The 218931-nt window shown below is 39.5% G+C and overlaps 8 protein-coding genes across 13 annotated transcripts; 5 read left to right on the top strand and 3 right to left on the bottom strand.

The window, feature by feature from the left end:
* Positions 1 to 27841: 27841 nt before the first annotated feature.
* On the bottom strand, positions 27842 to 43404 carry CMC2 (C-X9-C motif containing 2). Its single transcript, XM_054841029.1, has 4 exons — positions 43274 to 43404; positions 36579 to 36715; positions 32282 to 32353; positions 27842 to 30175 (listed from the first exon to the last, which is right to left on the bottom strand). The coding sequence occupies exons 2-4, from the start codon at positions 36657 to 36659 to the stop codon at positions 30101 to 30103; spliced, it is 228 nt and encodes a 75-aa protein (XP_054697004.1). The 5' UTR covers positions 36660 to 36715; positions 43274 to 43404; the 3' UTR covers positions 27842 to 30100.
* Positions 43405 to 43586: 182 nt separating this feature from the next.
* CENPN (centromere protein N) lies at positions 43587 to 52499 on the top strand. 2 transcript variants are annotated; one of them, XM_054840585.1, is made up of 11 exons: positions 43587 to 43743; positions 44019 to 44200; positions 45342 to 45387; positions 46132 to 46188; positions 46558 to 46634; positions 48182 to 48358; positions 49086 to 49187; positions 49740 to 49797; positions 50249 to 50358; positions 50771 to 50894; positions 51187 to 52499. In XM_054840585.1, exons 2-11 carry the CDS (start codon positions 44030 to 44032, stop codon positions 51300 to 51302), a joined length of 1038 nt encoding a protein of 345 aa, XP_054696560.1. In that variant the 5' UTR covers positions 43587 to 43743; positions 44019 to 44029; the 3' UTR covers positions 51303 to 52499. The 2 variants fall into 2 exon arrangements, with proteins under 2 accessions (XP_054696560.1, XP_054696559.1); XM_054840584.1 differs by having other exon boundaries at positions 43587 to 43791.
* A 1040-nt stretch (positions 52500 to 53539) lies between these two features.
* On the top strand, positions 53540 to 68972 carry ATMIN (ATM interactor). Of its 3 annotated transcripts, none has more exons than XM_054840341.1 (5): positions 53555 to 53791; positions 59261 to 59386; positions 60170 to 60369; positions 61354 to 61696; positions 62036 to 68972. In XM_054840341.1, the coding sequence occupies exons 1-5, from the start codon at positions 53564 to 53566 to the stop codon at positions 63179 to 63181; spliced, it is 2043 nt and encodes a 680-aa protein (XP_054696316.1). In that variant the 5' UTR covers positions 53555 to 53563; the 3' UTR covers positions 63182 to 68972. The 3 variants fall into 3 exon arrangements, 2 of the variants coding, with proteins under 2 accessions (XP_054696315.1, XP_054696316.1); XR_008579080.1 differs by having other exon boundaries at positions 53559 to 53791; positions 61354 to 63623; positions 66446 to 68972; XM_054840340.1 differs by having other exon boundaries at positions 53540 to 53791; positions 61354 to 68972.
* Positions 68973 to 80294: 11322 nt separating this feature from the next.
* LOC129212152 (protein phosphatase 1 regulatory subunit 3E-like) lies at positions 80295 to 89424 on the top strand. 3 transcript variants are annotated; one of them, XM_054840344.1, is made up of 2 exons: positions 80295 to 83554; positions 88365 to 89424. In XM_054840344.1, the coding sequence occupies exon 1, from the start codon at positions 81062 to 81064 to the stop codon at positions 82016 to 82018; it is 957 nt and encodes a 318-aa protein (XP_054696319.1). In that variant the 5' UTR covers positions 80295 to 81061; the 3' UTR covers positions 82019 to 83554; positions 88365 to 89424. The 3 variants fall into 3 exon arrangements, with proteins under 3 accessions (XP_054696319.1, XP_054696317.1, XP_054696318.1); XM_054840342.1 differs by having other exon boundaries at positions 80295 to 82269; positions 83429 to 89422; XM_054840343.1 differs by having other exon boundaries at positions 80295 to 82313; positions 83429 to 89422.
* A 4166-nt stretch (positions 89425 to 93590) lies between these two features.
* On the bottom strand, positions 93591 to 103692 carry GCSH (glycine cleavage system protein H). Its single transcript, XM_054840758.1, has 5 exons — positions 103534 to 103692; positions 99823 to 99902; positions 98545 to 98608; positions 96918 to 97049; positions 93591 to 96386 (listed from the first exon to the last, which is right to left on the bottom strand). The coding sequence occupies exons 1-5, from the start codon at positions 103652 to 103654 to the stop codon at positions 96289 to 96291; spliced, it is 495 nt and encodes a 164-aa protein (XP_054696733.1). The 5' UTR covers positions 103655 to 103692; the 3' UTR covers positions 93591 to 96288.
* Positions 103693 to 103732: 40 nt separating this feature from the next.
* On the bottom strand, positions 103733 to 146495 carry LOC129212424 (polycystic kidney disease protein 1-like 2). The gene is made up of 43 exons (XM_054840991.1): positions 145931 to 146495; positions 145224 to 145388; positions 141919 to 142104; positions 141008 to 141118; positions 140421 to 140568; positions 138502 to 138731; positions 137425 to 137829; positions 136218 to 136316; positions 135446 to 135495; positions 134195 to 134312; positions 133351 to 133558; positions 132540 to 132660; positions 132138 to 132279; positions 131438 to 131638; positions 131088 to 131233; positions 130415 to 130606; positions 129432 to 129557; positions 127862 to 128044; positions 126542 to 126666; positions 125609 to 125735; positions 124328 to 124462; positions 123431 to 123656; positions 122830 to 123023; positions 121747 to 121977; positions 121420 to 121521; positions 121026 to 121204; positions 120521 to 120667; positions 119808 to 120007; positions 119434 to 119660; positions 118671 to 118887; positions 117447 to 117675; positions 116564 to 116795; positions 116015 to 116111; positions 114510 to 114650; positions 113606 to 113791; positions 112414 to 112741; positions 111204 to 111337; positions 110274 to 110401; positions 109776 to 109936; positions 107908 to 108118; positions 106427 to 106528; positions 105195 to 105326; positions 103733 to 104337 (listed from the first exon to the last, which is right to left on the bottom strand). Exons 1-43 carry the CDS (start codon positions 146493 to 146495, stop codon positions 104212 to 104214), a joined length of 7713 nt encoding a protein of 2570 aa, XP_054696966.1. The 3' UTR covers positions 103733 to 104211.
* Positions 146496 to 155449: 8954 nt separating this feature from the next.
* BCO1 (beta-carotene oxygenase 1) lies at positions 155450 to 173836 on the top strand. Its single transcript, XM_054840972.1, has 11 exons — positions 155450 to 155592; positions 159388 to 159516; positions 160912 to 161041; positions 162512 to 162659; positions 163538 to 163685; positions 164774 to 164994; positions 165847 to 166104; positions 167275 to 167377; positions 168224 to 168318; positions 169922 to 170033; positions 170700 to 173836. The coding sequence occupies exons 1-11, from the start codon at positions 155529 to 155531 to the stop codon at positions 170870 to 170872; spliced, it is 1581 nt and encodes a 526-aa protein (XP_054696947.1). The 5' UTR covers positions 155450 to 155528; the 3' UTR covers positions 170873 to 173836.
* A 1705-nt stretch (positions 173837 to 175541) lies between these two features.
* GAN (gigaxonin) lies at positions 175542 to 217904 on the top strand. The gene is made up of 11 exons (XM_054840298.1): positions 175542 to 175786; positions 189625 to 189739; positions 190606 to 190956; positions 191456 to 191673; positions 192607 to 192728; positions 193222 to 193334; positions 194391 to 194540; positions 194853 to 194989; positions 195519 to 195647; positions 202680 to 202789; positions 203595 to 217904. Exons 1-11 carry the CDS (start codon positions 175620 to 175622, stop codon positions 203774 to 203776), a joined length of 1794 nt encoding a protein of 597 aa, XP_054696273.1. The 5' UTR covers positions 175542 to 175619; the 3' UTR covers positions 203777 to 217904.
* The last annotated feature ends 1027 nt before the right edge of the window (positions 217905 to 218931 follow it).

The following is a 218931-nucleotide window of genomic DNA, read 5'->3' as shown; positions in this document are numbered from 1 at the left end:
TAGTACTCACACATCTCTTAGACTGTTCTGAAAAACTCTGATGATTACGGAACAAACATATCATACAAGAAAGCCTCTGAAGGAATTACTCTTCTTGTCTACATGGTTAAGTGTGAATGTTGTGCATAAGTCACCTGAAAAATCAGAAAAGAACAAAATACCAAGTTGCTGGCCATTTTAATGTACAGGAAGTTAATTCACGAATTTCATTCTTGAAATTGCTACCTTTCTAGTAAATCTGACAATGTGCTTTCAGCAATTTGCATAAAACATTTATGGAAGGGATACTACGCACAACATTAAACTCAGCTGACATACAAGCCTACAATAAACTGGAAACCAGCAATCAAAGTTTCAGCTTTTTGATGGAGGTATGCACATATGGAAATTCACTTATCTTCTGAGCATGGCAAAATAGGCTGCAGAGTATTTTACATAGCAGATCTTCCTCAAGGACATCACTTTTGTTAACAGAGCTTATTTTACTGTTCTTCACTTCACTGCTTGTGGTGCAAGAACTACAGATGAATTCTTGCTGTTACAGAGAAGAAATTACCCATGAAGCAACACTGAAAACTCAAAAAAAACTTGCTCTTTTTGAGCTCTAAGTACTTTAGAAAACATACATGTTGTCAGATAAGCATGTATTTATTACCGAAAGCCCCAGTTCCTTACTACATTCTTCATACATGGGTATTACCAGCATTTCAAGAACAGTTTTCACTACTGCTGAAAAGGAGGAGGAGGAAGCACAACGCAGAACGGAACAAGTATGTGCACTGTTTATGTACATTAAAGAACAGCTGTGAATGCATGCATTCATGTGCAAAGATTACTGTAGCAAAGCCTATAACCACAGATAAAATTCAACCGATTTTTTTTTTAGCCTCCTTAGTCCTCATGTATATAAGATTTTTACTTTCCATTTCTGACATGCCCTAAAGCTTCCTGTGTTCTGATCTCATGGTCTTCTCAGCAGTACTTACAATGAACCCAAAGCCTCTTGTTACAGTTAGTTGCACTTCATCAAATCTACTAGGAGGCACCAACATGCAAACAGATATTCTGAGAAGAATCTGAGCTGGTTTTAGCATTTACAAGATCACAAATCAGCTCAATTTACATATTTCACTTATTTTGTTCTTTACTTTTTACTTCAGAATTTCAGAGGTGGGGTAGTTGAGAATGACATTACAGAAGATAGTTTATTTAAGAGTAACTACAGTACTTTGTCAAATATTTTTATATAACAAAAGCCAAAGCACATCATATAAAAAAAATTGCTAACCTAATTTCTTGATTCTTACTGATCTGTAAGAAACAATACTAAATTTTTACCAGTCTGTATCATCTGCCAAAAACAACACTAATCTATCCAAGCACACTGACACTCAATATTCTCTTACAGGTGCGAGTGAACACAGCAGGAAGCTGAGATCACATCAATTTCTCAAAGCAGGTTTCTCAGTTTTAAAACCAATACATGATCCCAGCTAAGACTTTTGTCATTTTCACAGCATGAACAAAGCATGAAGCTCAAATACAATACTTGGATTGGCTATTTCTCCTCTCACAAACTGCTCAAATAACATTTTTCTGGTTGGACTTCTTTTTCTAACGTAGACATTTGCATGTTGTTTAGTTTACCATGTCTGCAAGAAAGATAAACATAAATATTCATGGCATCAAATATTGTAATGAACATTATTCAGAACTAGGTCCCCAAGTTGTACATTATATACTGTGATCTACTAAAATCAATGGAGCTGTGGTAATTTACATCCATGTAGAATCTTGCTCCTTATATACTTGTACTGAATTATTTTTTCCCTTGGTCATGACACAAATATCAAATCTAGGATGTTTTCATTCCGAAGGTCTTCTAGTGTGCACTACACTGCAGAAGGTACTGAATCCTATGAAAAACAAAGCAGCCAGATGAAATAGTGTTGCTAATTTCAGAACATGCAGCTGATTTTTATCACATTTCAATAACACTTCTAATCTCCCATCATAAAATATAAACCAGGTCTCTGAAAGGCTAAATAACCAACTTCAGCTGCTGTGATCTGTACAAAAGACTCTGCTTTAGTAAAAGATACTTGCTTCCATAATTTTTAATACATCAGTTTCTGCTGTACTAGAGAATAATTTATCCAGGTTTTAATTTCCAAGCTCTGTGCTGTTGACATAGAATCATACAATAGTTTAGGTTGGAAAAGATCATCAATTCCAACCGTTAACCTAGCACTGCCAAGTCCACCACTAAACCATGTCCCCAAGCACCACATCTACACGTCTTTTAAATACCTCCAGGGATGGTGACTCAACCTCTTCCCTAGGCAGCCTGTTCCAATGCTTGACAACCCTTTCAGTGAAGAAATTTTTCCTAATATCCAATCTAAACCTCCCCTGGCACAACTTGACATAATTTCCTCTCATCCTATTCCTCCTTACTTGGGAGAAGAGACCAACACCCACCTGGCTACAACCTCCTTTCAGGTAGTTGTAGAGAGTGAGAAGGTCTCCCCTCAGCCTCCTGTTCTCCAGGCTAAACAACCCCAGTTCCCTCAGCTGCTCCTCATAGGACTGGCTCTCCAGACCCTTCACCAGCTTTGTTGCCCTTCTTTGAACACACTCCAGCACCTCGATGTCTGTCTTGTAGTGAGGGGCCCAAAACTGAACACAGTACTCAAGGTGCGGCCTCACCAGTGCCAAGTACAGGGGGACAATCACTGCCCTACTCCTGCTGGCCACACTACTTCTGATACAAGCCAGGATGCTGTTGGCCTTCTTGGCCACCTGTGCACACTGCTGGCTCATATTCAACCAGATGTTCACCAACACCCCTAGGTGCTTTTCTGCTGGGCAGCCTTCCAGCCACTTTTCCCCAAGCCTGTAGCGTTGCCTGGGGTTGTTGTGACCCAAGTGCAGGACCTGGCACTGAGCCTTGTTGAACCTCATACAGTTGGCCTTGGCCCATTGATCCAGCCTGTCCAGATCCCTCTGTGAGGCGTCCTACCTTCAAGAGACAGATTAAGACTCCCCCCCAACATGGTGTTGTCTGCAAACTTACTGAAAGGGGACTCGATCCCCTCATCCAGATCATTGACATTTTACAATATTTTCTGAAAAAAGGAATCAAGAACAAAACAATGACAACAAAGAGGATGATGAAGATCTAAGAAAATCTTTCTGTTCATTCTGTTACCTGCCTTAAGTTTGTTTTATGCTGTGTGTACTGAACTCTTGCAATGACAGTTCTCATGATAAGAATTTTCATAACAGATTGGCTATTGGTTTGCCTTCTAACAGGATCGAGAATTCAAAGTTTAAGAAGTACATGCTATATACCCACAGCCCATGCCACATAAAGGAACATGCTTCTTTTATTGCTGTTTAAAGACATTGCTCCCAATCTTTAAAAACAGGTTTGCTATGCATGAAATTGTCACGGGGCTGATGGGGATATCCAGACAGCTGTCCAACAACTGCCATTCCAGAGCAGAGGCAAACAGTAGATTCACTTAGCTTCTGGTTGAATGGTTCAGTGCTGTGGAGAGACTTAGCACTCACTCATATCCAGGTTTCCTCCAAAACCTTGGGTGGCAGGACTGGAGAAAAAAAGTAAGAGCTCATGCTTTGTTATAATTTGATTTCATCTTTCCTGTTAAAACAATGCCATGGGTTCTTAATCAATGCCTGATTAAGAATGAAGAACACCGGATTGGCAATACCACAAAACACAACTTCTGCCACCAGCTTTTCCCTACTTTATCTTACTGCAGACCCTCAGTGGCCTTGATCAAGAGATGGGAAGAGAAAGAAGATGGAGCTATTAATTCCTGAAGAAATCAGTCATTCAAGTAATGGGAATAAAGAAATTAAAGAGCAATATATTCTCAGAATTTTCTTGCAACTATAAAGTAAGATCTCTGCCAATCCCTTAACTGACAGTATGTTCAAGTATATTTTCCTGAGACATGTCATAGCAAAACTTCCTTGTGCTCTGTATTCCAATAAACTAAAATACCATACCTGCCAAATAGGAACAGATAAGAAATAATAAGAAATTAACATCTAGACCTTTCAGCACCAAGTGGATATCTAAGGGGTTTGCATGCAGACATCTGTTTTACTAGATTCCTATTTCAATGCTGCAAGGAGAAAAAATTAAGGGTGTGGGCAAACACCCACCTTGTGAATAGCTGTTTTGGTGGAAAAGGTTTACCCCCAGATGTTCACCACCAACTCAGCTGCAGAAGTCACTGCCCCTTCAGAGCAGCTCCCAGCTGTTCACTTTAACTGGTACCAAAACCACTTCAGCCAAAACAAACTAGATTAGCATAGACCTGCCTCTTAATACTGTTAGAAAAATTTAGACACATCCCCTGCCCCTCTCCCTCCAATTCATTCATCATCTCCCTCATGCAAGCAACAGCACTTAACTGACCCCTTTAGGCATCGCAGGATGCTAAATAGATAAATAATGACTTTTTATTGAACAGGGGAAAAACTGGGGGAAGGAGGAAAGCAGGAAGGCCCTCTTCAGCTGTGTTCTTGGTGTATCCTAGATTAAAGCAACCAGGAAGTCATGACTTTATCTTCAGTATATAAATGGGAGAGAGAAAGAAGGTTAATTTATTTCACCTGATGAGAAATATTATGTTTCCTCTTCAACAGATAAAATACAGAAGTAATGGCCCAGAAAAGAGTAAACTGAGTATATTGTAAGACAGTTTTAAACCATCCCAGGTTTTTCTCTCCTTTAGAATCAAGATCTCCTATCCTTCTCAGGACAAGAAAATCTTTTACTGTGCAGCCATTTAGAAACACTATTCAGATTGTTTTACTTTACATTTTCCAAACCTGAAACACCAGAATGAGTAATTACAAGAGTGTTCACCCTTGCTATTAGTTTTAGAGCCCTCTAGGGCAAGCTGTTTAATTCTTGTCTTCAAGGCTAAAAACTATTTTTCCTTCTTGAGAAGCAGTTCAGAGAATGGCATGGGTTTGATCAAGAAAGATTTGAAATACAGAATAAAAAGAATCCTTCATTATGGGCAGATGCTAGGAATTTCTTCCCCCCACCTCTTTTTTCTGTCTTTGAGGAAGACAAATCACTAAAAGTTTAGACATATTAAAAAATAACAGCAGCATCAATTTTGAGGCAATGTATATTTCAGCAGACAGCACATCAGTCAGTTTGGTTTATAGAACCTGAAAAATGATGTTTTAGCTTTTACTATTGCTTCTGTCAGTGTAGAAAAGATGTAGTTTCTCTGCTTTGGAGTACAACAGATAATACTGTCATATTCAAAATTATACTTATTGCTTATGCATATGATAACTACGACATCTGTCCTGCATTTAATTTTATGTATGTGTTCTAGTGTTTGCTTGGCTAAAAAAAAGAAAGAAAAAAACAGTGTGAGAGTGCACGTGTGTTCATGTATGTAAAGGCATTTTTTAATGTGCAGTGTCTAATTTGTGGAAACAAAATGACAAAAAGAAAAGGTAGAACTGCTGTCTATTTTAGGGAAGGTAATTCAAAAGCACTATAATATTGACCTAAAAGCTAATGACACCTTAGCTTTGGCAACTGCGTTTCTGCAACACAGTGGCAACAAGCTCAGACCAAAACTTTCAGAGCTCTTCAATTTCTTCCAGCCCACTGCATGGATAACAATCTCACCTAGCAGCATTGGTCTTTTTTCACAAAACTAACGTTTTAATGCATTCTGGGTAAATCTTGCAATGACAAATTTAAGACATTATCTAAAACTGCTCTGCGCAGAACACTCCAAGATTATCTTTTCTTACAGAAGATAAAGCGTGAGCCATCATCTTTGTCCACGATGGCAAAACCATCAGGTGTGATCTAGGTAGTACTGATGTCGACCAAGAAGGGATAGCAGATCACTTCCACACTGAGAAAGCACATGAAGGTGAATCCTCCATACAGACCATCCCTGTTAGCCCCTCATATAGCTGTGGCAATTTAGACTAGCAAATAAAGCATTGTATGAGGTCTGTCATGCAGTGTGGTTTATGTACAGTGCAAGACGGTCCTTTCCCTCCATTCATACCTGGAGTCCAAGTTCTTCTCATTCCAGCCTGAACATTCATCTTTTCCTTTGGGACCCATAGCCAGAAGAGCTTAACTCTATGTCCTGACTCCCAGTATACCATTCCAGAAACATTACTTCATTCCCACTCTTTGAAAGTTGGCTCGCTAATAAAATGTTGTATGTGCCAAAATATTATTATTCAGAAGTACATTATTCAGCCAGTCTAACAATACCTTGAAAGAACATGTACAAGTAGCAGTACAGCAGGATCAATAACATCCAGAGGACAGGAGGAGAACAGATCCCTGAGGGTTAGCCTGCTTGAGCTAACTGACAATCAACAAAGACTACATACAACGTGTATCCTTGGCAGTCTAGCACTTCACAAATACAGTGTCCTGGAACAACATAATCCTTTGACCTTGATGGAAATAACCCCTTTAAACAACATTCACTCCCACAAAAAATCCCTACTGTAGACAGTATCGCAAATTATTGATCCTATTTCATCTATTTTAAAAATTATAATAAATACTTATCATTTCATACGCTTCCTTATTCCTCTGTCTTGTTTACTTTATTGTAAGCTCTTCAGGGAGAAGCTAGGTTTTTTAATGCAGTAATGTAAAGTACTAAACCAAACATGGCTTTGAGCACTGCCTTATTTTCAAAACAATAAAGGTCTACTTCATCCAAATATTGCTTGCTTGGTCAAGAAAAAATGTGCTGTCTAGAATCTCCTCCTTTTCTGCCTCTGCTGTAAGATTACTAAACCTATCACTGGATTCATCACTAAAACATGTGGTTGATGAAAGGAGGAACCCTAATAAGACTTCCTCAAGATGCTACTCTTTCCTACACTTCTAGCACTTTCTGTTGCCAACTCTTCCTTGCTTTGCTGACTCCTAATTTCCTTCTGTGCATGTGCATGCTTACATGTGCATGTGCATGCTTACGTGTGCATGTGTGCATTTCCTCCTCGACGAGTTCTTCAAAGCCATTGGTGTTTACACCAGAGCAAGTACAGTGCTCATGATCAACACATAAAAGCAATAAAGGAAACAAGAAAGACAATCTGACTTAGACTGGCTGTGAAATGATACCAGTTCAGTGGTTCAAATCAGCATCAGCCATTCTTGGTCACTGGCCTCAGCCAGCAGAGTCATGCTGTAGTTCTACAGAACGAATCGGTCCCTTCCCCCACTGCAAGAAATCCCTCCCTGGCCTCCAGCTGCCAGATGGAAGTGACAGCCAAGGGTCAGATCTTCTTTTGTTATCAACATGCACTTATTGATCTGTGTCCCCCCAAAGCACAGAACTCCAGCTCAAGCTCAGCTCTCAGACCACAAGCTGTTTTAGGTCCTGGGGCAAACAAAACATTGAAGCCTCATAACTGAGACCACAGTGCACAATATTCCCTTTCTCTTTACTCCCCCCAGACAGTTTCTTACATTTACCAATGGATAACTCTGCGCAGGAGCCTTTATACCATGGCTGTGAGAGTCAGAGCAAGCTGAGAGGAGGGAAGATGTGAGATGGTAATGTGGCAAGGCATTTCTTCATTTCTTTAGGTCTCCCAGGCCCCTTATTATTGCTGGGACGTAACAACATTATGTCTCTTCATACCCTGACTGGACCTGACCTTATATTTTATCACCAAAACTCTCAAATTCTGCTCTCCTGTCCCAAAGAACAGACAACTATAAAGAGCAGCAGAGAAGAAAGAGCCTGGGCTAAATGGTACAAAGGAGAAAAAACACTGAGAGTGCCTGCATCGTCATTCTGATCTGTTTTTCCTGCTTCTCCATGTTTATGGGCTATATTTTTTTGTTGGTGTGAACCAATACAGGCTACACAGGGCTGGCATCACAAACCTTCTAAACACCCATGTCTGTAGAAGGAACTTGCATCCTCCAACATGCTGTCATTGCCACCATCTCATCAGACATACTGCGTGAGCACTGCCCCAAATGCTGGTGCCATGACTTGGTACCATTCTCTGCTGTTTATTGAAACTGCCTAGTCACAAAAGCAGTTCCTGTGTCCCAAAACCTGCCTGAAGTACCTGAATCAGCAGTTATTCTTCTGATTGGATGAGTTATAATGAGAAAAGGTATTTTCAGAACAGTTTTATGTACAGATATGTGCTAACCACTGGCAGTAAGAAAAATCATAAAAACCTTGAAGAATGGTGCAGACATTCCAGGCATGTAATATCCAGTTGTCTCTAAGAGGCAACAACAGCTAGCAGTGAATGCTGAGAAGCCTCTGCTGTTGTTTCAAATATTGTCTTATTTTAATACAATCTTGCTTTTATTTTCACATAGAATCCAGCCTCTTTCCTGCACCAGTAATTTTATGCCTTCTAGAATGCAGTCTTGTAAGAAACACTCAACATTGTGATGAGCACAAGCCCTATTCCAAAGAACTGGTGATGACATGATATTGTCAGCACTAGTTTTAATATCCATTCAGCTTGGATGCTGAACAGACCAGGGGACCTTCCCCAGAGACGTACAGAAATAAAAGGCCTCTGTTTACTTTTTCTTTGCATCTCCTTTAATACATATGTTGGTATTGTTACTGGAGCAAACTGTATTTCAGAAAAGTCTATGCAAATGGAAAATCAGGTACATTGTTATAAGTATCAGGCAGCCTTTTATATGATAGGACAGAAGATGCTGGTGTGTCCAAGTCCCTCTGACTCCCATCTTTTCTGTATGTTCCATACAGGCAAGACGTTGCCTTCCAGTCCTACTCTCTTCCACATGAATTCACAGGAATCTGATGACATACAGAAGTTTGCAGCTGGTTTTGGTGGTAAACGCCCTCCCTGAATATCCACATACAATGCTCCATGCACGTGCTCCTCAGTGCTGGGCACAGTGACCCTCCCCAGGGAGCATTCAATATAAAGCTGCACGGCAGAACAGCAGTGTAGTGTGAGGTGAGACAATAAATGTGATTCCTGACAGCGTTCAGTAATGCACCAAGTGGAATCATTTGTTTCAGCAGCTTATAGACTCACCCTAGTTAAATTCATAATATTCAAGTGCACAAGCCTCTCTCCTTTTTCTTTTTTAAGACTAGAAAATGAGGTTATTGTGGACAGCTCAGGTATCTTGTGTCTGCAGATGAAGTGGATGCTTCTGTGGGGTTTGCACTACCAATTAACTTTCCCAAGTAATGAGGTATAATCCCCTCTGAGAAAACCTGGTTCATCTGTGATATACTCCCTGCAGAGAAGTAGAAATCTAGCAGCCTAAGTTCAGATTCATGAGATTTTTTAAATTATTTTTTTATATATATATTCTTTGAGAAGCTACAGGAATAAAAATTTGACATGGGAGTCCTTCAACTGTTTTCCTCTCTGGGACAAATACTATATAATCAGTGAAGAGTGTTTAACACTAAGAAAGGTAACGATAGTTCATAATCAGTGCCCAAATAAAGCTATGTGTATTAAAAATGTTCAGCCATTCTCTGTAGAAAAAAAATGAAGATAAATGACTGTTATGAACTAATTTAGGGCTGCTACTATAAGATGTCTCAGTTTCTCACATATTATAGGTAGTGAAATTTATGATTTACTCTGGCTTTTATTCACTGCCACTGTAATAAAAAACCCCAACAATTTGGCAGCAATATAAATGGTTTCCCATCAACATGAATAGTGTCAGTCTGTGGACCTGTATCTGTTTTCACTTGAGCTCAAGTAAATCAGAAGTTAACCACTTAAACATGAATTATACTGATACAAGTTTAAGAATTAAGGAATCAGACCTAGACATTGATTCTGCATGCCCTTTGCTAATGAAACCAGCTCTGCTATTGTTTATACCCTAACTGAATGCTATCACAATCATTTGGATACAGTAAACAGCTCTTGCAGATGGCTGACTGCTAAAGAGGAGGGGGAAAAAAAGAGGTGTATAATGGCCACACTAAAAGGCTTTGATAACAACACATCAACTTCATAAACTTGTGTCCTGCTGTAATACAAGTGAACATTCAGCAGACCACAAGCAACAAAGGAAAACATGGATGACTTCATTGGCCATTAAGTCTGATGTGCCCTGATCTAACAGCACGATTCAAAATTAAAATCAAGGAAATTTGTCAACAAGCATTTCCTCAGCTCAGAAGAACCCTCCATTGTTGTAGCTTTTACTCTGTGCCCATGTGGGAGTGTCAAACAGACCATGAATGGGGAGGATACTGGGCAGACTGTCACTATATTTTACCAATTCCAAATCAGTAAGACCAGTCCTTTGAGGCAGAGGCTTAGCCTGTATCAGTTTTACTTTATGCTGGGGACTGGAACTGATAGATGCCATCAGGCTCTAGGGTGGAAAGGAAAATAAGCAATTTCATCTATCCTCCTGCACTCAGACCTTCCAGGCTTGTTCCAAACACAGCAGAGCAAGCCCCTGCAAATCTCAGTCACGGTCGTCCTGAGGAGTGAAATTAAGAGTGCCTTTCTGTGGCTGTGGGAAGATGTTCTTCAGCAATGGGAGTTACATGGAGAACCAAGAACAGATTAGATGAATATTCATTATTCAAAAATAGGATTAAGAAGTAAATGACGGTTTGAGGATGTAATTTGTGAGACAGAATGACACAATCCCATACCATTTAAAGAGCGCCTTCTCAAACTGCCCCCATACTTTCACACCCACACTTCTTCCCTTCCCTTAAATGTTAAAGAGCTGGGGAAGAGGCCTAGTGCACAGAAATTGCATATGGATACATACCCATTTTTTCATATATTTGTGAAAAAAATCTAAGTTCTGGAATATGCAGAAAAAAATCGCACACAGAAAAAATTATTTCTAAGGCATATTTTACTCCTCTAGCCAACAAGTATTTCTAAGTCATATACAGGGCAACATTTGATTTTTCTGATCTAGAATCTTCTCATATAAATACACAGTCAATTTTCAATAGCCATAAGAGTACTTCATACACATCTTTACTGGCTTCACATTTTGCTTTATCAATGAATACGATCATTTTTCAGTAATTAATGTGTTGAAATGTTATTTTTTAAAACTTCTGGTTTTAATCTTATGAACTGCAACATACCTTAAGATCTTTACGCTAGTTCCATCTTTAAAGAATCTACTTTTTGGCAGGTGTTGATGGCAGCAAGTGTTTCTATAAATTGCAAGTGCAAATATGTCTCATAAAATGCATTGCAAACAGAGAATTGAGGAGACATTTAAGAAAATACAACTGAACAAAGCAGTGACATGGATTACAGTATTTAAAAACAGTTTCTTTCTGGCCAAACCATTATTTTTTCAGAGCACTCTGCTGAGTAGTGTAACAGGGAAGTCTCTTTGTACTCCCAATTTTCTGGCTTTTAAGAGTCTCAGTTTAAGAGAAAATTTAAGGATTAAAAAAAAAATTGACAAATAGAGAAGTGAAGAAGAAACAAAATTAAAGCATGTGAAGTAACTCAAAGCGCTCTACCCATGGCTGGTAATCCCCAGTTTATAGATATGGGAAAGGATGCAAAGAAATGGAGTTAGCCTACCTAAACTCACATCCAAAGTCAATAGGACAGTCAGGACAGAACCTTATTTCTACCTCCTAGCCTAAGCACCAAGCTACAGTCCTTAGAAATGTAAAACAATATTCACAAAAAGCATAGTCCTATAAAAGAGAGGGTAGGAGAGAACAGTCATTGAGGTAAGTACTTGTTTGTGGAGATTACTGCCTGCCTCACCGATACCCTAGTGACCACCCTGTCTGCACCCATAATTAGGGCAAGCCCCTCTGTAACTGCATGAGGTCATGTTTTTCGTTCAAGCAGCAGTAAATTACCATGCTTGTTATCACTCCTCTACACAGATTCCCTCAAAAATTAGATTATCTCCAGGGCATCCTTTGCTATTTTGTCATTTTCAGTATCACTCTGGCTATAGCAGGAAAAAAGGATAAAAAAACCCCCAGCATTTAGGGTTTGAGAAACAAAGATATTAATGTATGGGGGGCGGGGGGGGGGGGTGGGTGGGAAGAGAGAAAGAAGCAGATCATCCTGGAACTGCCAATTTTCTGTATCCTTTGAGGATTAGATCCAAGCTTATAATTTCAGTGAGCAATTATCTAAATAGAAATGCTCTAATTGCACTAGGATTGTGTTTTCTCTGGAGTGTTATTTCTTTCAAGTATCCTGCTGTTTATTTATATTCAGCTAAATAAAAGGTATGCTGAGCTACCCAGCGATTTACACTGCAGTAGGGATGTTACCATTGGTACACAGGAGATTGCTGGTAGAGCACAGAAAACCCTCTAGGCTGTTCTAACTTACTAGAACTAAGCCCATTCCAGCCTCTGTATTATCAACTCACAGTTTAATAAAGAAAACAAAGCAATTCTTCCTGGATGATTGTCAATGAACTGCTTTGTTGCCTCTGGAATCACTGCCAGCTTGGGGAGAAGTAGAGAAAAAATTAGGCATGATGCACAACTACCAAAGCAAAACAGCTTACCCGGCTTGGTACCCCACGTGTCTGGAAGCAGCAAACATGTTAGGGAAGAGACTCTCATGGAGGCAAAACACCGCCACACACATTGTTCCTTCAGTAGTGATAGTAGTTTACACCGATCATTTCAACATGCCTTGACGGCTGCTATAATCAATATTACAAATACACTGGGAAAGAGAACAGCACTAAGACAAACAGCCAAGACACGAAAGACCTAACGCTTGCTTATTAAAGTTTTGTACCTAGTAAGAGCAGAAAGGTTATAAGGGTTGGCCTCTATTGTTATGCACCTTACGCACCATTGCATGAGAAAAGTTCTGTCTATCTTAAAGGTTAATAAGCCTGTAAGATGTGCACACATTTGAGGGGAAGGCAAAAACTCTCCTCCACAGGAAATTGTGGTGATTGTCCAAAAACGGCTCCTATTCCACCTTCTCCAGAATTATAGCAAAATGTCAGAAGGAAAAGCAGCAAGAGGAAACTCAAAGATCATTGCAGTCTTCTTGAAAAATGAAATGGATCACATTAGTCTAGGAAATCTTAGTGGCAACATTACTATGTGGTACATAATTCTTAAAGGATCAGGCAACAGAGGAAGTTTCCTATTGCCCGTATTCATATCAAAAGCTACTTAATATCTTAATTTGTGTTTATTTATGTTTATACACAGTAGAGATACAGAAAAAGGGGAAAGGACCAAAACTAAGATAGTTTAGAAAAGGATAAAATTCAGAAGAATGCGTGAAAATTATATCACTACAGGGGCACTAAGTATCAAGTCATGAACAATTCCCTAGAAACGTCACTGCTTTTTCCAAATTCCAATCAAGAGTAACTGCTTTATGTTAACAGCAAAGAAACAATGAACAGCATGTTCCTCCTCTTCTTAATGTGCCACCATTAATGGAGAACTTGACAGGAACAGTAAGCAAAGAGGATCTTTATCTGCTTTAATTTCATTTTTGTGCAGAATAAATTGCACGATTCCATTTAACCATTTTCAAACAGGACAGCAACTTTTAGAATCATGGCTCAGTTCTCGTTTCAAACCAAAAAAGCATGGCAAATAGGAGTTTGTATACAAGCCTAATTTTTGTACCAAATTTTACCATGCAAAACATGCACAGAGCACCTGTTGTTGAGCCACAGGCATCTGTGACACAGGTCCCAAGAATAAAACACAAAAATATGCTAACTAGTAACTAAAACCATAACAGCCAATAAATTCCAATCCCTGACAGGGACTGAAAAGCATACATTTCAGAAATACACCTACTTGAAGCTAATTCTCTATGCTGCCGTGAACATTACCAGCAGAGAACCAGTATCTACTCACCTGTCCTTTAACAATGAGGAAGATGACTGGGAGGAAAATAAACATGATAATTTCTTGTCCAAAGTTGTCACTCAAATTGATGGAGCATCTGGATTTTTCCACAGCTGAATTAAAGGAGACATTTACCTGCTAATTTTATTGCTTTTCTCTACTGTCGAGGTTTTGCCCCAGCCGGCAGCTAAGCACTACGCAGCCGCTCACTCACTCCTCCCTGTACAAGGGGATGGGAGGAGAATGAAAAAAACCCTCGTGGGTTCAAATAAAGACAGTTTAATAGGATAACAAAGGAAGAGAATAACAACAACAACAATAATAATATTAATAGTAATAATAAAACAAGTGATGCACAAATGCAATTGCTCACCACAACAGAAGGAAAAAAACAACCACCTGATGCCCACTCTGTTTCCGAGCAGCGATCCCACCTTCTGGCTAACTTGCCCAGTTATATCTGGAGCATGATGTCATATCGTATGGAATATCTCTTTGGCCAGTCTGGATCAGCTGTCCTGGCTGTGCTCTCCTAACTGGCAGGGCCTGAGAAGCTGAAAAGTGCTTGACTTAGTGTAGACACTACAACTACCCAGCAACAACTGAAAACATCAGTGTGTTATCAACATTATTCTCATACTAAATCCAAAACATAGCACTATATCAGCTAATAGAAAAAAAAATTAACTCTATCTCAGCCAAAACCAGGACATCTACTTATCCAACTGAAGTGAGAACATTTAGAGCCTGGGACATCCAACACCAGAACAACACCAGAACAGCCTTGTGCATATGCAAAACATGAATTAGCAGCAAAAAAGGGGTCTGCATAAACAGACCAGTTTCAGAACTACTCTTGAGGGAAAAATCCTGCTTAACCAAGTGGAAGTTTTTTCTGGAGCAGTGTATTTTTACCCTTTAAGTCCATGCTTCCTTTCAATCACTTAAGAAATATTGCCTTGCAGTATTACAAAATTTTCACACATAAAGTTTTCTAAGACTGGTGCATTTTAATGATTAAACATTTGGGACAAGAAGGCCAAATAAGTCTTTGCTGCCTCCTTGTTCAAGTTTACTCCCTTAGAGCCATGAGCTCAAGGATGGAAAATCTCAATGCGGAAGCAGAAATCCACAATATGATTTAGATATTTTTCCTCAAAAAAGGATCTAACGATAGGAAAAAGATAGGAATGCTGTGCAGATTATAAAGGGTTTTGGACAGCAGAGCACTCAAGAATCCCAGACCAGTCTTCAGCTCTTCCATGCCCCGTTTCAGCTGAAAGGGCAAGAATGTGCCAGCAAAGAACTTGGTGTTTCGAACATCACACACAGATTTGGGGATCTACTTTTGCAAGTCCTGCTTGTTCACCTTTGTTTTTCTTCTTGCTCCAGAGAAGTTCCAAAATAGTATTCAAAACCTAAGCTTTTATGGCATTTTAATGACCTTGGGATCCCCAGTTCTTTGGGAAAAAAAAACAAAACTGGTTCTCTATATGTGCTTAGAGGTTCATGCATGTCTGTCTTCATGTAGTACTGATGTTTTATTATTTTTATACAGGTATCATGATATTCAGTGGTGGAAAGAAAGCTTTTCTGAAACATAAATTCATACCTTGCTCTGTCTTCCACAAAATGATTTTTTTACCACCTAGTTTGCAAAATGCGATTACACAATTGCTCTTGCAAATTACAGCAATCATTCAGATTTCCAGAACCCAAGTCTATTCAGGAAAACCAGATTTAGAATTGAAAAGCTGGGGGATACAAAATAAAACAGTACCTTAAATTCTAAACATAGTTGGTAGCAAATCATAAAATTCTAGCAATATTTTTCATCATTTAATCTCAGCATATGGCAAAGACAAAGGATAACTTGTATTTGATCATAAAGGCCTCTGTATTTATTACTTATTCCCTATTACGTTGCTATCACTGCCAGTAAGTGTTTCTCTAGTAGATTCAATGTTAGCCACACTGTGTTTCAGCAAAGCAAGGATTTTAGGACTGCATTATCTGTCAACTGAATCTGCGAATGTAATGTGTTCTGGGATCATCTTCCAGTTGGCTACTAAGCTGTTTGTTAATACACTACTGAAATGATTGGAATGACAGTAACCTATCATAGACATAATACTGCCAACTTACCTAATTTCAAGATAAACTTATGCTTCTTGACCTACTAGTTTCATTAAATAAAAGTTAGAAATTTTCTGGCTAGGATGAGAAATAATTTTTAAGATTCCTAATTTTCAGACAAAATATGAAGAACAGTTTTCTCTGCAATTAATTTGGTATTTTAATTTTTACAAAACTATTCCAGGAAGAGGCAATATCTCGAAGGCTCTCAGTTTCCAAGATAATTAATGAACTTCTGGATTCTGAAGCAACAGTTTGTATCTCAAGCTTAAATTCTACTTTATCTCTGCTTCATTATCTCCATCTCAGTTGAAGACAGTTACATACTGTTTTCTGTGTTATTACTGGTTGCAGTAGCATTGTATTTCTATTTATTATTAGCATAGTATTCTCTCACCACACATTCTTTTCTAGCTGCTTCAATGCTGCTGACTTTCTTAAATATATTATTTGAACTGTGCTCCCAATTTCCTGTGAATAAGACTCTCTCTTATTTGCAGCTGGCTCCTAAGATAGCCTTCTCTTTCTTATACATATTCATATATCAAATGGAATTTGTATTTCTCCTGTATCTTATTAATTTTTTTATACTAATACAAAAATTAACACTTTTAAAGCAAAACCCAAAGCAGTGTTTCAGTCATATTCCTCACATACACCAGAAAGTGCCTTACTTGTGGAATTTCACCTACAGTTTAATTTGATAGTGCTGATTAATACAACCCAACAGATAGGCATTGGCCCCTTTTCACAAGGAACAAACCTGATCTATTCTGTTAGTGTCCATGAAACAGACAAGCTTGAACAGTTATACCACCATAAGAAACTACTCATCACCTGTGTTTGTAAATATTCTCTCTGCTTATGGACAAATATTTTCAATCCTGTTCAGTGCACTATCTACATTAATGAATCAAAGATACAGGGATGCAAACTGTTTTCACCCACTTTTTTCATTATCAGTCATGACCTTGCGTCCACAGCAAGTAGAATGCATGTGTGCAAAAGCAAGCAGTGTATTCCCATTTTATTGTCACGTTTTATGCTCTAGAACTATAGTAGCTTTTCATTTAATTCAAAGAAAATATTTGAAGCCATCATTGCCTGCATGAACCATTCTCCTCTAATGTAAATGAAGAGAATTATGCTGTGTCTAAATTCTGTGTCAGTATTCCTTTTCTCCTGTCTTAAACCAGCCTCTAAGTGAAGATGTTTAACTGCAAATGCAGACGTAGCTATACTAAGTTGGCACTTAAGGCTCTAGAAACAAGTAAAGCACCACGTTTGAAAATTTCACCAGTTCGGAACTATTTGCAAAGTTTATGAAAAGCAAACCAAAAAGAGATATTGAAATTAAATACACAGAAATAATTGAAATACTAAATGCATGTACCGTGTACCACAAAGCCAAGAAGACAATATCAAATGGGTAAAAAAAAATCTTCAGGAAAAACAGAAGAACAATGGCATAATTTAGCATATTTGTACTTGGGTCAGATCTAGCTGACTGCTTTGGAAAGGATTCTGCTCAAAGTGAAAGGTGAACAGACGAAGGGAGATCAGAAAGGAGGCGGGTGTTAGTCATTAATAAAAATAATCTGGGAGAATGCGATGAGTAGCGAATGTATTATGTTGCAGTAAACCCTCCAAATATTTGAAAAAATACTATAGCAGTATCTTCATTCCCTGGATTGTTATTAAGTAGAAGGCAAACAAATGCTTCTTTGCAGAAACAGGGTTTGGAGCTCTGCCAGGAATGGTCACATCTAACAGACATTATTTATGACTGTATAAAGTGCAAGAATATTAGTCATTTAATGAATAGCTGGAGGATGTCTGTTACAAGACATGAAATGATCATAACTTGTTAAAGGTAAAGAAGGTTAAAAATGGGAATTTCTTCACTCAGGAAGCTCTTGTGAGCCCAGAACAGTCTCCACCTCAGGTCTACAGAAATGCATTTTCTAGCTTCTGCTAAAACAGCCATCACAGGCATCACTGATGGCCTTTTTAAATTCAAGACCTAATATCGTCTTCTCCTTACCATCTCTTACAAACCCCCATCAAAATCTTTGACATCCCAAATTACCCATCTCTCACTAAAACCTCAGTTTGGTACATAGTTGTATACTCAGTGGGCTTCCTCCCTGCCTTTCTTCTCAGAGCTATGTTCAGTAGTCTCCTCTTCTTCCTCCTCCCTTCATGCTCTGTGGACATTTTCCAAGGGGCTCTTCTCACCCTACCTCTTTTTCACATTTTCTATTTTTACTCTTCTGTTGACCTCATTCTCTCATGTGGTCTCTCCTCAAGCTGGGACTGACAACCCTCAAATATTCCTCTTTTGCAGATCTCTACCCTGCCACCTTTCTCTCCTCTCTCAGATACTGCAATACTAAATATAACAATAGAATTACATGTTTATCACACCTAACCTCATTCCATTGCCCTTCTCTCCTAAAGGAATCTTTTACCCAACTACAGATGAAAGTTTTGAGACAGAGCAGCCATAAGATATGTAGTTTTTCCTTTATTTATACCTAATTTGTTTTTCATTTTTCATCATTTATTCTGATATTTAAAAATGCATATTAAAGAGGGGGAAAAAGAGCTCTCTGAGAAGGAGAAATTCTCTTTGGATCTGTATTCAAATAAGGAGATGAAACAGGATATGAGAAAACAATAGCTTTTTTGTTAGTGGTCAGAAGACACCTGAAATTCCATGAAATACGGAGCTATTTATATATGGAATCTAATTACATATAGTGTTCTGTACCTCTGCCACTGAGTTTTGTGAAGCAGCATGGGTTAAAGGTTTTGTTGCTTTTTTTTTTTAATTGTGGTTTTACATTATTTTTGCCTCCTTTAGAGCACCCCCCCCCCCATTTTCCTAAAGAATGGCTGTTTCTAGCCATCAGACTTTGCTACCTCTGTTATAACAAACCAGCCATACCTATTTGCTCAATCTATTTATTCAGTTTCCAACACAGCCCAGCCCAGCACAGTATATCTGGCATCATGTATCATACATATCGTGCAAAAATTTCTCTCAAGCATAATCATGGCTCTTAACACTCAAACTTTGCCACACAATGACAAGGTCTCCACATTACCAGAATTACATTCCCTCCTCCTCCACCCCCATCCAACTCCTCATCAGTCTCTAGCATGACTCAACCCTGTTGAAAAGCAGTAGGTTTACAAGTAATTTCATTTCTTTCAAGTGAGATACATCATATGGAAGAAATAAATAAAATGTTTTACAAAAGTTATTTTCAGTGCCTGGTCCCTGGTGGATAGTAGGGTCTATCTGATTTCATAAGCTTCTTCTAACTGGGATTTATTCCATATTAGTTTTGGCTTAACCAGAGTGATATTACCATTTTGCAGCCCACACTATGATGGAGGCAGAACCATGCCCAGTAGCACGTCAACATTTCCTTCTAACTCTTTAAGTGACAAACATATTTTGGAACTATTCCTGTTGTTACAATCATTGCCTTATCTCCAAGACTGTGGGCAGGGTAACAGCTGCTTTTGCACAAATGCATTTTTCCTAAGGTCCTGTGCCGAGGGCCATCTTTTACTTGCCAAAACCCCAGACTTCAGCTGGACTCTGAGGTTTTCAACACATTTTTAACAATTTCACTTCCAAAGAGTAAGCAGCTTACTGGCTAGCCATGAGATGTTACGTATATGCCCTTCTTTGTCTCCCTCTCACTGGTATATTGTCAGTGTGGTAAGCTGTGTTAAAATTTATACAAAACAAAAGGAGGAAAAAAGAGAAAATGACTGTCATGTATCATCTGGAGGAAAATGAAGTTAAAGTATCTTATTTTCAGGAGTCATGAGGGATTGAAACCAGAAGCAAATATTTATCTGGATGTTGCAGGAACTGATACATCATTATGATTGCAGCTTGGTTGTTGGTTTTTTTTTTTTCTTTTAAGAGTTCCATGGTGTTAAAATTTTGAGGATGAATTATGCCAAGTTTTGAGTATCCCCTGCTAGCTGCTACTTGCCCTTACTTCTAGTCAAATTACTTGCATTGATAGCTGTCAGCACTGTGCAGAATTAAGAGCCGTCTAGGAAAAGCATCCCCAAACCTACAAAAATAACTGTAAAAGAATCAAATAGGGTAGATGTGAAAAAAGAGCGATGAGGGTTAACAGAGGAGAGATGGTTCATAGAATTGAAAGGGGCCAGGTAGTAGCTGAAATTTCAGTATTATAAATAGGACATTATGTAGCTGAACTAAAAATAGGAGTTTTATTTTTACTTAATGTTACTCACTGCTGGCTGCTGACCTAGAGAAAGAGGACTCAGAAAGGAGAATCAAACAATTCCCCTCAACGATGCAAAACAAAACCACTAGCCTGGCTCCAGTGTCTATTTGTAAACTAAGAATACCATTTCCTAAACCAATTTCAAAAGATGTCTAATTGAAAGAACTCCCTAATGTTGCTGTGAAAAGAATGTAACAGAATACAATTTCTGCAGAAAACCAACTGCAATTACAAATTCCCTGCCTACATACTTGCACATAACAGAAAATCACTAGTATACCTAATCTGATTCCTTCACGCACTTTATATGTATGCAATTGTTGTCCTATGCTGTAAGCAGTCTCTTCTCAAGAGTCATAATATATTATCATTCCAGTACTCGGTTTCAAGTCAAGATTGAGGGGCCCAGCATAGGTTTGGAGGAAAATGCTACGTCAGCCTGCCACCTGCCAACTGTCTCCGGGCAGCATCTTGTGTTCTTCCCTTTCCTAAGGACCAATTTTACACTTAAACTGAGAATCCTAATTTAGCTATGGTAAAACACCAGCTTATACGACCAGCTGCTAAGGTGGCATTCATAATTTGTTTCATTTAAAGACAAAAAACAGATGAAACTAGCACAAGCCTAAACCACCAAATTTGGATTTAGTCTCAAGCCCACACATCTAATCCTCAGGACAAAAGAGACTTGAAACCATGGTTTTGGTTCTGCTTACAACGGTAAGAGGAAGCTGTGAAATAAAAACAGATCTGAATCTGAACTTAAGTTCACAGATGTTTAAGTCCATGGCTTTTTTGTTGGGCCCATCACTAGCTAAAATCTAAGTCTCTTGATAAACCTGAGGTCTCCCCAGGCTATTTTTGGCTATATCTGCCAAATACTGGATCTTTGTAATGTACTATAGAGCCCATATGTTGAAGCATTTATCACCACTTTCACAGGAAGCTGAAATGAAGATGAGAATGTAGTGATTTAACTTTGGAGAGTAAGCCATAATTACTTAAAAGGGTTTATGGCAACAACAAAAATAACTTGCATTATTTGTCATTGGTGGTCAAGTTGAAATAAAGGTATTTATTATAAGAAATTATTATAATTATTTAAGGAAAAATACTTAGCATTTGTGCAGTGTGTATGTAAATGTACTAGCCAGTCATGCTTTCTCTTGGGCTGAAAAATGGCAAATTCCTTATTTGCTATATTTGTACACCATTCGCATCCTTCATTAGTATTAGCAATATGATTTGTTTGGGAATGGCAAGACTCAGAGCATAATTCTGCGCTTAGCTTAAATAATTCTAAAATGCAGGTTAGCACAGAGGCAGATGATAATTGAAAACTTCTTGCTGCTGCTAAGCTATTTTAGCTTCTCTCACTGTCAAAGCCAAGTCAAACACACCTAAATTAAAATGCCTATTTGCAGTGTCTTAAAAGACAACAGAAAGATTAATGTATTTTGTTTTCTCTCTTGATTTTAGGAAATATTTTTTCACTTTTCATATGCTGAATCAAAATCCCAGAATAAAAGGAAACACCGTCCCTAAGGTTGCACTGTTGTATTACTGCTAGGTTTCAATACAGCAGGCAGCTTCAGAGGAAAACAAGAACCATACACCTTCCATATTTGAAATGTTGGCTAAATTTGCCATTTCCTTTCTTTCACTGTTGTACTAATTTTTACACATTTTTATATATATATACACATACACACACACCACTGCAAACATAGTTTTGGATGCTACTAGTAATTTCAACAAACCTACATTGTTGCCTTTACTTTTTCCTCTTGCCCTTCCCTAATAACTCACTCACATAAAACAGACAAGAATTGCTGTGCAACCTCTGGAACCCTCTTGGCTGCAAGTGGAAGACAACATGACAGCTAAGGAAAGGAAACAGCAGAGCCCCAGGTTCATGTGGCCTGCGCTTGCCAGGCATGACCTACATCTCTTAAGCACCATTTTTAGTGTAAGGACGCAAGGAAATTTCAACTTAGCAGCACCATGATACTCTAAAACTGGCCTGTTGATCTATAACCACAAACAATGCAAGTCCCAACAAGCCACAAATAAAAGTCCCTATGAATAATGTCCCAAGTTCTTCCTCAGATATTCAAACAATTAAAACAGAGATATTTTCATATGAACAAGTTTCCCTGACTGCCATTCTGCTCAAAGGAAGAATTCTCACTTCACTTGCAGGTATGGCCTTTCTGATTCCCCTGTATAATGTAGAGTACACAACTTCTGTATGCAGTATCTTCTAACACATGGTTAAGACCTAATAAACAATTAGAGATAACGTTACAGTATCTCAAGTGAGTATTGGACTCTGGAATTGGTTTCCACTTGATGCACCACTCCCTGCAATAATATGCAACTTAACTTACCAACTAGGAGATTTAGCTCAACTACGTCATTTTCCCCCTCACCTTGAACACAGCCCCAAGCATAGAAACAGAAGCCCTTGAACACAAGCCCAGCACAGAAAAATCCAAGGGAGAATGTTTTGCTCTTGTTATAACTAGAAGATGATTTAAGAGTTTCCATTTTAAATACCAAGAAGCTCCAGAGGAGAGTTTCAGGTTTCCTTGTTGCTACCCCTCTTTAGCCTTCATGCTATCTATTCTTGGCCATCCTGCAAAGCAGAACCAACAGCAGCACAGCTGCATCAGGGTAAGGGCAAATCAGCTTTCTGAAGAAACTTCTAGTACTTCAATCTATTCCTCACACCGAATACTGTAACCCCAGCCAGCCTCTTCTATTTTCCTAGTTAAAATAAACAAACTCTCTTATCACAAAAAAGTCTTGTATCTCAAAACCCGTTCTCCATGGTTGCCATCTGCTAGCTGTATGAACAGTGACCAGGCTTTGAACGGTTTGCTCTCGCATATCACACACTTGTACATCCACCTAAATGAAGCCACTGCGGACCAATTATGAAAGAACTGTTATTCCATTTGGAATCACTCATTTGGGGATTTGATTTTTGATTTGTTTTCCTCTGAGGTTTTTTGGAAGCACTAGTGGGATGAAGTTTAAATTAAATTGGGACCATCAGCATCCCAAAGACAACTATTCAGTAGCACACATTTAATATTGATTTAATATGATTATGTGGGCTGCTTGTAACCGCAGCTGTCTAACTAACACCACTTACACACAAAGTACTTTATATATTCATTACCAGTAATGTTAGAATATGAAGCAAACCAAAATACAGCAAAATAATCCACACAAATATGTAGCTCTGAAAGCTACAGAAAAATGTAAGAATTAAAAGCTGGAATTTTCAATTCACAAAGACAGCTCAGATGGATTGTTTCATGAGTCGCACACAAAGTCTAAAGTGCCACTGGATAAATAATTACAATACTACAGAATATACAAAGCAAGTGACAAACTGACCACTACGCTACCCAAAATGAATCACTAATAAAATAAACTGCAACAATACCAGTTGTCTTTGAGGATGACCTCATATTCCTGGCTGCTTCCAGAGCCAGGTGCATCAGCCAGTTCAAATATTCTGTTGAACTTTGGAAAGGAGGAATGCCTGTATCAGCACACATCATTGCTGTTTCTAAAATACCTATTATAGCCGTAACTACAAATCTGGGGTGAGAGGGGAAGAGTGAGATGTAGTCTTCTATTCCTACCAAAGAACACATAGAGAGTTATTTACAAAATCAGCATTGTTCCCTGCTGCGATTTGTGGTCACACGTGAGTTCCTGTGCTATGGCCCTGTTCAAAGCCCAGCACAGCAAAGTCCAACCAAATTTGCGTATTTCAACAGTGTTCTGGGCACATCAACTTAGCTTAAAAAAAAAAAAAGTGGGTGATAAATAAAGTGGGATTGTGCAAGAGAGCTTGGCATCAACAGGTGGTCGATAGCATCCCTAGAGTCCTTCAGGGCACGGGGGACATCTGTCAGAACTTGTGGCCCCAAGGACCCACTGAGGGAAGACCATGGGTGTCATTTTACCTGAGGCAGAGACCACGGTTGGACCACACGGCCTCCGGGGGCAATGGCAACCACACCAGCACCCAGCACGCAGCCCTTCCGAGGACTGAGGCCATTCCTCCCCCAGCACCCGGGCACAGCCAGGCTGCAACTGTGGCCACCGGCCAGGCAAGGCGGGAGGGAGGGGGCCCGCACCCACCCAGGCGCCCCTCCAAGATGGCGGCCCGTCCACACGGAGCCCCTCCCGCGCGCGGCGGGGAGGCCGCTGCCTCCCGAGGGGACAGTGCGGCCGCTAGGCGGCGCTGGCGGTGCCGCGGAGAGCGGGGCGGCCGCGGCAGGAGGCCGGGCCGGGCCGGGCCGGGCCGGGCCGGGCCGTGGAGCCCGGCGGCGTTGGTGGCTGCGAGGCAGCGAAGGGAGACGGCGCTGCCGGCCGAGACGGTGGCGGTGAGCGAGCAGCGCCGAGCACTGGCGGCTCGCCCTGAAGCTGCCGCAGGAGAGGGCGAAGGCCGCCCATTGGAGCTCAGGACCGGCCGCCGGGGCCGGTCTTGGGAACAGCTGCCGCTGGGAGACACGTCCGGTGGCTGTTAGCGTGGGCTCAGGGAAAATACCTAAAAATTCCCAATATTCTTCCTTGCAGGCTGTAAACGAAAGATTTCCCAGCGGATCGCATGGAAGGAACCACAATCATCACTTGGGTTCGCATGCAAAACATCACTTTGCAAATATCTGCCTAACTTAAAAAAAAACCCAAAAACCTCCACAAAAACCACCAACCAAAAGAGCGCAGTGATCCAAGCGTGGGGAATAACCATTTCAACCCAGTGCTGGAGGAGAAATTAGCTTAATGTTGTACATATTTACTTACAGTCACGATAGTCCAGCCTAGGTTGCTGGCAGCAAAGGTCAAGAACAGTTTTTAATCAAAGGTTTTGTAAAACTACAGCGTTGCCTTTAGACCACTGATTTCATGCTAACAAAACACAGTTACCTGTTCTTTCAGCACCTTAATATTGGGGATGAGATGGTCCTATCTGGGTTCCAGTAATATAACTTTGTTACACATGTCTGTATTCTTGAAGGCATTTGAGGTTTTTTCCCAAGCCAAAACAAATGCCCAGATTCTGGATGGTTGATGTCTGTACTGGGGATGAGCTTTGTCAAGCCAATAGTAACATCTTTTCCAGGCAATGAATGCCCCAAAAGATCTTTCAGCACAGTAACCTTTTTGCAATGTAGCTTGTTTTATCTAGGGGTCTACATAAAAAATAAACATCTCACTGGTTAAAGGGATAGCTCCATATCAAAGTTCCCAGCCTTCAAAATATCACCAAATAGTTTAAAAGAATAATTTCAAAGCATGACAGTTCACAAGAACCATTTTTAGGCTAAATATATATATTTTGTTCCCAGTGATACATTTTTTGGTACGCGGTGATTTAAATAGGTTTGGGGAACCTGATGTGAATTTAGTATTCACTTAAGAGTTTTTATTAGTAGACGTTCATTTACCATGAAGCAGGTTCTGTTGATTAGCAGCATGGTTACCACCGAGCCTCACTTATAGCAAACACCTATTTACCTTGAGTGATGCAAACACCTCTGTGAAAGAGGACAGATATTAACTTCATCAGGTTCCTCCTGTTACACCAAGCAGAAGTAGAAATAGCAAATTACAAGGGAAAGTCTCTGTAGGATAAACAGAATCTAATAGGACCACTAAGATTTTCTATGATACTCCATTTTAGTGAATATTAAAAAAAAAATTTGAATGTGTAGCTTGAGTCTACAGTCCTAAAATTCATTATGTTGCCTAGGTAGAAAATCCCTTTTGCTTAAGCACAAGTGTTAATAATTAATTTTTAACTAAACTCTCAGATTCTGATATCATAGTTTTCCTGTTGTTCATGTAATTTTAGGTATTCCCCAGAAATGTGTTTTCATTTATATCAGAAAAATTTTGTATTAGATGTCCTGAATTCTTTTAAAGCACAGGTAGTGCCAACATTAAGAAATGCCTGGCTGTTGAAGACACTATTTGTGTGGTGTAGAGCTTTAGCAAAGTGGGTAACACATCAGAAATGTTCATTACAATGATTCACAATTACAGTAGGCAGAACTAACTTTTCAGCTACATATTTTAGGAACAGTTATTCATATTAATCATTCCTATGTACCAAGACTATGTTTCTCACAGAGGTTTTTTTTAGTACAACCCGATTTTCAGGAAGTCATGCACATCTCTAAAATTCATAATCAGCTCATCCCTGTGTTTGTGAGCAATTATCCCAAATGTCTGAATAACCAGTGTATCACTTGGGAATCAGGTGGGAAAAAACAAGCAGCCAGAATACTCATAGGACTACAGTCCTCAATCAAATTGTACAAACGCTCAGCTCAGCTGAATCTTGGTTTTACTGCAAGGTCTAGAAACTACACATAGTCTTTATCTGCAACAAATGCCTCTGCCATTATTCCTTGAGGGTGTATACCAACTAGAGTGAAACAGGGAAAGACAAACAGTATATTCATAATATATTAACACTCAGCACTGCAACTTAACAGTAGTACCAGATTCAAATTCTGTCATATAAAGAATCATGCAGATATGGCACGTTTTAGTCCCTTAGCGCCAAAAAGTCCAAAAACTAGACAAAAAGAGATGCAGGCCATACATGAGATGAGACGTAATGGTATACAATGTAGTACATGAAAGCCAGTATTATAGCTCTTTATCAACTGAATTAACTGCAAGAAAGCACAGATGAAGGTTAAATTGGATAAAGACTAGATGGTGATGCTCTGAATTCTCTTCCTGCTGGTGTGGAGCCCACAAACACATATGCAATAGGTGCTGCTTATGCTGTAGTATTGCGCTTGTGAGGCAAAACTATGCTGCACCAGGGCACTCACTGCAGATTAAGGGTGTCCTAAATTAACATACAGCAAGCTAGCCACTGAGCACTTGCTGGAATATATCTCACATTCATTTCCCCTGACAGACAACTAATGTTTCAAACTATTCCTAGTAGAATTAAGCACCAGTACAGTGATCTTTGCAGACAGAGCTTAACACCAGAACAAGAACTAGCCCTGCTGTACTTACATTATGCTGCTGCTATGCAGCAGAATAGCTTGTTTTCTACGGGGGGGGGGGGGGGAGGGAGGGATGAAGAAGAGAAGAAAAAAAAAAAAATGAAAACAAGATGTCAGCATTTCACTTCCCAGCAACCCACAGCGTTACTAGGTGTTTCTGGTAGAACTGGAGGGATTTTGCTGGGTAGTTATCACTCTACTCCTGTTCATGTATTCTAGGCTTCTGTTACATTTAAATATGGAAAAACCTCACTGCTACAGCCAGGTCTGTATTACAGCTGCCATTTGTTCCTTCTGTTTTTATTTCTGCCTTCTTCACTTTCCCACGTGAAGTGCTTAAGATCTTCTCACACATGACACAACAGAAAATACCATCTTTTTTTTTCTTCTTCTCTCTCAAACTTGCTCTTTCAGAAAGAACAGGAAATGCTTCCATATACAAATGACATTACAATAAATTATCTTCAAAGTCCTTACAGATAAAGTTTATTTCACCCAACATGTCCCCTACTCACCACTCAGCTCACTTTAGGAAACAAAAACACCTCCATATTTAGCATTTCATCCTTACTCTCCTTCTCTGTCAGATAAACTGTAAGCAATATTACACTAGTGTTTCTCAGCTTGAAGATCAAATTAGCAACATAACCTCTCTCAAGAAAAGGAACAAAACCACAGCGATCAACGGGCGATCTTATATCACACTACTAGTGGACAATGAGCAAAAAGAAACAGAAGGATGAATGTGATCATACTTTCACAGGTAAACAAAGTTTATCTGTAAAATAGATTTATTGCTAAATGTAGTTCAAAGTATCAATAGAAATCGTGCACGCCATCTGGTCTTTCATTCATTAGCTAATTTGATATTTGAAAATACAATTCTGACTAATGAGCTGTGTTAAGTGGCTCTTGGATTCTTATTTTGTTGCTATTCTAGTGAAAGATCTGAACTAACACAATCTGATGAAAGACAGTAAAGCTTCAGTGCTTCTGCACTCAGATATCAGCTTCTCGACCTAATTGCTAGGACAATTCTCTATTTATTTATTTACTTAAAAATTACAAGCATCACCAAATCCTATTTAAAAGCTTCCCTGAAGTAGAGTTTGTCATCACAAATGGAAGAAGGATCAAGGATGCAGAGTGCCCAGTTAGGGAACTTCACTATAAAGTACTCTTCAAAAGTATCCTGAAGAGTACCAATAAAAAGACTGCACCACTTCCAAACACTCAAATATTTAATTCAAATAATGCATCATTTACTTGTTCTAAGAAAGAAGACAGCATTTCAAAAGATGCAGAAACAATTGCTTCAGTTTTTCTTGGAACTTTCCCTGAAAACAATTGTGGTTAAGTTTTACCAATTTAACAAGAGCCATCCAGGTAGTGAAAAAATAAGTACAAATATTCTTAGTCTTTCAAAATAGATCACAAAATACAGCTTTCTTCCAAAACCAGTGCATGTACTATTTCAAGATTGAGTGTCAACAACGGTTCTTACAACAAACCATAGAATTCAGTGTAGAATAGGCACCTTCTTTAAAAGGTATCATGACACTCGGTATATTTGGCGCAATAAAATTTATTTGTTTAAAATAGTCTTTTGTTGCTAGGCAGAACAGAAAAGTAATTTAAAAATAAGGTGAATCCAGCAGACAACCAGAGAAGCAGCTCCATCACTGCATAAACCAACACATTTTAATATCAAATCTTCTGAATCCAGAGACTTGCTGAGGACTTTCTGCAGTTTGATAGCAAATAAACAGCTCTTATAGGCTAACAAGGCAACTTGGTTAACACAATACTAGTTGACTTGCCTAACAGAAAGGCAAGTTACACTTTCGTTCACTTCAATGTGAGTTTTCCTTCAACAGAAATAGTCGTAACGTGACTTCACTTTTGTACCACAGTATGTGAAAGAACTATTTAGCTTGTATTTTTGGCAGCACTCCTCTTCCAAAAAAAAAAAAAAAAAAAAAATCACTCTGCACACTTTGATTGTACTCAACAAAAATCAAGGCAATGCTCTGTAAATCCCTGGAAATGTTCCATTCTGAATTTCTAAAGCCGCTTGCTTTGGGTATGATGAACAAATTGTCTTACAACAGTCTACACTGTATGTATGGCTGGCAGGAAGGACTTTTAATCTTCTCGGTGGAAGATGGTAGTTTCATCATTTTGGCTCCAATAAAAATGCTAGAACTGCAATTACTTGATAGGCAATTTCCAATTTCAAGCCACATCTGTTTAAAATTTCTTTTTGCTAATTTATTTAAGCAGTGTTATCACAACATTACAAAGAGTGATGGAAAAGTCATTCAGTGTTTTGCAAGAAGAAGAAAAAAAAACAAGATGAAAGAAAAACTGCTAAACACAAAGAAATAAATGCAGCTCAACACAAGGTAGGGAATATAGCAGCCCTAAATACATAATACTCCATACACACCAATTCCTCATTACTTAATCATAACGAAACTATGCCAGAACAAAGACTTGCCATAATAGTCGTCTTTCAGAAGTAAAAAATTAAGTCAAGTTGTGAGTGATGATTTATATTTTTTTTTTTTCCATGTTGTTTGCCTTGCTGGGAATGAGTATGCATTAGGTGCGTTTATTTTTTCACCATTTCACAAATCACAGGCTGAGCATTGGTGACGTGAAAGAAGTATTCTGTCAACTTTCAACCAAGTGTCCCTATGGAGATGCAGCTGTCCAGCTACAGTGCAGCTCACTTCTCTGAGTTTTTGTGAGCATTAATTAGCCTCCGTCGCATCGCCTGGTTCCTGGCCCTGTTTTCTTCATACTGGAAGACAGATACGGAAATTAATAGATCAGCTGTTATCATTAAACAGATAAGCCAAATTTAGAAGTGTAGAGAGCATTTATTACTCAGAAACAGAAACAATATCTTTCACAGATGCATTAGAAATGCAGTTCTTGTTAATATCTATATATTGGTTCATTTTTGCTTTGAAATTAACGTTTGATTAAAATACATTTCTAAGTTTGAGGTTATTAAGCCAAAGAGTATTAGAACATCCTAATAAAGAAGATTCAGTTAATCTTACCGAGAAAATTATACAGCCGTCTTATGTACAACAGCTACACTTCACACGTGAACTAGGAAAAAAGTTGCATCAGTGCTATTCTAGAGCACAGGTCAGGCTCCTCTCCTTTTAAAAGATACTGATTAATGTAAGTGTGTCTGCCGCCTGAAATATGAATTTGTCATCACTGACTTGGTCTATTTTTGATCTTGGTCATTAATTATATGCACAGATATAGCAGTGTATCAAGATGAAAGGAACAAAGGCAAATTTGGGTTGAATGAGGGTAAGGTTTTTAAACCATTAAAAAACCCCCAAAAAAGAAACACAACAGAGATGGGACTGCAGGGTAAAAGGGAATCATGCATGTATCTAAACTGTGAAGGCTTTCTTAAGAAGATCATGCTTTCAAGTATGCCCCTGCACTAGCAAAAGCCTGAAGAGCCTAACTTTCTTTCACTGCAGCCAAAAAGGAAACCCTTTCATGGCTAAAATAAATTAAAAATTAAAAATCAATGCATGATTTGGTATATATTTCATGAGAAGCAAATTATTCTTGGCCTTAAGTTAGAGCGTATTTGTTCAATTTTTTAATAATTGGTATCAAGAATAAAACTCAAGTAACCCACAAATAATCAGTTCTCTATAAGATGTAATAAACTACTAAGGAGATTGATTTTGGAAAGGATTTGCAGTTTTTTGCTCATTATACTGATTGGTTTATAAGTGAAATAATGGCCCAAAACATTACTTATCATTTACAGAGTGCTTAACTTTTTCCTGTGCCAATATTTTATTTTTCAGTAACCCATCCATGTTTTTTATATAGAATGAGAACAATGGATCTTTAAAAGTTACATCTGTACCTATTCTATACTTGTGAACAGCCTTTCAGGGTCTTCCTAGTAATGGAACATCAATGTAGCCATATTTTAAGGCAGCAGACAAATATAGCCATCAAGAATTCCTTTTAATGTAAAGGCTTCAATGGAACAAAGAAAAAGAAAATTACACAGAAATCAACTGTACTTCATTATTTTCCAGATCTGTGCTACAGTTTTTATAGGAGAAAAAATAATTGGTATTTGACACAAGCAGATGAAATTAATTCCCATGGACTGACAAAGGGAAAAAGAAGGGGCCCAAACTGTTCTGGCTATCATGCACCTGAAGTCGTCTTTTTTAGACACAATTGTGAAAATTATGTCAAAATTAGTAAGTAGAATTTTAAGTTAAAAGGTGTGTGAAAAGTTAATTTATGTACTCTGTCATGTAGGCATGACAACCACAAATATAAAGACCAGTTGATACTCTTCTGAAAGTGTGCTCATTAGCTAATTAATCTACTTAAACTCCTGGAGCCTTCCATTCCTTCCTAACTGCAGATATATTACAGCAACAAGTAGGTCCTAAGCAGCAATATTTTCATTTAGGGCCTAACTCAGCAACTCATCAAGTAGCTTCAGTTAGCATAACTGACTTCAGTAATAGGTGTTACTCATGTAGAAGTGACCATTACTGCTTTATATTCTATTCTGTGCAAATACCACTACTAAAAAAAAAATTAAGAGAAAGTCAGAAGCAACCTGTGAAGTGTCAGTTCCTATTTGCAATATTTGTGTGGTTAAAATGTGTTTGCCTATTTTTATATAACCAAAAATAGACTGTGCCATTTGTTCAAGTCAGATTTTACCTGACAAATTTATGAAAAAGTTTAAATTTGGTCTCAAATGCCCATTCTAGAATATGCTTACAATTCAAGGCCTATTTATTGATTTGCACTGTTCAGTAAAAAGCAACTCTTTCCATCCCATGGACTGTTTTTTATTAAGCATTTAACTCATAGTAAATTTGTGTCTTACCTCTTTCTTTAAGCACTTTCGCATCTCACGGTCAATATCATTGCAATGGCCAAAAAATTTCAAAATGTTGTGCTGATAAGTTAGGGAGAGAAAAAAAATTTACAATTCAAAGGTTTCTTCCTCTGAAGTGCTACATTTCTTAGAAGTCACTTGCATTTTGCAACATATCCTGTTCGTCTTTTACTTTCCTCTTTTTGTGAAAAATTATGCTTTGTAACTGTTTTACTGAGTAGCTAGAAATTAGAGCTACTCCTGAACCTCATCTGAGCCACCCCCACCTTGCTGAAAGTTGGAGGTACTCACCATGTTGACTAAAATAGGATACCTAAGCTCAAACTATGAAGTCTAAATGTAGAACACACATTTTATTGATCTAGGAATCAGTCTTACAACTTTCACTCACACTAGCTTGAATAATGTACAAAACCCAAATATTCTGAACTCCAGTTTGTGATACAGAAAGATGCAGGGATATCTACGGGCGTCCTGGAGGCAACATCCTCTGTGCTTCAGTTTTCATTATTTCTTCATGACCTAGAGAGGCAGAGGACTTGATGCTACATCATCCCAACCACATGAAGAATGTGTTGTTGGTCCAAAAGATGCAAGCACTAGGTTTAAATGACTGAAATGTCAGAACCAGTACTAAAAAAAAAAAAAGGGGGGGGATTAAGTTTCTCCAGATCTTGAGGTTAATAAATAAGATGCATTTACCATCTTTATGATGTGGCTCAACTGTGGGCCTTATGCATACTTAAATGTTAGTTTGTGAAAAACTGTAGGCATTGTCCTCACGAAGGCATTCCCCAGCTAACCTGATGATATTCACCATAAAAATGGTGAATTCTTGGCCAGGATTTCCTGAAGTGATTATCATCCATCAAATCACTCTCAGAATGCATTCTTCTAAAAGGACTACTTTTGCAGAGTGATGCTTGCTCACATGGCCAGAATCTTGTAGCAGAGCATCCAAGCAATTCAGAAGACCTGAAGGAATGGAGGTTTTAGTAGATATTTACAGCTATACAATCAGAGATGATCTGACCAATCTTTTAGACAACTAAGGAAATTTAAAAAAAAAAAGACCATGAAGAACAAAACAGATGAGAATGAATTCTTCTTCTTCTGTATTTCAGAGGGAAACATACGCGCATTTCTGTAGCTGATGATCAGCTAGATGGATTTATACAAGTAATACAGGAACACTATTAAGAGTTCAAACAGTGGACAAGATTTGAGCCAATAGAACATGACTGAAAGTAGGAGTGAGTTAATAAAGATTATGAGAAACACTTAACTATAGCAGTGCTATAATTAGCTTGTTTATACCTCTCTGCTTTATAAAGGGCATCAGATGAAACTCTGAAGCAGTTGCATGTGATAAATGGTCACTTTATTGCAAGCTGATCTTGGTTTTACAACATTTTCATTTTAGCTAATAGAGATTTAATTTTGTATTTTATTCCCCTTTCTGCATGCTAAATTTCAAGCTAACTCCACTCTTACTAGTGCATACAGCGAGTTGAATCTACAATTATTTAGCCAGATTCCTAAGATGTCAAATTTCGGTTCAGATTATGAGGAAGAAAAGAATCAGTTTCTCAAAAATAGTTATTATGCATATTGCAGTGATACAATTGCAAGACAATATGTATTTCTTTCAGCTGCCACCTGTAAAAATAAGTATTTTTAAGGCATGCACTTGGCACCAGAGTACAGTTGTTAAAAAAAAAAATAATGACATCAAATAGGAATCCCATTAACCTCTCCCCACTAGGTGCAAAATGTGATCTAATAGGCAGGTTCTAGATTAGGAATAAAGTAAATCAAACTGACTTTTGTGAAAATGCACACACAGGACACCCAATTAAAAAAATAATGCTTTTTACCCCTCAGGAATATTTATTTAAATTGTAGATGAAGGTTTTTAGGTCATTTTGGCATTATAACAAAACAGCAGGTAGTCACTGATAACTGATTAAGGTCACTGACTTTTCAGATTTCAGTGACTTCAATTTTAAAAGAAGATTTCAGTACATTCCCCTTGAATTTTAAACTAAAAGGTATTGCTTCCTTTCAACTGAGTGTGAAAGAAGCCATCTTCACCCTTTCTGTTCTGCGACTGCTAGCACAAATACCCTCTCATAATTGAGCACAAGACTGACAAAAGTAATTCCTCTTCATGTAAAGATCAACTTCAAACAAAACCCAGAGAATATAATCCTGTGCATGACTGTATTATTGCTGCTTCTATTCCCTTCATAAGTCAAATTGGCAATAGATTCCTTTGAATCACTTGCTGCCAAGGAATTCAAGTACACCTTTTAGTTCCAGTTCCCTCTTCAACACAAGGTAGTCTAATAAAGTACATTATACAAAATGCCTATGATGCTGGTATATTAACATTCATTTTTATTTAAAAGTCAACCATTACTTTCAAGTAGGAAATGAATATTTCTGGATTTTCTGGTCAAAGCATAGAAAGTCCAACTATGTATGTACCAAAAAGTAGTACAAATCTGAGGGTATTTTCTTTCCTGATTGGTTTTGTTATCACATTTATGAAAAATTAATGACATTTTAATTTTGTATTGCCTATAGAAGTTTTATTCTCCTCTTAACTGATGGTCATTTTATTTAGCAATCCTATTGATACCACAGTAGTTAATGTACAGGAAGAGTCTTCTCACTTAAGTCTAGCTACTCAACGCTGGTAGCTACATTACAATATTAAAGTTGTTTCAAAAAAAACCCCAAAATACCCCCAAAACTCGAAACAAAAAACCTTAAAAAAAGTCTCTACAATCTCTCAAATTACCTAAAGCACTTTTTGGCAAATTAAAATTTCAGAACTCAGAAGAAAAGCATAACTCTTAGATTCAATACAACTTTTAGTTTTAAAGCTTGGGGATGTTGTGAACAAAAACCTTCGTATCTTAGGTTTAAAAAATTTAGACAGTGCATAGGAACAGATAGGCAATGGTATGAGAAGTACCACATATCAGATGGCATCAAGAGATTCCAGCATGATTACATTTCAAGATATCATACTACAAGTTCCAACAAAAAAACAATTAAATGTTGCTGAACAAACCCAGTACAGTATACTCACTGCAAGTGAATTTTAGTATTAAAACTCTGCTCCCTTCATTGATGTAATTTAGAAATCATAAGAAAGTGTGTTACTGCAAAAGTTTTTTTATACGTTAGTTTAGCTACTTTAAAATCTACAAAAATTTTGTTGTCCCTCTTTCATGCAAAACATCTCTCACATTTTGTATACTATCAGCCTGGGGGTTTTTTCTGTAATACTTTTGCAAAGAAAAAATTAGAATTCTGCTCAAGACAGTAAAGCTAACATATGTATTGTCTTAGAATTTATGGATAACTGCATTACAAAAAAAGTATAAACATCACATCTGAACATGGAGGTGAGAATATTGTAGATTGCATGTAATGGTGTAAACCATTGTCTTCACATTCATATTCAATATTTAAATATATTTTTGCCTCAGTGGAAACTATGAAATTGAACTTTTTATGCACTAGTACAGAAATACATCTGTACATAACATCTATTTAGAGTATACGAGAGAACTGGGAAAATAATTAACAATATTGCAATAATGGTGCAGATAGCTTTCATTACAGGGGCTGACTCTTCTACATCGAGAGGCTTACTACAGAGCAAATTTTAAAAAAGGCTTTTAAATGAGATGAAGATTCTATCTTCTTGAAGCAATGAAGAGCCTTGAGGAGCCTGAAGACAATTTGGCATTTTACACCCTTGGGTAGGTGCCTATTAAGAAGATGGAAGTCAAAGAGTAATTCCCATTTAGCTCTCCAAGCACTGAACATAAGGCATGCTGCATGTCCGGATCCCCGTCAACACATCTGCTTATAAATAGACTGAAACATCTGCCCAGTGGACAGCCGGAATATGGAAATGCTGTGAGTGTACAAAAAGAGGGTATTTGAAGTTGCTTTTATTATTGTTTTTTGAGGGGCATACACTACTAAAAGGTGAAGAAATTATTTAAATTCTTAAAATAGGTCTATTCTTGTCAAGCTGTAGCACAGGAAATTTTAAGGCATGTTTTATTTCCTAATGAAATCACTGGCAAAATTTTACACACAGTTGTCAGATACCTCTTCAGTGAAAACGTACTAGCTACATTTCATGGCTGTTCTGCCTAGAGGAGGTTTTTCTCTCTATGATCATATAATATTCTCACTAATTTATCTGACACTTATTTCCCCAACCCACCCACTCTTTTCTCTGCTCAAAACTCCTTACCTCCTTGTGACACTTCTTGAGCAGACTGATAACTAGGTTACATTCTTCAGTGTGTAGATGAGGAGACAGGTCTGGATGCATCTTTAGTTAGGGATAATTTTAGTAGTACAAGGACAAGAATCTGAGAAAAAATCCACCTGCCAACATTAAAATATGAAAGTATAACTAAAAAGTCTGAGTTAACCACTTAAGATATTATCAGACAGTATTATCTTAACAAAGAATATTTTAGATCAAAATGCAACTTAATATATATAATTTATATTACACAGTTAAAGGAATTAAAATCAGCATGTCTGTTCCTCTACATAACCCAAACGTTACAAAAGTTAACTACAAGTTTATATTTTTTGCTACAATGGACATAAGCATGCATTTGGGATTTTAAGTTTCAGGGACTCCCTAGTAGCATTAATCTCTCTTGAACTGCAGATTACCTTTTCACTTTCCTACTTCAGTTTTCTTCTTTCTAGCTTTAAAAAAGCTAAGTATATGTAATTTTCTTTCTACCTTCTACAAAGATGGATCACAACAGGAAGCACAATGATATTTCATTACAGCACTCTGAGAACTGGCATTTTTTTTAGTTATCTACATGCTTTTTAAAAAATCCTGATCAAAAGCATTCATGACCCTTTAAAAACCAGCACTTAATCAATACAGTAATATTTTTTTCTTAATTACGCCCAATTGGAACGTCCCTTCTTGCAACTTCACATTATTGCCTCTTGCCCTTTCACTGTACTCCTCTGAAAAGCATCTGGATCTGTCTTCTACATGAATCTCCCACTCCTTCAGACAGCAGAAGGCAGCATGTAGGTTTCCTTCAACTCTTCTCTTTTGAACACTAAAGCAGCCTAGCTGCCTTAACCTTGCTGCATACGCCAGCTATTCCACCCTGCTAACCCCCCTTAGTTTCTGTTTTGCTGGACTCAGCTTTTTTATATGTCTGTTAGACTGTGGGACTCAAAGATGAACACAGTATTTCAGATGTGGCCTCAAGACTGCCAACAGAAGGGAGTAATAATAACTTCCCTTGACCTGCTAGATACACTTCTAGTGCAGCCCAGTATGCTGTTAGTCTTTATTGCCGCAAGAGTGCACTGCTAAATCACGTTTTAACTTCACGTCAACCAAGACCCCCAGGTCCTTTTCTGCAGGGTCCTGTGGAGCAGGAACGAACTTCAGTCTAGAAATAAATGCTTATATTAGTTCCCAATTTAAAAAAAAAAATATTCCCAGAAGTAATTTTCAAGATCTTTTGTTGAAAAGGATGAAAGCATCGTATGATAATGGCTGAAATAAGATGACATATTTGTTGTGGAAGATCACTTCACCAAGGAGGGAAGAAGAAAAGTCCAGTTCATAAATGGGCTCATCTTGACAAAATTCTGCTGTGCTGGCAGCTATAATCTACACCGCTATTCCTGGAATACTCACATAAAGTATTTGTTTTGAAGAGGTACATACACTAATTTACCCAGTATTTCCCATCATGTGTTCAGCCTAACAAGAGTTACGTTCTCACAAGCAAACAAAATTTTAAAAATCCAAACGGGTTTAAAAACCTCTTGAGACCCATGAGTATATCCACATAGTGTTGCAAACACATGTAGTAATCTCTCTCAAAAATCTCCCCTATACTGTTTGGAAGTCTAATATTATGCTACATATACTCTTAGCACAGAAAAAGTTGGAAACCATACAAGTCACTTAAGCATTCTGTTCAACAAATTAACAAATAAACTTCTAGAAATATGACAGCAGGAGCATGACACTAACAGCAAAGTGATTAAGAACCCTGCTGTGTTATTACCACCAGCTTTTGATTGCATGCCACACAAAGTCAATATGTTTTAAATTTATCAGTAGATTTTTTTTGATAGCACTAGAGTTAGCATTCCCTTGAGAGGGTGACCTGCTCAGTGACTGTGCATTACTTTAACATGTGTGAACCCAGCTGATTATTAAAACCCTTCATCATTCAGCCTCCAACCACTCTTCCTAAAACTGTCATCTGAGCTGGGTGTCTCAGAAGGAGAAAGCAAGACTAATGCCCTAGTCAAACAGGTAGCGTGCACATCAGCACAGGCCAGAAAGTCAAAGGGAGTGTTTCAAGGAAAGATGCATTTTCTCTAAACTAAGATCAGTAAACATTGCCATTGTTTACTAAATTATTCTCAGAAAAAGTGGATAAAAGCTATCAATGCCACAAATAGATAGGTGACAGCGTATATCATCAATTAAAAGCCTTCTAACGACTTGAATTTTCCAATGACACCTCTTGTCTTGCAGGACAGATGCTGCAAATCAGAGATCCTAACTGTCACACCAGTTCATAGATAAGTAGAAGATATTAAAATTTTTCAACTTTACCAGATATGGCACTCGGCTCATGTAGGCTACGATGGATTAAAGTAACAAAACATGTTACAGTCATCATGGAAGGCTTAACTGGAGCCTTTAAGTACTTTTGAAGTTCATGACTGAAGAGTGCTATCAGTGCTCAATATTATATTTATGTCTAGGGGTGTCAGATTAGACAGTGATCTATAAATGATCAGAGAAGGTTAAAATATTTTTGCTGGAGGGGAATGACTGACAGACGAAAGAGTCTCAAGGGTAACAAAAATACGTATGAAAAAAGGACTGGATGAGCTATTGGTTTCCTTAGTTTCTTTTCAATAGTGTTCTAATCTAAAATAAAGATAGCAAGTTGCCATGTTACCAGAATTTAAGTCCACATGGACAGAATTTTATATAGATGGTAACTCATAAGGAATCTAAGTATGAAAAAATACCCCAAAAAAGTTACAGAAAAAAATTTGGAATAAACAATATAAATTGCTCTGAGAAAACTACTAACAGAAATGCTGGATAAATAATGTCAAGATAAACACGCAATTGCTGTAGTAGAAATACTAGCAGTAAAGTAGAAGAACAATATTAAGAAAATACAGGAATTGCTTTAGGAGGAAAATGGACTGCGAAATGCTAAGCAAACATTAATATCTGAAGCGAATATTTGGAGAGAAGTATTTAGATGAACTCTACATAAAGGCACTGACATACTTCACTGAGTTGCACAAAAATGGTCTGCCCTTTGATGTGTTTTATATGAGATTTATAGGAGATTTTGAATTCTGTGCTGTTTTTCCTTCCTTGTTAAAAATTACACAACATATGTATCTAAATTATTTGATTGAAATGCCTTAAGAACTAACTGCAAATTTCTATAAACTATTGGCCTCTGAAGGTAGAAGACATGGATATAGATGACTGATCTTTCAACTTCCTTAACCAGTTTCTAAATCTACGCTATCCTTCAGGGGAAAAAAGAATTAAGAAATTGCCTCGTTCCAGTATCATGTTCTGTGTAGTTTATCTTAAAGTGGGGAAAATAGGGAATGTTCTAGCTTTATACTTTCCAACATAAACCAGATTTTTTTAAAAAAATAAATCAAAACCCTAAGCTTAGAAATTCTCTCACAATGATACTGAATTTCCAATGGTAATGTTTTTGTTTGAAAAAATAATACTTATAAGATAATTCCTTCATAAGCAATCTTGGACACTAAGCATATCAGATTGCTAAAGATTTCCTAACAGGAATCAACATACAAGTTATCAAGAAGTGATACTCATCCCTAATTTAAAAGCTAATCTATACACGTTCAATACTTTAAATATTTAATATTAATGTGCAAAAGGAACCTACACATATTATAGAATTCACAGTAAAAGTGCAGATACCTAGCAAGTAGGCAGAAACCAAAAGGCTATGCCAAAAGAGCAGGCGAGAACACTATATACATTTCATTCACACTCCTGTTAGACACCAAGATCTAGGATAAAGTGTTTGTTTCTCTCTATGTGCTAGTTTCTCCTCCTGCCCTCCTTACGGCAAAGAGCAGTAAAAGGACCTAGCTGTGTGGAGAAAGAAGGGGTTTGGTACATTCCCACTTTTGTCCCAAATGAAGCGTGAGAACAGCGTGTCAGGAATCCAGGGAAGTTCCTTTCTTCTGTTCTCAGAATCTCCCATAAATATGAACTAACCAGTTCCCTGATGCAGCAGAAAAACTAAATAAGGTTGCTTTAGTCTCGCTGATTCGCTTAATGCTTAATATTTCCATGTTTGGGGGACAACAATGAAAGAAAGGTTTAATTCTAGATAGTTGTTTTCCTAAGATGTTTTTTCCACATTTCATTAAAACATGTTAGAAGATGATTTCTTAAACCAAGTTTTGCTAATTTTTCCATTTGAGAAGTTGCACACAAAAGTAATTTTTTTCAAGTTTCTGAAGTCAATAGTAAAAAAACCCAAACAACCAACCAAAACAAGAAAACACGATTCACATACTGCTCAGAAAAATTACTTCTTAAAGCAAAACACAAATCCTTGTTTACCAACCCTGAAGATGAAAAATTGCACCTGAGCACCCACACTGCTAATCATTAAGCCCCCTAACCAGAAACCCAGAGCTGTCTGCAGTAGTACAGAACACACGCATTTGCTGCAAACATTTAATACCCACAAGGCGGCAGCATGACCATGCAAACGAGAACAGGTACCAACACAGGGAAGGGCGAACACATCTGCAAACTCCAATAAAGCACACTCACCATGTGTAACATTTACTTTTGCACTTCATTTCACTAATTTGAGTAAGACCAGACATTTTGTTTTTAAGTTCTCAGTTACATAGTATTGTGCTGTTCAGCTTTGGAGAAAAATACTTACAATGCCAACAGCTGTTTACTCAAATCATGGGTATTTTCTGTAAGATTATACCACGTTTTAACATAAAAGAAGATTCAGCTCCACACCTAACTGGTTGGTGTTTCCTGAAGATATCACTCATGTCACTTCAACAGAACTTCTACATTCCTAGCATTATCTTTCGTACACATTTTATAAATATTTTTGATGAAAACAGCGTAGAGTACTCAGAAGATCAGTCATCAGTGAAATGAGAAATGACAGTTGATGATACCATTTCCAAAAGCCTAGGAAACCCTGAACTAAGAACTCTGTTTTGAGCTTTTAATAACATGGTTAACATCTTCCAGATCAGGATATTAAAGTATCATTCTATGCTGCTATCCTTAGGGTTGCAATTAGGCACATTGAGAATGACCTCTAACTTTCCAGTGTTTCCAAGAAAGTTAGCCAGACACCATCACTTTAATCAACCAAGTTCAGCTAAATCTCATAAAAATTAGTCACAAACTCTTGAATTTCAGTCTTGAAAACTACACGCTAGTTTTCCAATATTACATATTAGAGTGGTGGGAAAATAATTTAGATACGCATCAATGAAGACCTGTAAAGAATAAAGAAACACAAAAGGGAGGGGGGAAGATTACGCCTACTTTTAAAATGTTTTTATATTATGTAAATGGCATTTACTTTCCCTGAATCTAAAGAATAATTAGGAAAACCACCCTTTGATAAATAAGATTCATACTGATTTTAACTGTCATTCTACATGACCACTTTCTGCCAACAATTCAACATCTCTCACATCAGCAGAATGAGCACTCACCTGCTGCTTTTAGTAGTAATAAAACTACATCATACCTGATTTCATACTTAGTAAAGCAAGTTAAGAAGGTATTAGTCCTAATGAATAAAGCAAGTTGAACATCAACTTGAATATCAGGTAATTTCTACAGTTTTATTTCTGGCTAAAATAAATGATAAAGTAAAGCACAATATGGCATTTTCACCTCCTGCTAATTATTTAAGGATGTATTCATAGAACAAACATCAGCACAGTTACAGGACAATTAGTGGAACATAATTAAAATATGCAACAAGTCACACTGCACAATATCACAAAAGGTTATTGAAGCAATCTCTTTCTGTTCCTGCTATGTCTATGAAGACAAGACTACTCAGTCAAGAATGACAAGACCCAGCCAGCATAAAAGTAAAGCATGCTGAAGATGAGGTGCTGTAGCCAAATTCCTGTTTTGCAAGCTGCTCTTGTACTTCAGCTTCAGACCAGGCTTCGTTTCATCACTACTTCATTCATTTTGCAATCAAAGCAAAGAACACCACTATAAACCTAGTACTGCTAGCAGAATTTCCTTGCTTAGTGCAGAACCGCTTTTCCCCTCCTGAGAGAAAGGGATCAAGAGGATGACACTCCCCTCTTGGAAAAGACAGGGTCTCATCCCTTGAGCAGCAAGAGCCCCTGAAGAAAGGCACATAGCACTTGGCAAACAGTAAATACTGTCAGCGTAGCACTGCTTTGCTATCGGGTGAAAGGGACTCCTGCACCTACACTGTTATCAACAGTTACGGCAGGAGAAGCCGCCCACTTAACCAGCCCACGCTGTTTTCAGTCTGTGGTTTCTCAATGCTCCCAGGAGTCCTTAAAATAGTGACAGGATACACAGAGACACGACGAAAAGCATGCTTACGACAGTCGCAATGGAGAGCTCCCTGCTCCCACTCAGAACAGCCCTTTTAAAAACCCTCCTTAAGCCCTGCAGGAGGATGCGAGGTGAGCAGGGAGTCCCAGAAATCGGCCCCGAGTTCCCCCAAAGCCAGGTGATAGGGAAGGGAGGAAGGGCGGTGGGGCGGACATCTCCCCACATGCCATTCTTTTCCTTTAGGGATAGAAAGGAGCAACGCTGCTCGCTCGCGTCTGGCCAAAGCTTCCCTTGTCAGCCATCCTCGCACTTACTCCAGTCCCCAGAAGACGAGCCCAGCCAGGTGAGGCCGGCACCGAGACCGACACACCAGCCGCACAGGGCCAGGAGGAGGCACGGGTGACCCGGACAAACCCGACCGGAAGCCGCCTCAGAGCACCCGGCAGCCGCGGGAGCAGCCCCCACAGCGCCGGCGCCAGCGTGAGGCGGGGCGAGAGGCGGGACGTCTTATGATTGGGCGGCTCGGGCACTGTGCGGAGTCTGATTGGGCGCTTCGAAAGGCGGGCGGTGGTTGGCGGTTAGCGCGGCGCGTGGCGGATGGGCGGGAAGGGCTGGTGTGTGGCTCGGTGGCCGGGCGGGTGGCTGGAGACAGCGTCGCTCCCGCCGTGTGCGGTGGGTAGGTAGGGTCGTGGCGCTCCGCTCGGCCTCGCGGTTCTCTTCGCGTCCGTGCTCGCTGTCTGAGGTTTCCTGGATACTCATCGAACTGGACAAGCAGTAGCCCTTGGTGAGGACCAGCGCCCCGTCCCTCTCCGGAAGCACGCACCAGGCCTCGGTCAGTGAGGGAAACTTCTGAGGGGTTGGGGGAAGATTATTGTAGACAGCGTTTTAACTTGCTGTCGTAGGTGTTCACCGAAATCCGTGGTAGTGCCACGCTTAGGACTGATGTCATCGTTGTGCTGATCGTGCTTCGGTGTAGTTTTGTGCGCCTTACAGAAGGAGGAAATCTTCTGAGCCTGCCTGTGCCTTGGTCGTAACTTCTTTAACGTTTCAACTTTACAGGTGACTTCATCATGGATGAAACTGTTGCTGAATATATCCGAAGAACTGTACTAAAAATCCCACGAGATGAAATCAAGACAATGCTACAGAAATGGGGCTTTCTCTCAGAGGCGCAGCTGCAAACCATAAACTTCCATCAGTTAAAGGATAACATTTCTCAAGATGTTGTTCAGCTCTGTGAGGTAATCCTTTCCTTCGGGAGCTGCCTGTCAGTGGCATACAGGATGCATGTTGAAGCACTATCACAAAAACATTCTTATGAAGAAATTAATTTTTTTTTTGCCGTAACACAGCATCAAATAGCAGTTTGTAGCCTGGAAAATGTAAAGCTGAGCTGGTAGTATCATCAATTTTGTCTGATTGATAGGAGTTCAGGATTTACCATTACTGAGCATAATGGTACATACTTTTAGCTGTAAGTTGTACAAGATAGGTAAAAGCTCAGCATGTTAAACCTTTAAGTGGGTGTATTTCTAAATTGTAAAATAAAGGCATCGATTGCGATGTGTACTCATTACATAGTGCTAATTTTAATTGATTTAGTATGAGTAATGATAGCACTAGTTTATATCTTTTAGACTTTTTAGATTTTTTTTTAAAATTTTCCTTGGCCAGAACTACTTCCATTCTGTGTACTGTAAGCAAAAAAAAGTTTTCTGATCTCCTACTTATGTACTCTGATTTTGGTGTACCAGGAGTCTGTATACATAGTATCATATATCCAGAGAGATACAGTTATTACTGCTATTGCTTAAATTCTATAGCTTTTTGTATCACTGCCTTTGAATTTCATCCTCAAAGTTTAATTACATGGAGTGTAGATCAAACTGCAGGAAAGAAACTGTTAAGTTATTCTTGTAAGATAGCAAATGTCATCTTTTAAAATAACATTTGTTTCTGAAACATTCTTATCTGTAACAAGTAGTGCCATAAGTTTCTTAAAAATCTTTTCATGCTGTAAAGGTTATATAAGGAAGAACCAAGTGTGTTAAAATTCCTGACAGTGAAATACTAGTCACTGTTGCATAATGTCATGAATACTCATTAATCTTACTTTCTAATTGCTTGTACATCATACTATAAGGACAGTGTTCTTGTTGCCTTTGCAGAAACACTTAAACCTTGCTGAAGTAGCTTTTGTTATTGATTTCTCAGAACTGTATTGTGTGCACATTTGGACCAGGTGAGGTGTCTTTGAGGAGAATGTATGTGCTGTGGACTTCACTGCAGTGTGATTTAAACTACCAGTATTGAGATTTTTCACTTACAGTGTGATAGAGCATTCTGGACTTGCAGTTCACCATGTACTGTTATTCTTTCCAGGAGAATTCTGCAGACATAAAGCAAGCAGCTGTCCTAGACATAATTTGTAAGTAGAAAATGAATTAAAATAACATCTTTATATTTTTTTCTGAGTAACTTGATAACACCCTTAATTACATAGCAATTGCCCTAGTGAGGTACGGATGCATTTGAAGTAAACAGATTACATTTTAGATGATGAATCTTACTGGATCGGACCTCTTTTTATAACAATTTCAAAAGCTCAAAATCAACAAAAGCGTGTTTGCTTCTTTTGAGCTCTAAATCTAAACTGTGGTAAGCTGCATCCAGCACACAGTTATAAATATAGAAAGATATGTTTGTCTCCAGTACGTGTTGAACCCTAAAACCAGTAATATTGTGCTCCAATAGGGAGTGACATAGGCAAACTATCAGCAAATACTCGAGGTGGAACTCTAAAGCCAATATTAATTCACAACTTGTGTGTAGTAGTTTAAATCTCAAGGTTTCTTTTAGCAGTCTACACTTCTTAGTTTGAGTTTAGACTAAGTTTCAGTCGCTTTAGGTAAAATCCTTCTTTAAACACTGAACTTCAGAGATACCCTTTATTAGTTGCTTTACTGAATTATAAAAGATCTTCCCATCTCTATTAATAAAAAAATATTTTGCTGTTAGGTTTACTATGAGTGGTAGTTTAAGAATGCCGAAGAAATTATATTGCATTATCAGAAGTAATCTATTTGAAATAACCTGGTCATAACAATATTGTAAAATTATTTGTACCATTTGATAATACACTGTGTTACTGAGCAATTCCTATTTTTCATAGACAACTACATCTACCCAAACAAAAGAGTATGGAGTGTTTACCAGATGAACAAAACAGGTAAAGTGCCTTTCCTTGCTTTAATCTCACAGCTCTTGGCAACCTACTGCAGTGCTTTCTCGGGTCATACATTTTAAATACAAATATAGTCGGGTATGGATTTTTTCAACAGAGATATCTTAGATAGATATTTTAGAATACTTTCTGTTAACTTCTGAAGCAGTTATTAGATATTAGAAACTACTAATTAAATATTAACCTTTTCTCTACATAGCAATAATGAAGCTCAAATTTAATACACAGCTTTTCATATAAGGCTATGCAACTTCAGCTTTTTCTGCTTAATTTTGTTTCAGCAAAACTAAAAACATCTGAACTACTTCTTGTAAACACAGTTCTCTTTTTTTTTTTTTCTTCCTTGTGTAACAGGGGAAGAAACAGATTTTTTTGACTTAACAGATTTCAAAAAAAAAATTAAAAGACGACTTCGCTCAGCCTTGAAAAATGTAAGAATAAATCCATTTTAAATTTGTTACACAGCTCTGGTGTCAATAGATTGTTTTCATAACTTTAGTGAAGTGTTCTGGTTTTTCTTATAGTCTACATCAAAAATTAAGTGGAATTGTTCATTTGGGAATGGTAGGAACTGCATGTGAAATAGGAAAAATGTATTGCATACTTGTTCTAGCAACTTTACAATTATGCTGGAGTGAAATAAAATGTAAGTTTGCCTTAAAATATGACAGGCTTCAAGAAAGGCAGTATGTTTATATTTTCTATCAAATCTTTGCCCTATTCGAGTGTACATGTTGCCCAGGTATGTTGATACTGCTTTGTCCTGTCACCCAATAACAATACACAAACAAAAAAAAATGGATCAAATGGAGTATAGGGGCAATTTGAAGTAGCCAGTAACGAGTAGAAGGAAGTTCAGTAATGAGTTAGATTAGTAGCAAAATTGTATCCATTTCCTTTTAGTTCTGGTTTTGAAATGCCAATTTTGTGATGGCTGTAAGAACTTGACCCTGGTATTTCATTACATTATAATGACTGAAAGACCACTATCAATAGCAAGAAGCAGTTTCTAGACTACAGAAATGAGCACACTATGAAAAAAATAATGGAAAGGAGGTACTACTGTCTCACTTTTTTACTAAGCAATTTGCAGAAGCCTTTTCTTGCTTTAGCTCTCCAGCTTCATTTTAAGCAAGGTAACAGAAAATGCCTCTGGCTAGTTAGGGGTGTCACTTCTTGACTCACAAAGGATTCCCACTGACAACAGTAGAGGGCAACAAATACAAATCAGACTAACAGAGACTCAGCTGCAGTTCATGTAACGCTATTAAAATTTTCCAATTCTTTTTAAAAAAAAAAAAATCCACAAAAACTTTGAGAAGTTCTGTTGGTCCAGCAACTTAAACAGTTTGTGGCCTGTGGTCTAGCTGGACAAAAAGCTTGGCCTCATGTGCGTCAGGTAAAGGGATGGGTTTTTTTAAAGACGTTTTCCCACTTTTAAGTCACCCAGATTGCTTCAAGGTAAGAAGAAGTAACCGAGGAGCAAGTCCACAAGAAAAGAAAAGGAAAGGGAATCTTTTTCAAATTTCTGATTGTGTATTCTTGAGCAATGATAAATACTATATTCAAGTCTAAAATCACAACTTGATCAAAAGTTTAGTTTCTCAAAAATTGGACATATTGGAAATACTGCCACTAGCCCTCTATCTAAATAGACACTTTTTTGTTATTTTCCCAAAAGAGAGAATCAAGGCTTTTGTAATAAGCTATCTTTATTTTCATGCTTCAGAAGAAAATGTACATCAACAGGAATAAAAGTCATATGAGAGTTCAAAAGGTGATTTCCCCCCCCCCCCCCCAGTTTGAGGTTATTTGTTTTTAAATACAATCCTGACCATGCCAGTGGGATTTGCTTCTTATTCAGGCAGTGGTGTACTAAATTATGTTTGGGTCTTGTGAACACAGGGTTAAGAGATAACAAAATCTTTCTGGACATTTAAATGTGCTGGTAAATCAAATCCTTTCTTTTCCTGCTTAGGTCACCATCACCTTTAGAGAATATGACGATAATGCAGTCTGGATTAGAATTGCCTGGGGAACACCATATACAAAACCAAACCAGTACAAAACCAGCTATGTTGTATACCATTCACAGACTCCCTATGTCTTCATTTCTGCCTCGGTGCTTAAGAGCAACTTGCCTCTGCTATGTCAGGTACAGAATAAAACTGTGTAGACTCTGACTTCACCATAGTCATGTAGAGCTATAATTGCGTTGGCTTTTAAGAGGATGGGTAAAGATTCGTCGCTTAATGTCGTTTACTAATTTACATAGTCATTTTTTTTCACCTTAACTCATGATAAAAATGGGGCAAAACCCAATCTTTTTGACCTTTGGAATGGTGCATCATGAATAAATTCAGTTTATTGGGATTTTTGCTGACCTTGAATTGTTCTAGTTTCTTAACCAAGTGTTAGGCAATATTGAGTTAAATTGTCTCAGCAGTTGAAGAATATTATATCAACACAGTTAACTTCAAGAACTAAATGTATGAGCTCATCAGGGAATGCTATTAATTAGTCTTAAAAGACATTTTCTTCCAGCTGGTGGTGATCAGCATTAGTAGTCTAATTTTTTTATCTATTTAGCAGACTTCTGTACTAGTAATTTAATTATTTTATTAATCTGTTTATTTATTTATTTTTCAGCTGATAAGGCTATAGGCTTATCTGGTTAATCCTGTGAATGCTTTTAAATATTATCCTAAGCTTAATAACAGTCTATTCAACATTTTTTCAGACATGAGAATCCTGCTAGTTAAAGGGCAGTTGCTTACCTTGAAAAAAACATCGCAACATCTAGAAATACTGTATTTTTTCCATATTGTAAACACAGTGATGATTAAGACTGATGTTAAAATAATTTCAATTTTTATTTAAAGGCTCTGGTTGTTGCTTCCAATTACCATGACATCCGTGAAATGGAGCTTCGAAGTCATTCTTTAAACTCCCTTAAAGATATTGTGTTTAAGAGATATAGCCAGGTGAGCCACTTCACAAGTACATCCTAAGAGAAGTCTTGCTTTTTGTTTCAGGCCTAGTTCTCACCCCCTAGCAGGGGGGAAAATTCACCTCTTCCAAGAGACGATCAAGTTAAAATAATATTGAACTACTGAGGTGGACAGCCTTTCATTAAGGTAACATTACAATGGGGATGTAATTACTTGGTATCCCACGTATACTTTATTATTGTTATTGCTGGTGGTTAAACTCAGTCTAAAAATTGTATGACTTTAGGATTTTTTTAGTGTCAATTCACTAGGCTTCCTACAGCAATGAGTTGAAGGCTATTAGAATGGGCACTTACTCTGCTCCTCCATGTAAAACTTGTCAATAGGGAAATTTAATAAATATCATAGGACAGGCATTCTTTTCTCAAAATAAAGCTGGGCTTTCTGACTTCTAGTAATTGTCAAAAGTTGGGAGAATACTCACTTTCAGAATGAGAAATAAATCTGGAAAGTTCTTTTCAGCTATAGCCTCTAAAAGTGGAAATGAACTAAAAGCTTTTTTATTTTTCCTCTCTCTCCATTTAGAACTTCCAAACTTATTATCCGAAACCTCTACGAGAAAGGGATGTAGCACCAGAAACTGGTATGTATATTTTAAATTAAACAGCAGTTTGAATGTCATTACTGAGACTCATAATAGGAAATGTACGTATGTTACATTCACGTTACATTATCCACCCCTGGTGGGGTGCCACATTTGCTATCACTAGGAGAGGTAAATATTTCCCCATGGCTGTCATTGGACACAGTTATGAAACAAAAAATATCCAGTGCTCGGTATCTCTTTTCCTATTAGCCTGGTTTTTTCTCTTGGTAAGAACTGAAAATATAAAAAATATAGAAAATATGAAAATATAAAGGATAGAGCCAACTAGTCTATGGGGAAAAAAAAGATTATGATGAATTCTGTAAAATTATTATTTTCAGATTTTCACTGGAGTAATCACCTGATCAGAAAAACAGTATTGTAGCAGCTGACAAAGATATCTGTCTGTTTTTTCTCTTCCTTTCCCTACTCTTTTCCCCTGCAACAGATTTAAGGATAATTCAAGAAAACAAAAACGAGAAAGAAAGAATAGAGAGAGTGAATCGGGAAATTTTTGGTGATGGTCCCCAACCAAAACTCGAATTTGCACAATATAAGGTAGTAAAAGCAACAAATTTTCTTTTTTTTATAATTTTAATATAGTGGTAATTAGAGTTATTTGAAGTACATACAAAGCTCACGCTACATAGCACACCATAATTTAACTTCTTGGATAACGCGCGGATTTTATCTGATGAACAGATACATTGGAAATTCTAAGAGATACGTGATGTTTTACAGTATTACTGAACAAGCTGCCTCTTTCAGGAGAAAACTCTTTACCACATGGTGGCACCCTCTGATTTTATTAAAATAGTCCTCCAGCTGGAATCATGTTAACATTAGAAATAATAGACAAATAAGATACAGTCTTATTAGATATTACATTTTTAATGTAATATTTAAATAATAACATATAAATAAAATGTATTAATTGCTTATAGTTCCTGGTTAAATTTTGTGTCAACAGCTTGAGACCATGTTTAAAAGTGATCCTAAAATGGATGTTTTGGATAAAAAAGAACCGTTCAGATGTCTGGTCAAGTTTTCTAGTCCACATCTTTTAGAATCGCTGAAATCCTTGGCACCAGCAGGTAAGTGTTCCAACTGTATCAAATGGAGCAAAAATACACAGTTAAATATTTTTGTCATCTTACATTCTGCTTGTATCTTGCATAAGGGAGAATCTTCACAGTTTTAGAAATACATAGAAATTTAGTAGAATAATTATTGTTACCACTATAAAAACTTATGTCTAAATACATACCTGTTTGTTCTAGAACTACTAGTTTGTACATAGATGCCCAAGCTGTGTTTTCAGTTTTATAACGGTTATGAAAGGTAAACATTGGTTGAGTTAAGCCATAATTATCTGTCTCTCTCCAGGTATGGCTGATGCACCACTTTCACCGCTACTCACGTGTATACCGCAAAAAGCTAGGAATTATTTTAAAATTAGAGAGAAAAAAGGTTTATTTCCAGGAAGCTTTGTAAGCCCTTAATTTAAAAGTGATTAATAGAGAAATATACAACTCACTTGTTACTGGTATTAATCTAAATCATCATAAACTTTAAGACAGATTTTTAAAAAATAACATTCCTTGATAATCCCTTAAAGTTTTTTCTAAGTTATGGCTTCTTTGAATTATTTTCCCACATTTGTCTTTAACAGAAATTAGCCCTTAAATAACTTTGCAACTAATTTTTATTATTATTTTTATACAGAGACATGGGGTTTTTTAAATTTAAATGTGATGACTGCTCTTAACTGTATTTTTAATAATATTTGTGAAGTTAAAGCTAGCTAAAGCTTAATAAAGATACAGTAAGAGCTGTAGCTGTTCCATTTACTGTCATAGCTGTAGATGGTGGAGATATTCCAGGTGGCCGCCTTACTTCAGCTCCAGTTTAGCTGCATAACGGAATACGTGCCCCATTTTCAACATGTGAATAGTCCCATTCAAGTAGTGGAACTACCCATCTGCAAGTCAGGCCTGCTTTTATCCTAGTAGATGAAGATTACATTCAAAAACCATTGCAGGGCATGGGGAAGAAGGGACTCTTGGAAGTTTCCATCCAGCTTTAATGGATATTAATTCAGATCCAGCGTTTTCACTCACCAAGGGCAACAGCCAGTAACAAATACTTAAATTAAAAACAAAATAAAAATCTATCTATTGGTATTAATGTCTTGTGAAGTTTCACCTTGGAGGAATACAATGAAACAGGCAATTTTCTTTTGAGGAAGTCTGTGGTTTAGAATATTTCGATTAAGACTTGATCTTCCTGCAATCCTTGCACTTTTTTTGTGCTTGGGGACATAAAGATTGCAGAATCAAGGTGGCAACATTCACTGATGCAAACAGCAGCTTTGTATTGGAGTTCTTTAGAGTTGGTGAATTGTAATTGGTAATTATATAGATATCTTCATGTAACTTGCTGCATCATTTTTAATTTGAGATGGATTCAATCTGAAGATTCAGTTATAGCATACAAGTGTTTCTTTTTTGATTTTGTTACCTGGAAACTTTGTGCGTGCACTTTGTGTATATGGAATTTCCGATTCCTTTTAGATATGTCATTGTGCAAAGGCAGTCTTCATACCTTCACAGCACAGTGTAAATATTTTGAGAGGTTATATGGGAATGTTTTTGTTTTCAAACTGTAAATAAATGTGTAAATTACGTCTTTTCATAGAAGTTTGTTTGGCCTGACTTAGAAACATGACTTAACCTGTACTGATTTTGGGGTTGTTTTGTTTTGCAGCATCTCTGTATAGTTCACACAGAAGTTAGTGTAGGACTGTCTGCTTGCTAGTGATATATTTTTAGGATTTCCACCTGTGTGATTTCAATGTTAGTCTGACAAAACCCGTAACGTTCGGATTCTGAAGCAATGCCGGGTTTTGTGTGATACAGAGCTGTTAAGAGCGAACTCTTATGTCTCACTCCTACCTCACAGAGCCTTCCACCATTCATGCCCATTGCGATTCCAGTATCCATTTAACTTTTTCTCCCTACTGCTCTCTCCCAAATAACCGAAATGCCTGAGCCAATAATGGTTTACCATAAAGTTCCAAAAGCCTCTAAACTTTGTGAGTATTTGGCCTGCTGCCTTGTTGCCCCTAATTCCTGGGAAAGACAATCTCCATCCCCTTTTTAACAACTGAAAAATTGGTCTCTTGATTTTCTGATACACATTTCATCTCTCGGTTCCCGTAACCAAGGCTGTTGCAGGAACTAGGCAGCAGTCCAGGCAAGCAGGTGTGTATTTACAGAGTGCCTGCAAGGGAGGATAGGGGACATATAATGAACACACACCACCTAACTCTTCCCCAGTTAAAGGTATCGTACCTTTTGTCCTTTAACTGGCCAAGCTATAGGGGAAAAACTCGTGTGTATTGTGTCATTGGTTCTTTAAAATACAAGTTTCCGTCAGTAACTGAGTGCGAAATACCCGCTGTTCAGAGGAGAGGCCCCAGCCCTGTCTACCCCCGGGAGGGTAACGCGGCGAAGGCTGGCACAAGCACTTTCTCACGTTCTCTAGCTCCCTGTCTCGTGAAAACACCGTTATTTTTTCGTTCGTTTTTTCCCGTGAAAGCGTTCCCCGTTCGCTCCCTCGAGCGCTCAGCCGGCTGCTGAGCCCCGGCCGGGGCGCTGACGTAGGGGGCGGGGCCGGGCCACGTGCCTGCTGAATATTCAACAGCGGTGCTGACTATTGGCGGCTGCCCCCGGAAGTGGGGGGCTGAGCAGCTGACAGCAACATGGCGGCGGCTGCAGCCGGGCGGCGTGGCGGGCGGTTGGGGCGGCCCCCGGCGCCGGCGCCTGTGCCCGTTGGGGATCTGCCGCCCGCCGGCGAGCTGGTGCGGCCCTCGGTGACAGAGCTGTCCCAAGTGAGGACCAACATCCTGTGCACGGTGCCCGGCTGCGGCAAGGTCCTGCCCAACAGCCCGGCCCTCAACATGCACCTGAGCAAGGCCCACCCGCTCCAGGTACCGCCGCTGCCCCGACTCGGGCCCGCCGCGCGGTGAGGTGAGGCGAGGCCGGCCGCCTCCCTCCTGCTCATCCCCCGCGGGGGCTGCGGTGGCGGGGGGGGGGCGCCCGCCCCTCACCTTGGTGCGGGGGGCTCCGTAATGGCGCGGCTCCTTCTTCCGCTCCGGGCCGAAGCCCCCGGGGCCACCGCGGGGACCGGCCTGAGGTCCGGCCTCGCCCCGCCAGGGCCTGGCTCCCCAGCCTCTTCCCTGCCCTGCCCCGCTGCGAGGAGTCGCCCTGAGCCGCAGGCGGGGGAGGGGCGCTCCTGCTGGGCTGGGGTCGGGGCCCCTCGGGGCCTGCGGCCGTGTGCGGGCCCGGAGCGTCCCGCGGGGGCGGCTGCAGCGTGGGCCGTGCTGGGGTGTACTTTGGGGGGCGTAGTAAGGCTGAGGGGGGTGAGAGGGTGTGTGTGTAATTCCAAGTGGGAATAATGAAGCGTTTCTCGTGTTCTCTTGTTTAAATCTCCCCCCGCATGCAGTTATCTGTGTAAATACACGAGGTCTGCGTACGGCCTGACCAGTCGTATTGAGAATTCCTCTAAAATTGCTTACAGAAAATAACCAGTTTTATACCAATGTTAAACAGAACTGAGGCAGTTAAAAGTTCTATGGGGCTCAGTTTCTGTTATTTCGCTTCCTTATTGCTTATCTCTGCAGTCAGATATCACAGCCCTGCTTGTGAGGTGCCATGCACACACACTGCATTTCCTACCCGTAGCAGTTGGCAAGCAATCACGACCCAAGCGCCGAGTGCTGTTATGCTGGGGGTTTTGTTTGTTCTTTAAAAACGTCTGTAAGCCAAAACACCCTTGATGGATGCCATTTTTGGAAAGAAGCCCTCATTACCACAGTACTCCTGGGAGAACGCAGAGCGTGCTGGGGGGAGGAGGAGAGCCCCAGTTCAGCAAGTGTGTACTTGAATGTGGGCCTTTCACAAAGATGTCCGTACTGGTCTCAAAATCATAACGCTAAGTCTATGAGGACAAATCCTATTCCTGGAAAGCTTCAAGCACAGCATTCATAGCTGCTTTCTGAAAATGCAGCCCCAGTGGGCAAACAATAAACATACATGTTTTGTGAAATGGCTAATTACAGAATCATCTGTGTGTGTTACAGATGATCATTGGTGGTCAACAAAAGGAAATAGTCTCAAGGATACTTGCAATCTCCTATCTCTGTTTTATTTTATTTCCTAATATGCGCTAACAGCTTTTGTGTGTGTTATGTATTATATCTCCTATATACGTATGACTGGAGGTACAACGGAAGCTGAAAATGTTCATTCAGCTTCAGCAGACAGTTGTTTCGGTTGTGGGCTCGTACTCGGCATGTGCAGCAGCCAGCGAATTATGTAACTCATGGTCAAGTACGATGGGTGAGGAAATGCTGCTTTCCCACGAAGTGCCTAGAGAGCTATTAACTGTTGGTGCCCTATAGAGTTGTAACATATTCCATATGCCCGATTGCTAAATCTTGTGATAGCTGGGATAAATACTGGAACATGGATGAATGCAGATTTTCAGGACCATCTGACTTATTCCAAGGGCATTGTAATTGAGAGTAAAATGTTACTAAGGTTTAAGGGAGGCTAATTTTTCTGTACTGTGTCTTAGATAGAATATCTTCAGTATTATGCATGGCTCAAGAATGCGTCTTGAATGAAAGGATAAAGACAAGAAGGTAAAAAGATATAAATCTAGGTGTGTGTTACTCTCTTTCTCCAGAAAGAGATGGACTTGGGCTAATACTTTAGTATTAGTATTTTTTTTAAGAGGCAACGAATTCCCCAGACAAAAAGAATTTAGTAGATTGCATTTGTTAGGGAAACATGAATTAGTGAAGAGGCAACTTAGTAAATGAGATTAAGCTATTGGGGAAGAAGGGAAGGTAGTAGTGCTAAAGAGGAGGAAGGTTGACTTGGTTAATTTTCGTTAATAAAAGTAGCACCAGTAGAATCTTCTGCTATCAAAAACTGAGGTACTGTCACTGCAGAGGAAAGGCATTCGCGTAGGAAAGCAAGATTACCCTGTAAAAACAGAGTCAAGTGCAGTAGTACAAGGTTAGAGTCTCGTGAACCAATAACAAAAAAATTTGATCAGTCTCAGTCCTGGTTTGTAGCAGAAATAACTGAGATGGGAACACTTGCAAAAGCTGTTTGGTCATACGCGTTTAGGGTAACGCTGCGGTGAGAAGGGCAGCTCTGAAATATGTCAGAAGGATATTCTCTGTCACTGCTGTAGGGTAGGAATCTGATTCAAATAAGCTAAAATGAACCCAGAAGAGGTGTAGAAAAGGACTGCTAAGGATGATGAATGGCAAGTGTGTCCGACAAAGGGAAATGAGAAGAGTTTGGCTTGTTTGCCCTAACAAAAGAAGATATGATGAAGTGTTTATATATAAATGTTTGTTTTCTGTCTCCTTAGCTTAACTAAGCCAGCAAAAATGAGAACAGTGAGTATAAACTGGCACTGAATATATTAGGCTTGAAACTTTTTTTAATTCTTTGGCCCTTTGTTTGTATTTTTTTATGGAGAGAAGGGGAAGACTTCTGTGTAGTTTAAAATGAAGCTAGAGGAGTTTATGTAAAGGAGAGGATTCTAAGATAGCAGGGAGGCTGTAGTCAGTGGTGAACTGGGAGGGGTAGCTTACCTCAAATGCAAATATTACACTACCACAACGTTTTTTATGATAAGAATAAATGCAGTTCTCTCTGTGCAATTTGGTAAAGAAATGCATGATCTACTGCTGCAAAAAATGTTTTAAATAGTTGGTTACAGTCTATTGTAGCTTATTGCTTTATATTAATCCTTTGGAGTAAGTCTTTCTGTTGCAGGAAAGCAAGATGTCACTAAGTTCACCTGGACTAAATCAGTAGCAAGGATTGTTACTTTTGATTTTCTGTGTTGTTGCCCCAAGCCCTGTCCAAATGTCAGTATTCGTTACCATAGAGATGTCTGCGTTGTGAGAAGTTAATTGAACAAATATCTGCCAGTAATTGTGGTGGGTGGCTATTGTAGAAACATGGGCAGTAAAATCAGACAGACAAGGAAAGGGCTTGTGAGAACATCTGAAGTAGGTCTGACCGGCCAGGTGGGTTTTTGAGAAGATGTAGGATTAACCATTTAGAGCCAGGAGGACTTTGAGGATGGTCAAACCACCATTGCTGTCTGGGTAGGGTTACTTACGTGTGGAGAGTATCTCTCAATTTGTCACAACACATTTGTTGTCATCTGTGCCTTGAAACTCTTTATTCCAGCTCTTAAAAAAGCGTCTTGCTCATGTTTATATAGCTTTTAATCACTTGGTGTTATTCTGTACCTTAGTACTTACGTAGTTTTAAATAACCTGACTGTGCTTTACCTGTTAAGTGCCTGAACATATTTCCCATATTGCCCCGTCATTTGCTGGGTTGTGACATTAACTATAACACACTATGAATAACTTCTTACTTAGAAATAAGTAACTCTGATTGCTGCTTACTAAACATATTGATTTTGTCTGCAGCGGGAGAGACTAAATATAGTTTTGACTTAAAGGTAAATCTTTTTTTTTCTCCTGAAGACTTTGAGACTGGCATCTGGTCAAAGTGTTTCTGGGTAAACTCAGGGTTAAAAGGTGTAATTGGAAGTAGTGGGACTGGAACTAGATTTCTTTGAGTCGTGTTCCTGTGCCTTTTGAGCAGTGGCTCTAGGAGGTGCAAAAATAATCACAGTAATTATTCAGCAGAGATAAACCAGGCCTGTTTATGAATGATTCGCCCATGGGAAAAACTGCTGTACACAAAGAAGCTTAGAAGGTTAAAATGTTACATGAAAACTCTCTTTTTTGAGAATTATTCCAGGTTTTCTTGATGAAATAGCAGCTAATCGTTTTGGTAGAGAGGCTCTAAACTTTGCTTCTTTGAGTAAGATGTGTCATTAGAAAAATGAACTTGCAGCCGTGTTGGCAAGTATCAGTGTTGTGTGTGTGGAAATACAACTGAAATATTGCTTGGAGGGATTACGTTTTACACAGAGTATCTTAAGATTGAGAGATGATTTGAGGAAAACCAAAATCATTGAAGTGTCCCACTCATCTGTTTCATGGTATTCCTGAAGTGCAAATGAAATAAATACTTCTAAAGCGAGGCACGAGTAGCTTGAACACAGAGTTGTTGGGTTGTGACTTAACTGCAGCTCGGTGAGAAGCAGTGGTGTGAGCAGCGAACCCTTTGTGTTCTGGCAGCTGTGGCAGGTACCTTCTGTTTGCTTTGCATGGAACAACTATTTGCTTTGTGGATTCTTTGAGTTTGATCTAACCTGTGTAAACACAAAGCAGCTGAAGATCTGCCCGAAGAAGGTAGTGAGGGAGTGACTGCTGTAAGATCAACATTTTGCTGCTTACTGTGTTTGCTGTCGTCATGCTGAGGAAGATCAGGTGCAGAGCTCAAACAGGGCGTGCTCCAGTAATTCTTCCCTGAATAATCATCTTGGGGATGCCATCGTGGTCTGCTGTAACTGGCTCTGGGGACTTGGTTGGCCTCCTACTCAGTCTCAGGATGTAAGGAGACTTGCAGCTACTCTGACCATCATCAGATTTTTAATAGTTCGCTTTCAATTTTTTGCTTAGATGCAGATGCCTTATATTTCCACTGCGACTTTCTTATAGGATATGTCTAGAGGGATACGTCTTGTCTGGTTTCCATGGCTGTGTCCTCAATAGGAATAGGTTCTGTGTGGTTGAACAATCCAGACAATCTCACTAGTGTGTCCTTTTTATTTGTATTTTTGAGGTCCTTTCTGAGCAAGTTATGTCGCTTTCTTCTGTTCACTGAGGCAGATCACATGGAAAGCACGGGTGTACCAGTCATTTGATGTTTGGAGGTTCAGAATTAGCATACCAGTTGTTATATTCATAGACTTAAGTGAGATTTGGTTTATGTTCTGAATTAAGTGGCAGAGTGTACTTGGCATTTTTCATTTTATTACAAGTGATCTCTAAATAGTCCCAACAGAATTCCAACATCAGGGAAGTGTTGTGTTACACAGTGTGTGACTAATTTTAATGGAGTTTCAAGTAGACTGTGCTACTAAGAAGTAAAACCACATTGAATTGACTGTGTAGTATCTGTAGGGCAAGCTTTTTGGCTCAAATAACACAAAAGCCAGTGATAATTGGCTTGGGACAGCGAGTATCTTAGTAAAAGTAAATAGTACAGTACCGCTACTCTGTAGAGCTTGTTGTAATTTCACCTGGTAATTTTGATGGTGTGTTTGCCAAGTAGCATCCACATAGGTGGAAAAACTCCATGTGAACTTTCAAATCACTTAGGAAAGTGCCTTCAACTCACTGGGGTGTGTAAATGGAGTGAGGTAAAGTTGATGTGTGTTCTGAATGTTGTCTTTAATATGCAAGTCTGTAAAATCATCAGCTTCTCAATTGGTTCTTTTTCAGGATGGAAAACTTAATGCACCGATAAGGAAGGGTTTGAAAACTTCACAGAAATTCTACTGCTGTCCTATTGAAGGCTGCCCTAGAGGACCAAACAGGCCGTTTTCCCAATTTTCTCTTGTAAAACAGGTATTCCTATTTCCTAGAGCATTCTTTTCATACTGATTTAGTCCTGACCGTCTCTGCTCCAGAGAGTGTATGCTTTTGTATTCAGATATGAGCAAAGCCTCTCAGCATATATCTCGAAGTTGGAGAATTGTATGCAAAAACTCCACATGGGCATGTGGTTAATGAATTTGCACGTTTGCACGTTGATATTAGAGGACTTGAACCAGTTGATCAGGCAGATGCCAATATGTTTTGCTAAACTAGAATGCAGCCCCTCTCCACAAATTTAAAAGATGGAGAAAGATCAAAGAGAGGGGAAATCACAGTAGCAACCAATAAAGGTTTAAAGTGTGGCTGATGCTTTTAAACTGCTTAGTGCCGTAAATGAAAAGGAAAAATTATGGTGTTTGCGCTGAAGTTGATCCGTTTGACTTGAGACTATTTGCTCAGTTGTAGATCTTCAGGAGCGTGCACATGTTGCAACATATACTTACTATGCTCTTCGGCAAGATTCACTTATAGATTTATTAACATCCATAGGAAACCTTCAGTAGCATTAGGGCACGTAAATGTGTATCTGTATTTTAAGATGCACATAGCACAAGCAGATTTGCAAACTTTAAATTCTTTCTGTTGATTTCTTTAAGCTTGTAACTTATTCCTAATGAGACTTTAAAAAAAAAATTCTAGTCTCAATGCTATTTAATAACTTTTAAAAATGCAAATAAGAATGTCTCCCTTAAATATGTTTTTTTTTTTAATCTTAGCTGAAGGCTAATGTTTACTTTTCATTGTGTATTCTAGCACTTTATGAAAATGCATGCTGAAAAGAAGCACAAATGTGATAAATGCAGTAACTCCTATGGTACAGAATGGTACTTGAAACGGCATATAGAGGTCTGTGGCAAGACTTTCCAGTGTACTTGTGGATGCCCTTATGCTAGCAGAACAGCATTACTGTCTCATATTTACAGAACTGGCCATGAAATTCCTGCAGAACACAGGTAAAAGTGAAGGAGTTAAGTAACTTGCATTCATCACTGAGTCCTCTGTCTCCCATGTACTGGCTTTTTGTCTCCTTTCTGTTAGTTAAATTGGAAATATGCTCACAGTGTTTTAGCTGTAAAGCAGTTTGCAGTTTCTTTGTTCTGTTGCTTTCAGTAGTTCCTGTTTTGTTGAAGGCATTGATGATTGTCTAATCGGTAAGATAAAGTTTCCTCCCTTCCCCCCCCATGTAAAACAAAAAGTACTGATGACGCTGCACTGCATGGCATAACTGCTAGTGGTTCTTCTTGCATCTGCTTTTACAGTTCTGTGAGAGTAGAGATGATTTGGAAATGGTTATAGCTGGTAACTGTGGTGTGGGATGCAGTTCAGTTTCTTTTATAGTCTAGTTGTCTTTGCAAGTATTAGTGAATTTTATTTTATTTTTTAAATGCCTATATATGCATGTTTAGATTTATAGTTGTCTTAACATGTACATGTATTTCATAAAGTGTAATCTGTTTCCTGAGGCAAGCCTGTCTATCTTGGAGATAGAACTGCTGCAGAATTAATTTTTATGTGAACGAGTGCTAATTGTACCTTTGGTTTCCATGAGAGACCTTTACCTGTACACTAATTTTAAGAGCGCTGTCCTGTCAATGCTCAGTCTGAGTTAGCATCAAAGTAATAGATTAAATGTCTTCAAATGAGAGTGCTTAATGTACAAGGGGGAAGAAACCATCTAAACTTCCACCTCTGTTTAGAAATAGGTCTCCGTAAAAGAGGTAACCTTTTTTCTTTTTTAAATGGGAGAGTGAGGAATGAAATTTTACAAAACTGAAATTCATGGAGTCTTTTTATGTTTTAATCGGGGATTAGTTGTCTTCTCATATCCACCCTCATCTGTGACTTCAGTTTATATTTTTGATGCAACGACTCAAAATAATGGAAGGCAGATGTTTTGTGCTTGAAAGGAGTATAAATTATTGATCTCATGTTCACAGGGATCCTCCTAGTAAGAAAAGGAAAATGGAAACCTCCGTACATAATCAGCAGTTGGCAGAGAAAGCAAATGAAGCATTCATCAGTACACACAATAATAATCCTGGCACTCAGGAATTGGAGTCCTCTGAAGTGAAACTAGTGGCCTCTCTCGAAGGCTCCTGCAGTTCTAACTTCACAAACCAAATGCAGCCAAAATGTACACCGAAGATGCTTTTACCGAAGCCCAAGGTGGCTTTGGTTAAACTCCCGGTGATGCAGCTTGCTCACTTGCCTATATACGTATCTGCAACAGACTCTTCCGTCAAACCTGCTGTAGTGGCTGTTGATAATCAAGGTTCAGTTGTAAGTACGGTTCATTTATTGCCTCAATCCATAGGAATTCTGATTCCAGCGCTGGAGGCAGAAACACTTGTATTTAAAGATAGTATGCCTGTTTCAAAAGTGACAAATTCTAGGGATCATGAGCCAGTAAGTACTGGTGTACAAGTTGAGTTGGATAAGGTTGCATCGAATAACACAGGGCAAGAGCTGGGGAATGTTTGTCACAAGAATAAAATTTCTTCAATAAATGTACAGACTGACTTATCTTACATTTCACAGAACTTTGTACCGGCTGCAGCCTGGACTCCCAATTCTTCTGTATCCTCTTGCTCTCAGACAGATCTGTCATTTGGTTCACAGGTTTCGTTACCCATCAGTGTGCAAACACAGACGCTGCTGCCTGCTTCCAAACTGACTTCATCCATAGCTGCTCAGACTGATGCCTTTAGTCCGGTTTGTTTTCCAACGTGTGGCATTTCTAGAGAGACTCAAACCAGTAGGACGCAGGACCCTCTTGATGGAAGAGTGCAGATAGACCAGGCCGTCATGTCCGGTGACATCTTTGACAATGTTCATTCATCATATGTTTCTACTCACATTGAACTTCCAGAAAACAATTTAATGCCTGCAACTATAGATCAAACCTTGCTGCAAAGGAGTAATTGCAAGAGCCTGAATCAAGATACGGTGAAGTCTGAATCCCTTATCAGCTTCAATACACAGACTAATATACTTCCACCTCAAAATATGATGGATAATCAAACCCAGACAATGGACCTACTAAGTGATCTGGAGAACATCTTTTCAGGAAACATGTCTGGCCAGACACTGGATAATCGTGGCCTTTTGTCTGAGACAAGTTCTAATGCTGACACGCATCTGCCATCTGGTCCATCACAGAGCACAGGAATAGACTTTGACATTGAAGAGTTCTTTTCAGCATCCAATATCCAAACTCAGACTGAGGAGAGTGAGCTTGGTACTCTGAACTCTGAGCCAGTTTTGGAGTCACTGGACATCGAAACTCAGACTGATTTCTTATTTTCAGATAGTGCTACTCAATCATATAGCTGCCGAGGAAATTCTAACTTCCTAGGTTTGGAGATGTTTGATACACAGACACAGACAGACTTGAATTTCTTTTTGGACAGTAATACCCATCTGCCTTTAGGAAGCATTCTGAAGCAGTCTAGTTTCTCCATGAGTACTGACTCATCTGATACAGAAACCCAGACAGAAGTATATCCTGCTACCAAAAATATGCCTACTCAGAATATTGAAGGCAAAGTCCAGCTCAGTAGCGCTGAAACACAGACTATGGATAGCTGCTTTGAGAATCTGGGGAGTTTATTCCTTACCAGCAACGAGACACAGACAGCGATGGATGACTTTCTCCTGGCTGACTTAGCCTGGAACACAATGGAGTCCCAGTTCAGTTCAGTAGAAACACAGACCTGTGAAGAGCTGTGCTCCTTGTTTCAGAGCTCTGACAAGCCCAGCCATTGAGTACTACGTAATGTAACTGTTCCTGTGGTTTGAAACTAAGTTATTGGGGTGGGAGAGACGGATTGACCAAGTTATCCGCTTTGCATTATTGAATGTAGTTCTTGTGAGCAGTTGGCCTAAGAGACTTTTTGTGCTGAAGGTACTCTATTGATATGTAACTCTCCATAAGCGGTGTGTATAAATGGGGGTAAGGGAGGCCATAACATGTTAATGTACATTTGAACCTTAAAAAAAATATGTGGTGCCTATGTTTTGTCCTCAAACTTCTTTACGAAGCTGATACTGCTTTCATTTGAACAGAAGAACTTTTAAAGGTGTTCTATATATATATGCACACCTCTCTATTCCTGGCTTACATACAGGGTTCCAACGTGCTGGACCAAAACCCTGGCCTGTCCAATTCCGATGCTTCCCTGAAATTACGGGGGAGGATTCTATTAGCGTAAGCTACTTCTCTTTACTTTTTTTAGTAGCTTGTATCTTAAATCCGGCATGAACATAATAAGCCATAGTGTCTTCTTTTACCTTATGCCTTCACAGCTCTTTCTCCTGCATAAGATGGTATTTTTCAAATACCTGTCCAACACACTAGGCACATAAAGAATCTTGAATTGTTGAATATATTTATTACTAAAAATATGTCGAAAGCAGTACTCTTAAAATTTTTTTCCCCGAGTGGCACTGATGCCTTTTGCAAGGTAGGAAAAGAACTTGGAATACATAATTATAGGGAAAATTAGTATGTAGTCCTTTTAGCTAGTGTAATAAATGAGACTAACATTTTTAGAGTCTTCAGAAGGGATTTGCTTAAATTATTTCTGACTGTAAGATGCAAATGTTACAATGTGTGTGCCTCAAAGACTGGAATAATTTGTTTTCACTGAAATTCTCCTAGCTTTATTAAGCTATAAGTTGAGAAATGTTACAGTGGTTTATACCTCTATTACCTTAAGAGAAATCTTTAGAAATGGGAAATTAGATTTTCTAAAATACTCACCTGGACTCCTGTTTTTGGACTTCTTGCTTCCAAAAACAACTGGAATCCGTACAACAGAGCTGGGAAGATTGGCTCTCGGAAGCCCTTTCAGAACAGCTGTATCTCACTTTTGCACAACGATCTGCAGCCCTCAGTTCCTGCAGCTTTTAGAGAGTTTTTCTGAGTATAGTCACACAGACTGATTTTTCAAAGAAACGTGACCTCTTGGAATGTTTTTATTGTTCATCTTGCCCCTCATGCCATTGTTTGCAGTACTTTTCATTTGCATGACAGAAAATAAGCCAGTTGTGAATGTATGTTGGAATTTGGCCTTAACTCATTTTTATCTCTTACTCTAATACCTGCAAAATGTAGGCCTCCGCTTTTGTTTTGGATGGATTTTAGTTTCTGTTACCTTAAATGAAAGGGAAACCTCTTCATGTCAAGCTCCTGGGCCTGTAACAGACTTCACTCCTCCATTGAGAGGTGTTGGCTGTATATTTACTAGGCAGCCCACCAGTAAATGTATGTCCAAGTCTTAGTTTTTGAAGACTCGCTATGCTTTGTGCTTCATATCCTCAGCTGAAAGGTGTGGGAGTTAAGTTACTCATCCATTGCAGCTAGCTTGTTTTGCTGAAAATGAGCAATACTTTTTTTTTTTTTGTCTCTTCCTACCACTCTTTAAATTGCCACGGTTAACGCACTAATATGGTAAGCATCTCTACTTTTACTGGAAAGAATCTCTTTAAATTAACCCTGAAACTCATATTTTCCTCCTGAAAAACTCCTGAAACCACAGCTGTGTTGCCTGTTCATTTTTCAGCATTTCTAGGTGTGAGTTCAGGCACTTCCAGTCTGTGGCTGAAGAAACTGCAGAGAGGAATCTTGCAGTTGCCCCCAGGAGTACAGTAATTTTCCTTTGAGGAAAGTCTCCCCAGGTTTCACAATATCTAGAGTTCTGGTGTGAAAGGTGGGATATGTTGAAAAAAGGGAACCTTAGAGTCACAGAACCTTAGAAAGGTTTGCGTTGGAAGGGACCTTCAAAGATCATCTAGTCCAACTCCCCTGTCGTAGGCAGGGACATCTTTCACTAGATAGATTGCTCAAAGCCCCGTCAGTCTGACCTTGAACACTTCCAATGATAAGGCACTCCTTGTAACTGTTTCTTCTGAATATATGACTGGTTCATATTTACCTGCCTGAAATTGGGAAATAAGATAAATGACAAAATCAGGTTAATTTATTCTGTTGCAGTGTTTTACTAGTAATGTTGCATCTTCATGTTTTAAAGTGGTTTTCCTTCTCCTTTCTTCCCCCCGGCTGCAATACCAGAGAACATGTTGTCACACATAAGCTTCTGTGTTTTCCATGTGCAAGTTGTCTGTACTGACACATGAAAGGGAAGCAGTTACTATAAATCTGGTTAAGGAACACTGCATTTCCACAGCTGTAGAAACCAGAAGTGAGACACTGTTCATGACCTCTGAATTTAGATAAAGTCAGTCTTTTTTCTGTAAGAGAAGGAATCTTAGGTGATGAGGAGCAGAATTACAGGTGGCTTTGAATTGTAGCTTTCTGAGAGACCAGCTAGAAATTTGCAACTAATTTACAAATCAGAATGAGAATTGCCATGTTCTTAGGGTGTAAGCCAAAGCTCTTGACATCAGTGACTATCAGAAAAACACTAAGGTTTGTGTGGATGCAATCTTACAATGTAATCGTTATTTATTTGTAGTACTTTGTAATTAAAAGTATTCATAAGCTTTGAGTGCTTTATTAGAACATGCAAATACCATTCTTTTCCCTCATCCTATGTGTTTAAAATAGTTTGAACCTTAATTAGGTGAATATGGTACTGCAACGTGAAGTTATTTATTGAAAGTGCAGTATTAAGAAATTATTAAATACGTCTGCATTGTCTTAGGGAAGTGGCTCATTCTGACCAAAATTAACTTCTTTCTTTGCAAATTTGGTTGTCTATAAATTACTCAAAGTCAGAAACAGGTTTGGATCCTATGCTGCTGGTGTATGTCACTCAGTTTGAATTTATTAAGTATTTTTGTGAAAATGTAAAGTCTGCAACTAAACTTCATAGTTTGCTGAATCCCACAGTAAATCTAATGAAACTGGATCTGAAATACTGTTGATGAATACTAGAAATTCATCAAAATTGAACAAGTTCTTTTAAATGGCTAATTTTCTATTTTGGCCATTGTTTTAAAAATAAACTTCAATCAGAACTATTTCTTGGTAGTACTAAAATGATACTTATCTCCCTTTTTCTGCAGTTTGCCTCTGATTTTCAAGGCACTGTCTCTATTGTAAGTATTGGTCAGCAGTGACTTACTACTTTGCTTATTCTCTTTTGTATCCTCTACTGCCATTTGAACTGCTATACAAAAAGTAACATCAGATTCTCCATTGTCTCTTAGCACAAATTTTTATCTGGAAGTGATACTAATATTATTTGTACTTGCTCTTTGCATTTCCTGCTTAATGCTGTTATGCTGTGATTGCTGGATCTTGATGCCTGCATAATGCTACTCTAAAATTGAATTAGTAGTTTTGTAGTCGAGCTTTTCTTTAGTATATAAAAATTCAAATGAAACATTAACAAATTTGGGGCACCTGTGCTGTGAGAACATACGCACAAAACAGCTGAAAAATGGGAGGGTCTTTCTTGTTGCCTTCCATGTTTGTTTGTCACAATGCTAAAAGTTTGTATGACAGTAGATGTACGTTTCTTCTACTGTTGGCTTTATTTGCATCTATTTCAGCTAATACACTTGTAAATAGTTCTTTCTTCTTTGGGTAGGGAGGGAATCGTCCCCCCCCAACTCTTCATGTCTGCATAGAGAAAATAGTAGTTAAAAGTCAGAGTTTATTAATGCTACGTATTCTTAGCTATGCAAAGCTGTTTGTCTAGAAAATTTTCACTTCCAAAGGATGTGAAATCTTACGGGAAAAAAAATATATATATATGCTTGCAGCTGTAAATTAAACAGTTGTAAAACAAGCCTCTCATTGTGAGACCTCATCTGGTTTTGAACAATTCTGTGTCTGTAAGTTAATGTATGTAACTAACACTCCTTACGAATTTGTATTCCAAGGTGCACACGCAGTCATTTTTTCTGTTGAAAACAAAAGGCTGAATTTCCCTGTTAGTCATACGTATCTTGATTGTGTAGAGGCAACAGAACAAAGAAAGATAACTGCCTTCCACTGTTTTCTACCCTTATCCTGCCAGCACATGCTCACGTGCTTAGTCAGATCTGAACTGATCTCTTTGTGAGGCTGGGTAGAGACGCGCGTGTCGGCAGGATTGGGATCTTAGGTGTTAGGGATTTTTAGTAGCCTTTCAAATATAAAGTTAGTAGGACTGATACAGCACATACTGGATCAACATAGGGTGCTCAACTTGCAAAAGAATATGTGACTGAAATGACAGCTCAGAGGTGAACCAAATGTACTTGCCTTTACCGTTAAGGTTGTACGGCTTCCTTTGCTTTAATCTATTTCTGACATGTTGGGTTTTCTTAAACATGATCTTAATGTACAATTTACTGCTCCAAATACGTTCACACCAAAATGTTAACGTTCTAGGCCTTGCAAGCTTTTTCATTCACATTTGGTTTAAGGTCTGCTATGCTTGTGTTCCTGCTAGGGTAGGTCTGCTGTAAACAGCCTTCCATTAATAACTTGACATGGACACTATGAGGCTAGGGTGGTTTAATGGTAGCAAGCTTCAATGCATGATGCAAACATGCATCTTCTGTTTCTTTTGTTGTTGTTTTTTAACAGTTGATGTGAATTTAAATGTGTGGTAGAAGGATTTGCTGCTTAGAGCATGACTGAATTTTCTTGTTTAAAATGCCATTGCTATGCAATGAACAGAATCAAGGAACTACATCGTTCAACTCTGCATTGCCTTGCAGTCAGGTTGAGGGTATGTTTGTATTGGTGCGCGCGACTCTTCCACTTCACTGAAAACGTAATCGGACAGCCTGAAACAGTGGAAATTCCTGAATGAATTGCTGGGTTAAATAACAGAAGCCCTTTACTTCTATTTGTTTTCACATACTGGCTTTACAGCAGTATCTTTGACATAACTAGCAACAGAATATAATAGATGACTTGTGATGATGTAAACTGTACAACCTCCATTTCACAACTAGTGCTTCACGTGCATGCTTGAAGTGCTCGCATGCAGAGCTAGATTGACAGTACTTCTGTCTACAGATATTTGCAAGTGCATCTCTGATAAAGCTAGATATGAAAGATAGCCGTATTTTTCCAGCTTACAGAATTCAACACCTGATTATGATCTAATTTAAACTTGTAATTATTTGGAATGGATGAGTAATAAACCTCATGGGTGAGTCTTTCTCAAAGCATGCATGAGTTAATAAGGCTGAGAAACGTCCTTAAAATGTTTTACTTCTCATCACTGGTGGGGTTTTGATCTAGCGGACAAATTTAGTTTTCAAAGGATGGCCATGTTTAATTCTTGCTATTTAAGCCAGTAAATTTGCAATGAGCAGACAAAAGCAAGCATTAATTTCTTAGACCTATTTTACAAGTGACAATCCCAAAGAAGGAATGTTGTCCTAGTAATTGTGAAACTTTTAAGTATATTAATGCATGCAGAGAAAACCTTGTGCCAAAATACTGTTTCATATTTCCCTCTGTTGGAAACAGAAGTGTTATACAAAGCTACTAGTAAGTTATTCACAAGTATTTAAATGTTTTGTTCACAAATGAAGCACTTAGTCCTGTAAATTATACATATTTTTGAATAAAGTTAACTTCAATCAATTCTTGCCTTCTGTTTTAATGGCTGCAATTTCCTGCCTACAGAGGCATGGGTGGGGTGCTCCGTGCCTTTCAGCAAGTACCACCCGCCGCTCCTTCATATCCTTTTGAAAGCCAGGTGTCTTTTGAATTGGTAGAGATTTTGTAAATTAAAACTATCTTACAACATCAGTCCTTGATCTCCAGAGGCAGCAAAAGTTTTCCTGTGTAGTTCTACTTCCCGATGAATTCTAGGAAGTTAAAACTTGCAAGAACCGTAATCAGAATGTCAAGATGCTACATTTCATCAACCTAGGTCAAATCCACTGGAGAGGTTCTCTGCTCTAAGTGAACCTAAGCACAGACCTTCGTGCGGAATCTGATGTGTACAGGCAGGGCTGGGTTCTTCTGAGCAGCAGCATGCAGGCTGGCTGTGCTCGTGGTGCTCCATCCCACACCTCTCAGCAGCGCATGCAAAATTTAATTCTTAATTACCTCGTATGCACAATGGAATACCTCTACAGTTTCAGCTCACTGACAGATGCCTTTCTTCTACAACAGACTCTCAGGACAGGAGGAGTACTTTGCATTCATCCTCTACCTTACCATCCACCTCTCCTGTAGTTTTCAAGATCTCTAGAGTCATAAGTAACATCAAATAGAAATTCAACTGCATTACGATGATTAGTTTTCAAAGTACCCTACTTAGAAAATTACAGTCCTCTCTAACAGCTTATATTATTTTGCAATGTATTTTATATAACTGAGAAAATTTTTGCCACTATGAATATTAATAATAAAACCTAGAGTAGGTTGATTTGGAGTATGGATCATACTTTGTCCCTTTTCTTCCTGTACAGTTCCCATGCTTAGTAATGATCCCACCATTTATCTGTACTATTACCTCAGCTCTAGTCACGAATGAAGCATTCTCTGATGTATAGCAGCTGCTGTTTTCAATCCCGTCATACTTGGAGGTACGTATTTGCACAAGGCAGCGTTCAGCCCTAGTGGTAGCAAAATCTGGAAGATATTTCCAGAGGGGAGTATGTCATAAGTATCTAGAAACTAAATTCCCGTTCAGAGCATTTAAAATTATGAGTCAAATGCATAGATGCTGACTTACTCTTTTAGGAGTAATAGCCCTATTCCTATCGTAGGGATGATTCTGCTTGGTTTAGGCTGTTATTTCAGGCTTTTCATTATTCAGAACAGATTTGGCCCATGGACAAAAATAAGATACTTAGTCTGATCCTCATGAAACTTTCACAAATGGTAGGCAGTCTAAAGGCAGGACAAACTTTAACTCTTGATTGAGAATGGATTGAGAAGGAGATAATGGCTGTTTAGAGCTCAGGGAACCTCATGTATTTTTGAACTACTCTCTTGTTTGCTGTTGCTGAGAATTCACTTATTTCTTCTGCTGGCAATGAAAGGTTTGTGTTTAGTTCCTGAATTTCCTTCACTTAAAGCAATTGCATGCTGGAAAGCTGATTGCTTTCTGTCAAAACAAGGGAATTAGAGGCAGATTTTCTTTCTGGCTCCAGGTTTAACAGTGAGTCCTCTGGAATCAGTTCTTTGGAAATTTGGACCTAAAACAAAAGGGGGAAAACATTGATTTAACTTTCAGGTGTTCTATCATTGTATTTTTGCATTGTTGTCAACAATTCTCTTTCTGCTTGTTTTGTTTTGGCACCTTGAATACAGGAAGCACTTCTAGCTGATCTAGCCCTTAAGTTTATTTCCTTTCCTTGAACGGGAATGGCTTTATTCTTGAGAGAATTTACACGTAAACAAGAAGTTTCTGTTTCCTGTGCTAGAAGAACCCAGTGTATTCAAGGGCACATAACTTGATTAAGCTTATGGTCGCTTAAGTGTTGTCTATTCATTTCTTTATATTCTAGGCCTTTAGTTAGCAGCTTTTCTGGTCTTCTGCTACAGGTCTTGTAGCCATAATCTGCAGGTGTGGTGTGGTTCTTTGAAATATTTTCTTGTATCAGGTTGTAGTAAAACCTCTGTCTAATCTGTCCAATTTGAGAGTTTCAAAAACTTCAGCGAAAATCTTATCTGGCATAAAACACTGGAAAACATGGAAATAAAGTTTATAGTTTTCCCTGCAACTTTAAACATATTTATTTTCTGTGGTCCTAAAGAATTTGCTACCTGTCTGCAATGGCTGCAACTTATAGTTACTATAATGAAAATGTTTAGCTATACTTACGGTTAATTGGTAATGCAGTTCATTTTTCTGTTTTCTCACTGAAGCAGCAGTATTTTCACTTTTCTGAGTGGGAAAGACTCTTCTAGACTACAGAAAATGTTACTAGTTTCACAGATACATACATGTTTGAGTTTTCTGTTTAGTGGAAAACGGGACTGAAACAAGTATATATGAATTTACTTATCTTGGGGCTATTTGTGAAGGATGCTTCTCCTTTAAAGCTTGCATTTTATATCCAAATATGAAAAACAGGATTAGAAAATTTATTACTATGGGGGAAGGGTACGAAGAAGGGAAGAAAAGAGTATGTTAGAGGGTGGCTCTGTTCTGTCAGAATGATGCTGCACTTGGGTAACTCTAGCACCGTATGAATAGCAGTTTGGACAAGGTGCTGCAACAAAAAAAAAAGGCGTTTCCTGGAAATTAACAACCAATAGAGAGCTTGACTCCAGATAGTCATTGGCTGAGATTTTCAGATATCCAGAGTATTGAAAGAGTTAAAAGATGCATATAGATCATTGTATCAGCTATAATGACCTATTTCTTTACTAGATCTCTATAACTTTTTAATAGGTTCTTTATAACTTTCCCTCTTGACTTGCAACAAAATACCAAGCAGGTACAAAAAATGACTGGCATTTCAGATTGAGAAGTTTAGCTTTTGTTCTTCAGGAAGAGTGAAGGAATGCAGAAGACAGTAATCCTGTCAGCAGCCTTGTGCTGTTTCTGGTGTAGGTGCGTATTTTGTTCACCGTTCAGTAGGTGGCACTCCTCTCTCCAATACAGAGGTGCTGTCACTTGAAAAATCAAATTTGCTGCCAGAAAAATGTTGGCCCTGTTCTAACCTCCAGTGTGACAACTCATACTCTGCACCTCAAGCTGGTATGTTGCTCTACTTAAAGATGTGCTGCTTAAAGAATTGTAACATACATTCTATACAAATTAGTGTTCTAAAAGATTTTCAGATTTCCCGAAGCAATTCCCAGGAAAATTTGTATTAGGAGACAAAGCAGACTGCTTGGAGCTGTTGTTTAACATTAGCACTCAGCTCCTGCGTTCTTCTCTAGAGGTCATTTCATTGAATACTGGGTGAAGAGATAAAACCATGTCATCCTTCCATTCTTTTTAAAAGAATAAACACATGATTATTTAGACACATAGAATACATATCACCTATTTTACTGAAACTATGCCTCCAGAAAGTGATAATTCTTTAGCTCTGATGTTGAGATACCTGAAGATGAACACGAATTGATGCCAGAAAACTACTGAAAACTACATTTATGCATATTCGTTAGTAAATATTTTTATTAGTAAAGAAATAAAGACATTGAATTCCTCCATCTGTTTTACAGTGGCAACCATATGCTATTGGAAACCTTGCACTGGTATTATCTTTCCCTATTCCAAATTTTTATCACAGCATCAAAAGAGGGGAAGGGTAAGTTGTAATGAATCTCTGTCCTGAATGCTGAATTGAACGGCAGTTACCTATGTATCTATGGAAAGACTGCTGTTTTACTTTGGGTTTTGCTTAACACAAAAGCAAAAGAGAACTTGATCTGAAAGTCCCTCATTTAGTATGAGATGAAACAAGAAAAAGTGAATACCAGAATGCACAGAATACTGTATTAAACAGAAACAAGCAAATAACACATTAACAGGATTTAAAAAATGAATCTACTTACAATGAGTAAAAAAATAATTGTAAATAACTGTCAGTCCCACCACTGTCTGCTTTCTGGGTCATTTCCATTTCTTTTAGGTGCCACATTAGCAAGGAATGTATGCAAATGTTTGTCTGTGAAGCTCAACAGGATTTAGTACAAGATTTTTAAGTTAAAAATAATATTAAATGCCTTGCGGAGTAGGCATGGATTTAAGAATGTTCCTAAAGTTAGGCATTGCTTCCGTTTGCAGCAGCATCAAATACCTAATTACTGTGCTAGACTACCATAGTCTTTCAGAGGGAATCTAAATGAAAAGGTTGCACTTCATCCCCAGAATAAGCTATTTAAGGCTCTAATGAATCTATCTTATGGTCAGGAAGAAACTAAACCTACGTGAAAGTAATTGGTACTCATCAGCTTATAATACTATTAATAGCATCTACAAAAACTACAAATATCCACATTGCTCACAAGGATTTTTTTTTCTCACAGTCTAACAAGCTGGGAAAAAAGCATGAAATTACAATATAGAAATGTTAGGTCAGTCTAGACGGCACTGCAGCTCCTGCAACGTGGTTGACTGTTAAGGAGAAAGTAGTCCAGAAAGCAGTGGAACATTTCTGATTCGTTTCCTTCCTTGACCTCAACATATCTGTTCCTGACATTATCAGTTAAAGAGCCCTGGACGTCATCATATTTTGTATATTGGTTTTGGTTTGTATGTGGAATTTGCATACAGGCATGACAGCTCTTCTTTTTAAAAGCAACAGGATTAGAAATAGTTGCAATATTTTTGTCTGATGTAAAAGCACAGTGCCAGTCTAACTGCTCAGGATCTTCTTGCAGGAGTGAGACCTTTGTACAGCTTGAGATAAACAATGATTCATGAATTTCTGTTTTTTCCCCTCACTTTATCTTTCATGATATCCACACCTTTTTCACCCTTCTGCTCTGTTGCTTTAGCATCATGACTACAGGAAACAATCTCAGCTGAAAAACTACTGAGGATCTCTGAGAGGTAATGGCTTTTGTATTCTTTCAAGAAGGGTCTGAAGTATCCTTAGAAGTGGCATCTTTAACAGGTGGAAGTACTTGTGAAGACCTAAAGTCAAAGATTCAGAGCCATTTGCATCAAGCACATTAATCTCTTTATGCCTTACAGCTTCTGGATTTTTCACATATTCCAGGTTCCACATAAAATATTCTTTTTATTGGTGGGTTCATTTCACCTTGGGATGTTTTAACAGTGTAAATTGTTATGTATTTCCATTTTATGCCATATGTTGTAGGACAACAGGCTTACTAGAATGGGCTGAAATCTCTTCCTTTTCTGAAGCTGTGTCAGCTGTGGCATCTACACTTAACTCACCTTCTGATTTTGATTGATTTCTTGTGGTCTTGGCTCCTTGACTTCTACTGTTGTAAACAGATTGCAGTATGTCTAAGCAAAACTGGCAATTGTTGGGAGTTTCATTTGCCTTGCATTTCTTGGTCTGTTTTTGCAGCTGGAAGTAGGCAAGTGGATCAGTTTTAGCCCAGCCTTGCACCCAGTTAAATCTAAGACAAGCCAGAGTGTTGTAAGAAGAAAAAACGTAGAAGGAATAGTGTTTGCTAACGTAACTGAATACTTGTGCTATTTGAGGTTTTTTTCTGAGTGCAAAATAACAAGGAACTGCAATTCCTCGCTGGTCCTTTTTTTGCAACGTTGCACAGTGAAAGACCTGATGAACTGAAACAGGGAACTGAGGCGTTTCACAGTCTCTCCCCGGGGCTTTTCAGTTTTATCCTGAGACAGAACAGATTCATCTAACCTCTGATGCCGTCATTTGTGACAGGTTAACACTGCTCTCTCCTTCAGTATCTCAGAGAACGCTTTTCTTCACCATGGGTGTAAAAGTGATTATGAAAAAGAAATCCCCAAATCTGTATGAAAATACTCCAAAGGGATCAGCCAAGACGCCTGACGTTCGCTGCTTCCAAACCAGCCGCCGACGTGGGCGCGGCCCCACACCCTCCCCCGCAGACACCCACCGGCCCTCCTCGGCTGAGGCGCAGCCGCTCCCCGCCTCCCGCTCCGCTTCCTCGGTGGGGCCGGGCCGCTCCTCCGCCCGCGGCCTGCTCCCTCCAGCGGCATGAGGCGGCGGGGGGCGCCCTCCTGCTCCGGCGCCCAGCGGTTACCCGGGCAACGCGGGGGGCGCGCGGCGGCGTCGCAGCGTCCTGTGAGGAAATGGCGGGGCTCCTACGTGAGGCATGTTCGTCAGGGGATATGCCGTCTTGGCCATGGGAGAGCTACCGAGGCAGGGGGACGCCACGGAGGAGGTCCTGAGGTCCCTCCCGACCTCAAATATTATCCCATGGGTCCTGTGACTCGCATGGATATGGCAGAGCCTCGTATCTGGAAGCTGGCTGGAGGTGGCTGGAAGATGGCCGGTGGGGAAGGACTCTGAAGTCTAATGACGGGCAGGCGTCTGGGAACGGTCAGCCAAATGGGAGAAATGACGGAACTAGGCAGCTTGGAAGGAAAAACTGAGGCACAAGGAAGGGGAGAGCCTGTACAGAGGTTTAAAAACATGAATGGGAAGAGAGCAGTTGCTTATGATAAAAATAGATGTGAAATGACCAAACAGAAGGAAAAGGAGAGAAAAACTGTGAGAAAGGTGAAGAAAATAACAAAAAAATGAGACAAATTGATCTTACAATATAAGGAATTAAATAATCTCTTACGATGAATCACTGCCTGACCCATGAATCTTTAAGTATGCAAAAATATAAAAATTAAGATCAAGCATACAATGAGCATATTTTTATGTATAAATCATTAACTAGCACTACTGAGACCATTTGCAGTTGCTGGAAACTGTCCTGTGGTTATTTTATAACATGGCATGAAGACTGAGTCACAAGCACTCTTACCAGAAGATGGGATTTGGGAACATCCTGAAGTGCATTTATTCAGATATTTGCATGAAAATCTATGTTAAAAGTTCTAGGACTGAAGGAGTCCCAGTCCTGCCAGCTGTTACTTAATCCTCGTTGAAAACATTCAATTCTTTTAAGAACAATAGAATATTTGTATAAGAAAAATACTTTAAATGCTCTTTATCATCTTCTCCGCAAAATGAGATATATCTGTTTGGGTTTTTGTTTTGTTTTTTCTTTTCCACTGTCATCTTAATTGGGGCTTTTTTTAGCTTATGCTCTCTCCAGAAGTCTTAAGCCAATCACTTAAAGTCAACAGAGGTGGTTAATGCTTAACTAATAAAATTGCATGTAAGCGTCATCATATAGTAAGGCAGATTCACAAGGTTATGAACTGAGGTAAACTCTTAAAATTCCATTTTCTTGTTAGTATCGTGTTTTTATTTGGATCTTGATACTAAAAACAAAAATACCACAAACCCAAAACCCAGCCACAAAGCGATGTTTCCAAATGTCACATCTCTCTTTAGCAAAACATGCAGCCCTCTGGAAATTATTCACTGATCTCTGACATTAAGTGTCCTTGATACAACTCTGTGAATCACACAGCTTGCATCTTAATAGATAAAGACGGCATATCCTGCTTAGGTAAAGACAGTATTTGGTACAGAAGATCGACACCATTGTTCTTTAACAGAATACTTAATTTTTTTATGTATACCTCAGGCATATTACCTAATTCTGATCTGGCACTTCTCTGAGATGTGACTAAGGTATTTTCTCAGGGAAAATTCATAAAGTCTGAGTTACTTGTTAATGTGAAGCAATGTGGGAAGGTATTTTTAAAGTATATGCATGCAGAGTAAATGTATCATGCAAGGCTTACAAACTGTCAGTGTAAATACCGTTGTCAGATTCATGTAGTCATAAACGATTATTAAAATCTCGGGTGATATTCTAGTGCATCACCTACATAGTTCATCAGCTTCAGAAGAGCTGCACACATATAAATGGGAGTAGAAGCTGACCTTTCCAATTCACACACTTGAGTCACAACTACATCTCGAAAGCTGATGTAATTGTAATGCACTTCGCCTTTACATCCATTTTATCTTCCCACAATTCTCATTACTAAAAATAAACCTGTTCTGGAAAGTTAAAGTGGACATGTGACAGTGGCCACTCTGGCTAAGCCCCAGTCCTCAGACACTCCTCCCTATTAATGGTTCCATTATAGTTCTGCCTAATGCTCCCCAGCACCGGCATCTGCTTTTCTCCTCGATTACCTGGAGTCAAGACAATTGATAAATGCGGCAGAAGAAAGCTTCCAGTTCATTGCCTGCATCTTTTTTGCCTTTTTCTTTGCAATTCATTTAAATCTCAACAAAAGAGGGGACCAAACGTCCCTGTTCAGTTAGTTGGAAATTCTCAGGCATCAAACGGATTTTAAATGCAGTTTGGCACAGCAGAAATGTCAGGGTGCTCAGTGCTACGTTGGCAGAAGAAGAGGCTGTCTTTACAATTTTTTATGTCAGCTGGAAGATGCAGAGACAGGTCGACAAAAAGTTATCAGGACAATGTTACTAGGACAAACTTTTATGCTGTGACCATGCTATTTAAATCTGCAAAGGGAGAGGAATCCGTAGGAATGAAAACGATGCCCGAGTGCTGTTTCCTAAGTCTGTCGACACTCATTGTAATGTAAGACCTGCTTTTCTTACTCTATAATAGAGCAATGCTGTATCACTCTAGACTTTACGTGATGAGTGCTCTATTCCTGCTGACACCTTCAAAATTACCTTGTCATAAAAATACTATTTTTCAGTGAAAAGATAATTTCAGAGAAAAGAGTATTTCTTTAAAGGGGCTAGCTGGATCAGTACTGATTTATCAGCTTTGTTATTGACAGTATTCTTTAAAAAAGAGCTTTGGATAATGTCCTAAGTATAGCACTATAAATGGACAGATTAGACTTTTAAACTTACATGTTCAGAATTTAGTGAACTAGATTAAGCTAGAGAGGGGGCGGTATATGGATGCCTACCACTGCACATATTAAACCATCATTTCTGTATGTGTGGTAGTGCTTGCTCACTTCTAAGGATTTAAGCATTTGCTGTGTACAGATATTTACCGTAGGTAAAACCAAAAGAACTTCCTTTTACAAATGGTGTCTGATGCTTCCCATTTTGAACTTGTACCACAGTTTCCACATCACAGAAGGATGCGCAAGGCTGCAGGCTATTTAAGGGAATGTCTGTGTGTATGCTTGTTAAATTTCAGTGCTCAAAATATTCATTTACTATGGCTGTCCTAAATTCATTGGGTGAGGAAGACCAGCCTAGTAATAAGGACACCCTCAGAAGTGAAAGATGTGGGTAAGAGTTCCCACAGCTTCACCCCTGGCAAGTGAGCAAGAGGGTAAAAGGAAAGCAGCAGCATACCTCCCACGGCAGACTCAGCAAGACATGCTGGGAATGTTCAAGAGAAAAAAAGTGAGAAACACCTTTGTTGTGGATCCTGGTGGAGTTTACATGGTGACTGTGCTCAACAGAGATGAGGCTGAGGTACCCCCGTGTGTGCCAGAACTTGAGGTGTCTGGGGTAAATTGCAGGTGAAAATGTGAGCACCTCCAGGATTAGCTGGTGAGTTGATGTTGTAATGATTTGAGTACCATTTAATTCTGATTTTTTAAAAGCCTCTAAGTGGCTTTCTTCCACTCCACTCCACAAGGATTGCCTCTCAAATTATTTACAGTGGACGTGCATTTATATCAAGTCTCTTTCTACCCTTTTCTCCACTATCCACATGCCCATACAGTATTCCCATTTTCTTGCAAGGCTAAAGTACATCAGGTTTTACCTGATGATGTCAAGAGCTGAACTCAACCTAAATTTCTGAACTGCGTACTCATCATGTCCATCAGTTTATATGGGTGTCCCATGACATCTCATGTTGCCTTGACCTTGCTAGTTTAAAGCTTACTGTGTTTTGGCTGGGTTTTTTTTCTTTCTTGTCACAGGATTTTCTCATTTTTTATTCCAGTCTTTGGTTTACTAACTTCGGGGAATCTGTATTTTCAACCCAGTTACACTGCCTACAATCACCAGTGAAGGAGTTGTTTGTTGGGTTTTTTTTTTGTTCCGTGAAATATTACCAAGGTTGTGGGAGAAGCGGCCTGAAAAAGCCAAAAAGCAACAGTATTACACAAGTTTATGATAAGAAGAAGTTAGGCAACTAAAATTACCAGAAGAGGGGAAGTTGAACTCTACTAAGGCACCCCTATAGTGTAAAGTACAGCAGATGCTACATTACTCCAAAGTCGTGTTCCCCATGCATACCACAAAGACACATCCAAACCTAACTGAATGTGTAATCAAGTTTAAACCCATTTATTAGTTTGAATAGTTTCACAATAGTTTAAAAATGCAAAGACTGCATAGTAATGTAAAAAATAAAGTTCTTACTGTTTACTGGTTTTAAAGTGAAATTAACATCAGCAAAAACAAGTGTTAATTCCTTAGAAAATCTGAATTATGACAGATAGAAATGAATAAAAAATAATTCAAAAGGATGTAGCCTTAAGGCCTGTTTGAACAATTCTTTGGGTCTGTTCTTTTTCTCCCCCAAATTACTATGAGTAGACAAAAATGAAACATGAGTTCATGCCATTTTCCTGAATGACTCATTTTTGGGAGGGAGGCATGGGAAAGAGGCCTAATGCATCTTTCCTGTAGTGTGCATTAATGGACAAGCCAGACAGTTTTAAGATCCTGGGCTAATGAATTCAGATGTTACTACTTTATGTTACTACTATTTGATTTTTCAAAACCTATGATCATGCTGTGAATGTAAGACAATGACACGACAAATCATTGGGAAGCATAATTTAACACTGCTGGGCATATTTTTTCATTCCCTACTTATGAATCATGTGTCATTAAAAAGATTTGGAACCCAGCAGCAATAACCTAGGAATTATTTTCATACTTATTAATAAAGGAATTAAAGCTGATAATTCTAATATGAGACAGAGGGGAGCTTTTCGCCATGTTCTGGTGGGGTTTTTTTAACTCTTGGTCCTTACTGGGTTTACTTGTCCCGTTCTTAATCTCATCAACTGCATTTCCACTGCCTAGACTTTCCAAGGAACACCAAGTGCTGCAGATAAAACGATGAAGGTGTAAAAGCTCCTGCTCAGAAGCTAAATCAGAATCACATGTCAACACAGTTCAGGTTCAGGCTCTGGCAGGATGGCAGGATCATTGTTTTTAATGCAATTTACTAATTAAAAAATGAGTACCAGATTACGGAAAGTCTGGAATGAAGCAGCTTGCTAAAATAGTGCTTTAGCTCCTTGAACTGCCTGCACCAGAGTCTGCTTTTCATTAAACTGTAATTCATTTGAATATTGCTTGGCAATTATTAAATACGCCTCTGAAAAGAACAAACGCGGTTTATGTTTCATAATCAGCCCTCCGTGTTTAGACTGGAGCTGCTTTTACTACAGATGGAAATGTGTAACAGGGCTGCGGCAGGTGTATTTTATTCAGCAGATGTACCGTAAACGCATTACAGCAGATTAGCTGGATTTCTTCCTTTAAATGTACACTGCGAGATCCAACTTGCAAGCCAGTTGTTTCTTATCGGCCCGTGTAATCTTCCAGAGCCCGGCTTTGCTTCTTCCTTTTAGCAGCTATTTCTGTAACGGATCGGACGAGGGAGAGCGCCGCTATGAATTTTAATGCTTCCAACGGGGAATCCCTCCCGCCTCCTCTTTTTGGATGAGATCCTCGAGGAAAGACCCAGAACACAGCGAGGAGGAGCAGAGGGACGGCATAGCCGCAGCATTGGGGAAAGCGGGAGGGGGAGCCGCCGGAGAGGGGGTGGCAGCCGGAGGGTGTAATTAGGGAAGGTGGCTAGGACGACACCGAGGCGGGCAGAGAGGCGGGTGGGGAGCGCGGAGCCATGGGGGAGGAAGGATGACTCGGGGCGTATTTCGCTGCCTGACCTCGGCACGTCAGCAGCAGCCGGAGCGCCGCGGTCCCCTCGCCGCCACCCGCGGACGCATGCACCGGCCGGCATCCCCCGGGGCCGGCCGCGACGGGGACAACGCCGAGGTGATCCCGCTGCCCCTGGGGCAGGGCGAGAGGCAGAGCTCGCCGAGCGGGTGCTAGACCGCCTCGCCATCCGCACGCCGCGGCCCGAGAGGAGGAGCCCCGGCCGGCCGGGAAGCAGCTGGGCGGCGGGCCCCGGGCCGTGCGCTAGGCACTGGCACAGCCGCCGCTCCCACCGGCCCACCCATGGATAAAGCGGGCTCGCTCCACACCTCGGTGCCTACGCCGCCGCCCCGGCTCTACCTGCCGCGCAACTTCAGCTGCAGCGCTTGCCTCTATGGCAGCCTGGCCGAGCAGTGCAAGGGGGGCTGCAGCCCCGACGGTGACGCCGCGCCCCCGCCCGTGGTGCGGGAAGCGGCGGGCGAGAAGCCGCCGCCGCCGCCCCGCGGGCGGGAGCCCTCGCTGCCCGCCGTGCCCCCCAGCCCCACGCAGCGCCGCCGCGCCAAGTCGTTGCCCACGCCCGGCGACCGCAGCCTGCGCCCGGCGCTGCAGCAGAGCCCGTCTCGCCGCAAGACGGTGCGGTTCGCCGACTCTCTCGGCCTGGAGCTCACCTCCGTGCACCACTTCTGCGAGGCCGACCTGCCGCAGGTGCCGCTGCCCGCCCCGCCGCCGCCGCGCACCGCCGACCTCTTTAAGACCAGGAAGCCGCCGGCTCTGGGCGACCTGGAGCCGGTGCTGTTCGGGCCGCCGCCGCCGCTGCTGGAGCCGCTCTTCCCGCCCCAGCCCGGCGCCAGCCCCGGCTTCGCGGAGCGGGTGCGGCAGCACAAGGTGAGGCTGGAGTGGGTGCGGGCCGAGCCGGCGGGGCTGCGCGGCGCCGTGCGCGTCCTCAACCTGGCCTACGAGAAGGCCGTGTCGGTGCGCTACACGCTCAACCGCTGGGCTAGCTGCGCCGAGGTGGCCGCCGCCTACCAGCCGGCCGGGCCGGCGGACGGCCTCACCGACCGCTTCGCCTTCCTCCTGCCCCTGGGCGCCGCCGCCGCGGAGGCCAATCTGGAGTTCGCCGTCCGCTACCGCGTCGCCGGCGCTGAGTACTGGGACAACAACGAGGGCGCGAACTACCGGCTGCGGGGCCGGCAGCGCTTCTCGTCCGCCGCCGGTCCCCCGCAGGACCCCGACAGCACCGCCTGGATCCACTTCATCTGAGGCGGGCGGCGCGGCGGGGGGCGGCCGCCTCCTGACGGAGCCGCTGCCTCAGCGCTGAGGGAGCCGCCGCCCGCGGAGGAAGCGCGGAGCCCTGCGGAGCCGGCGGGCCGGTCCTGCCCCCGCTGAGGGCCGAGGCGGAGCCCGGCGGCGGCCCCTCACGGGAGGGCTCGGCACCCCTCCGGCCTCGCTGGCCGCCCTGCCCTCCCGGGGATCTGCGGCCCCGCGCAGGCCTCGTTTCCAGCCGCTTCTCTGTAAGTCGCTGGAAGATATTTTCCTGAATTCTGTTTACAGATGGGTAATTTATATTTTCTATTTCGCTAGCGACGTCGGGGGGAAACCTTCCGGGCTGTCAGAGGGGTGTCGGCGGGGAGGCCGAGTGCACGGTGTGCGGCCAACGCCTCAGTCTCCCAGTGCACTGTGGCTACCACCAAAGCAGCTGCCCAGCCAGGCTCTGGAGAGAGGGCCCACAGGGGAATTTACTAGTCAGGACCGGGATCCACAGGTGCAAACAAATGGTGCCGGAGGTCAGGATGGACTGCTGTCACCTCCACGGGGTCAGGCTCTGGAAACACGGAGGGCGATGTCATAGGGCGTCTGGCCAGCCATCCTCTTTGCCTGATCCTGCTTAAGCAAAGCCCGTCGCCGTCGAGGTGCTGGGTCCGTGTTCAGAGCCTCGCTGACCCGCTCATGTTAATTGCCCTGCAGGGTTAAGTGACAGATTACAGTTTTGAACCCAAAAAGACAAGAGTATGGATGCCCCTAGGTGTAGCTGTGTTTCATGATGCTCTAAAAATGATTGATCGCTTTAAAGCAAATATATTTTTCTTAATTTTGAACCCTGTTTCATGTGTTTAAACCTATTTAGAAAAGAAAAACAATGTCACATACTAATTGAAATGCAGCCCACTGAGAGGTTTTAAAAAGCAAGCGTTTTATTTTAAAATTCACGTGGTACATTGTTGTAAAGGGTTGTCAGGATCTGATGTTTGTTTCAGTAGGACTGGCCCCATAAAGCCGCTTGTGTTCAGGTCAGCAGGGAAGTTGTGGAATTGCACCAAAGGAACTAGAGATGGTGAGAGTTGAATCCATAATTTTAGTCTGCGTCCCAAGCAACACTTTCAGTTTAGTTTCCATTAACAGTTTAATTGAATTTCTTATGCTAAAGATAGCAGTGCAGGAGCCTGCTTTCTGAAAACCAAAATGCTCCAAATTTTTCCTAGTAATGTCACTAAGTGGCTGATTTCACAAAACTGGCTAAATTTAGTCAGACAAATTGAAGAAAGTCATATCTTACCATATAAAATATATCAATAAAAATTACAGAGCATACTGATTTCTGCCTTCAGAGGTATGCTTTAAATTATATTAGCAGTAAACATAATATTTTCCTTTTTAAACTTGCTTTTTCAGGAGTTCAGCTGAATACAGGTTGTGCTGGTGCCAAATCTGGGTGCTAATTTTCCAGGATTTAGGCGTGTATGCATGTGCAGGAGAGGGACCTCTACAAATACAACTTCTGAGCATGGTAAAACTGATGTGAGTGTGATCTTCCGATGATGGAGGGCTGTAAGATCGGGGCTTTAATGTTTTGGATCTTCTCTAGATTGTTTAGGAACAAAATGGAATTTTTTTAAACTACATTTTTGTGTTCCTCGAAAGGGTTAAGTGTCCCAAACAGCTTGAGTAATGTTGAGTTCTCATAGAACCTTTTGACTTTGGTGGGAATTGGGAGCACTTTTGTCTCCTGAGGGTCTGGTTCAGTCAGACTTACAAATTCTGGGGGAAAAAAGATCTGGAAACTTGACGGGAAAAGAGTATTTCATGTAATTTCTCTAGACCATTGTTTCTGATTTAATAGAAATAATAGCAAGAGTAGCATTTCTGTAGTATTGGTAACTTCGTTTTAATTTCCCAGTCAGTTTTCTAATCCCTGTGTTTTTAATAGAAACAATATAAAAGAAATGTACTGTCAACGTCGACTGAGTATTTCACATTTTAGAATATTAAGGTCCCGATCTTGTAATAAAATAATCCTATATATTGCTAGTACACATTTATAAAGCTAGAATTGCAGAACTAGCGTCTTAAAATGTTCATGGTTAAAACATATTAAATGGTGTATTTGATAAAGAAAGCCCAAGTGTCTTTTAGTTAAACTTTTTTTTTTTTTTTTTAATAAGAGCCTTAATACTGGAGAGAAGGAAAAGGACTTGTCTCCATTTGAAAGCACTTTAAAACCTGGTGGAAATATAGCCAAACATCTTTTTTTTTGTGTGTGTGTGGTAGCTTTCCAGAATATTTTTTGCTTGGCCTTTTGAACCCATATAGTGAACCAACAACTATTACGTAGATCGATGAAAATGCTTTGAGAAAAAATACTTTCTATGCATTTTAGGTTAACTGATGCTGCAACTTTGCTGATAAAGATTTAACAAGATTTTCTGTTTACTGTTTTAATGGCTTTAGAAACATAAACGGTGCTAAAGCCATTTAACAGTGAATAACTGTAATTCTAGAATTTCAGAGTTATTTTCCAGTGAATGAATTTTCATTGTGGTTTGATTTATGCAGCATCTTCAGGTCTCTAATAATTTAAAAACCTCCTTATAGCAACTGTGTCTTACACTCTTTAAATCTGGTATACCTAAACAGATGTACATGCATCAACTACACTAGCAAGTTATTGTATTACCCTTTTTTTTATCATATCTTAGGTGAAGTTACTGTTGCTCTCAGTGCAAATTTTGTAGGCAGGATTGGGCTATGGCTTCATAATACTCTTCAGATATTATTGCTCTTTTATTTATGGCCCCCTTTGTCAAACACAAATCTGCATATTAACTCTTTGGAGGATGTAGCATGGCAGAAGAATGTTTTGCAATACAGAGACTCCTGAGCTTTCAAGCAGTTAAGCCTGTCCTCAACGCTAAATTATGTGAGTAACTTTATGGGCTTGAACGTGATAACAGATTATCAGTGATAAATGTGCAAGTCCAGTAAAAGGCATGGTCTTGTAGAAGGGTTTATGAACACCTACTTTTTAAAGCCTGGAAAGATAAGGTTGTACCCAGTCAGCTTTGACTAGATAATGCTGTGGAAGAAGTTTGAGATGTTTTAATAGAAAATTATCAATGGTATATGCCAAAGCTGCACTACTTTGATTACACATTTTCACTTCTATCACATTAATTTATTTCCAAGCAAGACTTATTCAGATTTCCAAAAACATGTTCAGTTGCAATGACCATGAGTATTATTTCCACTGGTAGTATTCATGTACAGTTTCCAATCCTTTAGATTTCAGTCTGATGCTATCTGTATGTGGCTTGCTAGAAGCATTGTGATAAATGGAGATGAAATAAAAATCTAAATAATAATTATATAATAATTCTGTAAATTATTACTTTGAGGAGAAAAACCTGTGTTGAACAGGATAATTTTCAAGTTGGTGGGACATCAATCATTTTAACGGGAGCGGGAGCAAAACAACTTTTTAAAATCACATTTCTAAAGAATATGATTCCACAAAATGAACTTTTACGGGCAAAGTAAAATATTTGAAAAATTTCAAGCCAACCTTTTTCTTGAAAAATGTCATCTCTTTATATTTTTATTTACATGAATGGAGCCCGTGCCACCTTCCTTTCCAAGTGACACTAGAATGGTTTAGGCAAGGCAATAATTCTTCAGTCACGTACTTCACTTTTCACTGAATTAGTCATTGCTTATGTCTCTGTAGATGTAAAAACGTGTCTGTCATTTATTGCGTGAAGTCGTAGCTTTATGAAATGTGCCATGTTATTTTGTGTGCAATATAATGATACTTTATACAGCGAGTCAAATTGTACTGTGTGTCTGATCTACATTGATGTTTGCTGCTTCACGCTTAAACTGGTAGATTTTTTGCTTGTGATTCTATTCCTTTCATGGCAATATTTTTGAAATCTACCCTAATTATTAGAAATCCTAAAAGGAATCAGAACTATTAAATGACTATAAATGGAATTTCAGCTAGCTAAACATACTACTATTTATTAGCATAAAATCAGTAACTGAAACTGTCATACTAATTTTCAATAAATGTACATAATTTCAGGTAAATTAATTTTTTATCCTTTTACCATTTGCAAGTACCTTTTTGATGTGAATGTGTGTGCCTCGGTGTCTCAGTAAACGAGAGTAACTGCACACCCTTTGTTGTTTCAGCATATGTGAGGGGAAAATGTATCACTTGAATGAACAAATGTCTGTTCATGCATAAGTATGATCTCTTTACAGATACACGAAAGGTTTTTCCATAGCGCCAACAGGCAAACATCTGCTAATTCTATATTTTAATGTAAAGTAACCTACAGAAATATACAGAATCTGCTTTTTAACATAGTATTAAATATATATTGAAATTTTTATGTGCCTTTCAACATTTCCTAGGAAGAAATCTCACGTGTTCCTTAGCTCTCTTACCAAAAGTCCAATAATGTCTTTGTTATGAAAACGAAATATATACTAAAAATATAATCATCAATTCTAATTCCTGATACATTTTCAGCTGTGCCAGAAATTCTGTATCTGTAGCAGCCGGAAGAATTTGATAATATTTTCCCATATTACAGTGAAAGAAATAGCAGTCAGAAATATGTCTTCCTGGTACACCTCTACAATTATGTAGTTAAGTAAAAAAACCAACTGTGACTATAGTTAATATAACAAAATATATTTATTGTATATATTCACTTCTTACACAGATATTCTAAATATATATTCCATCTGAAACCAGAAGTTCTAGTTTTTTATGAAATCTATTTGTGGAAACATGGTCTTTTCAGCTTTTACTGTTATTAATCTGATGCTGCATAATGCATATTGTTAAAACTTTTGAATGGATGTAATCTGTCTGCACAGTTTGTATCATGAGATTAAAGTGCGCTCTGTAAGGAATATCTGAAGAAGAGTACTTTTACCTTTCAATTATATTGCATGGCATTTTAGCAAATAATCAGTAATTCTGTTTCCTGTATGTGCTTCATGTGTACATGTTCTGAATATATGAAAGGATTACTTACTGAAACGAAAATATTTTTCAGCACTGAAATTAAGGTTTTTCAAACATAAATAGTTTAAGGTAGGAAGTAAATATAGTCATTTTTGCTGTAAAATTAAAAAAAAAAGGTAGCCTTATGTAGAGCTGATCAGTATTTTTTTTAAGTGGAAGATGGTGACATTTTTCAAACTGAAACATGTTCAGGGAAACGTACCTGTTTCAATAGGAAGGTTTCCTCAGGTTCAGCTTATACGAGAGAATTGCCCTAGAATAGTTAAGTGGTAAGAGTACTTAAATCAATGTATGGACTTGAATGTAGGTCTTCCGTGATCAAAGTGAATACTGAGCTATAAAACCATTGACCATTGGTTGGACTCTATCCAACTTTTAAATTACTTTACAGAGAGGATTTTTGACTGGATTTTACCATCTTGTATGAATATCCTCTTCATTCAGCTATCCTGGCTTTTGTTTGAGCTTTCTGTTGTTGAGAGAGGTCTGATTTTATTTTTATGCGGCATAGAAAGATTATTTTACATTATATTTTGGGGAAGAGACAGGAAAACTGTTTTCCTTCCAGTTTAAGTTGTTTAATATTAAACAATAGCATGCAGAATAAAAATGTGCTTGAAATAACACATCCACTAGTGATTCCAAAGAAAATAGCTAAGAAAAATGTCAATTCTGAGCTGTGCTTTTTAAAAACGTATGTGCTTTGATTTAGTAAGGCAGGGAAAAAGTCCTAGTGTCCAGTGCAAGTGTATTAATACCAGGGATTTCTTTCTATGCAATATTATGGTGCACCTGGTTTTTTTAGGGATTAACTTGATTGGTATGGTTGTTGTACTGGTGTGTTATGTATAGAATATTCTGTTAAAAATGTCATTAAGGAAACTGTATGTCTTAAATAGTGTTATATCTTTAGGCTCTTTTTTGTACGATCTACTTCACTTAATCATACTCATTTGAATAACAAGACAATATTTCATACAATTGTGTAATGAGGTCTCATGCGTTACACTATATTCTTTATCACTTTCCAGGACAAAAGGTTGTGTTACTGTTGTGAGGTTTAATTTTTTTTTATCTCTGTATTTTAAAAATAAGCAGCCAAATTGTAGTATACTTTTAAACTCAAAGAGCTAATATATATGTTTTTAAAGCTGATCAAAAGTAGTAAAACCAAAATTGGTTGGGATTACTCGTTAAGTCCAGTGTCTAAACTGTGGTATAACAAATGTTTGTGTACATCCTGTAGCAGGCTTCGTGAGGGTGTACCCTGACATGAAGTTTGTGCATTTTAAGGTTGATACAAAATGAGCTCTACCTGGGTGCGGAACCTGCCTGCATCTGGACTGAAATCCTTGTTGCAGTGCAGGAAAATTGACTGCTGTGACAGAAAATTCCTGTTCCTGGAATGGTTTAAACAAACCTAACCTGTCCCTTGGTGTTAAACAAATGTTTTCTCTTGGTAATGGAGATGCTGCCTCTTGAAGACAGTGTTCTTTAACATGCAAGTTTTTATTACTGTTTCTTTGATTTACCTTGACTTTGTTTAAAAAAAGAAAAAAAAGTTGCTTTTTAACTGTGTACTTAACTAGTAAATTAGTTTTGGTTTTAGTTTCTTCTGCAATGTTTATATTTCACCAAGTAATGTTTGTTTCTAATGTTTGTAAAAATAATGTAATATCACCAAAAGTTCAAAATCAATGTTTTCTAATAATGCCTTGTAATTTACCTAGCCTTACAGTATTTCAGACAATTTTCCACCAAAACCGCATTTAGTCACTGGTTGTCACAATTATGAAAAATATATATTTATAAACCTGTAGCTTCTAGTTGTCATTAAAGATTAATGATACAAATTGTGAGCATGTGGCAAATATAAACCTCTTTTTTAAAATGAAAAACCATGAGTGCATGTATGAAGACACGATGCGATGTACCTGCACATCTGAAGACAAATATTTGCTATTTGGGTCAGATTTTCCAGTCAACTTGTCTTCAGGCAGTCTCCATCCAGTGTTCTCTATGGAAGGTGCAGTATACTGAGTTCTGTTGGAAATCTGGTCTTCTGAAGCGTAACCATCTTTCAGGAGGATAGGATGAGATTATCGGTGGGCATAAATGTACATAGCTGTCTTTACAGTCTTGTGTCGTTAACGTCGTTTCAGATGTAGTGTAGCAGTCTGTGCTTCAGAAAGGGATGCCTGTACTTCAGCTGTTTGTGGCTTTACTCCTTCCCAGCTTTGCATCCTTACAGTCACTAGTAACAGTTGAAACATTCTCAAGTGCAATTTAACATTTAACTGCTAAAAGCCTGTGCTAGGTGCTAGAAAGTACACAAATAGCAGTCTTTCAGGAGAGGAGAGAGTGGCTTTCATAGAAGGAAGATATATGTGAAAAGAACTGTGATTTTTATTTTTAAAAAAAACAGTTTAAATTTTTCAGTGCTGAAGGACTAGGAGGAAGGTTTCTAAGCCCCAAGCATATTCAGCAGTAACGGCAGTAAAACTTTCTTTAACCAGCATGAGCTTTTTCCTCCAGCGGGGATGCAGAATTGAGGCTATATCTCACTGTTAACTACAGTAATCAGAAGGACTCTTCCAAATATTCTTCCTCTGTTAATTGCTGAGTTCAAAATACTTGTTTCTTGAGTTGTTATAATGCACTAGTTTTCACAGTCTTTCACTGTAGACAGCATCTTAACTTACAATGCCAAGAAAAGTTTTCAGCTTTTCTTTAACCAACACTTTTTAAGCTGCCTTTATAATACAGATAAAAGCCATAGAGCCACAAGGAAAAAAAAAGTTATATGTTTGTTCTCATGTAATTAGTTCAACTTATGTTTCTATACTATTTCAGAAACATCTGCTTAGCTGTCTCATTGTTATTAATAATTATATTTTCATGTGTTTCTTATGAAGGGCAAAGTAATTAAAATGTAGCCCCAGATTTCAGGTTTTTTCCAGAGGGAAAGTTTTCTGACTTAACGTCTTATCTAATATTTTTGTTCAAGTAGAAATGAACTCACAAGTTACAGAATCCAGAACTGTTTTATTAAGGTGCCATTATATAAATATTAGACTGTAATAGTTAGAATAATAGAGTGTAATTATACTTTGAATTTAAAACTGCCATTATGCTTGAGTGATTTTGAAGTAATGAGATTACAGTTCTGGGTGAAGATTATGATGAAGTCATGGTGCTCTAAAATGAAAAAAAAAGAATAGTTTTACATTGTTCTTTAGTCTTGTATTATTTTTTCTTTTTTTCACTCTTACATGGGACAAAATATGGTGACAGTAATTCGTCTGACTATTAATCAGAATTACATAGAGTAGATAGAGTCTTATTAATAACAAGTCTTCAAATGTATGAACTATTCAGATAGTAGTGCTAATAATGATAATAACAATCCCTATTTCTTAATGCCCCTCTCTGGGCACTTCTTGGAATCTACCAACAATTTTTAGTGCAGCTGATGAGTTGAACTGGCTCAGGGGATGTACTGAATGCCATGGCTGTCTCAAACGGGGAGCCTCTCACGGGCAGAGGTGGCAGGAGCAAGGAGGATCAGGTACAGAGAGAAGGGAGAGGCCAAGGAGGGGGAGAGAGCCAGAGCCTGCCCTTTCAGCGGTAGGGAGCTGTGAGATCAGCTCGGGTTCTCATGCAATCTCATCCCAAGAGCTCGTGCTGTTTGATCTAGAGCCATGGTTCCCAGCCTTTTTCTGACCTCAGGGTGACTGCCTCTTCTTCCTTGTAAGTCACTGTGTTTACAGGGGCAGGTAGAAAGGAGAAATAGGGGTTGTCTGTGCTTCCTCTAGTGAGTGGCCCTTTGTGATACTGTATTAGATTCCCTACTAGAAACACCACTTTAGATCACGCAGAAGCAGTGGCATGCGTTAAAGGGCCGTGTTGTCCTTCAGTTCCTCTTTAAACCTTGGGAAGATACGGGAAATACCCAAAAAAATTCCTATCAAGGTTTTGAACAGCTGAATTTTCTTCTTTGTTGTCTAATATGTTTACCAGGCTAACCTGATGTAAGAAGTGCCCCTTAGTCTAACAGAAAGCTGCAAAAAGGTTTCAGTTGTAGATGAGGATGGTACATTGCAGAAAAAAAGAGCCATACAATGATGATATTACACCAGTTTTGTCACTGGCTTTGCCTTGCCAGTTGTGGCACAAGTTAGCGGTTGTCAGAACAGGCAGGACTTGCCAAGAATACTTAATTCTTTCCCATTTTCTCTTGATCCATACCCATGCAACAAAGAAGGGAGAGGGTGATGGCTGAAAAACAGAAGTGCTCTTGAGTCCTTGGAATTGCATCCTCCTAGCTTGTGGATTGATTTTCATGTTTAGAGAAAGGTACAAGTGCTGTACCTCCATTAAAATACATCTCTAAGCAAAACACATTCAGTAGTGTAAATAATTAAACACTATGAACAAATTACAAATAAAACAGCCTAATAGAAGATGTAGAACACTTGTACTGCATTAAAATAGATCTGGTCTGAAGTGACTGCATTATGCTTTGTGAGGAAGAGAGGGATATCAATATTGTGAGACAAACCCTAATGAATCCTGATACCGCAGACTAAATTCTCCTGCCAAGGACTGTTCCTCTAAGGCTGTATCTCAAGTGTTGTGGGGAGAGGGGAGAAAATTACATTGAGGACACTCCTAAGCTGCTCTCAAAATTGGCTGTACATCTGCAGCAGATCTTGCTGGTAATTTATGCTGATGGTCATCGTTCAAGGGTCTTTTAATACTGTCTTACATCCCTGAAATGGCTTGCCAAAGGATGTGCCATTTTCCATCAGTCGAGCCACATTTTACCACGTTAGGACACATGTAGAAATGGCACTGTGTTACACAGATGACTTTTGCAATCTCTCTAAGACTGATGCAGCTCCATTAATGTAAAAGCAGTTTTGCCTGTGACTTTGGTGGAAGAACTTTTTCCCCAAGCTCCCAGTCAATCTCTGCTCTGTTGAATGATTCCTATTGACTTCACAGCTGGCATCATGTTTGGAACTTGATAAAGTTTTAGACTGTCCATGCGCACCCCTTCCCCACCAGGCCAACTTCTAGGCGTGCTGCAAGAAGGGGGAAGAGGCAACTGAGGGAGAAGAATGGTAAGACGATGGGTACAATAAAATGAGGTTTAAGTTAATTCTTATAACTTAGTAAGCTACGTATAGTGCTGTTTGGAGTTTTTAAACATTTTCAATGAAGCAAGATGTGCTTAATATTTTTTTTTTCCTGATCTTGACGTTGACGTAGGAAATGAAGTGACTGAAGCTGAGGTGTTCCCTCGTACCTTTTAGCGACTAAGAGCTGAACTAGCAAACCAGGCTGATCTCAGTGTCTTACCTGACATCTCTGGTCCCATATTTAACGTTTTGAGTGCCACCGTGTGGTGAAATGATGCAATAATTTCTTTTTTAACTTGCAATTATTTAAATGAGCACGTCACCATTTGACATCCTGGCACATTCTACCCACTGGTGAACTCGCACTATTACTTAATTATACACTCTTATTAGGTTTTATTTCTCTTCTCCAACATATGCGTTGCAGGTGGTGCAATTTCCTTTGTCTCTTCCTGTGTGATGTCTCCCAAGAGCACAACAGAAAAACCTCACATGCTAAGCTGAGGAGCTGAGCATTATTCTCAATAGATTTATTGGTACAGGTCTGTTTATTCGCATGACTAGGCTGATGTCAAGATAGATGTTATGTCCTTTTTGTGGCAGCATGGCATATTAAAACTCTGTGATGGGAGCTGTTTGTTACTACAGGAAGATTGCAAATTCCTGATCTATCAGTATGAAGAACCAGAGAAGAGGCTCTGTACCCTCGGGACACCAGGTAGGGTGAGCATTAGAAACCAAGATCCGTTGCGGTTATACCCTTGTCATCAGAGCTGTTCAGGTAATTGTCTTACTGCTAATTTAATGACAGTGAAGTTGACATTGCTTTTATTTTATGCTCATCAAAACACCACCAAGTGATATTATTTATGTATTTTTGTTCTTTTAGTTTTATACCAGGGTTGGGGGTTTTTTTCCCCCCTCTGGTAAGAAGTAACAATTACATGATTTATATTTATATATATGATGAGTCAAGATTCACAGGGAGAGGCAGCACTTCATTGGTTGAAAACCTGGCAAAATTTTAGGTATGCATTCTTTTCAGGATTGATGTTGATTAAAAAAATCTTCAAAACTAAACATGGATTGAAAAAAAATAGCTCCAAGTTTAGCTTATATTATTCAGTTAGATAATTTGAGAGATAAAGGGGCTGGTACTTGTGGAGCAGAAGGGAAGTGTTGGCAAGAAGAAAGGTGATGATATAATTAACCCCTAGGAGATACAAAGACATAATTACTGGTTGGGGGAGAAGTATGGAAATCATAATTTGCCATAAAACCAATCTCTCTACTGAGTCTATAGTGTCTAGTAATTATGAGTGTTAAGTTCTTAAACTCAGGATCAAGACTTAAGAGGTCACAGATAAAGTGATTATTTTGTAAAAAATCATCTCCTTTATTCATTTTCTGTAGGAGCACACACTGGTGAACAAGTTTGATGTTTTCCCCTACGATTTATACAAAAGCATTGAAAATTGTGGCACAGACCAAAGCTAATACACATTCACTCCATCTTTTTATTTTGATGAAAGGCATTCATCACAGATACACCTTGGCAAGTTGTGCATTTGTGCTCTCCCAGAGGCTGGCTCCAATAGGTGCATGGTGGTCTGCCTCAGGCTTCTTGCTGCTGCTGAACATAGGGAGGTTACAGGATTATTTGCAAGCTAGGAGCTCTGCTTGGGTAGCATTCATCAAACGAGAACACATTCTTTTGGCAGCAGAGTTCAGGTAGTTGAGTGGATTGTAGAAAGATATAAAAGTATTAGCTCTGATAGACATTCTTTAGCCTAAATGACTGCAGAACACCAGAGCCGTCAGCATAAACCACACCAGAAAAGCACCTAAGTGTTACTGTTCCCATTTTAAGAGAATTAGGAAATTTAATCATGTTGCTTTAAGGTCATATAAAACCCTAAAAGAACTAGGGCCAGAGAGGTTCCTGCTCCTCCTCTTCAAGGAAAAGAACATCCATTCTCCACTGGTACACCATGCAAGAAAGGTTGAATTCTGTTTCAGATGGTTTCTCCAGAAAGTTGTCATTTGTCCATGCTCACGTGTAACCTTATAAACACTGCTAATACACAGATGAGGGCAAAGCTTGAGGAAGAGATCAGATTTGCCAGTTTTTACTATTCCCCAGGTTCCTTTGGGGATTACAGAAATTACTATTTCATTGATCAAAAGGAAAAAAAATATAAACATTCAAAGGGAAAAATTATATAAAATGCATTACAATGCTCTGGACTAACCTTTAAAGGGAGATCCACAAGGGTCAGATATTAGATGGCAGTGAACGAAGGGTCCATTACTCACTGATAAAGTTGGAAAAAGGGGTAGAAGGAACAGTATCAAATTGAAACATTTTCATGCATTCCTATCTCCATTTGCCTGCTCTCACTCTAATTTAAAACAAGCTTTCTCCTTCCCTCTGGAAAGTGCACAGGGAGGCCAAAGATCCAAACGGACATAGGGAGTCTGTGAGAGGCTAGGATCAAGCTCCCAGCACTCTGGGCCCAGAATGTTGTCTCAATAAATACTGCATGATACTGTGAATAATAGATAAGTACTGACAGTTTTTAAAGCACTTGCACTAGGTTTAGTGGAGCCTTTTGTTTATCAGCCCCTGCTAAGCTCAGATTCCTGTGGAACAGTCAAACCCGCTCTTTCCTCTTAGTCACCTCACAGTTTAACTCCTCTGGAGAAGAAAGTTTTATCTTACACAGTAGTCTCTCTTGGCAGGGCTTTTATCTGTGAAAAATTAGCTCCTAGGACTTCAGAGAAAACACCAATTACTTTCACATCCCTTCAGATGGTAAAAGAAAGCCCTACATTTTTCTGCATTAGAATGGTTTCTGTATAACCTGCACTGTATTTCTGCCCGTTAGAAGGAACTTCCCAAGGAATATGAATTTTGCCTTTGTCATCTTATATAGATTAAACACTCCCCTGCTTCCTCTTAGATCAACTTACGGATACTTGGTTTTCTTCCCTGTTTTGTGCTTAGCTTCTAATCACTACTTTAAAATCATGGAAAAAAGTTTTAGACCAAAAGTCGGCTGTACTATTGTTTTCCTAAAGTGCAGGTCTGTACAACTCACCCTTAGATGTCACAGCAACTTTAAGTGCACATTTGTGGATTCATTAAATATTAAGTCTAATGGAATCAGCTGATTTAGTTTACTTGTTTGCAAAGTGAAAGTTTCATTCCTGTGATGTCATTACAGCAGTGTGCCCACTTGAGCTTAAAGACAGACACACATGGCTATGTTACATGTCAAACTATTACTGATAATAAAATTTGCACAAGTATCTACTCTTTGGAAATCACTACAATTGCTAGGCACAAGATGCAGAATTCCTTAATTACTTGTGATACAGGTAATGTTTACTAGACAAAAAAATACAGCCTAAACAATCCACTCTGGAACCTTGGTGAACGATCATTGCATGAGTTTGCATACTAAAAAAAGCATATAAATCAGGGGACAAGGACCATACCTTCTGCCTCAAAGGTATGTAATTGATTACAGAGTAAAATGCAGAAGGAAAACAAAGGATTAATAATTCTGTTAAGTAAAAATCACACAAAGAGGTAGTTGATACGGCTTCTCCTTTTTTTGGTCACACCTTTGCAACTATAATTAAATATTAGGAGGTTAGGAAGGCACTGCTTTTCAGTATCTTGGGAGCAACAGAAAAGTATTTCAGGGAAAGCTGTAGTCCAAGTTATGAGACCAATCGCATGCCTACTACAGAATTACCATATTAAGGCTGTTGTTACTAGATATGATTGTCAAATGAATCTTGGGAAGTATTTATTTAGCAAATAAATTTTGTTTCCCAAATTATTCAATATAACATCCTGAAGTTACATAAATCAGACAACAGAATAAAAAGCCCTTGCAGGTATGCAGATGTTAAACATTTTTATCACTGCAGTTATTTATGGCCTTGCATATGTGATCACAAGTGGTATTTTTCAGGTTGCCAAAACTGGATATTCTGTACTTCACTGATTGATGACAAACTACACTGAAATATTTTATATGGATTTATTTCATTATTCCAGTTCAGTCCTCAATGGATTTTATATACTTCTCATAGGCATCTTCACTCATCAGTTCATCAAGTTCAGCAGGGTTTTCCACAGTCATCTTGATAAGCCAACCTGTAGTTAGGAAATTAAAAAGAAAACCAGTTGCTAACATCCTACAAGAAAGATTCATTCATGTTACTTCCTTAGAAAAGTACTGCCAGTAGGCAATCCAAGCCCTGTAGCCCTGGTAGAATCAAAAGGAGTTCTTATACAGGCAAAACAACGTTTCAATACTTTTAAAAAAAATGAACAAACAACCTGTCATAAGAAATGGCCTTCTGAGTCACTGTTTAGAAAGAGGAAAAAGAGCCTGACCTCTCAGTATCAAAAAAGAGAAATGCAATCAAGGGAAATAGATCTAAATTCAACAACAGTCTATGTCTGAAAAGAACAAATTGTAAAGCAGCTGTCAGCAAAGACAAGACTACAATAATACTTTCATGTTAAGTTTTATTGGGCTTGAACTCTATTCAATATATTCCATTTAAGCCTCCACACTGTTAAATTGGGAGAAGTAGGAATTGCAGAGCCATTTGTGATCGCAAGCAGCACTGCCAGGATCCAGGCGGTATTCGTTACTGAAAGATAAAAATGACATCTTACCGTCTTGATAACAAGATTTATTGACAAGCCCTGGATTATCTGCAAGGGCAGCATTAGTCTCTGTCACTTCTCCTGAGAGAGGAGAGTAGAGTTCGCTAGCAGCTTTCACACTTTCCAAAGCTCCAAACTCATCTGAAACACAGAATATGATTGAATGCTTTTAAGAGGAAAATCCAAAGTGCTTTATTTTTGTAGTCAGATATTCTGGTGATGACCTGGCCATTGAAGAAATGTCTTGATCCTGAGCAAGGAAAAATGTCAAAGAGATTGAAGTCACCAACTTTATGAAATGATCAGCAGCATTAAATGTGATGTTTATGCTCCTGAATTATTCTGGGGAACTTGCATAATACTAGCTACCTGGCTACTACAGAAGGGATGGAAATTTCTTACATTTGGCTAATCCTTTGGTTAAAGCCCTACAGCGTAGATGATCTCATAGAGGGTTAGAAGGAACAACATCCAGTTCTTGCTGCAAGAGACCTAAACACGCCTTCTATCTACAATTTAAACCTTTTTATACATAATTTGGTTACAAACTAGACACAGCCACAATTTCAGGAATCCCAGTTTCACCCAGCCCCTCTTCCCTTCTCTCTATTCCATAGGCAGTTATGGAAATGGTGCCTGGAGCAATGTCAGTCCAGAGTAACTCTAAGCCACAAGCAAACAAGGTAAGCGCTGGAGGAACACAGAGCTGTCAGAAGAACAGATAGGCATCAACACAAGGAATCAGAGAACAACGTGTTCTGGGAAAGCCTGGAATTAGACTAAGGCCAGAACGGGTAGAAAAGAGGAACTAACTGGAAATGAAATTCCTCCAGATAAAACAAAACTACACGTCGGTTAATTAAAACCCTAAACAGAAAGGCCTTTTGTCTAACATTCACCATTCAATGTGATGAAATAGATTTGGCCATAACAGTTGATACAGACCTGTTTCACAAGAAACATGGCAAAAGAAAGGCCTGCTACTTTACCTCAGAAAATCTAACTGGTTCTGCAACGTTTGAAGCTACTGACAATCTTTTCTTCATATACTAGCGAGACAGCTCTTCATGTAAATACAGGAATAGGTTTTTCCTTTCTACCTGTTAACGCTCACTCTTCTTTAACATGGAAAATTAAAAATCATTATATTCTTAGTCGTTCAGTTATGTACATTGCTAATGAGCAAAACCCTGTAATTACAGTTGATACCCCAAAATTACTGAGTCTGTATATTCATAGAAAAATGAGAGCTTGATACCAATTAGATGTTTCACATAGTGCAACTCATGAAATGCATAGCTGCAGAATTACAAATAAGCCAGCTGAAACACTAGCGAGTTCAAATCAAAGCATAAATATTTTGAAAACAGAGTATAGGTAAAATTATTACAAAAATATATTTCAAATATTTGATTTTTAAATAAATATCTTCACAGTTTAATAAGCAGATATTTTCTGTTGACAGTGAGAATTTGAAATTAAAGCTGTCTCTTGCAGAAATACCTGCATTTATTTTGCATCCAGAAGATTTATAATGGTATTAATGAACATAAAGATTACTTCATAAAATTCATCTTTGCAAAGGGGGAGCGGGATTAGTAAAATAACTTCATTAGAAATTAGAGCTGGAACTTACCATGTTTATTCAATTTTGTCCCAATTTCTGGAAGACTACAGTAAACAACATCTCCTAATGCTTCCTTAAAAGAAAAACAAAAGCATTAAAGCATACATTAAAGAAACTATACATAAGAGAAATCTGATACGGTAACTCTAAAACCTGTATAGAGGTAATCTCTGTCTCTAAATTTAATTCTCATTCTTTAAAGACTTAATATTTTTTTCACTTTTCTTTTTAAACATTTAACTGTTTTGTTATCATGCCCCAACTGCCAAATTATTGTTTACCTCTTACAGTGTGAACAACCCTCAGGCTGAGTTACAAGGTTTATATACAGATTTCTTCAGGCAGAATGAGAAATAACATCTGCTGATCTTCTTAGCATCAGCTAAAGTAACAACTGTTTTAAAGGACAAAGTTCCCAACGATTTGGGGCAATTACCTTTTTGTTACAAAGCACAGAGGATTTACTTCCAGTGCAATTTGAAAGAAAGCACAATGCTTCCTCCCCAGAGACAGGGACAATTGGAAAGCTGTTAGCACAGAGTTTGTACTTACTGACTTAATAAGGAGCCTTATCACCATAAGAATCCCCTCAACCAGAATAGGCTTCTGCCTCTTCACTGACAAATGTACCCTGTCTCACAAAACACTAGGGACCCTACAGAGTATTAGATTTTTTCACAGAAAACTGAGATTATGGGAAATGGTGTTTGTCCTAATAAACATTAATTCCATTTCACTGATAGCTTCTCAAAGTAGATTTTCTTAAGTTTCACATATTGTGAATCTCTATCCTGTATTTGCCTGTTACTATTCCAAATCAAGTACTTGTACGAGAACAAAACAAAAAATCCAAAGGAATTCCTATCCTAGAGTAAGAAATATATGTGATTGTACTTCTATTCACAATTGTTCTTTAGCCAGAGGGAATACACCATATTCATGTTCAAGGGAAATTTGTCCTGAGAAGTGCATGATACCCTCTTCACATAGCCACAAACTCCTCAAGGCCTATAAGAACTGAAGTAATAAAGGAAGTTCTAAATTCTGCTCTCATCAAGTTCAGCTCTCCACAGGCCCAATCCAAAGTGATTAAGAATTTATCAGAATGCTGAAGCAGCGTTAACTTCACAAATAATGTGATAGATCCAAGTCCAAAAATTGGACTCAGTGTATATAGCATATGCAATTAGAACAATAAAAAAAACAGTTACTGTCCAAAGAGCAAGGACAAGAGTAGGTATGCATAAATAAATACTGCAGGCTTGGGTAAGAGGGGGGGATCAATACCTGTGCAAAATTGCTGATTCCTACTGTTCCAATGCCATTTTCAACGGATATCCACTCATGCTTGTCTGTGAATTTGCGGGCTAAAATGAAACAAGCTTGATATTTCAGAAATAAGTGACATATTGCTCACTTAAATACAATAACACATTTGCAGGCTTAAACTGTGTGTGTGTGGGGGGGGTTTACTAAGGTTAGTTTTGTTTGGTTTTCCTTGGAAAAATATTTTAAACAGCATATACAATTTACAGAAGCATTTTGTTCTGCTCATGACATGCTTAGTGAAGCGGTAGAAGCTCACTAGGTGTTCTGAGCGTATCACTAGCTCCTGTGGGAAACTAGAGACTGATAAAATACAGGAGCAAAAGGAGTAGTTCTACTTCAAACAAAAGTATAAATGTAAAGCACATATGTGTAATTTACAGTTATGCATTTCTACGATAGCTTAGTGCTTTTCCAAGTATATTTAGTGTTTGTTTCTAACAACCACTTTATTATTTCGGGAAGGCCAGTGTTAATGACCTGTTAGCAACAGAGTCAGCATTACAGCATCTCTAAGTACTTAAATAGAGCCATCAGTTGAAGTAAAGTTGCAACCTAGCTAGCGAAAGTGGCTTATTTCCTTCCCTCCCTCTGACATTTCCTACAGAGTCTGTTTCTCCCTGGTTAATCTTGTCACAGATCTATATAATGTTAAGGCAAATTAATACAGGGCAAATTAATAAGGTGACTCACACGGGTAACTGTTACTGAAGAGAATTTGCTCTCTGTTAATACTATTGCTGTGAGAACACCGCCGTAGTTATTCTGTATAGTTTTAAAATAAGCCTATTTAAGACCATGTTAAGTCTCTTCACAGCAATCTTACAATTCGACATATTTTAGATCTGTAAGATTCAGGGCAGCTTGTACTAGCTTTTATTAGAAGCAATTCTTTTTATAAAGTCACATGGAAAAACTTCAAAAGAAGACATTGAAACAGGCAACATTTTTCTTGCTAACATTCACCTGGAACTTTTGTCACTCTGAGCATTTTCAGCCTGCTTTTTCCATTTTCTTACTTCCCAAGTTTCCCACAGATACTTTTTTTCTTTTTAAATTTATTTTTAATTTTCACTTGTAGCATCTATTCAATCAGGCAAGGGCTGTTCCAGAAGCCTGAGAAGATAACTTCTTAAACAGAGCTCCCTGTGTGATTAGTGCCAAAGTAGTACAGCTGGACCTTCCTTCCAAGTCCAAAATTCTCTTCTTAAGCTCCTCCTCTAGGCTGGACTCCTTACACCCCCTACAGAAATTACACTTCTGCAAAGCCTTGTATATTTTCTCAACTTATACATGAAGGAAGACTGAACTTCTCACCACAGACCTGCTAAAATCTTTCCACTGTCAGTCAGTCATATTTTAAGCTGTTTCAATTGTAGTGATCCTCTTATTTCTGTCTGAACACATGTTAAGAGAAGCAAGTCTAAAATAAAATGGTTTGTCTTTGAAGGTGGCCTAAGTTTCATAGACCTCTGTAGAGCAATACATGTTTTTGCAAGTACGGTAGATGAAAAATTTTGAGTAAAATGCAAATATTAAGTTTTTTTCCCAGGAATTATCACTCGAAAACCCCAGAGAATTTCAGCTAGCATTATTTATACCTACAAAAATCTCTCAGGATGCTTTCTAATGAACAGAAGAAATCAAATGTCTTAAATCATTTTAGGTCATTAAACCCATAGGAATTTCATTGGAAGCGAGTAATGAACCATAAGAACAGAGAATGACACAGAATCTCAAACCCAAGCTAAACATTTGTGACATTACACATGTCATAAAGAAGCCAACCAATATATTTTTATATAGACGAATAACATTGTATAAGATTCATTTATAAAGCAAGGTTAAACAAACAAACAGACCCAAACCCACAAAAAACCCAGAAGACTTCTATGATCAGTTTGCAACACAGCAGTAAAGTGTTCTCAGTCAGAAGAGCACATAAGCTACTTGTAGGACAAAAAAAAAAGAAAAAGGTAAAAAATGAAAAATTCTAACCATGTAACAAAAACCACTGCAAATAAAGGTCAAATTAAAAAGTTAATAAGTAATCTCAAAATTTGAACTTTGAACCCATCAAATAAATCAAATTAAACAAATATGAAGTGTCAAGGCATACCAAATCTCTTCTGAGCATTCTTTTTCAGAAGAGCAGCTAAATTTACTCTAGCTTCATTCATTTCAACATGACTTTGGTTTCAGCTTAACTAGCACATTCTGAATTCAGACCTTCATTTAGCTTAGCCTGCCTCTATTAAATATTTCATAAATATATACCTGAAAAGTGAAGGAAAAGTCACACCTCCACAGAGAGGCATACAAAATTTTTCCTCTCTGCCTAAAACAAAAGCATAATTTATGTTATTCCTTCAAGTTACATCTAAACAATGGGTACATTAAACAATTAGAATAGTGAAAAAAGCTTAGATCTTGACTCCCTTAATTTGCAAAGATTGACTAATAAATGTTATTCCTTTCCCTTGCAGCAGGAGGCAGCTAAACAGATAGGTTAAAAGATTATCTGGAAGGAAATTTATGACCTCTTCTCAGCGGCAGTCACTACTTTTATAGCATATTCTCCTCCTCTCCTACCTTTTCAACATTTCTGCTTGCTAAAGTACCACGGATTCTGTTGTTCAGACTTCTGTGGCTAACTTTCATTCAAGGAGAGCTTCGACAGCAGCAGATACTTTCAGAACTAACTACATTAGTGCAAAATCACACTGAGCACTGAAATGCAAGTCCACCTCCTGCCTTACCACTTCTGTAGCTGGCACAGGAGCTGGCGAGACAGAGTCAAACTTCTTCGGCCCGAACAGGCCCAAGGCCCTGAAGTTCTGGCTCAGGTTCCTGGCTGCCCTCGCCAATCTGACTGCTGTGGCCACGGCAGGCCGGCCTGCTCCATCCACCCACTTCTGCCCCTTTTTTGTGCTGCTGCCGATCCTCCTCAGAGCTAGCAACAAGCTGTTTTGGCACAATGATCCCAGGAAAAGCTATTCACTTTGTCAAGTTCATTTTCTCCACAGCCCACTCAGTGAAGCCTCCGGCTGGGGCCAGGAGGGTACAGGGACGCTTTGCTGAAGATCTACAGCATGAGAGTACGTTAAAAGTTTTCTGCCAATTAAAGGAGATGAACCAGCTCCTGACGGGACGAATAACTGGGAGAGTGTCAGCACCAGGATAAGGAACAGGTGAAACCCTCTCTGCCAAAAAGCAGGGAGGCATTAACTTTCCCCTGCAGCCAGAAGCCCTTGCAAGGTTTCAGCCATCTTGCGAGGCTTTTCCCCGACTCCACATGACACCAACGGGCGGAGGGGACCCGCCCGAGCCCAGCGCGGCCATGGGGAAGCTGCAGCATCCCGCTCCACCCGGCCGTGCTCTTCCTAGCCGCAGGGGCAGCTAAAACACACCACACGCCTCACTACGAGGTGCTCCTGCACACCAGAAACAGATCTAAACTTCACGGCTACTCCGCGCACAAGGCCACTTCAGCCCTCACCGGCTGTTGCAGGCGGCAGGCTGGCGGACAAGCGGGGGCAGCCAGCAGCGCGGCCAGCATCGCTCCTCCGCGGGCTGCAGCCGCCCACCCTCCGCTCCCGGAAGCCCTGACAGGGAGCGACGACTCCTGGCGGAACCGCGCCTCCCTCCCGCCGCCCCCCGGCCGCCACTCACCGGACAGCACCAGCGAGCTGGTGGCCAACCTGCGGGCCACAGGCACCCGCGGCGGCGGCGAGAGGCGCGGACAGCGCGGCACCAAGACCGGCCCGACCCACCGCAGCGCTCGCCACGCCATCTTTGCTGGGGGCAGGCGGGGGGTGGTGCCGCATAGAGCTCCCGCCTCGCGGGGGCGTCGTCAGAGGCGGCCGTTACCGGCAGCCGTTGCAGGGAGAGAGGGGGTGGCTGACCCCGGGTTCTCTCAGCCGGCGGCGGGATTCGTGACAGGGAGTAACGGTTTCTGAAGAGCCTTCTGGCAGCCGGGCGGCGAAGTTGCCTCGTGCCCCGCCGTGCCTGGGGCGGGAGCAGGCCGGGGGAAAGAAGGCGCTCCGGGGTCGCCATCTTTCCCTGGCGCTTGCTTGGCAGAAAGCGAGTGGTGTTAGACGAACGGTGCGACAAACAGTGTTTTATTAAATACAGATGCTAATTCTACAAGAAGTACACGCGGGACACGTTATCTTAGATTTAGCACTGTTCTTTGCTAATACTTCATAATAGCATCAGTAAGCGACACTTTATTGGTTGAATGACAGAGCGTTTTAGTCAGAAGGCACGATAACCTAAGTCTAGCCACTGCACCTGATAGTTAAAATTTAAATCTTTCACCCACAAAGTGATTTTCATTGTGGTTAGCATTTAATTGTTGACAGGTTGTTCCAGTTGATCGTTAGTAACTGGCTTCTCTTCCTTCTTGCATTTAATTCCAAGGAAACTGAAAAGTTTCATAAGCATTAGATCAACAATTTCCTCTTCTTCTGAAGCCTAAAATAGCAACGAGAAATAAGTTACTTAGATGTGCAGACCAGAAGTGGATACAGTCTCTGCTGAAGCCAGAGTCACAAGAGAAAATCTCTATTTGAGGTGAAACAAGCCAATTTTCACTCTAAGCAGAGCACGAGTAACTGCCAAAGCAAAACATCATGTCGATGTTTTCATCAAGACACAAGTCCCAGGTGAGCATGGGTGAGCATGGACATTACAGATGTAGTTTTGGCTCTGTGAAAGCCCATGGAAATCTTGCTGCAGAAGCCCGGAGTTCGCTTGCCAGCTACCATACAACTAGTAGTATATACAATGAGCCACTCGCCGTTTCTAGATGAAGTCAAAGAGAAAAGCTAAAAATATCTTGTTTTCTATTGACCATATCCTTTGTTTTCATCTCCCTTGACTTTATGTAAAACATAGACGAACTTTCAACAGTACTGGTATACTAAGCTGGACTTCACACCATGTTATCATAGCTTGAATGAGCCAGGCACTGACCCATGACATTTTTAACGGGAGCTGTAAAGTCCTCATGGACTTTAGTAGCAGTTTTGGCACTGATTTCAATGGAGCTGGGGCACAAGTCTAAGACTTTCTTGCTGGATTTAGTATCTGAACAGAAGGCTACAAATCAGATCTTGTACTAAATCTGAACAAGGACTCGTCTGAACAGGAATGGACAGCATAAATCTGGAAAATCTGAAGTGTGCTTTATGAGTAAATGTTGACTTCTTAAGAGTTGGACTGAATTTACATGGGCTTCATCCAACGGTAGAATACCTAAATCATGAGTAAGCACTGCACAATAAATGTTAAAAATGGCAAGAGAGCTTAGATGAACACAATGAACACACCTGGTAGTGCTTCTGCTCCTCACTAAAAGCAACCAGAATCACCGAAATGAACAGATTCAGCACCACAAATGTCATGAAAATTATGCAGGATCCAATTAGGAAGGAGCCTAAAACTGGATTGTAGTCCAAGACCTGTAGTATTAATAAGGTAAGATGACATATTTTGATTGAAAAAAAAAAAAGAGCATACATACAAGCAGTTAATACACAGTGAGTTTGTCTCTGAAAATCTTCGTGGCTAATAAATTATGCTATATATATTATATATATAAATTTAGATAGAATATTTTTTATATATGATATATGAATATGGGCAATATTTGGGGTTTGTTAAGTGTTTGCATTTGAATGTAACAGCATGAAAGTTTCACTTGAAAGTTGACAAGCCTGGAGATCTGTTTATCCACAGAACTAACAGCTGAAGCTCCATCATGCCTCAGCTTTCAAAGTACAGATGAAATCTCTGTATGCTTTTATTTAGTAGTGTCTTTACAAAGAAGCCCAGTCAGACTGTCATGGACACATATCAACTAAGGGTTGTGCAGAAATCCCAAAACTTCATTTTCATGTAAGCTATTATGTAGGAATATATTTTCATGATTAACAATATGAGTTGTAGATGTGAAAAACTTTATGCCCAATTACTGATCTTGAAAGCTACCCATACCCTGTTGGAGTATTGGATCCATGGTCTAAAGACATCCACTGAGCGTGGCTTCATGGTCAGAGATGTCTGAGAACTAGCTTAATCCACAAAGAGTCATTCAAAGGATATTGTAATATGTGAAATAATTTAATGAAAAAGTCAAGAATAATAAAAATAAATGTAGCCAAGTTCCCTTGTGGAAGGTCTTGTCTTTCTTGAGAAGCTGATGGATGTGTGTTAAGAACAAATGCAAGGCATCGCTCACTGTTCTTTCTGCAGCTGAGAAAATTGCTCAAAACTTTCTGTGGTCAATAAGTAACATATCTAGTTAAAATGTGAGCACCTTTCTCAATGAAAGGTTCATTTTGATTCTACTGAATCTACTGGGATGTGAGATATATTTCACCTGGTGTCTTTTTCTTGTCTTGATGAGAAGAGGTGGCTGCTTTAGGAAGCTGTGGAGCTTGCAAAATTAGATTAATGTCTAGCACTAATTGTAAGTCTTTCTATTTTCTGGGTCAAAGCATATTTGATAGTTGAGATGCTAATTATACAGTGATAAATTTCTCAGAATTAGAGGTGGTACCTCCTCATAGTTGAAGATTCCCAGCTGAAGACTGACCATGGTCTCTGCTGAATCAAAAAGAGTTTTGTAAGAGTAGAGTTTCCAGCCAAATATCAAGTTTGTCTGCAGAGGAAAGAAGGCATATCTTGTGTCACAATCAGAGTCCTAGCTGCAAAATCAGCTAATGACTGCTGTATTCAGAGAAAGCCCTCCTAGCTTGTCATCAGAGCCATGAAGCTTTTTGTGTGTTTTGGTTTTTTGTTTGTTTGTGTACAAACAGGGGAAACACCAGGCAAGGTCACAGAAGATGACTAATCTAGAGCTAAGAACTGGATTCACGCTTTCTGAATGTGTTTAGCTGTAAGACCTTTTATCACAGATATGACAATGTCTTGTATCTGCTCACCTTGACGCTAGATATGTAAAAAATATGCAAATACATGACAAAATCATGAAGGTAATTTAGCCCACCTCCAAGGAGCAGATTTATCCCTGCATAAGTGACCAAATTAATCATAGTCACAAACACTTGCCTTTCGGTGCACAGATCCTTCCAAACAAGCAACCTTCTTCTTTGCCCTCAGGCAAAGGGTTCTGTTTTCTTCATTTATATCTTGTGGGCCTGCTGAGTTTGATTTAAATGGAGGCTGCTGCAGTCTCATCTTTTTCTCTATCCCTCTGCCTCTTTCTTTCACAGCTCCATCACTTGCATGATGTGACAATAGGCTGGGTCATGGAACTGAGCTGATCACTTGTTTTACCTTTTAAGTTTGTGGCCACACCAGTGCCTAAAGCTACTCAGTTGCTAGAGTGTCGGTGCTGGAGGGAGAGATGAGGAACGTGAAATCAGGCAGTGTGAGACTGCAGGAGGTCCTGTTTGTCATGGGACTGCCCTTTGCAGGACAGTTTGGATTTGGCTCAGATGGTTTCCACTTTTTTCAGTGATTTTGCAGTTGAGATGTGCTGAATTTCCCACATCACTCTGCCAGAAGATTTACACAAAACATTTCAGCTAAAACAGTAAATAGTTGCAGTCCAATAATTCCTTAATTTCATTAGAATGAAAATATCATTTTATTTGTATAATATGTATTCCTATAATAGGCAGAAAAATAATTATTTCCCACTTAAAAACTAGCCAAACAGAAAATGGCACTTGCTGCACTCTCCCCAATTTGAACTTTATCCAGAAAATGGTTTTTTTTTTCTGTACTTTCTTCTTTGTCATACCTATTACACACAGAGAATCCATTTTTTTGTATCAGTGCGTGATTTTTGTACTAAATTTCAGTTTGTGAAGAACAGACAAGTGGATATTTTAACTTCTATTTCACTTATACTGAAGAATTGGGCTTCAAGCTGCTAACCTAAGATTCAGATAGGCAGCTTTATTCAATTTGACATTTCAAAGCTATGTTGCTTTCAGCATTCAGAAATAATTCATTTAACCTGACAGTACCTGGATGCAGACTGCAAACAACAGAAACCACAGTGGTACTCACAGCAATGGAATAGGCGAGGAACATGATTGCAATAACAGTGATGAATCCAGAGATATCACCCCACGCCCTCCTTAGAGTTGAAGTGATCATGTTTAGTTTAGGGTTGAGCCTCAGGAGATGCCACAGTTTCACTGTGGAGAGGAGCACTAGGAACGCAATCAGGTAGCCAAGAACTGCATCAGCTCTTGCTGTTTCATTAAAGCTTACACAGCTGTTAGGAGGAAAAAAAAAAAAAAGGTGTAATAGACTGTGCACACAGAAGTATTTGAAGTGCATAAACGAGTATGCTGCAAATGCCAGTCACTCTGTCCTTGTTTTCAGCGGTCAGCTGACTTGAGATCTTACTTGAATGTTCCCATCTGTACTTCCTGCTGCATGCACACAAAAAGCTCAGTTGTACATGGCAGAGGTTTTTTTTAACAGCATTAGCTAGAGCTGAGAGAGGGTCTAGGCTGTAGCCCAAATGCTGCCCATTTTTAGCAAGTCACAGTTTAAAGGCAGCTAATGCAAACTTACCGTCAAATTCTGACCCTTAGAAAGGAAGACAGGTTCTTCTGTGCATGTGTGGTTGAAGAGGATGGGGTTACTGGTGCTGTGCAGCTAGCAGATCTAGTGGCTGTGACAGGCTTAACTAATTTCCCACAAGTTGTGTGAGAAGGTACTGTAAGGAATGACGTAAAAGATTGGAAGTCAGAACTGTGATCTGTAGCTGAGGCAAGTTAAGTCTTCATGTTAGCTGAAAAAACCAGCTTGGTAATACTTATACTTACCCTTTTTAAAGGTAGCACATTGTTTGTCCTTACGATTTTGTTTACAAAAATCATGACCACAAAAAGATTTTATAAATTGTATATGCCAATATAGCACATGGCGTATACCTATATGGTATATGCATGCTGCATTAGCAAGAATGTAGCTGTCAGGTTAAAGGAAGTGTTCGTTCGTTCTTCTCATGCAGCACTTGCGGGGCTGCATCTAGAATACTGAGCCCAGTTTTGGGCTCCCCCGTGGTAGGAGGACATTGAAGGGCCACTGAGATGGTTGGGAGTCAGGACACAGGACATATGAGAGAAAGATGTGCCAGCTGTGTTTGTTCAGCCTGGAGAAAAGAAAGCTAAGGCCTCTAATTGCTGTCTCCAACTACCTAGTCAGTGGTTATAGAGAGGATGTAAGACACTTCCTGGAGGTGCACAATAAAAGAACAAGAGACAACAGCCACGAGCTGCAGCAAGAGGAATTCCAGCTGGACATGACAAAACCTTTTTTTTCTCCTACAGTGAGTGGTTCAGCACTGGACCAGGGGTCCAGGGAGGCTGTGGAACCTCTGTCCTCAAAGATACTCAAAATTCAACCAAACAAGGCCTGGAGCAGCCTGATGTAACACCAAAGCAAGAGGTTGGAGCACAGACCTCCAGAGGTCCTTCCTAAATTATCCTGTGATTCTGTGACCTCTTTCCTGTGTGACTGTTTTTTAACAGATGTTATCATTTTCCATTCTGTATAAAATAAGCCATTCTTGTCCTCTAACCAATGGCTTTTTACAACAAAGAATGAGGCAGATTATGTACTATCTGGATGGATGTCCTGTAGCAGAAAGGCTTGTTGATTCAGAAGAGGGTGATGCAGCTAGGTTAGGGAAAAATGTAGGAACTTGGTGCTCAGGTCTGCTGGATTTTATTAGAGCAGTATCAGAAGAAAATCCTATTACTGACACACATCTAAGCCCTGAAATACTTACAGGCTTCATGAATATAGCCATATAGGGTAGCATTATCTAGCACTGACCACCTGCTGTCTGGGAAGAGGAAGAATAGATTTGTTTCTGCATAAGTAGTGCAAAGGATGCACTAAGTAGCATTAGTACTTACTCCTCTTTGTGTTCCTGGTAGTAGCTGATGTCTCGGGTCCCAAGGATTGTCCGCTTCACAAACACTGACAGGGCACTCCAGCTAATCAATATAATGGCCATCTCCAGGAGATTCCACTTGCTGTGGAAGTATCTCCATCTCAGAGTCTTCATCAGTTTTCCCTGTGAAAAGAGGAATTTTACAGTTTTAGTCTCGTGACTTCATATCATACAATGCACGTCTAAAGATTATGGCTATCCTCTCCACAATAAAACAGACCACATCAGTAAACCTACATCTTGCACTAATTTCTCATTGTCTTTCTCAGAAGAAGCATTCAATCCAAATAAAATATTGTCTTCCTATTATTTAATACAGATACAGTATCTGAGTCAATCTTCATTGGTACAAGTCAGCAGCAGCACCACTGAAATCAAGTACAGTCCCAAAGTTTTTGTAAGTGAAATCAAACCCAAACACAAGGTGATGCTGTCAGCCAAGCTTTCCACTGGGTCTCACCTGTACAATCATGTAGTACACAATAAAGAGGAAATAAATTACTTCTGCTGCAACCACAAAGATATGGAGACTGTTGGTGTACGGGTAAAGCCGGACACTTTGCAGCTCTGCGCTTGTAAAGAAGGCCCCTGAAAAACAATGTTCACCTCAGTGCTCTAATAATTACATCTTTCTGTTCTCATTCAAACAACTCAGTTCACCAGTAAGACTTCTGTACTCACTTTCACATCAATGTGAGACTGAATACAACTATCAAACTAAGATTAAGACTTGATTATGTGAGTAGCCTTATAAGCGTTCTTTGAAATTTTCCTCAAATAGGAACTTCAGGCAGTCGATGGCTTTTAGAGTGCCAGTGCTCTCTTGTATGACAGTATGATATTAATCCCAGCAGGGCTGCATTTGGATTGGACTACAAATGCAGAAATGTAGCAGGAAGACCTGGAGATGCGAATCTGAATCTCATTCTAAAAAGAAAATTAGCTCAGTTTTGTGGTCTGTTTTGGGCATTTTCCAATACTGGGACAGACCTGAGGGAGGCTACTGCTCAGATGAAATGTTTTTCTGTGGCCTTTAAATGAGAATCTAGTTTCCCTGTTTTCTTTGTTGTATCCAGATTATGTATTATATGATTACATGGCTATATATTAGAAGTCTTCAGGAACAAAAAAGGTAGACTCTGTTATCATCAGCAGATGACCACAGCATAAGCAAATGTAAGATATTCCAATATGGTCTGTATTACTGTGATACTACATTTTTCCTAAATGGTTTATAAATTTTGCATTGCTTCTGTCATTATTAGATTTATTAAAACACTTCTGTTTACTGAATAAAGAACTAGGTATACATTGACAGCATGTAAATCTGCACTCTGTAGGTGTATTGCTTGCTGTCTTCAGAAATGTGTAACTTAAAAAAGGTTCTTACCTAAAGCATTGGTTTCAAACATCAGGCTTACAATGCAGAACAAGTTCACATTGGCATTGTAGACTGTAAATTCAACAAACACTGCTCTTGTGAAGGTGTCTAGCCAGACATTGTTGAAAAGGTACTGGAGAATTCTGTCAAAAAATGTATAGCTACTGATATAACTCATACATGAAAGAGACAGTATCACATGGAAGATAGGAGTGTTTGGATATTATCATAGAGAAAGAGTAAACCAGAGGTAAGATGTTTGAGAGGACATCTGGTCTGTCAAGTCTGGAGGTAGGGGATATTTGTACTATTAACCTAGGTGATGAGTTTCTTTTTGGCTCCTCTGGAGAAGCGGGTACCAGATATTGGCCAGTGCTAAACATGAGATGCCTCAGGTGTCTGATAATTTACCTCATATAGGTTCCTGTACAAATATGGATATCTCTGGCAACATAGAAGTTATCTGTAAGTTTGGATCTCTGCCCCTGTGGGATGCCGGTTCCTGCTTATTTATCTTGGGTCCCTTATTTGCCAAATTCTTTTTGAGTCCTGGGTTTCAAGGCCTCATTTTCTATTATTTCACTTTAAAAAGTTTTCCCTGTTATATTCATATGCGCACACAGGAGATTGCTTTCAGTACAATTTCACTAATTCTCCTCTTTTAAGGTAGATACAAAATTGTCTGCAGGGATCTAGGGAGTATAAGCACTAAAGAGAGATAAAGACGCCTCACAAATCTTACGATGATATGAAAACAGGCAAACATATCATAGTTCAAGCATAGTAACAAGGTAAGATAAGATTAACATAACAAGATTTAGGGTAAATTATTTTCTCACAATCATTGACATCCCCTTAGAAAATTCAGTATTTTAGAAGTTAAAGGCCAGACTAGATCCAACACTGGATTAATACATTGATAGGATTCTGTTACTAGTTTTTCCAACATTATGTATTTCTGCAGCTATTTAAACTGGAATCTATGCATATAAGTTAGGAGAAAAAGGTTCTAATTTTGGAGCCTGGTTGTTATCTAGCATGGAGCAAAATGATAGGGACATAAACTACAATGATGGCACCACAGTAATATCTACAATATCCAGCACAATGCACAGCAGGAAAACTCAGGATGCAATCTGAAATGAATCTTAAATAGGGTAAAGAGCATCATTGACACTACAGCAGATACACTAATAATTTACAAGAATACAGGTGGTACCTGGAGGCATTCTTAGGATCAGTTCCCAGGTGAATCAGATATCCCCCTCCCCTGTAGACGGCAAGTTTGCCCCAGACAGGGTGCCCTCTCAGTTTGGACTGACTCTGGTAGTGCCATGCTGAGCTCAAGTCAGAGGAGTTATTGAAGATCGAGGTATTCCAGTGTTCCCCATAATCTGATGTATCTTCTGTTTGTAGGGAATATGGAGCATGGCATTCCTGAATCACACGCTGGAGTTTGGGAGAAATAGGGCAGGTGTCTCCTTTCACTCTTACTTGGCGAATCCGAGCACTACCCACCAGCTTGGAATTGCCATCTGTAATGAATCCTAAATGGGAGATGGAAAAGAGCAGCACTGGCAATATGATAGAACTACTAATAATATTTCTTCAACTCATTTATGATGATGATGGATTAAATTTTACTATAGATTCTTTTCTAAAGAACACTGTGAGCAAAATAGTCATGAAAATTAAGCCCTTGTGTTGATTTGAACTGAGTTCTTAGATAACATCCATAGATAACAGAGGTCAGTATCATTACCTATCTGTGTTTTATACAGAAGGAAAGTGAGGCCTGGAGGAGAAAAATTACTTGCTTTGAGTCGCACAGCAGAGTAGCTGTGTGCAGTGTTCACTTGGCCACAGTTGGTCAGTGCCTGTCATGTCCAATGAACAACTCTGCTAATATATTTCAATATTTACTCTTAATGTGAGCTGGAAAATGGGTCATATGTATTACTGGATATGGCTAGATAGAAACATGGTGATATTGCATAATTAGCGTTCACATTGACCTAAGTCATGATGCAAACAGAGCTCTCCTGAGGAAAAGCTTTATAGTGCCACCTATCCGCCGTTCTTATTTTGAATTATGGAAAGAAACTCATGTAAAACTGAAGCATGTATCTGAATATCTGGAGTAAGTAATGTAAAGTGTGAAAAATGTAAAATTACAGTGCAGAACTTTCATTTTATATTAAAGATAAGGAAAATATCAGGGCACACTATACTTGGGGTCAGGCTGTGGGGTTTTTGTTATCCACTAGTATTGATATTATAAGAATCCACACCAGTCTTACGCACTCACAGTCTCCTTCTCTGGTCAAATATGCGTGTGCAAGTTCGGGACACATATAAAAGATAATGTTTCTGAATCTGGCAAACCGAGGTGAAACAATGTGACTCTGCACCTTTGTATGATCCATAAAGATTTTTGACTAAGGTAGTGTTTGCCCACGTGAAAAAATCCTGATAACTGTAGACATCATGGAATCCATCTGAAAAGCTGTTCTCAATGTGTTTGTTTAAGTAGTAGGAATTGGGATCTCTCTGCCCATAGGCAACCAGTAACAGCATCCATAAAAACCCCAAGTAGGCTGGAAAAAAAGCAAGAGAAAGCACATGTGAGCTCAGAATTAACACTGCTGTTCAAAATAAATTGCATGAATGATTACTGCTGTCATCACTTATTAAGTGAAGGAGATGCTTTGCTAGCCTCTGACTGACCAGTGCTATTGAATTTACACAAGCTACTTCAACGTGCTGCAGTTTAAGCATATCATGTTTGGAATATGAGTAGCAGTCAAGAAGTGGGAAGGCTGGCTGAACACCAGTAGTAATGACAGCTCTAAATAAAATGAGTAGTCTAATTTTGTTCTAAATGAAGTTGAGGTATTTTTTTCCATTGTTTTAGGGGAAATAAAACTGGGGTATAAATCATCATCTATAGATACTATCTGCTTTTAGAAAGATGGCCTCCAAAGATGGTCTCCATCTGCTATTTTGATTTCAACTTCATTTAACAGTTGGCCTCCTCCTTTTACCCTTTTTAACTTTTCTTTAACCTGTCATGTCTGTAATGTGTTTCTTTACCATAAAATCAAGCCTCTAGCTAGCTCTTTTACCTCCAGCTAGCATTCCCACCTCCTTTCAGCTCCAACTGCCACTGAACAGCCTGTCTCTACACCGTAATGGCTGGCAAAAAGCTAAAGATATGCCAAAACTTTTTCACCTAAGAGAACAATATTTTCACTGATGTAAAAATACAGATGAATACTACCAAATAAATCAAGATAATCTACATATGGATAATACCCAGGATTTCTCTGATGAGGGCAAATGCTTTCTGCTCCTTCATGCAGCTAATTTTCATTTTCTCCACATCAGCTGCAGGAGGTGGCCGGTAAATATTGCTTCTACTGTCCCTTCGGGCTCCAAAGAGAGGATTTGAATCACCTGTGAGTAACAGCAGTAAACCCTAGAATTAGTCAACAGATCATCTATGTCCTGCTTTTTGTTTCTTTGGACATTAGAAGGAAATATTTCTATTTAATGTTTTCCCTTAGGAAGATGGGGTGGGTGATTTTAAGAATTAGTATAGTAAGACAGACAGCGGGAGGGAAGGAGCCACAAGCACAGTGTATTAAGTTTAGGCCCAGGTATAGTCCAGGTGTCTCTCTAGGCTCAGCATCTCAGAAGGTGATGTATTCAGAGCCTGAGACTGATCTGGGAGGAAGTTGTTGATCAGGATTCTTTGCTGTGCCCTAGGACTCCTGTCTGCTGCTATCAGCCTTTTTTAGACATGATTGTGGTTGCAGAAGGCACTATTGGGTTTATGAGAGTAATACAGATAATTGTGGTTGTGGAAAACTATGTATACTGAGGACTTTCGTATCATAAGACTTAAATGAGGTGGGAAATTTCCTTGAGAGAGACCTTGAGTTTTAGATGCGCTTGTCAGAGAAAGATCTACCAATCTAGATGAAGAGTGCAAGCCATGCCATGAATACTGAGATGTCTGCACAGAGCTAAAACAAGCCTCCTTGTATATCTGATTTTTCTTATGTCTGATATGAAAGCTAAAATATTTAAGCATGGCTACTGCATACTAAAAGCACTGATTCATTAATATTAATTATAATTGCTTCAGTCAGTTTGCCACATTTTATTATTTTCTTTTCTAGATGTTGCTTGAACATTGATGGACTGAGAAGTGATTTGCTATCCACTTGTACAATTCTCGACCTAGTATGAATCAATATAGGAGAATAATTCTTTTTTTCCTGACATAGGCAAGCCAGGAATGTAGGGAAGGAAGGAGTCAGATATCAGAATCCTGGCAGCAAGTATGTCCTCCAATAACAGAGGTGATCGTACAACAGGGCTAGGGGAGATGGTGCACATATTTATATTTGCAGAGGTAAAAACATATGGAAAAAGATAAACAAGGAAGTATTCTGTTGATCCAAACTTCTTCTCTTTTATCTTTTTGATCTTGTCTCTTTCATTAAGTGTTCTGCAATATTTATTCAACCTAAACACACAGTGGTCTTTAGATTTTCTCCAAATGGCACCAAATCAGTTATTCAGGTTTGTTTCCACTTCCACCTTGATCTTGGGAATGCTAATGAGTAGGCACATAGTCATAGCACCTGTGGATTTAGTGATTTCTGCTAACCTTGTCAGCTAAGATTCAGGTATATAAAGATAACCAGTGAAGTTCTCAGTTGAGCTCAGTCACACATTCGTGCATGACGCACTCCAAAAGCTTGGAGAATGCTTCACTTTCTTTAATAATTTCTCAATTTAGAGACAGTTACCTGGTGAAGATAAAGGCCCATCAATAGCTGTGTTTTCTTCATCCTCATGTTCCACCTTCTTCAGAACCAGAGCAAAAAAAGCAGCAAATCCCAGCACCTGGAAGGAATTAGCTATAGACTCACCATATGCCCCTTTCATATAAAGAAGCTCAGGCTTTGACCTGGATCCCTTTGGATCCAGGCACTGCAGGAGAACAACTGTGCTTTGATGTTGAACTCATGCAGCTGAAGCTCTTAAACAAGAGAACAGGGCACAGTGCTGGGGTCCATCCAGCTAAACTGATTTTGCCATATGACACACCTTCCCTGGTCAGAAACCTCATCACCTAGTAGGCTCTGACAAAACAAGGGAGAAGAAACCAATGGAGTTAATGTCAGGAAAAGACAACAGAACGCTGTAAACCATCTGCTAGTGCTTGTTTTGAGGGCAAAGACTTCTCATTTTACATGTCAAATCCCATAGTTCTTTAGAACACATTACATTGTCTTCCTGAAATGATAGTAGAATGAGTTCATATTGGACGGTGGTTGTATTTCTGAGGATCTCACCTTTAAGGGCTGTGTGATGAAAAGACTTTCCAAGAAGGAGATGGCCATGGAGATCAGCCACTTGATGGAGTTCTCCTTGCCGTAATGCAGCCCATAGAGCATGGTAAAGAACCCAGATACACCACTGGTGACTGCAACAAGGAACCAAGCAATGAACACAAACCACCAAGGCAGCCCTTTGGAAGAAGCACTTTTCTTGCCATCACCGGAGAAGCTTGGAGTAAGGGACCACCTTGAGAGTCAACCAGAAGAGAAAAAATCAGTCTGCAGTGGAAAAGAACCCACAATCACAGTCTTCAGGTTCAGTGGGGATAGGCAACATCTTATGATTTAGAATCTCAATCAAAATATTATAAATTCTTTTAACTAATGCAGTTATATAGGATATATAGATAGCAAAAAGTACAGTGAGCAAAAATATGAGAAAGTGTGCAGAGATCAGCTAAAATCAAAATGATGCGCTTTTTTACTCCTCAGTTCATGCATAATTCAATCTCCAGTAGAAATATTGACAAATAAAACCATAAGTGCATTTTAGCTGATTTTTCTTTATCCATACATTTTAAGAGATGTCTGAGACTTTGGAGCTCAGTGATTATCCCAGCCCTTTACTATCATGTGGCATTGTATTGTAACATTCAATTTTCAGAGGCAAAAATGACAAAGAACGATGATCTGTTATTGCTTTTGTGTGCAGTTCGCTTGCATTGTAATTTCTTTGTTGCTCCTACAATAGTATAATAGTAAAACATGTTTCTACAGTGATAATAATGGTTATCTAGCACATATTAAGCAGTCATTATTTGGGCTCCATCATCCTTACTGCTTTTGAATTCACAACCTGAATTTACTTACATTGAGAATGAGATGAGAACTAGGTTACCTCTCACTGATGGACGCTGATGAGCAGATCCGGTTCTCCAGGAGGTTCTTCATGTGCTGAACCTGACGAACAGCTTGTGTGTAACTCTGAGGCATCTGAAATTTATGGGGCCCCAGTAATTCCAGCTCCATCTCTACATGCTGGAGTTGCATGTACAAGCAGCGATTGTAATCACTGTATTTCAGTCGCTCACACATTCCCTTCTCTGGAGTTGAGCTTCTTGTTTTTTCTGCAGGTAAAGAATTATTTAAATTTTTTTTAAAGAAAATCAGCACAGCTATCCCCATATTAAAATACTATTCAGTACAAAGGTTAGCAGGACTGGAGCTCAAGCTTATGAATGTGACAAAGTGAAGAGTAACATTGGAAGGGACATGTAAAAGCAACTTCAGTACTAGAGCTTTAATGCTTTTCTGCTGGAGTGGGCTGGGATTGTTGCCAGGAGACAACTTAGTAAGACAGAGGTCCTAAAACCTTAATAGAGAAGTCGGATAAGATCAAGTGCTAATTTGTTCATAGTTTACCTGTGCAATTAGTAGCGTGGTACACTCATTGGAAAAGCCAAACACAAGTCTTAATGAAATCAGTGGGATCGTTTAGTCATACATTATTGTTTAATTGAAAATAAATGAATGCCTAAGTTAAGAGTCAGACTGAAAGGAACAACAGCACAAGTCCAAGAAGAAAAAAAGGACAGGACAAAAAGACTATGAAACAACTGATACTTGTGAGTCTTTATGCTGTTAGATACTGATCCTGCTCCCAAGCCAGGCTGGTAGCTAACATCTAATTCTACAGCATAAGAAAGAGAAATTTCACAGTGTCTACTCAGTTGGGTGCTCAGTGGTGCGCAGTGAAAGGACAAGAGGCAATGGGCACAAATTAAAACATGGGAAATTCTGTCTGAACATAAGGAAAAACTTCTGTATTGTGAGGGCAGTTGGACACTGGAACAGGTTGCTCAGAGAATTTGTGAAGTCTCCATCCTTGGAGATACTCAACATTCGACTGGATGTGATCCTGGGCAACCTGCTGCAGCTGACTCTGCTCTGAGCAGGGTAGCAGACTAGACAATCTCCAGAGATCCCTTCCGACTTCAACTATTCTATGATTCTGTAATGGCCTTTGAGTCAGAATGTAAGAAGAGCTTGGGTCACCACATCCAGCGTTACCATAATTTTCACTACAAAGGTTTCAGTAGGCATGTCACATTGTGTTGTTTACCTTGTATATCCATAGCACCTAATGTGACAATTATAGGGTCATCCTTCTTTTTGCTTTCATCATAAAACTCTTGCCCAGCTCTATTCTGCTGGCAGATGATGTCCTCAACCAATGCCAGAAGTGTGTTGATGTTAGTTGATTTTCCAAGATCTGATACTGAAGTGAGAGATGGAGACTTCAGGGCTTTAAAGAGTGAGTTGGCAATTCTTCTTACGTCCTAGAAAAGACAGCAGCAACACAGCAGTGACTCTGGCTGCAGTGACTTAAGCTGATGTGATCTGAAGGCACCACTGGCTGGGAGCTGCATCGGTTGCTACAATCTCCAGAATGGCTAAGGATAGCGCATCCTACACTGCTGGATGTGACAGGCAGATTTCAATGAGTTCTACAAGACAGCTTTCAGGATTGAAAAATACAACTTACCTGCCTGAGGACCTAAGCTGAGAAAGATGGGGTCTATGATACCTTTTATATTCACTGTCTTGCTTAATATTTGCTTCAAGCCCTGAACACAGTGATTTTGGTCGCACATAATAATTGTGCAAGGGCTGGGATTTACATAGGCAGATCTCAATGAAGTCGGGGATTCCATGTAGATGTGGAATTGAGTGCTTTGCACCAGTGTGTAATTGGCTTTTCACTTCAGACAAGCTGAAGGGCATCTGACAGCGAAGATTTCTGCCGTTAAACTGGGGCTGTCGGGTAGTGCAATGGCAGCAGAGGGCAGTGCAGGACTCAGTGGGGAGCAGCCACAGGGACTTGCCTTTATCACAGCCTCTGGAGTGAGCGAGACAACCTGGGTGACCTGTGGAGTGGGAGGTAGGCTTGGGGACACTCGACCATTCTTTCCCGGCTTCTTCTCTCTCCCTTGCGTGGCTGGCCGGGATCGTATGTTCCTGAAGATCTGCACAATGAGCAGGTTGATGGGGAACATGAGGAGGGAGCTCTCAAAGCCAATCATCACTTCTTGCCATGTGAACTCGATCTTGCCTGTCAGGATCAAACAGAGGGGAGGAGTAAAAATAATCCCAGGAACCACCAGATCTCTCTCTTGTGAAAAAGCCCATTTATTCAACTTCCTGCTCCTAGATTCTGCTGTCTCTATTTCCCTGCCCGAGCAATAGTGAGGATTGTTACCCAAATCCATTTTCTGCTCAGCTGGATCCTTTGGCACTCCCCAGAACATGATGCTGGTCAGCATGGTGCAGAGAAGCAGTGAGAAGCAGCATGACACACGCTGGGCTCGTGTGAAGGAGCTTCGCGGGGAGCGGCTGAAAACCGAGTACCAGATGTGCCCCTCCTGGAAACCCTTGGAGGTCTTCATGAAAAACAGATTGCTGGGAAGGAGCAGAGGGAAATCAAATGGATACTAAGAAAGGAGGGGGAAGAATAAAGCTGTAGTTCAGGGCTCTGACCTGTTCATGCTTCTAGGCACTATCAGAAGAGATAATAACTATGAGAAATTACCAAATACCGTGGCTTGATTTGCATGGAATGGTCATAGCTACTTATGCCCTTTCCTTCTGGCCGCACCATGGAGGGAAAGCTAATGAGCAGTTTCTATATAAATCGTTAGTGAAATTACACATAAGAGAAGATGCTTGGGTTTCTGTAGGTCTTGTCATGCTATCCTTCTTTAACACCAATATTTCCAGTGTGGTATTACTGTTAGGGTAATGATTAGACTTACTTAACCATCCTTTCTCTGTTCCGTATTCAGAGCCCTTTGAGGGCAATGGAAAGACCTCCCTTGTTTTCATTTTTGTCTAGGGGTTTGATCTCTTTTGCATACTTGCTTTTCTAGACTGATTGCTACCAAGAGTAAAAAAAGTCCGTAAAATAGAAGGTACCTGAACTGTTTCATGTCCTGTTCTGTAGCTACTGGAAACACTTTATCTAGGACACATTCTCCAATATCAACGGCTAGCCAAGAGTTACAGAGGAAGTACCATTTCTGATCCCATGCCAGATCGTGGACCAATATTCGATTCACATACCTGTTGGAAAAACGTATAGGACATATTCACATGTAACTGAGTGGCATGAAATTCAGGACTCGATAGGACTATGGAGGACAAACTCTGGCCTTCAGCTTCTTAGATTGTGTCTAAACTGTAAGGCACAGAACACATCCCATCTGGTACTGGACACAGGATATGGGAAACATTCCTGGTCCTGCAGTTCAGATTATGATTTGATCTATTCATCTGCAAAAATGAGAAACTAACACTTATTTCCTTTCTAGAACTGTAGAAAGGATAATTTTCAAGTGCTAGAAAAGGAAAACTGTTATCATTATAAAAAAATATTTGTGGATCTTTACTTCCCAGGATCTCCAGCCAGAATCCCACTTACCAGGATGGACTGTCCCCTGAATTATCGTGCCACAATCTAATACTCTGCAGTTCCCCAAGAGGGAAGAAGGTACAGAGTAGGAAAACATCCACTCCTCCACGTTCAAAAACTGGTGTATCAGGATCAGTTAGATGGTGTGGCTCACTCTCTCCTTCCAATCCATAGAGAGTGAGAGTCACCTGGAGAACAAGATGGCAAAATGAAGACTTGTACATCTTGATGCTATGTATGATTACTCCTCTGGCATACTCTTCCTGCTGTCATCAAATCTAAGGACTTTTTGGCTTAGATGTTGCATTTGAGCCATCCTGTTTAATAGCCTCAGGTGATCCATTATTCATCCAGTTCTCTAAATGAGTGCATAAACTGTCTTACCACACAGTGCCATTGATACCTTGGAGGTTGTGGCTGCCCCGCGGCGGTGTCCTGTAAAAACTGTCACAAGATAGCGATACTGAGCAAAGGGGTCATTGTCTTCCAGTACTGTGATTTTCACCTACACAGTGACACAATACAAGCAGTGTGTTAGCTGTTCTGTAAGTATGGATTCCTTAAAGCTGTGGATAGGAGGTTGTCATCTTGTGAACAATGCATTTACTTACCAGTAAACAGAGAGTTACAGGGAAGGGAGTAGGATCAGTTGAAGACTTCCTATTAAAACAGGCTAGGCAAAGCAGGAATTGGCCTAAATACATTCAGTCTTTATTAGGTGAAGACTTACTTTGGCATCATCCTGGATGTCTTTTCTTCGAGCCCAAATAACTACGAGCACGTATACCAGAAAGATGCATCCTACAGTTGTCACCACCACAGGGTTGTCCACAAATGTACCAAATAGCTGTGCAGTTTTGCTAACATCTATGGCATTGGGTATGATGAAGAAGGAGCTCCCGAAGAAGGTCAGATGGTTGCAGAGGCACTGTGTGCTTCTAGGATTTGTTTTTGGTCCTACCTGAAAACCAGAAAAACTTCCTGATAAAACATTTGCTTGAAAATATTAGATAACTTACCAAGCAAATGAATCATAGAATCACAGAATCACAGAATGGTTTGGGTTGGAAGGGACCTTAAAGCACATCTAGTTCCAACCCCCCTTCCATGGACAGGGACACCCTCCACCAGACCAGGCTGCCCAAAGCCCCATCCAACCTGGCCTTGAACACTTCCAGGGATGGGGCAGCCACAGCTTCTCTGGGCAACCTGTGCCAGTGCCTCACCACCCTCACAGGGAAGAATTTCTTCCTAATATCTAACCTAAATCTCCCCTCCTCCAGCTTACGGCCATTCCCCCTTGTCCTATCACTCCATGCCCTTGTAAACAGTCCCTCTCCAGCTTTCCTGTAGGCCCCTGTAGGGACTGGAAGGCTGCTCTAAGGTCTGCCCTGGAGCCTTCTCTTCTCCAGGCTGAACAACCCCAACTTTCTCAGCCTGTCTTCATAGGAGAGGTGCTCCAGCTGAGATTGATAAGTTTGTGTGGAGAACTGCTATACAGAAAAGAATTGTTCAAGTTCCAATTAGGAATATTAATTCTAATGTCTAGCCAGAAACAGGCATTATAATATAAAACAGCCTTGTCAGAATGATTCCATTTCTTCTTATATAGAAACCTATCCCAAGAAATTTAAATGGAAATGTCATTTGAAGCTTAGTCTGGTATGACTAAACTTCTTTAGTTTATTAAAACATCTCAGAATGATCTTGTTTTATGGTGTGAGTTCAGTGCTATCATTTTACTACAAGAGTGGTTATAAGGGCTGGCTTTGAAGTATATAACATAAACATGGTTTTGTTTTGCTCTACTTACATGACATCCATAGCTGTTCCAGTTCCCCTGGTGCTCATCCCAAAATACACAGCGGGATGCAAAGCAAGTGACAGCTATAGTTAGCTTGTCATAGACTGTGGAATCCATTCCCATATCTTGTAAAACCATGAAATAGTAAGTTCCCTCTCCAAAAATGAGTTCTTCTGGGCTAAGAACCCAGGTGTTTGTCTCACCTTGAACACAAATATTTTAGTTTCAATGTATATATAGAAATGCTAATTCAGAAGCATACAGCTGTATTTAATATAATCAAATAAACAAACTGAAGAAACAGGTATGAAATAATTCTTAGCAACGCATTGTTCAAAGCATCCAACTCTTTGCTCCTATTAGTCAACACTGTATATTAGAGATTGGAACCCCGAAGCATGACAGATTGAAACTCCTTTGAGAGGTTTCTTTCCAGTTAAACATCTGACCTCATGGTCAAGGCTCATTCTGCAAATATATGCATGTGCTGTTAAGTTGTGGATGAGCATTCCCCATAATGAGTGCCCTTAACTTGCTATGGGTGATGAAAGTCTTTCGGTTACTAAGTCCAGACTGCACAAGTTCATGGGTCACTAACAAGTTGCCTTACCTCCAGTGGTCTTCTTATAGAACAGATGATTTTTCATATCATAGTTAGTTTCATTTGGACGATAACCGTACCCTAAGTAGAGTATTAGTGGAATGTCGTGTTCAGATTCCAGGTGGATCACTATAGATGTGTTTTCTGAGGTAACATTGACTTGGAATGTGCTAAAATTGCCCAGATTCAACAGAATCTTATCTTCCTGCGTTGCTGAAAGCCTTGGTAACATTATCTGTTTTTAAAAAGAAAGACATAATTTTACATGCAGCAAAGCATCTTGCTTCTATTATCTATAAGCACCATATAGCTACATGCTAGATAATCTTTTTTCATAGCATAGGGAAAGCATGGCCAGCAAAAATATTGTCTTCAAAGTAATTCTCTTGATATTGTCAGCTAACCTCTGAAAAGTTAATTTGAAACCTATGTAGACTCATCACAAAGTCTGTGATCCTTGGTGTGCTTCTGAGCTAAGAGCTGAGATTATAACTGAAACACTGGCTGCATGAAGTGCATATATGAACGATTTAGATGTCAGCTTATACATAAGCCCAAACAGTAGTAATATGAGCACACAGTTGTGGATGAAATCAGACATTACATTATGTTTCAGGATGACTGTAATCTGGAGTCTTTTTCCACCACCATTAGCATTCTCACATCCATTTAAATGAAGAATAAGATACCTCTTTTTTAAGAAAAGACAGAAATATTTGTTATTTCATTCTTCACATCACACAAATCCCTCCATCACAAAGGCAGAATACATGATCTCGTTATATGCTGTAATGAACACTACCACCATTTGCAGTCACTTCACAGAAGATGATAACACAAATGACAGATGGTCAGAGAAAGAAAAAATGGGAAAAGAGGGAGAGGGATAGAAAATAGTGTGTCTACCTCAATGTTTTCTTTGAGATTGCTCACTGGTATGATCAAGCCATCCAGACCAGTAAGACTTAGACCTCCCACTGTTCCACTGATATCAAAACTGGTATCACTGGAGGAAAAGGGATTCACGGCAAAGCTCACCATCTATTAGCAAGACATTAACAATCAATTTTGAGCTATTGTCAGTATTTCATTATATTCACACTCTACATTGCTGAATAGTGAAAGCTTGAGCTCAAAACCAAACAAAATTTGACTTAAAGAAGCCTGAATCCAGATGTAAATAGGAAGCTGCTCTAAGGCAGGTAAAACACAAACCTTGCAAGTGATTTTGATTCTGAAATGTAAGTGTACAACAATGTTTATTGTTTCTATTCATTGTAACCTTTTTGCCTTTTAGACGCCAGATATCAAAATGCAATTGCATAAGCCTTTTTCAAAGTAACTCCATCAAAGTAGCACCCCTCTTGGAATTAGGAACAGAAGTCTATTTCTGCTATGGTAGCAATGCACAGAAGAGTATGTCAGAGTCATCAGTCCAATGAGAGGATTCAGGAGCCTCTCCTAATGCTCAGGTAAGACAGTGGCTGTGTTTCCACCAGTTTCAGTGGGCTCTGAGCATTTCTTAGCAGAGCTGGAAAAGACATGAAAAACCCCTATATATTTTGCAGGTATTGCAGGGGTTTCCTGAGAATGTCAAATCAACCAGAGAGGCTTTTAGAAAATTTATTATAAAAATATGACAATAATATGCAATCTATTGTTCTGAGGGAAGAAACACCATATACTAATTCAGATGAGGGATGTGTTATCATCAGGACATTTATGGGCCTTTTGTGTCCTGCAGGATCTGGGTGCCTCAAACTCATTTATTTCTAGCTGGGATGAAACTGGACTGCTGCAGGTTAGTTTTAATGGTGATATAGACTGAGCTGTTGCATCCTCCTCAGAGCATTAGATGTAAACGAACAGCAAATAAATTTATGGGTATTGATTCATTCCATTGCCTACTCTAGCCATGCAAGTATGAATCAAGAGTGTATGTGAGGGGCAGATGGGATGGGGAATTTAAGCTTTCAGTCCTCCTTAGCTTGCTGAACCAACCTCATGCAATTCAGATAAGTGAAGGCTTCTTTGACCAAAAATACTTCAAATTATTTTATTGGTGTGATAGGAGGGATGACTTGTGTGCTTGTGTATTCATTGTAAAAGGAGAAAAGATTCTAAAACTGCTAGACCAAGAATGTAAGTTGTATATCAGATTGAGTCAGATAAAAGCTGTTTACTTGCCCTTATATCCACTGTTTCATCATCAACTCCTGAAACACTGAGAGAGGAAGCAGGTGGGAGAGTAAAGCTGGCAGAGCTGGAGTTGGAGATATTAATAGATGTGCCATCCATGTTTTCTGTTTGTAATCTGTCCAGTTAGGGTTGGACACAAGCAAAACAGAATAAAAGAGGGGAAAAAAAAAAAGAGAGAAAAACCCCATCAATAGCATGGACTTCATATCTAGAGAAAAAGCTTTCTGACTTCATAAGTATAACTTAGCTGGAAAACTATTTATAACTCTGCCAGTTAATACTTTGTACATTATCTGTCCCTGATGTAGTACTCCACATAACACTACCATAAAATCATCAAAAAAGGGGCAGAATTGGTGTATCTGGATAGGAAGTTGTACCCTACTAGTTGTCCTTATCTGAAAGATGTACCTAGTCTCTGTGTGAACATGCTCTTTATTTGAATGCACAGTTAAATGTGGATGAAAACCAGGCTCTCAGGGAACAATTTAGCGATGATTGTAGGAAATTGAGAATGCTTGTCAGGCTCCTCATGATTATATTTGCTTCTGCCAAGCTGGTTACAATTCTATATAACATGTCATTACTGGCAGCTTGGAAAAGAAAAACCCTTAACTGGCATAACATGAGTTTTCCACTAATTTCGAAGGTAAGGAGCTGCTACCTCATCCAGGAAGTAGTAGTAAATTCTCCATTGGTCAAAGAAGACACAGCATGAGAATCTCTAAGGTGGCTTTATTGAAGGTCTTTGGAGTCCAAGCTGTTCTTAATATTGGTTAGTAATGACAGCCACATTGCACTGCTGAAGTTGTTGTTATGCTACAATATTTAGTTGGGTGGTTCCCTTTAAGGACAATGTAATGAAGATTTAGGGCAAATTTGATTATCAGGAGCCTAGGTGGGAGACGCTGTTACTGTTACCTGTGTATATACATCGTGGCAGAAGGAGTAGTAAGGACTGTTGGTTCATCATCGGGTTCTTTCCCAAACAGAAGGGCACTCTGTAGATTTTCAACTGTATTCAGGAGCTGGTGCGACACTGAACTCTAGAAAAGGATTAGAAGAGGAAACTTGCAACAAAACTCTTCCAAATCATCAAGTTGCACATTATTTGCCTTTACTTCCTTTTAGGAACAAATACTAATTTTCAGTGTCTTCAAAGCTGGCAAGCTTGGTGATGTGCTTCGAAATCTCAGAGAATGTTATTCTAATCAACAACTCAATTTCTGTAACTCTCATTAAAACATTGCAGACAGCAACTAAATATATCTTACAGCTTTTACTTTTATATTTTATTATTTATAACTTCTACACATGGACCTTTGAAGCACTACAAACATGACATCAATTTAATGCAATATATTCCCTGGAAGGGTTTAAGGCCAGGTTGGATGAGGCTTTGGGCAACATGGTCTAGTAGAGGGTGTCCATGCCCATGGCAGGGGGGTTGGAACTAGATGGGCTTTAAGGTCTCTTCCAACCCAAACCATTCTATGATTCTGTGATTCTATGATTCCTGCACTTCTGTACATTAATGCCCTTTAGCTGCACACTTTAGTGTTTAGTTACTTGCAAAAGCAAGACCTAATTACATATCAATTGTGTGCTACTAGTGTGTTATCCTGGGGGAATTCGAACAATTTTGTAAATCAGGTTAGATTTATTTTATGCCCTACTCCTTTGCAGTGATGTTCAGCGCAGGAAGCACACAAAGGCAACTGTGACAATTCACATATAGATAGGAAAGGATAGGACAAAATAAGTACGTTGTGTAATTCTGAATAGAAAATCAGAGTGGGCTTTCTGAAAAAGCATAAGCAGCCACCAGAGCTGATTCCAGCTTTGAAGTAGTGGAGCCAGTCATGAATACTGAATACCTGTGGCTTCCTTGAATTATGGGGCAAAAGGAGGGGATAGAATCAAGTCTGAAAAAAATCTCTGTCTGCTTGTCATCCATTAAAGGCCGCACACTGATGCTGTGTTCTCTAGTACTCTGTCCTGTTCAGGTTTAAATGTAATAAATCTTAAGAGGCTTCTATCATCTTCATTAGCAGACTGTTCAGTCTAACAGGTCTAACTTGGGAGAGGTTTCCTTTGATATTCAAGTCCATCACAGTGTCACAATAAACCCTACCCAATGCCAATTGAAAAATATGAGAGGCAGCAGAACTCTTAAAAACCTTCCAAAGCAAGCAGATGTTTACACACAGTCCACTACAAACTGGACCAAACCAAAATTACCTGTTCTGCCTCTGGTACTGAAGCGTTCGTAGCTCTGATTTCTACAGAAGCTTTAAGTACATTGCTTACTGCATTAAATAGATAGTTGGCTGCATCTTTTAGCTTCTGATCGTCTCTGCTGTCCTCTGTGTTTACAGTGAGCAAGGAAGCACTGACATCTTTTAGAGTGTTGCTAGCTTCCACCTGCAAGGGAAACAAGGAGAAGAGTTTCTATTTGTTGGTACTACAAGTAACAGAAGTGACACTTGTTTCATTTACTGAATATTGCAACATAAGAAATCTCATTTGTGGCTAACGCTGTTTTTACTATAATTATTTGTGCTGGGGTAATAGCTCAAACACTAATAAAGATGATATACCAGATGGTATACTAACATGTAATACAGACCTGAAAAATGCAGCCTGCTTCTACAGATTTAATCCGTAAAAAAGATGAATAACATCTGAAGGAAGCTTGTCTGCCACACACTGGGCAAGGATACAGTTTAGATGTACAGTAAGGTAGTAAATTAGGTTATACTTTTGGGTAGTGTGTCCAAAAAATACCACTGTATTGTCAAGCGCATGTGCTTTTCAATCTTAGTTTCCACAAACCCTGCTGGATTACCAGCAAGTAATAACTTTGGCCTTGTCCTGTGCTAAGTGCCAGAGGAGAATGAGTTTTACAATTTTTATTTTGTGCCCAAATGTAGCCAGTGACTGTTTTGGATTGTGAAAGCACTGGCCAGCTTTCAGCCCAGGGTGATGAGGGAGCCAAGCAAATTCATTGCAAGTTTGGACATACCCATTCCCACAGTCTGCAAACACTTAGCAGCCTTATTGTAGGGCGAGTGCTGAATCTGAGCTATGTTCTTGTCTTGCCAAAGTTAACCACACACTGCTGAAATGCTCCCAAGCCATTGTCTGGCTGCAGCTGTAGAATACATCAGAAATTAGGACAGCTTTTTTTATTGCCAGTGTATTTGGGAAACTTCCCCAGTGACAGTTTGTTCTCTCCTCCCATGTGCTCACTCCTTATGCATAAATAGCATCATCTACTAATAATGGCATGTTGCCAGATAAGATTCAAGAAATACTTTTGTGAGGCCAATCTGAACATTTGTGCGTAGTTCCTCTGGGTGCTGTCATGTTCCTGCCTCATTGACAGCTTGCCTACATTCATTTTTTGACAGTGCATGGATCAGGGACAAATGGATACGGGCAATTCTAGAAAAACCATCCTAGGCAGTTTTTCTTCAGGATTCTAAGCGTGCTTAGATAAATATACATCCTAACATACCTCTAACTAAAAGTTAAAGTTTTCATCTGAAAGATGTTTCATAAAATGTAACTAGCCGGACAGTCATAACCTGGATTGTAGTGGTTGCCAAGACAATGTCTGTGAGTCCAAATTTGCTCACTCTAAACAGCAAAATGTGTTCTCTTCTGGTCAAAATGCACATGCTGCTGCAGTTGAAAAAATGGGTATAGAACAGATAACTGTAAGGCACCGAAACCCTTCCAAGGTCAGTGGGGTGCAATAGAGTCTATACTGTTAGCATGAGGAGATACAAGATGAATTGCTTCTTACCTGTGCTGAGACAGACAGCTCTTCACTCCTGTAAGTGATTTCTTTCAATAATTCTGACATCTTAAGAGCAGTCTGCACTGATGTTATGTTAACAGCAGAGAGAGTTGTCAGCATCAGCCCCCGGAGCTTGGGATGGAAAGGGATAATTAGGCAAAGGAGTAAGATGCTAATTAGGACTGTGCAAGTAGTGCTGTATATTGACAGCCAGGCTTGCTCTAAATTATGTGGTAGAGTAAGACTCCACAACAAGGATCATTTGAACTAATAGTAGGTCTACTGACAAGATGCCACTTGCCTTATTAACTGTATAATCACAAGTTTTATGTTACTTCCGAATACAGAGAATTTATACTTAACATCCATTAATAGCAAGGAGAGTTACTTGTGAGGATTTGTACTAATGTATGTGAATTACTGCATAAATGCCACTTCCAGAGAAATTAGAGCCATGTATGATTGATGTTACTCAAATAATGAATTATAATTGAAGGATGCATTGCATTTCTCTAGATCTTTTCATCTGAGGCACTCAAAGCACTGTACAAATACAAGCTTATAACTGAAACATAAGTTGGTAGCTGAAAGAAACAAACAAACAAAAATTACCTGCCATCTAGTACTTTTTGGGAAAATTAAATAGGATATTTCCTCTGCAGGAGGGGCCATTTTATCAATATTTAAATTGTTTGTGGGAAATCAGGTTGATTTTAAGTTTAAAAAGATCATCCAACTTAGTTTAAGTTAATGCAATAACAATTAAGAATGAATTATTTTACTGATGGACGATAAAACAAATTATTTGTGTGGGCAAATAGTGAAAAATAGCTGAAACCTATGCCAAACACAGACAGATACTAGAAACTTGAAACCTCCATTGATTTCAGGTGGTGATATATGAGCTTTTTATTACTTAAGAGCTGTCAAAGAATATGAAGAGTCCATTATATTGCATTGTACTGCAAGAAAACAAGTGTCCAGCTGACCTCTTTTCGTGTATCCATCTGTAAAGATATGTTAAAGCTTTCCTCTTGGGTCTCCTGATTAAGGACTGATGTCACTGACTTATACAGCTGGAAAAGACTCATGCTGTTGTTCCCATCTTTTAGGATGTTTGCCTTCTCAGATACAATAGCCTGCAGGGTCAGGTTCGCATCGATCATATCTGCGTGTCCAACCTGATGAAGAAATCAGATATGCTCTTAGCGTTGCTAACACTGTTATAATTATCTTTGAACAGCTTCCACGATCATCTTATTGACAGCCTAGCTAGAGTGGGACAGAAAACTTTGTGTGTTCCCCGTTTTTAATGTTTTATTTTTATGGGCCTGATAAGCATCTCCTTACTGGGGCACCGGGGCAGAAGCGGGAGTTTTCCAGGGCCTACACAGAGTAACTCCAGACCCACCAAATACAGCTTTTGCTGCCCGATGTCCAAACAGATCATCTTTTAAACTTCTATTCTAGAAAAAAGGACAGTGGAAGATTCTTTTGGCTACCTTGAGTCCACAGAGAATAGTCTCTGTTAGATAGGAAGATGGTGATTATGGCACATTCAGAGGGAAGTAATAAGTATAAAAAGGGAAGAAGCTCCAAAAGTGAATTGCAGGTTAAGTATCAACTTGAGAGATCTTGAAATAAAGTAATTCTTCTGTGTACCTTCACTGAAGCATTAGTTTGAACTGTATCACCATAGCTGTTGCTAACAGTAATTGTCATATGTAAAATGAAATTATTTTCCTTTTCTCCAAGTGGAAGATAAACTGGGAAGAGTTCAGGATCCGGGCCACAGTGCAGGAGAGAATCTGAAACAGGAAAGAGAGGGTCACCTGCCAGACACCACACAGACGCTTCATGTTCTTTAAGGACAGGAGACTCTGGGCTTGCTCTTTGTAGGGCTGATTGACTCAGTCTCCCTAGGGAGCAGAAGCAGGTTGTGCCTTTGCTCTTGTTAGCAACAGTAACTGTGCTTGCTAACAGTTAGTCAAACAGTTCACCTCAGGACTTACTTGATTTCAGATAGAAGCAGTATGTGAGCTGCCTGTTGTGACTGGATTGGCACGAATCTGCCAAGCAAGGAGCGCTGCAGGAGATGGTGAAGGTGGTGAGCACTGATCCCTGCTTGGGAGACACGGCACAATTGGGGATCTTGGGCGGAGGCACAGTGCTGACAAGGTACGTTTCCTCCCCATAGCCACGCTGAGTCATTGCTAGGAGTGGAGGGAGCAGAACGTCAGCAATAATCATGCCCCGGCAGCACTGATCTTCAGACATTAATCTTGCCCACTCTAGCAATGATGCTGTTTGTTCAGGCACCAGAAACATCAGGGTGGGCCTAATCAGAAATGAAATCCCGCTACTGAATAAGCCATAAGAGGAAAGGAACTATTAAAAATATGGTAGTGTTTGCATTATAAAGCAAAGCTGTATTATTTGATCAAGTATTTAGCGTAACTTCATTTCCAGATGAGCCTTAAGAAAGTTATTAACAGCTTGGAGTAGGATAACTGAATTTGTCCTGCTGTGCAACAGCCCAGAACAAACTTAGCTCTTAATTATTTTAAAGAACACACATGTAAAGTAACAACTCTCAACTTGTGGAATGATTTAACTCATTTGTCAGTGAGGCTATATGTGTGTAACGTCAGTGTGATGTCATGATGGCAGAAACTACCTCAAAGGAGTCTGAAAAACCCTGCTTGCCCCTACCTGTTACTTTAATCTGAAAAGCTTCTCCCTGTGTCTGCAAGAAGGAGCTGTTCATTTTCAACACGGATGTGTTGCTTTGAAGCAAATTCAAAGAGTTCTGCCGGAAACCAGTCAGGCCACAGGCTAGAGGGAGGGGTATAGACTGGAAAATCAGACAGAAAAGAAACCTTGACAGTAGAGGCTCTTTGCTGTGGTTTCTGTTGTGATTTATCAGGAGCAGAGTGGTAGTTTGGTGCCCTTCATTATAACCCTTCCCAAACCTGGCACCCCCTTATCTCAGTCTTCACTATTATTCCCAAAGCATCCATTTGACAAAATATCACTCTGAGGCCACGTGGCGTTCCCTCAGGATGGATGATATTTTTGCATATGCGGTATTTCTGACAAATCTGATGCTCTCACCTTGGTCTGGAAAGTGTTATCTAAATACCAGTTATAATATATAGCCTGGGAGTCCTTCTGTCCAGAGACACTCAAAACAACTTCATCACTAGCATTCATTGGCTTGCAGTTTGCCTCACATCTGTAAGGAAGTAAGAGAGTAGTTACAGGTAGTAACTGTATGAGATGTCATAGTCCTTGATGTTTATTGTTTTACTCTCCTTTGATGAAACTCTGCGAATAGCAAAGTACTTAATCTTGGCGCAAGACATTTAGGAACCTTCATCTCCATTTTCAACATGACAGAGGCCCGGAACCCGCAAACTATTTATGTTACAAAACTGATTCAGGCTCTCAAATGAAGCCTGCCCCTATTTAAGCTCCTGAAATGATTATATTAACAGATCATTGAAATGCCACTGCTCTTTAATGAGGCACTAGACACTTGAAGAACAGATTTTTTAAGGCAGTAATGTGTATCTGGGTGTCTAGTCGAAATTTCAGACATATCTTATGGCATTTATTCCCATTGTTTCAGTCAGGTTTGCATATGGAAATCTCCAACATTGAAAGGATGTAGCGGGGTGAAAAACCCTAAATAGTTTCAGGAAGAATATTATTGAGTTTATAAAAGGATTATGTTCAGAAATGTGGACTGGAAAATGCAGCAAGACCCATTTTGTCTGTAATACCTATGATGGTAAGGTATAAGTAGATTTACAACAATAAGTACATTATCACTTTATTATCATTATTATTGGAAACTGTGGCCTTGCACTATATTTGTGTAGTAATAATATTAACCAGCAAATAGTAGGGTTTAAAAACAGACCTGATTTCCAGTTGCAGTTCTTGTTTTGCAGTCACATAGAGACATTGCTCATCCTGCCTCTCTTCATTGCCATGGTTGTGGACTGCAACCCTGACAGTCACTGCTGACTTTGGAGGTGGAAGGCAGGAAGGTGGGATTTGCACCTCAGTTTGGTTGGTTAGGATTATCTGTTGCTGCACACATTCGTCCCACTGAGGCCAGCAAGCTCCTGCACAAACATTTCCTTTATAATTAGAATAGTCATAATATCCCATGTCTCTTATAAAGGACTTTCCTGCCATAGGTTTCAAAGAGCTTTATAGAGCAAACAATTTTTCCAAACTCAATTTAAAAAGTGGGTAATCAGAGTCAGAGTACAGACTGACTTCTTCAAAGTAATGTATGAGGTCAGAGATAAATATGGGGACAGAATACAGATGCCCTGAATCCCAATCCAGTTTTCAACTATAGATGACTTTGCATCATGTTTGATGCTAATTACTGCTGGTTTGTTGAGAGACATGTACCTTGCAAATGCCTAACTATGTAAGTCACTTAGGATTAGTTCTTGGCTATGCGGGTGAGGGCTAAGGATAGGCAGATCTTGAAAAATTGAAACCTAGGAGTAGCCACCTCTGGGAAAAGACAAAACTGAGCACTATGCCATATTGTATACCATAATTAGTTTGGTATTAAAACCAGGGTAAGGTAGAAGGACATTCTTCATGTACAGTGAGTGGCAAACTTTAAAGCCAGAGAGTAAACCATCCTTTAGTCATATTTTCATCACTTTTGATCTGACATGATAATGAGTTTGTTACTCATCAAATAGAAATTGGTGGAAAAGTTCAGGAAATGCACGTACCACAGGACCAGAGAAAACTGTAATTATTGTTGTTGTCTGGCCAGCCAAGTGTAACAGTTGTGAAAGGATCCACATGGCGACTCGGTTTAATATATATATTTTTTTTTCTTTTGTGATCCTAAATAATAAGTAAATGTACCAGTTAGGACAGGAGCATGTATAAACACATACGTATCTTGCTTCTTTATAATGAAAAAGGTCTGAAAGTTTAGATCCCAAATCACTATATGCAGATCTGTAGTTTAAATTATCTTTCCCTGATCAGTAGTACTATGGAAGTAGAAGCTGTGGAAATAAAAGCAGATGGCACAGAGAAATTGTGTGACAAAATACTCCCAAACTCCTAAGTGGCTTAGGAGCCCAGCTCCCATTTTCAAAACTAATACAGGTAATTAGGAAACTAATTCTCATTAATTTTCTACTTCTGGAACAAGACTTTTAACCCTCGGACAATCATTTGTCTTCTAGTACATCTTCTAGTACATTCCATTTTTATCTGAACTGGATACATTACAGCTATAGATAAAGAGAAGGAGGAGGTAGCTGAATTTGTCTTTCCCTGCAACAAACTGTGATAAACTTTAGTTTTGAATTAGATTTATATTCATCTGATGCAATATATTCTTACAGGCAATCTGTAAATCATGATGCCTTCTTGTGAAGCAGCACATTTCTTATAGCAGACATCTGTCTGCTAGTGTTATAGTTTAAAATTAGACCTTTAAGATGTTAACAAAATATTATATCTGGCAATTTTATTATTTAAATTTGTGAAGCTGCTAGCAATTGGTGTATCATTAGTTTCTCAGTTTGCCATAAACTGGAAATTTCTTCTTTGCAAAGTAACTTAAACATTCCAATACAGAAGCAGGAAACAGAAACAATATAAAAGATATTAAATTCTGCTTGAAGGATAGCCCCTCAAAGAGAGGTTTCCATTAGTCAAGTAGATAATTTAAAAATTCATCTAAATGCATGTCAGCTTCCAAAATTGAATCATTACGAAATTCTCTAATCCTGTAATTGTTGCTTGCAGGCTTTTACGAATTGTAGATTGAATGCCTGTAAACACATTTGTCTCAAAGGCTTTTGGTGTAGATTTTATGTTAAACCATATGAGGCACAGAAAATCTATTCCATAATCTAGTATGCTACAAATACTTCTTTTCAATATCTTATGCAGCACTTTTACTGGTAAGAAAAATTTGTAAGCATTTGAATTTTAAAGAAAGACCCTTAAATAATACTTACATTTGTCCTTTGGGTATTTGTTTTGGAGCTGCCTTCTTCCTTAGCAGAATCTGTGTAATACAAAAAGAAGCAGAATATTTTAGTGCTACCTGTAAAGGTTTCAGACGTTCTCAGTGAATATGACTTAAATACACAGGATTTGGCTACTGACAGTCTGAAAGATAGGGCTGTAAGAATCAGACTCTAGAACTGTGATAAACAGTCTAGTTACTATAGGTAAAATTGTAACAACAAGCTAGTCCCATACTATAAAGAAGATGATGCTGATTCTTCAAACATGGTGGTGTAAATCAGCATAAATTCACAGGAGGTGATGGAGTTTCATTGATGTACAAAGAAAAATTGAGGGAAAGCACTGGAAAAGTCTCAGTAGGGTTAGTACTAAAGTCACTTTATTCCAGGTATAATCTGCTATCGTAAATGTAAGGAAGAGCCATCTAGAAACATTTACTGACAGCAGTTTATGAGACTGCTGCAATGCAAATATTTCCTGGTTTCAGAGCTATGTCCCAAGCCATAAACTTCACTAATTATTTCTAGGACAAATAGCAAATGTGCAATGTGTAACACATATAGAGTGATGCTAATTTATGACTACTTCAAAGTCAGGGAATCTGCCTTCATCAGGAAGAAACCTCCACAAAACTTTTCAGCACTGTTGCTGGAAGGAAAGCAATTACTAGATGCAAACCATAAACACTCCATGAAATATTCTGATTGCAAAAAGACACTTACGTGGTCAAAACCAGCACTGTCAGATTAATGCAATTACCTTCTTTATGAGAACTGTTTGCCAACACGGTGATGAAACCAAGATCCAGACTCATGTTTGAGAAGGTATTCATGGCCACCACTTTCACTAGGAAAGTACCTAGAGAAGACAAAGGGCCAGTTAAGAGTAGCAGTGGGACCAGTCCATCATGTTTGGTATATAAAATCCAATCCATAAGGGAAATCCTATTCTTTTCTGTTAAGAGCTTTGGGGTTTTTCTGATGAGTTTCCACTGCTGAAAGGCTTTTCAAGGAATGTTCTTCCCCTTTATCTCAGCTTTTTAATAACTCAGCTGCCTTTGCCTAGCACTTGCAGTGCTATTCTTTGTCAGCTGGCTATGATATTACCACACAGGAAACTAGAGGTGTGCTGATACTGGAGTCCAAATGAGTTTAGGCATCTTGAGAGAGCAGCTGTCTTGCTTGAAAATTTCTGCCTGAAGGGAAGGAATGTTCAAATGGGTATAGGGAGACCTAATAAAAACTTTAATATTGAATAATTTTAAAACATAAAATGAAATCATAATTAGCTTCTAGTGTTCCAGCTTTGGCAAGGGATTTGAATAGTTCATTAGAGGAGGAAACTTTCTTATCTTCTGCCACTGAATTAACTCTTAAGGACAATCTCCCTAATCCCACATTTTATAGGCTTTGATTTCTTAATAATGGAAAGAAAAAATTACTAAAAAGCTTATTCATAAGTAAGTCCAACAAAAACCACGTGTTGGAGATCGATGCACAGAAAAGCTCCCATTTTCTTTGTCATCTCTACTGAGAACTCCTCAGATTATTAATTACTGCAGTTTAAAATGCAGAGGAGTGTAAACTCGAAAAGTTATACATATGAACAAACAGGAGGAAAACACTTTGTGATTTAGGAAAATGTCATCATTTGTACTTGAATCAGATTGTGTAATGAAAAAATAAACCCTGGTTCACTATGTCTTTCTTATTGCAAAAAGCAGGTGAAGCCTTGCTTTCAGTCTCCATATGGACACCCATTTGCCAGTTCAATTTTTTTTATCTCACAAGTCAATAAGACTGTGCTGTTCATACTGTTCTGCAGACCAAGTTTGTGCAGCTAGAAAAGCTACCAAATTCAGCTGTATGTTATTGTCCCCTACCCCAGGATGCTATGACTATTTATGTGAACTCCTCTCCTCAGCTGTGAGTGCCTTGGAAATACAAAAGATGTCAGCATGCTGTACCTTCAGAGTGCACGGGAACGATGTATGTTCGAGGTTCCCCATGAGGGCCGTCTTCTTTGTGAGAGTGAGTTTCATTTGATCCAATCACCTCAAACTTCAGCTGATCTGGGGCACCATGAGACACAGAGACATTTATCTCCAAATTCTCCCCCAGCTGCAGAGTGTGAGAACCTAATGCAGCCTGAAGACCAGATACTGGCTCAATTAAGTGAACAGCAATACTCTCACAGATCTCCGATGTGGTTGTGTTGCTGGATGCTCGGATTTCCAGTTGATGTATCCCTGGGCCTAGCAGCTTTTGAGAGGCACTGTCGAGTGTCAGATTGTGAGGGACAATTCCTTCCTTTGCACTGGATTCAGTGAGTGTCATGTTATCTCCTAATATGATGAAGGTCACTCCATTGCCTGCAAAAAGACAGTTCAAAATTTCTCACAGCTTGCATAATAGGCCATCCGATTCTAGCTGCTTTGGCAGCATTCAGGTATTTATAAAGGAGTCATAAGAAAACTGCAACAATGCAGTCATTTTTAATAAAGTCACTTCAGGTACTTTTGTGCCCCTCTAGACTCCCTGTGGAAGTCTATCGTGTGTTCTGCTGGGAATGTTAGGGCTGTCAAGAGAATTCAAACATACACTACTGAATTTTATTTTTTAAGCATATACGTGGATTCCAGGAACTTGAAGTAAGAACAAAATATACATCAGCAAATGTGACCAGCTCAGCATGGAATCCTCTTACCCTCAATCAGAGAAGCATTTCTGTGGATTTCTAACTTCAAATATGGAAATATTTCTACTGGCTTCATGTGGATTCATGTGACTAGAGTTATGCTCATGCTTTGTTAGCTTTGTGTAGAGGGAAAAGCCACCAAACTTATGTTTGAGGTGGTGTAACAGCTCTAAGAAAGAACCCCTCCAATGGAGCTGAGAGCATTCAGTTGCAGGAATGCAACAATTAGAGGGAAAGCATTCACTAAAAACAAGTATTGTTTTGCATAATGAAAATCCTGCTTCTGTCCCATGGGTAACATAATGTTTAGCCTGCCATTTAAATCATTCAGTATAATTACCCTCACCTCCATTGAGTTCAACTTGAATCCACAACAACTCCCCATACAGCGTACGGCAGTGAGAGCTGTTCCCAGATTCATACTGGCTATAGCACCCGGTAATGCTTAGTCGATCCATCTTATCTTGAACAGTCACCCGCTTCTGTGCCGTCACATGCCATTCACTGGTGGTGCATTCCACAAAAACAGTAAACTCTCCGGTAGATGCATATCTATATGTGACATTGCTGACCAGTCTAGAACAGAAAGAGAACAGCTGCTTGTTGTTGAAGACTGTCCTGGAAAGTCCTTAGCCTTACATGATAACAGTGGTCACAGTTCCCAAATTTCTGACCTGACTCAGCTCTCCTGCAATCACCGTAATCCCTCGTTTATTTACACAGAATCTTTAGGGCTGAAGATTGTTCCTTTGTTCCAGCTACAGTGTCATTGAGGATGTATATCAGCAGTGGTCATTCTCAAAGCATATCTATAAGGGTGGATACATTTTGCTGTAAAGTAGGTGGATTACAGTTCAATAACAAGCGGCATTAAATCTGGTTTGTGACTTGTGGCTCTGAGCACAGACATGTGACTATGCACATTAGAACACGTAACAGTGCCCTTAATTCTCTGTTCTTTATTTTATTCCAAATTGACTGTCACTTAGATATATCAGTGGAAGCTGAGACTGCTCAGCATTTTGTCAGAGCACTCCCTTGCTTTTTTTTTTTTTATGTGCAGCTGCTTCTATACTTGCCCATGCTAGCAAAAATGTCTCTTCACTCCTGGGTCTGGTGCAGCTGCAGTCGTGATAGCAATAGAAGATGAATGGATATGAAGAAGTCTGTGGTAGTTGCTATTATTACTAACAAGCACAGGGAGATGGTGGAAAGAACCTAAGGATATCCTTCTTGAATGACATACACCATGTACGGCAAATAAGTAATATTCCTGACACTAATCTCTCTGAACTATTTATATTCTTATCATGGTACCACCTAGCAAATGCAAACAACGATCAGGACATATCATCCTTGATAATGCATATTTTTCATTTATTGTTTTAATGAAGAAAAGGGTTTAATTCTAACTGAACTTCAAAAACATGCCAGTGACAAGATCAGAACAGGAAAGGCAATTCCTGTAAGAGTGGGTATCAAACTGGACGCAGAAAACAGATGAGCATGACTGCGAGCCATTTAGTAGGTGAAGTAAAAGGGCTTCCCACAAAACCAGCAAGCCTCTGCTTACAGCTAGCAAATATATTTTACTTAAAGGTTCACTATCAAAGAATTTTTTCAAGTTCTTTACAGCTACAGGCCTGTGTCTGTAGCTCTGAAAGAATGTTTACTGTTTCTAGTACATTACTACTTTTTGGTTTTCACTCTTCTACTCTTACTTTTCTAGTTGTCTCACATAGGATTCCATTAGTAGACAAATAAAGTTCTAGAGCCATTCTCTGGCATTTCTAGAACTATGACAAAATCTGATTTTTAAATATAGCAGAAAAATGTTTGATCTTTTAAAGACATGATTTTTATGCAGTTAAAAAAAAGGAAGAACTCCAGAATGCCATTGTATTATTTTAAATGTTATCAAAAAATACTCTTTAAACTTAAGAAAATAATGCTTGCCTCTTTCTTTGGCAATTACTGACATGTTTTCACTAATTTTGTGTCTTAGGATCTAGAATAAATTCTCTTAGTATGAAATAGGAATCACTTGTCATAATAAGCAGAAGAAAGATTGTGTTTGGCAGCTTGACTTAAAATTTTGTATTAATTTCAAAACAAGTTTCTGCAGAATCCAAGTGTCTTGTATGTATGGTCTATTATTAATCTACTTAATTTTTAACATCTCATTTAAGAGACTTGAAGCATTCAATAAAATGCAAGCAGTGAAATTTACTGGTTGTCTGATGATACATGAAGGATTTATCTTACGTTAGAGGGTAGTAAGGATCAATAGTGTGGCCATCTCCAGTGCTAATGATACAGGAAAGGTTGCCAGAGTATGGAGAGAGCAGCCAGTTCAAACTGACAATGATATTTTCAAAGACAAAGCATGTATCTGTTACAACCAGCTGCAGACCTGTAAAACATAATGACAGAATTCAATGCCATTGTTTGTCTACATTTCTTGCATAATTCAATTAATTTTCATGTATTGAGAGCAAACCTTCTCCAAAACAGCATTGATACTGCTGCTGATTTGAGTACATTGGTGGCATGACAGGGAGCTGATTTTTTTCCATGCCTACTGCTCTAGATTCTTGGAATCTTAAATTATGTTGGAGCATAATTTCATTTACGTGTGTTTTATGTGTCTGAATTTCCTGGCTTTGTATCCTGTCAAAACCCCTCAGTTAGGACAGGGAAGCTACTTTTTTGTGCCTATTTTTAGTGGTCACCACTCTTCCAGGTTCTTCCCTGCGGATGGAGCAGTGATTTTTAAGATAAATATCAATCATCACAGTGTTACAGCAAAGACCAGAACAGGCTGTTGGTGTTGACAGCCCCCTCTCGCTTACCTTCCTTGCAGTGGTATTGAATAGACAAATAGCTTCCGGAAGCTGGACAAGGATCTCCAAAGAAAGTGCCATCTGCTGCCACCTGGCAGGCCTGAAGACCATGACACTGGGCTGGAAAGAAGGAGCATTTTATATGAGCTAGTAGGTTTTGCCTTTGACTGTCATAACAGCTCAGATGAGAGATGATTACAGAAACAAAAAGGGGAGGGGGAGCAATGTCGTGTCACTGATTTCTAGACAAACTCCCACATCACTTTAACTTTAGTGTGTTGCTTATTGCCTGTTTTTTCTTAGCACCATTCCACTTCATTGGAATAAATCTGAACTAGAGAGGGTAAAAAAAAATAAAAAGAAGTTATGATGTGCTTTGTTTAATTTTTTCTGGAAGCCCAAAGATTCACCACAGGGACGGGCCACAGCCCCTGTTTAGTCTGGCGAGCCGCGGAGCCCTGTAGCTCCAGCAGACTGTGTGCTCAACACACGGCAGGCAGCAGCAGATCCCTCCTGCCCTCCTGCCCCATGGGTGCCAGTTTTTTCACCCCTCCTGGTTTGGAATTAAGTTTGTATGGATGTGTTCTCTTCCATCTCTGTCAAATCTAGGGTCTCCCATTAAGGTCATCAGGGAATCGATGTACCCACATATTTTCTTCACACAGTGAGAGGAACCCTTGTTCTCCATTTGCTCCCCCTCTCCTTCTCTGAATCTTTGCTCCTCACAAAATCCCTCCTTTCCATCCAGCCTCCTATGGGAGCCCTCTCCATGTCAGAAGTTCTCTGTGATTCCCTTCATTTTAGGAATATTCCACTTTCCCATTCACTAACTCTACTGAAATACAAGATAAAATATTTTAGGGATCAGGAACTTTGGCACATACTCTATGCTTCTGACAAGCAATGCCATAAGATACTACCTGCTACTTCATCTTTGACACTGATCCAGCTACAGTCTTCATCTGTATCATACTGGAGAGGAGTCTCTGATACACAGTAGTGAGGGGTCTTCCGTCCATAGAAGCTCTCTCCAATTTGAATTACTTCTCCTGATCCACACTGTACAGTGGCATTGTAATTATCACAAGCAATGCTCTGGCCAGATTCTAATAGGATAAAAAAAATCAGATTTAACTTTTTGAATTGCTGAAAAATCCTGCTACAATTCTCCTGCATATCCATTTTTTTTTTGCTTCTCTTTCTTCCCTTTTCTCCCTCTTAAGCCAAAAAATTAAGAAAATGAAAAAAAAGAACAAAGAATAAAATATATTTCCATTTTTCAAATCCAAAAGAGTAGATTTATGGGGTTTACTGCCTTAAACAAAAATTGGAGAACATTTTTAATAAACCAAAATATTTTAATTTTTAAAATAAACATTTTTGTGGAGAACACTTAGCATTTGTTTAACTTGCAGTACTGGAAGGTTTACAGTTACTCCTTACTTCCAAAAGAGCCTTGTGGTGGTGTGTGATTTGCATGATATTCAGGTAATTGCTCTGGAGAATAGTTTGCATATTAAGTATGGGACAAGATCCCATTTCTGCTACAGAAACACCTTTGTTCCTGTGTGATATTCAACTGACTTCATTCAGCAGGACTGCTCAAATGAGTAAAGTCATATCTCTAAATGCATACACTTCATTCTTTGATTAATCTGGGACAGTTAATTATCTTTCAGAATTCTTAGTATCCTGTAGTAATCAGGATACTTCATACCCTGAAGAGGAGGATGTGGAAGACTGCTCTCATATGGGAGTGTTGCAAAAGAATGTTTTTGTTTCAGCTGTTCCAGCTTTAAAGACATTGTCCTCCACTTGCTGTTTTGATCATTCCCCTTAAGTACCTTGATTAACAGTGCCAATGTGTGCACACTGCAGTAATTGTGTGCTATTGTTATTTAAAGGCTAAATCTAAGCCTGGCTGTAACTACAGCAACATAATCAGTTTACAGATTAGAGCTCTCTGAATAAGCTTGAAAAGTAATTTGCTGTTAAATTCTAATACGGACTATCATCTCATGCATTTTTTTGTTCTTTACTTTGTATAGAGAGTTCCCATAGTATTTGCTGTCTCAGCAACTTTTACATGGAAAAATGCACAGAACTTGGTTTGTGTTCCTAAGGACAAACCCTGGTTCAATACGTATATTTTTACTACAGCAAATTGCTAACCTACAGAGTACCAAATGGTAGAATAGAAATAATTAGAAATAATAATAGGGAAAGTTTTTTCCTGCATTGAGAAACAAATAATGCTAAGATAGATGGCCAAAGAAAGGATGAAGGCAGAACACTGTCCGGTTAGTTGTTTGTACACATACTGTATCTATCTCAGATGATCAAGTAGATAAGCTATCAGTTTCATTTGAAGTTTCAAACTCAATGTTAACGTGAACCAAGCCTCACAGTAGCTGTCTGTGAAGGTGTAAGTATCACTATGCCCATTTTACAGAGAGACAAACTTAAGCACTGTCAGGTTGTGAGAATGTCCAAACATTCCGCACTCAGTTTCTTTGAGATATTAGATCTAACTCCTTGCATGCAAAGCTGGTAGAAGAGGAGTCTGTTATTGAAATATGTATGTGTATTATTGGACATGGGCTGTAGATACTGAAAACAAGGCTATAATTGCCTCAATCTGTTCTCAGTTTCCTGGGTAATGGAATGATGGATGTAGTGTAGGACATAGTTGCTCAATAATGCAAACACTCTTTGAATTTAATGGGCTTTAAGTCAGATCCTATGGTAACAGATGATAGCTTCCTTACACACAGTTGTCTACCGTCGTTGTAATGGAAAAATAACTTTAGTCTGGTTTTGCAAGGAAAATAAGCTTAAGGGATTGTGCTGTCTGCCAGTTTCCGCTCCCCCAATCATTTTTAAAGTTAGTCATCTTCAGCCAAATTTGATGTATAGATATAAACCTCAAAACACTCTAAAATTTCATGAAAATCAATAGCTAGGTAGAAGAGAAAGAGCTACATCAGTGCCTCTATTAGGACTAGGGATTATAACCCAATGTTTATCTGTTCCACGATGCGGGATTCAATTGGCCAGCACATACAGCTGGAGCTCTGAGGCAGCTGCAGGGGAGGGAGCTGAGGGAGGGAAAAGTATTTGCAGAGGTGGGATATGGGAATGAACTGGGAGCGCTCAGGAGGGTAGGGAGAGGATGTGGAACAGAAAATCAGGACAGGAAACAAAACTTCATTAGTTTTGCTGATTGTGGAACGAGTTGTTAATTATGTGAGAAGTAGTACAGTACTGGACCAGGGCAGTAGCAGTTTTAGGGCTTGTGGTAACCTGTACTTGCATACTGGATTTGAAGACTTTTTTTTTATATTAGTGAGCTTACAGCCAGACTCTCCTTCCAGTGCTTGTGACCTTAGTTCTAGTTACAATTTAAAATGCTTGGCTTATGTGCAAAGCGTGAGGAACACGAATTCCCCTCATATCTATATGTAGAATGGGATGATATTGCCAACATTCCTTTCCAGGACTGTTTGTTCCAAGTCACAATTTAAGGGACACAATGTCTTTAGATTTTCTGAGTGCTAAAATGCCACCAGGAAGTATAGGTTCCTGTCTGCTTCCTTATCCTGAGGAAGCACTCACACTTCACGTGATGAAAGGATTTGAGAAGAAACAAGAAAAACTTGCTCTCACTTTTGCTTACTCCAGGCTGCTAGGAACGGTGCCTCTGGAAGCCTGGCCATATTTTTTCTTCAGTTACAAATGGAAATTATTTTGGCCCATATTTATGATTAAGAGTATGTTTTACAGGGCAGTCATACAGGTCCCACCTAGCTCAGGTACCATGGTGTTGTGGGAGTTTATTCATGCGACCATGCTATTATACAATACTCAAATGGGCTTTAAACTAGCTAGCTTATGTCAGCTGCAGACGTGGACCATTACACATTTAGATTTGCTTTCAGATCCATTTCTGTTTTACTGTCCTCTGTTGGAAACCTGGACCTTAATGGCTAGTTGCTGAGCACCTACATTTCCCAGTGATTTCAGGGTTCTTTCTTTCTTTGGATCAGATCTTCTATCAGCACACTGGAAAAAGAGCACCTGCTGGGGTTATATGGCTTTTTACTCATTCACTTTTAATAAGCTTTATTAAGTTATTGCACAGCCACTTTGAAAGCAACAGGGCACTTTATGTACAGTTGTGAACACGGCATGCTCTCTTCTCAGTTCTAGCTATTGTGTATCTTACCAAACTCGCAAATGAAGTCAAATTCCTGGCTGCAATTTTCAGTCACACCCCACTGATACTTGGCATTCTTCAGGATGTACCCACACGTGGATGAGAAAGGAGATGGCTGATCCTTGTACCAGTTACTGTAGCTTATATTTGAAGTGTCCAGCCAAATCATTGACCCTGTGAACAAAATGATTGTGTCCTGAATGTTTATTTTCCAGAGTAATACAATTACAGACTCAGAGCCTGCAGAGCAAGACTGTAGCCCTGCTCCTACTGAAGCACAGGTGGTTTTGTCTGCATAGGGATCTTCAATTACATTTTATATTTAACCTGATAAAACAACTGAAAGAGACACCACCACTTCCCCTTGTGCTCCCAGCCTCAAGATTCCACCATTTCCCTTGCATCAGATGTTGCAGCACTTCCTAGTGCGATGAATTCGTTTAGCTTGCTCTTCCACTGGAGAACTAACCCAGCACATTTTTTTCACTGGGTCACCAAGCTGATCTAATTCACACAACCACAAGATCTGATGGAAAGGATGACGACATGCAACTGGGCACTTAAAACATCTTAATATAAATCTGAAGTTACAGCAACAAAAGACAGTGGCTTTTCAGCAGAGGTCTACAAAGGGACTGATCACATTTGTTGTCATGTTAAGTAAACATCATGGGCTGATTCAGTTTTAAAGAAGACATGATTTCAAAATCACCTACCGTCAGTAGTTTCATTCAGCAAGGAGTTTGAGATCAGTCCTATCCACCATTCCTGGTCCTCAGCAATATGTTTTTGCAAGAACTCTTGAGTTTCCTCATTTTCAATAAAGACAAGGTGCCCCCCTCCTCTCTCACACCAGCTCTGGGCACTTGTGAAGGTACGCTGAAGTCTAACAAACTCATAGCATGAATGGTTGAAAGCTAGCTGATACTTTGAGCAAGGGATTCCTTCATCAACAGTTGCCTCCTCCACAGCCAAGCATACAGCAAGAGAAATCAGAACTGCGATCCCAAGCCACATTCTCAGCTCAGTGCCCTGTGTGGCACTGGTCTTGCTTATCACATCACCACTCTTTTTGCTGCCTTCTTCAAAAGCCTGAGATGTCATCCTTGTCATGTCGTCAGCATTTCTCCTTCCTCTTTGCTGCTTACAACAATAGCAGCAATAGAATGTGGAACAGATTGCTTCTAATATATAATGGTGATGGCATCTGAGGATACACACAAGCGTTGATGCTAAGTCACTGCAATGGCCATTGTGAGGCCTATTGTATAAATGTCTCATTCCATGTGAAGTCAGTTTGAAGAGAAGACATTAGAGTAATGCTTTCCTCATGAGCAGAGGAGATAAAGTTGATATATGCTGCTATTGGACACATGGGAAAGTGAGATAAAGCTCCTACATCAAAGGCATCATTGTGTGAACATTCAAGCTGGAGGTCTTTACAACAACAAAGAGATACAATAGTAAGAATGAGAGGAGGATGAGGAAAATGAGAAACACAAGGAATTATGAGATGGGAAAACACACAGTGCTCCTCTAGATACATTTAATTGTTTTGGATTGCTTTATTTTTAATACTTATTATTTGAGGTGTTTCTTTTGGATGCTAATGCAATGTCTACACGTATTGTATCATATTCATCCTGTCCACTTGTTTACACATATGCCGGTTCATCTCAGCTGTCCCAAGTAAGCTTCATTTTGAAGCGCTGTGTCTGTCTAGAATTCCACACCCCAAGTGAAATGCTCCCATCATCCATTAAAGGCTAAGCTGCTTAACTATATGGAGCTACCTGCTAGGAGGTGGAAGGGAAGGCCAGAAGTTAAGAGAGTAATTTAGAAAAGATTAAAGTATTGCCTTAATCATCAGAGCTACTTGGGAGCCCTATCTGCACATTCCAAAGGCTGCTGATAGACTTTGGGAGGCCAGCCCAGCAACATTCAGGAGCTGAAATCCCTAAGTGCTTCTGAACTTCCTTACAAAAGATACCCATCAGGTTTACAAGGCCGGTGGATTAGCCGAGATACAGTACAAATAAGGATCTTTAGCTATTGCAGTCCTCCTGTCCTTGGCATTAATTCCATTGAATTTGATGCAATTATAATTAATTTATACCACCATAACCTGACACTGAAAGAACATGCACTTATATTTAGACACGGAACAGTGAGCCAGCTACTGCATCAGAGAGGCAGGAAGCAGTGATATTTGATTGAGTTCCCACATCACAGAAATGCCACCTGCATTGCACTGCCGAGCTGAAGGTAATGCACATATCGCACAGTATGCCAGTCCAGCTCTAACTCTCCTTGCAAAGTACAGTATGTGTATTCCATCCAGTAAGCATTTAAGAGTGATCTTCAATCCCAAGACCTTTCTGGACCTCCAGTTCATAGTCACTTTGCTCAGCTGGATAAAGCAGGACTATGATCAGGGTTTTCAAGATAAAGTTCATGGAAAGTGTTTAGCGGGTAGGACAGTTGTGGGGGAGGACCAAAAAGAAGAAAATGCACTGTGATGGAGGGATAGACACTATGCTGAGTGTCTCCTTTCCCACCGCACTTGAAAATCAAGACTTATCTCAGCTATGGAATCCTTGGAGCAGATCCCACATTAATTTCTGACTGATTCATAGGGAGGACTGATGGAGCAGCTGAGATGTGAATATTCAGACTGGGTTTCCCAGCTCTGGGGAAGGCCAACCCATATTCTAATTAGCTGATGGATGTGGCCCAGTCATTGCCCAGACACCCGGCCCCTTCCTGGAAGAGACCATATAACTATGATTATCAGCTGGTTCTGTTGAGGATGTCTGCAAATTAAGAGTCCCTCTTGGGCTGCATACAAAACTTCATAGGCTTTAGTTTGGCACACCCCCCCCCCAACTGTTTTGTATTAAAGTTACTGCAAAAGTCAAGCTGAGGGCAGCTGCTGTTCAGTTAGTTGGCCACTGTATATTTTCATGACATTTCCTTCAGAGTCCGTACTTCCTCGTGGGCCGTGCTGACTTGTCAGGCTTTGGAGAAGCTGGCAGCCAGCCCTCCCATTTTGTCCTCTTAGATATGAGAAACACAGCCTGTTTCCAAAAACAGGTGTGATGGAGGAGACTGTACTTAAATGTATCTAGCTCAGTGATGCAGACTATGCATTTCCAGTAGGTTCCATTGACTTACATTTGTGATGAATGGATTCTGTAGCATCGTCCGGTTTTCTCTCTGCAACTGGAAATTTGTCTACATGAACGTACTGCTAAAAATGCCAGAGCTGGAGGTGCCACAGGCTATCCTCTGTGAATCTGCTCCAAAGCCAGTGAAATTAATGAAAGTCTTGTCTCTGGTTTGATGGATTTTGAAACAGGTCCCAAAAAAGAACAAATAATGTTTGGAAATGTCTACAAATAAAGCCAAGCTTTCCAAGTGAGTCTACTGTTGGCAATTTCTACAGCAGTTTGATTTTTTTCCCTAATCTACAGTTGCTGTAAGTAACTCTTCAACTGCCTGAAGCAGATGGGGAATGGAAGACAGTTTCCCTCTTTTGCAGTTTGCTAACTTCATGTATTTTAGTGCCAGTAAAGCAGTCAGTCTGTTTATTCTGTTTACCACAAGGAAGAAAAAAGCATTTACAGAAAAGAAAATACTGCTTTAAAAGCATCAAAATTAGCAACTAGGGTCCTCAGGAAGAGAGAAAATTCTTGAAAGCCCTTTTCACTTATAACTGAAAAAATGGCTTGGTTTCAAATAAACAGTGCTCCTTGAGTTTACCATTTTGTAGGAAACATGCTTTTTGCATTTTCCTCAAAAGACAGACATTTTTTAAAAATAATTTTCTTATGCCAGAAGTCCACATGGTAGCTTCACAGTATAACGGTTTATTAAGCTTTTTTTGCTATTTGTCTTTGTGTAGCTGGCTGAATTGAAATAATGTAAATAGTTTAAGGTACTTAAATATTCACATATGCTAGTGTGAAAAAGACAAAATGGTGCACCTGGCTGTGTAATCTCCTCTTGCATGTTTCAATAGGGAGTCATAGAAGAGCTTAATTAAGCCTCTCTCATTGTCTCAAGGGGGTGGCTGGCAATTACAGTAAGTTCTCCTCTTCTGGCTGCCTATGGGAGTGTAACTGACCCCGAACAGGTATTGTAAAGCCACTCCAGTATCTTCAGGGAAGTGCCAAGCATAATGTCAGCTATATAGATTCTGGGTACACCAAAACCATTCACTTGCTGGGTTTTATTTGCCTTTTGCATAGTTCTGAAGAACTGGGGCAGACTCACAAAAGAAAAGTTTGTACATAAGCATTGTTTTTAAGGAACTATGAGCCCTTTGCATATAGCCAAGACTTGTTAATCGTTGTTCAGTTATAGCTGTCTGCCTGAAAGGCTGATGTAGCAACCACCCTTCAGCACGTGTTATGTACCAGTGACTTAAACTAAAACATATTCACCAGCTAAAATAAGGCTTGCAAAGCAATAGTGTTTTGCAAGCTTTGACTAGAAATTAGTGACAAAGCTTTCTCAGTATTTTCACACCCTCACTCCAAGCTGCGATAAAGCTATGAATAACTCCTTTGTTAGTGAACTCTCTTGCATCTGTTGGAATAAGTCATTTTTCTCAGAAATGTTTTAAGGGACCCTGTAGATCTCTTACAGAGTCCTAACTTGCCCTTATGAGTTACACCAGATGGTGGCCATCGAGAGAAAGTTTCTTCATAAAAGCATTGTGCTATATAAAACATCACAGAAGACAATGATGAATGATTTATTCCTGGTTTTCAAATGGATTATTCAAGGTTTATTATTTTTCATTGTTGTTGTTGGAAGTAGCTGTTGAGGTGAAAGAAATCTGAAGCATATTTTGTTTACAACGATGAAAAAGTTAATAGCTGTTGAAAAAAAATAATGGTGGCTTACATTGAGATTCTGTAAGGGAACCTTCTAGGTGGTGTTCACCCCTTTAAAACCAGCTCAGTTTTGGTAGCCAAATCTCAAAGTACTCATAATCACTAATTAATTTTTCTTTAAATCTAAGCTTATATATGTATGTGCACAGCAGAATAACTCAACAATCCTTAACAGAGGCCAGAAAGTACTAGATTTGAAGAGTTAAGGAAATTAAGAGGTACCAATGGGAAGGAATAAATCACACCCCCCATTCATTTTGGCTGTTGTTCATTTGCCTTGAGGAAAAGCAAGTAAATTTACTCTCTATAGGAGGATATTACCATCTTTACATTCCTGAATATTACTGAATGTAATGTATAGATTTTATCAGGAATAGAAATATATCTCTGGTCTGTGAATTGAATAATCATATAAATGGAAAATTGATTTATATTACTTTGGATTTGAGGTAGACAAAAGATGATTTTCAGGTATCATTAACTTGAGACAAGATCACAAGTGATCCATTTTAGCGTGTCATGTACACCTCCGCAATGTGCGGAACTGCCTCTTCAGAAGATCTGATTCATTATTACTCAAATAGGTAGGAAGTACTGAGCAGACTGTCTGAAAAGGGATGGAGAAAAGCCTCTAAGTACACTTACATCTTCCATCTTTCCAGCTGGTTTAAGAAAAGTCCATCTGCCAATTAGTTTAAGAAGGTGTTTACAGTCATGCTTCCTTCCTCGCTGCTCTCGTGTGCTGCTTGTCGTGATAGCGAGACCCAGTTATTTGCTGACTCAAAAGGGTTCATTTTTGTTGTTGCTCTACTGTCTAATTTTCCATGTGGCAATACAGTGAACTTACCAGTGAGCCCTGCCAAGTTGCAATTTTGATGTTATCTTGTTTAGAAAAACACAGAAAACAATTCTTATCTTTACAGAGTGCAATAATTAAATTAGACATTCATGCCTGACAAGATGGGGTCAGGATAAAGATAAGTAGCACTACATTCAGGAGTTGCTGAGTTGGACATAACTTCTGTTTATAGGATGTGTATGGTTACCTTCTGGTGCAATTGCTGCCTAGATAAGTCCCTGGGGATCTTCTCCTAGGAACTGTCCCTTCAGAAGCACCTCATATTGCCTTTGGTCTTGTAGCCTGGCTTTCCTCACCTGCCATACTGTTGATGCCCCAATAACCCCTCCCTTTCCCAGCTGGTTCCTATGTTTTATTGCCTTCCCCAGCAGAACCTCAGCTATTGGGAAGAAGAGAGTAAGTGTGCCCCATCAGAACTTTAATTGATCTAGGGTTATTGATGGCGAAGGTTAGCCTTGAATTCACACAGAAAGTAGCAGCTTTCTGCTGACACCTCACGTGTTCTTATGATCATGACTGACTAATTGGCACAATTTAGATGTGCCATTAACTTAATATCTTAATAAGAGAACTGTTCTAAGGATTAAAGGTACCCACTTTGGGTAAAACATTAACTGATAGATACAAATGGACTGAACTTATGCTAGCACACACAGAGAGGGGAAAAAAATTGCTTGGGTCTGAATCTACAGCCCTCACAAGTCCACTGGTGTCTCTGCAGTGACTCCAGATTTCCATAAGCATAAGACTGGCCAGATTTCTAAGGCAGTCCCGCTTCCACCTCTTGTTTGTTTTATTTAATTTTGTACCTATTTTTCTTTTGCTTGTTATGAGCTATTTCTGAGCTTACAGGACATGAAAACAGAAAGAAAAAAGCCTGTATTACAAGTTGTTTTCATTAATAATGTCTCTCATCAATAGATATCCAACACCTTACAAAAGAGATCAGCTTCACAGTCCCCATAATGAGAAGACTGAAGGTCCAGCAGTCTCTCTGTTCAGGAACACTGCTTTTGTGTTAAGCACTCTACACTCAGATGCCACCTGACTATAAACCAGAACAAAAGTTCTTTTTAGTTTTTCTTTTATATTCTCCCAAAAAGGTACAGCAGGCTAAAAGGTAGGACAATGTGTAGCAGCATTAACTTCTGTCACTGTAAATGTCTGTAACACCATTTCTACACCTCAATCATGAATGTGAATGCCACCCTTCATGTTATCATTCTGCCCACTTGAAAACACATTACTGAACTGTATAACATATTAAATATTAAAACATGTAAATCATCTTGGGATGTTGAAAGGTGCAGATAAGGTTATAAAAATCTTATGGTGAGGAAGTTTATATAGGTACTGCGGCAGTTTACTTGTTTGAATGTCTACTGTTTAAATGTTTGGGCATTTAAATGGTTGGGCATTATGATGAGTGGGTGAGCTCAGGCTGGTTGAATACTAGCATGGGTGGCCAGCAGTTCTGTGCTTCAGCACCTGAAGGGATTTAATACTAAGTTACATTATCTTTTTATTTAAATGAACAGTATTTCTGGTGATACCTATTAAAAATATGACTGTAGTAAAAGAAAATAGTATTTTTCTTTATCACAAAAAATATTGAAATCTCACAAAAATCTCACAAAAAAATTAAGCAGCTCATCTGCCTTGGGAAATTTTGTTTCCATTGAGCACAGAGATCACACCCTAAATGTCATCCCTGGCCTTGCATGGTACAACCAGACCAATGCTGGGCAGGGTAATGCTTTGCTCCAAAGATGTCTTCATGGCCCTTTTTAAATTTGGGAGAAAAGCTCAAGGCACTCAGAGACTGGAGGGAAGTGAAAGCAAAAAGAACCCAAGAGGAAACAGCTTGTACCCTTCACCGCAATTGTTTAAAGCAGAAAAAAAAAAATACAGTGAAGAAAACCTGCCTGAGGTGGGGAGCTGGTAACTTCAAAAATGTCATGAGGGGTGAACAGAGAGAGGAAACTCTGGGGAGAAATGCTAGATTTGGTTGGGGGAAGATATTTGAAGGGTTCTGCAACTGGACGGTGTTTGTAAATAAGGTCAAGTGTCAGGAGGGGCTATTCAAACCATGGGATTGGGTCATTTGCATTAAGGCTTATGTTTGATATGTTCCTTACTAGGAAGAGTAAGAGACACAGTCTCCCTGAGTTTATAAAGTTTTGGTAACCATTATATATATGAGTTACAATGTGGCTGGTAAACCCAAGATCACAGACCTGCGGTAGTCTCTCCAGAGAGAGTTGGTTTTCCTCTGTGTTCTCTAGAACATGGAGTTCTGTAACCTTCTCTGTTCTCTCCCATCAAACATGTGTTTCTACAAAGGGAGAAGAAACATTGTGAAAGAATAAAATTAGACAAGTCACCTAATCCACATCTACTTCCCCTGATAATTACATATTATAAATCCACACATTGATATTTCTCCATTTCAATGTAAAATGGGGGAAATGATACAGTTAGAAAGAAAATTCATCTCTCCATACCTTACTAACTGCTTGTGATGAAAACAACGAAAAAAGCAATTTACTGCTAAATAAAGTATTTTTCACTGACAAGTGGGAAAAATGACCTTTGCAAGGCTTCCTTATTTAAGTTGTATAAATATATGGGACAAAACTTTCAGGCACAGACACCTGAAATTACCTACCAAAACACATTTGTGTTGATTTCAAAAGTTGTGGGATATCTGCAGCTCCTTGTTCTTCCATTCAGACAACTTTTAACAAGGTTTCCAGGTATCTCGTCCTGACCGAATCTTACACTAGATCAACAGTCATGGTGAAGAAGGGCAAAAGTGGTTCAAATTAATCTTTTTTATTGCTTGCTTACTCTGTGGAAATCTGTTTAGCATTCCTGCAGATTTGACCACTCAGGTCAGACAATTAAAACTGCAGCATTAAGAGCTGTGGCCGTGTAAATGGATGTGGATAGGCTGAAGAAAACATGTTACAGCACAGCAGAACATCATGGCCAGAGAAAACATCCCCACGGCTTAGTGGAAGTAGAGTTAAGTGGCTTTGGTTTTTTGCTAGATCCTTTTCAGTCTCTAACGTGGCTGAAAAATCCCTCACTTAGCTTTGTGTATACAAGTGAGAGCACATCTCAGTACATACACACACACACACTCTCTCACATATATATGTATATACATATACGCGCATATAGTGTGTGTGTGTGTATGTTTATGTGTATATATCTGCATATGTTTACGTATGTGGACTTTGATACCCTTCATCTCCTACAGCCTTCTGGTTCAATCATGCTGTTTCTTTATTAATACTACTGACTCCAACAAAGCTCATATATTTTTTTTTAATCTGGCTTTTTGTTTGTTATCACCTGTTTCTGTCAGTACTTTCCAAACAGAGACAAAGGCAGGCTGTCTTGCTGATCTCCTGAAATGAAGACAGGCCATCAAACAGACAATAGGTTAGGAAGAGAGGAGCAATGTATATGTGTAACAAGTGTGTCAGAGTAGTCAAGCGTAGCACAAATTGTGTTTTAAATAAAATAAATATGTATATTTATAAAAGATCAGTCAGCCCAAAGAAGTGATGTTATAACATTTTGGGAACAATGGTGATTTAGCTGAAAAAAACCCCCAGATTTTAGGGTAACCTCATATGAAATTGCATAATATATAATTGTGCAAAGAATCTTTTTACCCTTCATGTTCAATGGAGCCTATGATTTGCTCTGCAATCACATGCTTTATATTGAAATAATTCTTTTCCCAGAGGATTTTAAAATTAACAACATTGAACTAAGTTAAGTACCTTATGTAGGAAACAAAAGCATGAAGTTAAAAATCCCCCTTATTTTTAATGATTCCTGCCATACTTTCACAGAGTAGATTCAGATCACATATGGGAGAATATGTTATAGTGATTATTTGTGAAAGATGTTTAATTCAAAGATGTGACAGTTCACTCTGGAACAGCTTGTATATAAAGAAATACAGCACATGACTGTTGAGTGATATTTTGTTAATTAATAGAATAGCCCAGTTTAAATTCCACAGAATGGAAAGAAAAGGATGACACCCTGCTCTGAAATGTCTGTCACTCCCAAAGAGCTAAATTTAGAACAGTGGCTAGAGATTTCTTTTCTCTTTCTCTCCCTGCCTTCCAAATGGGGCAAGCCCCCCCTACACAGTGTCTAAAATTTTAACCAGAAATGCTGAAGGTGATGTTTCAGAGCCATTCTACCTGACTCCCTGGGTGTGCCTGGCTGCTTCAGATTGGTTCATAAGGAGCAAACAGGCGAGTTACATTTTTCTTACTTCTCCTTTGAATCAGTGAAAGAGTTAATTTTAATGAGAATGTGCAAGAATTATAGTGTATGTGCTAGGGATTAAAGATCAGCTATTATAAATTGTCAATCTATAAGCCACCAGCCACTAGCTCGCATTGCACTTTGACCTTATCTTTATATGTAACAGGAAAGAGCTGTTCTTAGCCCAGACCGGAGGGGACCACTACGGCTGCAGGAGCAGCTGGGTACGGGACACAGAAACTGGTTATTACATGAGAGATGGATTCAGTATTTGGCAGAAATAAAGAAGAACATCCAGAGCCCATAAAAGCTGAGGTGCAAGGTAAGTGAAAGAAAATCTGTCCTAATACATGCGGTTACTTTGGTGTTTTCAAATATGTAAACACTGAAACACTTGTTCACCCAAGACAACAAGGAAAAGGGAAACTGAGAAAGCAAGAAACGTAAGTGAATTTTGTTTAAAGGACTGAGCTCAGGAAATATTTGTGCCCCAACTGTGGATTTTTTTCTCACTTTATGGGCATTTCTGTGTACTTTTCCAAAAAGTCTGTTTGAACAGAATTCACTGAAGTTGGTGGTGAGGGCCGAAGTCGGGATTTAATCTGCTGACCCCTCCTCCCCCATGGCTCTGCTCAAGCTTTCGGTTTTTCCTCTCTGTAACCCTTCCCTACCCTCCTCTGTCTGCTCACACTCTTCCTTGCTTTTTAGGGTCACTAAAATTGGGGCTCTTCAACAATAGGATTTGTAAATAGAAAAGCAGCAGTAATGGATGCCACCGTGTACCGTTAAAAAGAGGATTCAGAAGTCAATCCAGTAAAAACTACAGAGTATCCTTCAGAGAGATAAAGTGCCTCTCTAGGGATGAACGCATGATCAATCTGTTATTTTAACTGCTTTTTTTACTTTACAGAACTTTTTTGCTACAGCTACAGGAGAGGTTTGCTGCTGAGAACCCCTATTTAGTAAATATATGCTGCATTTTTTGTAATAAGTAGTCCAAGAAATGGTAGGCATCTAATACCAATTTTAAAGTCATTTCCCAAGTACCACACTTAAAAAGACGACAGTTAAAACTTGCATGGCTTTGTTGTTGTTGTTAGTTGTTAGTTTGGTGGCTGAATTGGTAAAGATGTTGTTTCAAGTCAGACAAAGTGCTTTGTTATAATTTGTGGTAGATTTATGCCTTTTTTTTTTTTTACTCATGATAAAAACTTTATATTGAAACATTTGAAGTTGTTTGCAAACAAACCATTTATCAGACCTGATCTATATGTGTTATAATTGTTTATTTGAACAAAGACTTCACATTTCAGTAAATAAAGTCATGTATACAAAATATTCCTTCATTGGTAATGATGATTCGGTATTTACCAATTATGAAAACAGAGAACCTTGACCTCTCTAAATATTTTGCTGGCACTGAGCTCTGCTAGTATTTTGGCTCCTTGTTACTCAATATGTACATTGTAAATATGATCCCATACTTCTAACATCAGCTGTAATTGAACCCATGCTCTCCTAAACACTGTACAGCCATGTGATTATATAAGACTCCGTTGCTATGATAGTTAATAAACTTCCAAATATTTGGAGATTTTACACTGTCACTTGTGTCCTCACGTGGTACAGAAAAGTATCATTATTTCCACTTCAGATAAAAGTTTGAAGCAAAAAAGATACAAGGTCTGGGTTTTTAAAGCTATTTAAGCACTTTAGGATGCTGATTGGTACCCAGTGTGATTTACAAAAATTCTTAATTTCCATGAAGATGAATTTTCATCTGAAAACCTCACTAGATGACCCTTTTGTCCCTGCTTTTCATACTGGAATTATGCCAGAAATTACACTGATTTACACCAGAAGTTTCAGAAGCTGCATCAAGTCCACAGTACCTTAAAAAGAACATCTCCTTTTTTCCCTGTTTATCTCTTCCAGCAAAATTATTTTTTGGCCTGTCCTGGAACTTTTTGAACATTATTATTCTGACATAGGGGAATAATCTCTAAATATATTTTTTTTTAGCCCTAGGAGCTGCAAGATATTCACTGAATTGCAGAAATACCTGCTTTTCTTGAACGATGGGCCCCAAAGCAGAAGATAGTTTTACAGGGTCAAAATCCCACAAGACGTCATATACAGCAGAAGCGTTACATTTTCACTGCAAGGAAAGAAGGGCTGGCTGCAGCAAGACCACATGCAGTCACCCCCAACTCAGTGTTAGCAAAATGTATGTTAGGGCATGACCAGCTGCTCATGCTCATTGCATAGATTTACAGTCATATATAGCATTGGTAGGAGGGCAAGAGCTCAAAAGACCACGCTCACTACGCTGCAGTTGCCCATGGTACTAGAGAAATAGCAGAGTTACAATCTTCTATTGCCACATATCAGAAAACTGTAGAAAGGGAAGTGGCAAGAAGAGAAACACTTTCATTTTAGGCATATAAGCAGATTAAAGTTGTTCAGCAATTAAAGTTCAGTAGTCAGCCAAACAAAAATTATGTATCTATTTTGAATATATACTTTCTTAAGATCATAATCCTATTCTCTCTGAAGGTTTCTTGTCTTCTGCTAACTTGGGATTTCCTCACTGTCTTCTCATCAGCTATTTTTAGTTACTCACGTTTTGTGTAATTACCTGTATTAAAGGTTAAATCTCATTCATCTTACACACAAAAGTACCATGATTATTGCACTAGAACTTCTTGTAGTAGAAAGACAAGTAAGGTTTGGTTTTCAAGGCTCTTCTAGAATGTTGTTGTAGTAATAGTAGTAGTAGTAGTAGTACTACTACTAGTAATAAAGTCCATCCATTGTGTCAAGAATTTTTTGTCTTCCCTATGTATTCCAGAACTCTAACCCTAATGAAGTTGTGTGAGTATATTGTGGCATACAACATTAGCTGGTTAGCCTGACTGAGAATGTATTTTAGGTAAAGTTAACATTTAGTCCACATACCTCCTTTGCATTTGGATGGTTTTTCCTTGTGTCCTTAACATCACTTGTTTGAAGAAATGGCAAATGTCCTTGTCTCTCTTACTTAAAAAGGTCAAAATTCAGGAAATCTTCTCTTAGAAAGTGACCAAAGTCCCTTTAGGATCTCAGAAAGTCTTACAGCAGAACAATTGTTACCTGTCTGCAACTGCATCAGCTTTCACAAAATTGAATATATCCATGGGAGGACATTTCTATCTGTTGTACAGGGAGTATTAATAAGAAAGTGTGTCAACGTATTTGACATGAGGTCACAAACTAAATGATAAGGAGAACTAAAAGTTCTGAATAGCTTTTTATGCAGGGACGATGTTCAGTGCAGGAATTGTGTGGACAAGTAGGTTGTGATCTTAAATATTCCCTCAGGAGGCATACGCATATAGAAGCAAGTGAAGCTTTTAATTTAATATCTGATAGGCTTTGGTTCAGCTCCTTAACCCTAATGACATTCTTTAATTGTTGTTATTCTGTGTGTCAAATGGTAGATAATGTATTTCTTGCAGGGATTTGATGAGGAACATTTCACATTCAAACCTCAACAGTACTTATATATTTTCAGTATAATATTCCTACCCTTTATTTGTGTTCAAAACACCAACATTCTAACTAGTCTCACAACAGTATTCCCAAAATGACACTACATTATGGTGTGTAATTTAATTAATGAACTTTTTACTGGAATTCATTTAGCCTGAAGTTTAAATTGACGTACTGAAGGCCAATGCAAGTCATGTAACCTATAAAATATGTTTATTTCTGAAAAACTCTAGCTTTTCCTGGCATGAGTAAAAGGCTTTAAATGTATCAATTTAAAATCTGAGTGCAGGAAAGAAAGGTCCAACTTTATTTAATTCCTGATATTTAGCAAATTACATTCCAGCAATCTCATCTTTTTATAGTAATCTCATATAGCAATATTCATGCAAAATATTACTAGTGCCACATTTTTAAGCAAGTCATATTTTCATTAATCAAAACTCCATCATAATTATATGCTATTACAAATCTTGAATTACACCCATAGTGTGTCTGCCTATATGAAGCCTATGCCCTAAGGAAAATTGTTCTGTAACGTGCCCCTCACCTAAATGAACCGATACTGATATCTCCTTTTTGTTTATAGGTCAGTTCCCCCCTTGGTTGCAAGGGATACTTCTCCGAAATGGCCCAGGGATGCACACAATAGGGGACACTAAGTATAACCACTGGTTTGATGGCTTGGCTCTGCTGCATAGCTTTACATTTAAAAATGGTAAGTTGTTGCACATCACATTAACAAAAGTTCAACAACCCAAATCCAGGTGCCGTATGTTGCTAATTCTGTTTGATTAGTGTTAGAAAATTGCAGGTTTCCTCTGCAGAGTGGCATGTGTGGTGAGGTGGTAACTGCTTTGGGGAAAGTCTCTCCAAACATACCCTGACCCCTCACTCTCCACTGCAGCAGCAGGAGTATCTCCACAGGGCTGTTATCAGAGATAGATTATGTTGTCTTTTTTTCGGGAGTGCCAAAGTTCAATATTGTCTGCACTGCTGGATAGCCTGCAACCAGGTCTGAGCGGGTCACTGCAGGGCAGCCCTTGCCTTCCACCCAGAGCAAGAAAACCTCTATTGTTTCAAACTAGATCAACCAAAAGTACTGTAATATCCGGAGATTTTTCTGTTGTGGATGAACAACCTAGTTTCAGGGAAGACTAACATTCCCCTTTTGGGATTTGGTTGCAGCTATAACAGCTGCCAGGAGAGAAACTGGGCCACTGTGTCACTTCACAGATCAAACCTCACTTAGGTATACTTGACACCCCTACAAGCAGTCCTCCTACTTGTCATTCTTATGGAGGGAAAACAGGCAGCTCGTCTATCCAAAACAATTTCATTTTTTGTTTCAGTTAAAGCATTTTTTACCAGTTCAGCTGTTTTACAGTGTGAGGCAGGATGTTTTACATCTAGATTCTTGCTGCAAAAATAATGTATCTGTAAAAAACCTGGGGTTTACTCCTGTTTACTCCTCCATTCCTAGTGTTTACTTTTTAGTTTCCGTTTCTGTGATTGGAGGCATTTAATGCAACTGCAGGATCTCCTTGCCTGTCCAGCTCTACATCCTTAACAAAATAACCTATAAAGAAGTGACCAGTGTTTTTTAAATTGCCAGTGTATTTTACTTACCTAAAGCAAACAGAGCTTAGCTAGTTCAAATACGATGGTCCATTAAATTGGGTAGGATAGACATTGATTGTTTCAAGCAATTTGTTACCCTCTCATAACTAAATTTTACCAATACAAGAGATTTATCACCACCCACACATTGATGCATAACTGATCCTTTTTACACAGATTGTTTTGGTTTACTGGAAGAGTTTACCAAATCCCTCCTTTCCTCTCGCCAGTCCCCCAGTATTGTCCAAATGTGTTGGGAGTCAAGGAAGCTAGACAAATTGTTACCGATCTCAGCAGCCACAAGAACAGTCCTGGGTTCCTTAGGGAGCTGAAAAAGCCTTAAAGGCAGGGATTTAGGGGCATTGGCAGTTTCATTGCAAACTTTTCTTAGCTAAAGGACATCTACTTGAGAAACTCTTTCTGACTTTACCTATGCTAATTTTCTAAAGAACTCAGTATAAAATGCAATTGAAACCTGTTTGGCCTTTGTCAGGTGAAGTTTACTACAGAAGTAAGTATCTCCGAAGTGACACATACAACTGCAATGTAGAAGCAAACCGAATCGTGGTGTCTGAGTTTGGAACTATGGCTTATCCAGATCCATGCAAAAACATATTTGCCAAGTAAGCAGTGCGTTTTCCAGTAAGATTCTTCTATCTACTTCTCTCTCCAGCACAGATGTCTTTCTGTTTACTCTTGACACGTATTTACAAATAGGAAATTTGTTTTGTAAATTTACAGTTTCCAAATAGTGACAAGGCCAAGAGATACATCCAGCACTGTACACTCTATGGGTTATTCTAAGGCAAATATTTTAAATTCATTTTATCAGCAATATTGGCTGTTTTATTCACTATTGCAAGTAGATCTTGTTGTAATTTTGAAAAAACAAATATTTTCTTTTTCAAGTGTTTCACAGAAATTTATAAAAACCATATTCTCTAGGGGGAGAAGCAGCAAGAAAGGAAAAGATTAAGAGATGGGGAAGGAATTTATGCGAAGTTTGTTCAACAAAAAGAAAAAAAAGCATCAATAATGGAAAAAAATCAGATAAACTTCTGGATTAAAGACCATTTTTATAAAAAAAAGAAAGTGATGAAAAATTTTGATTGTTTCCTGAGTCATGTGCAGTGCTTTGAAGGACTGCAGCCATAGGCCTGAGCTAATCTTATGTTCAAAATCAGAACCACTTGGGATCACTGCGATAGCTGCTTTCATGCCGTTAGAAAGGATGACAGGCTGTATAGGGGAGGGAAGGTGTAAGCCGTCATGTTATCACCTATCTTGTAAAATTGCCTGTGGATATTCCCTGACAAATGCAAGTAGCTTACCCATCTCTTCTTCCTGTCTGAACTACATCTAATGACCTTGAATTTTATATTTGGTAAGAGCACATGCATGGGTAGTTATTGCAAAACAGTTGATATGTTGTAAGTTGTTACCCTGAGATAAGATGCTTTTCTTCCCTCTTCCAGCAGTAATAGGGTAACGCTGGCATTTTAAGTTCAAAAGGGATATAAGCAACTTTGTCTTGGTTTCAAGTAAATATGATGAAATCCTACACTAAGATGGAAAACTGTCAAGCCCACATGTGAAGTTAGATCTTCTTTGAAATCATAATTGTGATATGGGATAACACTGGGAACAAAAATATTCCCTCAGGGAGAATATGAATCTATTTCATGAAGGCATACCCTGAAAAATCTACCAGCTTTTAGGTAGAAACTGTTAGGCCAAATTCTCACAAGGCATGCAGAGGAGAGTGTGTAATTAGCCCATCCTAATAAACCAGTGCATATGTTACAGCTGACAGCAGGACTGGACTTGGATGCCCATTTGTGCATGGAAAACCAGCTGCATGCATGTCCTTAACCCTTGCCCAGGCCAAGGGCGTTGAAGAAGTGTCTCTTCTCTGCTTTTCCACCCTTTCCACCCTGGCAGTGCAGGAGCCACCAGAAGAGGGCACGGAGGGAAGAGACAGACCCAGCTCCACACAGCCCACACTGCTCTACTGACTTCTGCTTTGCGCGGGGTAGAAGCTAATAGAGCTTCTGCTGCACTAATGAACCCATACGGAATTTCCCTCTGTACAGGGCATTCTCATATTTGTCTCACACCATTCCTGAGTTCACGGACAACTGCCTGATAAACATTATGAAAACTGGGGATGATTTTTATGCCACCAGTGAGACTAACTTCATCAGGAAAATTAACCCACAGACGCTGGAGACACTAGAGAAGGTATAAACGACTGTCTGTCATTCTGGTTCCACATCTGCTAATGAATAAAGTTTCAGGCTGACTCGTAAGGATCCTTTAACATGTGCAGGACACAAAACTGGAAAGATATTTTTCTTCTTCTACTATTCCCTTACTCTTGAAATCATGGTAAAGTGAAATAGTGAAGATACTAGATCTTTTAAGAACTCATGAGTTCAAAATTAAGTCCCAGGTAGTTTGGGAAAAGCTGGGCTTTGAGCAATTACACTTGTACATAATCCAGCAAGGTTGCAGGAATAATACCACATAGCATGCTTATGACATAAGTATTTTAGATTATTTCCATTATTATGCATCTGTAGTTATCAAGTGATTTACATAATTAATAGTTCAGTAGGTCAGTTATATGACTAATTTTCAAGTACCTTATGCAAGATATTACTTAATTGTTAAAACAAAATCTTGCCATATTGAAATACACAATGATTTTTTTCTAGCATGCAGTACATTTTGAGTACCATTTCCAAGCTTTAAAACAAACTGAACTCTTTTTCTCCAGAAGATTTCTAGACTCATAGCCCTATTAAATAAACTGCTTTCAGGATCAAATGGGCATTTGCGGAGTAACTTATTTACCCAATCCTCCTGTTGCGTTATGTGTCTACAAGGGAGGCAAATGCAATTCAGATTCTGTAACTTGTTTTAGCCTTGAATTAGAAAATCATTTGAGTACCCACATAAATTATTTGGCTTAACTGTTTAAATTTCAAGGCCTTTTGAAAATGGGGTACCAATAAAAGGCTGCCAATGCTAAAAAGCTGATGGATTTGTGGTGTTAGCCAAGATCAATTTTAATTCTCTTACACATCTCTAAAATCTCCTACTGTATCATTTTCCAGGTTGATTATAGCAAATACGTAGCTGTAAATGTGGCAACTTCTCACCCACACTATGACAGTGCTGGTAATACTCTCAACATGGGTACTTCAATAGTTGATAAAGGGAAGACAAAATACATTCTATTTAAGATTCCTCCCTCTGTGCCAGGTAAGATATGTCTTTTACCAGTATTTTCTAGAAACTTGTCAGCAATTTCTTTTCTTTTGAGGTTAAGGGGTGGTGATACAGCTCTTCTAGAAACTGATGGCATTCATTTTCTTAATTTTAACTTATTGTGAACTTAATGTTAACTGCTTAGCTTGTCTGGGCATGTGCTATTACAAAGGTTCATCTTGAATACTGTGTAAACAGGGTATTTCAGTATGAAGAACTTTGCATTTAGAAGAATTTGCTTTTAGAAGAATTCTACTTTGAATATTACTAGAGTGAACTAACATTTAGAATAATTTCCATTACCTGTATTGAGATGTGTAGAGGGAGGATGAACAGAGACAATTTTATCTATAGGGCGGTATATATAAATTGAAGTTGTATATTTTAATTTTCATTTTTCATAAATGAAAATGCTCTTAAAATGGTGATACTATGATTATAGGGAAGCAGAATACCAAATAATACCTAATACAGAGTTAATTCCTTTCTATCCTGGCCTACACTAGGCATTGCTGAAATCGTGTCCTTTGTTCACAGAGAAAATCACTTGCTCTTTTTCCTTCAAGGCAATCTTTTTTGCATGTGTGGTGTTGTTTAAAATTAGCTGCTAATGTGATGTCTGTCCTCTTGGTTGAACAATCAAGGGGCTGTCCACAGCTGAAAGGTAAGTTTGTAATTTCTAGTTGGGGCTCAAAGTCAGTATAGAACAAACAGGAACATCTCCTTAGAAGTTCAAAAACATGGGGGCATTTGAACCCCCTTGTAAAGCTGCCAGTTTAATTGAACATCTTTCTGCTCTATGCTGGAACTTCTGAAGACAGTAACTAGTGGAATCAAATACTGAGATGAGGGGGCTCTATCTAAAAGGATCCAGCATTGTGATATTACTGCGTTGCTTCACTCAGATGCAAACTTCTATGTTAATTCTGCAGGAGGAAACAAACCACTTTGTTAACAGGAAAATGCAAATAAAATGGAGAGGAACCTGTTATTTCCTACTTCATACATGGGAGAAATCCAAGCACAAGATTGTACTGGAATTTATTATAAATATAATTTTATTTTTTATCATTTATGTTCAGAAAAAGAAAAGAAGAAATCTTGTTTTAAACACCTGGAAGTGGTATGCTCCATCCCTTCTCGCTCTCTGCTCCACCCAAGCTACTACCATAGCTTTGGAATCACAGAAAATTACATTGTCTTCATAGAGCAGCCATTCAAACTGGATATTGTCAAAATGGCAACTGCTTACATCCGAGGAGTGAACTGGGCTTCCTGCCTTGCCTACCATAAGGAAGATAAGGTATTTTTCCTAATGCTAAGCAATGGAGTCAGCCAGGCCAGTGACCTCTTCCACACTGTTCTAGTTTTCATCTGGTTCCTTAATTTCAGAAATCCCTCATTTTTTTTCAACCCTTGACTTTCATGTTGCACTTTTGTTTAGAAGTTGTATTTTTTTAATACTATCTCCCATCTCCAGAAATTTCACAAATAAATATCTGATGCTGAAGAGCTTGAGAAAGAGGATAGTTTGGCATTGTTAGAAATATTGTGTGCTAGCAGAGAAATTCAAAACCGCACTAGCATTCCAGACACATACAGTTGCTCCTGGTCCAAACAAAATACTGCATATTGTGGGTGAGATCTGCTCTAGATCCGTTGCATCAGATAGGAGAGCCAGACTGGAGGAAAAGCCCGCATCTAACAAAAGGAGAGTCTTTCACTGTGGCAACTGAGGAAAAAACTTGTGTTCTGAGGACTTTATTTCTACATGCTCTGGCCATCAGTAAGTGGGACATGCTCGAGTAGAGAGCACCAGCATAGAGCACTACAGAGACTAAGGCAGATTTATTTAACTTAAAAATAAAGCACATGATTTTCCACATTTTACCAGAAAACCTTAATCCTCAGCCCAGCCTAAATAGTAATTTGCAACAGTAAAATGAGTTTAAAACACTTCCACGCTTATTTTACTCCTGCATTTTTTGGTCTTCAGGTTGGAACCTCTTGTCTCCTAGCAGCAAATCCCGAGTTCTCAATATGCTTCAGTAGAAACAGACAATACATTAGAATGTTGATGGCTGCCATCAGAAAACAGTTTCCTAAATAACTATTTGCTGATCATTAACGGTTTTAAATGTTTCCTATCTTTCAGACTTGGTTTCACTTTGTAGACAAGAAGACTAAAAAAGAAGTATCCACCAAGTTTTATACCGATGCTATGGTGCTTTTTCACCATATAAATGCTTATGAAGAGGATGGCCACATTATTTTTGATATTATTGCCTATACAGACAATAGCTTATATGATATGTTCTATTTAAAAAACCTGAGTAAAGACTTTGAAGAAAACACCAAGCTTACCTCCATACCAACCTGCAAACGATTTGTTGTTCCTCTGCAGTATGACAAGGTAGAAAGAAAATGGCTTTTTAATCTATTCTTTGATCAGTAATTTAAAATACATCAGTGTGAATAATGGGTAAATTATGAGTTGCCAGCCCTTATGTGCAAATTTCTGATTCTTTAAAAATAACACATACACAAAGTGTGCAGGAGTTTTGTTTTGTATATGTATTGTAAGAAACGGCAATGAGCAGCTGGACATACAGTTACGTGGATCTAGGTTCTGGTACCATCCATTACAGAGAACAGGGCTCTTGAGCATACGTAATTGCCTTACCAGTGAGATTATTTGTAAGATGCTATCAAATACAAGCATATATATTAACTTGGCTGTTGACTGGAAGGGCATGCATGAGATTTTGCACAATCTGTTTCTTCCACTTTACTGGAAGCCTATATATAATATACGCACGCTCCCAACTGTTGCAATGGTTTTACTAAGATTGGAAGGTTTCATTTAAGTGTGAGATTTGCCAGGAAGAGGAAAGATTTTATCTTTCAGTGTAATTTAAAACATCATTTTACATCATTGTTTGCCGGGAAGATTTTATAGTGCCCAGCAACTTGGGCAAGTTTCTGCCTGACACATTTGGAATGGATAATACTTTTTCTTTCTACATCCTAGAATATTGTTGCTTTGTTCATGTCTCAAAAACAGTTATGCAGCAATGACAAAGGATGTGTTGGATCACACCAGCTACCCAAATTATCCTGCAATCTTAAGAAGTTAGCAATAGCGTATTAAAAACAAGAGTGCATTACACCTATTTTTGCACTTGATTTATAGCAGCTGTGAAAAATCTGAACTTGGTGACTTTTAGTGGGAATTTGATACATAATTCCTTGAAACCATCTTCATTAATTAAATTCACAAATTATGTAATCCATCTATTGTGCTTCTGGAACATAGCCATGTCTATCTAAACCTTTCTAAAGGCTTGGTGTGATTCAAAATGATTGCTCTATAATATATTAAAATCCTCTGAGTATAACAAGATTTCTAATGAAAAGGTCAGAATCTAATGTTACAAGATAAACGCCATAAGAAGGAACTTCTTGAAGGTGGTTTATTTGTTTAATCCCAAAATTGTCTATAATAATATCAAACCTGATGAAAGATCTAAATTAGAAGCATATTCTTAGAGACACATTATTTTTCAGCATATGTCTCTTTCAGGATGCTGAAGTAGGTTCTAATTTAGTCACAATTCCATCCACCGCAACTGCTGTAAAAGAGAAAGATGGCAGCATCTATTGCCAACCTGAAATACTATGTGAAGGTGAGACATTTATACAAATCTCAAACATGTTCTCTTACATACACATAGGTGCATTCTAATAACACCTAATAGCTGTTCATATATGTAAGATCTTTATAAATCTAAGAGAAACTAAACTTTTAATTAATATGTTTAGTGTAGATATTGACAATATCTTCATCTTCAGTACTTCACTTCTCTGGATCTATCCAGCAATATATTACCCCAAACCTCTCAGAATTATATTTATCAAGAGTGAAATCCTCGAAATATCTGAAGTTACATCAGTTTTATATTAATATAGGATCCCAAGTCTGATCTTACAACTATTAATATGGCTTGAAAATCTACCTATTAGAACAGTAATTTTAGTTAAATGGGTCTGTTATAAATAGTAACTTCAGTTATTACTGTATTTTATAAGGATTGCCTTTGAAAGTGGATTTTAAAACTTTTTTTCAGGGGATAATAACAGGAATATGTAAAGAGTATATATTTACCTAAAGTGAAAGTAATTTCTTTGAATGGTAGCCTCCAATTATATCTCAGATGTTCACATCTCATGTATTTATGAAGAAAGAAAAAAAAACAAAAAGCAAACACCCCCCCCCCCCAAGTTCCAGTATAATGAACCCCTAAGAATGCAAAATTGTCATTTTTGAACTAAGAACCCTGGCTTAATTATGTTCTGTTAATACCCATCTTCAGCTTTTTAGAAATTCAGACATACAAAATCTATGCAACACCTGTTTTAAATACTGCCAAGGTTTTTCACAGGGCAAAACTTCCTGAAGATTGGCATATATAAATGTACATTTCAGTTATTTTCTTGTCTTGTTCCTGAGTCTTAAACTTTATTTTACCCAGGGATAGAACTGCCTCGCATCAACTACGACTATAATGGCAAGAAGTACAAGTATGTCTTTGCAACGGAAGTCCAGTGGAGACCAGTTCCTACGAAGGTACAATTAACACTTACGAAGTCAGAAATTGTATTTATAGAACACAAATCAAAGTTAAGCAGTTATAAATAGACCACACGCTACTAGTTTGGCCCAAAATACAGCCTAATCTGCATTCATATGTGCAAATTCAAAGTGTGTGGTTTTGAGGCCAGGACTTCTTTAATGTGCCAAGAGCTACAAAGGAGAGAGTAGGAAAAAGAAGTACTAGACAGAAATACATCTGCAATATTTTTTCCCTTTAGGAAACCTAACTAAAAAAAATAAGTTATTGCAATAGATATATTAAAATATATTAAAACAATACCTAATTTTTCAGAAAGCTTTATCTTTTTTCTAGCTAGCTATTAGAGGGTAGCAAATGCTTTGTGTATGCATGATGCCAACTTTTCAGGAGACAGCCTAGAGTACAAATAGATTAGATGGAAAAGTATTAATAGTGGAAAATGAGTATTGTACAGACAAAGTCACTCTTTATAATTCTTGTTCTGGGACGATAAGGCGGCACAAATTGAGTTCATTGTTGGTTCTTGTATATAATTACCACAACTGATTACAAAATAAAGCTGGATTTCTGCATGATGCAAGAAAATTTATTGCAGCACATATGACAGTAGCTCAAACAAATCTGCAAGTTTGTGATTTCCAGTGTAGATAATGCCTGCTTGACTTAAATAGAATAAAAAATGCTGTTAGAAGATTTTTTTTTTCACATCAGTTGCTCTTTAATGAATGCAGGCACAACAGCCATGTATAATCCTTAGGTAAAGTCCGTCAGCGAAATTGCTGTCATCTTGGTTAGAAGGGAGAATTCGTCCAAATTCTTCCTCCAGTAATTTGAATATTTTCATAGTTGTGAAAACATATTTTTTGACTAAAGGTTAAAAGGGAAAAGAATATAACTGCATCTGTACAGGTAGAGAAAAGGCCTTAATAGAATTGAACTGAAAATGCCATGCATCCCCACTGGTGATTGGTTTGGTCAGGCACTTGACCGATTAATGAAATGAAAATCTGTACTCTGTTCTTTCAGTAAATGCCAGTATCTGTGTGGAATTCTTGCCCCATTGGTTTAATCTTTACACATCACTATTAATAGCCTTTGTTCTGGCATATATACCCTACTTAACAATAGAAGGCCTTGAAAAATATTGAGGTCACAATAAAAGGAAAATAATTCACAGGATTAGAAAACGGAAGGTTTAAATCCTGTTTCCTGCTTTACTACAGAAACGCAGTGATTAGTGCAAGTCACTTAAATGCTCTGGGCCTTGGACTCTTCCTCTGTATAGTGAGGGCATTATTTATAGTGAAGGTTCTCTCTTCATTTGTTAGCATTTGCAAAATACTTAAAGCCCATAAATGAAAGATGGAATTGTAATCTAATGAAATGAAATTAAAAATTGTGTGATTATGCAGCACCTGAGCGTGCCTCCAAAGTTTAGCATTTTCCAGGTGTTTCCTTCTTGTGATGACACATGCCTTGTTGCTCCTTAACTCTTAGCATTGGTCCCCCATGCCAGCAGTCTGTTCATGTGGTACCTTTGGAATAAAACACTGTCTGGGTCACTGACATTTTTGTTTTCTGGTCACAACAATTTAGATTGCAAAATTTAATATCCAGACAAAGGAAATGCTCCACTGGGAAGAGGACCACTGCTGGCCATCTGAGCCCATTTTCGTTCCCAGCCCTGATGCAAAAGAAGAAGATGATGGTAAAATAACGACAACATTCTGAAAGCTGGGGTTACATGAATTTTGCATTAAATCTTACAAGTTTTATTGTTCTTAGTCAAGAAAGTTGGGTTGATGCTTCCACTGTGAGATTAAAACCAGCACCAGCCATTTTACTCCTGCAGACAAAAAAACCAAGCAACAATAGACCAAAATCAGCTTGTTTAATGACCCAAGGTAGCCATAAACAATAAAACCAATGCTTAGGACTTTTCATAGAGCCACTTGGAGCTGGATTTGTCAATAGTTTGGAGCAGTGGAAGCTCTGGGAAGTCAGTGTTGTTACAGATGAGAACATGAAGTGGCACTGCAAATATCCCTGTAATATCCATCCAGTTCTGTTCTCAGATGACTCCTTGCAAAGGTAAATGGCAAAAACTGTCAGGATGAGTCCCAAAACTGCCAGGCACGTGATGCAGTGTTGGTCTGCTTTTTTCCTTCCCAATGAACTGCAGGCAGACCGGAAAAAAGCACAGAAGAAAAGCACTCATTAGTTCTTTAGCACTTTCAGTAGACTTCTGCTCTAGTAGGCACTTTCAGTTTTAGTCCTAAAATTCTTATGAAACAAGAATCATTTCCTGACAGTGTTATCTTCTCTGCTTGGTGTAACTAGTATGTGCTCCTAATTCTTCATTTGTATGTCACAGGCGTTGTTCTGACCTGTATTGTGACGTCTGATCCAAAGGAAGCACCCTTCCTACTTGTCTTGGATGCTAAAACATTCAAAGAATTGGGCCGAGCCATAGTACATGTAGATATGCATCTGGACCTGCACGGAATGTTCATACCAGAGAAAGATTTGAAGACTGAGACTGAGTAAAATGCTGTTTATCCTATTACACAGACTCAGCCAACCTTCTACTGAAAGTGGGACAATATCCTTCAGGAACAACCTTATCTTATGACAAGAAATGACTAAATATAATCTCTTCAATAACTGCATATAATCTCTTATAAGAGATTGCAATAACTTTTATTACAAATAATTATATGCACAACGGTACATAACTATTCCAAAAGAAGAATGATCAGTTTTAAGTGCTGATGTTGTATACAACTTGTGGGGCAGGGAATAGGAGAAAAAGGTAACAAGAAATGTTTTCTTTTAGTAGAATATAGCTTTCTGAACAAATGAAACACTATATTTATAGGGTGATGCATGGCATGAGTCACATATGTCTGCAGGTCATGCAACTTTCGTGGACTGTTTCAAGACTGCAGCTCACGATTAAAGTTGTCTCCTACCAGAAAACCTCACATTAAACTATCTGCTATGATACTAAGAATTCATGGCAATGCATTCTCTTGGTGCTTGATTTCTTAAACTCCACCATAACCAAAGTATTATATTGAGGTGCTACAACTTTCTAATTTAGAACATAAAAAAACCTGCTTTGCTAATAATTTCATGGTGTATTTTTCCCTTTTATGTTGACAAAAACAAGTAACTTGAAATAGAATATATGGGTTTATGTAGCATTCAATTATACGTTAGTGCTATTCAATCTTAAGCACTTTGTTTTTAAATCAGTTTTCCTTGAGGAGAATATCTGACATGACATTTCATGTAATTAGATGATTACATTGTGTAAACGATAAACAGAAATGTAGTCTTTATTAATATTGCTAATAGTCTCTGTTAATAACAGTATGTATATGATTGAGAGCACTATATTTCTAGCAGAACTCAGATACAGATGTTCAACAAATTGTTTAGGTGAAAGACCTAATTTAGACCTCATCTGAACTACAAAGTAGCTTCAACTACAAGCTATTGTTGCTATAGCTAAGCATATGCTTTACTGTCTGCTTAGGAGCATCCATGTTCTGACCTGTGTTTATAATTTTCTGTAACAGATGCTTCCTATTAAAAGTACCCAACTCTCATTCATAGTCACAATGAAAAAGCACACTTGAACATAGTGTTCAAATGCCAAGTGTATGGTGACTGCTTTTTGTTACAGGAATGGCGTTTCCTAATCCTGAGTGTATTTCTGTTTTCTGATTTGGGGCATTGATTTTTCTTTAAATGAGAGCTTTTTTTCTTTGAATTGTATTTTCCTATTGTAGCTACCTTTGCTGTTGGAGGCATCTGTACTGATGGAGAAAACTAGGTATACATCCATCCAGTTTAGGTGTTCATCTGGTCTGTACATATCACCATACCGCTCTGGTATCTCTCACTGTTTTCTAAACTCTCTCTCACAGTGTCTCTGCTGCTCACTGTGTTCTACAGGTAGGAAACAGAATGAAATCAAGGTCATTCACTATCTCCCCATCACATGAGAATCTGGGCTTTGGAGACCTGTTCGTGATTATGTAAGATGTTTATGGCAGAGCAGGAAGTGAACCAACATCATCCACAGTTCTTGTTTGCTCTGAAACAATTATACTTCTCTTTCTCTGCTTAACTCTTTGCAGTTTGTAAGTATAAAGAATATTCAGGCTATTTTTAATGTAAAAAAAGTTGCTGTGGTCAGATCTAGAGTTAAAATATGCAGTTTTGGGCATTGAAATGTTTATCTGTTCCATAAAATGGAAATAAACACTTCAGTAAGGTGTCTCTGCAGAAACAGTCATCTTTAGTGTTTTCAAGGCATATTACCACTACTATTTAAGAGAACTTTATCTTCTAAAGAAGAAACTGAATTCCACTTTTGTAAGTAATATGGAACCAGTACTGGAATGGAAGACTGACTTCTGATGTTGGCAAAGGACACCAGCTGTGGGGTTGTTCCTTTTAACCTGAAAAAGTTTGGATTTAACAAATCTCCACAGATACTTCTGGAATTATAAGGTGGTAATGAATCAAAAGTCTAATCATTATTATAGATCTCCTGTTAAGAGTTTGTTTCCAGGATTTCTTCTGTAGAACTCATAGTGTTATGTTTTCAGATGATCATGAGTTTGCATACAGGAGTTACTTGACTTCTGAGGAGCTAATTGTTACTGGCAGAGATGACATGGTAGGGGAATATTCATCATAAAAACATTCTGCAGTCTAAGAAAGCAAATGTGTTATTTATGTTCCTGTAGGTATACTGCAAAAAATATGTATTGGGTATGAGTTTTTAAACAAAGTGTGCTGTATTCACTTGGTCAGTATTACACAGGATTTGATTAGCATCGTTTGTAGTCAACCTGAAGAGAAAACCAGTGATGTAAATCTGGATTTGCCAATCCCAGTATCCTCCTGTGGCAGAGACAATATGGATAAAACCATATGGCTAATCACAAATTTGTGGAAGAATGTTTTTAGCAGTTGCAATAGCAATCTGATGAAACATTTACCCTGAATCTGGTAATACACTGTGTCATTTCTAGGCTGACAATAGCAAGGGGGAATGCAAATATGCTTTGCCAAGTGGCTGCAAGGCTTGTGTGAGGTTTTTTTTGTTGTGGTAACATGGCACATGTAATGAGTCTGTCATTTGGTTTGCTTCTCTGATGTCCTTCACTATGAATGAAATCTTGATGGACAGAAAGATTTGATTCTTCTTTTGCATCAATTTAAGGCATAAATTAGCCCAGTAAAACTAATGGAGTTATTGTAATGGCATAAAAAAGAATCTAGATTTAGTGACTGCAAATGAAAATAGTAAGGATAGATAGCTCCATTAAAGGAAAAAAACATAGTTGAGCAAGAGAATCAGGCCATGGGTATGCATACATGTAATTACTTCGAAGATGTTACAAATGGCCCTGTATTTGGTGGAGTGGTGTGGTTTGGTTTGGTTTTGGGTTTTTTTATCTACGGGTTTCATTAAATGGAACAAATAACAAAGCATAATAATTAATTTGTTCTCTGGAAGTGGATATTATCTGTTACACCTTGCCCCATTGCCCCACATATGCGGCAGGAGGAAACAAAACCACTGTTTACTAGGACAAGTTAAAAACCAGAAATACAACTATGTTTTCCTACATAACAATCTATGCAGGAGGCACAGAAGCAAACCAGTGTTTTTCTTTTTAAATAACCAGGCCACTCGATGACAGCTTTCACAATCATTTAAACCACTGTTCCCTTGGGTGTGCAATTACCAAAGTATTAATAACAAGCAACATACATGTTTCATCAGCAGTGCAAGATGCAGAGTGCTCTCTGCTTTCATTACGCTCAAAGAGAGCTGGGGATGTGTCCCCTGGATCCACTGTGCTCTTCCTCATTCTACACTTGACATCCCAGATAATTATACCCAAGCCAGAAGTGGCCTTCTAATATTTTTAAATGGGAATGTTATAACAATAAGTTAGGCAAAGTTGCTGGTGTTTCACGCAGATTTGTATGTTTTTAGGCCTTCCATCATACCAGGATGTGAAACATATCCTCTGCTTCTTCTAAAACTGGTTCAGAGCTGCACAACAAACCTCTCTGTGACCCCTCTCCAGTCAGAGAGCACTTAAGCAAGGGCTGAACTGTAAACACTGGCTCAAATGAGCTATTCAGGCTCTTCACAAGCAGGCGCTTGGTGCGGTACTCTGAGTACCCGGGCCGCATGTGCGGATGTCTCCATCTGCAGAACAGAACAGCATTGTGTCTGGCTCGGAAGGGACAATGTTGCCTTTGTAAAGTCATTCATTTCTCTTTCCTATGGGGACATTTCCAGATACCTTTGTCCTTTTTCCTAGTGGTAAAATGATTTGGAGACACCATCAAACTGGATTAGGATGAATTATAAAATAAAATGTTAAACCGTGCCCATTTCAAAAGTAAGTATTGATTCACTGATTTAAAGAAATGCAACTAATAAAAGCTTGTGACCCCCCACAGCTTTACTAGCTCAGGCCCTCAGAAAATGTTATTCTCCCAATGGAGAAACAGCGTGATCGCCTCTTGGGTGTTTCACAGCCTCAGAAATCCAAGTCTACCTCTGGCTGTCAGAGCAGGGGCTGTGGTGAGCTGCTGTGTTTGCCCCTTCCTGGCAGCATCGACTGAACTGTGGTAAAGCAGATCACAGTTTTTGAAACACTTTCTTGGTGCAAATCACGTTTCACGACTTAAATACTGGATGCTGTTAAAAAAAGCAGCAGCAGAGGGAATCAAGTAATCTCCTAATGCACAATTAAGCACGTTAAATATATGGCCTAAAATCTTGTGAACAGTCCTGAAGAAAATCTTTTTTGCCTGAAAAAGGCATATTTCCAGCTGGCAGTTATGGAAAGTGGCACTATCAAAACGAGTCTCACCGTATTTAATTCTCATTCTCTTTATCTCGTGCTAATGCCTGCTAATTTTCACCTGCAGCTCATGTACGGGGAAAAAAAGAAATAAAAGACTGGGTTTAGTCACATTTAAATCCAAGAGGGGAAAAAAAAACAAACCCCGATAATTTCGCAGGCGATGCTGAGGTTGGGGCCTCCAACCGCCGTGCCCTGCCGCCCGCTCCTGCCCGGGAGAAGGGCCGGTGGGTCAGGCTGCCCGGGGGTACCCGTGCCGGAGCCGCCCCCGTTCCCGCCCCGCAGGGGCGGCGCAGGGAGATGATGTCAGCGGCGGGCTGACAGCCATGGTGTGAGAGCAGTGATTGAGGCGGCCGGCCCGGCTCGGCTCGGCGGGGCCCGGCAGCATGTCGGGGCCGAGCGCCGTGTCGGACCCCCAGCACCCGGCGCGGCTGCTGCGGGCCCTCAGCTCGTTCCGTGAGGAGAGCCGCTTCTGCGACGCGCACCTGGTGCTGGAGGGGGAGGAGATCCCGGTGCAGAAGAACATCCTGGCGGCCGCCAGCCCCTACATCAGGTACGGCCGGGGAGGTGGCGCGGCCCGCAGCCTGCCGGGGAGGCCGCCAGGGCCGAGACCGGGTCCGCAGCACTCCGGGCCGCGACTCGGCGGGAGGCCGCGCTCGCCGGGGGTGGCCGTTACGGTTACGTAAGGAGCGGGCTTGGCTTCTTTTAAGGACGAAAGAGTCGGGGAGGCCGGCGGCGGCACCGGGACGGGACGGAGCGGGCCGGGCCTGCCCTGCCCTGCTTTGCCCTCCCCGGGGTGCCCGGCGTGAAGGCAGCGGCTCGGCCGGCGCCCTCCCTCCCTCCCCTGGCCGGTGCCGCCGTGCGCTCCCCCCCGCGGACCCGAGCCCCTCCGGAGGGGCGGTCGTGTTCTCCGCATTAAACTGCTGCTTTCTTCCGGGTTTGAAAAGGCTGATTAATCCACGGGGGAAAAGAAATAAATGCCCCGAACAACTCGAGTGCTGCCAAGTGCCTGGCGCAAACAAGCGACCCAGAAAAAAATAACTTTTAACGCTTGCAGGGGGAGGTGTTCGCCGAGGGGCAGCGTCCCGCAGGCAGCGGCAGTGCCCTGGTGCAGTGTTCCTGCTCCTGGCCTGGGAGATGCTGGGGCTTGCGACCGTCGCTGCACCGAGTCAGCACTTCAGGATTTTTTTTTTCTTTTCTTAATGTCTTTTAGCAAGACAGGGCTCCAGGTGGTGGTTATGGATTCTGAAATATGTCAGCTTTTAAATTTAAAAAAAAAAAGGTTTGAAAAAGGTTTGTCTCCCCATCTCCTGTTCCCTTGTGTCCGTACAGCATCCAAGAGGATAACTCGGAAATTGCCAGAGGTACCAAAGCCTGGCCATGCCAGGAGAGCTGGCTGCTGTGGGCAGAGGGTTTCAGCACCATGTGCAGTCGGAACTGCAGTTTGACAGCGAGCGTTGGGGAGGACAAGCTGTATTAGCACAGTCACGGTTTCTGAGGTGGCCTGGCAAACGCTTTGTCCTGGACTATGCTTTCAGTGAAACCCATTTCACAAAAGGTCCTGCTGCTGCCATTGACAGCAGTTTGGACTTCTCCATTGCACTCTGTGGTGATGAGTCCGATGACATCAAGTAAAAAGAGTATACCCACCATGAGAAGATTTATATGGTACATATCTGCATATCAGAGAGGGTGAACATACAAGCGGTTAATTCCGAAGGGTTTTTATTTGTAAGTCCTATCATTTGCAGGTAATAAAGACATTAATTTTGTCTTACTCTGTAAAGTAGGAGCAGACCTTTCAGTATCACTTAAATGCAGGATTATTATAAGTCTGTAACAGACTTTTTGTAATGGTTGGGCATTCCTTCCAGTTGTAGTTTCCTGCGAAGTTGTCATAAAATGTGTGCTAGGTGGGGATGGGGAGTCTGTATGCTACTGTCCAAAAAAATGCAACCTGCTTCAGTGTCGTATTATCATCTGCTTTTAGGCAATATGGTATTTTGGGTGACCATTGTAGTACAACTGGGACATTCTCAAGTACAAAAATAAGCTAAAAATAAATAGAATATAAAGTTGATGATTAACTTTTAAATGCGTGTTGATTGTGCACAGGCTTAAAGTAACAGTTCTCTGTGTGGGTTTAGCTAACAGAGCTGAGATATAAAATGAGATAAAATTCACAGAGAAGGAATAGTGGCAAGAATTGTCAAAAAAGACACCACGGAGCCTATGTACTACTAATAATTTTTTTCACTGCTTGTCTTGAAGCAGTTTTGGAAGACTGTGGTGAAAGGCGAATCAAAGATGTGAAATTGAAATGAGCCATTGATTCAATAGTCTTCAAAATGCCTGAACACTTTTTACATTGTTGGTCATCATGTTTCAGATGACCATATGACATATCTGAAGTCAAGGTGCAGAAGGGTTGCTCAAGGTGGAAAGAGGTGATATTCTTGGAAAAACTGCTGTTCTACTGTAACAGCAAGATGAGCTTACAGGAACTGTGCAAATTTTTACTGTGAAAAAGACTGCTTAGTTAAAAGATACTGTAAATTATTTTATGGAGAAGTACCTTTTCACAGAATTTCATCTTTATTGCATTTTGCTCATCCCCGAAAAAGTACTGGGGAAACATGAGTTAAGCGTGTGTGAGGAGTAAGAGCACCAGACATAACTACATTAGCAACAAAACTTGTAGTCATTAGAGTTGTGGTTTTTTTAAACTCAGAATTGTTCAGGTTCAAATCCCATGAAGGAACTCATTAACTATGTGTGAAAGTAGGTTACATGCATTCATATATAAATATGATTAAGGGTTTTTTTGAGTGGGTTTTTTTGTTTTTATTTTTAATTTTTTATTTTTAAGCTTACTTATGTTTTCTCCTCAGGCTTGCAAGATGTAAAGAACAAAAAACACATGCACCTAGTCCTTGTGTGGCACATTAAGAAACACATTTGTATTGCCTACCTTTGCAGACCCCAATTTTTACCTGCTGCCTGTCTCTCTTCTTTTTATCGCTCCAGGATCTCTCTCTTAGTCCAGCTGGTCTTCACATTGGGTAGAATTGGTCAGGTAGGTTGCCAATGTTGGAACGTTATGTTTCCAGCCAAAAGTAATGTTTTAGTGGTTCTTTTTGGAGATAAAATTAATCTCCAGCCTGTACCTAGTCTATGGAAGTACTGTTTATTTTGAGTGTTGGCTTTTCAAATAAAATTATTGGTTTAGGTTTCTATATGAAGAGTTATTGCAGGAGACTCAAGGATTTCATGTCCTTGTATTTTAAGGGTAGATGATTCCAAAGTGTTCTTTGCTACCAGAGGCTGTTACAGTCTCCAAATGCCAATTGATTTGGGTTGCTTTCACTTGAAAAATTCCAATATAAAGGTCAGAAAAACCCATTAACTAATTTCAGAAGTAAAACTTGGAAGAAAAATGAGTGGATATGTGAAACATACTTAGCAGTGAAGCAGTGGAAGTATGAGTTGGTGTGGTGTTTTCTGTATCTGGCTGTGTCATTATGTATTGTGGCTGTGGGCAAGTCGGTGGGCGAGTTCAGAAGCTGTGTAGGGTTTACATGAATGCTTAGTTTAGGGTGTGAGTAGGAAAATAAGTAGGCACGGACTTTCTGAGGGGGTGGTTGGGTGTGAGCAGAGTCTGTGTGTGCTGAAGGATTTGTGCAGCCACAGAGAGAGGAGCGTTACCTGTTTTTTAGTTTTGCATGGAAGCTGTTTGGCTGGCTGGTTCTGAGTAGGACACTTGTAAATTATAGTGATGTTGCTTCCCTCTAGTTATTTGGCAACTGGATTATCCACACAGCTCAAAAATGGCAGCTTCAGCGGGGAGAGGACAAAAGACATGGTGGGGACACAGAAACGTGGAAATGTTACTGGTGTTGCAGGTCCCATCTGCCTTTCTTGTCCATAGGCTAGCTTCTGCAAGTACAGAAAAAAAAAAAAAAGCCTGTTTCATGAATAAATTTTCAGCCTGTGGGACCAGTAAGACTTTTAATTTTTGTGGTAGTTTGTTTCTTGAGGTCTGGCCTCAGCTGCTTAATGCCAAGTTGCTTTGTAAGGCTCTGAGGGCAGTGAGGTCTGGGGTGGTTGTGTGAATTCCTACAGAATTGCCTTATATGTGCAGGTTTATCTAATCCCTCTGTGTGCCCCTGGAGCAAATCCTGTCATTTACAAAACACAGAAGTGTTCCTGCATATCTCTAACATCTTGTGGTATGTTCCTGAGCCTGAGAAAAGGAGGATTCCTCAGGAAGAGACTGCCATAGGACAAAGCGTGGTTTGGCTCAAAGTGATGTTGCTGTGCACCCCAGAGAAGTTAAATTCAAGCCAGGTTAGCTCTTGATTTTCTCTTCTGTAACAAGTCAGCCAGAAGCCTGCGCTATTTTGGTACTTTTTATCCTGGCAATTGCCCTAATGTAGATACAATTCTATTGCCCTATTTATTTAGTTTGTGAGCCTAGTGTAAATTATGGTGGCATAAGAGTGCTTTTATCAGAATAAACCATGCTTGCACTAGTGAATTTGGCGTAAGTTGTAGCATATATCCGCAAACCTTTTATAGGATAGATTTGGTCCAAGTATTCCTGGTATCCCCAGCAGTAGCAGCAGATGTTCTCATCCGAACAGATCTGTCACTGTCTGGCATGAGTTGTTCCTGGCCAGCTGAAACTTGCAACTCTTAATATTTTGCTAGCTTGCCGTCTGCTTGCCTGTATCGCAGGGCAACAAAGAGGATATTTAAGCTCAGATTCTTAGATGAACTGAATGTTGTTACGCAGGGATTGTGCTGCTGCATTAGAAATTAAATTAAGACATTTTTGTTACCTCAGCAAGTTTTGTCCTTGGTTTTCAAGCATCTGTGTGAACAGATTACAGATGGCTGTATGTATTCTATACTGTTCCCCAAGGCTTGTCTAACTTAGTAATGGACCAGTAACCATATTTTCCTCTTTTTCCAGATGACTATAATATAGCTAAACAAAAATAAAAATGTAAAATTAAGTTCACATTATTTTCTGTTTACTTGTAAATAGCTATGCTTCTTGTAAATTGGTTTTGGTCAGAAATAACCTGACAATCTTTGCATCTTCTCACTTGTGCTGCTCAAGCTTTGGACATCCCTAAACCGTTGCAGACCTTGTAGGGCCCTTACACGGCCACAAAACTGTAACCGCTGTGCTGGGGCCGAAGTAGACTTCCGTGGAGATGTGGTGGGACATGTCCCCTGCTGCTGAACTTCTGTCTTTCCCTCCGCACGCTGGCTCTTGGAGCGTTCTGAGTTATCATGAAACTGTGAGAATTCAGTCTGCTGAGAGAGACAGCGTCCTCGTGTGAGCGTGGCTGTGAGCATCCCTAGGTGCTGGTGTGAAAAGTGGGACGGGACGTCCGTTCTGCAGTGCGCGGAAAAGGTGCAACTTGGTGGTTTTTGTTAAACTTGTTAGATAATAAATATTGTAGAGCAAGGTGAGGTAGAAGCCAACACGTGCCAGTAGCTTCTGCTGCTTATTTCCTGATACCTGTTTGGTTTTTATTGACGTTTATAGAGAGCTTTTATAGTGTTCTAAAACTTTTTCTGTTTGGGACGAGTACTGACGTCAGGAATACAAACTGCTGCTGAAGCTGGGAGGTATTTGCTTGTCAAGACCCTGTGCTCTCTAGTTATGGTTTAGCTGAATCGCGCTGTGCTCCTGCCAGGTCTTGTTCCCTCTTCGCTGGGCATGCAGGGCAGCGTTGTGGTAACAGCTCTGTCAAGGAGGGATCTAAAGCCACGTCATTTTCAAGGTTTCTCATGAGAAGTTTGTTTCTGGCAGTTTCCTGGGAACTTTGGAACTTTATGGGCTGCCTTGGCAGTAGGAAGTCAGGAGCAAATCAGGCCAGAATTTGCTTCCAGACTTTTAAAGCTGTTTTTTAAAATTAGACATACTTTTGGTTTCGTTTTGGTTTTGTTTTTTTAAATGAAATTAAGATGTTACCTGTGATGTTATAGTGATAAGTGAGTTGTAAAGTCTGTGTAACTTTGAGAAGCAATAAATCAAAATAGTTGCCTTGTCCAGAAACTCTCTACCTGGCGTAACTTGTGAGAAGTGCCTAGATGTGTGTTTTAGGTTTGGAGAAGTGGTTGAGGGGCAACAGTGATAAAGGCATGCTAAAAGCTTATGGTTTAAAAAGGGATTTAAAAATCACTATACCAGGCTTGAATGGGGAGTTGTTAATTATATTCCTGCTCCAACAAGCCCCTAAAGATGGCCTGAAGGGAGGAAGCAATAAGGCTCTTACCCAGCTCAAAATAGTAAGAAAATACAGTCGGGCTGCTCCTACACGTCACGCAAAGGGAGAACTGGAAATCAGAGCATCTTGTTTACGCAGAACTTGAGATGAAATTTCTTGGCCTTTCTTTGTTTCTGAAGACACGCAGTTCACCTGTGTGCCTGATGTAAGAGGCGAGTTGGGGTGGAAGGAGGTGTGGCAGGATGGAGCTGCTTGGGATGTCTGGGTAATCTATATTCTGTAGGTTGTCTTTACACCTGCATTAATTGCCTTGTTTGGCAAAACATTTATTATTAAAAGAACCTCTTTTATCAATAATTTTTCTTGCACATTTTAAAATGTATTTTGCAGCTGGAGCAGGGCTGTTCTGAAGGAGCTCAGGTGGCTGGAGAAAGATCTGGAGTTGATGAATCTGGACTTCTTGATTCGTGGTTTGGTTTTTGTATTCTCTTTTTCTTTGAACCTGTTTTATTTGTATTGTTCCCAGGTACAGTTACAAAAGAAACTTCCTCCTTATATACACTGACAAATATGAAAAGTAACTAATGGTTTTAAAAATTTGTTTCTTCACTCTGTGTTCAGACCTTTTATTTCACACATTGTACAAAGCTTTCTCTCTGTCCTGGTACTGAGTACCAGTGTAGTGTTACCTATACGTAGGGGACTCTCCAGTCTGCTATTTGTCTCTCACAATGCCACTGCTTAATATTTCCAAGAAAACAACAACAACAACAAAAATCACTGTTATGGATAGCGCCAAAATTGCTTGTTGCCTGTCAAGGAAATATGTCCTTAATACCATGTAGTTAGTGGCTGGTTTGTGTCCTCAGGCACGTTGGTTTACATCTCCTGAACGACTTTAAGCTGCCTAGTACAGCTCTTGTTGTTGTCTATGGACATGGTTAGTACTCTGAATTGCAGGCTCTTGGCTCTTCCTTCTTGCGCTGGCGAAATCCACGCTCCTGCTTCCTTCTTCCTCTTGGCCGCGTCATCACTTTCTGTGATAGCCTTGCAGACCTCCCTTTTCCAGTTCCCAGTGTGCCTGGAGTTCTACTCACTTGGATCCCCAAAGAAACATAGTGCTTGTCACATCTTCCAGCTGTCTGACGATACTGCTCACGCACTTGTAATTTTATCCATTCGACTTCATACTTACCAGTGATTCTGAAAATCTTGGACTCTGATCCTTATTTCTCCCATGTGCTATAAGGATAAGTGAGGTATAAAAACCCGATTAAACCAAGGTTTCTCAGCAGGTTCATTGGTGTTTTCGAAACATGATTTTAGTGAGTCACAGGAATGTTTGGATTATTAGAGATACACTACACAGCATTGCATTTCTTAAATATATTTAATGTTAAGTTTAACAGCATGAGTGTGGTACTATACTTGTTCCTGCTAAAAAAAGTATTTTAAACAAATCTAAAAGAGCTAATTTGAAAGAAGATATATTTTCAAGTAACATACAGTTCATTTCTTGGTTCTTCCTTTGCTTTTCCGAAGAAGTCCTAGTCCCAACTTGCTATTTAATCAGTGTAACACTGCTGTTTAGTAGAAAGCTAAACTTTCAACTGATGTGGACTGGAAATCTCGTGAATTGTCTATTTAGTGAGTGAACTTGAGTGTCATGTATAGCACAAAAGTGGCATAAATGTGATACAGATTTAGTTACTTACGGAGATGCTTTGATGAGCTTTCCATGCGAGCTAACCTGCTACCAATTGATGAACAGGGATTAGACATTTTTTTCCCCACCTTTTAAAAACAAAGAAAAAAAACCCCAAACCCACCTTTCTAAAGCCAACGGCAGGTATTTCTGAGACAGGAAGGTACCTAATAGATCTGTGCTTCAGGTGAGAAGAGCTGAATAGCCGACTGCTGAACCGGTCTACTTGGCTACATTTCTAGCTGCGGTTGGTGCTGCGTGCAAGGTGCGTGGCACAAACCATCAGTGCCCAGCAGCCGGCTCATCTGCATTGCTTGTGTTTGACTTGTTTGTAAGCTCAGCTGGTACAGTCGGTTAGTTGTTTTCCAAGTTGGCTAAAATAAACCCAAAGTAAAATGAAATGCAGGTACTTACTGCTGCTGAGAAGCTTCAAGAGTCCATTCTTAGGGACTGCGTTCGTCAAGTGTGTGTTCTGTCTACTTAGGGCTAACTCGCATGTTTAGGCAAGGCGTGCTGGTTCAGGGTAGATTTCCAACTTAGATTGCAGTCTAGCTCTGGATGAGCTCAGTGTAGTCAGAGTAACTTCAGATTTTCAGGGTAAACAAGCTCTTCATTGAGCAAAGCCCATGAACATATACCCTGCGCTGCTGCTAAGGAATTGCTTTGTTCTCTTTCTTATGGTGGGGGGGAAGCCCTACATTTTACCTGACTTAAACTTTGCAACAGGTGAAAAAACTAACTTATTCCTAGTTGTTATTTCTCTTAAACCAAGCAAAGCAATTTCTGCAGGTTTTTGTGCTGAGCTGTTAGGTGGACTGCTTTGCCTTTAGACCTGAAGTTGCAGTTACAGATAATCTTGAGAGATGTACGAGAAGCATAGCCAAAATCCTCTGAGAGCTGGCACCCTTCGCAGGGTGTGGTGAAGACTGTCTTTTATGTGTGCTGCTAAAGGCCAGGGTGCAACCTCAAAGAAAACCTTCTGATTTGGTTGTAAAATATCGTTTTGGAGGATGGCAGTGGGTGGAGTGAACTGCTGCATCATGTTTTTGTGTCTGACCTGTTTAATAATGTGATTATTAAAGTCTTTTTGCACACAGAAAAGACCAGCCTTCATGGGAGAAAATGTTGCAGGGATAAAGGCAGACAAATGAAAAAACTTTGTCGTTAAAATGGTCAATCCTCAGTAGGACTTAATTAGATTGAACATGGAAAGCTTGTACTTGAAAGACTCAAACCTACATAAGGATGCCCAGATCAGGAGGAGCCTAAATTGACCTTACGTTTGCATCAAAAGTAGATTTTTAAAGTTTTCTCCTTACTGATGCAAAATCTCAAAGTACTCGTTTGTCATTTGGGACTGAGTCATCCTTGTGAGCATGTGTTAGGTTTGGTGCATGTCTTTGCTGGAAATATTTGTTGGAGGTATAACTTCATTTTAAAATGCTAATGCTCTCTGGAGAGGGCCAAAACGCTGTTGCAGGTAAAGGTTATATCATCCGACCCCAATTTTATTACTCTTTGATTTGGAAGGATGGCTTCGCTACTCTAATACTAAGGTTTGCTAGTGTGGCAATATTGGCAAAACTTGTGTAGACTAGCCCTTATGGTTAATCTGGAGCAAAATCATTAATTTGGAAAGACAGCTCCTTTCAAAAAGACAAGTGTTTCCCTCCTGTCTCCTGCAGATTTGTTCCCGACACCCTGCTACAGCTGTGTAAGTAGGTCAACGATGACGTGAGAGCAGGTAAAAGTTTTGTGTTGCAAAGCGTCACAAACAAAGCGTCTGTCTTTTGTTTCCCAGATTTTCTGATTGTTCACTGTAAATATCATAAACCTGCTTGAGGTGAATGTGGTCTAGAGCATTCTCATTTACAAAGGCGCAATCTTTGCAGGCAGACGTTTTCATCACCTGTTTAGGTACCAGTATCCCAGCACTCCAAGGATTAAAGCATTCCAAGAGTTAGCCTGTTGTTCTCTTTATAACTTATATCATTGTTGTAGAAATACATGGGTTATCTTTTCATCACAGTTCACAAAATAGGCAGAGGTTTTAAAGATAAATATTCCCACTTATTTATGTCTGACTCAAGCTTTATTGGTGGAGGCTGAATTACTTGTTTTGGTTTTCACTTTGTTGTTTTGCTTGGTTGGGTTTTTTTACATTATTATTCCCTCTTCTGTAAACTGTCAACTGTAAAACGTAGGAAAAACAAGTTTTCAGACACATGGACCCTTTCTCAATGTGCTTCTCATGCACCTCAGCTGTCCCACAGCAGCTCTCACAGGGACTGGGCTGTAGGGTTGGAAGCATGACTCTGTATTTTTCTTTGTTTTCCTCTTTTAAAGTGAGAGATAAGTTGGAAGAGCCATCTTAATTTTAATAAGAACTGTGGACAGTCTTAAATTTATCTGTTGGGTTTTTTTTAGTTACTTGAATCTGTTTTATGCCATTAGATGTGAATTGTGACTCCCAGCAATATCAGCATTTGTTCCTAAGCCCTTGTTTCCATTTTAACGATTCACCTTGCTTATATTGTTGCTTACATATACAGAAGAGGTATTGGATTTTTTTCCTCATTCTGCCTTATGTAGTGTCATTTGAGATAACTCATTAGGATTGTATTCCTTAAGTGATGTGGAAGAGCAGATTCTAAATTTGTCACACAGACACACAACATCAAAACACAACATAAACCCACTTGTTCTTATTCCACTTGCTTGAGGTGTAGTATGGGCCAAGCAGTTTTTCCTGACCAGGTACAAGAGGTTGGGATGGATGTTGTGCATTTATGGAACATTTTATTCATGTTACCGGAAGCAATTTCAACTTACAGTGGTGATCTTAATTCAAAAAAATGGAAATAACTGTTTTAAAGCATGTATGGAGTCAAGCTGCTCAAAATTAAATTACTTAAGAAAACAGGACAAAGAAGTTGCCTTGTTTTGTTTCCCCCAGCTCTGTATGTCTCCGCTGCCCTCTGCTCCCAGCTAATGGGTCTTCTGGTTGGCTGTGAGGGTTTTATTTCCTTCTAAATCTTGATGTTCTGGTCTTTGATGTGAATTAAGGAAGACTGAGGCAGCCTTTTCTGCTGTGGTTTGGCAGCTTAGAGTGCTTTTAAAGTAATTAGAAATGTTGTCCGGAGAAGGAAGCTCCCGCCTGCACTTGTAAGAAGCAGCCAGGCACATCTCTGCACCTTGGATTGCCGATTGCCACTTCCAGCTTTCTGCCGCACAAATCATAGGCTGAACAAATCAGTGTGGTGGAAAGGAAACATCTCCTTCCCGGGACACTGACAGATTGGAAACCCTCTGCTTAAGCACAGCTAGAAACTGTTTTTCTAAAGTGGAATTTGATAGAGGACCAGGGTTAAGTCTTTCACAACGTATTGTCCGCTCTGTCTTTCTGAACTGGGAACAAACGTGTTTTGAAACTTTCCCGTTCTGTCTGTTGCGTGTGTTACAACAAGGATGCCCAAACCTCGGTTTGCTGGCGAGGTGTGGGTGCAGGTAACAGCTGATGCTGAGTGATGCAAGAGGAGGCATGGCTCCATGCCCTCTTCTGCTTATATACTTCCTACTTTTTTCTTCTCCTTCAGGTTCGTTCTTTCCACATTAGACTCACAATTTTCTGTCTTAAACTTTTCTAGCCCCAAACCTGGTTATAATCCATCCTTGCATCATATTTTTTCCTCCCGTCTTCCCAACAGCCAGTAGCCATCCTACAGTACCTGATGTGAGCGATGAGTACCGACAGCTGCCGTTTGGGAATGGTTCTTGTGTCATAGCTCAGAAATCTGTACCAAAATAACTTAACCTAGTGTTTTATTAACTAACAAATCAAAGTTGTGTGACAGATGGAGAACTACTGCTTCTCAGGACAGATGATAGGAACAAAGCTTAGTCTGAACTGGGATGCATTTGCATAAGGTGAATGTTTGCCTGCCTACGAGTAGCTATAACTTTGAAATCAATTTGTTCTCGAGGTTATTTTTCTGCTTTGAGTTTATGTTTTGGGCTTGCATCAGTGATTGGTTTGTTTCTTTTCAGGTTAATAACTTTTGATGCCTGCAAAGGTACACAGTAATTAGAACATCTAGCCTGATAAGACCTAAAACCTCTGAACAACAGTTTCTTGTTACCAGGAGGCGTCGGTGTAAAGTCCATGCAATGTGGTGATTTAGCTTGGGTGTGTACAGGTGATGCCAAGATGAAAGTTAGTGATAAATAGCACTAGTCCTTTCCCTAATCTCCCCATTAGTGCTGGCATGCAACATGTTTATTGTGTGCCTTGCATCTCTCTTAAGCCCCACAGCGTGTTGGACTGTGCAGGTTCTGAGTAGATACCGCTGTGTATTTGACCATACCAGCTACTCACAGATACTTCACACGTCTGAGGTCCAGATACCATCTGACTGTCTGTCTTTTCTGGTGAAGGAAGCCAGACCTGCAAGCCTTGATACGTTTTATGTTAAATGAAAAGAAAACACGGTTTCATCACAGGAAACAAGATGCAGCTTTTGTTACAAACCGAGAAACCCAAAGCTCAAGCGTAGTTGGCATAATTAAAATTGAGATAGTTTGGATAGATTTGAAAATGTGTGTAAAGAAGCCGTGGCACTGTGTTAGAGTTGAAAATGTGTGTCGCTCTGTGTGTGTATGCTTTGTCATTCATTTGGAGCTTGTAGGCGTGAAAAATGCACATTCCACATGGGCAAGGATGGCGTGAGTTGAGATATTTGTATGGAATTGCTCGAGCTATATATTCGGTTTAGAAGTTGTCAGCTGACAGGTTGCAAATCGATGTCTGCTGTTGCAGCGTGCGCTTTATTGGCAGTCATGTAGACTGTAGAGAACAGGTTTAATTTTTCTAATGTCCTTCCAAGTGTTAGGAAATAGACAATTTCCTAATCTGCATTATATTGTTGTTGTTATTTGTATTGTAACTTGTGCTAGGTGCTGTACAAACACAGAGTGAAGCAGCTTAGCTTCATACAGCCGTACATATCCATCAGAGTAACGTTGTCTCCCCGGGTGTTCTGCTCGCTGGCAATGGGTCTCTTGCACTATAGAAAAGCGATGTGACAAGAAGACCACAAATATGATTGACTTCACAGATAAAAATACCATCCTTATTCACACTTAAAAATAGCTCCTTATAGACTGGGATTTTATTTGATGAGAGAGATCTTATTTTGTGAGAAACAAATTCATTCTGGTATGAGTAAGTGAAGCAGAATCTGCCCTTAGCTAAGTCCTATTTATGTGTTTACTAAGTATGAGCGTGGCTAGTGGAAGACTGGGACAAACTCGATCCTTTCAGCTTAGCAAAGCCACAGCTTTTCGCATTAAGAAACTAATTCTATCTAAGAATATATTCAAATGAATATAAAAATGTTTTTAAGGCTTTTATTTTAACCTGCTTTGGTACGGATGTAGATATCTATCTATACACAGAGGTAGTGAAACAAGTTTTCTGGTCTTTATATAATGTATTCTGTTGTTGGCTAAAGCATGGAAAAAAGATGTTGAGAATGATTTTTTTTTTTTTTTTTTTTTTTTTTTTTTTTTTTGGTTAGCTCTCGTGGCTGTTTTCACTAGACTGGTGTACACTGCTCCCTTCTGAACGCTTAAAGTTGTCTTTCCTGGAAAAAGTGTTTGCACTAACAGATGATGGAAAACAAAGCTGTCTGCTGTATTATTATTATATCTATAATATATATATATATATAAAAAAAAATATACCTCATCTTTTCCCCCAGTTCCCCTCCATTCTATTCAAAGGCACATCAGACTGTTCCTGGTATTTTAAAAGAAATTGCTCATAAGCGAAGCGTCCACTGATGTAGATGAATATTTAAAGCTCGGCTGAGCGGCACATGGGCTGTTTCCTATAACTGAGCACACAGTTTGGTTACAGCCAGGCATAGCATTAGGCTGATAACATCAACTACACAAAATGGTAATGCAGTCCAAATATTTGTGCTGCCAGTGTATATTCTGATCACATCTGCTCACTGTAATCATTTTTTTCTTGGTAAAGTGTTTTTTGTTTTGTTTTTCTTTTTTTTTCACCTTTATCAAAGCAAGTTCTTGTGTTTCATATGTCAAGCAGAGCTGCTGTTCTGTTTGAAGTTGTGAGTGAAGTTTTTGAATGCTTGTGATGAATGAGCTGGGAAAAAAATACTCTGGCTCTTTGATGCCATGGGTAGTTTGCAGGCTAACGTATTTGTTCAGTTTGGAAATGTGATGAGCGGTATCAGAGACCATACATGCATCCTTTTCATGCTAATTCAAGTGACACAATTTTCAAATCATATTGTAAGAGTTTAACATCTCTGTTAGAGCTGAAGTGATCCATAGCTAGCATTTATTTCTTCAGAAAACTGAGACCAAGCAATGCCCAGGTTGTGAGCTTTTTTTTCCTCTTTTCTCCTCTCTTAGGACAAAATTGAATTATAATCCTCCAAAGGATGATGGCTCAACGTACAAGATTGAACTTGAAGGGATATCTGTTGATATTATGAAAGAGATACTAGATTACATCTTCAGTGGGCAGGTATGGTATTAAAAAATAAAAACTGAACGGAAATGGAATTATTTGGCAAAGGAACCTGGGTTTTAACAGTGCTATCCTGGAAGATAAACTTCCCAAGCTTTACGTTAAAACTTCCACGAGCGGGTGTACCACGCTGGGGCTGTGCACTTGAAGTAGAGGCAATAGGCTCTGCAGAAGTTGTCGCAGCTCTTCTCATGCCATGGGGGAGGACTCTAAAAGAGTCATATCAAATGCTTGCATTAAAATTCCTGGCTACCTTCGGTAACCTGCTTTAAACACGCAGTCCTTTACAGCTGTAAAAGGGAACTGAATTGAGAGCAATAGAGATTGAGGCTCCATCGCTGAACATAACAGTGTGTCAGGCATCCTCTCTTCCTCAACCTCACGCCCACCTCTCCGGCCCCTGGATGCTGACAGCACACCCCTTCAGATCTTTGTGCTGGTGGCCTTAGCAGGAATTAAAGTTGGTGTGTCCAGTTTATTTAGAACCAGTTGGAGTTTGCTGAACGACTTTTAACTTTCAGCAGAAAAAGAAAAGGCAGATGTGGCTTGAAATTCTCTTCTGGACATGTATTTTAAAAAAATATTTATTAATGGCAGCGAAATTAATTTTAGGTTCTCGGATTAGATGAGCAATTTCACGGTTACTTCAGGTGCAAAATTCTGCTTGACACCTTCTGTCAAGCAAATGCTTTTCCATCCCTGGGTTAATTTATAAATGGGTAGTAGTCACATCAATTTTTCATTGTTTTTACACTGGCATTAATACCCCATTTTTCAGCCACTGAGAATGAGTGTAATGAGTGCGGACATGTCATGAAACAAATGAGTGATAGTAGCTATAACTTCTAAATTAATTCTTGCAGATCAGGCTAAATGAAGAAACTATCCAAGATGTGGTACAGGCAGCTGATCTCCTGCTGCTTACAGACTTAAAAACTCTCTGCTGTGAGTTTTTAGAAGGTTGCATAGCTGCTGAGAACTGTATCGGTATTCGGGACTTTGCACTGCACTATTGTTTGCATCATGTTCACTACCTTGCCTCAGAGTATCTGGAAACTCACTTTCGAGATGTCAGCAGCACAGAGGAATTCTTGGAACTGACTCCTCAAAAACTGAAAGAAGTGCTGTCCATGGAAAAGCTCAATGTTGGAAATGAAAGATACGTCTTTGAAGCGGTGATTAGGTGGATTTCTCATGATTCAGAATCGAGAAAGGTCAGGCCATCCAAATGTTTATATTTTGAGTGGGACCCAAATTGGTGTGTGTGTTCTAATTGGTGGGAACTTAAAATAGATATATAGATTCCTTTCAGGGCTAAGCTTGCACTTACGGAATTAGTAGAATTTTGCCTAAAATGCAGACAGTGGGATTGCAGTAAAAGGCTGAAAGCTGTGTTGATGGTATATCATCTGCTGTCTTTATTATTTGATAAGCATTGAAGAAAAAAAAGTGCCTTTTTGGCATTTGATGATATAATCGTGTTTTTGTAGAGGGAAAGCATGTAGCACATTTTTAATGAAACTTTGAAGACTTGATGCATTTTCTTAATAACATTGTTTTTGTTTTTACTTCCATCTGGTTTTGTTATTACTTCCAAATATCAAAAATACTCTTTTACATTTTTGATAAATATAGAAGCATCTGTATGTATGAGTGCCTTAGCACTGTTCTGTAAAGTTTGGGGGATTTTCTGGCATTTATCTCTTTCTGTAGGTTCACATGAAGGATGTCATGTCAGCAGTGTGGGTTTCAGGCTTAGATGCTGCGTATTTACGTGAGCAGATGATGAGCGAACCACTGGTACGGGAGATTGTCAAAGAATGCAACAATATTCCCCTCACGCCACCCCAGCAGGGAGAGGCGATGCTGGCCTCCTTCAAGCCCCGGGGTTACTCGGAGTGTATAGTGACTGTTGGTGGAGAAGAGCGAGTGTAAGTATGAAGTGGCATTGCAGGTCGTCACAGTTAGTAAAATGCAAGCGCCTAGCATTCGCGGCATGTCTGAAAACACAGTGTGGAGAGAATATGTGCACCTAGTGTGCTTCTCCTGTATCATTTGAGTTGTTTTTAAGTTGTTCAGACGCACCTAAAGTACCTTTGTGAATGATTCAGCAATAAATAGTTATTTTGTGATAATTTTCTGACATTCAACACATAGTAGATACGTAGGACGTGTTGCTTGTTCAGTAAGTGTTGGCTGTTTGTTTTTTCTTTAAACTGAATAGACTTTACTCAAAATAAGCACAGAATGTTGGAGAAATACTTTTCTAATAATCTGAAAAGTGTTTACAATAAATCTTAAAAATAACGAACGTGTGCTTTCACTGTTTTGTTGACAATAGCCGTGGTTCCAAAACCAAGTCATCATTGGTGTATCTGAGATGCCAGGTGAAAATTCCTGTTCCACACAATAATGCCTTTCTTTTCTTGAGTACCCCTTGCAGTAGAGGGGAGAGGTTTGTCCTGTTTAAATAAGTTTAGCACTTAGATGTTTGCTCTCTATAGAAGTGTAATAAAATACTCAAATAACATTTTGCACGTCAGTGCTTAGATTGCTTTACTCAGACATTACTAATACTCTCTATCAGTTCTTTTTAGTTTGTTCAAAGTTCCTTCATGACAAATGTTCCAGGCAGATACAGTATGAATGGAGTGTGTCTGCTTTTCATGTCTCCAGTCTGTACAAAAATAAATTTACGCGTATTTGATTTGGGGGTCTTCTCCTCACCAGGGAAATGCCACGCTTTATGAATATACATTAAGTCACGAACAAGCAAGCTTTGGACACAAGTCGTTAACAGTGAACTCGTAAAACTCTGTCTTGTCTTTCTGTTTTTGTTTGTTCCCTCCCCACCCTGTGTTCAGATCACGGAAACCAACCTCAGTGATGCGGTGTATGTGTCCTCTTTATGATCCCAATAGACAGCTCTGGATTGAACTTGCTCCTATGAGTATTCCAAGGATCAATCATGGAGTATTGTCAGCAGGTAAAGGGGAGCTTTGTATTTGTAAAGTTAATATTATGAAAACTTACCAGTGCCTCAAAATCTGAGATACGGTTTATAATAATGTATTATTTTTTTTCCTTAAAGATTGACTGCACTGGGGTTATTTCATGCTTCCCCTTTGTCTGCCCAAAACATTACTTTATTCTGTGAAAATCCCTGTCATCTGAGTGTCTTAAAATCACTATTCCTGCAACATTTTGTGGGAATCTGCTGCATCTGTCTCTCCAGGAGTATTTCATGTTTTAAGTAAATTCCTAGCTGCTGCATCACTGAATATGTTGAAGAGTATCTGCAGGGGTAGACTTGAGTCCAGATATAAGTATGTGCTTTACCTTCTCCAGTCCAGAGTGTGACCTGTGACTGGTCTGAATCTCTTAGCAAATTCCAGGATACAGCTCGCCAGTCACGTTGTCTTTCTTAGGGTACAGGTGTGAGTCCTGTTTTTAAAATCATGTTACATTTTGTTTTACAGAAGGATTTTTATTTGTGCTCGGTGGTCAGGACGAAAACAAGGGAACACTAAGTTCTGGAGAGAAATATGATCCAGATACCAATTCTTGGAGTTCCTTACCACCAATGAATGAGGCAAGATCACCTTCTAACTGCTGGGATTTGATTTTCTACTTTGGCAAAATGTTCCTTTTATTCTGGAAAATTTTATTCTGAATCTCCAGTCACCTGCATCTCACACATTCAAAATCGTGCTACCGACTGTCTTCTTTTTAACTCCTCCTGTTATCCTTGTGGTCTGGTAATGGCTTCCGAATCTGGAAAAACAAAACTGTTAGTGAAGAGCTAGCTGTAAAGCTGAACTACAAAATTTCAGCAGTTCCATATGGAATCAGTCATGTAATATAATTAGTATTCTCCATATGCTGGTCTTATAAAAATATGCATACGTTTCCTTTGTGTTGTATGCAAGGAAACTTATATGGACAGCGGGGTTGGGCTGTGCAGAGAAGATGGACAGAGGACTGGCCAACATACAGAGTGTGGCTTGCAGAGACATATTTATATTTGTTTGGTTTGAGTTAATGTTTCCTTCTTCATATTTGCATTCCATGAAAAAGTAACAGTTTATTATTTGTAAACACACATCCTTAATACACCTGTGTTTTTGTCATCTTATATCAGCATAGGGTGTTTTTTAAGAAATTGTTGTTTGCCACAGTTGGCAAAGGCCTGTAGTTTTGGCCACATTTGTAGTTACGATGCATTAACTTTCCTGCTTACTGTGAGTAAGACTGAGGGTAGCTGTGCTCCTACGTACAAAATAGAAGAACTGCCCTTTCAGAGATAAAGAGTCCAAGTTTTGCTCCTGTAGAGACCCGAAAGCAACAGCTTTATTGTAGAGACCACTACTATGCAAACTGAAATATGGCCAAGCTCTCTTCTTAGATTGCTGTGCGGTCTCTTTGGCTTTTGTTGCTCTGTCTTTTTTGAATACCCTTTGTTTTGTTTAGTTGAATAAATGAATAAGCTTATTCTGGAGTTTAGGATTTCACCATTTAAAAACTAAAACTAATCCCAGGCATAATACCAATATCGCTTTGCAGACAGATATGCTGAAAAAAAGATTGTCTTGATTTATTCACAATGGCAGTTATGATTTACAATGTTGACTTTACTGGTATTCCTTAGGCACGACATAATTTTGGTGTGGTAGAGATTGATGGAATTCTGTATATTCTGGGAGGTGAGGATGGTGAAAGGGAGCTAATCTCTATGGAGAGCTATGATATTTATAGCCGGACCTGGACTAAGCAGCCAGACTTGACCATGGTTAGAAAGGTAAGAAATACATCGTACGTTATCACATTGCTTACTGTTAAATAGTTAATACCAACATAAAGTTATATATGTTTCAACCTTTTGCTTCAAGTAGAAGCTATAACAAATATTCTCAGAATGAAATGAGGGAGAGCATCTTCTTTATTTATACCAAAACAAAACTGTGGATGAGAATTTTTATGCGTGGCATTGACATGCAGTACAGGCAACCCAAATATATACGTGCGTGTATGTGTATACAGTTAGTTTTGAGCTCTCGATACTGTGCATTTGTGTGTAATTTTAGATGTACTGCTTCTTTTCTTCCACAAGATTGGCTGCTATGCAGCTATGAAGAAGAAAATCTATGCAATGGGCGGAGGCTCCTACGGAAAACTCTTTGAATCTGTTGAGTGTTATGACCCTCGAACTCAGCAGTGGACAGCAATCTGTCCTCTGAAAGAGAGAAGGTGAGTGGAAATGGAAGGGAGGAACTAGATTGCTGTATACAACCTTTTTTAATCCTCTGATGAGAGGAAGTTGTCCTTTCTCTGATGAATCCCTGAAGATGGCTGCCAGAGGCCCTATGAATTTCACCATGTCTTTCTGCATCATGGTGACCTGTATGTAGTTAACATGTGGCTGAGTAAAGATAAGCATCCAAGCAATAAATATGAGTCTTGTAGAAATACACTCTTGATGTTACAATTAATACTACCCTGATGCAAAATGAAAACCAGAAATGTAGTTCAATTGGAACTTCAGATTTTGACCAGAGATAAATACTTTGCTGTTTTGTTCTTTTACATGGTCTGAACTAAGTGCTTATGAATCGTATTCACGGCTCATCTAATCTTGTTGAACATATAAGGGGGAGTGTGTTTATATAAATAAAAAAAATGAGAAAAAAATTTGAGAAAGTTCAGAAGGATATATGAAATGATTTTTGATATGTTGCCCTTTTTTTTTTTTTTTTTTTTTTCTTATTTGAATTCTCAGATTTGGGGCAGTGGCCTGTGGAGTTGCCTCTGAGCTTTATGTATTTGGCGGGGTCAGGAGTCGTGATGACAGTCAAGCCAGTGAGATGGTGACGTGCAAATCTGAATTTTATCATGATGAGTTTAAAAGGTAACTAGGTACAGCTATATACATCAAAAATACATGCCTTACACACTCACCTGTCTGTTTCCCTCCTGCCTTGCTCCAGCACTTCAAAGCATATTAGATCTTTGCCATGCATCTCTGTTACTCATTTTACCTTTTACAATCCAGTGTGGCTGTTACCAAACATCCATCTGCTTTGGTGGCTTGTCCCTCTAAGATACCAAGCCTGAAGCCCTGGGCCTGTGCCCTGAACAGGAGAAGCACCTTGATCATACCGGTGCTTTGCCTGGTTCTTCCCCTGCACCCTGCAGTTTCCCCAAGTGCAGGGTAGTGTTGCCCCCTCGCCCCATACCCCTGCCCTAGGCTCCTCCTGAGTTCTCCTGGAGGAGTTGTAAGTGTGTACAGGGTTACTTCTCCATGAGCCAGGACTGTCTCCAGGGATTTGCAGTTTAGGGAATTCCTAAGCTAGAAATAAGAAATTCCACGCATTGTTGTTCCAAGCATTTATAGCTGGTCGCTTTTTGAATCCATGTAGGCTTTTGCCATAGGAAAGATGCTATGGATGCTATGCATTCCACAGTCACCTCAACATTCCATACACACACTGTACATGGCTAATCTCCATTTGTTTGTTTTGAATCTGCTTCTGATGACTTCATTTGTTATCTCTTGGCTCTGGTATTGGAATCTACCTTATTACACCTGGTAACTATTCCAATTGTTATGTTAGGCAGAATTTTGTGTATAGTCACCTTATTCTCCAGTCATAACTGATAAGCTTTGGTTCCTCCAGTGTTCTTTTTCTTGTGTATAACTGTAAACAGGATTATTCTCTTTTTTTTATAAACTAAATTGGAAAAAAAAAAAAAAGACTTCGTGGTCAGATGTTTCAAGGCTTGTTGACAGTGGAGGAGATTAATACGTCTGTATTACAAGTCAAGACTGATTTATGACTGTGACCTGTATAAAAGCACACAAAAATAGAGCAGTAGATCTAAGTTCATTATATAATTTTCTTGCAAGATGTAGATATAAAGAGACTTTAATTTCTGTATGAAGAGATCTTCTGTGTTGTTCAAAGTGATGTCTAAACTAGCTATAATCAAATGAAGCTGGAGAAAAAACATTCTTTAAAGTGGTTATAGGAAGCAGGCGGGTAGGAAAGGCTATTGCTGCTGCTGCTCTCTAGCATTTTCTGGCCCTATGGGGATGTGGGGAAATGCTAAAAGCTGATTAACTTTTTGGCAAGGGGCCTTTGAAGGGGAAAGAATTCTGGAAAGAAGTTCTCCCTGATCTCCTGCTTGCTCTTTTTAGTTGATTCGCCTGAAATATTTCCAGGCTGATTCTGTTCTTCAAAAGGTGCTATATAATAGCTGATGATTCCTCACCAGGAACTGTAAACCTGTTTCACTGGTGTATTCAGACTGAGCTTTCATAAAGTGGAGTTTGAAAAACCCCAGGGGGTTCCAGCCTGGGTGCTCCAGGTGAGTCCTTGGTGCCACCTGCTGACTGGAGCACAGGCGCCTGCCCGGCAGTATTTCCAATGCCTGTATTTGTGTCTTTGCTTGGCGGCATCCCAGAGGTGTTACAGGATTCAAGTGAAGTTAGAATAAAAATCCAGTCGCTTCAGCTCTTGTTCTAGCACCCGGCGTGTTGGGTGAGTGGCACAAGGGCTGTGCTGGCACAGGGGAAGGTGAAGCAGCAGCAGTCGCCTCAGTCTCCAGTTGCTAGAGGAGGCGTGCGTTGAGGGCTGCCGAGATCTTTACACCTTGCCTTTCTGCTCTGCTGCTGCACAGAATTTGAGCTTAGAAATTTAACTCAGCATAAACTTGCGCTTGCACTGCAGGCGGTGCACAGGTTGTGTGTTTTCCTCTGGAAACGGCGGGCCAGCAAAGGCTGGGACGATGGCCGCTGCCGCTGCTGCGGCAAGTGCTGCTGGCTGGGGTTTGTGCTCTGCGGTTTTGGAAGGCGCCTGGTTCCAGCCCCGGGAGGCAGGAGGGATGTTGCTGGCCAGAAGAGGGTGCAGTGTCACTGCATATGTCCTAGCACTCTAGCTCCTGGGGTCTAACAGTTACCCCAAATTTCGGTTCCCTCGGAGCACTGTGCGGGACAGACGCCTTTCAGGGTGGCTGTGGCAGTAACTGTGAGAGCTCAGCAGTTGTTCCTATGGAGGGAACAGAGAAAATAGCCATAAAGGGACTTCTCTTCAAAATGTAGTTTAGCAAGTATTTCTGCCTGCCAAATACTGAGACAAAATACTTTGTCTGGTACTCTTCTTTGAAGTACGATTGAATCTGGGCAATTATCATAATTTTATTATAATAGTGTTTCACAAATATCAAATGAATACCAAATGAAGGCAAGTTGACTCTCTGGAAAACATGAGGGTATTATTTCCTGGGCTGATTCAGAAATAGCAGAAAACAAATCTAAATCAGTTTATTTTGAGTGAAGGATGAAAGCTTAAATAATATGCTTCTTGAGTCTGTGAAAACCTTATGCTAAATACTGATGTGTGTGTTTGATTAGTTAAGCAATTCCACTTGCACTGGGTATCATATGCTCTCCTGTGCATCGTTGTTCAAGAGTAAAGCATAAGTGATGCTATAGATTTTACCACAGGTGGACAGTATCTTTCTCAGTTCCTTAGTGCATAGTTAATGTGATACAAAGACTGATTCTTTGTCTTTAACATCATGCAGTTGCTACAAGGTGATTAATTTATATTTGAAAAGTGCATTTATTTCCTCAGCAATAGTTTCTGAAACAAATACAGGTGGTTAGTCCGGTCTAGTCCAGGAGCTTTAGAAAGTCATCGTGAAGGATATAGGCACCTTCAGACTCCACAGTGCATATTCTTTTTGTAGTTACAGTGAAGGAATAATACTGGAACTGTCAAAGCTGAAATATCACATTAATAGTGTGTGTGTATATTATTGACAGAAGTCTGAAAGTGTTGGGTTGAGAAAGATTTGTGGAAAGGAGGAATATGTTTGCAAGGTCATTTAGCAGCAGTGGGTCAAAAGCACAGTGTATAAATTCTAGCAGACTCAAACCAAAATCCATAGTCGTTTTTTAATAGTTACATATTGGTATTGCATAGTTCATAATGAGGTACAGACTTTTCCAGCTGTTTTTAAGTAAGTGCAGAACTCCATCGTGTTCGCTTTCCTTTTGGATGGAAAGAATTTTTTGTACTGAGTTCAGCCATCAGATACTGTTGGTTTAGTGATGTGCAGCAATGCGCACGTGCGTCATCTGTGTCTTTTTTCATATGTGCCTCAGCTCTCATTGCCTGAGAATACAGGATCTAGATCATCCTCGGCATCCAGAGTCCGTGAGGATCCGAGTTACGGGTTTTACTTGGTGTATATGTCTAAGTATGTACTTATATCAGTATATAAACATATTAATTCATATAAACCGACATAATTCTGGCTAGAATTGGACTAAAGGACTGAAGCTTAACTTGTTTAATATTGCTTACTTTGACAGTAACTTACTCCAGAATAACTTACAGTGCAGTCTTTCAAAATTGTTATTCTTAACCATGACGCAGACTTTTCTAAGGACTAGGGATATGCTGAGATCTTCACACTAGCAAAAAAGTAAACATTGTGACTCCTGTTAAGCAATACTGTATAAACAAGTAATAAAATAAATGAAGTGAGACAGAGTACTAGCATACACATGAAATGTGGACAGGATAATGTAGAAAATAATTCTCATATTTGAAGTACTTCTGTAACTGAAATTTTTCAATTAATAAGTGTTTTGTCAGCCTGTCTTCAGAGTCATGTGCATGAGTGAATTTAAGTGAACCAAGGACAGAAAATGTGTACGTCAGACTGCAGGTTTTTTCAGGATGTAGGGTTTTTTCAAAAGCTATAGATTGAGCTTTGTGTGCATTGTATCCTGGTTTTCAGAATATCGATCAAGCTAAAAATAAATTTTAAAAATGTGAAAGTGGGAGATGGAGATGCAAGGGTATTCTTCACTCAATGATCCAGTGTTGGTCTCCTCCATAAAAAGCAGGAAATCTTGGCTCCATATTAAAGACCTTGATGGGTCAGTCTTTCCTTCTACCAGAGTTCATAATTCCTAATACGCCTTTCTGCACCATGTAGGTGTGTGGTGAATTGGATGATGTCTGTACACACTAGGTTTTTTTCTTTTCAGTGTGGATATTTGGAAATATTTAATAGAGCACAAATTGGCTTTAGGATTCTCTTGCAAGAGCTGCTGGTGGAGCTCTGTCCTTGAGTATGGCCGCTGCTGCCTTCCAGGGGTGGTCTGGAAGTGGGGCAGGCTTTCTTCCTTCTTGTCACCAGCTCCTGGTTCAAAAGCAGTACCAAAATGTGCAGGTATGGAGGGGGATAAAAGTGAGAGGTACTTGTTCAGAAACAATACTGGGTAAAAACACCTTAAAAATCCTCTTTTTGCTGCTGGAACATTGTAAAAATAAGGAAATGCTTTCAGCAGTATGTAAGTAGTAAACTAAATCTTGTAAGATAGTATGTGTAATTAGGAAGATTCTCTCATTTGGTGTGCAGGAGTTTCATTAAAAGAAAGTGCTTATGCAAATGTAATGAGAAAACTAACCAGCTGACAGCGCTGTCAGATGAGAGGAACACGGAGATGATGTACATTCATTTGTAGGCTTCCTTTCCCAGCTGGTGAGAGCTCGCGGTGATATGTCTGGAGTATGTTGGTTCTGTATCACATCTCTATTTACTTCCCACTTGGAAATAAAACAGTTACCATCCTGCTTATTAATTACAGTGGTGTGGATGGATTTTTTTTTATATCACTTTAAGACTGAAAAAAATCAGGATTCCTTCCTTTTTTTTGATTTGAGAGGAAGCATATTTCAGTTTCAGAGCAGTCATTTCTGCCTGTGGGTACAGAGGTACATCCTTCTCCCCTGCTACTCGCAGATTCGGTTTGAGTAGAGCCGTCCCAAGGAAGTACGCAAGAGTTGTGTTCCAAGGAGTGTTTTCACATTCCTGAAGATTGTGAATTTTTTTGTCGTGGTGTTTTTTCCATACTGTTCAAACAGCAGGCACAACCCACATTAAGCTGGAGCTTACTCAAATTCTGATGAAACGTGACCCCTTGCCCTTCCTGTCTTTGTTCCTTCCTAGTTTTAACTGCTAAAGCTGCTGTAAGCGTTCCTGAAAAGTTCTGCCTGTTTTTCAAAGTAGATGTGTTGAGAAAGGGCGAGAAGAAATTTTCACAAGCAACTACAGATACTTTAATATTGTGCTTTCCTGAGCACAGTAGGAAAATGCTTCAGCCTCATGCTGTTGTGCTCTTTTTATTTAAACTCCAAAACCTTGAGTATTTAGTGCAGACAAACGCCCGAAGTTCACATATTTTTCCAAGCCCAAACTTGATCAGTAGCTAGACTAAACCTATCCAATTTTGTTGTTTTCCCTACTTTAATATGGTCCCGTATATACTGTTTTTTTTAAAAAAAAAAGAGATTGTGGTCTTCATCCCGCAGTTCTCTGCCACTTACTCAGTTTTCATAATTCTAGGTAACTTGGTGCTAAAAAGCAGTGAAAATACTGACTGTGTCCTCTTCCCACAGTAAGGAAAGGAAGCTAATGAAATATGGTGAGAGGTGTCTTGCTCTGTAACAGAGTTCCTGTGTAGAGGACTTCTCCTTTTCTCAGTTCATCTGTCGTCCTCTGTGACAACTACAAACCATTCCCTTGCTTTCCACAGAATCTTAATCCTTCAGCATATAGCACGGACACCTAATCCTTTTATTTGGCCTTTAAAAATTGATCTCTCCAAGATGATTGATAAGTAGCAACCTCTCCTTCAGTGCAGAAGAGAGGCTTACTTCTGAATCGTGAGTTAAAATAATGCAGAATTTTCAAAGGTCAGCTGTATCCATGAGGATATTTCCTAACTTTTTCCCTCAAATTAACCTGGTATGGCCATGAAAATATACGGGATGCTTTTGGAGGTTTTTCAAACTTAACTGTTCTCTGTAAATTAGTTAATAAAAGATCTAGGAGCAGCCACCTAATATAACATTGATTTGTATGTCTTCAGGGTCTATCAATAGTAACTGTGCCAGCATCTGCAAAAGTGCAGCAGCATTTTGTAGAAATTTGTTTCAGAACCATAGAGAGGATGCTGACAGCTCTAGATAACTGGGACATCTTTACAAAAGCCGGTGTCCCACATGGGTGATGACTACCTACTTACCAGGTTTCCAAAGGCTGCAACTTGGAAAACTGCTTTTCACTTGGTACAAAGATCAGGCTGATGTAGCATTGAAATGAGAATATGCTTAAAGTGAACATAGGGGACTCGTGAGATTACAGTAAGAGCTAGAAAGGGATTGAAAAGAGCCTGATACATGATTGGGAAGGTTGGTTCAATTTCAGGTAATGGACGTTTCTTTTTTTTTCCCAAAATCCCTTACCATTTTGATTTCTGGTCTTCTGTCCCGTGTTTAAGCATTGCCAAGTGCTGCATTCTTTTTACTGAAGTGGGGATTTCTTGTTGCTGATAAAGTACAATTAAAGAAGTTCAGGAATTATATGGGGGAAGGCACTGATTAATATTGATATAGCAATTTGTTATTTCCCCTACCGTGGACTATTAAGACTTAAAATCAGAAGAGTCATAAAAGCATTTAAGACAAAGCTGCCTAAAATTTTCTCTGTAGGGAAAATTGACTGGCATAGCTGTTGTAGAAGAGGCTGTCTTATATGCCTGCTCTCTTCCAGAGGGTCACCCTGGGTGGGTGCAAGAATTTATTCCATATATATTGCACAGATGAGTGGAGCAACTCTGAAATAAAGTAACTTCAGAGTAAAGTATCCTGACCTTCCAAACAGCAGTACCTATTGCTTTTCCTGGCTAGGAAGAGCCACAACTGTGCTGAACTGGACGATGTTACCAGCTGTTTTTACATAACAAATTAACTTGTGCACTCTGCTTTTGATTCAAACACAGCAGCTGCAGACAGAACTTGGAATTCTTTTAATGTATTCAATAAAAATTCCATACCATTTTTTATTACTATTTTTACAGGTGGATTTATTTAAATGACCAGAACCTATGTATCCCAACTAGTTCTTCCTTCGTGTACGGAGCTGTGCCCATTGGAGCCAGCATATATGTGATTGGAGATCTCGATACAGGTCAGAATTAGAACTAATAACTGCCTGTCGCTTGTCTTCTTCCAGTCTTTCACATACATGGCACTAATGAGACTGATTTTTTTTTTAATTTTTTTTTTTTTTTTTTCAAATAAAAGGCTGGGATTCTGTTCTGTTAAGTTACTGTTGTCTTCAGGGGAATTACACTGGACATACAGAAATGTACGAGTTGGTTTTGTACATTGGAGCTCTTCAGAAACAAATTCAACACTATAATCACTTGGTTAATTAGCAGTTTTATGATCAGAAGAGATCGAGACTAAGAGTATGTTACTGCATTTGTCCAAATATAAGAAAAAAACATTAGTGCCTGAGGTTGTTTCTCCCATCTTTGCAGCAGTAAGCAGGTGGTTCTGCATTCTGGGGGTTCTGCATCGTCCAGTGGTTCATATGGATGTGACAGTGGCTCTTGGCTCTAAATCTCAACTGAATAAATGTGTCCTAACAAACATATTCAGTGCTCAGCTTTCAGCATCTGGCCACATACTGTAAAAAAAACATTGGGAAGACTGCATGCTTTTATGGCCATATGTATGGGTAGGAGTGTGTAGCGGGGCTTTCTACAAAATATGAAAGAGCAAAATTCCAGATGTGGTGGCTTTAAGTAGATAAGAAATGTCACAGTAGTTTCCTTTTGACAATAATTTCAACCATACATCCAGAAATTGATTTGTGTTTCTGCATGTGCTTTTGTTCACACATTTGCATTATTAGAGGTTAAATGTGGTGATAGCTAATGGTATGTTTTAAGCATTTCATCTTTTTTTTTATGCATGTGTGAATTCAGGTACGAATTATGACTATGTTAGAGAATTTAAAAGAAGCACGGGCACCTGGCAGCGCACTAAACCACTATTTCCATCGGACCTTCGCCGTACTGGCTGTGCAGCCTTGCGAATCGCAAACTGCAAGCTCTTTCGACTGCAGCTTCAACAAGGATTATTCCGCATTCGCGTACCTTCTCCGTGATCCGTATGCTGACAGTGGAGGAGACTGGAAGAATTCTGCGCAGTCCACCATAATATAGCTCTATATAAAGGAAAAGCTGAGAAATTACAGCTGAAACTTACACTGTATGCTGTGCTTTGGTATGGTAACTGTTTTTGTTTTAAATGCTTAAAAAGCTTGAGTCTCAGTTCTTGTTTCGGGAACAAATAACTTAAGTATACATTAAAAAGAAGAGAGGGGGGAAAATAAAAGGGGGAAGCAAGGAAACACCTTCAGTCGTAAGCATTTGGAGTTTAAACCATGTTATTGAGGAGGTTTCGCGTGCCTGAAAAAAGTGGGAATTGGTCTTCCTTTGGCGAAGTTTATTGAAAAGCAAAAAAGATTTAAGATGCGTTCCCCTGGGGGGAACTGATAGGAATAAACGTGCTATCTTGGACTGGATAGCTCTAATACACAGAAGCTATATGATAACCAACCTCCCTGGTATACTGCAAAGACTGTTGTCAGACCGTAATGCCGTAGGAGATGTTGGTTGTTGCACCTTTTATTTCTAGTCCTTCCTCAAAAGTTAAGGTCTGTGCCTGAAAATGGTGGAGGTGTGTACATATGGTTTTTCATTCATTTGCAATGTTTTCATTCCTACAAATATTTTTAATATATTTAAAACGGACTAATCTGAAATGGATACAGTATACTTCAGAGAAGTAAACTGTTTTTTTCTACGCTGTCATTTGAATGGCCTGGTGAACAGCTGGGTGGGTTGCATTTCTGTGTGGGCTTTGGTGGCTGTTTCCTTGAAGTAAAAAGGGAAACGACGTTCGGAATGGCTCATGATGATTGCTGCTTTTGGTAAAAGACAACAAAACTTGACAAATTAAAGAAAATAGGTTATGTTCCTTTTTACTTCAGATCACTTGCAAATTAAGAATAGTTTTTAAGACTGAGGATTATAGAGAGGTGTGTTTTATCTTTGTTAGGACAAAGGTGAAATATGACAAGGATATATTTGTTTTGCAGAAGAACTTATTTTTGGACTAAGAGTTAAGGAAAATTTATACAACAACTTTAAATTGGGATCAGAAGTTGGTTTACTAATGATTTCTGTGCTAAGGTACAGTCTTGTTTACTGCTATCTGACTTTGAAAGCTGGGTTTTAAGGTGTGGTTATAGTGAAGAATTTAGTATCTTGCATTTTATTTCTTACTAAGTCTTGTTCACATCAGTAGCGGTATTTAATTGACTTTTGTTCATAGTCAAGATCAGCTGGTAGAACACTTTTTACCTCAATTTTTTTATTTCATTATTGTGATGGGTGGGATGTAACCTGTATTTATTTAAAAGGAATAAAATGAGAGAGATGGAAATAGAAATAAGACCTCCTGCCCTTCAGAAAAGGAGACTTTGTATAACCAGTATTATAACTACATACAATATTTTCCATTCTGCAACTTCGTGGACCTCAGACAAGCCGATCCTACCCTCAGTTGTGTTAGTGTAAGCCTTCATCATCTTTATTGAATCATCTTAGATCTGCTGAAATACAATCCCAAATTAGTACAAAATAGTTATATTTCACTAAATATTCCTTGAAGAGACATTCTGAAACTTACTTCTGCTCAGTCCTTCTGTAGCGCTGATGTGTGGTTGGAATTACTCTGATTCTGAGCAAAGGGGTAGGGGAAAAAAAAAGAGGGCAGCAGCCAATCCATTGTCCATTATTTATTTTTTTTTATTTTTTACAATGCTGAAGTGCTGCAAAACTTGAATTATATACATCAATTTTCTGACCTATATTAGTTGGCATATTAAAAAGTCTATATATTTATGCATTGCAGTAAACTTGGGGTGTGTGTATGTATATATGTCTTTAGATTTTAAATTTATATATAATGCTTTACCACAGAAATGTGAACCACTATTTCCATCCTCGGCTGTCTTGTGAAATAAATCAAGTGCTGTTTATCTGTAAAACTTCCCTTTTTTGAAAATCTTACATTGTTCAATTTTTTTCTTAGACAAAGTGCCAAGATCCCATATTCAAAAGTGATGAATGTTCCTAAGTATCTATTTCACTTTTGAGCTCAGTTTTCTAAGTGGCTTAGAAAACTTCTGAAAATGTTACTCAGAATATTGCAGGCTGCTATCTCTTCGGTCTCTCTAGCTTCCCAGTACACTTGAGGGCATTCAGCATCCAGAAAACCTAAGTAATAATGCATATAATAAATCCAGATCATATAGACTCTAGCAGTGTTTTGCAGTTAAAGTTATTAAACTGAATGTTTACACTTCAAGTAGGATTAACAGTAGGTATTCTTACTTTTTTTTTTAAATATAAATCAAACAAATCTGCTGGTAATTGGAGTGTGTTGCAAATGCACTTGGTGAGATTTGACCAAGAAGTTTAAGCCTCTTCACCTGAAACAGTTGCAAACTTAATTCTTTAGCTCACGTGTACTCCCGTCGCTTTGTGGGCGGTTGGCAGCCAGGGACCAGGTCTCTGGAGACGTCATCTCCTGGAGTTTCGGGTGCGTGCGTAAGCTGGAGGTTTAAGCACTCCTGAGATCTCAAAACTGGCTTCCTTGGCCTTGCTTCAGGGGGATGGGATCGTTCCCCAACCGCATTGTCTGCAGGGCTGATCCCGGAGATGTTCTAGCATCTCTGTGTGTGCGGGAGGGGAGGGATGCATCTTTTGGGGTCTGACTTGTGTCTGTCTGTCCAGTTCTGATCTGCAAGCCTGGTGACAAGTGCATCTCTTGGGATGTGCGGTAACCAGGTTGGACTGCCTCCCCATTTGGAGCAAGGCTTTGAAGCCAAGGCGCTGCTTTCTCCGGGGAGAGCCTGGTTGTACAGGTGAGGGTGTATGAGAGAGGGATAGCTGACCTCTGGCTTGCCTTGGGAAAGAGATGGTCGACTTCAGTAGAGGAGGGAGGCTTTGGTTCCAGGGGTGCTGAGTGGAGGGAGGGCATCGCTTTTGTGAGCATCCTGGATGTGCAAACAGCTGTGGATTGAACTGGGTTCACTGGTCCATGTCCCCACCTCCCTGGCAGCTGTGTACCCCTGCGTGTGATGGCTGAATCACATGGGAAGCAACTTGTGGATTTTCTCTGTTTGCAACCCAGGGGTTTTAAACAAGTTTCTAAACTGCCAAACCACCTAAGTTGTCCTCGCTTGGTGCTTAATTCCTTCCAGCTCATGAATCGGCACTCAAATTCAGCCAGTTTCCCTGCAGGTGATTCTTTGAATGATTTTCTTAGCCAGCTGTCTGTGCAGCCTGTGAGCTTCCCAGCATCAGGTTTTTAGGCACCTTCCTTACTGATTTACTAAACTAGGTGCCTCGCTGGGGTTGTGAGTTTGTCACAGCATTGAAATGCTGATGTTTTGAGACCGATGTCTATATCCCTGAAGGGTGCCCACCCCACCTCGGCTGGGGGCCAGGTCCCCAGGTGCAGCTCTCGGGCAGTTGCATCTTGCGTCAAGCCCAGCACGATCCCAAGCGAGGACTAGCTGGGTCACGTTGCAGCTGGAGTGACTTGGGTTGGGCCTCGGCATCCTTTCCTTCCCCCTGCTGCAGAATTGGACAAACCCCAGCCATTGTAATCAGAAAATCACCAAATAGGAGGTGGGGTTGTGGAAGATGGGAATAGCGGTGGCTTTTTTCTCCCCTTGCTCCACCTCTTACTATAATTCCTCCCCAAAAAGTTTCCTCTTCCTTTTTCCATGTGCCACAAGATATTTTTGGAAAAGCTCTGGGATTGCTAATTTAAGGGTAAAATCAAAAATTTGAGTGTATAAGTGGTGAAAAAAGAGATAATGCCATAAGCACACACATCAGTGTCCTCTGTGCTTGTGGTATGAGTGTGGTCTTGGGGCTGCTCTGCACAGCAGAAAGTGAGCACAGAAGCAAAGGTGTAAAGTGCTGTGGCTCTCATAAAATAAATCTCTAGGGTTTCTTAGGGAGCCACACGCCTGGCCTCCGTTCCTTACCTGGCCTTGTGAGATGCTCGTGTTCCTAAAGAGTCAGTGTTGGACTTGAAATTCCCATCCTTTCTGTTTTTATGACCTGAAAAAGATGTGTCCTGAAGAGTCTTCTCTTTTGTTATACCACAGCAAGGTCTGCCTGTCCTCAAATATTTTATCAGCTATTCTGTAAGTTTTAGTTATTGTGAAATGCTGTATCAACTCAGCTGTTCCTGGTCAAGTCACTTTCCATAGCTTTTGAGGGTACCTCCTCTTTAAATTGAAGGCAAATTAATGTGAGATTACACAAAAGGATAGTGGTGAATCTGAAAATAAAAAGCAAATTTACAAAATCAGCTCACTAATATCTGTGGGCAGGCTGTATCCCTCTAGCTTTTGACTGCACAAAACTCACATGTCACACAGCCTGCCTTCTGAAGTGGAGTTCTTGCTGAAAACAGGAGTTTTTCATCAAAACTACTGAAGCACCTGTCTTGCTTTATAAACTCCCCTTCCAGAAATCACCAGGCAGCTTAATTTCTTTTTTGCAATATTGCTTGTGCCTGCATGAGTTAGTAAATGCACAAGTACAAAAGTGAGGGGGTTAGGGAGTGTTCTTCCCTGTTTTAACTGCAGTTTCTCCGGTTGGTTCCGTAAATACTGCGGCCGTACAGCCTGCATGGGTTTTGGTAACGCGCATGTGCCATGCAAACTGCAGGATGCAATAACAAATGCAAGTTGTTACAAGTGCCAAACTTTTGGCTTCCTCTGTATATAACAATAATTCAATTGTTCTGTTAGAATACAGAGATGCTTAAAATTCACTGTGTTCCAAAAAAGAGCAGTTGTTCTTTTTTTTTTTTTTTTTGAATGAATGCTATTTAAAACACTGTAAATCTTTGCCTTTTTTTTTAATACTGTTCTGCAGGTTTATGTTACTCTTCACAGCTGCCTTGAGACATCACCCTGTGATGCGTATGGACACTTTGCTCTTTATCGGAGCACTAGTGCCATGCAAGTATATAACAAATGGCAGCTGACAACAGGTTTTAGTATTTAAAATTATAGATGATCGCACTTAGATAAAGTGCAATTCGTTTGAATTAATCTTATCTGCAGAAGGAAAGCTGTGTCTCAGGAAGTGTGACGATACCCAGGGACACAGGTGTACTGAAGATTGTAACTTAGGTGTGTTCTGGCGCTGCTCACAGCGACGCTTTCCAAGGAATTATATTTAATTTGGGGTATGGATCCTGTCTGTCTCCAATGTTAGCATCAAGGTTTTGGGGTTTGTGCTCTTAACTTTGGAGCACTGAAACAGCTTCTTCAGGTGGGTGGGAGAGGTGATAATTATGTACATGTTTGGTTTGCAGTTAGAAGCTACTATTTCCATCTGAAATTCCCTTTTACCATTAAGGAACGAGTACAGGCCTGCGTTTCAGTCATCAGCGCTGCAGCCTTTTGACATTTGCCATTTTCTGTCGCTCTTCCTTCTTTGTTGGTGGAGTCGAGAGCTGTGTTGGTAGGGTCTGTGCTGAGCCAGTGAAAGCGGACTTGGAGATACCGCTGTAAAGCCAGTCAGATTTGGGTGAATCGTTTTCTGTGGGGTCACATCCGTGTGTTGTGAAGTGTACTGGTAGGTCGGGCACCTGCTCCCCGGCCATCCCCAGGGGATTTGGTTTATTTGTTTTTCTGGGCAATTCTTTGCTGTAGGAAGGATTGCAGCCAGGCTTTAAGGTGACATCTCTGGTCAGCCATGTCCTGCGTGACTCTGTAATCTAACTGCTGTTCTACTCCAGTAATAATTCTCTCAAATTTTTGATTAACAGGTAAGCTAAAAGAATAGACTAAAACCACGCGAAGTGCCTAACTAGATAAACACCTGCTAAAAAGGATTAAGAGTAATAGGAGAATTAAACTATAAACTGCTACCAACAGGTGAATCTGTTATAAATTTGTTGTTGATTACAAAATCTTAAAGATACTTTTAAAACCGGCTTATTCTAAGTAGCTGCTTATTAGTTACAAAAATAATTAAAATACATAAAGGATTAGTTTAGAATAATACTTGAAGGTTATTTGAAGTAATCTGTTGAAATGTCTTGAAAAGTGAGTTGGAAGATTAGAACTTTTCAATGTAAAAGGCTAAATCTTGTTGCCCAGTATTTTTGCAGGGTTTCGTGTGAATAGTGAACACCTGCCAGGGCGCATCAGTAGATGAACATGCTCAATGCCGTTGCCTACCTGTGCCCTTGAGTTCTCGTAATGAAACGAGACTATACTGAGCCCTTGTAAAAGCTGATGGATCTGATTACAATAATAGGATAGAAAGAAGCATCCCCAGTGTAAGTAACATTATTTTATTGATAAAACATGAAAACGTAATATATTTTTTAAAGACTAGTTGCTTTTGAATGACCATCTAATGCCCTTGATTACTTTTTTTTCTTTGCCTTTCCTCCTTCCTTTCTTTTCAGTTAATGCTAAGACATCCTCTGCTTTTGTCAAGGGCAAGTTTCTTTCATCTGTACTTCTAAACCCAGTCAGAGCTTGAAAGATAGGTAAGCAGGCTGTACAGTGGGCTGCTTTTACAAGTATAACTTCTGTGCATTCTATTAGCATGCTGCCGCCTCTGCTAATTTCAGAATAGAAAAAAACCAAACTCCTGGAACTATCTTGCACCTGATGAAAGCAAGAGCCATTATGGAAAGTCTGCGTTTCAGCGTGCGGTAGGCGGCATGCTACAAACCCCTTATCCCTGGCTGTTCTGGAGATTCTCACCTTAATGATCTCACACGCTAAAGCTTCGACGAGGCAGCATCTGTTTTATTAATTTACACACGATAGCAGGAAAGCATTATCATCCTTGTTGCTTGTTTTGCTATTTTTAGGTCTTAAAAAGCAAAGTCTGCCTAATTATTAGAATAAGTAAACCGGTACACCGAGTATCTGGCAAGGTGGTCAAGTTGAACAGAGCTGACATTCAGACTCTTTCAGAACTAGTCTTAAACTAGTCCAAAGGACTCTTCTGGACTGCTTAGAGAACCTGGGATCTGTTTTAGCTTTTGTTTGCTTGGGGAAACAGCTGCTAAGTCAATTTTGAGCATTTCTTTCTTCCCTCCCTGACTTCCAAAACCTAATGATTTGCTTCTTGTAATTGAATTTTTTTTGTATTTAAGGGTCTGAGACTGTATTTTGCAATGTGTGGCGAGTATTCTATCGTGTCTTAGTTTAGCCGATGTAAACAGCAAGCTGCATGCTGGTGAAGTCCTAGAAGGTGGGAGGCAGCGTTACAGTGTTAAGGGGAAGGAGAAGTATCAGTAAACCAGCAAGATTCTCCATATACTGCACATGGCCTTGCCGTGTGTATCCGATGGGGCAAGAGGCCGTTTCTGGCACAGAGCTTGTGTAATTGCCACCCCTCGCTGCCCTCGGCGTTTGGGAACGTGGCTGGGACGGTGCCCGGCTGCAGACGTGTCGAGTGCCAGAGAGGGCTCGGGGCAGTGCCTGGCTGGGAACTGACCCCAGAGCCCTGTCAAACCAAGAGATGCAGATTGCTGCGTATGCCCCACACGTAATGCTGACTTCTGGTCTTGGCTCTTCTGTCTTTTGCTCTTATTAACACGATTTTGCTTTCACTCCTGCTGCAAATTTCCTTCGGAATGCATTGCTGATGCTCCTGCGGGTTGGAGGATGTCCACACAAACTCATTCTCCCTGTGCACCAGCTTTTTACATGTCTCTGCATCCTTTAACCCCACTCAGTGTATGTGGGGAGAGTGCTTGATATATGATGACATGACTTTTCATCAAGCTTGTAAAACTAATGTCAGCAGGTTGGAGATCACCTGAACATCTGTAAGTAATCCTATAGGTAGAACACGTATAGCCCGCTCCTGTGTATATGTGTTACTTGTGGCTGGAATTCTGCCGCCATGTCTGTGGGGAAAAGCCCCTATTCCCAGCTACCTCATTTTTTTTTTTCTTTGCACTTTGTCAAATCTTTTTTTTTGTTTGTTTTCGTTTAAATTGCATTTTGTCCTTCAATAAAAAAACTAAAAGCAGACAAGAAGCAGGGCAGAATGATGCCATTGTCCAAGGACAGTTTACTTTAATTTCATTTTAAATGCATGTTTCTGTACAAAAAGACCAAGGTTGGCCTGCAGCTGCTGTAAAAAGTAAATAAAAATTTATATTACTTGAAAGTAACTATTATACCTGTAAATGAGAGAAGCAATTGAAAGACTGTCCTGACAATTTTTAAATAGGAAAAAATCTGTTTAAAAAATAGAAGTCTGTGCTCTTTTAAGGACAGATCAGATAGTTTTCTCTCTGCCTCTACTCTGCACTGTTTTGCCTGCGAACTTGATCCATTGTCTCAATAGAGAGATTGACTGATTTTTCTGTAATATCTAATCTGGATTTTTTTTCCCATGGAGTTCCCCATTTATGCATCTACAGAGAAAAACTGTCCAAATAAAACCCCACCTTCCATACCTGAGATTATGTATTTGCCCATTTCTTTGGGATCTTCAAGTATGCAGGGCTTTGCTTAGCTTGAAGAAAAAAAAAAAAGTATTTTCTTCTGCTTCTAAAGGTGCTATTTTGACTTATTTTTTAATTCCTTACACTGTGCTTGACTTCTTTAAGTACTGATGTAAGCTGATAATCAGCTTGTGTTTGTTCTCTGAGTTTCAGTTTGGGGGGGGGGTTGGTGATTTTTTTTGTTGGTTGGGTTTTTTTAGTATTTGGTCCTTTTTTTTAAAATACATTCCTTTTCATAAAGACAGTTTCAAAGGCCTTAATACGAAATGTATTCGGGAACTGCTGCTTTTTTTCCTGTCTTTGTAAAGGCAAAACCAAGAAACGCTTCCTGGGGAACACTTTCCTCTAAAATTTTAAGTAGCAGCTCATATTAACTTTGAATTCAATGTAGCAAACATTTTATTGGCCGTGCAGAAATAGTAGGGATAAAACAAGGAGCTATTCATCTCTCTGCAGACTGTACCAATTAGCTGCTAATTCCAGAGCCTTCTCTTGGCATGACGGTGGCTATTCCGTAAATATTAATCTTCTTGGGCTGGGTCCCGGGACCCGGCTGCATGTTGTTCCTTGCGTGTCTGGGACACGCTGACCTATGTGGGTGTCAGAGCATCGGGATGTTGGGCCAGGTCTGGGTTTTGCCTCAGCCCTCATCTGTTCAGCTCTCGTGTCAGAGGCACGTGCGTGGCTGGCAAGCTCTGTTCACGCCGGGGGGTTTAGCTGCCCCGTGCCGTGGGTGGTCAGGAGGTGGATGGAGGGAACCTACCGACTGCTGCCATCGCTAGAGTGACGTCTGCTCCGTAGATCCGAGGAGAAGGCTCTTGTAGACGCAAGCAATGAGTAGAGAGCTGAGTTTTAGTCCTGTGTAGGAACTTTATTGTCATCCTTATTGTGCTGTCTTTATTTTTGTTTAATCTGTATCATCAATTTGATTTAGGGATTTGGTAACGTAACATTGCTAAAAGTTTTTCATTCTGTGGGGGACACAAAAATGGTACTCCTGCCCTGTCTGAAGCAGCAGGAAGGATCAGGGAGTTGATGTTTGAACTTGTCCCATCTCCATACATCAAGTTACTGCCTTTTCGTAGGCTTGACAGTCCTAGTGGTGGAGCATTTCTCAGTCTCGTTAATCTAAGGGCCATTTATCCTTTTGAGAAGAGTCCAGAGACTGTCTTGTCATTCTCCACATGTTCGGTGCTGCCCTCTGGACCATCCAACTTGTCCAGGAACCATGGGCTGGTGGCCTTCATGGGGAGTAGGGAGTACCTGCGTTACCTGTAGCACTGTCTGAAAAACAACCAATAAAGGAGGGACCCCGGAGAGCCCTGCTGAGCTTGCAAATCCTTGATCCCTCATCTTGGGGAAGGCTGAAGAGCAGCACCGTTTGTTGCCAGGCCTCTGCACCATCTGAGCCTTGCAGCTGCACCCTGGCAGCGTGGGTAAGGATGGGCCACCCTGTCCCCTCCATAAGGGTGAGATATAAAGGGTTTTGGGCTGAGTGTTATAGGAGATCTGATATTTTGTGGGTTTTGTATTTAAATCTGAAAATATTGGAGGATCTGGAACTATTTCTGGAGGGTGGAACAGCAAGTATTGGCTTAAATAATTGGGGAGCTCCTGGCCACCTGGTTTTCCCCTCCACTTTTTTTTCTTTTTTGAGTTTTTTTTTGAGAAAACAGAAATATATAGCTGCTTCCCAGTTTGTATGTTTACTGTTTAATAATCTGAAGTGGGAGCCTGACAAGCTGAGATTGTTGTAATTTTACCTTCAAAAGGAAAAAGCAAAACTTCTTCATGTTGGATGCTCTACCTTTAGAGTTTTCCCTCTCTAAACCATGTTTATTGAGTACCATGAATCTTGTAGGATTGGGCTAAAGAACTGAAATATGTATTATATGAATGGTGACTAACATAGTCTGATTTTGTACTGTACAAATACTCTATTTTAGCGTAAGAGAATGAAATAACAACTACATTGATTAATCCAATTATGATACCTGTATTCCATGAGCCAAGTAATAGGGTGTTGGAGCGTAATGCCGCATTGCTGCCACTCTCGTAAAGGTTCAGCGTTCTGCCAAATCTAAGATCTTGATGATTACCAGGATGTTGTCAGAATATATTGCCGCTTTTTCTACAAAAAATACGTCAGTGTGGTGTGGTAGAAACACTCACTTGGTCTTGTTTACCATCGCTGGCATGTAGCTTGATGGCAAGGTTTATTCCCTTCATCCAGCTGTTGTGCTTTGACTTCTGTATTACAGATGTGTTTACAGGCTTTTTATGTGCATGCGTTTTCTGTGGGGTTTTTTTGTGCTTTGTGTGGGAATGGAGTTTTTGCTTTTATTTGTTTGTGTGCCCACCCCAAAATCTTCCTATGTTGCTTTAGAGATGAATCCATGAATCGCTTGATGCCAGGCTTTGGAATGCTCTGAGCTGAGTATGTTGAGTTACTTCTGTTAAAAACGGGGAAAAATAAGATGTAAATACTCTTTGGCCTCAATCAGACTATGCAATACAGTGCACCAGAGAGCTGAATTCCTTGTGATACAGAAGACACATGGCTCTTGTGTCCTTCCAAATCCAGTCCTTGGGCCAAGGTTAGGAGAACTTGTACTCAATGGCTGCCCAAGAATCTCGCATCCAAATCAACTCTCATTCACTGGTTTTCCTCCTTCCCCTCGCGTCGCCCACCAGTTTATTGAGTGTTTTCTGTCTGAATGACGTGCTGGTTAAGTGTATCCCTCCTGTCAGTCTCCTGTTGTCGATTGGAGCTTGTCTTGTAAACCTGCTTGTCTTGCGGCTTACCCGCTGGAGTAAGTTGGGGGCCACTTCACAACGTTGCATCTCTTTGCTCTAGAGCATGTCAGGCATTCAGGGTTTGCTCTGCGCCTCCAGGCAGATGGAGGTCTTGCTTTTATGTTCCTGTGTTGTTTAGTTGTGGGTCTGGTGCTTGCAGTAAAGAATACCTGTGCTGTCTCAAATCCAGTCCAAGTACATTTTCATTTCCACCGCTTGTGCATGTGTACGTGAGTTTGATTTTGCTGCTTCCATGGCAGTTCAGGGATAAATGCCCATGTGGTCAGGACTGCTAGTAAAGGTTCTTTGTTCTCCTGTTGCTTCGTTTTTCCAGTGAAGTTTATTCCTTGTGTTCCTCTTCTTCCCCCTATTAAATACTAATAAAACCGGTAAACTCTTTTCCCCTGGTTCTGCATCCTGTGAGTAGCTCTTCTCTACCAGTTGATCACGTCTTCTCACCGTTACATGCATTCTTCCAAGTTGTTTGCCTATATTTGTCATTTACTTAACCCACCTTGTACCTCATACTGCTTCTCCCTCCTAATTCCATTTACTACTTTGTCTTTCTTTAATTCAGGTTAACCTTGATTTATTTCTCTGATTTCAAAAAGGGATTTCGGTGCATAACACGGGGGAGAAACAGAAAATCTCGCTGCAGATGTCTGTGTATATTCATTCCCTCCCCAGCACGTATGGCGTAAGGGGTTCAGCCTATTCCATTCCTAACCCCGGGTTTTTCCTAGTGCTAGTAGGCAGAACAAAGTCTGAAGGCGTTCCTTATTTCTTTCAGTAATTGAAAATATTTGGAGATTTTCTTCTTCGGAAGTAGCCACTGCAGATGAGCAGCTGGCATGCAAGAGGGTTGTTATGCTTCCATATTCAGTATTTCTAATTGAGGAACAAATAATTTATTTTGGGGAAAAATGTAAATTTTTTTGTATTTGTATGTCAAAGTGGCCTTTATAGGAAAAGCACATAAAATACTTAGATTAAAATTGCTTAGTTGTGTAATTTTAGTGGGGATTTTTGTATTGACAGGGTTTCTATGCATTTTTCAAAATATACTTGCTGTTTTGTGTTAGAATTATTGGAAATATTTTTAAAAACGTGTATTACCACATTTTCCATGGTTGATCCCTTTACTATCATTCCTTTTGAATACTACAAAGATTTTAATTAACCCTGTAAATTAATTTTCCCCCACAAATAGTTACATTAAGTCAATATAATGAGTTATAGCATGAGTATGTAGCTTTAAGGGAATAAGCCTAGTAGCGTAGCTTAATTATGGAGAGATCTTTTTGGAGAAGGGCAGTACGCAGTGTTTCGATTGCACTTAAAACACTAAATTAGCAAATTAAGTTTTTGCTGTACCTCACTGGGATTTTTTTTAAACTATTTCCATCCTATGTTGTTTACACGCGAGCATTATTTAAGTAAGTTCTATTTGTGCGGTATGCCATTCCCCTTCATTCTGTTGGGATAAGGCTAGTGTTAACAGATAGGAAAAGTTTTGGGAAGTCTGTGGTATCCTGATGGATACGACAGGAGTTTGGGGGAGGGAGGAGAGGGAAGTTAGATGCATTAGTGTGTTTTTCCATTTAATTATGTACACATTTTCACATTAGCTGAGACTAAAGTAATTGAACTTTACAATTGAATTGTAAGTAAAATTAGTGGTTGGGGGTGGGGAGGAAACAAAGAAGGGGTTTGCACAACTGTGGGCAAAAATACCCTTTAGTTGCACTGCGGTGCAATTGCCTTGACTGCCTATGCAAAGTACAACCCGAGTTTGATACATCAGACCCTTCTGTTATTGCTCTGATTTTAGTTTCTCTTCTCGAGGTGTTACTGTAAGACATGCTAAGTAGAACCTTCCCAGGAATGTTTGTCAACTGTCACTTCAGTTTTATCGTTTGATGTTTCTATGTTAATTTTTGTTCTTGTTTCTGTTTCGTAAGAGATCCCCCATGGTTCATAGGTTAGCGTAAGTGCAGGCTTTTAGGCGTAGTAACAAACGAACATTGCATGCTGCCATGTATTCTCATAATTGAAGAAAAATGTGCAATTTTAATGGTACTTTGACCTATTGCAGAAACACTGGGTTTTGCAATGGAACAAACTCTCAACAATTGAAAACACTCTGTGTCGATATTAGATGTCTTGGAAGTGAAGAAAAAGGCAGTTACTCCAATTGTACCCACAGATAATTTAGTATTGATTTTTTTTTTAAGAGTTTTACAATCAGTTATTAGGAAAATAATAAAATACACACTTCTTGGTTTACTTTACTTGCCATAAGTTGCCCAGTGCAGAGTCTGGTCCGCCTCCATCCATTTACTTTCATGGAGTAGTTGCACATAAGATTGTAACAGCAAAGCAGGAAAGCTGTTTGGTTACTTACGAGTAACCTCCCTTGCAGGATTGCTTTGTGGCTCACACGGTACGAAAAGGGACACGAGAATTTTCCTGGATTAAGTAGCATTTGCTTTGTTTACGTGTTCAGTATAATGTTGGGTGACTAAAGGGAGGTTCCCTTTTTAAAGTATTTGACTTGTGCTTTGGGGACTTAGTTGCCACTGTGCAAATTGTGCTGTAATATTGTACCAAGGATCAGTGAAAGTGTTTTATCTTTTTTAATGTCGTTTGTATTTGACCGGGTTTTATAAATGTAAGAAAACAGAGTGTTGTATTTTGATCTGAAATTTGCGTACGGTAGAAGTAACTTTGCTTTATGTATTGGAGGTTTGTTCAGAACTTGAATTATTTTATAGAAAGGTACAGACCAAAATTAATTGTCTTAAAGGTGTTTAATAAACTAACCAAATAAAACATTGATGGTTTGAAAACTTGTTAACTGCTCCGTATGCTTTTTCTTTCTATTTTTAAAAGAAAGGAAGAACGTAGTTCAAGATTTTCTCTCAAGGACTTACAAAAAAATGAAAAAAAAAAAGTAGTAGATTTTATAAATATCATCTCCCATGAGTTATCTGTTTTATTATTAAACATTTCTACATGCCAGAAATTTAATCAAAGGGGAAAACCCAAAGGAAATAAATGGAGGAGGAAAGGCTAAGGAAATAAGGGGAGGCGGGAGCGGTCCCTCTCCAGCTCTGCCCGGGCAGTAAACGCTTATGGCCGTGGGGCCGTGGATGTTGGTGATGGCCACTCTGGGAGGAGTGGGGGTGGAAGGAGCTTCTGCTCACCTGTAAAAACTCTCACAGTTGTTTGAAGTCTCCATTCTCCCCTGCAGTCACCTTCACTCGTCCTCTTCGCAAATACTGCTGCTTTCATGTGACCTTTAAAAGCAGAGGCAAAAAATATGTGAAGCGTAACTGCTCCCAAGGGCGGGTACAAACTGCTCATTCCAGGGCTGCCAGATATTTGGCGACCCTCACTTGCACCACGGCGTGCATACATAACCTCTTCAGGTTCAGAGATCTGGACTTTTTTAAGATGCCAAGCAGCTGCAATTCAAATTAAGCAATAAGCTTCCTTCGCGCTGCGCTTCTCCCTTTACTGATGTACCGGCCATCGCTTCTGCTAGTGCAGGGACGGAAGAGGCAGAGCAAGGGCTTTTGTCTATGAATAGGAGGGATCCCGTCGTCTGTGATTTATAGATGGGACTGCGATGACAGCAATAAAGTCACCCACTTCAGGAAAATACGTGATTTCACCCAGAGCTCGCTCTGCCTGTGCTTGAATAAAAGGACACAGAGGCAAGGCCAAATGTGAGGTAGGAGTCCAGGAAAAGCTGAGGTTTGGGGTAGCGTGGGCAAGGGGAGCGAAGGGGGGAGGCAGCGCCACAGCCTCAAAGCAAAACTGGGTGCTGTAAATGCGTATTCTAAAAGAGAGGGTGGGTATTAGGACAGAAAGATG

Source organism: Grus americana, chromosome 13 (genome assembly GCF_028858705.1).
Source record: "Grus americana isolate bGruAme1 chromosome 13, bGruAme1.mat, whole genome shotgun sequence".
In the NCBI taxonomy this organism is placed as follows: Eukaryota; Metazoa; Chordata; class Aves; order Gruiformes; family Gruidae; genus Grus; species Grus americana.
Note: the sequence above shows the minus strand (reverse complement) of the source record. Positions and strands in the feature narration are given on the sequence as shown.

Bases quoted from the DNA above. Each gene is read 5' to 3' on its own strand.
- GAN (XM_054840298.1), top strand. From the start codon at position 175,620: ATGTCGGGGCCGAGCGCCGTGTCGGACCCCCAGCACCCGGCGCGGCTG. The intron at 189,740-190,605 runs GTATGGTATTAA...TAATTCTTGCAG, and splicing joins ATTACATCTTCAGTGGGCAG to ATCAGGCTAAATGAAGAAAC. The intron at 190,957-191,455 runs GTCAGGCCATCC...CTCTTTCTGTAG, and splicing joins ATGATTCAGAATCGAGAAAG to GTTCACATGAAGGATGTCAT.
- LOC129212152 (XM_054840344.1), top strand. From the start codon at position 81,062: ATGGATAAAGCGGGCTCGCTCCACACCTCGGTGCCTACGCCGCCGCCC.
- CMC2 (XM_054841029.1), bottom strand. From the start codon at position 36,659: ATGCATCCAGACCTGTCTCCTCATCTACACACTGAAGAATGTAACCTA. The intron at 32,354-36,578 runs GTAAGGAGTTTT...CTAACTTATCAG, and splicing joins TCAAGAAGTGTCACAAGGAG to CACAACATTTTGAAATTTTT. The intron at 30,176-32,281 runs GTAAGACACAAA...TCTGTCTTCCAG, and splicing joins GAAAGTGCTTAAAGAAAGAG to TATGAAGAAAACAGGGCCAG.
- GCSH (XM_054840758.1), bottom strand. From the start codon at position 103,654: ATGGCGTGGCGAGCGCTGCGGTGGGTCGGGCCGGTCTTGGTGCCGCGC. The intron at 99,903-103,533 runs GTGAGTGGCGGC...GTTTCATTTTAG, and splicing joins CAGCTCGCTGGTGCTGTCCG to CCCGCAAATTCACAGACAAG. The intron at 96,387-96,917 runs GTAAGATGTCAT...TCCTAACTACAG, and splicing joins TAAATCTTGTTATCAAGACG to GTTGGCTTATCAAGATGACT.
- LOC129212424 (XM_054840991.1), bottom strand. From the start codon at position 146,495: ATGAGACATTTATACAATAGGCCTCACAATGGCCATTGCAGTGACTTA. The intron at 132,280-132,539 runs GTGAGAGCATCA...CTGATTTTCCAG, and splicing joins ATAACACTTTCCAGACCAAG to TCTATACCCCTCCCTCTAGC. The intron at 131,639-132,137 runs GTAGGGGCAAGC...CTCCACTCCTAG, and splicing joins TTTTCAGATTAAAGTAACAG to CAATGACTCAGCGTGGCTAT.
- BCO1 (XM_054840972.1), top strand. From the start codon at position 155,529: ATGGATTCAGTATTTGGCAGAAATAAAGAAGAACATCCAGAGCCCATA. The intron at 159,517-160,911 runs GTAAGTTGTTGC...GGCCTTTGTCAG, and splicing joins TAGCTTTACATTTAAAAATG to GTGAAGTTTACTACAGAAGT. The intron at 161,042-162,511 runs GTAAGCAGTGCG...CCCTCTGTACAG, and splicing joins TGCAAAAACATATTTGCCAA to GGCATTCTCATATTTGTCTC.
- CENPN (XM_054840585.1), top strand. From the start codon at position 44,030: ATGGATGAAACTGTTGCTGAATATATCCGAAGAACTGTACTAAAAATC. The intron at 49,798-50,248 runs GTATGTATATTT...CCCCTGCAACAG, and splicing joins GGATGTAGCACCAGAAACTG to ATTTAAGGATAATTCAAGAA. The intron at 50,359-50,770 runs GTAGTAAAAGCA...TTGTGTCAACAG, and splicing joins TCGAATTTGCACAATATAAG to CTTGAGACCATGTTTAAAAG.
- ATMIN (XM_054840340.1), top strand. From the start codon at position 53,564: ATGGCGGCGGCTGCAGCCGGGCGGCGTGGCGGGCGGTTGGGGCGGCCC. The intron at 53,792-59,260 runs GTACCGCCGCTG...GTTCTTTTTCAG, and splicing joins GCAAGGCCCACCCGCTCCAG to GATGGAAAACTTAATGCACC. The intron at 59,387-60,169 runs GTATTCCTATTT...TGTGTATTCTAG, and splicing joins AATTTTCTCTTGTAAAACAG to CACTTTATGAAAATGCATGC.